Source organism: Gopherus flavomarginatus, chromosome 6, assembly GCF_025201925.1.
Source record: "Gopherus flavomarginatus isolate rGopFla2 chromosome 6, rGopFla2.mat.asm, whole genome shotgun sequence".
In the NCBI taxonomy this organism is placed as follows: domain Eukaryota; kingdom Metazoa; phylum Chordata; order Testudines; family Testudinidae; genus Gopherus; species Gopherus flavomarginatus.
Window position 1 is genome coordinate 137555551 of NC_066622.1, and position 285948 is coordinate 137841498.

A 285948-nucleotide genomic window follows, 5' to 3' on the forward strand; every position below is an offset into this window, starting at 1 on the left:
ACAGCCAGGTATATGCAAGTGTTTATATGTGCCAACACACTTGCTTTATTTTTGTAATTAGCTAAAGCAAGCAGAGCTGCCCCTCGGCCCAGCCATCGGTATCTGTCTGATTTCAGATGGGTGTCCCTGCAGTCATGGGTCTTGAGACAGTATCACAACATGAGCAGGATGTCTTCTCCATTGTACCTTGGATTCTGGCTCCAATCCTAAAAATGGGACGTGCAAAGGAGAGCAATCAGTTTGCTTCTTGCCTCAAAAAAGGCCCAGCTTGTGGCAGGAGACTTGCAGGTGTTTGGGGTGGATCTTGCTTTCTCCAAATTTCTTTGACCACCCGTGCTACAGTCAGGGTACGTTCCTTTCCCTCTCCTCAGTCTGTTGTGATCAGTGACTTCCAGAACAGATCTCCCTCTGTCTCTCACCCTTCTTGTGAGTCAGCAGCTCAGCTTAGATCCAGGATCTTGACTCCCCTCGTTTTAACATCAGTCACACTCCCGTTTTCCCCCTGAGCTGGGAATAGAGCCAGGAGTCCTCCCTGCTCTTGCCGATAAACGAATACTGTTCTTACCCATCGGCTCTTCCTTGCTGTATCACTTGTGACAGGGCTGTCACAGGGAAAAGACCGTGGGCCTCTTTCTCATTTACACTGAGACCTGTTGACAACGTTCCCACAGTGTAAAAGGGTCTTAGTGGAAATGAGAATCATGCCACTCAGTACCACGTTTACAATGGTGCCAGTGGGGCCATGGAGCCCGGCCCATGCTCAGAAGGGGCCCCAGCTGCTCCACTTGCACTGTGTCCCGAGACCCCGCCAGCCCGCTGGCTCCCCACCACCCCACCACTTGGTCCTCTCGGCCAGCCAGCCAAGGGCTCCTCTCCGCCCCCTGGTCCCACCCACCGGCTCCTCTCTGCACCCTGGCTGGACCCTAGCACACCTCTGGTTCTGGGCAGTCTGTGCTTCCCACCACCTGTGGGGCCCCACCTGTCTCCCCGGAGCTGAGTCACCTGGGGCAGGAGCAGAAGCCTGGCCAGTCTCTGCCGGTTGGTGGGGGAGTGACAATGTGGGGCTGGGCGGAGCGGGGCCACCGCTGCCATACCACGCCCCATTGCCACCAACTGACCCCTTGCTTCGGGGACCGACCTCCCCGTTCCAGGCTCCATTGCCCCCATGGGGGCCCACAAATATGTTTGGCACCAAGCGCATAAAAGGTTAATCTGGCCCTGATGCCACTTTTGGGAGAATGCTCCCACTTTACACCAGTGCAAGCTGGCTGGCCCGAGAGGGGGTACAGGCTAATCCTTGACTCGTCTGGTGCTAACTGAGCCACCGTCCCCTGGAGTGCCACTTGTCCTCCAGTGCCTTCCCACAATTCCTCCCTGTGCCCAGAAAGTTTTCTGGCAATGCGCAGGGAAAGCATCCTTAGGGAGCTCCAGCTGACTGCGGTGCCAAGAACGATGGGATATGCCCCCAGAAGTCTCTGCCCCAGTGAGGACACAGCAGCATAAGTGCTGTTGCACCGTGTGGCCACCCGCTCCCTTGAACCAGGCACACTTGAGAGGAGTAACTCACGTTACCTCCGCAGTGGAAACACCGTGAAGCTAGCCAGGCCCGTTTCCCTTTCTGAGCCGGCCGTGCAACCGGATATGAGGAAAACCGGGGGCGGGGTTGGTCTTTTGCAAACATGTCAGTTAGGCTTTGCATTTGCAAACCCAAAACTAGGGATGGTTCAGATCTGACTGACTTTTTTTCCCCCTGCCCTGTGGCCCAAATCCTCAAAGGTTTTTAGGCACCTAACTCCCATGTAACCTACGTTTGGGACCTAAAGCGCTGTGATGATGTCTCTTTAATTTCTATTCACCCATCAGTTTGGAAGAGCTTATTATCTCAGGGTGCGTAATTAATTACACTGAACATCAGCAGCTGGTAATAGACTTGGGCTGTGCTGGGAAGCAAAGTTGCAGAGGCAAAGATTGGGTTGTAAAACTGCAGAAACACCTGTCCTCTCCCAGGCTTTTCTCACTGGGATCTATAAAAGGTGGGGCTGAGTGGAGGTGTCTGCTCTGCAGTGGGGCTGGGGGAACTGGGCTAATTGGTCCCTCTAGCTGGAGTTTCCACTTGCAGATGATGAGGGGAGTGAAACTGACTATAGAGGAGAAGAATAAAACCTTCTTTCCCCCAGACCCAGGGAAGCCTTTGAATAAAGGTCTAAATGTCATCCCTTCACCCAGGATCATTGCAGGGGTATTGGCACTCTGTGGAGGCTGAGTGCTAACGGGCCACGGAGCACGCGGTACCACTCGTGCTAAGTGAAACGGACCTAGTATCTCTGGTGAAAAGTTTGTGATGGTAAATGTGTGCAGGCCACCTACGCCTGCACTTCTGGCAGCCGAGCTCCAGCCCTGCTGGTCAGAAGCTACACAGTGAGTGTGGTCGAGGGCCATGGCTTTGCTGGCTGCATTTCCAGCCCTTGAGTACGATGTGGGCGAAGGATGATCCCAGGAGAGCTGTCCCCCCACCCCCGCAAGCTACCAACTTCTATTACCCCTCCATTGTCCAGCCCAGGAAAAAACCATGGTGGACCATTCGAGTGAATAGAAAGATATTGAAACAACTGGGAATTCCCCCCACTATGAATAACCAGGAGCTACCATGCCAGGGGGAAAAGAGGAAAGGAAAAATGGCTTTTAAGAGCAGGCTTGTGTCTGAGAGTTTTTTTTATCCAGAAACGGAGGGGCAGCCTCTCAGTGGGACGCTGTCTCTGAAACGCTGGATTCTCCCTGTGATGGGGGGGCATTCTGGGAACCTGTTCAGAGGCGCTAGGTAACATATTAGAAAATGGGATTTGTCTAATGTAGAAGTGTAAAGGCTGACGTTGCGCCTTATTTTCTATGTAACAGGTATGTGTTAGCTTTTCCTCGCTATTTCATCTCTGAATCAGTGGTTTTCCCATTGAACTTGTTTGTTTCCCCCCCCAGGCAGGTCCCTAGAGTGCAACGGGGTGAGGTCTTCTTTGTCAAAGCGAACTGATAACGGGGCTGGTTTTGCACCTTCAGGGGTAAGGCACCAGAGGGGAACAGTCTGAATGTCTGCTAGTTAAGAACTCAGGGTGGACAGATTTGCGGAGACTGAAGGTCGGCAGGGAGTTGGGGCCACCGTGCCAAGGAGTAACCAGGCTGGTGGTAGCCAGGGTGAGACCTTTCTGCTTGTGGGCTGGTGACTAGCGTCAAGGCTCTGAGCCACAGCTGCATGGCGTTATTGCATCCAAATGGCGCAACGCTGGCTTACATCTGCTGACGGTCTGCCTCTGCAGAGTTACACCGCTGCAAGTGAGAGCAGAATCCAGCCTTAAGCATTTCTAACCAGAGAGCACTCTACTCGTAAGGGCAGGGACCCTAGCCCTAAATAACCATCGTTACCGGGATGTTCTCAGGCCGTGTGGTCCAAAGCCAAGCTTCTCGCTAATAACTCCTCAGATGCTTCAGCTGAAAAGAACTGGACAGGCCTGATTCTCCCACAAATACCTGCTCTGGATGCAAATGACACTTGTGCTTGCTCTAAGGCCCCTCTGTCCTTTCCAAGCAGCATGAAGGGGCCTTGGTGGCAGTGAGAATCGGGATCTAGTACCTCCGTTGACTAGTCCACGTTTGTCCTGCTTTTCTTGGGGCGGCAGGTGGCTTACACTTCTCTCAGTGTGGCCAATGGAAATGACATCAGAGCAACAGAACAATCTTGAACAGTACTTGTAAGATTCAGTAACGAGAGACTATATGAAACCCAAAAAATTACATGTGTGTGTGGGGACTTAAATAGTCCCTCTTGCTTCCCCTTCCCACTTTGCTTGCTAACAAATACATTCGTCCTCCCAGAGGAGACCTGCACAGGGCAACTGACCCTTGTCCGCTGGTGGGTCACGGTGCTCTGAAATGGATAGGGCTGTAATGGGAGATACCTACTGGGGGGTTACCCAGGTGACGTGCTTATCTATCATCTGATTTATCCAGGTTCGGAGGCTGCGCTCAGTCACCAAGGTGGATTCATTCGGCAGTAAATAGTGCCTGAGGGTTTCCAGGACCTATTTCACTGCTAAGCACTCTCTCTTTCCGATGCTTGAATACTTTTGTTCCCTATGGAGCCATTGCTGACTGATATATAAAATATGGGGAGTCCCCGGGACTCTCTTTATTTCACTCCCCTCCCCGCTCTGCACAGCTCCAAACCCTGTCTCAAATGCACTGAGCTGTGCAAAGAATGATGTGTCCAAGGCAAAAGCTTCCTTCTTGTGCTCAGGGGCACTGCCGGCCTCTGCTACCCAGGACAGTCCTAATGGAACTGGGGCTCTGTGTGTGTGTGCGGGGGGCGGCATTACACACAGGCATTACTTACCCCTGCACTACAAAGCCGGGAGCTTTAAGGGGATTCCCAGGGAGAGGGGAAGACTGGGAGCTTAGTGAGATGGGCACGGATGAGGAAGCATACAGATGCATGCTGTGGCCCCGGCAGTGCAGTAGTGGCCTCCAGGGGTGTCCACAGGGGAGGAGGGGCAAGCAGGGTCACCCTCCCCGCCCCCCGGATTGTCAGGGGCACAGAACTCCTCCAGCCCTGGGGCTGCGACTGGCTGGGGGGAGTGAGTTCCTACCGGAGCCGGAGGGAGGGAAGAGTGAGCTCCTCCTGGGGCCGGGGTGGGCACAGAACATGCCCCACCTAAAGAGATCAAAGTTAAATTTCTGCGCACCCCCTTGTGGCCTCAAAATGGCCCCAGTGGGGGCAGGGGCGGTATTACCAACCCAACCAATTCGGGTGGCTCTAATCCAGCGTTTACCAACCAGTGGGTCACCAGGGTTAAAAAAGGACCTGGGGAGGGTGGGGCGGGTCACAAGCCATTGGAAACTGTGTTACAATCTAAAGCAAAAAAACCCTGGCTTCCCCCAGCCACCCTCACCCTTTAAGGTCAAGTACTCTGTCCACCTTCCCTCCCTCCCCTAGTTATTACGTTAGCATTGATACATTTTATTTTTTACTTCTTTATAGTAAATATTGGGGGAGGGGTGAACATTTTTGACTTCCAGGAAGTGGTTGCCAACCTGAAAATTGTATTGTGTATTATAAAACCAGCATATCTTGTGACAGGGTACACGGAAAAAGACTTTGGAAAATTATGGCATATTATGAAATACCCACGAAAATAATTAGGATCCTTAAGGACTGCTGTGATAGCGAATGTGCAGCCAGAGATGGTGACAACATCCTCCAATGGCTTGCAGTGACAACTGGAGTGAGGCAAGTGTGGATTCTCTCTCCATTATGGTTTGCACTGGTCATTGACTGTGTCATGGGGAAAGTCACCACAGCACACAACTAAGGAATTTTACGGACACTTGATAAAGCACAATTGGATGACCTTGTTTTTGCTGGCAACATTGGCCTGCTTCATTGAACACAACACTTAGAAGAAAAGACCCAGATTTTGGGGTCAGAAACAGAAAAAAAAAGAAAGTTAGTTTGTTCATCAACCAGGGGAAGATGAAATATATGGTTATCAATGTCCCAAGAGTAACCATCAGGGGCGCTGGACCTGGGGGGTGTAGGGGGCCATGGTCCCATCACTTTTAAAAGTAGGAGGGTTATGCCCTCTCACTTTTTACATGCTAAAAGGGCAAGTGACGGGGGGGGGAACAGGGAGAGGAGTGAGCGGGGGTCGAGGTCTTGAGGGGAAGGAGCGGTGCGAGGGTGGGCACTCGGGAGGGAAGGGCGGCACAGGGGGGCACGTTTCGGGTGCCGGTGCGCCCCCCCACGCACACTTTTAGAGAGCTTCCACTGCTCATGGTAACCATTAAAATGGATGAAGAAACGCTAGACGAAGTAAGTCATTTCCCTTCTCTAGGGATGAGAGGTGCAATGTTGATGACACCATGCTAGATGTCAATCAATATCCAAAGCAGCACACGATTTTCATAAAGTTGAAAAGATTTGGATGAGTGGCACTTACACAAAAATACAGATTTTTAACACTAGCATCACATCTGACCCTTCTTTATGGAGTCAAGTATCAGAGGGGTAGCCGTGTTAGTCTGGATCTGTAAAAGCAGCAAAGAGTCCTGTGGCACCTTATAGACTAACAGACGTTTTGGAGCATGAGCTTTCGTGGGTGAATACCCACTTCGTCAGACATGCATCTGACGAAGTGGGTATTCACCCACGAAAGCTCATGCTCCAAAACGTCTGTTAGTCTATAAGGTGCCACAGGACTCTTTGCTGCTTCTTTATGGAGGAGAGTCATGGAAATCCACAACAGAAATGGATCAGAAGATTAACTTGTTCCAAAGTAAATGCCTCTGGAAGATCTTCAGAGTCCATTGGAAAGAGTTTCTTGCAACATCAAAAATTCTAAGTAGAGCAAACCAATCTAAATCCTCAAATATGGTAAGAAGAGGACAATGGACATGTTTAGGATGCACTTAAAGGATGCTACCAACATGACTTCCACATCAAGTGATAATCTGGACACCACCTGAAAAGCGAGAGAGAGGTTGGCCTAGGAAAACATTACACAGAACAATAGAGAAAGAAGCCACGTCCATCAACATGACACTCAGAAGCCTAAACAGACCAGCACACTACTGAAATAAATGTCGGAAGCTAGTGGACGCCCAAGGCATCTGAAGGTGGGGGACGATTAAACAACAACCCTGGAAAGGCTGAGAAATACATGCTCTGGGATTCCAGGCTTTCTGTGTGGCTGTGGGAATAGCTATCTAGCCTCCATGGTGTCCTTTAGGGAGAGTAGCCTCACCACTTCTATGGAAGGCAGGTCAGTAGCATGATCCTTCTGTTCAGATGGAGGTGGTAGAAGTACTAGAAATAGAACCTTGGAGTTGCGTCTACCCCATAGGTAATGACCCTCCCAGAACTGGGACTAGAAACCCAGAAGTCCTGACTGTTTTCTGGTCTAACACATCCCAACCTCTTCTTCTTTGAGTGGTGTCCTCTGGGTGCTCCACTTCAGGTGCACATGTGCCCCATCTGCCTTTGATCAGAGATTTTCATTAACAGTGTCCATTCGCCCCACGCATGCACTGCTGATCTCCTTGCACCCCGCACCAAGGCTATATCAGTCTCCATGCCGCTCGGCCTGAGACGGAGCTTAGCATGTCCACATTGTGTGTCCCTCAGCTGCTTGCTGAGTTTGTTCTTCTGTTAGTTCGTGAGAAGGAGGAGGAGTTACTTACTGGTTTCTTGAAAGATTGTTTCATTTCCTCTGGGGAAATCCTTCCTGTGAGGGACATGCCCGGATCACCAGGGCTTCAAAGTAGCCTCACGTGTAAAGAGCCTGTCCCAATCAGCAACAGACACTCAAAAGTGTGTTCACTGCCTGGGAGAGAGACTTTTGTGGGACGTGTGAAACTTCTGGTTAGCCCTCAAATCCAGGGCATGGAAGAACTGGGACATCAAGCTGTGACTGTTAATGGTGGAGTGCTCCCTTCATCTCACTTCAGAGCCAGGTCAGGAGAACCCCTCTGTACATCAGTCCCTGGGGGGCTCTGGCACTCCTTCAACCTGGGTGCAACACTCTCTGAGAAAGAGGAAAGCATCAGAAACCTCCTCTAAAGAACCTAAAAAGAGGTGCTCTAATTCCTCTCTTAAGGTTCTCACCTCAAAAAGACCTCGCTCTCTGAGCAGGTCAAGAGCCTCGGAGACTTCGTCCTCTAGGCTCGGAACCATAGAGGTGAAGGGCTCATCTGGTACCAGTGAGATAGGAAAATCCCACAGCTCCCAGAGTAAACATGGCTCTGAGAAGGCTCCAGTACTGTCTAGCGGAGAGGGTCAGCACAAACACAGGCGATTGATACTGTCGGACTTAGCCCCTCTCCTGGTACCCTCCTCAAGCTCTTTGGTACTGTGGGAAACTAAGCCTATCTCCATCAGTACCACCTGTGAAGAGCTTAAAACCATCAGTATTGTCCTCTAGGGACAAGCCTACAGGTCCATTGGTGCCACAACTCCACGTGGTCCCACAGGGACTTAGGTATCCGAAGGACTGTTATCAGTGACTGCTGAACCAGAGTCTCTATTCCTGGTCGGTACTGACCGTGTCTCGGTACTGAGAATGTCTTGGTCTCCAGACCCTTATGCATCCCCAGTACTGTCCCTTCCCTTTTCAGTCAGAGCTCCCTGTTAGAGGAAGAAGAGGACAATGATGGAGGCCTCCCTCCAGTATTATTAGGCACTGTTCAGGGTTCTCCTACTTGCCCATATACGAACTCCCATTCTCAAAGAGCCAAGGAAGATGTTTGGAGACCTCACCACTCCGGGTGGGAGCAACCCTGGAAGCCACCTCCTTCCCTTTATGGTCCTCAGTGGCCATATTGGGATGCCTGGACAGCTTATCACTGGCAGTTCTTCAAAAACCCAACCCTCTCCTATTGAGATGATAGGGAGACAAGCTTCTCCTCCCCAGCAACAGGAGGAAACATTTGAGGATCAAGACACTAGGGCAGACTACCATCTCAGCATCTTCACCGGATAAGGTGGTAATAATGCTTCCTCCGTCTGTGGCCAATGATTTTCAGCAGTTTCAAGACCTCATTCAACGGGTGGCAGACTCCCTACAGATACCTCCTGAGGAGGTCAAAGAATCCCAACACAAGCTGTTGGATGGTCTTCACTCTGCAACACCACCCAGGGTTGCACTTCCTATCAGCGAGGCTCTGCTGAAACTGCAGTAACCATTTGGCAAACTCTGACTGGCTCTTCCACACCCATGTGGAAGAGCCAATAAGAAGCATTCTGTCCCACCAAGGATTGAGATCCTATTTTCTCATCCTACACCCAACTCTCTGGTGGTTGACATGGTGAATGAATGGAGCAAACAACACAAATATAAGTCCACCCTGTATGACAGAGACCAGAAGCACCTGGACCTTCTAATGAGAAAATGGTCCTCATCGACAACTCTGCAATTCCGCCTTGTGAATTACCAATCACTGATGGCCAAATACAACTTTACAAATTTCGCAAAACTTCGCTCCTTTATTCAACATCTTCCTCCAAACCAAAGGGAACAATTTCAGGCTACCATTTGCTGAGGGACAGTTACTGGCCAGGATTTCTCTTCGGATGGCTCTTGATGCTGTAGATATGGGAGGCCATTCCATCTCCACAGCAGTGGTGATGTGTAGGGCTTCCTGGCTACAATTCTGCGGTTTCCCCAGAGAAGTCTAGAATATGGTAGAGGGTCCCCAGTCTGATGGTCTGAAGTCATTCACAGAGAATACAGACACGTCATTGCATACTCTTAAAGACTTCAGGGCCACATTACGTTTGTTAGGCATCTACGCTCCTGCGAACAAAAGAAAACTCAGTAGATCACAAAAAGCTCAAAGATTCCACCGGATGCAACTCTCTGGTTTTCAGAAACCGATGGAAAGAGATGTTCCAGAGAAAAAGATCCTCTAATCCACCCAATACAACTTCATAGCAGGCTTCATCTTTGAAGCATCAGTTCTGACAGGATGGTAAAGAATTTGGACCCTTCTCTGTCTGTAGCCTGTTAGCTACAATGATTTGTCCAACTCCCCCATTTGGGGACTGATGTTCCCATTTCTGACAAGCATGGGTCCGTATCCTCTAAGACAAATGGGTGTAAAGAATATCAGACAACACCATCCATTTTACTTACTTCCCTGTCCTCCTTCAGGGACACTTCTCAGGAGCTCCTACTAAGATGGGAGATAAACTCCCTTCTCCGTTTAGGAACAACCAAGCCAGTCCTGGCTCAGCACAGTGGAAGGGGCTTCTACTCAAAGCATTTCCTTGTGCCAAAGAGAAACGGAGAGTGGAGACCAATCTTACATCTAAGACTCCTAACCAGATTCGTGAGGTCTCAAAAGTTCAAGATGGTGACTCTGTCATCTAGAATTCCTTCTGTAGATTCAGGGGATTGGTTTTCAGCCCTCAACCTTCAAGACACATTCCATAAAGCGATACACCCATCCCACAGGAGTTTCCTGCATTTTGTCATAAGCCAGGATCCTTTTCAGTACCAGGTACTCCCGTTTTGGTCTCTCCTTGGCTTCAAGACTGTTTCCTCCCCCTCCCAAAGGTTCCAGCAGTGAGAGCTGCCTACGTGCGTCATCAGGCGACTGTAGTACTCCCATACCTTGATTGGTTGCTCAAGGGTGGGTCGTACCAAGAAGTGTTGTCTCCCACACGGAAAGCACTTTCTCTGTTCTTGAACTTGGGTCTTAATAGAACATGGAAAAAGCCACACCGAGTCCTGTTCAGAACATACCATTTGCAGGGGCATCCCTGGTTTGCTTGACCTGCAGAGCTTTCCTTCCCATGGGCAGATTCACAGCACTATTAAACCTTATCAGCACTGTTCAACAGAGCCCCCAGACTTCAATCAGCAACTGTCCTCAACTTCTTAGTCACATGGCAGCTTGCATTTTCTTGACAGATCCTGTGAGGTCACCGCTTTGCTGTTTCTAGGGGTGGCTGAGATCAGGTTACTTACCAAACAAACACAGCCAGCCAAACAGGTGTCGGCTCCTCAAAAGGTCAAACGCTCCCTAGACTGGTGGAAGGTTCATCAATCACCATGGCTGCATATCTGTTAGGATGTGGGGGGCACCTTGATGCTCTAACGGTACAGGGCAGATGGTCACTCCATGAATCCACCCCCAAATCAGCCTGTTGGGTCTCAGAGTGGCTGGAAGTGCCTGCCTTCATTTTCTGCCTCTCATCACATGCAGGTCTATCAAAGTCATGACAGACAACAGGGTCTGAATGGTCTACAGTCACAGGCGCTGACTTTCCTTTTTCTGGGTGGGGTGCCCCACCCCCTCTCTGTCCTTTTCCTCAAATCCCTGACCTTGTCCTGCCTCTTCCCACCCCCACGCCTCCCACTTGGAACCAAACGCTGATTGACGGGGGCCACCGATCGGTGGATGGCTGGTGGAGACTGAGCATCTACTTTTTTTTTCTTCTTTCTTTGACCAGAGCAGCCCCGGAGCTGGTACCCATGTGTACAGTAGAACCTCAGAGTTACAAACACCTCGGGAATGGAGGTTCTTCATAGCTCTGAATAAAATGTTATGGTGGTTCCTTTAAAAGTTTACAACTGAACATTGACTTCATACTACACAGAAGAAAAATGCTGCTCTCCCTTTATTTTGTTGGTAGTTTAACACCGTACTGTACTGTATTTGCTTCTTTTTTTTTCTGTGTTTTTGTCTCTGCTGCTGCCTGATTACGTACTTCTGGTTCCAAACGAGGTGTGTGGTTGACTGGTCAGTTCGTAACTCTGGTGTTCGTAATTCTGAGATTCTACGATGTATCAGTTGGCAGAGAAGAGTGAGACCCTCCTTCCCTTTGCATTGAAGCAATAAAGTTTTGGAACTGGTGCATAAAACACTGCATAAGAATTTCACGCAATGTATCTCCCAGGCAGGCAAAGTGTCATGGCTGATGCGCTCAGCTGGTGTTTTTCTCAAGATTACAAATGGGAGTTGGATTTCCAAGTTCTTGTTGGCATATTTCAGACTTGGGGATTTCCAGAAGTGGACCTGTTTGCCACAGCTGTGAACAAAAAAAGGCCATCTACTCTGTTCAGGGGGAGAGTGAGGTCGCATTTCCTTTTAAGATGCCAAGAAGAAGCTGTTTTATGTGTTCCTCCCATGCCTCTGATTCTCAAAGTGGTGAACAAACTCAAACAGGACCATAGGTGCTGGAACTAGGGATGCTGGGGGTGCTGCTGCACCCCCTGGCTTGAAGTAATAGTAACCCAAATACATGGGTTTGCACCTTCAGCACCCCCACTATAAAAATTGTTTGAGCACCACTGGATAGGACAAGACCAGAGTTATCCTAATAGCCCCAAGTGGTCAAGGCAGGTATGTTTTCCTTACATGTTTTCATCTCGCTCTTTGTCCAGCAAGAAATCTACCCATCACTCCTCAGCTCCTTTCCTGGGGTACCGTTTGACTGCTGCATCCCAAGCTGAGCATTCTCCGCCTCCAGGCACAGCTCCTTGATGCTTCAGGGGGTTAGAGTCTGTGTGTTCTGCAGCGGTGCAACAGATATTATTAAACAGTAGGAAAAGATTCTATCAGAAATACTTACCTTCCAGTGTGGAGAAGACTTAGTCACTGGTGTGAACTTCAGAATGCTGTCCCCGAATCTGCCTCGCTTCTGCTAGTTCTGCTACTGCATCTAAAGAAAACTGGACTATCGCTTTGTTCTCTCCAGGTTCATTTGACTGCCTTGTCAGTGTCACACACTGCTGTTTCTCACTATTTGCTTGCTCTGCGACCGTACAGTTCATGAAGGGTCTGGGTAATCAGTTCTCACTGCTGAAAGTTCCCACCCCACTTTGGGATTGCAATTTTGGTTCTTGAAAGTCTCTTGAAATCTCCTTTTGAACCGATGGCAAGCTGCTCCTTACTGAATTTGTCCATGGAAACACCATCCTTAGTGGCTATTCCATCGTCCCGCAGAGTCAGAGAGACTGGAGCCTTGCTGGCAGACACTTCTTTTACAGTCTACAAGGACCATGTTTCATTATGACCATGCCCCAGGTTTCTTCCTAAGGTGTCTTCTGAGTTTCATCTAAATCCGACCATTTACCTACCAATTTTCTTTCCCACCCCACACAATTCCAACCTGGTGACCAAATTCCGTACTCTAGATGTCAGGAGGGTGTAGTCCTTCTATCTAGATCGGACTAAATCATTCTGTAAACCTCCTAGACTTTTCATTTTGTTTGCATGCAAATCTAAAGGCTGTGCTATTTCTAACCAAAGACTCTCACGATGGATTTGGGGTGTATTATAGCTTGTTACAGTGCTGCCGGCATACCACCCCCAGCTGGTATGTCAGCTCACTCAACGAGGTCACAGTCTACAGCTATGGCTCGACTTTAAAAAGTCCCAGGATCTGAGATCTGCAGAGCTGCGACATGGTCTTGGGTACATCTGTTTTCCGGGCAGTACTCCTTAGTCAGTGCCACTAGTCCTGATGCTGTTCTTTCTTCTGCACTGGACCCCATTCCAAAGCTCCTTTCTCCTTACGGCAGTGGTCCCCAAACTGTGGGGTGCGCCCCCCCCCCTCGGAGGGACATGGAGGAACATTCAGGAGGTGCAATGGGACCTGGGTCAGCCCCCACAGTGTGCGAGGAGGGAGCGCCCCCAACCCCGGTACCGGGCCATGCCTCCACCCCCATGCCTTGCCCTGATTCTAGGGCAAGTGTGCGCACAAGGGCAAGAGAAGGTGATACCCTGAAAAGTTCGGGGACCACTGCCTTACAGGGATGTTTCTCAGGAGTCACTGAAGAGAAGCACCCAGAAGGACTCTATGTGGAGAAGAGAGACAGAGCTGCCAAGAGTGGGTTTGGGCCCCGGTGATGAAAATTTTTCAGGCCCCCCAGCAAGGGCGGACCAGCTAAACAGGGCCAACGAAGCCAGGGAAGCTGGGCCCCAAGCCCCCTTCCGGACTGCCGGGCCCCGGTAATTTGTACCAGCTTCCCCCCCGCCATCGGCCCTGAAGAGGGAGAGGTTACTCGCCCTGTGCACTAATTGTAGCTCTTTGAGATGTGCTCCATGACCCACCCCCCTTCCCCTCTGCTTTGGAGTTTCCTTCTGAGACGCAGCAGTGGAGAAGGAACGGAGGGTGGTTTGCCCACACAGCCTGATATGCCCCACGCTGAGGCTTTGAGGGTATCAACGGCGCATGTGCAGGCCGAACAGACGCGGCTAATGAAAATCTCCAATCAAAGGCATATGGGGCATGTGCACAGCTGAAGAGAAGCTTTGTGGCTGTTATGTGTGAGAGCAGAGTGGCAGGTGCTAGGATCCTGTTGTAGTTCCCAGATCCTTGGCCATCCAGTCCTGGCAAAAGTTGGAGGAATAGGGGGTCTGCTCTGAATTCCACCCGGTCATGAGATTGGGTGTAGTGGAGCTCTGTTCCACCACTCCTGCTAGGGTGACCAGAAGTCCTGATTTTATAGGGACAGTCCCGATATTTGAGGGGATTTCTTATATAGGTGCCAATTACCACCCACCCCTGTCCTGATTTTTCACACTTGCTATCTGGTCACTCTAGCTCCTGCCCCTGCTCAATCCATGGAATACCCCCTTGCTTCCCTTAGGCTGGGAGTGAGGGATGCAGCTGGCATGGGAAAAGGCAGAGAGATTCCCTGCCATGCTCTCCATTCTGAAGAGTCCAGTCTTGCAACTATTCATCTAATCGATGGACTAGATCCTCAGCTGGGGTAAATCACTGGAGCTTTATTAGGGGCCTTCCAATTTATACCAGCTGAAGGTCTGGTCCTGCATTAGAGCTGGTCTAAATATGTTCAGAAATATACATGAAAGGGGTCTTTTTCTTTAAACCAAACAATTTCTTCTAAAGTTTGTTTAGTGTCAGATTTGTTTAGGAGCTTTCTCCCCCCCACCCACTCCCCTTTTTTTGGGGGGGTGGTCAAACCAAATTTTGAATTTTTGAGCATCCTCTTCCTTTCTGCCACTGAATGCAATAGAATTAACCATGTCTAGGCTGTTTCATTTTTTCTTTGTTTCTGTTTTCCTTTTGCTGCTCTGTAACTTTTCAGAAGGTGAGACAATTTTCAAAAATCATAGAGTAGCCAGAGGGAAAATGAAACAAGCGAACTATGCAGCTTGGATGTGAATTTGGACATGAAACTATTTTTAAAAATTCTTTGAAAAAATGAGAGTTTCATTTTTAAACCCAGCAAAATGGAAAGAACTTCAAAAATGCTTGCAAAACTCTGTTTCCTCCCATTTTTTGCAGCACTCTATGTTAGACGTTTACACTCTAATTTGGGGTGGGGGAAGAAGCCTGTGATAAAATAGCATTTCCCACAATTATTTTTAGCTTGTCATGATCCCTTCCCAATTAAAAAAAAAATCACAATGTATTGGCACCGCCCAACTGTCAGCGATTCTATAGCATTGCTCATCCTGGGATCCCAAAGCACTTACTGGTGTCATTATCCCCACTTTACAGATGGGCAAAACTGAGACACAGAGGGAATGAATCAGTGGATGGCAGAGTTGGGAATAGAACCCAGGAGTCCTGTTTCCCACTCCACTGGACCATGACCCTTTGTATCGCCAGGCCTGTAGGGCGTCTGTTCTGCGAAGCGGATCAGATGTCTGCTTCCCCCATTGTCATTTATTAAAAGAGTCACATAAATGTGGATCCAAGTCTATGATCAGAAATGGGTTTGTTAATTTCCTCCCCCTCCGCCTGCCCCTAATTAGATGTAGAGTGAGGAGCTAATGGAGTATCACTACGAGTGACTACATACGCTTCCCAGAGTGCTTACCTAAGGGGAAACCGCTTGGTGACAAATAGATACGCTTTAAGACAATATGTCCCCGTGATCCTTCAGTCGCTTGAGCTCAAACCAGAACTCTGGACCTCAGTATCTGTGAACCTTTGGGGTGGATCAGAACTCTGTGGCTCTGGCCCTTGCCAGATTTTCAGTTGATTTTCAGTTCTCTCTGGGACTTGGGAGAGGTGTAGCTTGGTGAGTGAAGCTAGGAGGCTGATTTAGGTTGGCTCTTGCCTGTTCTTGCATCACAGGGAGGCTTGAAAATGGCGTAGCAGGTGGGGAGTGACCAGAACTCTTCCAGAAGAGCTCAGGTCATGAGGTGGCTGATGGTTCATATTTTATCCAGATCTTTCCTCCCCCTGCTTAGTATCCTGGCCCATCTCTGCTCTCTGCATAAGGGGTGGTCTTGGATTCTGCTGGTACCCTGAGCAAGCTAGAAAAACATTGGGACAAATGATCTTGTAGTGTCCCAAGTATATCCATCCTAGGACTGATCACAATAAACAGCTCCTGCCGATGGTCAGAGGGATACATGGAATGGCCTGCTACAAGGGCCTCTGTGGGATGAGCTCCGACTTCCAAGCAATTGTTCCTCTGCCCTGGTGCTTTAGCAGCATGGGTCTTTGTTCCTTACAAGCCCATCAGCTCCTCCTGCTTATCCCCTCGCTGGGAGTCAGAGTCCTCTGATGGTGACTGACTTGTGGCATTGCAGCAGACATCACTACTTTGGATGGAGAATAAGCAGTCAAACTGGATGAGCTGCTCATACTTAGCATAACGATCCCCGTTGTGAGTCATTAGTGGGCTTTGTACCTGGGAATCATGGCACCCAAGTCTGGACCTTTACCACTTGTGCTAAGGGAGTAGCTCCATTAGCTTGTTGTGGCAGTAGGCTTTTATACTCTGGTGAGGACCGGCCCTACTGGAGACAAGTGTAACGTGCAGCATTTTATATTCACTCTTGCATATATTCATTTTATATCTGCTTTTCATTTGTCAGTCCTTCTTTGTCTCTAGTGATAAAGGACAAAAGGTGAGGGGAAAGGCAACGGGTCCATGACTGAGAAGCTGAATGTCGTGGAGGCAGAATGCTGGTTCCCTAGCAAAGTATCTGCACCTGCGCTTCCCTGGGATGAATCCAACAGTGAGCGAGACCTTTGCCTCTCTGGCTCCTTGGGAGCACGGATTCTAGCCTCAGTACTTAGCAGCACTGGACACCAGCAACTCCTGAACAAGTGACCTGCTGGAGGAAACTGGCTCTTGTCAAGGGCCCCTCTTTGCTGATGAGAGCTAGTGTGGCCAGGAGATGAGTCTTGCAGCTGCTGCTCTGTAATGTCCTACCTGAAGCTGAATATCTCCAGGGGGCACCTGGGTGAGCTGTTCTGTGACCAGTAGGGGTATGTACCCCCACTCGCCCCCTCAGGCTGCCATCGTGCAAGCAGTGCTGGTTCAGGATAACATTAACATGTCGCTCTTACACAGCGTTCTTCCCGATAAGGGGACGTCCTCTTAGCCTGGGTGTTTGGTAGCTGGGTTAACCTAACGGGGGTGCGGGCAGCCCCACTGCAAAGCCCTGCCCGAGTTACTGCGTCCTGCATGTGTCACTAGGACGTCTGTGGGCACAAACCATGGGTCATTGTGCTTCACTGAGCTGCTCAGCTACTTTCCCACTGAATGGTGGGAGGACTTGTAGGCACGTGGGGGGAATTATGGAAGGGCATTGGAGGACTGTCGGCAGTCAAGTGGTTTAGCCTTTGTCCTCACAGCAAAGTGGGTGGGTTACCGGACCCAGTGCAAGTGGTACCTGGGCTCTTCCCCACACCCCCAGCTGGGCCAGGTAGCCTGGGGTGAAAGCACCAAACTCAGGTGAGGAGGCTTTTGTGTGTGGATGAGAGGGGGTTTGGGGTGTCACCATAGTCAGAGCCTGGGCTAATTCCATAGTCAGAGCCTGGACTAAGAGTCATCAAAGGAGAACCCAGGTGTGGCGGGGGGTGGGAGTGGGGGGGTTTCCTGCTTTGTAGGGTTACTTCCTTTGAGTATCAGTGAGTTCCTGCAGAATTACGCTCTTCCTCTCTGGCAGGGCAGCTGGACACCAGGGACCAGATCCTCAGCCGGGGAGTCAGCTGGGGCAGCTCCATTGAAGTCAGTGGAAGGCCTGGCCACAAGACTGTATCTAAGGGGAAAAGTGCTTCTTTTACACCCCTCTGGTTTTCACATGCTGCTAAGTGTCATGCTCTCATAATCTTCTAGCAGTGACCTTTGTCATCGCTTCCACAGCAGCTGGCTGCGATGTCCCAAACACGATTAGCACTTCGGGTGGGGAGTCAGAGGATTCATAAGCACCTGGGTATCTTGTTTTCATGCTACTCTCTCTAGGTGACTTTTTCTTTTTAAATACTCAGGGAAGCTGAATGGGTTACACAACCTGATTTGTGCTGGACTTTTTCCTCGTCGGATTTCCTGCCGTTGTGGCCACCATTTCAGTTGCACAGGTGATGAACAGGGGGCAGAGGGGAGCAGTAACACTTCTGGTATCCCAGATCGATGGTGGCATTAAACTAAATTTTGCCCCCAGTTAGAACACTGAGCTTCTGACTAAAACTGTGGGTAAAACTTTGCCTGCAAACCTCAGTAAATGATCACTTCACCAGCTGTCAGCCCTTAGGGCAAGCTCTTCTGGGCAGTGACCATCTCCTGTTAGGTGTTTGTACAGGCCCTAGCACGGTGGGGCTCAGATCCCTGATTATGCCGCTAGCCATTACTGCAATACAGATAATTAATAGTAATGTAGAGAGATTGCGGTGTTTTAATCACTGGGTTGTCTTAAGAACGTAAGAACAGCTGTACTGGATCAGACCAAAGGTCCATCTAGCCCAGTGTCCTGTCTTCTGACAGTGGCCAATGCCAGGTGCCCCAGAGGGAATGAACAGAACAGGGAATCATCAAGTGATCCATCCCCTGTCGCCCATTCCCAGCTTCTGGCAAACAGAGGCTAGGGACACCATCCCTGCCCATCCTGGCTAATAGCCATTGATGGACCTGTCTTCCAGGAACTAATCTAGTTCTTTTTTGAACCCTGTTATAGTCTTGGCCTTCACAACATCCTCTGGCAAGGAGTTCCACAGGTTGACTGTGCGTTCAGTGAAGAAATACGTCCTTTTGTTTGTTTTTAACCTGCTGCCTATTAATTTCATTTGGTGACCCCTAGTTCTTGTGTTATGAGAAGGCATAAATAACACTTCCTGATTTACTTTCTTTACACCCATCATGATTTTATAGATCTCTACCATGTCCACCCCTTAGTTGTCTCTTTTCCAAGCTGAGAAGTCCCAGTCTTATTAATCTCTCCTCATATGAAAGCTGTTCCATACCCCTACTCATTTTTGTTGCCCTTTCCTAACCTTTTCCAAGTCCAATATCTCTTTTTCGAGATGGGGCGACCACATCTGCACACAGTATTCAAACTGTGGGCGTCCCATGGATTTATATAGAGCCAATGTGATATTTTCTGTCTTATTCTCTATCCCTTTCCTAATGATTCCCAACTTTCTCTTTGCTTTGTTGATGGCCGCTGCACATTGTGGGTAGTTCTCTGAAAAATCCACTCAATGACTCTAAGATCTTTCTTGAGTGGTAACAGCTAATTTAGACCCATTGTTTTATATGTAGAGTTGGGATTATGTTTTCCAAAGTACATTACTTTGCATTTATCAACATTGAATTTCATCTGCCATTTTGTTGCCCAGTCACCCAGTTTTGTGAGATTCCTTCGTAGCTCTTCACAGTCTGCCTGGGACTTAACTATCTTGAGTCATTTTGTATCATCTGCAAATTTTGCCACCTCACTGTTTACCCCTTTTCCCAGATCATTTATAAATATGTTGAATAGAACTGGTCCCAGTACAGACCCCTGGGGGGCACCTCTATTGACCTCTCTCCATTCTGAAAACTGACCATTTATTCCTACTCTGTGTTTCCTGTCTTTTAACCAGTTACTGATCCATGAGGGAACCTTCCCTCTTATCCCATGACAGCTGACTTTGCTTAAGAGCCTTTATCCAGACCTGCTTTGGGCGTGGTTAGACATCATAGTGGTTAAAATGCCAGTGCCAGATCTAGGCTAGAGCTCCCATCAGGGGCGTGCTTCACCAGTGGTAGCAATGGGGGAGGCCTAATGTGGGGACAACCTAAATCAGATGCTTTCCAGGAAGCTTCAGAAGCTGTTCTGTCCCTGCAGACTCCTTCCTAGGGGCAGGTTTTCCCAGCCCCTTCTGCTTTTCCTTTGAAAGTCTCTTGGGTATGTCATACAGAGGCTGCGCCTAAGAGTGTGGGGTGGCAACAGGAGCTGGTGCCCCAAACTGCATTCTCCCTGCTCTAATTCAGCTAGCGTGGCCCAGACAGGAGCCTGCTCCAATGCAGCCCCCTCTCATTAGCATTCAGAATATGCCACCAAAAGAGGTGGAGATTTTTTTTTTAAATGATTGCTAAAGTGCAGCATCACTGGGGTCAGCGTATCACAAACGTCATCCCTAACCTTCAGTGTCGGCAGCTTCATCTCCTCTGCTTCCCTGCAGGCGATTCGCTGCCATTTTAAACCCTGTCCATGGCAGCAGTGCTCGGAGGCAGGGCGAGAAAAGCCAAGCGCTTTGGGAAGGTGTGAATGCACTCTGACTTGAGCATGTGCATTCACAGACATGGGCACGGGTACGTGGGCACACGAGTACATGCCAACATGCATAGATGCAAGCACATAATTTAGCCCTTCTTTCTGCCCCTGAATCATTCGCCAACGGGCCTTGTTTTTACACATCAGTTTCATATTCATAAGCACTCAATTGACTGTCTTTAAACCAGCACATTTTGGCGGCTGGGTTGTCCTGGAGCTGTTCTCGTGATCTTGTTCCTGCTCCTGCATTGGAAGATTGGAACACGAATAGGAGCACAACGACTGGCTACTAATTAATACAACTAATGACCAGTGCCTGCCCTTTGTCGTACACACAGACCGGACAGTTCATGCAAAGGACTGTCATTCAGCTAAGAGTCGAGGGAACAGACCTTTCAGGGCATGAATGTTAGCCCACTGCAAAAGGGCACAAACCCGCCTGACCCAAGCAGGTGCTCAGAACTTGAGTACAGGTGTAACCCGCTGGGTTACCTGGCTAAAATACTGATCTGCCCCCAGCCCCACAGCATCTGAGCATCTCACGCTCTTTATTGTATTTGGCCTCACAGTCAGCCTGTGAGGAATGGACAGGGGCGGCTCCAGGCCCCAGCACACCAAGCACGTGCTTGGGGCGGCAAGCTGCAAGGGGCACTCTGCTGGCACCGCAAGGGCGGCAGGCAGGCTGCCTTTGGCGGCTTGCCTGTGGAGGGTCCGCTGGTCCCGCGGCTTCGGCGGACCTCCCGCAGGTGTGCCTGCGGAGGGTCCGCTGGTCCCGCGGCCCGCCGAAACCACAGGACCAGCGGAGCCTCTGCAGGCAAGCCGCTGAAGGCAGCCTGCCTGCCGTGCTTGGGGTGGCAAAATGCCTAGAGCCACTCCTGGGAATGGAGGCAGTCTGATGCAGGGGAACTGAGGCACAGCAAGCCCAAGGTCCCACAGAAAGTCTGTGGCAGAGCAGGCCCCTGATCCCCCACACATTCACAAACACAGCTTTGGTGGGCTCCTCTATCTCTAGATGCACTAGGAATCTGACCCAGAGGACACGAGTGATGAACCACGTGGATTCTGGAGACTGGCCTGAACCAAAGCCCATCTCCAACCATCCTCGAGTGAGGCTCGGATCCCCACTCACCGGCTGGCCACGGCTCTATAACAGGCCAGGTGGAAGGCCTTGCTCCCTGCCCCGAGCTGTGGGGCAGTCCAGGTCCAGACTTGTGCTCAGCTCTGTTGTGGTGCAAGGCTCTGAGGTGCCAGATCAGTTTGGATCAATTGCTTTGGGAAAAGAACAGAAGGGACCAAAATGTCTGTCTCTCTCTCTCTCCCTCTCCCCACTGTTAGGCTTTCTCTTTTCACTGCTGCCTCTGCCCTTCCATTCAGGCTGAAACCTGGAAAGGCCCTGTAGCTCCAGGGGGGCCATGGACGTTCTCTCTTCCTGCCCCACCACAAGCAGGCGGGTCACAGAGAGAACCTGCCTTTGGAGAATGTCAGCCCAGTTTTGCAGACACAGGCTGTTGGATAAGCGAACTTCTAGGAGCTCATCTGAACTGACCCCCCAGCCCCATGCCATGGGGGATGGCCCAGCACTAGTGTGAGCATGGAGTGAGGGTGGTGGGCAGGGAATGTGGGGGCCGCAGAAGAGGAGTGAGGGTGCAGAACACACTTTATTATTTTGTGGAGCGGCAGCCACGCAAGGGGCACGCAGGGAATGCCCTGCCATTGGGTGTCTGCTCTGAAGAACTTGCAGTGTAAATGGTGGGTCTGAGAATGGGATGAGGCTACAACAGACTCCAGGAAGTGTGGGGCAAGGACTGTCATGGGTCAGGAAGAAGCAAGTGAGTAGCCTGTTCAGAAACCCAGAGGGGTGTCTAGGTGGCTCAAATGTGGCAGGATTTGGTTTCCATTTAACTCTGCCATTGCCTGGCGATTGCGAAACAGTATGAGCAGCTGCACCACTGCCATTTTTGCCATTGCCTTGCTGACCATGGGCCTTTTCAGGACATTCAGCAGCCAGTTTGACGATGTCAGTGGTGCTTACGCACGTAGCGGAGGAGACCGTGAGCAGGTGGTTGTCTGCTCCCCCGCTGTAATTACAGTCTAGACACAGAGGTCCTGGTGCTGCAGGATCGGGGTGCTCGGATGGCGGCGAGGGGCTGATATTGGAGGGGTAAGCGGGGTTACAGGACAGTGCGGGCGCAGCAGCCACAGTTGGTGCAGTGGGATCAGTGGGCACGCAGCGGCCGTGACTGGTGGGCACAGAGTGCGTGGCTGGCGCAGTAGCGTGGGTGGGTGCCGAGCGCATGACGGCGCCCCATTGCTAGCTGAGGAAGGGCAGATCACTCGAGGGGGCGGTTCTGGGGCAAAGTGTAAGCAAGGAAAAGCAAGAGCTGCCTGAGCCAGGGCTGCAAACTCCCGGCCAGCAAGAGTAGCATGGCCAAGCATCCCTGCAAGTGAGGGGGAAGTTACAGACCCCTCCAGGGAGCAGTTACTGCTGCCCTGACTCTCTCTCTTCAAGGGTCCGCTTTCATCTTACTTTATGCTGCAGCTGGGGAGGGGTAGATCAAAACTCCGCCTAGCCAGTTGCCACTTCCCCCCCTGCCCCTCGAAAAGGTGCAGCACAATCAACGGAGCGGCCAGTGTTCCCATCAGGGTGGAATCCTTTCAGCTCTCCAGCAAACCCCTAGTGAAAGACAATCAGGCTCACTGTCACCGAGCTAATTCCGATTGCAGAAAAGTGGTAATGAAATTCACGGCAGGATTAGCCTCTCCATCCAATGGGCCGGCGCGGCGGTGACATATCTCGCTTATTGCCCGAATGTAACACACCATCTAATTTACGTCGTGTAGCGAGCGGGAATGAAATGTTCATAAAGAATTGCTGCATCTCGTCACCTTAACTGCGGCCCCAGGCTCTGAGGCATCTGTCAGAGAGAGGCGAGCAGAGAAGGAGGCGCCTGCCTCACAGAGCTGGGGTCGGTGCTCTAGGAGAGGGAAGATGAGTGTATTAATCTTCTGGGGCCATGTGCGTCTAGCTGTGTGTGCGCTACTGGGAGCGGAGAGGGCTGGGTGGATGGGGCATTGGGAAGTCGTGTGTGGATGGCGGGGTGGGAGGTGTGCGTGAATGGGGAAGGTGTGAGTGCGTACGTGTGTTGGGGACTGCACGGATGTGTGTGCGAGGGATGAATGTGTGTGTAACACAGTCCGGTCACAGGTGTATGCGTGTTGCTGTGCATCTATTTGGCTGTGGGGCAGGTGTATGGCTGGGGGTTACCGTGCCTATGCCATGGCACACATTTGTCTGATGTGCACGAGTGTTTGCGTGTGCAATCCCCTGGGTTGCACATACACGTGTGGCTGGGGGATGCTGCGTGCTCACGTCCGGTGTGCATGTGCAGTCCCTGTCTGCCCTCCGCTTTCGGCTCTGCAGTCTCCGGCGCGTTGATTTGCAATTAATTTTCCTGGATTGTAATGGCTCGGATCCTGCTAGGGGTTTCTCTTCCTTGACTCCTCAGCGAGAAAGTTTGCAACAGAAGAACAGCCCTTCCTGTTGTGTTTGGAGTAATAGCATTTCGGTGTCCGGAGGGGAGATGGCAAGACAACAATAAACTTTATTAAGAAGAAGAGATTGAATTTCACTCAGCTTAATTGAAACTGCACGGGCAGGCGGGGAGGGTCCTCGGCTTGGCCAGGCCTGCGAGGGGCTGCTCAGGAGGCATCTGGCATCTCCCAGGCTTGGGCCTGTGGTGTCCTCACAGCTGGATCTCATTGGCTGATTGTGCTGCGAAGGGGTGGCTCACAAATTAACCCTTTCAGGTTTGTCTTGTACGCTGCTATTTCCCATCCGTGCCTGTCTCTGAACTCCTTGGCAGTTGTGATCTCCCACACCTCAAGCTTTGAACCCCGCACCTGGGGCTTCCCCGTGCTCCCTCCACCTCTCTGAGTGGGAGCGAGGGTCCAGGGCTCGTCATGCAATCTGCCTTTCCCTCCAAGAGCTCCCCTTGCCTGCTTCTAGACCCCGTGGGCCGCCTCTGAGGTTTTTGGCTATCGGTGCCTAAAACCCAGTGCAGCTACTCTGGCTTCCTATCCAAAACGGACAAAGCCAGAAAGGTGGTGCAGCTGGCAGGCCTACAGTGTGCGGGGAAGGCAGAGTTGCAAGAGTGTGTAGAGCAGGACAGTGGCAGATAACGTCTCCTGATCCGGCATTCTGGAAATACGGGGCCGTTCGGCACCCTCCCCCGTTTACAACATGTGAGCAGCACCTGTGCATGGGAGATGCAGAAGGCCAGATTCTGCCCCCTCTAAGCTGCTGCCATGGCAGGAAGAGGCCGGCAGGCATTTCCTCAGTGCGCGGCCCGTTCAGATAGATGCAAAACAATATGTGAATGCAGCTTTGTGGTGGAGAAATTAACTAGACCCTGAAAGGTGAACATTCATATAGTGAACCCCTCGCACCCCCCAACACAGAGATACCTTTACAATGAATGTTCTCTGTATGTGTATATATATCGTCTTACTATATGTTTCATTCTATGCATCCCATGAAGTGGGCTGTAGCCCACAAAAGCTTATGCTCAAATACATTTGTCAGTCTCTGAGGTGCCACAAGGACTCCTGTTCTTTTTGTGGAGGCTGCTACTTTGAAACTTTACAATTAATGACACTTTGGGATGAAAGTGAAAAATTTTAAACAACTAACTCTTTTTGCTGGCTTGCTGAATCGCACTCATCTTAGAGGATGGAAACCGTCTAGGTTACCTGGTTTCACTTTTCAAACTCCCTGCCACTGGCTGAAAGCTGCAGTGTTTGGGGGTTGCAAGCACTACCGGGGAATATTTAAATCCAAAGCACACACAAACCTGCTTTAACCGAAATGCTCCCTGGCTCTCAGGTTTTGCGAACCCTGCTTTTTCTAAAAACCTCCACTTCAGGCTCAGACTGACCTGATGGCTGACTAACTGGAGGTCTGTGTGCCCCACTGAACACACACAAGTCAGGAAATTCACATCTGCTTCCCAATAGCGACCCTAACTTGTCCTACTTTTGCATATGTTGTGTCTCGGATTGCAGTCCATGCTGTCACTCCAGTGCTTCAGTGCAATGTGGAAGAGTTCAGAATGCTGTGGGAACCATGATGCTGAATGTTCTGACATTTGGATATTTAAAATCACAACCTTCGTGTTACAGTAACACAGACTTCAAGGCCAGAAGGGACCATCCTGATCCTCTAGTCTGGCCTCCTGCACATTGCAGGCCACAGAACCTCACCCGCCCACTCTTGTAATAGGCCCCTAACCTCTGGCTGAGTTTCTGAAGTCCTCAAATCACGATTTAAAGACTTCAAGGTACAAAGAGTCCACCATTTACTCTAGTTCAAACCACCAAGTGACCCCATCCCCCATGCTGCAGAGGCCCCCCAGGGTCTCTGACAATCTGACCTGCAGGAAAGTTCCTTCCTGACCCCAAATATGGTGATCAGTTAGACCCTGAGCATGTGGGCAAGACCCACCAGCCAGACACTCAGGAAAGAATTCTCTGTAGTAACTCAGAGCCCTCCCCATCGAGTGTCTCGTGTCCAGCCGTTGGAGGTATTTGCTAATAGCAGTCACGGATGGGCCAGATACCATTGTAGGCAACCTCCTCATGCCATCCCCTCCATAAACTTATCAGACTCAGTCTTGAAAACAGGTAGGTTTTTTTGCTCCTCTTGATTTTTGTTTACTTTAGAAAGAAGAAAGTTTTTGCTCTTGTGGCTAAGGCAGTGGGTTGGGACTCAGGAGATCCGCGCGGCTTCCCGCAGCTTCCCTTGGCTGGGAACGGCAAACTGCGGCCACTGGGAGCTGCAAGCAGCCGTACCTGCAGACACTGAGGTAAACAAAGCATCTTGCAGCCCGCCAGGGGCTTACCCCGAACAAGCCGCAAACCAAGTTTGGGAACCCTTGATTTAGGGGCTACTCTAAACTTCTGACCACCAGAAGCGGGGAAGGGAAGACGGGGTGGATTGCTCCATAATTGCCATGTTCCGTACACTTCTCCTGAAGCTCGGGTATGGGCCACTGTCATAAACAGGTTACTAGACAAGATGGACCATGATCTGACCCAGTACAGCAGCTCTTATGTTCTTAATTCTTGGGTCTGCCACAGATGTCCTGTGTGACCCTGGCCATATCATGTGTTCTCTCTGTGCCTCAGTTCTCCATCTGTAAAATGGGAATAATGATCCATCCTTTGTCTGTCTAGTCTATCGACATCCCAACCCTGCAAAGATATATGCCAGTGCTTCACTTCAGCCGTGTGAGCAGCCCCCCTGGGAGTCAATGGAGCATAAAGTTAAGCCCTGCAGTCTCTGCAGAATGAAGTCTTCAGTTGTAAGTTCTCTGAGGCAGGGACTGCCTCTCCTATGTGTTTGTCCTGCACTTGGCAGAATGGGGCCCCACGCTAGGTTGGGGCTCTGAGGCACATGTGCAAATTGATATTTGCTGTGTGCTACTTAAACATCCAATCACTGCAGCTGCTTTAATTCACCGTGTAACTATCTAGATAGACGCACGTTGTGGTACAGATACAGCTGCGGCAATGCATGTTGGCAACTTGTGAAAAAACGTATTTTTCAAAATAGCGTAATGTGTAATGCAGCTTTATTTAGACACCAGATTCCTTCAAACAGTTCATGCCAAATCCTACCCAATGAGAGTTTATCCTGCTCCCACTGAAATGTGTGGTCAAGTCTTACATCCAGGCCATACTTGCAGTTTAAAAATGAGCAGCATAATTTTTAATTGTCTGAATGCCAAGGATGGGTCTGCGGCTCTGAGCAAACACACGGGCCCACCTGCACAGAGCCAGGAATTGCAGGATTGGGGCCTAATCTGCCCTTTTTTTTGTTTTTTCACACTCTGCTAACTGGAATTCTGTCCACCTTTGCACAAGGGAAAAGTGAGCTTTGAGAGGAGAGCAAGAGAGATTTCAGCGCAAACGACCTTGTGTGCATGCATTGGGTCATTATACCAGCCAGAAAACTCCATCCTGCAGCGGATGTGCTGTCTTGGTCTTAACAGAGAGGTGTGTTGTTCTAACAGCTGGGGTCGGTAAGAGGCTGTATGCTGGTGTGGGAAGATGTGGGATTAGGAATGGCGTTTGGCTTGAGGCATTTCCTTAGTGCCACTTGCTTAGATTCATCCCCAATCAGTGGTGGATGAAAATTGTTCCTCTTCTGGTCAGTCTACATTCTTATACCACCCTGATCACTGTAGTCTATGGTCTGGCCTTTGTGTGAAATGAGGAGATGGTCTCAGTCTAGAACCTTCTAGACAACGATCCAGGCAGCAGAGCTACCACCTCCTCACGGACAGTCGCAGCGTAGAAGTAACGGATTGTCTGGGCCTTGGAGACCAAACTGCTCCCTTCCCTTGCGAATGGTCCTTTCTTATGGATGTTTGTTTCATCTCTGGTTCAGAGGTCTTGTCGATACATCCTCTAGTGGTGACCATATCAGCTGTGGGTGACCTTGTAAGTGCAGACCCATGATGGAGGTCATATTTAAAAGACTGGTTTGAGGAGTAGGCAGAGCAGGTGCCCAACAGTGTGCTCAGCGTTGCTCAACACACAGAGGGAAATCTGGTGAAATGTGCGCCAAGGAACTCTGGTTCTAAACAGGGCAGATAGAAGAGTTAATACATGGATAAGCAGATGGAGGGAGGTTTCCTCTGCTTTTAATTGTGGGTGGCTGGTCCCTTTTCCAAAGGGAGATTGGACTCTTTCAACTGGGAACCCAGGTCTAGTCTCCAAGAGGATTTTGAATGAAGAGAGAAGGCAGTTGATGAAATGCACAAGAAAGGAAGACAGCAGAGGGTGGGTAACATAGGATCCCACAGGGCCCAGCCCTGAAGCTCCTTATTCCGGAATGGAAATCAATGAGAGCTTTGCCTGAGTAAGGACTTTGGGATTGGGTCTACAACCTTGCTCCCCTATAATGTCAGGTAACTACCTGATTCTTTCTGTCCCAGTCATGCAGCAATTACTTTTGGACCTGAGAAGCGTAACACACCTCCAAAGGATTCGGCAGAGATGTGATCACTGAGTAGTGAGTGGGTATTCGCCAAGCAAACCCTCTTGTGTAGTTACAATGTAAGTCAAAAGTATTTACAGGAGATCTCACTGTCTGTAACTTAAAGCTTTAGCGAAACAAATTGGAATTGCCTTCTGGAGGCCATTGTTATAAATTACAGACCCAACATCTGCAATGTCTAGACAACCCGCCTCAGATATAAGAGTGAGTCTGGAGAGGGAGGGGTTGGAGTAACAAAGGGACTATGCCAGTGCCACGTCAACCGCTCCCCCCCGCAACCCCCTCGCTAAAACCTTCAGCTTCTGATCAGATCAGGGTCTGGCCCCTTTGTGCTGAGTACAAGAACTCAGTACCTGCACCAGCCACGAATGGAAGTAATTTCAGAGGGCTCAGAATGTGTGGCATGGCTGGAGAGCACCCTCCACTAGCGTCCGATCCTTCCTTGTTGTGAGGCCCACTGCAGTCTGTGCGCTGACACCAAGGACGGATTTAGCCTTTGTAGCCTCTATTCACTTATTTATTACATGTTTGGCAGATGTCAAGGAAGCCAGTTCTTCAGGCAGCCTTGTTCCTTCCTGCCCCTGGCCCCTGGGCAGCGCTTGCGATGGGCCCGTCAGCTGAGCGAGGGTTTTGTTTTTTTTTTACAGTTCCTAGCACAGACCTTCTCATTTATATGTAAAGCAGCCATTAGTCATAGCTCCGTTCCCTCACACTGCCTGATGTACAATCACATTTTGCAGTGGATGAATCTTTCCACACAGCTGCTCTGCTATGAATAATCCGTCTCTGGGTCCATAAATCAGAAAAAAATCATGCATCTTCTTCGCCTGATCCTTACACAAAGTCATATATTTTACATGAGGACAAGCTAAATATTTATGAGGCTTTACAAGGTTTTTCCGACTCCTAGGAACTTGTTGTTAGGGTTGTTTTGTTCTGTTGTTGTTTTTTTTTTGCGGGGTGGTGAGGAGGGCGGTGTCTTTCTCCTTTGCACTGATCTAAACTGGGGATGGGAACCCTGTGCCCTGCCCTTGTGACTTTCATTGAAGGGTCTTGGATAATGCGTGAGACAACCAAGGAAGTGGTGAAACTGGCTCAGGACTGAGGTACGTCAGCAAAACCATGTGTGAAGGCGGCCTGGGACTGGAAAAGCGATGAAGGTACATTGGCTAGAGCTGCATTTGGGAGACTCAAGCCTGCAAGACCAGGAAGGTCCTCGAGTCAGGATTGAGGAGTGCGTGTGTGTGTGTGTGTGTGTGATTAAATTCATTCTCAAATGTTAAAAATTACAGACAGTGCCAACGAAAGGGAATTTTACACCCCTGTGGGATGGTCAAATTAATTCAGCCTGAAACAGTCCTATGAGGTTGGTATTCTCAGCCTCCCTTTATAAATGGGGAACGATATGCAGCAAGAGAGTAAGAGACGAGCTCAAGGGCACACAGCAAGTCAGTGGCAGAACTGGGATAAGAACACAGACATCATTCCGGGAGTCCTGCCTGAACCCTCTCTACTCCTTCCATGGCTCTGCAATCACATTTCCCAGGCTTTTTCTCTATCATTTCACATCCCAAGCAGTTAAATTTCCAGGGGCTGTGAGAGAAAGAGAGATCACAAGCAACTGGGAAACTGTCTGCCTGGCTCTCCCTAAAGATCTCAGTCGGGAAGACTGCTGGCTGACTGCAAAGGAGGCAAAATCCCAAAGCAACCCTTTCAGCCACCTTCCTCCCTGCAGCATCCAGTACACATACATGGCTGCTATGGCTTTCTGCTGTGCATGCCACCTTCCCGCTCAAGCCCTGCATCTGCTGGGAGTTAGCAGGCTCAATCAACAGCCCTGACAATACAATTCCGTGGTGAAGACTGTTCCTGGGAGCCTTCCACCCCCGATGGAAGCACCACAAACCTTTATATGAGAAAGCTGGTGCCTCTGCCAGCCCAGACAGTTGTGCCAAGTCTGCAGTCACAAGGCACCTCTGGGACAGGGGTACTGCAGAGCTCAAATACTGGTATGCCACATGCTGATCAGTCTGCAGAGGGCAGGATACGCTGAAAGCTCTGTGCTGCTGCCAGCGAAACCCCTGAAGAATCAGGACATCTCCCCTGTTATCACAGCCCTGACTGAAGCATCTCACAGCTTCCCCCCTCTTTTCTCTAGTCTCCTGCAGACATGTGTGGTGTTCAGGACATTTTCCTTAGTGGTGCTCTGAGCCCAGCCCAGCGGGCAGGCAGAGTTCTTTGGAGCAGATGACAGGTGGAGGAGAAGTTTGCCCGTGTAACACCTGCTCCTGCTCCAGTCAGTGGGAGCTCTGCTGCTGAATGGAAGCACACACTGGCCCTGAGTCTTGAAGCTTGGAGTAGGGGCTGCAGCTCGACTGAATGGCTTTCCAGGAAACTCCCCGAGTATTTGAATTGCCCCAGGAGATTTCCAGCTCAGTCTCACCAGACCCAGATCCTCCAAGCTCTGAGAACTGTGCTAGGCACAGATCTGGAAGGAGGAGGCCAGAAGTGACCCAGGCCCCAGCATTTTTCATCCTTCATCCTGCTCTATCTTGCACTGGCTACCAACGGCCAAGTTCTGGCAGCTGGGGATCACTGCGGTGTAGGGATGCTTCGGCTAATGCTCTTTTTTTCCTGGCAATGCACCCATCAGCTGGCGGCAGGGGGCACAGGGGCTACTATTGCAAGGCAATGACCCTGGAGGTTACTTCTACACAGGCAACATCCAACTGGGATTACCGGTGCTTTGGGCAGCTGGGGCAGTGCAAAGCACCCAGAGGTCGCTGCAGAAGCAGGCTTAAGAGGCTGAGCTGGAAGAGAGGGGACATTTTGTTCACCCTGCCCTTTTCAAGGGGGGCGGGGGGCTGGCCTTGATGACTTCTCGAGGTCCCTTCCAGACCTACATTTCTATGCTAATCCCTCCCGGCTCTCCAAGTCTAACTGTGGCCTCTCCTCCCCCAAGTGCTAGGGGGCGGGGCTGTCTAATATGGAACATTGACAGTCCTTGCCCCAAAGATCTTGCCTGCCAAAGGGAATAACAAGGCCTTCTCTTGCCCATTTTCTCCTTCCCCCTCCATTCCCTTTATTTGTATTTTAACATGGGAAGAATTAAGACCAGGGACTGCCAAAGAAGGGGACAGTAAGTCCAAGCCCACACAGATGGCAAGCCCACAAATTTAATTTACAACCGTCCTTTATTATTCAAAATATGAAAATTCAGGCAGGATTGCCCAAAGGAACTGCTCTGATTAAAGCTCCCAGTGTCTCCTGGCTGGCTCCTGCTGCTTCCTCCGAGGGTCACTGGGACAAGAAATGAAAACCCTCTGGAATGCGGAGAGAGGTAGCAAGATACCTGCGGTAGATCGTTTAACCAAACGTTTATTTACTGACCCAGTCATCTTCACTTAAAGCAAAGCACCAGCTGTTCCTTACCCAATTAATGATTGCCGCAGCAAATTAACATGGAGTTACACCGTGGATGTGGTCCACTGAGCCTGCAGTGCACAGAGCAATGTGACAGCACAAAAGTCATCCCAATCACAATGTTACAGTAAGGCAGCGACTTTCATCTAGAATGATCCCAAACTCGGTACGTGGCATGTGGTTCAGCATAAAATGCGGCCACCTCTGCAGTGCTCAGGACAGAATATTTTATCTCCTTGAAAACTGATGTTGTTAGAGTTTTGGCCAGGACAAACGTGCTGTTGTAGAAAAAGCTATGGGCTCACTGACCACAAGTGGCGAGGACCTCACGAACGGTGATCCAAACAGTATGTTATAATGTATTTGTTTAAGATTTGCTGTGCTTTATCCTCTTGTTGTATAAGGAGACAGGGTGAGAAAGGAGAGATGAACCCGTTTTCACTTCCCCTTCATAATTCTGGGTCCCTAAGTCAGGTACTGAGATCACTGTCTATCGTGCTACCCAATATTAAGAAAATAAGAATGGCCATATGAGATCAGACCAATGGTCCATCTAGCCCAGTATCCTGTCTTCTGACAGTGGCCAATGCCAGGAAATGAACAGAACAGGGCAATTATCAAGTGATCTAAGCCTCTAGCTACCAGAAGCTGGGCGTGGATGACAGAGGATGGGTCACCCACCGTATGAGGTTGCATCCCTGACAGTTCTGGCTAATAGCCATTGATGGGCCTATCCCCCAGGAACTGATCTCATTCTTTTTTGAACCCAGTTATACTTTTAACCTTCGCAACATCCTCCAGCAATGAGTTCCATACACTGACTGTGCGTTATGTGAAGAAATACTGCCTTTTGTTTGTGCTGCCTGTTAATTTCATTGGGTGACCCTCAGGTTCTTGTGTTATGTGAAGAGGTAAATAACACTCCTGCATTCTCTTCCTCCACACCAGTCATGAGTTTAGAGACACCTATCATACCCTCCCCTTAGTTGTCTCTTTTTTTTTAAGATGAACAATCCCAGTCTTTTTAATCTCTCCTCAATGGAAGCTGCTCCATCCCCTAATCATTTTTGTTGTCCTTCTCTGAACCTTTTCCAATTCTAACCTAACATTTTTAGGGTGACCAGCTCTGCAGGCACCATTCAAGGTGTGGGCGTACCATGGATTTCTATAGTGCATTAGGATATTGTCTCATTATTTCCTTATCTTCCCCCCTCTGTCTGCATCCAGCTGTTGTCTCTTGTCTTATACTTAGATTGTAATCTCTCTAGGGCAGGAACTGTCTTATTTTTCCGTGTTTGTCAGGGCCACCCAGAGGATTCAGGGGCCTGGGGCAAAGCAGGGGAGCGGACATAAAAAAAGGTGCCACCCGCTGTGGTGCTTGTACTCATCGGGAGGTGCTCCAAGTCTGTGGCAGCGGGTCCTTCACTTGCTCCGCGTCTTTGGCAGCACTGAAGGACCTGCCGCCGAAGTGCTGCCGAAGCCCCAGAGTGAATGAAGGGCCCCCCACTGACGTGCTGCCGAGGACCTGGAGCGAGTGAAGGGCCCCCCACTGAAGTGCCGCCGAAGACCTGGACCACCGCTGGGTGAGTAAACATTAAAAAGGTGCCTCTAGCCAGGGAAGGGATTCTCAGACAGGGCTCGTGGGCCCCTTGCAGGGCCCAGGGAAAATTGCCCCACTTGCCCCCCTCCCCGGGCAGCCCCAGTGTTTGTACAGGGCCAGGCACAAAGGCATGTTGGGCCATGATTGGTGCTCCTACGTGCTACAATAATACAAATAAATAATAGTTTTAATAACTCACTTCTCCTATCCAGGCTAAATGAAGTACCTGAACTCTGACTGTATCTGGCACAGGCCCATGTTAGACTCTTAACTATTTCTCCAGGTCTGGGCTTCTGATGATCAAAAGAGCTTGAGCTAGTATAAATGACAGTGGCTACAATCCAGATAGATTAACCAGCCTTAAGGGCTTTGGGACAGTGGCATATGGTCCTGCAGTATTGCACTTCTCAATTTTCCTACAGTTAGGCTTGCAACAAATAGTATTGACACATAAACCACACAATCAAAATCATGGAGCCTTTCACGCTGTTGCAGAAAGGTTCTAGTTACACAGTCACCAACTGCATCCAAGTTTGCAGCGCGGTTGGAGCACTGACCCAGAGCTTGGGACACGAGGGCTCTGGGGCCTGATATGGTCGTGACACCAGTGTATTACACCCTCAGTCCTAATGACTGTTGTTTAGATAATGCTGTAAGTGTACACCGTGCTATACAGAGCTAGGAAAATACCCAGTCCCTATTACAGTCCAATATTTAAGCTGCTGACTCTTTTCCACTGACAAAGATTCACAGGAGCGGGTTTAAGCAGTGCTTAATTTGTGTTGGGGCTTGCTGGGGCCTCCAGGCCTGGTAGTTCCTAGCTCTGGCACTTCTAGGCTCCCGGCCAGCAGCCACAGCTCTCCGGCCACCCAGCTCTGAAGGCAGCACTGCAGCACCAATGCAGAAGGGTAACAATACACCATACCAGGCCACCCTTACTTCTGTGCTGCTGCTGGCAGTGGCGCTGTCTTCGGAGCTGGCCCCCAAGCCAGCAGCCGCTGCTGCCCAGCTAGTGCTTAATTTGTGCCGGGACTTGCCGGGGCCGAGCCCCAGCATCTCTTTCATTACAAATGAAGCACTGTTTTAAGAAGGAGTTCAAAGAAGAGGGAAGCGATTGGCACACAGGTTGTTTGAAGCATAAGGGGAGACCTGAAGGAAAGCATGAAACTAAGAGGGGGAGAAGGAGGCAAAGGGCGTAGTTAGAAAAGATGATCTGGAGAAGTTATAGGATGAAGCGGCAGCAGAGAGAGATGAGGAGCAAGCAAGCAGAGCCGTGCAGAGTTTTGAGAGCCAGCCAGCATTGCACTGCACTGTGATGTTCGAGATGTTCTTAAAGCTGTCACTTTGAGGTCTTGTTCAGCCTACTAGACATACCTGTGATCAGCTGACACTTGTCCCTGTCTACGCCGACTGCAAAGTCATGTTTAACATCCTGTTCTACTGTAAGTTCTTTGGATCCCAGACTGACTTGTTCTGTATTTATACAGAGTCGAGCACAGTGGGGTCCTGGGCCATGACTGAAGTTCCCGGGTGCTACCTCAGTACAACTAGTAAGTCGTAGCGATCACAGCTCCTCAAAGTCATGTTCTAACAGGACCTAGTTTTCTAGTGAAGACGAGTAGTTAACAACCCTGCTTTTTTAACTGAGTAAAGCTGTTTGTGTGCCCTAGCGCCAGGGCAAACATGATATGCTGCTCCAGGAACCTGACCACCTGCACCCTGCAGTTCTGGAGCTACTGCTCCTCCTCCACCGTCTCCGTAACAACCTGGTCTCACCATTCAGTGCGTGTCGGCTGCTGTTGCTCTGACTATTGAACGATCAGGAATAGCTGACTGGCATCAAAGCAGGGTTTCTCCTCTGGCGACTTCCTCTGCTTGCAATTGTTCTAGCTGGCACCTTGGGGCCAGTCCAGTATTGCAGAATCTGACATCATAATGGACAGGAATTGAATGGTTATTCCTCTGGGCCTCATCCATACTGGTGGGGAGCAGTCTGGAAATGGTAGGGGCAACAGTTCAGTCCTAGGATACTAGGAAAGAGCAGGGATGAGGAGTGGGTGACGTCTGCTCCAAGTCAGCAGGTATCCCACAACATGCCATGAAAATTGCCCACAATTAAGAGAGCCTGGTGGCAGTGCAAGGGCCTCTGGGATACTTACCTGCACAGCACCATGCTTACAGACATGCATCTGATGAAGTGGGTATTCACCCACGAAAGCTCATGCTCCAAAACGTCTGTTAGTCTGTAAGGTGCCACAGGATTCTTTGCTGCTTTTACAGATCCAGACTAACACAGCTACCCCTCTGAGGCTTACACTGATGCAGTATGGCACTGTGTGGACGCAAGTGATGTTGCTTGCATGGGTGCAAACACAATAGTGTGAAATACTGAAGACAGGGTTTCATCAGCATGTTACAGGGGCAAGTCACAGCAGTACAAGCACAGTTTTCCACCAGCGCAGTCTGTCTGCATTAGCTACATTGACAGAACTGCTCAGCTGTGTGTCATAGGCCCTATACTCTTTAGCGACCAGCAGAGATTCCCTTTTAGCTCAGATAACAAGGCTCTAGTTCTATCCATGCTGTTGCAGTGAAGTTCTCAGCAGCTGTGGGTTGTACCATACTGACATTGAAATCTTCTGTGGCCTGGCACTAAGCTGCAGAACTCACCTGCAGGGCCTTAACCATCCCTCCCCTATAGGGGCATCATTTCAGAAAAATTCAGGGGTATGGTGCTGGTCATGGGGGGTTACCAGGCTTGTCCCATCTCAGAGAGATGCAGGGAGGACGCAGCCTGGTCCTATCCCGGGGAGGGGGGACATGTTGGGGCATGTCTCACTGGTGGCTGGTAAGGGGCAGAGACCAGGGCCTAACTCACTCTGTGGTCAGGTCTGGCCCATGCTACTGCTGCAGCTTCCTGCCTGGCCAGGGGGAAATGAGGATGGTGCTGATACTATGGCCCTGCAGCATGAGCTGGTGAGGAGCTATGAAAAAGCAACTGCCTCTCCCCACCCTATAGGAAATGATTCTCCCAAGCACTCCACCCATTCAGCCATGGAGCAGGGAAGCCTTGGGCACAATGTCGTATCCCAGTGCCACACTGGGTCACTTGCAGACACATCCTCCCAGGCAGAGGCAGCTATTTGTTTTCATTTGCAAGGCCGTTCCTAGTCTGTCCCCACCCCACCTGTCATCTCTCACATGCTACTGAGAGATCAACTTCTGTCTCTGCACTGCCAATGCCTCAAACCTTTGTCACCCCCTCGTTAACGTTTTCAAACAAGCATCTTCACGTTGTCTCCTATACCACCTCGTGCACTCGGGAGGAGCACGTCATAAGCCTCTACAAACCCTACTCACTGCTATCCGGTAAAAACCTCCTTTGCTGCAACAGCTGCTGTGCTGCAAGACAGCCTCCCAGCACTCTGATCAGCATCGTCTCGTTGTTTCCTTCTGCTCCCCGTCGGTCTGCCTGTAGCCACCTGTGGGCTGTAGATTGCAAGCTGCTTGGGGCAGAGACCAGTTCTTTGTTCTATAGCTGTACAGCACCTAGTGTAACGGGGCTGGGCCTGCCGAAGGTCCTAGGCCTTAGCACAGCGAAGACAGTGAGGACAATGGGGAATTGCTAACTTGGGAGCATCAAAAAGTCATGAGCCAGACCTGACAAAACTCGGAGACAAACATGGGGCTGGCACAAGCCACCAAGCTACGCTGGACCCGGCTTGCAACCTCCTTCTGCAACAACCAGGGCTAGACACTTCCTTAAAAAACTAGAAGGAGCCAAGGGCCGCCCTCATCACATGACTCCAGAAGCCGGGCCAAGAAGAGAAAGATCAGCAGACGCATGGAAGTCCTCGCAGTGATACTGCATAGACTTGCTCACCTACAGAGACTACATCTCCCATCAGCCACCGCGGCCCTCCCTCCGGCCTGGCTTGCGCAGAGCTGCTGCGGGAGCGGGATGGGCTGGCGCCGCGCGGCATGCCGGGAGCTGTAGTGCCGCTGTGCCGCCCAGGCGCTTGCCTGGGCCGCGGCCGGGGACTACATTTCCCGTGGGTCTGCGGGCGGCGCGTGCGCCCTGCCGGGGAAAGCGGCGGTTCCTGCTGGCGCTGGCTGCGGCCTGCCTGGCACTGAGGGAGGGGGCGGCCCAGGCCCCGGACCGGCGGCGGAGCAGGACTATGGACCCGGCGGAGGCCGTGCTGCAGGAGAAGGCCCTGAAGTTCATGGTGAGGGGCGGCGGCAGCGGGGGGCGAGAGGGCGGGTGTGGGGCCGACGGGGGGGGCAAGTGATGGGGGGGCCAGAGCTGGGGCACGGGGCAAAGGGGGGGAGCGCTGACCTATGGGAGGGCTGGGGGAGGGGGGCAGGTGGGGAGGAGGGGGACACCTGGAGGGGGTGGAGTGCTGACCTATGGGAGGGCTGGGGGAGAGGGCATGGGGCAGGTGTGGGGGGAGGACACCTGGGGGGGGAGGGAGGGGGTGGAGTGCTGACCTATGGGAGGGCTGGGGGAGGGGGCATGGGGCAGGTGGGGGGGAGGACACCTGGGGGGGAGGGAGGGGGTGGAGTGCTGACCTATGGGAGGGCTGGGGGAGGGGGCATGGGGCAGGTGGGGGGAGGAGGACACCTGGGGGAGGGAGGGAGGGAGGGGGTGGAGTGCTGACCTATGGGAGGGCTGGGGGAGGGGGGCAGGTGGGGGGGAGGAGGACACCTGAGGGAGGGAGGGGGTGGAGTGCTGACCTATGGGAGGGCTGGGGGAGGGGGGCAGGTGGGGAGGAGGAGGACACCTGGAGGGGGTGGAGTGCTGACCTATGGGAGGGCTGGGGGAGAGGGCATGGGGCAGGTGTGGGGGGAGGAGGATACCTGGAGGAGGGAGGGGGTGGAGTGCTGACCTATGGGAGAGCTGGGGGAGAAGTATCTGTTGGGTTACGGGGGGGCTGGGGCTCCTGGAAGGGAGGGGTAAGTGTTTCAGGGAGCCAGGCATCTGGGGGTAGGTGAGGGATTACCGGGGGCGGGGGATAAAGGGCTGGGGAACAGGGCATGCAGAGGGATTGGGGGTTGCTGAGTGGTGGGAGGCAAAGGGCTGAGGAAGGTAGTGTGGGGGCGGGGAGCGGATAGGTGGGCACCAGAGGGGGTAGGAGCAGATGGTGGTGGTGAAGGAGGTATTTGGTGTTCATCCTCTGAGACTCCCAAGTGTTGAAACATGGGAGGGCACTTAAGGTAGAATTGGGTGGGGAAATATGCCAGGGTGCTGAGTCAGGAAGAGGACAAGTTCTGGAGTATGAGAGACAGGGATCTTGGAGGAAGGGTGAGAGCCTTTGTAAAGTTTGTGAGATCTTTGGCCAGTGTTGGCAGTACGTAGTGAGACAAGTAGTAGGGCTTGGGATATCTTTTGGCTGGGTTGGGGGATGCTCGTGATGGGAATAGGGTTTACCTATAGGAGGTGGTGTTAAATGCTGGGATTTTGGTGCAAGAGTATGTGGGCAAGAGACATTGTGCTGGGGGGCAGGGAGGCACCTGCAGATGTGGAAGGAGGGCACCTGTAGGTAGTTTTACAATTCTCCGGTGGTCCTAGAGATTCTAAACAAGATTTGTGGCCTGATTTGGTGGTAAAAGGTGATCCATCAAGCAGTGGTGCCTGGGAGAGGTGAAGTTTTTGTTCTGTATGTAGTGTGTGGGGTGTATTAGTTTATCTGCTCATCTGCTCTCCATAGTTTTTTTTTTTGTTTTTTTTCCCTACCTTATGACCCTTTTTATCCTGGGTGCAGAGTTGTATATATTGACATTTTAATCAGTTATGTTTTCCTGCTATATATTCTTGTTAATAGAGTGGATGTAAAGAGCCTTTATATTGTCTTGGTTTATAAATTGGCCTGTGGCACAGAAAATAGCTGTGGGCATCAGTGGCCAAATCCGTTTTCAAATGTGACTGGTCTCTTTAGATTTGGGATAATATACCAAATGAAACAAGTTATATTCCTTTTTTTATCATTGTTGATATTTCTAGATTGTTTGCTTCAGTTTCTTGATGCTATTTTTGAACCAAACAGTGATGCCAGCTTAATTGAATGCTAATTTTAGATGCTCTAAACTGTTCTGCTTCTAAGAATACATTTCAAGTGACTGGCAACATTTGTTGAAAGTTTGTTTATTGTGGATTAATGATTCAGTGGCACAGAATTAAATCTTTACTCATAAAGAGCCTAAAATATGGCTATACTTTCAAAATTTATGCCCAACGTGGAAATATTGAAAAACTAGATGCAAATCTTGGCTTTCATTTGCACTTCAAAAGGTAGTAGAAAGTCTAAACTCTTAATTAGCTTCTATTTTTATCTTGTAGTATTGATATCTGTTTTTAAATCGCTTGTTTCTGTTCAGATCATTGAATTCTTTTGCCAGTTCCTTGTATTTTTGTCAGGTTTGTGGAATCTCAGGTTGAAGAGGTTAAAAAGATGTTGGATGTCAAAATATACTTGGCAGCAAAAAAAAAATAAAAGCCCTCTCCATTTGTGATTGACTAGAGGAGTGTGCCATATCCTGTTGGATATAGATCTGGCCATGGTAATCCACTTATTTGTGACCTCTAGGTTTGATAATTACAACTCATTGTACCTAGAAGTCATGAAGTCTTGTGCCTTGAAAAAATTCCAACTGTCTACTTAGTAGTACAGAGCACCATGTTGATGCTCCTGATTCTGCATTGGTTCCCTATTGAATAAAGAGTCCAGTTCAAGGTCTCTGACCTGATATTTGGAGCCCTCCATGGTATTGAACCTAGCTATCTGATGGAATACCTGACCCTCCATGACTACAGCCTGGCTATGTTCTGCTGGAAGAGTGAAACATCAATGAACTGGGAGAGGCATGTCAGTGTGGGAGAGAGAACTTTCACAGGAACAGGCCATAGACTGTTGAACTCTGAGTGTTGAGTGACCAAGGACTTCACTGCATTGAGGAATAAATGACAGAGTGCTTTGATTTTTAGTTTTCCTTAAAAGAGTTCTTCAGGACACACAAACGAAAAAAAAACAAACAAGAAAAACAATAAACTAAGCATTTTCTTTTACAGATTGGAAGGGAAGAGAGAGAGACTTTTATTTTCAGAATTGCTAACAGTGGTATGTAACCTGTCACTTAAATCAGCTTCTGTACCAGTCGACTGGAGGATCACTAATGTGATGCCAGTTTTAAAAAGGTTCCAGAGGTGATCCTGGCAATTGTAGGACAGTGAACCTAACTTCAGAAGGAGGCAAATTGGTTGAAACTGTAGTAAAAGAACAGAATTAATGGCCACATAGATGAACATGATATTTTGGGGAAAGTCAAAACAGCTTTTGTAAAGGGAAATCATGCCTCACCAATCTATTAACATTCCTCGAGGGTGTCAACAAACATGTGAACAAGGGTGATCTAGTGGATATAGTGTACTTGAACATTCGGAAAGCCTTTCACAGGGTCACCTTTTAGGCAAAATAAGTTGTCATGGGATAAGATGGAACTTTCTCTCATGGATCAGTAATTGGTTAAAAGATAGGAAACAAAAGGTAGGAATAAATGGTCTATTTTCAGGATGGGGAGAGGTAAATAACAGTGTCCCTCAGGGATCTATACTGGGACCAGTGCAGTTCAACATATTCATAAATGATCTGAAAATAAGGGGTAAACAGGTGGCAAAATTTTCAGATGATAAAAAATTACTCAAGATAGTTAAGTCCAAAGCTGACTGTGAAGAGTTCTGAAGGGACCTCACAAAACTGGGTGACTGGGCAACAAAATGGCAGATGAAATTCAGTGCTGATAAATGCAAAGTAATGTGCATTGGAATACATAATTCCAACTATGCATACAAAATGATGGGGTCTAAATTAGCTGTTGCCACTCAAGAAAGTGATCTTGGGGTCATCCTGGATAGTTCTGTGTGCACCGGTAGTCAAAAAAGTTAACAACGTTATGAACCATTAGGAAAGGGATAGATGGTAAGGCAGAAAATATCATAATGCCATTATATACGTCCAGGGTGTGCCCACAACTTGAATACTTCCTGCAGTTATGGTCACCCCATCACAAAAAAGATGTATTAGAATTGGAAAAGGTACAGAGAAGGGCAACAAAAAAGAATATAGAATAACTTTGATATGATGAGAGATTTAAAAGACTGGGACTTTTCAGCTTGGAAGAGACAAATAAGAGGGGATATGACAGAAGTCTATAAAATCATGACTGGTATAGAGAAAGAGTAAGGAAGTGTTATTTACCCCTTCCATAACACAAGAGCCAGGGGTCACCCAATGAAATTAATAGGCAGCAGGTTTAAAACAAACAAAAGGAAGTCCTGCTTCACACAACACAGTCAGCCTGTACCCAGGGGATGTTGTGAAGGCCAAAAGTATAAGTGGGTTCAAAAAAGAATTAGATAAGTTCATGGATGATCAGTCCATCAATGGCTATTAGCCAAGACCATCAGGGATGCAATCCTGTGCCCTGTGTGTCCTACACCTCTAACTGCCAGAAGCTGGGACTGAATGGATCACTTGATAATTGCCCTGTTCTGTTCATTCCATCTGAAGCATCTGGCACCTGCCACTGTCAGAAGGTAGGATATTGCGCTAGATGGATTGTTGGTCTGACCCAGTATGGCCATTCTTAAGTTCTTATCTTATTTATACTTGGGTTTTTTTTTTGGGGGGGGTGTTATATTGCTACCCTTCACTGTAGTTTCTGAGCACTTCCCACTTTAATTAGATTGGCAAAGCAAGGTCCCTAATTGGACTTCTAGGGGTCTTCTGCTCTTCTCACATCTCTGATTATGAGGGCTCTGCATAGAGCAGGTTTTTTGGAGGAGGTACAAGGGGCAATTGTACATGCCAATCAGGCCATGTTGGAAAACTGGTCTGTTGTTTTCTCTATCTCAAAATGCTTGGGAGGTGCTTAGATATTGTGGTGATGGCAGCCATATAAGTACCTACAGAGAGATGGAAAGATGCATTCTAGTGCCATCAATGGTGGATCATCTACTCTCCTGTATGTCCAAGTGGCTGATATGCTTGGTATACCATCACTCTGACTAAACGGGCCATAGATTGGGCCAAAGTGGGCTATGCAATTAATTATTGATTTACACAGCATAAGGTGTGCATTTCCATATCAAATATTGAGAAACTCTTCATAACGACCAGACCCATTATCTACGCGGCTTCGGGTATTTTCGTTTTGACTGCAGAGTCACATGTAATTACTGTTTGAAAACAGGTCTGTAGGTGGTGGTATTTCTGTCCCTGTCTGTAAGATTGGTTTTCATTTTTAAAATGTGTTGCTCCTAATCATCGGTAATGAAATTGGACCAATTGCTAAGCCACTAGATGTCAGGAAGAAATGCATACTAATTTTGTTATTGTTGTTTTCACACCTAGCCAGTGATGGAAAACATTATGTTGAAACCCCATCCAGTCACTTAATGGATGAAATGAAGCCTTGTGTAAAAACAGAAGCTTTTTTTTTTCCTATGGGTCAGAAATTAGTTTATAGATTTGACGTTTTGAAAAACGAAGTAGGCTCATTTTGTGGAGTTTCTTTTTTTTTATTTTTGAGGAGATGAGGATAGCAGAGGAAATGAAGCCCTTGTGCCTCATGGCTAATATTAGCTTGATTACTTGTCAGTGATATATTTATGATGCATCCAGCCTGTATCGATTTATTAGATAAATCTGATCATATGTAATACATATTATCTAATTAATTTTAGGTAATGACATTCTACCTACCTACCCAAATTACTCCTACAGTTTCAAGCAGACATAATATTCACTTACAATCCTAAATTGTTGTGTACTGTTAAGCAGCCCATCCTCAGAGATATTTTAATGGTGAGTTAAATGATTCCCTCTCTGTAGTTTATGCATTGACCTAATCTTGTAAGGATTCTCTTGGACCCTTTTGGGTGAAAACCGCTGTATAAATGCAAGATATAAAGGCAACATGAATTGTATAGGCCAGTGCTCTGTAGCAAGTGCAGGAGGGATTTTATAGCACTGCAATCTACTTGTGTTCCCATCATCCATTTTGTGGTGTTTCTTAAATACTCTGGATAAAACAGCACTCATCATAGGTTTAAGTTATAAGAGATACAGTGCCCTTCTAATGCATAAGCTTAGAGGAGAATCACATATGCGCCTTTCGTTTTTGAAAAAACTTCTTGTTTTAAATAAAGCTCTGTTTTTTTGTTAAAGAATATGGAATTTTATTGTTGTAACCATTTTCAAAAGTACTAAGAATGAGGAGTTCAATACGTAACTTCCCTATTTGAATAAACTGTTTAAAAATGTAGATACAGTACTTAAAGAATAAATGTAATAGGCTCAGCTGAGACTTTGATTAAATGTCATATAAACTAAACTATGTATGCCTGCATAGAATAGTAGATTTTTTTTTCAAAGTAGCTTCAAATGGTTCTTTTAAGTATATGAATGTTCTGATGATTATCTTTTTAATTAAAATGAGAAATCTTTGTTTAAAGTGGCATTCTGTTTTTTACAGCCTGTTACAGTCTCCGTAACAATCATTTCTTAAGTCTGAACGTTTTTAATTCCAGGAATCCACTTATATGAAACTATGTTTAGACTTAATTAAGGAATGATTCTTACAAAGCTTGTAAATAGCCAGGAAAAAAGGGACAGAAAATAAAACTGACAGTCACACTTAACAAAATGATTGTTACAAGGTATGTAATATGCTATAAAAATACAATAAAGTCCTTTTTAAAAGAGTTCATATTTTTGATCCTCATTCTGAAAGGTATTTAAGAAAAATATCAAGGCTCTGTGAAGCAACATCTGTTTTCCTGAATGGACTAGTGACAACTTCAATTGTATTTAATTAGCAGTGCATGGAGCTGTACCTGACCAATTTAAGATCCTGTTTAAAATGCCTCTGCAGGCAGTATTTTAATACAGATTTAAATTTTACCTTCTGTTTCTCACTATATGTGAATGAGGCAATTTCTCCCCACTGGCGTTCCTGCCATGGTTCGTGGATGGGAAGATGATACTGGCATTCTTCACTGATAATTTGTATGTGGAAGACAGAATATAACATTTCCCTTCCCTGGAAGGGAGAGATATAAGGCCTGATCTTTGGAGGTACTGAATACCCTTTACTGCCATAAGAATATCAGGCCATTAGCCTTTTCAACAGCTTTTGCCTTTGTGACCTCTTCCAGTACTGTTTAATAAATACAAGTTTCATCCCCCATTGACTGTACTGGCATTGATCCTCCAGAATGTTAAATACTTTGAGATCTGTGGATGAACAATGCTATATAAGAGCTAGGGATAGTAGTTGGTGGTGGTGTTAAGGTGCTATATAAATACCAAGTATGTTGTTTTCTCTTACCATAGCCTATGGTTTACAGCAACTATGGGAACATGCTGTCATTGCATTGCCAGAAAAATCCAATGTTTCCTTAAATTTGATGATTACTAGATTTCTAGTGACTTTTGACCTCCTCCTTGTAAGCCAGCCAATAAGCTAAGCAGGATCCAACATGATTTGTGTCTTAAAAGAAAAGTGAATCCTGAGCTGATTAACTGTTTTTCTCTGGCTGCTTAGTAAAGGCATTTGCAGTGGAAACAGACATTCAGATTCTTAGTCTATGTGGTGGTCCAGTTTGTATAGACTACTTCTAGCTTGAGTGTTGGTAGGACTGAACCTTTCATATCCTAGAACTTAAGGATTATTTTAGTAGTTATTTTAGATAAATTGATTTTTACAGTTTCCCTAATAGTATGCATGCATTGTTTTCATTTTGATAGATAGTACCAAGCGTCCAAGACAAGGGAAACATAAAGAGACATGTATCTAAGGAATAAAGAAGTTCAGGAGAGCTAGCAGTTTATCAAAGAGACAGTATTAAAGGCACAACTGCAAACTATGCGGATGAGAAGGGAAGATAGGAAGAAGGGTAAGAGGCCAATATGGCTCCATCGGGACTCTTTAATAACCTGAAAAACAAAAAGGAATCCTACAAACAGTGGAAACATGGAGAGAGTAATAAGAGAGGGAATACAAAAAGAATAGCATAGGCATGTGGGGACAAAATCAGAAAGATGTAACTTCTTCTGTGCTTTAGCCTAGCAAGGTACATAGAAGACAGTAAGAAGAAGTTTTTTAAAAATATATTAGGACCAAGAGAAAGATGAGGAAAGTGGGGAAGGAGAGCTAATAACAAATGACATCAAGAAGGCTGAGATGGTTAATGCTTTAATGTAGGAGCACAACTTGGTACCACATGGCATTTTGATTAAAACACTAGAGCAATATACAATGAATGTGGAGCACATTAAATGGATTAAAAACTGGCTCACTGATAGGTCTTAATATAACTGTAAATGGGGAATGATCATTAAGCAGATGTCTTTGCAAGAGTCTCAGTTCTTTGCCCTGTACTATTTAATATCTTTATCGATGACCTGGAAGAAAACATAAAATCAGCACTGATAAAGTTTGCAAATGACCCAAAAATCGAGGGAGTGGTAAGTAGTGAAGAAGATAGGTCACTGATTCAGAGCAATCTAGTTTGCTTGTTAAACTGGGCACAAGCAAACTGTGTGGTTTAGTATGGCTAAATGTAAATGTGTTCTTCTGGGAACAAAGAATGTAGGACATACTTACAGAATGAAAGAACTTCATCCTGAGACAAGACACAGTGACTCTGAAAGATTTGGGGTCGTGGTAGATAATCAGCTGAACACGAGCTCCCAGTGTGACACTGTAGCCAAAAGAGCTAATGAGATCCTGGGATGCATAAACGGGATTCTCAAGTAAGTTATTTTACCTCTGTATTTGGCATTGGTGAGACCACTGATGGAATGCTGTGTCCTGTTCCAGTGCCCACAATTAAATAGAGATGTTGATAAATTGGTGAGGATTCAGAGAATGATTAAAAAAAATTAAGAAAACATGCCTTATAGTAATAGACTCAAGGAGCTCAATCTAGTTAGCTCAATAGAGAGAAGGCTGAGGGATGACTTGATTACAATTTATAAGTACCTACTTACAGTAAGTCTACATTGCAGTGTAAGCCCAAGGTTAGTGGGACTTGAGCATCTACACTGATTCTTAACCCTATGTTAAGACTTTTCAAATTTGGGCTTTAATAAATGGAGATATATATACCTATCTCCTAGAACTGGAAGGGACCTCGAAAGGTCATTGAGTCCAGCCCCCTGCCTTCACTAGCAGGACCAAGTACTGATTTTTGCCCCAGATCCTGAAGTGGCCCCCGCAAGGATTGAGCTCACAACCCTGGGTTTAGCAGGCCAATGCTCAAACCACTGAGCTATCCCTCCCCCCAGCCTTTAACCTGGGGCTCTGGTGTCCACACTGCAGCATGCTGATCTGAGTTTAAGCAAACATATCCCAGAGTCCCTAGCACCCTCCTGAAATGTGGCCACTCTAGCCCTTTGACCATGATGTACTGTGGGAAATCTTTACTGCTCACCCTGCTTGTTACAGGAAGTTTGAACAGCCTGCCGAGCAGTCATTTTGGCCTGTGTACTCCAAGATACTGGAGCCAGCCTTTTGAAGAAATTCTCTTGCTTGCACTTTCACGCCTGTGTCAAGTAAACAGGCAGAGCTTCCATGAGATGCTGGTGGACATTTCCATCCATTTTCTGACCCACCAAAGGTACCTGAGGGATTTCATCATGGAGGAGGAACAGTACCCTTGCATGGCAGACTTGCACTGGCAGATTTTACTCAGTACAATCTGCATAGCCACTGATGCCCCCTACGTAAACCAGTGCATCTGGTGCAGGACTACAAGCAGGGACTGGTGGGATCACATTGTCATGCAGACCTAGGATGACCAGTAGTGGGTCCAGAACTTTTGCGTGAAGAAAGCTACAGTTCTGGAGCTTTGTGAGCAGCTTTCCCTGACTCTTCAGTGTAAAGAGACACACGTGAGGCGCTCTTGCCTGTCCAGAAGCAGGTTGCTATAACCTCCTGGAAGCTGGCTACCCTAGACTGCTACAGGTTTGTTGTTTACCAGTTTGATGATGGAGAGTTGACTGGTTAAAGTGGTAGCAGAGGTTTCTGAGGCAATCAGGCATGTGGTTTACTCCAAGGTGACAGGCATTCAAGATATTCTGGAGGTAATTGCTGGCTTCGAGATAATGGGGTTTCCTAACTGCACTGGGGCCATTGATGGGACTTGTGCTCTTCGTATGCCTCCTTAAGGAGTACATGAGTTCATAGACTGCAGAGGGCATTGCTCCATTGTTATGCAGGCCCTCGTGGATTACAGAGGCTGGGTTATGAATGTCAACGTGGGCTTATCATAACCTAGTCCCCGATTTGGACCTTAGCGTCCAAAATATGGGGGTTAGCATGAAAACCTTCAAGCTTAGTTACCAGCTTGGACCTGGTAAAGCTGCCACCACCCAAAAAATTAGAGTGTTTTGGGGCACTCTGGTCCCCACAAAAACCTTCCCTGGGGACCCCAAGACCCAAATCCCTTGAGTCTCACAACAAAGGGAAATAAACCTTTTCCCTCCCCCCCTCCAGGTGTTCCTGGAGAGATACACAGAAGCAAACTTCGTGAATCTAAACAGAGGGATTCCACCCTCCCCCGTTTCCAGCCTGGAAACACAAGCACTTCCCTCTTCACCCAGAGGGAATGCAAAGTCAGGCTAGTAAATCTAACACACACAGATTTCCCCCTGACTTCTTCCTCCCACCAATTCCCTGGTGAACTGCAGACTCAATTCCCTGGAGTTCCCCACTAAAGAAAAACTCCAACAGGTCTTAAAAAGAAAGAAAAATACATAAAAATGGTCTTTCTGTATTAAGGTGACAAATACAGGGTCAATTGCTTAAAAGAATATTGAATAAACAGCCTTATTTAAAAAGAATACAATTTAAAGCACTTCAGCAACTATAGACATGTAAATACAAAAAGAAAAACAATAGAAACCTTACTGCCTTACTATATTGTACTCACAACTTGGAAACAGAAGATTAGAAAGCAGGAAAACAAATCCCTTCTCATAGCCGAGAGAGCATACAGGCAGAAGACCAAGAACAAAGGACTCGCACACAAACTTCCCTCCACCCAGAGTTGAAAAAATCCTGTTTCCTGATTGGTCCTCTGGTCAGGTGTTTCAGATACTTCTTTCCAGGTGAAAGAGACGTTAACCCTTAGCTATTTGTTTATGACAGGGCTGCACTGGAAAAGTTCACGATGTCAGATTTTGCCTTTCAGGAGTCTACATTTATGGACAGGCCGGCACACTGGTCCCACTAAGTGATATAATAAGTGGAGTTATAGTCCCCACTGTTATTCTGGGGGACCCCACCTACATCTTTTTGCCTTGGTTTATGAAACCACACCCTGATTTCAGAGGCCCTGGCAAAAGGAGGTTTGTTTACACTCTCAGCAGGTGAAGAATGGTGGTTGAATGTGCTTTTGGCAGATTAAAATCCTGTTAGAGGTGTCCACAGAGCCATTTGGATGCCAGTATCATCAGCACTGTCTGCATTACTATGGCTTGCTGTGCTCCTTGCAATCTTTGTGAAGCCAGAGGTGAGTCATTTCCCCCTGAATGGACATGTGACAACAAGGGGCTGCTGAATTGCTATGCTCAGCCAAACAGTGCACTTACCCCAGCTCAGGTTGGCTGCACCCAGGTAACAGAGGTCGGGGATACTTTGAGTTCTTACCTTATGGCCTTGCACAGCTCAGTGGAAGAGGGGGACTAGCACCTGCACGAATGTGCTTGTGTGGGGAAAGGGACTAATTGATTTTGGGAGAAGTTTGCTCGATTGCCATGCAGTATACTTATGCATGACACGTTGAATACTGGATTGGTGGGTGGCATGAATTACAGTGTAGGTTCATAGAAGGAAGGTATTGAAATGTGAGTTGCTGTACCTAACCTTATAGAGGAATAGTTAAATTAAACAAAGTCTGTGTTTGGCTAGCCAACTACAAAAGCAGTTTCTCCTTCCTTGGTGTTCACACCTCAGCTGCTAGAAGAGGGCCTCATCCTCCCTGATGGAACTAACCTCATTACCTCTAGACTGATTCTGGCCTGCATATTTATACCTGCCTCTGGAAATTTCCATCACATGCGTCCAACGAAGTCCCATGAAAGCTCATTCTCCAATATGTCTGTTAGTCTATAAGGTGCCACAGGACTCTTTGTCGCTTTTTATAGAGGAATAATGTTGCTTAGTCATGTATAATTGCTCCTGATCATGTTTTTAGCTTTATCTCAAATCATGATTGTATGAGGTGATGCACAGATAGCAATAAACTTTCCTGATGATATAAAAAGCTTTATTTGTAAAGTGTTAAAACTGTATGACAGTCGCCTATTGCTACACAGGCCAACTGACATTACAACACCCAAAACAAGTACCAGCAAAACATTTCCAAAACAAAAATATAAAAGAGTAGGAAACAGTGCAAACATAACTTAATCCCCCTACTGCTACTTGGCTCCATGTTCTCTATTCCCTTCTTTCCCTTTTTTCTGTGCACTTGGTGTGAGGCTGGGGATGGAGGTATCCACAGGAGAGGGGTTCAAGAAGGAAGGCTCCAGGGGGTTTAGTTGCTCTGTCCAGCTGCCTATGGGGTTTGAATGCATGGGCTGCCCTAACATGGAGTTGTCCAAGGTATTTTTTGACTGAAGCCACATTGCAGGGAGATCAGGTCATGGTGTAGGAGAGGCAGCAGGAGCTGGTGCTCCACCACCCATGATGATGAGTCACTCAAACAGTGCTCTCTGAGCTCTGTCCTCCTCCCTTAGCCACCATTTCTGTTCTAGGAACTGTGTTGCAAGTGCCTACTCCATAGCTGAAACCCTGTCCTGCCCTCGGGTGGCAAGCCTCGGCCTTTCCACCTGCCTCTCAGCATGCTGCTGTTCCAGTCTTTCATCTCTCTGCTGCTGGTATTGGACTGCTTGTCAGCCCTTTCAAGAAATTTGACTATAACTTCATCACAGAAACGCTTTCATCTGGAATGGTCCACAAAGGTATATTGGGCCAGGCTTCAAATTCTGGATGTACAGCAGCCAGTGGAGATTGAGGGGCCTGAAATAGGACAAGAAATTGAGGGTTATTGTCTAAAATAGCTCAGTGGAGAAGCACAGAATTAATTCTCATGGAATCTCAAGGACATAAAATGTCATATTTCAAAACTGAACCAAAATATATTGTGAAAGGGATGCTTCTGTCCACAGAATCTCTCTGGATACAACCTGGTTAATCACAGTTCCAGAAGTGCAGAGACCATGGTAAGTTAAAAATTGTAAACTTTTTTGATTTTATAAAAATTTCATAAGTAATTGGATTGTCTGGGGTGGCAACAAGTGCACTTGCAACAAAAGGCTTTTTCTATCATTTCCTGCCTTTAATGTTTTGGAGGACATAACTGTTACTTGTGGTGCCCTCTTGGAGAAAGGAGATGTTATTCAAAGCTGTTGATGGGAAATCTACACTATACACAGCTGAAGTATTCAAACATATGTGACTGAACAGCACATCTATGAGTGGAGTGAGCTACTCAGCTACTGAGGTGGCCCGGGAAAATATGCTTTTCCCTGCAATGTGACCACCTAGCTGGAGTTTCTGTTTCAGAAAGAGTTTGCAGATATCAGCAACCAGGCGTGTGTTAAGAATCCATGAAGGAATTAATAGGATGCTGTGTTAGGTTACCTGTGCTGAGACCGACATAATGTATGTCACTTGGGGCGTGTGTGTGTATGTAATATGTGCACCCGAGTGACATAAATTTTGCTGACATAAGTTGTAGTGTAGACATAGCCTTAGATTGAAAACAGACCGACCAGAATTCAGCTACATGCAGTACGCCCTCGCTATAATGAACCCTTCGGGATCCAAGCCATTTACTCGTTAGAGCCAGGGGTTCTTCATAGCAAAAGAGACCTGCTGCACCTGCGGCGGGGGCTGACAGCTCCTCCAGTCCTGGGACTGGAGATGGGATCCAGGTACCAGGTCTACTATATCCAAAGGTTTGTTGTTATGAAGGGTGTTGTAGTGAGGGTGCACCGTACATAGACAATAGATTTCCAAAGGGGTCCACAAATAATTTAAAAAACAAACAAAAAAAAATAGGTTGAGAACCACGGCTTTACTGTTTGGAATTCTGGGTTGCCAGTTTGAGCTCCACATGGGTAGGGGAGGGGAGACACCAAAGTGCTCTGATACAATCTGCCATTAGCAGATACACGCTGGTAGCCAGGGCGTTTCATAACTTTTGCATTAGTTCTTAGAGCAGAAATCCCTCCCATTACTGTAATAATTAACTTTTAAATTGGAGTCAAACTTACTGGGCTCAGGGATGGCTTCTGTCTCCTCTGGGTTTGCTGCAGGCTTGGCAGTGGGGTGGTCCTTGGAGGATGTGGGTGGGGAAGAGGCATCAAACAGCTGTTCCTGTTGATCCTGGCCCACAGCCTGATCTGTGACTGGTTTCAGAAACAGTCACTTCATGCTCCTCACTTGCAGCCTGCTGCTGACTCCCATCAGTTACCAGCCTAGATTCAGGGAACAGCAGGGCACCACCTTGGCTGACCAGGTTGTCATGCACCACGGTTGGCTCCATGCTGGGCACAGTTCCCAGCACCAGGTCAAACTCCTCATAAAACGGACATGAGGTTGGCGAGCTGTCTGAGGTACTGTTTTAGTCCCTGGTCTGCCGGTACCTGTTCGTAAGCCACTTAACCCGCTCCCTGCACTAGTCACCAGTCCGGAGAATTTACAGAGTTGCCAGCTTTTTAGTTATTTGCTGGTATGCATGATCATTCCTGGTACTTCACTAAAATCCACAGTTTTACTGGCCTCACACCAGAGATTTACCAAAATCTAGCTGTGCTCCTATGACCATGAAGCAGCACACTTTGCAGAAGGCTTGTTCTGTTCGGTCTCAATTGCAAACACAGAAGGGTCTCTGATGGGCTGTTTGCAACTCAGTGATCAGAAGACAATAGAAGGGTTAACGCTGACTCACTGAGCTGCAGATATCCATCAGAGGGGGATAGCTTCTGTTTTCAGTTGAATCAATTGGAGATTGCTGGGATAGAGATGACTGAGGAAGTTGGCTACTTCTGGTGGACTCCAAGGACAAGTCAAGCGGGGTTGCGCCACCACTGCAAAGCAATAGGACTTGACCTTGTGTCCCAGCTTTATTCTGGCTTGGACTCTCTACTCCTGCTGGGGTGCAGGTCCAGGCCTAGGGTTAGCACGATTCATCTGTAGATTTAAGGGAGGTTAGGCTTGCGTCTGAGCCAGAGTGCTTATTGCATTGTAGACATACCTTTGGGAACAAATATTTAATAACGGGCTCTTCAGTCTAGCAGAGAAATGTCTAATACAGGAGTCAGCAACCTCTGGCACACGGCTTACCAGGGGGCCGGGCCAGTTTATCTGCCGCGTCGGCCGATCGTGGCTCCTACTGGCCATGGTTTGCCATCCCAGCGCTCTGCCTTGACTACACAAGCCGCATTAAAGCACTACCACGTTAAAGTGTTGCCAGTGTAGACTAGCTCTCACTGGCTAGGCAGTAGTACTGCTGAAAAGGATCTGGGCATAATAGTGCTCAGGGTTGGGGTGTGCGGTGGCGCTTACCTCGGTGGTGGTGAGGCTCTGCAGAAGCAGGCAGCATGTTCCTGCAGTTCCTAGGTGGAGGAGCCAGGGGGCTTTGCGCATGCCCCTGCAGCTCCCATTGGCTGTGGTTCCTGGCCAATGAGGGCTGCGGAGCTGGAGCTTATGGTGGGGGCAGAGCATGGAGCCCTCCATGGCCTTCCTCCCCCTAGGAGCTGCAGGGACAAGAGGAGCTGGGTAGGGACCCTGCCAGCCCTGCCAAGCCTCCCCTCTTCCAGCAGCAGCAGGAGTCCTGGACTGTGTACCGTCGCCCGCCTCTCCCCTGCCTCCCCACAGCACCAGCAGGGGTTCTGGGCAATGGCCCTCGGCACCTGTGGAACCCCCAGCCTCCCTGGCCCAAGTTTTAGTCGGGGCTGTATAGTACAAGTCATGGACGTGTCACGGGCTGTGAATTTTTGTTTACTGCCTGTGACCTGTCCATGTTTCTTACTAAAAATACTTGTAACTAAAACATAGCCTTAAATATGAGTCAGCAGTGTGATACCATTGCAAAAAAGTCTAATATCATTCTGAGGTGTATATTAGCAGAAGTATCATATGTAAGACACAGAAGAGAATTGTCTTGCTCTACTCAGCACTGGTGAGGTCTGACCTGGGGTAATGTGTCCAATTCTGGGCGCCCCACTTTTGGAAAGGTGTGGACAAATTGGAGACAGTCAAAAAATGATAAAAGGTTAAGAAAACCCGACCTATGACAAAAGGTTAAAAAAACCTGGGCATGTTTAATTTGGAGAGAGAAGACTTTGGGGCGGCCAGGGGACGACTTGATAACTATCTTCAAATCTGGTAAGGGCTGTTATAAAGAGGACTGTGATCAGTTGTTCTCTGTTTCCACTGAACATAGGCCAAGAAGTAATGGGCTTAATCTGCAGTAAGGGAGATTTAGGTTAGATATTAGGAAAAACTTTCTAATTAAGTAGGCTTGGAAGGATTAGATTATTGGTAAATGTCAATAAACGTCAATTTCACCGTACGCACACAAATAGAGGAGAGAATACTTGAATCAATAATTGAAATTTACAGCTAGACAGTAAGAAAAATGTTGTGTGAGAAGATATTAGAGTTTGATTTAAGGATATTTACTTCATATATTTCGACATGATGTTGACAATTTGTTTTTTAATGGTTATCAGGTTTTAAGTTTTTGAATCTCAATATCTACTGTCATTAAATAATTACCTGACTCCCCCCACATCATTTACTGCAACTGTGAAAATTTATGTAAAAATAGAAAAGAATCTTAAAACCCATAATTTTGTGCAATTATGAAAATTAAATTGATAAAAGTCTTCAAAAATACTTAAAATAAACACTGATATCTGTTGATTCCTGCTGTGCCTAACAATAAGGGTAGTTAAGTTCTGGTATAGGCTTGCAGGAGAGGTTGTAGAATCCTCCTTATTGGATGTTTTTTAAGAACAGGCTAAACAAACACCTGTTAGGGATGGTCTGGAGTTACTTGGTCCTGCATCAGCACAGGAGGCTGAATTAGATGATCTCTCCAGGTCCCTTCCAGCCCAACATTTGTATGATTCTGTGCTAAGTATAATTATATAAAGCAGCTGGTTGTTAAATACAGGGTTGCAGAGGTTTTTTTTGCATTTTAGATGACTACTTAGTGATTTAAGTTAACTACATCGTAATCACTTTTTCCCTTCAGTTTGTGGGTTTGCTGGAATCAGAGTGTGTGTGTGTGTGTGTATGTATATATATATATATTTAAGCCTTGATTTCCTTTCTTCTACTCACACCACCTGCTTTTGGCTGCAGTTTTTTCTATGGTTGGTACAGGCTTTAGGTACTTCACTAACTCACCCCTACTCTTCTTTTAATTTTTCATTTTAGCCACTTTGCTCCATTATATGTATGCAATTATAAAAGCAAATGGAAAATTTGTTATTGCATCACTGAAGTATTTCGTTTCATAGACTCAAAAGCAGAATTTGGTGCTCCATGCCTTCCCCCTTATTATATATACTATAAACATCAGAGGGAATAGGCTGACCTTAATATTTGCTTCCCATACTAAATCGTTGCCTTGCAGCAGTTATTTCCCACTGAATAAAAAGTTTAATTTCACGCCCTGATTAGTGCTAGAATGTGCAGGTGGATATTTGTTTTATGCAGCTAAACTAATCTGCCTTGGCAAATGATTTGCTAGTCAGCAGAGCTATAATTCCTCATGAGTATTTGGTGCTAAATTATAGTTCTCTTTAGTAAGGTAAATCAAAGCATTCTAACCACAAAGCTTTGGTTAGGCCAGGGTTTTCATATATAAAATGAAAAAAGAGTGGGGATAAATGGAGTGTGACAAGGACACAGCATAGGGTCAGACTAGCATGTGATATGAAGGGGGTAAGGAAGGTTTCTAGGAAGAATGAAAGAAATGAGTGTTATTTGGTATCTCTGTGCGTACCCCAGTGAGACCATGCAGATAATGTAAACCATTCTTAGGTTGCCTAGTTCAGTAGTTTCCACTGAATAAAACAACTGTGGTCTGTGGCGAACCCATTAGTGCGACTCAAAGAGCTGGCTAGGTGCATAGTGCTTACTCCTCATTTGCAGATGCTAGTTCACATTAAAAGAAAATAAAAATACCATACTGTCATCTTATTCCTTTTCCTTGTGAACAGTTGTCACAGGAATGTTACTTGATTTCAGTAATTGTGAATGGCAAGAGATGTGTGAGCTGATATTTCTATTAAGATGTGGTCCACATTATGAACAAGTTTGAAAAGGTGACTAGAAAACACTTCAGGTTACAAATACCCATTGGCAGTTAGATGGGTCCCAACAGCAACCTCTTATTCCAAGAAGTTCCCACGTTAGCAGTTTGGTTTATGTCATCGTGTTTTGTATTGAAAAATATGGATTTCTAATTACAGTGTAGCCCATTTATAGTTAACTTGGAAATGATGAAACTTTGGTTACAGTAATGTGAGTGGTGGAGAAATTCCACTTTCTTTTCATTTGACAGGTGGTGGTGTTCACTATATTAATTTGTTCATTAAAAATGTGCGTGTACAGCACATCTGTATTTGCAGTAAAATATCCGTTTGGAAGATCAACAAAGTTTTCAGCAGCTTGATTTGGTAGTCTTAAAAATTTAATCCTAAATGAGAAAGGAGAGGGAGCTGGAATCAGCTTTTGCAATTTTCTCATTCTCTTATTCACTTGTAATGGCTGCCATAATCTATGCCTGTGTGTGATGGTGGAATTTTACCTGCAAGGCCTGTGTGGATAGCTACATTCAACCAGTCTGGCTGCCATCCTACTGGTATTTCCCCAACCTGACCTTTTTCTCTACAATATTTTGTTCAGAGAATGCTCAACCAGGTCACTTATTTATACAGAATTTTAGGTGCTCATACAGACTTGCTGAATGTAGTATTTGTGTGTCTAGGGAAACGGAAGAGTTAAAGGGAAAACTGTAGAGTTTCTATCTGCTTCATCTAAATATTAAGTGTTTAAAATATAATTAATAAACAGTCAAACATGAAATTGTTATCTTGACAGCCTCCTGAGGCAGATTAAGACTGAGAAAATTCTGGACCCCATAAAAACCACTGAAAATCAGACATTTTCAGAGTTGTGTTAAGATATGTTCTGTACGTGCATGCATCCAACGAAGTGGGTATTCACCCATGAAAGCTCATGCTCCGATACGTCTGTTAGTCTATAAGGTGCCACAGGACTCTTTGCTGTTTTTAAAGATATGTTCTGTATCTTAAAGAACAGTACTTTATAGTGCGTCTGTGAGGCTCTCAAAAGACTTTACAGGAGTGGGTATATATTATCCCTGGTTTGCAGAAGGGGAAACTGGGTCTCAGAAAGGTGAAGTAATTTGCTTAAGGTCACAAAGTAAATTGATAATGGGAGAAGAGTGGAGAATCCAGATCTCCTAACATCCAGTCGTCTGCTTCTAACCATGTTTGGGTTAATTTTACAACTTGCTAACCACCTGTTAAGGTAACACATTTTATCATTAAAATTAATTTTAAAAATGGTTTGAAGCTGTCTGTTTTTAATGGGATCTGAATATTCTTAGTCCTAATCTGCCTCATGAAATTTGTCATTCTTCTAGGAAGTACAGTGTTACATCGTTAAAATATCATCCCTTCCCCACTGAGACACATCAGTCTCATTCACTAAACGGGGATACTGAAACAATGACAAGTACTTCTGAAATATGTATTACAAATTCCTTTATTCTTTTGTCTACAAGATCCACAGACTCTCAATCTGTCAGTCACTGATACAGGGGGCTGTGGCCAGCTTTTTGTTCTGCTGATAGCTTCAGGATGGTCTACCAGGCTGCCTGCTGCAGAGCAAAAAAAAAAACACCATTATTTAAAAAAAGTTTGGCTATAAATAAGCTTTCTGTAACTGTTTCTGGTCTTCCCTCACATTGCGAATTTAAGGGTCTGGTTTCTCTTTACTCCTGAGACACTAGGTACACCCTCTATCACCATCACTCCTGCGAGTGCAGCATGGAGAAGGGCAAGAAGAAGGGGAAGGCAGGTATGTGCGTTCTCGGAATCACTCTACTTGCAGAGATCTTGGATGGGGATCTCTGCATATTCTGTGGCAGGTGCAGGCAAAGGAATCCGTTATCTGCATCTGTTTCACAGCCTTCTGACGCTGATTCTCCAGAGAGGGGCAGGTCTAAGAGAATGAAGCACAAATCCAGATCTTGCTGGCCCAGGAGTCCTTAGTGTTTTTGTAGGAGGAGGGATAACTTTTAGATTCGGAACAGGAACCCCAGGAGGAGGAAAAGCAGGAAAAACTTTTCCAGTTGGACTTCTTTGACTCCAGGGCGGTTTCCAGTTTAGCTCTACCCCTTAAGAAAAGTCTGTGAAAGATGAAGAGTAGGAACCAGCTCAGAACAGCAGTGACACAAAGTATTCTCTCAGGATCCAGAACCAAACCTTGTGGCCTTGATAGATGTGATTGAGGAAGAACAGGGATCACCCAAGAAACCTGCAGACTAAGCAAGGTGGCTAAAAACTGTCAGTGTTACAATGTTTAAATCAGATTTTGTTTCTGTTTCTAAGATTGGTGCCACGCTGACATACCTACTTAAGGAAACTGTGAATTAGGCTCTAAGGACCCCACAGACAGGAGGATGGGCACCACACTCAGGAGAAACTTGAAGGCTGCCTTTTTATCCCGGGGAATATAAGTCCTATTTAGAATTCAAATAATCCTTTTGAGGCTTACCATCAATTTTAGCAGATGAGACAATCCCAGCTATTTTGGAGAAAGTGGTCTAGAACCAGAGTTGGCCAATCCAAGTATGATGCATCCACAAGACCACCTGGTCCTTCCTACCAAAACTCATGATTCTCAGCCAGAGCAAACGGATGGAGTAGCACATAGTGCATAGTCTATTTCAGTTTGTGGCTAATTAAGCCTCAAATCATCTCTGGCAAGAGGGTTCTGGAATGTGTCCTGAGAGGTTCTGCATTGGATATACTTAACTCCCCTCCTCCCATTTCCAGGAACCCTGAAGTGTGGGGAAACAGCCCACAATCCTTCATTTCCTGCAGATTAGAGCAACAGTATGAGTTGCAGCCCAGAAAAGGGACAAACCCTGTACTCCATTCTGTGCCTGGGTCAAGAAGAAATCGGGAAGCAGCAGGGCAGTGCTTGACCGGAAACATCTCAACAGGTTCCTGAAAAAGTCCAGATTCAAAATGGAAATGTTAGTCCATAACAGTGACCGTCTATTGTCAATAGATTTAAAAGATGCAAACCTCCACGTCTCCATTCGTCTATCTCACTGCAAATGTATCCATTTTTCACCGTTGAAGTCCAACACTTCCAATATAGTTCATTACCATCTGGCCACACCACAGCACTTGAGGTATTTATGAAGGTACTAGAGCCTTGGTAGCTGCTCTTATGTTGGAAGAGATTTACCTCTGTCCATTCCTTAATGACCTGTTGATAAGAGCTCCGTCCAGAGACAAGTGGTACAAAGTGCTGAAGGTAGTCTAAGAAGTAATTGGCTTAATCTGCAGCAAGGGAGATTTAAATTAGATATTAGGAAAATCTTTCTAACTATCAGGGCAGTTAAGCTCTAGATTTGTCTTCCAAGAGAGGTTGTGGAATCCCCACCATTGGCGGTTGGGCCAAGAGTGGTCTAGATTTGCTTGGTCCTGCCTCAGCACAGAGGGCTGGACTAGAGGACCTCTCAAGTTCTTCCAGCCCTATATATCTATGATTCTGTGAAACAGGGCTTTGGAGCAGAGGCTGGAGCACGGAGCAGCTCCGGAGCAGTGGAGCTGCAGGTTTTTGCCTGGAGCGGAGCCGGAGCACAGGTTCAAAGCCCTGCTGTGAAATAATCCTTTCTCTGAGTTACAAGGTCCACAGATTCAACTCTCTCTTGTTTGGAGTATTTCTTTGGCCACTAGAATAAGAAGTCCTGTATGGGTCATTCAGATAGGTCGTAATGTTATGCTTTACAGTAGGATTTCAGCTTATTGTTATAGTACATATAAACTCATTAAATCCCAGTCCACGGGGGTTATCATTCTGTGCTATGGAAGTGGTCTCAACTGGAGGGCTCTTCAGTGCACTTGGGCTTGCCCATTCCTATCAGTGGTGAACAGGTCTAATTCTGCCATGCAGACTGAGAGTCCATCATTAAGGGATATGTGAACCTTATAATTCTGAGGAAATGTTCAGAAAGTCAGTTTTCCTGTTCATCAGATGAGTTGGTCAACAAATCACTGCACAGAAGTATTTCTTAAGATAACAACTGAAAAGGAATTAAAAGTTAAGCAGCCCAGCATTTGCTCTGTAGTGTCATGAAGGAGATGTGGGTTCAATTTCCAGCCTTCTTGATTTGAATTGCATGGGGTGGGGATGCTATAGAGGCTGCCCTCTCCTCTTTCTATTAAATGCTTTTTAAAATATTATTTAATCAAACCCAGTAAAATCTCATTCTGCTGTGTTAAATAATTAGCACATATAGATTCCATGCTGATACAAGCACATTCTTTTTTTCAATGTACTTCTCATGTGATAAGATATACAGGTGTAGCAACAATCAGATTTGCCTTTCATGTACCATAGAGGTTTTCATTTTATAATGATCCCACTGTGGTATAGTTATCCTTTTTATTCTTTTTTTTTTTTTTTTTTAATCGAAGTGGAGATACAGATATTTAAGAACCCTTCTTGCACAAGGATCGCTGTACCTGCTGGGTACTTAATTAGCACTTGTTTATGACACGGTGTCTGATTTGATTTTTAAAACAAATTGCACTGTGAAGTGGTGGATATTTAAACTGTATAGTAACCACAGCTCCAGCTGTGACTCAAATATTGTAAGCCTTCAGGGGCTGTGTTAGGCTTAGAAAATAGGAACTCGGGCCTGTAGTTTAATATCCTCTAAAAATCAGCTTTTTGGAGGGTAAATAAGGGGCTTCCACAGGATTTTTAAAATCTTGACTCATTCTCAGAAGTCAGCCATTCCAGACCTCACAAGGGACTATAAAATCTATTAGGTTAAACCTGGAAAAGGGGACGAGGTAACTAAAGAAGAATACAGTCAGCTAATGCTTGTAGGGAAAAGACAAGGGCAGCAAAAAACAAAATGAGTTATTCTGGTCCATTGGGTTATGGGGAATAACAAGGGTTTTAATATAACTGGGGGTTGGGGCAGGAAGAAGTGCTAGAGAGAAAGTAGGCCTATTAATAAATACAAGTGGAGATTAAATTTGACTCAAAAAAAGGCTAAGATAGTGTGAACTCCTTTTTAAAATCAGTCTTCAGTGATAATGATAAGCAGCTTTCAAAGCAAGGAAGGCACTACAGATAAGCTACTGATACAGGGCAGATGATGGCTGTGTCACAAAACTGTTAATGGAGTTAGCAAATTAACTGACTTACCACTGGTAGCTATGTGTTTTAAAGTACTGTAAGATTCAAGGGAAAGAAAAAGTAGCACCAGTTATCAAAGGAAGAAAGAAAAGTTATTTTGGCAGGTACCACCCCGGTAAGACTAACTTCTGTCACATGTACAATAATGGAGCAAATATTAAGATCACTCCTTAGTGGAGAATAATGAAACCATGAGAAATAAGTAGTATATATTTATAGAAAGAAGAGTAGATCTTGCTAAGCCAATTGATTGCTTTTCTGATAGAATTGCAAAATTATTGAAAAACAGTAAATCTGAAAGATTTGAGTGATTAATTTAAAAGGTGATTTTAGTTAAAGTGGTGCAGCTGTGTCTTGTAGACAAGGCTCAGCCCATACTTAAGCAACTAAATAAGTTGCCTTTTTTCCAGAAGTGCCAACCTCACATCTCCCACTTGAGTCATTTGGAGCTGTAGTTCTGTTATCGCTCATAGGTCTGTCAGAGTTGCTGTTTTCCAGGCCTCCCTACTTAAACTGCTCATTTATGCTGAAAACGCTACTTTTGGGGCCTCATTCTCATCTTTACTGGGACAACTCAAACACAAAATTGATACACAAAAAGCCCATCCTTTATTTTAGCAACCAACACCTCCTCCCAAATATATTACATTTCCAGAAATCAGAGCTGAAATGCTTTCACCTAACTATACTCTTCCAACAGAATTTGCACTTTGAAGTTAACAGGACGTGAGTGTACACAAGCCCTGAGGAGCACTGGTTGCACCAGTTTAGTTAAAATGGTGCAGAGCCCGTAGTGTGGATGCAGTTATACCAGTATAAAGGTGTCTCTTGCTGGCATAGCATATTCCCATATAAGGAAGAGGAACAAGCTATATTGGTACGAGGCACCTTGATAACAGTATCCACAGTAGGAGTTGTACCAGTAATATTGGTACAAGATCACACCCCTAACCAAATGAGTTACACTGTTACAAAAGCTATGTATGCTAGACCTACGTTACTTAGATGCTCTGGTTCCAAATATGGGCTGGGAACCAAAGTTTAGGGTCCTATTTTTGTAAAATCGGCCTGTGTTCATAAAAAAGTTTACAGTAACTTTGTTAATCCTCTGAAAGTCTAAATAACCTTTTATTAATATCTGAGGTGACTTTATTTTGAGATGACAAAGATTTTATGCAACTAAGAGATGTTTTTAACAAAAATAAAAATTTAGCTTGGTGCTGCAGACACTTGTGCGCATGCTTAAAGTTAAGCAAGAGTAGTCCCACTGAAATCAGTAAGACTGCTATGTAAATAAAGTTAAATGCCTGAGTAAGGGCTTGTCCTCACATACAGCAGCGTAGCCCCAGTGCTTTGCAGAAGATTTGCCTACGCCAACGGGAGAGCTTCTCCTGTGGGTGTAGTTAATTCACCTCTGCGAGAGGCGGTAGCTATGTGACTGGGAGAAGCTCTCCCGCCAACACTACACAGTCTACATGGCAGGGGGGTCAGGTCGGTGGATTTTTCACGCTACTGAGTGACGTAGTTGTACTGATGTAGGTTTGCAGTGTAGACCAGGCCTCAGTGTTTGCAGGATTAGGCCTTTAATTTTCAGGATTTTATTTTGGTTTTTTTGCTTATAACAGCTTTATAAAATTCCAGTAAGACACTCTACCAGTAGCAGCATTTTGAGAACAGCATTTTTAATTTACTTCATTATATATTTTAATCAAAGTTTCAATTGTGTGAATTTTCAAATTAGTTTTACAAAGAAAGCTTTAGCCTGAGTTTTTTTTAATCCAAGTGGTTTAAATAATAAATTTAAATCGGTTATTTAAATTGCCCCATCTTGGTGTGCTTTGTAAACATGAAGCAGCATGCCACTCCTATGCGGTAGGTTAGTATTACCCCCCTTTTACAGCTGAGGGGACTGAAGTATAGAGAGAAGTGAAGCCATTTGCCCATTTGCCCATTTGGTAGTCGATGGTAAGTCTGGACTGGTATCCAGGCCTGACTCCCAGCACTTTGCCTTAGTCATAAGATCATTATTTTGGCTTAATTTTGAGATTTTTTTTTGATTCTTTAAGGAAAAAGTGACTACAGTACTTAATATCAAACAAAATGTGGTCCTGTACAGCAGTGGTTCTGCCACAGGTCTGGGGGCCCCACCATGAGCAGGTTTCTGGGAGTCTGTCAGGCAGGGCCAGCATCCGACTCACAGGGGGCCCAGGGCAGAAAGCTGAAGCCCGAGGCCCTGAGCCCCACCACCTGGGGCTGAAGCTGATGCCTGAGTAGCTTAGCTGCATGGGGCTCCCTGTGGCGTGGGGCCCAGGCAGGCCCCCTATTTGCTACCCCCTAACACCAGCCCTGGCTTCCATATGCAAAAAAATCAGTTGACACACAGATAGGCTGTGGAGGTTTTATAGCGTGTGGCGGGGAGGCTCCGAAAGAGAGAGGTTGAGAACCCCTGCTGTACAGTGCTTCCTTCTTGATACTTAGCACTTCCATTGAATAGGTAAATAGCGATGTGTGTAGAAACATCAGCTAATTGTAACGGCCCTGTGAGATGGGTTAAATCAGTATTACCGTCATTTTACAGGGACAAGCTAACCACCTGTCAAGCGAGTGACAGAGCTGGAGTTAGGACTCAGGAGCACCCTGCTCCCACCCATGTACTCAGTCCACTAAAACAGGGGTACGCGTACCCCTGGGGGTACACAGAGGTCTTCCCAGGGGAACGTCAGTTCATCTGGATATTTGCCTAGTTTTTTAACAGGCTACATAAAAAGCACTAGCAAAGTAAGTACACGCTAAAATTCATACAGACAATGACTTGTTTATACTGCTCTATATGCTGTACACTGAAATGTAAGTAACATTTATATTCTAATTGATTTGGGTAAAAACGAGAAAGTCAGCAATTTGTCAGTAATCATGTGCTGTGACACTTTTGTATTTTTATGTCAGATTTTGTAAGCAAGTCGTTTTTAAGTGAGGTGAAACTTAGCGTACGTAAGACAACTCACACTCCTGAAAGGGGTACAATTGTCTGGAAAAGGTAAGAGCCACTGCACTAAAGCATGTCGTGTTTCTGCTGTCCAAGTAGTGCGTTAAATATTGCTAATGCAGAGACTCAGCTGCCACATTTGCCTACGATCTATACTTGGCAATAGCTCACCAGCACAGTCTTGCTTATTAAAACTTGTGTTTGACAGGGATTGTTGGCTAGGACACTGGGGTTAGTCTCTCTACTGCTTTTGAAAGGTGTTTAATTTCTACCAGAGGTGAGCAAAAGAAACTTAGTATTAGTAAATCTCTTTTGAACTGCTAATGTTCAGGCTTCTGTTCAGTGGTAGCACTGGAGCTGTGTATGTCCTACTCTGTAGGGTCTGAAATAAAAACAAGGATAACCACATCCTCCCCATTTCGTTAAAGGTTTATTGGTCCACTGTGACTTCATTTTCTGATTCTACACTCAAGGCAGAAACAATTTATGTAAGATACAGTTTTGTCAATTTCTAAACATCTCCCATGTTGAGGGGCACTGAGTCCATTAGATTATAAAAGTTCTTGTTTTTTTGGGTTGCAAAATAGTGTTATGAGAACCTGTTTATAACTGACAAAAATACAGACAAATTGCCGTGTCCATCTATCATATACTGGGACCAATCTCAAGGCTTGTGTTTTCCTAGATGTGACAGGGGAGGAAACAATAATAATTGTGTATGAAATGTGGGGGGTAGGGATTGTGTTAGTCTTTATCTTATACATGTAACTTGTTTGGTGCTAATATTTACCATCACCCCCACCAGCCACACTGAGGCTGCCTGTACACTGGTGTTTTTGAAATCTCTGACATTGTGCTGTGGCTGGAGCAGCTCCACTGGCAGGGTGGCAGTGGTGGAAGCACTCGTATAGACGAGCTGCTGGCATTTTACCACTGTCCAGTAGTAAATGTTCCACTGGTTGGTCTATGCTAGCACGCCTGCCATTAGAGCTGCACTTCTTGTAATTTGGGGGGGATTTTAAGAGGAGTGCCAGTATGTGCAAGGCCATAACGTAAAATAGTGGAAAATGTTGGTTTTCATTGCTAATGAGGAAAAGAATCAAGCCCTCAGGGAAGCTGATGCTAGAATAGTGATTTTTTTAGCAGGAGCTTATCTGGGGACTGAAACTGCATGTGTGGCTAAAAACATTTGCATTGCTTAAGATCATCCAGAAATTAGATTAGATTAGCCAGGTCCAGATGTAAAAGGAGGTCTCTTTTATGTTTATTTTCTCCTAGCCCCGAATACGCATGCCCAAAGATGGATTCCAACTTACATCTTCTGGATACCAAGCATGGCTAAAGCAGGTTGGACTGTATTCCTGTTTCTCATCTCTTGTGAGGGATTGTGCCAGACACTTGTGCTTGTCTCATTATAAAGTACATGTAAAGGTCCTAGTGAGTTACAGTGCTGTGTAAGCTAATATCTTGCATAGTCATATATTTGTGGTTTTTGTATATGTGTATGTTCTGTGTGCATCACCTTTTTTGTCATAAATCTTAGGAATTTACACTTCTTATGAAGGAAAGTTCAAAACAGAATTGCCATAAGGGGGAATGGATTGGAGTCTGAAAAGAAATCTGCAGCAACAGCTCAGATTACAGAATTAAAATGAGTCTTCAAATGTAAGACTGTATGGTATTGGTAATAATGTGAAGGTCAGTGGGTTAATACACATGAGACTCCCATCTAGAGCCTAATTCAGATTTGATTGGGTGAAACAAGTGTGGACATTTGCTCACATCACATAACAATCCTGTAGTTTGACACAATCTGACACTATTGGGAGTCCCTGCTCAGAAGTGGCCTAATGCTATATTACTTGAGCTATTATTAAAGGCAAAGCTTTCGATGTCTCGGCAGCTGGGCTCTTGCAGTTGCTGTCAGCCTCTCATTTCGATGAGTGTAAAATTCCCTTCAAAAGAATCTTCTAATTTTAAAATTGTGTGTATAAAGCTAATCCTTGTCCATGTATCTTCATGGGAGAATCCAGTGTCCTTGGGAAGATGGAGTTAAAGTTGCTGTTTTTGTAGGAAGCCAGAATGATTGCGTTGTTATGGCAACGAAAACTGGAAAAATGAAAACAGCACAGATAAGCTGCATCCTGTTGTCGTGGCAACTAGAGTTGTGAAAATGATTAAGGGTGGTGTTGAAAGGATCTATGGTACTGTGAGCCCAATAGAAACAAACAGACAAAGAGACAAGTCACTTGTTGTGGATGGGAGAAAATAAAAAACAATAAATGTAATCTCACAAGATCAATTTTATAACAGGTTTGAGTGGGGTTATTGATGGTCTTGTGTCTTTCCAGTTGTGTCTCGCTATCTTATGAGTATTAACTGAGCACCTGATCCTTCAAGGTACATCGTACTCTTAACTTCTGTTGATTTCAGTGGAGTTAAGATTGCTTGAATGCTCAAGAGGCAATGGAGATCGGGTCCTATATTATTAATCCAAAGCAGTGGTCTTTAATATAACAAATGCACCTTTGTAAATTTCTGATATTCCACAGGGTTCTCTGGGGCTTGCACCCTGGCTGACTGAGAAACCATCTCTTTCTCCATAGTCCTTCACAGTACTGAAAGTCAGCTAGGACACTGATGCTAATGTTTTCTTAATTTAAACATAACTGGGCAGGAGGCAGGTTAGTTCAGTAGAGGGACCTCAACTTCGCAGTTACTGTCAGTCTCAACCCAAGTTGGTTGTCTTACAGGGCACAACATCCTTTTTGGTCCTAGGTGGTGGTCTGGGAAGGCGTGGTAGGGAAAAGATTAAGCAGGTTGTGTCTGAGGTAGATTTTCATAAGTTTTTACTAAGTGCTCAGGTACATATGGAAGTGTGCATTTTATACATGTAAATATAAATAAATAAACGGTCGTGTTCAGAAGTGAGCCTTTTATATGGAGACTTTCACAGTGAAGCAAATTAAAAAAAATTCAAAAAATCAGTGTATGTGGCTGGTATCTTTCTGATTTCAGTGTGCTGCTGTTGCGTATTAATAAACAACTTCCTCCGTTTTGCTTCTCCTCCTTTATCCCTCGGTGAGGTTACAGACCTGTGCTTGTGACACTGCCCCTCCCCCACCTATATGATGGAAATAGCCATCATACATTCAGTGCCATGATTTCACTGTAGGAATTACAGGAGTCAAGTGGCTCCTTGTGGGGGTAGGAGGAAGCTTTTTTTTTCAAACACATAGTTTGGGTAAGTAGCAGAGATAGTAAAAGATTGAAATGAGATTGATTTAGTTTTAGCTTACTTGTTAGCATTGCCCTTGTTATAATGACCTTTTAAAAATAGGATTTGAGTCAAAAAGCCACTTTAAAAATATGCACAAACCTAAATATTTATTCAGATAGAATGGAGCTATGGTTATGTATCAAGTTTGTACTCTAAGTGTGCTTTTAACGGGATTCCGCGGTAATGGTTCGTTTCCTCAGTGTAGCTGGGTATTGATCTGCTGCCTTGCTTGTACAGAATATGAGAAGTAGTCAAGTAACACAATGTATTAATGTGGGCTAAAAGCAGTTTATATTACAAATGAGATGGAGGAAGATGGAGTTCTGCAAGATTGGACACATACTATAAATATCCATAAAACTGACAATTTTATCTAAAAACCGTACTGGCTACACTTGCATATTTTCAGCCTATTTGAAGTGGAGTTAATAGTTGATCACTACTTGAGCATGGGTCGCCCCCACTAATGCCATTACCCTCTGCCCTTTAATAGCAAGTTTTTGTATTTAATGTTGCTGTGCTGTAGCAGACAGCAGTGTTCTATACATCTGTGGCCTAGAGGAAATACAATACAGGTGACCAGAAATACATGTTGATTTAAAGAACAGGCTTTTAAGTAATCTGTAAAGCTCTGTTTTCTATCTGGGTTCCTGTAAGTTCATCCTTTGGTAAAAGACACACACCTGCAATTCTTTTGTTCAGCCCTGTTCTTGATTTAATCCTCTTTCTTCCAATGGCAGCATTGTTTTCCAACAGTGTGGAACATCCCATACCCTTAAAGCTGAGCCTTTTGAAAACTAGCTAAAATTGACTTCCAGAGGGAAAGGTTTTTTAGGTTTAATGTATATATAAATATGATCAATAGAAATATTTTGTTCCTATTCTTGTTTATATAGAGATCCTATGTTTTAAATTGAATAGTGAAGTCAGATAAATTAAAGCTGTTAATTAGCTGAAATGTCTTTGATTACATTAACAAGAAAACTAAATATTGTTTAGGTCACAGCAGGGTAATTCAGACTTAAAATTGCCCCTTGCCTTCATGCATTGTGCCTCAGTATTGTATCACATAAAGAATTTAATATAATGAGCTCATCTGACCCTCCCTACCTCCCACAGTACCTTGGAGTCGAATTTTTAGAGCCAAGTTATAAACCTGTACAAATGTTTTATACTGGAAACTCTGATTCTTACCTTAGCTACATTGGTGCCAGCAAAGGCCGCTATAACCAGATAAGGTATTTGAGATGTGAATCGGCTATATGTCAGTCAAGTCAGCTGGAATAATGGGTATAAAAACCAGGACCTTAGTGAAATCTGGATCCATCCTTTTAAGCTGAGCTTTCCTAGCAGAAATGTCTAGAGAGTGTTTCTGTCCCTATTGTGTAATATTGTCACTGACATGCCTTCCTTATTCCGAAAGATATATTCTGTATTTCCAATGAATACTTAGAGCAGGGGTCGGCACCCTTTCAGAAGTGGTGTGCCGAGTCTTCATTTATTCACTCTAATTTAAGGTTTCGCGTGCCAGTAATAATTTTAATATTTTTAGAAGGTCTCTTTATATAAGTCTATAATATATAACTGAACTATTGTTGTATATAAAGTAAATAAGGATTTTAAAATGTTTAAGAAGCTTAATTTAAAATTAAATTTAAATGCAGAGCCCTCCCGGACCAGTGGCCAGGACCTAGGCAGTGTGAGTGCCGCTGAAAATCGGCTCGCATGCCGCTTTTGGCACATGTGCCATAGGTTGCCTACCCTTGACCTAGAGACTTTAGATTATTTGAATTTAAAAAGGCATACATGGGTTTCTTGGGGAGGAAAGTGTAAAATAAGGCGCTCGTTATGTGGCACTCATGCAGAACTTTGAAAATGTACAGTGCTGTGCACATATTTAAGCAGTCCTCAAAACACTCCCGTGTAGTAGTTGCATAGTATAACAATCTCTCAGCATATGCTCTGTGTGCCCATGTGTTTGTATAGAATTATACAAAATGGAGATAGAAAAGACACATCATCCACTTCATCTCTCTAGCAGAGCAGGTTTGTTCCCAGTAGTACATGTTTTTGGAGCTATAGAACTAGGGAAGATAAGTCCCAAGTGTGGGGTTCCCCTTACAGCCTCAGTATGCCTTCACACTAGTTTAGAATCCAATGTGGTTAGGCAGTTAATGTGTCAGGGCTTCTGCTGCTTATTCTAAATGTGATCTTTTCACTGTTCTCTCATTCTCCTGCTTTGCCACTTGTATCTGTCTAGCTTAGGTGCTTCTCTGGCCCCCAGCACCATGGTATCTGAGTGCCTCACAATCCTTACTGCATTCATTCTCAATACACCCCGTGAAGCAGGGAAGCGCTGGTCTTCCCATTTTGCAGAAGGGGGACTGAGGCACAGAGAGACCAAGTGACTGCTCAAGACCACCGAGGAAGTCTGACTCAGAGCAGGGAATTGCACTTAGCTCTCCCGAGTCCCAGGATGGCACCCTAACTGTTAGGTAACCCTTCCTTTCAATTCACTTACTGTCTCCTGTCATGTATTAAGATTTTCAGCTTTTTGAGGTAGGGACTGTTTTTTGTTTTTTATTGTTAAATTAAATGTGTGTATAGGACCTAATGCAACAGGTCATTGAGCGGAGCTGGTAGGTGTTGCTGCAGTATAAATAGCAAAATGGACAATAGTTGCTCAATACTTAATAATGAACAGCTGGTACTTTACACATTCATTTCCCTGTATAAATATTAATAAATTCCTGTTCAATTACAGCAAATGAAGCATTGAACCCAAGGTTAGTATCCTATAGAGGGCATTCAGGCATGGAAGAAAGCGTAAAGGTGTTGGGGAGAAGTAGACAAATGGAGGCTGGTGGTGAGGAGGAGGTGCAAGGAGGGGAGACAGTAAGATATGAGAGTGCAGAAATAGGCAAGTTGTGAAGGGTCAGCAGTTAAAAACTAGGACTTAGTCATAATTATGTGTTCACTTTTTGAAAAGTTGAATATTTTTAGCCTGCTTAATACAGAACCTTGATATAGGAACTTCAGATACCTCCATACTTCAGAGCTCAATGAGAAATCGCTCATAAGCCTGCTTTTCATGAGTTGGAGCACAGAATCTTTATTCATGTAAAAGTCATTTTGAATGTCTAGGTGTAGTCTGAAAGTCTCTAACTTGTTCAGTACCTCTAAGGAAGGGTATGGCATCTGCATTCGTAAGAGCCACAGATGCACTTCATGGTATTTATAAGCTCTGTGGTACAAAAAGCTACAATTCATGGAAACATCACTATCCACTGGCACAGACAGTAAAGCTTGTAAATTCCGGGAGAGGCACTTAATCAATTTCCAACAATTAAATTGTAAGATTCCTTAAGTAAGGTGTAGTCTCTGCTAGGTGTTTGAAGGAATTTGTAACCATCACTGGGAAATCCTGTGTGTGTTATGATTAGGACAGGCTATATCTCCTTCTTTGGTCAAGAAACCCCTCCTCACCTGAGGGCGTGTCTACACTAGAAATGTAAGGCGACCTATGTTAGGTCAATTTACAACCACTGCAAGTAATTACTCTAGTGGTTCATGTCCACGCTAGCCTCCTCCTTGTGGAGCAGGGAGCTGGGCAGGCATCAGCCCAGCTGGCAGCAGGGAGCCACCCTCCTACCTCCATGACAACCCAGTTTTCTTGTGATTTTCATGGCTGGAGCTGTGAAATTGACAAGAATTACAGCCAATAGCCTTTGTAAGTAGTGCAGTGTTTACACAGACACTGCTTCGCCCTGACTACACCGACATAAGCCCACCTCTCTTGGAGTTATGATGTCAGTGTAGTAGGGTACTTACATCAGTGGGAGCAAGGCTGTAGAGCATACACTAACATAATTAGGTTGACATAAGCTGCCTTACGTCAACCTAACTGTACTGTAGACCAAGCCTGAGAACCTCTCATAATGACTCTGGGTGGGGAGACACACTCTTCCGCCACATCTGAAACTGACATTCTCCTCCCGGATCCCGTGCAGGTAAAGAAATACTTGGGTAATCTGAACATATACAAATCAGTCCATTCCGGGGCCATCAGCTTTGGTTATTAAGAGTATTACCTAATAAACTTGCTATAGCGCTGGAAACGCTTTAAAACATATGGTAAACTGGGAAGGTATCTGAGTGTTAGGCCTTGTCTACACTACACTATACAGTCTTGTTAACAAAACAGTGGAAGTGTCTGCAATGCTCCTCCCGCCGATTTAACTGTCCTGCTTTCCTGCTATGCAGACATAATAAAACCACCTTGATGACGGCATTGAGCATTTTGTGACAAAGCTAGAGCAACACAGTGTCATTGTAGACACTGCATTTTCTTATGTCATCTCCAGGAAGTGTCCCACAATGCCCCTCATATCTACTCTGGTAAGCAGTTTCTACTCCACTGCCCTGCACCCAGGTAGACAGGCATGTCCCCCTCTCCCTTTAAAGCTATGGGAATTTTTGAAATTCCACTTCCTGTTTGCTCGGCGTGGACAGCTCCCGTTGCATCTTCCCAGCTGACCATGTCAGCTTTCTGCAGCAAAGTGGCACCTGTGTGGAGTATACTGGAGTTGCTGAATCTGTTGGGTCTGTGGGAAGAGGAGGCTGTGCAGTTGCAGCTCTTATCCAGCCATAGCAACTTGGACACTTACAAGCAGATTGCTCATGTCATGGATGAGAAGGGACATGAAAGGGACATGCAGCAGTGCCATGCTCAGATCAAGATGCTGAGGCCAGCGTCCCAGAAGGGAAGGGAGGCCAGCCATCACTCAGTGTGGTGCCAAAAACATGCTTCTACAAGGAGCTGCATGCCATCCTCCACAGTGACCCCACCTCCACCGTCAACAGCTCCATGGATACTTCAGGAGGACGAGAGGCAGTAGCCAGCAGAGTCAACCCGAGGATGAATTGATGGATGAGGAGGTCGAATTCAAGGAGAATGTGGGATAGGCTCCTCTGGTGGAGTGGTGAGTCAGGACTTTATTTTTTTTTACTCCGGAGGGGTCTAGCCAGTCCCAGCAGTCCGGTTCTGGTGTGCCTGAAGCAGGGAGGGGAGCTCCGATAAGTACTCATTTTTCTTTCATAGTGCATTGTTATATGAGGAAGAGATGTCCTTTATTTTGTTACATGATGCATGTGGGAGAAGGGATGGAGATTAACAACACTAGGTGCTGTTTACATTTGCTTCGCATTCCGCTGTGCAGCTACACAATGGGGGCCCTGCAGAAAAGTTTGTTGATGCACACCGAGATCTCCTGGGAACCCTCCATAGAGAGCTCTAGGGAACTTTCCTGCAGATACTCTGCGGTCCCTCTGCTGAAGGTTCCTTGGTAGAGCTCCTTCGTTTCTTCTACCATTGTAGGAAACTTTGCCATGCCAATCGGCAATTATTCTGGAGGAACCAGAGCAGCACAAAGGCTAGCAGCATACAGACTTGGTCTGAAGCTGCACTCATGCAGGAGATGCAGCTTTGCATGTTTGGTTACCCTCAGTAGTGTGATTTCAGCTTCAGTTGACCCCGCCTATGGAAAACGGTGCCAGTATTGAGAAGAGTGGCCTTAGGTCCTTGTACTGATCCCCTTCTGAAACCACCCATACCCTTTGTCCCATTTTGCACCACCCCATCTTTGGGCTGATCTCACCATATTTAGTGCTCTGGCTGTGCTGGGTGTTTGAGAAAGAGGTGTATGACACTTTTATGATTCAAGACTGTGACAATACTGACTCTGTGTATTGTTTCTTCTACTTCTGCAGATGTGCTCTTGAGGGGCAGCTCCTACACACTGGTGGAGTGCCTCTGTCTGATAAGGAGGCAAATGAGAAGTAAGGAAGAAGTGTTTCACAAAATGCTGCAATCATCAGATCTGGCTCATAGCGAGCACAGAGCATGGAGAGAGACAATAAACGAGAAACTATAAGTGGGTAGCCAGGGGAGGAGACAGTCAGGAGTGGATAATCAAGCTCATGGAGGACCAAACAGAGATGCTGAGGTCCCTGATTACGCTGCAGGTGGTACACTTGACTGTCCCTGTAGCCCATACAGAACTTCCTTCCTTGCCTTCCCCAAACTTGCCACACACATTCCTCTCACGTTCCCAGTAAGTCACAGTACCCGTTGCGCTCCACCCCAGGGACATTTTCCATAATTACATATGGACTTTCGTTCAGCTATGAGATCCTCATTTCAGCGAGTGTTGCTCACTGCCATGTCCCGTTTGAGAAATGTTAATCTGTGTATTGCTGTTTAATAAAAATTTAGTCTTACAAAGACAGTGATTCTTTATTTGTGACCTACACAGGGTGGTTACAACAGAAATTCATACACAGTGGCAATTGGCCCATTTGCAGACTACAGTTAACGCTCAGGCAGGAATCATTACAGGGGTCATTCAAGGTGGCAAGTAAACAGTGCCTGGCTCAATGCTTTACAGAAAGACACGTTACTTGGGCTCATTGTCAAAATGCTACTTCAAAACTTCCCTTATTTGAATAGCTCCTCCCTCCCTCTCCTCCCCCCTCCCCCCGTGCTCCATTGAACCCCTCGAATAGCCCTGGTATCTGGCTTGAAATCAGCCACTGGGCAATTCACCTCAGTGCTTCATCCCTGGGGAAACTTTTCTCCCTTGGTTTCACAAATGTTATGCAGAGCACAGCAGACTGCTATGACCATGGGAATATTTTTCTCATTGAGGTCTAAGCTGTCAAAAAGGCAGTGCCAGTAACCCTTTAATCTGCCAAACACACATTCTGCAGTCATTCTTCACCTGCCAAGCCTGTTGCTGAAGCACTCCTTGCTGCTGTTAAGGTTTCCAATGTAAGGCTTTATGAGCCACGGGACTAAGGGGTAGACTGGGTCTCCCAGGATCACTATGGGCATTTCCACATTCCCTGTTGGAATCTTCTGGCCTGGAAAGAGAGTCCCTGCATGAAGATTTCTATATAGGCCAGTGTTCCTGAAGATGCGTGCATCATGCACCTTCCCTGACCATCTTGCATTGGTCAGTGAAACGATCCTGGTGATCCACCAGCATCTGCAATACCATAGAGAAGTATCCCTTTTTGTTGTTGTACTCTGTCGCAGGATCGTCTGGAGCCAACATTGGGAAATGTGTGCTAACTATTGCAGGTAGGGAATCCCATTGCCGCATAGTCATCCACTATTTCCCACGTGTTGCCCAGAGTCATTCATAACAGGAGACGATTTATGGCCCTGCATGCTTGCATCATTGCTGCCCCTACGGTGTAATTACAGTGGTTTATGATCATTGACGTAACTGAAGTCAACTTAACTATGTAGTGTAGACATGGCCTTAGAGAATATTCAGTATAATACAGGAGAAGGAAGAGTTAAGAGCAACTCCAGAAATGAATAGGAAGTGGGGGGGAAATCACTTTGATGGATAGAGTTCATAGGTATAGCAGGGCATGTAAAATTTACCAAGCATCTACTAGTCAGAGGACTAAACCTACTAGCTATAGGTTGATATGAAAGATGAATGGGAGAACCCACCACTGACATCAATGATGTCAGGCTGTGGTTTTGTCGCAGAGGCCACAGTTTCTGTGACTTCTGCAGTGGCTGGTGTGGCTGGCTCAGGGACAGCTAAGGTAGCCCCTATGCCAGGCTCACCAGCCTCTCCTGGGGCAGTCTCAGACTCCTGTGCTGCCCTCCCAATCCGCTCAGAGTGCTGGCTTCACAGCTTCCATTGTACCTGCACAACTAGGGAGTGGTGTGTGACTGCTCTTGCAGCTTTCCTTTGCTTTCCTGTCAGAAAGTCATTTTTCTATGGGGAAGCAAAGAAATCTGCGGGGGACATGAATTCTGTGAATGCGCAGTGGCACAGAATTCCCCCAGGAGTAAAGGGCAGAGTAGTACTACTATATACCGGCCAGTGGGTTTGAATACCTGTACTTGTGTGCACCCCTCTTCCCCCTACCCCAGTCCCTGGTGGTGTCTGCTGCAAACAAGTGGGACAGGTGGGGCAGTTGAGCACAACCCCCAAAAATAAAGAGGCTAAGAGACTGGGCCTGTTTGGACACTATGTTTATTTGGCTGGTAGCCTCCAGTTACGTATCTTTAACCAGCATGGTTTATGGCTCCAGTGAGTGGGCCTCTCTCACGAAGTGCAGCAGTCCAGGACCTCCCCTTCAAGTGTACGTCCTTTTCTCTGAACAAGCAGACTCCAAGCTTCATGGCCTCAAAGACTTGAGCACTACTCTTTGCTCTCTGGCCTTTACATGCCCCCAGTCTCTGGGAATCACTTTAGGCCCCAAAAGCCTCCCAGATTCCCAGTGCCTCCCAGGCAGGAGCCCCACAAAAGAAAGGAAAAGAGCTGTAGATGTCATCAGCCCCAACCTTCTGCCTCAGCTTCCCAGTTGGGCTCACATAGATGCCCCTTCAGGGCCAGGCAGGCCTTTTGAAGGTATGCTGGAGGATAACGTACCAGTCTCAATTCTGGATCCATCCATCCTTTTGTTTTTGGACTACCTGTCACTCTTCCACCCACCATGGTCTTGCGTAACATTGGCCCATTGGGTACTCAGCACTATAACAGTTGGCTACACCCTCTAGTTTTCATCCACCAAGCCATCACTACGCAGGCCCTTTTCAGGGACCCTTCTCACAAGCAGCTTCTTGTCCAGGAAGTGCAAGCCCTCCTAGGTGTGGTGGCTGTAGAGGAGGACTTGTTTGCTACCAGACAGAACAGGAAGTGCTATCATTTCTGTTTGCTGCATGAGCTCTCTCTTCAATGCCTTCCAGCTCTCATGGGCAGACCGTCTACTGTACATCTTCTCACCAGTCCCCTTGGTTCACAGGATCTCCTAAAGATCAAGCAGGGCTAGGGGAGAGTTATATGATAGCTCTCGCATGGCCATGCCAGCATTTGTTTGGTACACTTCTGGACCCCTCAGTGGCTACACCACTCATGCTCCCATCCTGTCCAGACTTGATTTCACAAGACCATGGGCATTGGCCTTTGGCTTCACCCGTACTTCATCTTCCTGCATCTGATGGCATGGTTGCGGTGTGGCTCAACCCTCAAGAGCAGGCCTGTTTGTAACAGGTTTGACAAGTCTCACTGGTAGCAGGAAACCCTTCCACCAGGGCCACTTACTTGGATAAATGGAAATGTTTCACTTGTTAGGCCTTCAAGCGGAATCTTTCTCTATCCCAGTCTTCTCTGCAGACCATCTTGGACTATCTGCTCCATCTAAAACATTAAGATATAACTCTCTCATCTATTAAGGATCACTTGGCAGCCATCTAAGCCTTCCACTCTCCAGTGAAGGGCCAAATCAGTGTTATCCCACGAGATGACACTCAGGTTTCTCAAGGGCCTGGACAGACACTCTACTCTCAGGTTTGTGACCCAATTCCCCCATGGGATTTAAACCTGGTCCTGTCTAAGATCACTGGGCCTCCATTCAAGCCAGACGTTAGCATCTTGTTTCATGCTGCTTCTCTCTTGGAAGATTGCCTTCCTGGAGGCGATCACCTCGGCCAGAAGGGTCTCTGAGATCAAAGCCCTGACATCAGAACCCCATTATACTGTGTCTACAAGGACTAGGTGCAGCTGTGCCCCCATCCGGCCTTCCTTCCAAAGGTGTTGTTGCAATTCCACAACCACCAGGATACTTTTCTTCCAGTCTTCTTTCCAAAACCTCACACCACCGAGGAGCGTCGGCTCCATACAATAGATGTTAGGTGAGCCCTAGCCTTCTATATTGAGAGGACTAAGCCCGTCCCAAACCTATGCAACTCTGTAGCAGCAGCAGAAAGGATAAGAGAACTGCCTGTATCTGGGCCTGTTACATGCAGATGAAGGTTCCGCCTCCAGCCATTGTAACTGTTCATTCCACGAGAGCTCAGGCTTCTTAAGCAGCATTCCTCACACAAGTGCAAATCCAGAACATCTGCGGAGCAGCACCATGGTTGTCAGTCCATACCTTCATGTCCCACTACCCCCTCATCCAGCAGGTCTGTGATAATGCCCGTTTTGGAAGAGTGGTGTTGCAGTCAGCAGGTCCAAAAACCCTGAGCCCATCTCTGAAGGTACTGTTTGTGAGACACCTAGCACTGTTGTCTTTGAGATGTGTTGCTCATGTCCATTCCATGACCTTCCATCCTACCCCTGTGTCAGCATTATCGGCAAGAAGGAGCTGAGATGATGTGGAGCCAGCAGCGCCCCTTATACTGGCACATACACATGCGGCTCCAGGGAGCACTAGAGCCCGTCCTCTGGATACCATTAAGGGAAAAATCTCCGACAACTGTGCACTCAGTGTGCATATCTAGCATGGAATGGACGTGAGCAATACATCTCGAAGAACAACAGTTACGACAGGGTTGAAACCTTGCTTTCTCCATAGTTCTGAAGCCGTATCCTCAGCTGAGAGTTGTCAGCGTGAAAGCCGACTGATATCCTCCTAATCATTACCTTTTGAGGAGGCTATTGTGCTCTTTTCATTTTAGAACTTTGATCTTAAAATAATAAAAAGGCTCCTCAAAAAAGGCATCAGCTAATCAAGTCTGAATTATTTGGTTTTTGTTTGGTTTGCTTTAAATAACTTCAGAGCACAGCATCCTGCAATAGCAAGCGAACATCAGCACTAACTGTGAATTTTCTGTGTTTTCCTGTTGGCTTAATTAAGACCTACAGTTATTTCTTACATTTTTCTTATTTCTAAACAAAAACAAAAAATAAACCGCTTTCTCTAAAAGTTATAAAAGTATTAATTTGCTCTGGGCCCTTCTAGTCTCTCTGGTAAACTCATAATTAGACAGGGTGTTTTTTTAAAAAAAGTGTATTCTGGTCTCTCGGGTATATATAACTGTTCCACAACTAGTAAATCTATATTCATATATTAAGGTTTTTAAAGGCATATTATTTACACAATTCACTGGAATGGCTCCTGTGGAAGCTGGGAGATGCTCTCATGTAATTATGTATTTAGAATGCCTGGTATCCACAGTGTGTGTGTGTGTGTGTGTGTGTGTATATATAATATATATTTGTATATTTCAAAATTCAATGAAGAAGAATTTACTGTTCAGTAAGTGTTTTGCAGATATTTAAAAAGCACTGTGTTGGTTTTCTTTTTCCATAAATGATCAGTTGCTTGCCAAATGCAGTTCATTTTAACAGGACTATTTTTGGATTGTGACAGAGCAAAATATGCACTGGAAACTCCTCGTTTTTCTTTCTTTGAATGTTCAGGTTTTTTTCTTTGATCCAAAGGTGCAGGAATGTGTGCGCTGTTGTATGGGTGTGGGAAAAGTTGAGGTATGAAAACTGTTCTTGGGCTTGGAATTTGTCCATCCAGTTTGAGCCAAATGGAATATCTATGGCTGTTGTAAATCCATGGGAATAGCAGTTTATAATGTAAACACTAGCTGACTTGTAATTGATATGTTGCATAAAGTGAGCTAAGTTCCATAGTGACATGAAAGGTGCACAGTGGGTGCAAGTGGCAAAGTGATGGAACTTGTACCGTTTTGACATTGATGTGGTGGCAAAAAGGCACAGTTGAGCAGGAGTGAAGGGATATGAATATGTGTGTTCTCATGCTTTTATTGTGTATGATCCATATAACAATAAAACAGTAATTGCCCATGGCAAAAAATGCTTCTCTCTGCTGGTAGATCACAAGCCACTTGACATGTTTAGTCTATTATGTTGTCACCAGAATCTGTCAACTGATGGCCTTGTAACTGTTAACCTCAGTGTGTGTGCTTGGTATAACCGTAAGAGAGACAAAGTGGGGAAGATATCTTCTATTGGATCAACTTCTGTTGGTGAAAGAGACAAGCTTTTCCAGCTTGCACAGAGCTCTTCAAGTCCTGATCTTACAGGGATCAAGGCTCCTAAGCCATGTTGCCTTCATTTATTTTTAAAAAGTATACAAGTAATAATACTCCAAAAAAGGATATTATACTGGAAGAGTTTGCTTCCCTGCCGGCCAAAAGGCCACAGTATTCTGTTTACAAAGTGATATCTTTTTATAGAATCAGAAACTAGGGGTGTTTGGTCACATCTAGTCAAATCGCAGTCATTGCATGATTTTTCTGCTGCAGCCAAATCTCCAGAGTCTTATTTCCTGAGTTTTAAATGATGGAGCTTTCACTGCTTCGTTTTGGACACAAGTGCAGCATCAACTCTAGATAGAACTCCTTGTTAGATTTTTTTCCCCCCCTCTGGTATTCTGCCTTAATTTCTCTCTGCTCAGTCTTATCTCGTTCCCCTTACTTACCTTGCGCACTGGTCCAGTGGGAACAATTCCTTTCCTTAGTTAGCATTTACTCTTTCCAGACCTTAGTAGGCTGTGATCATATTCTCTCTCCACACTTCCAGCGTGTGTTTTGGGAGGTAGGAGGTAAGACTACACTTTCCCAAGAGAAGCAGAAGCCCCTATTGCTTAATCATTGAAAACTGAACTACTGCCAGAGAACAATCCTGCATTGGCTGCAGACGGGACTCAATGTGGACAAACAGCTCATGTCCAAACCTAATATAAGATTATATTGATCAAAAATCAGGACTTGCAATAAGGAGATCTGAGTTCTATTTTTGGCTGTGCCACTGACTTGCTAAGTGGTGATGAACATGTCCTGTAAAATGTAAGGCAGGGGTCCCCAATGCGGTGCCCATGGGCGCCATCTAAATGTGCCCGCGTCCTGACCGGTGGTCGAGCATCCGCCACGGTCGCCAGACGATAAAGGTTGGGGACCACTGATGTAAGGCATTGTAGCTGTACTAGAGGGGCAAACCTACTACAGCAAGAGATGCTGTACTGTGAACTTGAACTGTAGATTGTTGCACATTAATTGCAGTGTCTTTTAGGTTGCTTCAACCTTCTTCTTTACACAAAGGCCATAATATGTCTTCCCATTTGTGGCTTTGAGTGTGATATAATATCTCATTGAAAGATGATAGGGCGAGAAAGAGTTAGTTAACTTACCGACTGACCAGGGCCCCGACTGACCTGACCCATGGGTGAACTGTAGAGACCGGTTAGGAAAATATGTAAATAAATAGATCTTTGAAATGCAAGTCTGCATTGTTAGAGGTAAAAGGGGAGATGTTTGCTCAGGGCTTGTGATGTAAGCAAACAAGTCTTGCCTATTGCTATAGTTTTAATTCAAAGATCATTAGAAGGAATATTAACATTTGTGATGATACTTGAGTGAAATAGTATTATTGTCTATATGTCTTTTTGAAAGTTCTGGTAATCTGTATCTGAACTGTTTAATGGATAAATTACCCTGTGTTAATTGCCAGGATGTTTGGAAGGAGATTTAAGCCTATTATTTTCTCAGGCCGAAAGGCTGCTGGAAATGTATAAGAACCTTGGGACACGATCCTTCTTCATCTCAGATCTGCTTTGGGTTTCAAGAGGGGGAAACCTTAAGCCGCAAGGATTGAGATCCCCAGTCACTAACTGGAGTCACCCTGAATATGGGCACTGGACTATAACCTATGGACTATTTCTGAAAGAACTTTTGGCAATTACAAGCTCACCTCTGCTATGTATCTGAACCTCAAGACTTGAATTCAAGTCTATGTATATTAATCTTTTAACCAACACTCTCTCTTTTCTTTTTTTTAATAAATTTTAGCTTAGTTAATAAGAATTGACTATGGCGTGTATTTTGGGTAAGATCAAAGTTATAATTCGACCTGGGTATGTGGCTGCTCCTTTGGGATTGGAAGAACCTTTTCTTTTATATGATGAGATAAGATATTCAGTAATCATCATCATATCTGACAGGTGTGTCTGGAAGGAGGCCTGAGGCTGGGTACTTTAAGGGAACTGTGTTGTTTGGACTTTTGAGTAACCTGTATGGTAATATAGAAGTTGTTTTGGCTGGGTTGGTAAATCTAAGTATTGGAATAACCACCAGCTTTTGAGGGGTTGTCTGCCCCGTTCTGTTTGCAGTTCACCCTAATTGAGTGACCTCAGCTGGCTCCCATGGGCAGCACCGTCACACCATTGCCCCTCTCGTTAGCTTTAATTCCCCAAAATTTGCCTTTTCAAATATCTAATCTTTGAAGTACTATATCCTACCTTTTCTTACTATAGTGAATTCAGATTTCAGTTTTCACACACTTTTTGTGTGCACTATATTTGTAAAAACACATTGTGTTTCTGGAAATTATCTGCTTTTTCCTCCAAGTAATGACCATTCAGTTGTGCAGGAGGGGATGCATTTCTGATCCCGAACAGAATTTAATAAAATAATATTTAGTAACCTCTGACATGACACACATTCTGAAAGGACCAAGAAGAGAACAAATTTGATAAAACAGGTAGGATAACTTTGTCAAGGTAAAGCATTGTTGCCATGGGTTAGAATCTGGCTAAGAGACAACAAAGAGCAGGAATAAATCATTAGTTTTCAACATGGCAAAAGTTAACAATGAGATTTGTATTAGAACTGGTTTTATTTTAATAAGTTAAATGATTTGGGAAGGTGGAGGGTGAATGGATAACAAAAATCTAGGTCAGTCTTAGACTGAGGATCTTCAGAGGGACCAAAGGTAGGTGAATGGACAACTCACTAGAAAATGAAATGCATTACCCTGTATTTATTCATAGATAGAAGACAGGGAGAAAAAAATAAAGAAACCTAATGCATCTCTCTCTGAGGAGAAATTGAAAAGATTGTGACTGTTTCGTTTAGACGGAAGATGAATACGAAGGACACATGAGACGGGAGTAGGTAAAATAATGAATGGCCTAGGGAAGGGAAATTGGGCGCTCTTATTTATCCTTTCATATAATACAAGGTCAATGGGCTTTCCAATGAAATTGAAAGGCAGCCAATTTAAAACAAAAGGAAATAGTTTTCTACACAATTTCTAATTAGTCTGTCGTGATCTTTACCACAAAATATAATTGAATTTAAGGTTTAGCAAGATTAAAATAAGAAAAGAAAAGAATTAGACATTTATATTTAAAGGACATTCAGAATTATAGTAGAGATATGTCGATATAAAAAACCATCATGCTTCTGCATTTAAGCCAACCACTAAAGGTATGTCTAGTGCACTGTAAACCCAGATCTGTGGGACCTGTGCTTGTGAACTTGGTGTTTCCAAACCCACGCTTCGGTGTCCACACTGCATTGTAACCCCGGGTTTACAGTTGCTTGACTCAGATCCCACAACTGTGCTAACTGATCCATACTGCACTCGCAAACCTTCTGACTCAGGTCTGTGGCGTGAGCTGCGTCCTCGCTCCAAAATGACAGGGCTTAGACCAAAGTTTCGGCGGGACTTGGGCTGTGACCTTGACCCACGCTCATAGGAGGAAGGGTCTTAGGACGTGGTCCTGAGTGCTTGCTGATCTGAGTCATACTGCTTTGTATGTGGACAGAAGTGGGACTTGGGATCAAACCTGAGTCAGAGCCCGGGCTTACTGTGCAGTGTAGATACACCCTCAGTGGTGGGAATTAGGAAGAAAATTCCCTAATGGGAAAGTTGGTTTGTAATTGTCCATTTTGGGATGTCTTACACCTTCCTCTGAAGCAGTTGGTACTGACTGCTGTGAGAAAGAGGATTGTGCAGTAGATGGACCACTGGTCTGGTCTGGTCCTGCATTTCCTACATTCTATAGTAGTGGAGCATGTTCCTGTGCTTAAAGTACAGGACTGGGAATGAGGATTTAATTTCTATTTGTCTGTGTTTGTGGATGGACTTTGTGACCTTGTGTAAATTTCTTCCCCTGCCTCAGTTTCCCCATCTATGAAATGGATATAACTGTCACGTGTTGAGGCTTATTAATTTTTCTAAAGCACTCTTGGGTCCAAAAGGTATGCAGAAATCCAAAATTTTAGTATAATTAAATGCTAGATATGCAGAGAAGCGGCTGTGGGTTAGGACCAATACCTTGTGGCAATACCAAAATTCCCATCTGGCTACAGTCAAAATTCAGCACTTCTTGCGCCTTTTAAAAATAAATAAATATAGATGTAGATTGACATGGGTTCAAGAGAGGGTTTTGTCAGTCAGCTTCAAAGAGTAAGTGCTGAGGCCAGCCCCTTGTTGGTGGAGTTGTCAATACAGAAGTGAGTATTTGACATCTGGCTTGGTTGGTGGCTGGGGATGGAGGATGTTGAGATTTTCAGAGATCAGGCTGGAAATGAAGTTGTTCTGTTGGGCCACTCATCTGATTTACACACAAGCTGTTTCTATTGAAACACCTGGGGCCTTTTGTTCGAGTTTGTGAATAAGCTTCTTTCAGTCCCCAATTGTAATTTAGACTCTCTGCTTCTTTCAGTGGGCAGAAAGCAAGTACAGGAATGACCTTTCCCCCTAATATGTGAACCTTTGCTCTTTTAAAGACAGATTTTGATTTAAAAAAAAAAAAGGAACAGAACTCCAGTGGTAATGTAAATCTTGTTACATACATGAGAAAAATCCTAGCTGACTGGCTCAAAAGTCACGTAAGGAGTTGGTTATTTTTTTGTTGTGTACTTCCTCACGGGTCAATAATAACTGAGGTCTGGACTACTTTGGATATGTAAATAAGTACATCCTGATTAGCTGCAAGGAGTTCTGTGAAACTAATCTTTTAACTTCCCCTATAAAATGTCCATTTCAAAGAAAAACAGTTACATTTTAAATGTCTTGTGATAATGGAGATAGTTTCATTTTTTTATGACATACCAAATATTATACAATAGTATGTGTACTAACCTCTGCTTTTTGTGGTATCAAGACTTACTGGTACTTGGTCTCTGCTTCCTGTCGGTCAGACCTTGATACTGACATCAATAAAAGTAAATGACTGCTTATTGTGTTATGAAAAATAAGTGCTTGCAGCCTTCGTGGGGAAAAGAAGGGTAGCCAGGTTGGACAGAATGATTATCTCTAACTCCTTTATGACCATTCTGCTGTGAGTGTATCATGGTACAGTTCCCCACTCTGAACCTTAGCATCCAACAGATGGGGTACCAGCATGAATTCCTCTAAGCTCAATTACCAGCTTAAAACCTGTAGCACTGCCACCAACCAGGAATTCCAGTGTCTGGTACACTCTGGTCCCCCTAAAACTTTGCCCGGGGACCCCCAAGACCCAGACCCTCTGGATCTTAACACAAGGAAAGTAAACCCTTTCCCTCACCGTTGCCTCTCCCAGGCTTCCCCTCCCTGGGTTACCCTGGAAGATCACTGTGATTCAAACTCCTTGAATCTTAAAACAGAGAGGAAAATCCACCTTCCCCCCTCCTTCTCTCTCCCTCTCCCAGACTCTCCCTGAGAGAGAAAGTAATCCTAACACAGAGAGAAAATTAACCTTTCTCTCCCCCTTCCCTCCTTTCTCCCCACCAGTTCCCTGGTGGATCCAGACCTAGTCCCCTGGGGTCTCACCAGAATAAAAAACCAATCAGGTTCTTAAACAAGAAAAGCTTTTAATTAAAGAAGGAAAAACAGTAAAAATTATCTTTGTAAATTTAAGATGGAATAGGTACAGGGTCTTTCAGCTATAGACACTGGGAATACCCTCCCAGCCTAAGTATACAAGTACAAATTAAAATCCTTTCAGCAAAATATAAATTTGAACTCCTTCCAGCCAAATACACATTTGCAAATAAAGAAAACAACCATAAGCCTAACTCGCTTTATCTACCTAGTACTCACTATTCTGACCTTATAAGAGCCTGTATCGGAGAGATTGGAGAGAAACCTGGTTGCACATCTGGTCCCTCTGAGCCCCCAGAGTGAACAACAACCAAAAACTAACAGCACACACACAAACTTCCCTCCCTCAAGATTTGAAAGTATCCTGTCCCCTGATTGGTCCTCTGGTCAGGTGACAGCTAGGCTCACTGGACATGTTAACCCTTTACAGGCAAAAGAGAGATGAAGTACTTCTGTTCTATTAACTCTTACTTATCTGTTTATGACAGAGTGACACTTGGATAGCTCTGTAAAGGGTATGTTTTAAATCTCTAGAATATGTTCTTATGACTCTGAGAAATGCCCATGGCTGGACTCTTTGTGCTCTGTAGCCATATGTTTCTTACAATTTTGTTTATATTCCGCTTAGTGCAGAGCATCTTAAGGTGTCAGCAATATTAAATGTGTTTGGGAAGTTCAATACTAATTTTTAGCTTTGCGTTAGTGGGGACACCATAGCATTGTAGCTAATCTCCTGCTGAGCAGTAGGCTCAATGAAAGCAGACACTGACAAATAAACAGCTTTGAACTGGTTTTAAATTAACAAATTATTAAAAATGTCAAATACTTAAAACAAAATAAATATATGCCTTTTACTCCTGTTAGTTTTAAGGCTACAGTTGCCTGGACACGATTAAGAGCTTTATAGCTAATAAGAGTAGGTTTGGTTTTGTGTTTCTGCATTGGGATTTAGAATTCTTCTATATGTGGGAGCACTCGAGTATTGTCTGGTAGGTTAAAATAGCAGATTGAGAAGTGTGACTTGGATTTCTATTGCTTGCTGTGATACCTGATCCATAATTCCTGCTCTCTCTCGACTTAAGTGTGCCAATAAAATAAGTGACACTTTCCTATCATACAGAGGGGTTGTAAAGTTAATGTTTATAAAGTGTACAGATTCTTGAATTCTAGGTTCTTTATCAAGTGTAGAATTTATTTATAAATTTGAAGTGAGACTATATTAGGGTAACCAAAACTTCTAAAAAGCACTTTTTCCTAGGTTAAATTCTCCAGTGAATTTGAAAAATACGTATATTTTTGAAGCGGAAGCATCAGTTGGAGCAAAATATCCCAAGTGACATGATGTAAACTGGGGATAGGGTTAATTCAAGTGTGGTTGTCTGTATGGTAACAAATTATGAATGTAGGAGGCTGTCCTCTTTCTGCCCATTTCTGGATTGGTTACATGGCTCCCACATATTAAATTTAAAGCAAGACTTTCCACTCCTCCCAGAGCAGTGAGAAATAGTGGCTCAAAAAACAGCTGCCATTTCACACCGTTACAGCTGTCCCTTCCACTCAAATTTTCTCTCATCCCCCTTCTTAGAAAAAAGGCTTAATATGGTATGGGGGTGTGGAGATGAAGTATATAATGGTGTGAGATTTCATGTAACTAATCTGTCATATCCTACTGTGTTTGTAACTAGGTGCCCATTTAAAATGTTTTGGCATTACACCTCCATGCCAGTGATAAAATAAACAGCAAGTTTATGACTCAGAAGTTCTGTAACTGAGAAGAATAGGGTTGCTGTCAAAATGCCAGTGATATTTTTAATCTTCAGTGCTAGTGATTTAAAAACTCCGGATATCAGAATGGAATAGTTTGAAAATATTAGTGGCTACTATTTTCCTTTTTTTTTTTTTTTGATGGGCTGACCCCCTCTTTTTATTTTATTTTATTTTATTTTATTTTATTTTTTGATCCATTTGGAAAGGTGAAGACTCAGTTTGCTATGGTAACTGCAGTTTTGTTAATGAATAGCAGAGCAAGTAGGAACAAAAAACCTTTGCAATCACTGAGTTGTTATTGCCCTTGGGCAGTGGGTCTCAAACGTTTTTACTGGCGATCCCTTTCACACAGCAAGCCTCTGAGGGTGACCCCCCCCAACAAATTAAACACACTTTTTAATATATTTAACATCATTGTAAATTCTGGGGGCAAGCAGGGTTTGAGGTGGATGTTGACAGCTTGCGACCCCCCATGTAATAACCTCATGACCCCAAGGGGTCCTGACCCCCAGTTTGAGAACCCCTGCCCTTGGGCGATAGGATCTTTCCCCCTCTTCCCACTCACTCTGGTGCAGGGGTGGGGTGGGAGTGTGTGGAACAAAATCTTTTCTCTTTCCCTGACACCATCCGATGGAATTTGCCGTTCATTTTTCTGCTTACCTTGCAGAATCTTTCACTCTGTGGTGTATTTGAGAGGTGGTTATGTATGGAGGGAGAGAGAGCTGATTTAACTGGAAAGAAATAAATAACTTTGTTTAGCGTAGTACCATGAAAACAGATGCAAAAAGCTGATTAAATAATTAATTTGTTGGACCATAACCTCTTTTTTCCACTTTTTGGTACTGTGTCATCTAAGAGTTTTTGACGAGACAGATCAATCAGTAGTGTGTTTCTTGAAGCTGTTTGAGTCTTAAAGGCCAGCTGCAACTGTATTGATGCAATTCAGCTAAGCCGTCAAAGTTCCTGTAATCTGTGCCATCCTGTCTCATATAGTCCCATCTCATAGTTGTCCTTTCTCTGCAGTGCTCTATGCCCAGATCTCTGTGGCTGGGCTGCTCCAGCCTGGCGGACAGCATGCCCTCTCTGCGATGCCTGTATAACCCAGGGACTGGCGCACTCACAGCTTTCCAGGTACTTCCTCTCTCTCTCTCTCTCTCTCTTTTGCAGTTGTCTGTGTGTGCATGTCTGTTTCTTGCTCTCTCTTGCTTGCTCACATCATTTATTCTGCTTCAAACTGTGTGCTTCCTCATGCCATTCAAAACTCCTACAGTCATTAAATTCATCTCATGTAGATTCTGAGTGTATCACTCTGGGGCATTTTCACTGCATTGTTTTAAATATCATTTTGCCTGAATTGGTCTGGTACCATCAACTTTTTGCCATTGGTTCTCAGGTGTATAAAAAGCATGCAACTGATCTTTAACAAGTGTAACTGGCACATGGTATTCATCATACAGTCTCTGATCTGGGCCTACGTACAACCAATTGCCTTAATTTTGCTATCAATGGGCTGGTGCAGTGTCACTGATAACTGATGCCCTGCATTTGGATTTATTTTGTTAGATTTAATAATGGCAGCCCAGGAGCTTCAGTTACAGAAAATTAGAACACAGAAATGTTAATCAGATGCCGCACAAAGCAAGCGGATTTTGCATTGTGCTTTAAAGTTTGGTAGATTTTTGACTCTGAGCTGTCAAGGGAAATAATTCCAAGGATGAGGAAGGGTCTGCTGCTAGACATGAAGTATTCAGATCTTCAGTTCTGATAGCAAGCATGTCCCACCCAATCTTAATTGCATCAATATGGAGTACAGAGTGAGAGGCAACTCTTGAATAACCATGTCCCAGACCATTCAGGGCTTCAGAATCGTTGCCAACACCTTGAATTGCAGCTAGAGATGAACATGGAGGCAGTGCAGGTTGAGCTATGCACAGGTGTTGCTTTGGTGCTGGACACTCCTGGAAGCAGATAACTGATTCTGCATTAGCTGAGGCTTCTGGTGTAGTTCAGAGGTAGTGCCTTGCAAATCAGGCCTTGGAGGCTCAATGGTATGAATGACTGCTTCAGGGTGCACATTAGAGAGGACTAGCTGGACTCTGTTGTCCTAGGCAGATGGTGGCCAGTGGGGCTTTTCCCCAGCAGCCTCTGGGAATCGAAGAGCAATCACTGATCCAGTGTGCCCCTTAAGTTGTGAATCATTTTGACAAAAGTCAGTTACCTGCCTTCAAGAGATGGCACACAAGAAACCTACATTTTCCTTTGCATATGGTTTCCTGCTCCCAGGATTGGCAGGACTAGGGAGTGCTGTGGAGAGATGCTCTCAGTCCCGAGGGATGCTTAAGTGTCTTACATCATTCTGCAGCAATCCTTCTAGCTGACCTAGCACTAGCATTGATGGACTCTGGAAGGTGTCCTGTCAGCCCTCCTTGGCTGAAGCAAGCTCCTTGCAGAGCTTTCAGTGGGGGAGGGGAAGAGAGCTTTTATATCCTTCTAAGAGGACTCTGGAGACATGGGCAGTATTTAGATTCCTACTTCTAATCCTGATTTGCATAATTTGACTGAATCAGATGGGCCTCTTTTTGAGTTTCTGCTGAGGAATAAATATCAGACGTGTTTAAGCTCTACTTGAAGGGCAAACCCTGATAGTGTGTGTGGTGCAGTTTGCATACTGAAACCAGTACCCCTCTTTCTGCTTGATCTGTTTCCAACAGTACAATATATATTTCTGTTTTTAGAAAAATACATTTATATAGCACCTTTTATCTCAGGATACCCCAAAGCACTTTACAAACTACTGATATTCAAGAATCATTTCACCACTAACAAAATGTATCCCCATCTGAAGCTGAACAAATCAACTGTGTAACAGGAACACAACTGTTCAGGACTGGAAGTGGTGATGAATACCGCATCCATTTGAAAGTACAGTGAGAATTTGGGATTTAGCTCCTGTGAGAAATTTCCGAGGCTAGGCTATTTAATGACTGTGAATGATGGGAAACTCTGCCTCACGTGCCATCCTAAACACCTCTCTAGCAGCACAGAGCCCCATGTCCCATGCTGGGGCATTACCTGAAGGGAGAAACTTCGAACATCCAGCACCAGTTTCTGCAGCATTTGCTTTGCCTTTATTCCAATCAGTTTTTGACTAGGCTTTGACCTTTATTAGCTTGCAAAGTCTGATGAGATTTCTTCCTTAGGTTGTCAAGTATCAGAGGGGTAGCCGTGTTAGTCTGGATCTGCAAAAGCAGCAAAGAATCCTGTGGCACCTTATAGACTAACATGTTTTGGAGCATGAGATGCATCTGACGAAGTGGATATTCACCCAGGAAAGCTCATGCTCCAAAACGTCTGTTAGTCTACAATGTGCCACAGGATTCTTTGCTTCCTTAGGTTGCTGTCTATTTTGTTGCAATAATCTGAATGGGTGTGGGGTTGGGACATTCAGTGACTAGGATATCAAGATACATTTCCATCTTTTTTGGTGCTATACAGAATTTTCAGTGTAGCATTTTAAGATCTGTTTTCGTAGCCCAGCAAATTTTCTCATATTAAGCTACCTTTTTTTTAGCAAGCTTGAAGTAACTGGAGAAGAATATCAATTTTCTTTGCTTGTGGCAAGAAAGAAGGTGCCATCTGGAATGCCACTTAGTCACTGCTGAATTTGTCTAGTTATTTACATGCTTTGCCATGAAATGCTCAGACTGAAATGGCAGAACAGGCACTTTCTAAATAGTTCAGCTAACAACCTGCTGACACCTCATGGGAAGCATTGGCAAATAGTCGAGTTAGAGAATTCTCTTGTTATGTCAGATGACATCCAAGTTTCTCTTCATGTGTTTGTTTTACTATCAAACCATTTGTTTGAAAACAGGCTCTTACAGTCCCTCAATTCAATTTGACAATGCTTTTTGACATCACAACAGGCAGCCTCAGTGTCCAAACTGGAGTTCTGATTTTTGCGTGGGGCGTTAAGCAGCAGGAGCGAGATATTTCTCTAGTGCCTCTTATCTCAGAAAATCCAAATGTGCTCACAAACCATGATTGAAAAGCAACCAGCTCTTGATGGAGAGCAACAGCAAACTGGTACATGACATGCTGCGTAGCAGTGAGAGTAGGGGATGAAGATAAAATTTTAGCAGAGGACGACAAAAGGACTGATCTCCTACTCTTAAGAGCAAAAGTGCCATCAGGCCTTTAATGTCCATGAAGAACATGCCATTCCAAACTGATGGCAAATTTTATCCCACTGTGACCCTCCTAAGCAACAGAAATCCTGTTTACATGTAGATGTTCTTAATAATAAAAATAGTCATATATAGTTGTCTCTGAAACTGAATATTTTTAAGTTTCCAGGACACAAAGCAGAAGATGTATTTATATTCTAGTGAAATTTTTCACTTTGAATAAAGTTGTTTACTTTCCCTATTGTAAAATACTTGCCAGAAAAGGAAGGATGCAAGTTCAGAATGTCATATTTAAGAGCCGTAGCTGATTGTGAACCCTGACTTACTGTTAAACTTGGTGCTAAAACAAATGAGTTCAGTGAAAATGGAATGTGTCTCAAGACATTCAAGGTTGCAAGATTTGAAGGTGCAAAAAGTTAAAGTAGTCTGGGTTTTCTCTTATTTGGGTAACATGTTTGGTGGTAATAGGATTTAGCACTGATCTAGTGATGGCCATCTGTAGATCTCCCAAGTGCTTCACAAAGGTGGGTAAGTGTGATTATTTCCATTGTACAGGTGAGGAAATTGAGAAGCAGTGAGATTAAATGACTTTCCCAAGCTCACACAGTAAGTGCATGGCAGACGACTCCCACCCAAGTGCTGCATCAGATATAGACTGTAAACTCTTCAGGGCAGGGACCATGTCTTTGTTGTAAGGTGCCTGGCACAATTTTGGGTGCTCAAAAAGAAAATAAAACCGTTGTAGGCTTCCAATTCTGACATCCAGCAGTGTGGTGATGGGTGGCCTAGAAAACAGAGAAGGGTTAGATCCCCATGGTAGAGTCAGAAACATCCTGTTGAGTGAAGGGGAGGATTGAAACACTGTAGTCTTTCTAGTCTGCTTTACAGAGTATTTCATATAAATTCCCACAATCTGCTATAGTTGAAGCTGGTTAAATTGAGTACTTGAGCATGAAGCAATACACACAGAACATCACTTCCACAGGCTGTAGCTCCTTATTAAAGAAAGTGGCTGTGATCTGTGCAGTTTTATGCAAATTAGTGTGACCTGCTTATTGATGACAGAGGGTGTTGTCATTTGATTGGGCAAAGCCCTTAGAATGAAGTATATGAGAAAGTAATTTTGATGTTAGCAGATCGTACAGGGTTAAGTTGCTGATGGCACATGTGCACCATCTCTTCTGATAGAGGCCATTTTTGGAGAAGGGTGAGCGATAAAGATGTGGGATGATTGAAATGCATGGGCCACAATCTGGTACACGCAGGCTGCAAAGAGAAAGGGGCAGCTGTTTGTTTTGTTTTCACCATGGCTGATATTGATATATCTGAAATAGTTTTTCTTGAGAGGCTTTGTCAGTAATTTATATCCCATGTTCAGCTTTCTTTGTAAATTTCAAAGCAAGTTTCCTTTGGACTGTTCACAAGTTTTATTAAAAAAGTTGAGTTTTTCATTACTGAAAATTACTGTGTATCTATAAATATGAGAGGTGGTAATGATGATATTATTGATGGCCTTAAGGTAAGTAACCCATACAAAGCAAGCTGTGTATGCTCCGCAGTCATTGTGTTGGGTGCAGATGTCTGTTACAATTTCTCTAAAATGAATTATTCAGCACTGCAAAGAGCAATTATTAGTATGATAGTTTTTGTGTCTAACTGGAGGTGAAATATACTGTCTGGTCAAGAGATTCCAGCGGCACAGAGAAATAACTGCATTTGACCGACTCCTGCTTTGCAGTCCCTGCTCTGGTTCTGTTCCAGTGGCCCTGTGAAATGTGCCTACAGGCTATTTACGGTGAGATTATAAAAGTGAATCATAATTTTGGTGACTAAGATCCAGAGCATGTGGCTCCGGCACCCCCCAGCTGGTGGCAGGCTCACCCCTGTTTTATGAATGTAGTTAGGTGGCCCCCAACTGTTTACAAGACAGCAGAGGTGAGATCTTTGATTGACAAGTCAGAAATGCATTAGATCATTCCCTCTGCCAGTCGCTGGTTCATGCTGTTAAAAATGTCAGCCTCTCCAAGTTTGAATGGCAGCCCGAGGGCCTCAGAAGCTTTTTGTTTTCTGAGATGGAAACACAAATTGGATATGTGCCTGAGCGCTTCATCCTGGGCTGTAATTTCATCTTTTAGCTAAGAACCACAAGGTACATGAGCAAAGCACCCTGTAAACAATAATACTGGGGAAAAAAATAAACAAGGTCGTGTTTCTGGTACGTTTATCCACCGGTGTCCTGACCTCTATCACGTTGAACATCTCCACTCTGATTGCTGTTCCCTTTGGCATTACAATGAGAGGGGGAGAGACTGACAGAGGAGGCAAAGATTTAAAGTTGCAGGGTTGCAGTTCCTTGTATTGGCTATGAAATATTGAACTGCCACAATGTGACACTTGGATTTTTAAGCAAAGTTTCTTATATGAGATGTTCAGAGTCCACTCCTCCTGCTTCCTTCACCCGGGCTCACTGATAAGCAGGGCCCTATCAAATTCATGAAAAAGACGTCATAAACCATGAAATCTGGTTTTCCCCCTGTGAAATTTGGTCTTTTGTGTGCTTTTACTTTATACTATACAGATTTCACAGGGGGAGACCACCATTTCTCAAATTGGGGGTTCTGACCCAAGAAGGAGTTTCAGGGGAGAGGGGTGTTCAAGTTATTTTAGGGGGGTCGAGGTAGCGCCCCTCTTACTTCTGCACTGCCTTCAGAGCTGGGCAGCTGGAGAGTTGTGACTGCTGACTGAGTGCCCAGCTTTGCAGGCCTCAGTGCAGAAGTAAGGGTGGCAATACCACACCAGGCCATCCTTACTTCTGTGCTGCTGCTGGTGGCGGCTCTGCCTTTGGAGCTGGGCTCCTGGCCAGTAGCGTCCGCTCTCCAACAGCTCAGCTCTGAAGGCAGCACTGCTGCCAGCATCAGCACATAAGTAAGGGTGGCAGTACTGCAAACCCTCCTACAATAACCTTGCAAACCCACCTCCACACACACAACTCCTTTTTGGATCAGGACCCTTAGAATTACAACGTGAAATTTCAGATTTAAATAGCTGGAATCATGAAATTTACGATTTTTAAATCCTATGATGAAATTGACCAAAATGGATCATGAATTTGGTAAGGCCCTATTGATAAGAATGAAAGCAGTAGCAATTAAATGCGTGAAAAGGAATAAGAGAAATGGCAGAAATACAACCAAATTAACTAGTTGCTCAATATTTACTGGTGTGGCAGAGTTAAAGGTTCAGGAATCCAGTGTCCAGTGGAGTGAGATGCGTGTGCACCCTAGTTTGTGATTTTTAAATGGAAGGATGCTGCAGCACTAGTCTAGCTTTAATTAATAAATAATTGAAGATATACCAATCTCCTAGAACTGGAAGGGACCTTGAAAGATCATTGAATCCAGACCCCTGCCTTCACTAGCAGGACCAAGTGTATGTGCCTGTGCGTTGTGGGGCTTTGTTAAACAGATACAGTGCTGTAGGGCAGTGCACACAACAAAAAAAATTAGTGAACCTACTTATCACCCTGTTGCTTCAGTGACCTTGACATCTAGCTGATTCATTAGATGCTCCTAACCAGTGCTCCATGTTCTCTGTCATTCCATGGCTGGGAAATCTACTACAGAATCCACTCTCTGATGCAGAATTGTGCTCTAGGATCTAAGCTTCCATTTAAAAAAAATTGTTTCTGGTCTGTATGATTGCAAAGGAAATGTTCGAAACATGGCAGTAGATGAGTAAGTGGTGTGGCTTTTTCTGTTAAAAAATGCTTTTACAAGAGTGAATTACAGTTTAATAAGTGGAAAACTGCTTCTTTTCCACCTAAATGTCTAACATTTATAACTTCTGAAAATTTATATGTATGTTTGTAGAAATGTATGTTTCAGCTCTCCAGTTGAAGGCCTGGTCTACACTAGGGGCTTGTCTGCACTGGCAGTTTACAGCGCTGCAACTTTTTCGCTCAGGGGTGTTAACCTGCCCTTACCCCCCGAGCGCAGCAAGTTTCAGTGCTGTAAAGTGCCAGTGTAGACATTACACACTTTGTGGAGGTGTGGGTGTGGTTTTTTTAATTTTTAGAGCACTGGGAGAGCTCTCTCCTAGCGCTCTGCTGCGACCACACAAGCCACGATAAAGCGCTGCCAGTGTAGACTAACCCTGGGAAATTAGATCACTATAACTACATCGCTTAGAGTTGCGAAAAATCCATACCTGTGAGTGCTGCAGTTAAACTGACCTAACCCCTGGTGTAGACAGCGCTAGGTCAACAGGAGAATTCTTCCATCTCCATAGCTACTGCCTTTTGGGAAGGTGGATTAGCTATTCCTCTGGGAGAACCCTCCCATCAGCATAGGTAGTGTCTTCACTGAAGCGCTACAGCAGTGCAGCTGCAGCCATTTATGTGTAGACAAGCCCTAAGTAGCAAAAAGAGTGGTACAACAGAGCCTACACCATTCAGCTGTTCACTCCAGCATACAACAATCAATGGGATTATTAGCATAAAAATGCATTGTAACCACTAAGCTGCCACTGCTTCAACTCTGCATTAATGATCTTGTGTTACTGTGTAAAACCCGGGCTGTTCCTGGTAAGCAGAGTGGTGAGGTCTAGCGTAGCAGCATTGCTTGGTTGATCAGTTTAAAAAAAAAATACAACAAACCCTCTTTTGTCAACCAAGCCTGGATTTTCTTCCCTCCCCTGTTAGAAGTCAGAAAGGTGTATAAAGCTGTTTTGACAAATGGCATATGTAGTGCCACATTGAAGGGATACAGGTATTTTTAAAGCTAGCTCCAGTTCTTGAGGATTGTGAACATCTGCTTAGAGGTATTGTAGAGCTCCACAATGCACTAATTGAATTACTCTTTTCTGGAGTTGCAGAAGGCACTAATTGAATTACAATCAGCTTGTGTGTGTGTGTGTGTGTGTGTTGAAATGAGGAGGGCTGAAGCCTTGGGGAGCAAGGAGGTAGTGGGAGACATGACAGATCATATGTACTATGCTGCTATCTAATGGCTACTTGCGGTACTGCATGGTCTCAAGGGAAGAGACAGTATTTCAGTCCTTTGCATAACCTAGGGCTAAACTCATCCAATTTAATTCTGGTGGTCCCAGGACATTTTGTAAAGCTTTAAATAATGGCAAGAAGGAAGGAAGTTTCATTCACTAGAATTTCTAGTTAACAATTTGGTTTTTAAAAAGCTTTAAAATAACTTAATTTTAATAGATACATAAGATTGAGGTTCCACATATTTTAATATATTTTATTTCATATCAATCTTTTTGCTGTGCCTCTAATGGCAATTTTAGTGCCATGTATTGGGGGAAAGAGTGGATTAAGCATGCTGCATCAAAATTCCTCTTAAACATTAGTGCCTGCCTGTAAAGTTAATACCAGGATAGCTTATTGTAAATCACTGGGCTTGACTATAATTTTGTGTTTGAAGAACTCTGTGGGAAGTGCTTAAAATGTAACCAGTTACATAAGATCAGGTTCTACAAATCTCTGCTGAACTGGCAGAGTTAAATAATATAATTTTACCACAAACCTGGGAAAGTTTTGAAACCCTGAAAAGTGCAGTAAACCTTTCTCATCCAGTCTTTTAAGTCTCTGCTAGTCACAATTCAGTGATTCATGTAAAACAAATATCATGCATTCATAATTCCAGGGAAGAGGAACTTTAATGCAAACACACGTAGGAGAACAGAACAAGGTCTGACCTCTGATAAAGCAGGAATTTAACTAGGCACATACCAGTTTGAAAAAAAGCCCTATAAGAGAAATGTGGTTGCAGAATCCTAAAATTCAGAGGTAGAAGGAAGACTTAACTCACATTTTTGTCAATTTCTCTTCTATTAAAAAGTTGTTCCCTGCAGCATATGAAAACTTCCTGGTTTATGTACAAAAATAATCAAATGTTCTATTCGTCATGCTCTTTACTATTATGAGAACCAGGGAGCTAGATACAATACCTCACTTATTTCCACTATTCTTTTTCGCCTGTTCTCACAAAATAATTTCTCAACAGCGATCTAATAACAGAGAGAGCACTGTAGTGAGGTCTCCTTAGTAAGACTTCATTACTTTTCAAAAGATGCTAATGTAACTTGCTAGGATGCTATTTAGTGTAACTAAAACTAAACAACAGTTGTCAGAATAAATAAACAACATATGTGAGATCCTTTTCTATTGCATTTCTTCACTTACTTGCGATCTCTTAATATCTGGTAATCTAATGTGAATCAGCAAGATTGCTCTATATGTGCGACTACTGTGATGTCTCCGGTTTCACTGAGATTTGCAAAAAGACAAAAGAATTCTGCAGACTAACATTATGTCTTAAATTCCACTTTTTGAGGAGGTGTTAACCAAACCAGGCTGCAGAATTCATTTTGGTGTTTAGTTGTTTCTCTTTAGCATTGTATCAGATTGTCTGCCTTCTTGGGTTCCTTTTGAAATAGTCAAGGAGACTGTTTCCAGGTGACATTGCCAATCAAATGTTAAAATAATTAATTGCAGGCCTAATGCTCTTGTCCAGATGTTACATATGGGGGGAGGAGGGTTTATTTTTAAATGATTGTCAGCGTAATTTGACACCATTGTCAGACGTTATTTGACTCTGTCCGTGAACACCGCAGTCATCAAGCCAGCCACATACATGCAGCTTTGTAGACTAGAACTTGGGGTGTTGGTCTCCAAATATATATATCCAGTAAACTAAAGGAGGATCTCCAAATAAACAGCTATATATCCAGTAAACTAAAGGAGGATTTATTTTAGCCCAGTCAATGAAAGGAACCAATAAACATATGAACATGTCTGGTATTTCAGAAGCATATGCTCTGCACTCATATAGCACGTTAGAAGTGATGAATTAAGTCTACAGTGACCCCATGAAATAGGCGATACATGTTTGTTCATGCCATACTCTCACAATACCATTCCTTGTCAAGTTTTAGAAAAACAACACATCGATGTTTTGGATTGTTCATAATAAAAATCCTTGTGCTCAGTGAACCCCGTCTTACAGTGTCTCCTGCTGGTAGAGCCTGGAATTGGAGGCTTTTTACAGCGTATGATCCACCTTCATGTGGCGTAGGAGTGAGCTCAGGGCTGCTTTAAGAAGCTGTAAGTGGGAATTAATCCATTCCATACAGTGTATAAAGTGCTTTTTTAAAACAATCTATTTCTAGAACCTAAATTGTCCTGGGACCAGCTCTTGATATAAAAATTCATCGAAACCTGTTTTTCAGAGTGTGGTAACTTCTTGCCATAGTGCTGTAGTGTTAGAATTCACATTGGCCAGGTTGTTCTGTAAATTAAACATTGACAGCTCCCCTCAGGGGAACAGCCAATGTATTTATGATGATGTGCTGATTACACAAAATACACTGCAAGCAGAAAACAGCTGCAGAGAACAAACCTCTTAAAAGAATACAATTACAAATAGCACCCTCAGTATTTCTAGTGGTGAGAGTAAAATACAGCATGCTAATGGAGGTTTTCTAGTCTGCTTCAAAAGAAGAAAAGGGCTATACGAAGGAAAGAAGCTAAAGTCTAGTTGGACGCACATGCAGTGCCAATATAGAATGGAATATAATCCTGTTCCTGAAAGTGAGGGTCAAGAAAATACCGCAGGGCCTCTCTTCTTAAAATGTCTTTCTATTGTAGCTCCACCAGCATTGGCAACAGTGGGAGCACTAGTGTGGGCCAGCTGCCAGGATTTTAACCACTATCCCAACCCTGTTCCGAATGGATCAAAGCAATATGGAGGTTAAAATGCAGGCAGATGGCCCGCACTAGCACTCTGACCGTGGCTAACACCAACAGAGCTGTGACTGTGGGAAACTTCATGGGAAAAAAAGTCTTAGTTCAAAAATAACTAACCCTGATTTTAGGGCTAATTGTTTTTATATAAGCAGCAGAGAGTCCTGTGACACCTTACAGACTAACAGACGTATTGGAGCATGAGCTTTCGTGGGTGAATACTCACCACGTGCATCCGATGAAGTGGGTATTCACCCACAAAAGCTCATGCTCCAATATGTCTGTTAGTCTATAAGGTGGCACAGGATTCTGCTGCTTTTACAGATCCAGACTAACACGGCTACCCCTCTGTTTTTTATATGTTTTGGGAGAGTCCATGGGAGTGAAAGGGGTGTGTTCTCTTCTGTCTCTACATAGCAGATTTAAATTGTTCTGTTCTAGGTGACGGTGGAGTTTGTTTTATTTTTTCACCACCCAGAGATGTGGTAGCCACCCCCCTGTAGGCAAGGCCCTGGGGCTGAGAGCTTACCATCCAATTTAGATATGACAGAATGAAGCCTGCAACAAAACAATGTGTGTGTGTGTGTGTGTGTGGACGGGGGGGATGGAAGAGGAAGAACTTGGCATTATTCTGCTTAGAAAGCTGATAGAAATTAGAAGACGTTACTCTAAAGAGACTGTGCTGCATCTGCAGGGTTGTGTAGGGGGAACAAAGGATGAGGATAGCGGGGGTGCTGTGTCAGTACCTATGTGCAGTAGAGAAGTTGTGGAAGGACTGATGCAGCCAAATTGGGTCAAGATTTGCCAAGTTAGCAGAACATGGCTGTAGAATATAGTTAGGACGTGCACCTATGAAACATGTTTCAAATACCAGGCACACGGTCTTCTATTTACAGCCCTAGAAAATGGGTTGAACTTTCAGTGTATAAATCTGTTTTTACATTAGCTAAGGAAACAGCACTGGGACTCTGTGATGAGGAGCACTTCAGTTCACTTGCCTAAAACAAAGAATCAGTTCTTCCATCTGCAGATCCCTAGCAGGTACTAATCAACTCTTATACATCTGTCCATCTCTTTTAACTCAGTTTTGAGCCTCTGTGCATTGTGCTGCTCTGCTGACATCTATCCCATGTGGCAAAAAGGCGTTTTGTATAATCACCCCACTTTAATCAATAGAATAATTGATAAACCAGATAAGATTTAAACTGATTAGCTCCCGAGCAGAACTCCCTAGGGGCCTTGGACTCTCTTAATTTTGACATGTGTGTTGTGTACCCTGCGGATGAAGTGCAGTTTGAATTATCTGTTTTTATTTGCTTAATGATGGGGAGGGTGTTAAAGTCAAATGTTTAATTAACCCAGCAGTGGGCTGCGCTGTCACTTACACACACAGCCAGCTGATTGAGATATCTCACCAAGAATACTGAATAGGAATGATAATGTGGCACTGAGACGGAAGATTGCTTTTTCAATCCATTTGCTGGGTCACTACTTTGAATGTCTTAGTGGATGAAAGGCATTCAGCCTGGGAAAAAAAATTCAGCATTTAAGTACATTTTGTTTCTTGGCCCCCTCCCCACCAAGAAGTTAACTAAAACAGATATGTTGTCGGTTTAATAAGCCATTCGTGTCCTAGCAAAAGGCTGTGAATAGTAGATCTCAATAGCCAGTGGCCTGGAGCTGTATCATTTCCTTTAGAAAGTAGCCCCAAGGCATCTGAATATGAGCTATTACATACACACGCCTTTACCCTTCATTCTCTGCTTGCTCTATTACTCACCTCATTTTATAGTCATTGCAGCAGTGGCAACTCTTCGTCCCCCGTCAGGGAAGTGAGATGTGCAATTGCATCTCTGAACACCCCCTCAAGAGAGTGCTGTTTCAATGTTGGATTTTTTTATGGCAGAACCCAGTAGCAGGGTTTTTAATTTAGAAGTGTTCTATAGGGATGTTTCATTCTTTCGTGCATATTTTGTTACGTCAAAGCATCAGAATAGCCCATGGACTTTGCTCCTTGTATTGCAACCATTGTTCCGGCACAGTGATATTGGCTAGCCAGACATTGTACAGACGATCTCTAGTCCCACACCCTCATTTTCCATTGTTTCATTTGAAGGGTACGTTAGTTGCTTGCTGTTGCTCAGAAGACTGAGGTACATTTAGACACAATGAGTTTGTCCTTGGTAGTGTGTAGAAATGAATAATAATAATAATCTACTAGAAGTTAGCTAAGTTTGACCCCTAGTCCAAGGTTATGTCCATCTTAGCAGATATGACTTTTCGTTACTCTTGGTTATCACTGGGAAGGAAGTACATTTAGAGTAGAGAAACGCTTTTATTTAATCAAATATTTCCAGGAAGGGCTGTGGTCTGATGGTTAGAGCAGTGCCTAGGAGTCAGGTGTTTGGGGCTTTGTACCTTTCCCACCACTAGCTTCCATTGCAGCCTTGGGCAAGTCACTTCTCTGTTTCAGGGGACAACGTGAATGAAGGTATGAAATGGAGCATCCGGGGAGAAAATCAGAGCAGAGACTAAAAGAAGGGGTAAGATTATAGAGGGTTGTATGGTGAGGATGATGAGCTTGAAGCTCATGCGTTTGGATTTGAGAAGCCAGCCAAAGAGTTTGAGGAAAAGAGATGACTAGTAGCAGCATTTTTGTCTCTATTTTGGGGAGAACTGGGAGTGGGGAGACTAAAATCAAAATAAAGAAAGACCAGAGACTATCATGGTGTGACAGGACTTCTAGTATTGTGACAAGCGAGGCTGTATTTTTCCTTGCTGAGGGGTTTTGCTGTAAGAAGTTAGTGCTGGTCTACATTAGAAAAATAGATCAACCTAGTTACATCGCTCAGCGGTGTGAAAAATCCACACCTCTGAGCAATGTCCTTAAGCCCACCTAAGTCCCCATTTTGACCGCACTAGGTGAATGGAAACTACCGCCTCTCGTGGAGGTGGATTTACTACAGTGATGGGAGAACCCCTCCTATTGCTGTTGTAAGTGCCTACATGAAGCACTGCTGTGGTGTTTTAAGTGTAGAGTTGCTGTAGTGTTTTAAGTATAGACATATCCTTAGAAAGTAGTGCTTCAGCAAAGGACACCGAATCTACTGTGAAACTAGCCAACCTTACAGTCCATTTATCAAAGCACTTGCAGTTCCCATGCAGATGAAGCCATAATAAATATTGAGCGAAGAAAGTTAACCTGTGTCTAGAGAATTTTAATAAATAAAAAGTTCAAAAAAAAAACCCTTTCCCCAGACCTGTTGGCTCTTGCTAACTCTTGTTAGTACTAGAAATATGTTTTTGACACCTCTTTGGGATGTTAGCTTATGTGTACAATCTTTAATGTCTGACTGTGTTATTTTTCCCTCCGTGTGGGGAAAATCAAGAAAGCAGCTGGTTCAAGAATAGATAAGCACTAGTAAAAGCTTTGATTCATGTAAAAAAGCCCCAAAACAAACGGAATGAAAGTGACTGATCCTAAAATTTGGTGTTTTCAGATGCTGAAATTCAGTGTTAAAAATGCATTTCTGTGTTCATCAAATGAAGGAATACGGTAAAGCAAACCAGTGAGGAACAGAGCCAAATCATTTGTTTTCCCCTTCCCTTTTGAAGTGCTTCTGTTTCTTGATAAATCTGCCTCCATGAATTGTGCGTGGCAATATTTTCCAATCTTAAAGACAGATTAACTAAAGCTGAAATCGATGGTGGGACATATTAACAGAAATTTGAAAGATCAGAGAAATCGTTAAGGTTGTCCTAGGGAGTGGGGACAAAGCTGGTTTGTTGGGGGAGGGAAGGGGAGGCCAGTGCACAGAATAAGACACTGGAGTGAGACTGACCAAAGCAGAGGATGACTGCATAGTACAAAAATACCCTCAAGGCCAGTCCTTGATAAGTTCACTTGTCTGGTCTTCAGAATTTTACCCTATGTTATTGCTAGCATGAATTGAATCGATGTGTGTGTACACACACAGACACACACAAACGTAGGGACATGTGCACTTTGGAAAAATGGGTTTTGGGCTCCTAAAAAGATGTAGATTGTCTTGATGTACCATAGAAAACTTGAAATACAAAATGCAAACCGTAAATACCATACTTACACCTGCCAAGAGACTAATTGGTTTTATCATTCAGGAAAAAGATTTTAAAGCAGACCCTGGCTGACCAGGGGGTGCCAACATGAACCCTTAAGATTTCTTTTGCTCTAACCTTCTTATGAAGAATGGGGAAGTAACGCTGCCTAATACAGATGTCTGGGAGTTACAAAAATAACCAGATGTCCTGATTAGCAGAAGCAAATGTTCTTTCCTTAATCCACGTAAAATTATATTCAAAGGCTGTCCGGATGTAATGCTTGTGTAAATAAGGCACCAACAAAAATTGGAATATAAAGGGCCTTTGGCCAACTGGCTTGAAAGCTTGAATATTAAAAACAAATTTACCACTGTTGACTCTCTTAAATTCATATAACAGAAATGTGAAGCTGCTTCCCAGGGAATATGGAAAGAGTGTTCTCATTTGCCATATTTTTACTCTCTGTTTTTGAGAAATTTCTGGTTAAGCAAAACCAGCTATTTAAATTCCCATGAATGATGTCTTCCCACTGCCTGGATCCCTGTTCATGTTAAAACAAACTTAATATTGTTGAGACTATTTCATTGTTTCATAATATCTTTGATAAATATTTGCACTGGCTTTTGAAGATCTGTGTGTTGTATCAAATTCTCTGTTCTGCTGGTAGTGTTAAGACATCCCACAACTTTACCTTCATCTTTCTAATAAATTAATAACTGATTTAATTAAAAGAATAACTTGATCTGAAAATTCTCCTCAATTTCTCAAAGTTTTGGTATGTCATGTTGTTGTGGGAAGACATTCATTCTAATCCGGCATTTATTGGGTTGAATACAAAGCCAGGAAAACATATATAGAGTCTACTTCTGTGTATTTGGGAGTAGAATTGTTTCAAATTTTTTAGGTAATTTTGCTGAACACTTTTTCTACTTTTTTACCTTTAATTGGGTGGGAGGGATAGCTCAATGGTTTGAGCACTGGCCTACTAAGCCCAGAGTTGTGGGTTCAGTTCTTGAGGGGGGCTATTTAGGGATCTGGGGGCAAAAATCTGTCAGGGACGGTACTTGGTCCTGCTGTGAAGGTGGGGGACTGGACTCAATGACCTTTCAAGGTTCCTTCCAGTTCTGTGAGATGGGTATCTCTCCATATTAAAAATTGCTCAAATCTTTGATTGGAAAATTGTTTGTATTGTGATAGCATCTAAGGGACTCTTCCCAGCCATGGATCAGGGCCCCGTTGTCCTAGGTGCTGTACAAATACCCAAACTGTCCCTTGTCCTGAACAGTTTACAGTCTAAGAAATCAAACACCTGACTCTGAGCCAGCTTAACTTGTGTCTTTCTCTCTAACATTAGTGGCTGCAAAAGAGGGGAATGAAAGCATCAATTTGCCCCCCACTTCTCCTCCCTATAGCTCCTTCCGTCTAATAATTAAACATAAACTCCTTGCAAAAATACCACTTAACTTTAAACTTTCAAGAGCAAGGAAACTTAATTCAGTCATTCCATGCTTAAGTCACCCCCTTGTGCAATTTACAGTGTCTTCAAAGAGGATCTCATAGCAATGAATGTTCAGGGCTGCATATGCCAGAGATGGTTGAGGTATAATGCATACCTCTGCATTTTCACTGTTGTAGATCTCCCTGTGTTGCAGTTGTCGTTTGTTTTATTTACTGAGTATGTAGAGGGTACAACTTTGAAACTCACCCTTTTTGTACTTGTTTTCCTCACAGTAACTTAGTTCACTTTAAGGACTTGCTTTACATGGGGTAGCGACTAGTCAAATAAGCGTGAATCTGAGCACGTTGTGCCACTCAGGAACAGCTCTAAATGTGTTAAACAGTGTTCAGGCTATGATTTTAAAACTAAAATATTGCTTGCAGTCTGGCGATGGCTGTGCCAGGTTTCATCCTAGCACTGTTTGAAATGGCTGAGATGTTTATAAACTGACACACAGCATTTATAAAATCAGGATGCTGACAGTCCCTTAACAATAACAATGCTCTTGGACTCATCTGGTACTTACAAAGGTTATTGGAAAGGGACTGTAAGGCCTTTGCTATCACTTATTCCTCTTCCTCCCTCTTTTTAAATCCATATTCTGGCTGGCAGAGGCACAAATAATTCAGGCCAGTTTTTCCATCTCTTCCATCACTTCGCTTATTCCAACAGGCTGATGCAAACTAGGAAAAATCCTATTTGCTGCCATTGTGGGACAACCAAAAATCCAGCTTGAACAAGTGAAACTTCCTGTCAGCCAGGTGAGTGCTGGCCTGAATTTGAACAGAAAACAATATGCACTGACTGGCAAATATAGCCTGGGGTTGGGTGGGAAAATGGGTCATCATCTTCATTTTCCTTGTAAATTACACCAATCGGCAGACAGAATGCTGACATATTCACCTTGTTAAAGTGTCCCCTCTTGAGTAACCCGACTGCAGTGTCGGGATTGGATAAGAGTACCCGTGGCTAAGTATGCACATTCTCCAAAGTGCTTTAGTGGGGCTCAACTACTGTTTGATGACCTTTCTAAGGAACCAGACACAGGAGGTCAACTTTCACTTTCAGTCTCTGGTCACTCAATGTACCTATGCGTAAGGCTATGTTTTAGTCATGGGTATTTTTAGTAAGAGTCATGGACAGGTCACGGGCAGTAAACAAAAATTCACGGCCCTTGACCTGTCCGTGATTTATACTATACACCCCTGACTAGAACTTGGGCTGGGGATGTGTGGCCCAGGATGCCTGTGAGTGCTGGAGGTGGTGGCCCGGGCAGGCTCTCTACCCGACTCTGTGTGTCCCTGCAGCGCCTAAGGCGGGGTGGCCATCTTGAGACTGAAAAGGAGCCAGAATTTACCAATGTATATAGCCAAAGAGCCACAGTAATATGTCAGCAGCCCTCCATAAATTTCCCCACCCACCCGCTTCCATCGCCTCCCACCCACCGGCAGCCCTGCCAATCAGCGCCTTCTCCTCCCTTCTCGCACCTCCCGATCAGTTGTTTCATGGTGTGCAGGAGGCTCTTAGGGAGAGGGGGAGGAGCAAGGGCATGGCAGGCTCAAGGGAGGGGGTGGAGTGGAGTCTGGGCCTGTGGCAGAGTCAGGGGTTAAGCAGTGAGCCCCTCCCCTTCCCCCCAGCACACTGGAAAGTTGGCGCCTGTAGCTTTAGCCCCGGAGTCGGTGCCTATACAAGGAGCCGCATATTAACTTCTGAAGAGCCACGTGACTACGGAGCCACAGGTTGGCCACCCCTGTCCTAAGGGGAAGGAAGGCCAGGGGGGCTCTGTGGGCTGCCCCTGCCAGGAGTTCTGGCTCTGCAGCTTCCATTGGCCAGGATCCACAGCCAATGGGAGCTGTGGGGGCGGTGCCTGCAAGCCTAGGTCAAGAGCTGCAGGGTCATGCCAGCCGCTTCCGGGGAGCTTCCCGTCTCCCCCCTCCCCCCCGCGAGTGTTAGGGCAGCCCCTGAGCCAGCCGCGGCGGCTGCTTCAAAAGTCACAGAAAGTCATGGAATCCGTTGCTTCCGTGACACACGCAGCTTTACCTACTAGTTCAAAGTGGAGGTTCCTCTGAGGAGCTTGTTCTGGAGGGAGGGAAAATAAAACATCTCACTGCTTAATATAAAAAATGTATAAAGATGGCAAAAAAAATATCTGGACAGCTAAATTTGACATCCAGGTTGTTCTTGGACTAGCAACTAATCTCATCTCAGGTTGGACATGGTGTTTCCATTCTTTACTAATGGAACTTAGTTGCTTAAGTTTACACTCCTGAATAATATAACTTATGTCATTCAGGAGTGTAAAAAACCATCCCACTGAGCAACGTAACTTACATTGACTTAACGTGGTGTAGAGCTCCCACCTCTCATTGAGGTGGATTAATTATGTCGACAGAAGAGCGCTCTCCCATCCACTTATCAGGTCTTCACCAGACCTGCTAAATTAATGCTGCTGCACCGATCGCAATGGCACCGATTTAGCGCAGTAGTGAAGACAAGCCCTCACTCCCTTGCAATGGATATGCTTATGTCACTAACAACCCGCCCAGCTTTAGCTTTGCATTTCAAAAAATGAGTACACTCACGTTGATTAGAACAAGTGTTAATTGATTGGAAGGGATCTATTTGTCTGAGAGTTCTATTAAAATATAGACTGGCACGTAACAGTGCATTTATAACATTTTTTGCAAAGCAAGCAAGTGCTTTCTGTATTGGATGCAGATGTTAAAGCAATAGTTTGTTTTAAGGTCCAGTGCTGCACAAATTCTGTCCTTTGGGATAATGACAAGTGTTTTGCCTGCATAAACAATACATTCATGCCCCCGCCCCCGAGGTCCATGCACACCTAGTTTCCCTCAAGCACATCATCTCTGTCAGGTTAATCAATAGGCACCGTATGGCAGAGGGTCAGTAATCAGTGTCATCGTGCCTTTAAATCGTGTTGAAAATTTGCTTAAAGCCTGGGCCAATTAACATCGAGATGATGAATGGATGGGTAGATGGGAAGAGCCTGGCGCTCAGGGGCTTGTGAGAAGTAGATGCTCAGCTGTTGAGCAGCAGACACCAGCGAATAAAATCAGCCATTCATGTTAGCTCAGTCCACCCACTCTTAATGATAATGTCAATCTAGCAAAATATATACACATTGGAGTTGTCATGAGTTCATAAATCAAAGGAGTTTGTCAAAGGCATTCAGATTAACGAGGCAGCAGCAATAACAAGTCAAATTTGCATAGAGAATTGCCCGAATCTCAGTAAATTATGATCCTGTTTTTCATTTGATTATTTGCTAATGTCTCAAGAGGGAGAATGATTACATTAGCATGCAAAATCTACTCCAGAAGTAGAAATCTGAGGTATAGCAGACCAGCACACGATGACAATTAATCAGTTTCTGCATACTAGCATAAACGTGCAAGGCCCAGAAATGAACTCCTTTTTTTATTATTATTTCTCCTTGCTACTGATCCAAATGGTTCAGCTTGACAGAGACTTTATATTGCTTTAACAGTGTTCTGAATTGTGCCTGCAGGCAAGACATAGTTATGCAGCTATAACCAACCTATCCATCTGCCAACCAGATTGGAATTCTCCTATCCAAGGCTTCCATTAACCCCCACTGACAGCTCCAAACAGGATTAAGAATTTGAAAGCATAAAAAATAGTTGTGCTCTTTACATAGGCACACAGTTCTCCCCCACCCGCACTTCCCCACATGTGGAAGAAGACTGCATCTGTACTGTTTTATAATTAGCATTGGGCAACACAGCATCAAAACAACTGCCCGGTTGGCAGGTTTCTGATCTCCACCAGGAGGAGTAAGGCAGTGCTAAAAGGTAGCCCTGTGCAGTTGGTAGCCCGAGTGCATTCATCCATCTATTATAGCTGAATCCCAGTATTGCTTTCATGGGTTAGATACAGAAAATACTGCATGTCATCACACGTCAGAGACTTTAGCCTACGGACTCTGTGTGCCATGTAACACAGGGCGTGTTTGAGATCGTGGGGACTTCATGTGGAGAGTCAAATAATGAAACGAGTTTGTGGTGATTATTGGGATGATAACACGCTGTGGAATTATATCCTGTTAGTTACAGGCTGAAGTCTTAAATCCAAATTGTATTTGGGAAGGGTCTCTTGTAATAGACAGTTACCATTTTAGGGCAGATAAACTATGAAAGGCAAATACCCTTCATGTGGGCCTTGGAGGGGAAGGCTGGAGAGGAGGGCTAACAACTAAAGCAGAGGTTTAGGAATCAGGATTCCCAGTTTCTATTCCCAGCATTGCCACCGACATTGTGTGTAACTTTGTGTAAAACCTGTGGTATCTATCTTCTCGATCTGGGCAAATAGAAGTGATAATCTCGGGGAGGAGGGAGGGGAAACTTAACCACTTAATGCTTTGTGGGACTTGAATGAAGGGTGGAAAAGGCAAGCTAGCCCTACTTTGTAGAAGATGCTCCATGCATTCCAGGACAAGCACTCTCTTGTCCTATCTGCTTTTGATAAGGATGATGGCCAAGAAAGGCACTGCCACTTAGAGGAAATGGGATTTCAGGATTTGCCTCAATTCAAGAAGTTGTTTGGGATTTCAGCCGTGACCTGCCTTTCGGTCTCCTGATTATGTCCCCATCCCTTCGCCCTAGCAGATTCCATCTTGTCTTTGCTACACATCAGTTGCAGTTCCTGCAAACCTTTGACATTTCTGATGCATGCACCATCTTAATGTATGAGCATCAAATGCCACATTCTAGAGCTGTGATTGCAAAACACCTTTTTGATAGCCTTTTGTCATCCTCCTCATGGCTGGAAGCATCACTTGTCATGCTGAAGCAAACTTAAAATTCTGGTCCTCAAACAGGGGAGCAGACTTCCCTTGCATTGTTCAGCAATGAGACACATGTACAGATGTATTTTTCTGGTCACTGTATCAGCGAGGAGCCGTGTTAGTCTGGACGAAGTGGGTATTCACGCACAAAAGCTTCTGTCTGTTACTCTATAAGGTGCCATAGGACTGTCTGTCACTTTTTTCTGGTCACTGTTATAATAGTCTAACTTTACCACTGGAAAGCTGAATGGTGACTAATACTGGGCATTGTTCTGTCAAGTGGAATTCACTTGAATGCAGGTATGGCTATTTCTGAACTGTTTGGAGGCTTGTAGTACACCTGGAATGGTGCTTTTTCCTATTCCTGAGAAATAAGCGAGAGTTGGAAACATCTGTGCTTTGTTTCTTAAGTGTAATGCTTTCCAGTCATTCTGTCTTCACAAAGCGTAACTCACTTGCTGACAAAAGTGCCTGAGCAGCGCTCCTCTTTAATAGTCTGCTATCGGAGCTGCTGTGTGGGTACTGGAGAATGGTGAGACGCCAAGCTGTGAACCACCATATGCACTTGGCAGTCTTTGTCTGGTCTTTGTTCAGCTAACCTCGTAGCGTTGCCACCTATAAAGATAATGAATGCAAAAAGGTCTTCTGCTCGCTTTTAAAATTAGATCTTTAGGTTAAAGAAAAGGAAACTGGGAAACTTGTGACATGTTTGATAACAAGAAATTCCAGACCAAAGGCTGTCTTTTCACCCCAGCATTGAATTTTCTGGCTTGTGACATTGTTTTAACCTCAATGACATTGAAAGGCAGTTTGAGAGGCAAGGGGAAGATGAACTTTCACTTTTAATAACCATTTTTTAAAACATAAAACTTGAGGAAAAATAGGATTTTTGAAGCTATTGTGGGAAGGGGGATTGAATATTCAAAATGCATCTTTAAAATAGATAAGAAAAGCAGTTCCTGAAATTACTTCAAAATCCTGTACCTCTAGCAGTTAATCTGTTTTCAGAAGTACCAAATTGAAATCCCTACTTGCGTTATTAAACTGTGCAGAAGAGTACAGGGCTTTTTGTGCAAAGATGCATCTTAATTTCCTTTTCACACTTGTACAGTTTTAACCTGGGCATTCACAGCCCTCTCTAAACCAGACTTAACAAATAACTTTCTCCTAGCTGAGGCCCTGTGTGAAAACTTCTCAAAGATTTGGGTTGTTTTAGTGAGTTATCAGGCCTGTTTACTATTGATTTACATTATAAAATCCTGACTACAGCTGCTCAGACCTCATTGTGCCTCCTGAGTTCTGTCTTGTAAAGCTCATTAGTTTGTCTGCAGATCTTGATTTACTTAGAATCCTCAGGACCAGTTTACCTTGAGGTTTTTTTTCCCTTTCTTCCATCTCTCAGCAAACTTTGCTCATGTCCTTACCATCTTCCTGCTCTCTTCTTCTCCTTCAATGAAACTAGAAGCTGTAATCTACCTAGACCCTCGCTGATCACACAGCACCTGCTGCAGGCACCCAAACACGCTGCTCCACTGATGGCTTCCTGCAATCTGCTTCCTCTCTCCAATCCCGTCGACCACACTGCTTGCGGTGTACCAGCTCTTCCCTGACTGACAGACACTCCAGCCAGTGATTGAAATTTGGAGTTGGGAGCTAGCTCTAAGGGGGATCTGGATATATTAGGAGCACTGATGGATGAGGAGGATTCTGGGAGGTGATGATCATAAAGGGGATGCAACTTCCACCTTAAAATCCTATCCTGATCCCATCTGCTATAGTCAGAAACTCTTCCTGTTACTGGCCTAGCACTCCCTAGTACCTTTCCCTTGTGCCTTTATAAACTGACTAGTCTCCCGGCTATTGAATGCAGGGGTTTGTGGCCTAAAGGCTATTACTACTGTGGCGTTCAACACTGACTTTAGATGTGCATACAGAATTCCTCCAAACCTTCTTAAACAACACAGTCTAGCCTTAGCCTATCAACATGGTTGTTGAAATTGTGATAGCAACCACCATGTTTTAGTATTGCTTCCCTGGCCAGTGTGGACAGGACATTTTTTTTTCAGTTAGTTGTTTGCTGAATGTGTCCCAAAGAGAGCCTCTGTCCTTAGATAAGCAATAGCACTGTTCCCAGACAAGGAATCCATAGCTTAAACCATAGCATGAAGAGGACAGAAGTCTCCAGCCTAGTTTTCTGAGCCCATCATCAGCTGAGGAGCATTTCTGGACAGTCTCTTATGGCTCGTGCTTCCTCCTCAACACCCTATCTTCCGAAATAGGTGGTGGCATTAGTAGTGCAGAATCCTAGTCAGCTTTTCTGGAGAGAGAGGGAGAGAGCACATGCTAAAAACCAACCAAACAAACAAAAACAACACTCAGAGGCATAGCCGGAATGGTGCTATCACTGAGATCACAGAATCTGATGACCTGGTTCACCACAATTTAGAGGTGAGCCAGACAAATCTGAATGTTGGTAGCCCACTAGACTCCCATGCAATCAGTCAGTGTTCCTGCTAATATGAAGATACTGGAATATAGGGGGGCAGTTGAATTTTATTATTTACGTTTACTCTTTATAATATGGAATCTTTTGAAAACGAGTCACTGTAGGGAGGTCAGGGACATAAGCAATGATATTTTAGATCAGGCCATCAAGTCACCTGCTCAGCATCCAACCTCCAACAGTGGTCAGTGCTGGCAGTTTTAGAGGAAAGTCCTAGATAAACACAAACTTCTCCACAATACCTATCGAATGGTGCATTATTTATCAAGAATGAGAAAAATTCAGTCTTAGTCCTAGCAAGCCAGTTGGCTTACACCTGAGGCTAGCTTTCTCATGTATGTATACAATTTAGTGTGTGTAGCTTGCAAATATTCAGTTTCCTTTCCTCCCACAGAATAATATTGGGAATAAGAACTGAATTAAAGCTTGCTTTCTTTCGCAGAATTCCTCAGAGCGAGAAGACTGTAATAATGACGAACCCCCTAGGAAGATCATTCCAGAGAAGAATTCACTTAGACAGGTATGCAACTGGTCTCTTAAAAATACAATAAAACTTCCTAACAGCTTGAATCTTAAAACACTTTGGGAAACTGGAGTCTGAGCTTAGGTTTCTGACTTTTTTTCTGGAGCACTTGTCAAGCTCGAGCCTGGAAATCCTTTCTCATTCTCCTTAGTGGGAGAAGGCAAGCAGCACTGTATGTGGGAAAATCAGATGTGTTGGGCTTTTGTGAATATGAACAGGGATATCCATTTCTGAGCAGGTATAGACCCATCAGCTGGGACTTTGTATCTGAGTTTTGTTTACTTGCTAATCACTGGGAACTCTCCGGCCATGGTCTGTAGTACTCTCTCTGTCTTATGTATGCCTTTCTACAATACCTTGCATTCAAGAATCTCAAAGTGCTTTACAAAGAACTACCATACCTAGAAGGTAGGCTTTCTTAGAGCCATTGTCCAGACTGATAACTTGAAAGTAGAGCTGCTTTAATTTCCCTCACAAAGTTTTAAGATGAGTCCTTGTAGATCTGCTCTGCCCCCGCAAACCGCAAAAGTTTTAACATCTCTTCTGATCCCTTCTCTATTAAAACAGATTCCTTACCATCTTAATTTAAATTAAGCTCTATACAGCAGGGAGTATATCTTCCTGTATGTATTGTACCATCACTGAGCACCTTGGTGTTCAACAAATAAATGTGTCAATATCCTTTGAAGAGAGCAAATTTTTCTCCCGCAATGCCACCCAAAAAAGTTCACTTGCCTAGCACCATCAAAAGACCCATTTCAGTGGTTCCCCCATCCTGGCTGAGAAAGGAGGACATAGGTTTGTAAACTGGCTATATGCCCCTATGGTCAATTTTATAATATGTGTTAGGTACTTCAATACAACAGTAGTACATACAGTGTAGATACCTGGGCATCAATCCCTTCAATAATATTGTCAAAGGAAAAATAAGATTTTACTAAAAAAGTACTTATTCCCGCTTCCCGCCCCCAGTTCAGGGGAAAGCGATGCTTGTTTTGTAGCTCAAGATACAGCCATGCAAAGGGCCAGTGATATAATCTGTGGTGTGCATGATGCACAGTCCTGCTTTGAGAAGCCTATGATCTAAGAGAGAGAGAGAGATAATACAGGGTATAGTGGGATCCCTGGAAGGGATGTCAGATTACAATTTTGCATGCCCTTTCCCCCTGCTTTCCTGTCTTTCTTGTTCCCTAACCTACTCCCCTTACATAATGTTAGACTACATATTTTCTATGAGGGAGAGTCCACCGATCCTAGCAATTGATCTTCAGCCATCTTTCAGCTTTGGGGTCAGAGCCAGAACTGTGTGTGGTAGGCAGAGTTGTGGGGCCCCACCAAAGAGCCTCCTGGTTTAGTTCTGCTTCTTCATCTGAGGATGGGCTTTTCTAGGCCTTCCTGCTTCTTCTGCAAGGTGCACAATCATGCTGAGCAAGCCCAGAAAGAAGAGAGAGGAAAAGATTCGCTCATCTGGAAAACGTCCTATCATTAAATATGTTAATGGGGACCTCTGCATCTTCTGTATCCTGCTGACTCATCAGAAAAGAGGAAGAAGACTGGAACCAAGCAATAAAGATTCCAAAGCTTCCTACAAAGCATGTCACTCGCCTTGTGGTTCCTTGTCTTCTTCATACAACCAGCGAGTCAGTGCATACAGCAGCAGAACATGGAACAACAGCATGGGGGGATGGGAAGAATGCAATGATTTCTCTGCCTTGGCATATGCCAAGAAATCGGCATGATTCCAACTCAGACCAGTCCAGCGTGAAAGCAAGATTAGCTGTAAGCTTCTCCAGTTAGCACAGAACTGTCTTCCCTTCTTGTAAGACAAATGGGTCCTTGACTTTGTTGAGGAGGAATAGTTGTTAGAACTGATCAGGTATTTCAAACGCACATGGATGGTTCTCCTAACCTCCAGCAACACCAACAGGAGCCAACATAAGAGCAGCCATCAAGTACCTCCTGTAGATAAGGTCAGTAGAATGAGTCCCTCCATCAGAGAGAGGACTGGCTCTGACTCCATTGTTCTAGTTCCCAAAAGGCTCAAGAAGGGATAAGGCTATTCAGAATCTAAAAATTCCTGAAAAAATGCATCAGCAAACCAAAATTGCAAGCGGAGACATTGAAATCTACCTAGAAGGTTGTCTCCAAAAGGGGCTTATTATCTTCTCTATCTCAAGGCAGTGTGTCCACATCCCATTACAGAGCCCTTCACTTCACTTTTGGAAGCCAGCATTTCCAAATTTCTTCCTTACTTCTTGGCCTGGTGGCAGCTTTTGCACCTGTCAGAAAAGTGTTGTAACGCCTTAGATGTGTGTAGGACTCTGTCATCCTGCTAGTTGGGAAATTGAAATGCACTAATCTTTCTTCCCTGTTAGAGAAGGGCAAGAAACTATCAGAGGTTTCCAAATCTAGATGCAGCATGTCAGAGGCATGCATAGCCATATGTTTTATTCTGCCCTCCAGTATTAGGGCACACTGAATAAGGGCAATGATGATTTGGTTTGTGGGTGGAAACATCTTATACCTTGCATGAGGAAAGAAGCAAGGTGGCCATTTGGTCTTTCATCCCCCTTCATCTTCGCAAACACTACAGATTGGGTCTGTAAATTAGCTAAAGCAACATTTAGCAAAAAGTATGGCATACAGTAATAGTACCCAAGTGAAAAGAAATTAACTCTGTCATTATTGTTTGTATATAGTTTTATTTTTTCTTTCCCTCCGTGGAGACACTGCTGATAAAATTCCATTGTTGAGATCTATGGACCTTCCTACATAGAAGACTAGGAAAAATTGTCCAAGCTTGAGAATGTCATGTCTTCTGTTAGGACTGTCCACAAATCCAACCACCTCATGATGACTTAGGTTGCCTACCCCTGATCTAAAACTATGGCATGCATGCTGATTTTCAATGGCACTCTCACTGCCCGGGCACCGGCCACCGGTCCGGGGGGAACTCTGCATTTTTTTAATCGAAGCTTCTTAAACATTTTAAAAACCTTATTTACTTTACATGCAACAATAGTTTAGTTCTATATTATAGAATTATAGAAATAGACCTTCTAAAAACATTAAAATGTATTACTGGCACGCAAAACCTTAAATTAGAGTGAATAAATGTAGACTCGACACAGCACTTCTGAAAGGTTGCCGACTCCTGTTTTAGATTATGGCTCAGACTCATTGGTCAGTTTCAGTGGTGGTGTAATCTTTACGTGCCCTGCAGTAGATAAGTTTAAGTGAGTTGCTCCCTTGCTTTATATTTGACTGCTCTGATTTTTTGTTATACTGAAGCACAGCCTTTGCTTTGAAAGTTATCTCAGGCTGTCAGGCTCTTTTGGGGCTGGGGGCCTGTGGTGATCAGATTCATAGACTCCAAGGCCAGAAGAGACCCTTGTGATCACCTCGTCTGACACAGGCCAGAGAACTTCCCCAAAGTAATTCCTAGAGCAGGTCTTTTAGAAAAACATCCAATCTTGATTTTAAAATTGTCAGTGATAGAGAATCCACCATGACCCTTGGTAAATTGTTCCAATGGCTAACTACTCTCAGGGTATGTCTACCCTACCTGCCGGATCGGCAGGCAACGATCAATCCAGCAGGGATTGATTTATCACATCTAGTCTAGATGTGATAAATCAACCCCCGAGCGCTCTCCCGTCGACTCCTGTACTCCAGCGCCGCGAGAGGCACAGGCAGATTCGACGGGGGAGCGGCAGCAGTCGACTCACCACAGTATGTTGTTCTACGTACGTCGACTTCAGCTACATTATTCACGTAGCTGAAGTTGCGTAACTTAGATCGATATTCCCGCCCCCCCACCCCCGCACCTCTCCCCGCAGTGTACACTGTTAAAAATTGATGCCTTATTTCCAGTCTGAATTTGTCTGGCTTCAACTTCCAGCCACTGGAACAGGTTAGACCTTTCTCTGCTAGATTGAAGAGCCTATTAGTAAATATTCCACATCTAGGTACTGTACTTATAGACTGTGATCAAGTCACCCCTTAACTTTCCCTTTGTTAAAATGAATAGATTAAGCTCTGTGAGTATCTCAGGATAAAGAAGGTTTTCCAATCCTTTAATCATTCTTGTGGCTCTTCTCTGAACCCGCTCCAGTTTATCAACATCCTTCTTGAATTGTGGGTACCAGAACTGGACACAGTAATCCAGCATTGGTCTGACCAGTGCCAAATAGAGGTAAAAATAACCTCTGTATTCCTACTCAAGATTCCGTTGTTTATGCATCCCTGGATCGCATTAGCCCTTTTGGTCACAGCATGGCACTGGGAGCTCATGTTCTCTAACTATCCAACATGACACTCAAATCTTTTTTGGTCTTTATTTCCCAGAATAGTCCCCTGCCCTGTACACACAGCCTATATTCCTCATTCCTAGATGTATATATTTACATTTAACCACATTAAAGCAAATATTGTTTGTGCCGAGTTTACCAAGCGATTCAGATCTCTTGGAATCCGTGATCTATCCTCTTCATTATTTACCACTCCCTGAAATTTTTTGTTATGTACAAACTTTATCAAGGATGATTTTATGTTTAATTCCATGTCAGTCAGAAAAATGTTAAAGATCTTGTTCTGCTTCCAGAGCTGTACACAGGCTGAAGACCATTTGATTCAGCCCTGTTGACTTTCATACTAGAAGAAATGACATTTTCCAGTTGACTGAAATGGACTTTGTGAGAAGTTAGGGAGTTGAATGAGTGTAGTTTGGACACCTAACATACTGGGGCTTGGAGGGCTTTCCATCCATGGTGAGCAGCATGGAAGAAGGTATGGGGATTAGACCAGGGAAGAAAACAAAGTGGGGGATCAAAGCTATTATTGTTAGCAAGAACATTACAAAAAAAATGAGAGCTGTGCAGCACTCTGAAGCAAGGATGTGAAGGTTCTGTTTTTGACAGCTGTTTGATATGATCAAATGTTGAGATGTAAAGTGAACGTCATGGTAGAAAAACATCCCTCAGAAAAACAATGACAAGTGGCAAAAGTTTTTGGCAACTTTATTTACGCTAACAAACAAATTTTCACACTGCAAAGTTATAAATTAATTTTAATAGGCTGATCCAGATGGTCCATTTGGAAAATGGATGGCTTGATCTGTTGAAAATTAAACTAAATTTATCTCTCTCATACTTCAAACTGAAGCAAGCGTGAGAAGAGTGCCCATTAAGTCCAGCACATACAGATGGACCGGCAGGTCACACTTGGGACTAATCTGATTCATTTTAAAAATAAATGCATGAGTTATTGAATCAGGTTCCTGTTTCAAGCCGTGTTCGTTTGTATGTGTGTGTGCATGCAGCCTTTTCTAAAAGACTCACAAATGCTTCAGTGCCTTTTTAACCTGTGTGTTTCCATTTTAATTCAGCCTCCTTGCCAAAACACATAATTAGTTTTCGGTGCCTATCATTTAGTGTTAGACCCAAATGCTAGATTGATGAGGTCAGGCATTTGTTATTTTAAGGGCTATGTCTCCATTCTTCATTTATGAAGAACATGAGCTCAATAGTCTTGCGGAGAGAACTGGCCTTTAGAAACTGTGAAGCTCTCTGGGGGCCCCTCAAGCCTTTTAGATTCTGGGTGTTTTAAATAGAGCCATGAATGCAGATTTGTAAATTTATTGCAGTGCCATCTGGTTTTTTGCAGGAACTGTATTATTGTTGGCTTGTATCTGTCTATTGTGGTGGTCACTCCCCGGGAGCGTGCCCTCATAGTCCTAAGGAAAGTGATGAATAGTGGGGGTCAACATGAGTAGGTCACAGGGCAGCTGTCCAGGGCTGCCCTGAACTTGATTACCCCACTGTTCTTTAAAAAAGACAGGCACAATGCAGGTTGTTTAAAAAACCTCCCCTCCCTCTCTTGAATGGAGTAATAATGAAGTGCCTTTTGCTGCCCTGTTTCCTTCTGTGGGCGAGCTGTGTGCAGGGAAAGCTGTGTCAAAGGTGCCTTGTGGGGAAGTGCTGATGGCAGCGGGATTGCTGTCATGTATGTCGTGCTGCAAACCAGACTCTGGACTCCTTCGTCTTCAAGATGGAAGTCAAGAAAGCCTTGCCTGCCAGCCTACTCCCCAGGTCCCTCAGCGGGTTCAAAAACTTTCCCCTTCGGCTTCACAGCATAGACTATTGCTGCAGTTCAGTCTCATGGATTTGAGATGATCTTTTTTTTGTTAACAGGGACAGCACTCCCTAATGCATACTCTAGGCGCTATTCAGGAGGTAAAGCAGGAATGGTCCCCGACCTGAAGTCCAAGTGTAGACAAAGCACAACAAGGGAGGACAAACAAAGGAAGAGCAAGGGAATGGGAAGACAGGGGATAGCTGCATTCGGACACCTTTGTTTTTAGGCTATTGGTTTCCTTTTTGGGACGTCTCGCCAAATGAATCTCTGACGTGCAGTGCTTAGTTCCTTGTCTCAGCTGCTTACCGACAGACAGTTATAAAGGGAAGCGTACGAGTGCTACTCGTGATGCAGCTTCCTGTCTTAATCTAGGCAAGCTATTTTGTAGTTCACGTTTTCCTTCTTCTAGATCATGGATGGGGCAAAGGGAGGAGTGATGTTAATTTTATAGAATCATATTGAATTCATCTCTCATTATTACAAATGTTAGGAAAAAGTCACTGGGTGAAAAGCTTTGTCAAAGTAATGGAAATACTTCGTAGTCTATAAAAACTGCTTTCTTTCATCCTGTAACTGTTGCAGAACTCAAATGACTGCTTGCCTTTAATTCGCATTAAGCATTATAAAGTGTTAGTGCAGACCATGTTTGTGCTGAAGTCCAAGTGGAAAGGAAAAGGTTGCTTTGTGGCATCAGAGCCACTTTGTTCTCCCAACATTAGTGCTAATAGGCGCTGTCAGCCTTCTGCATTTCTGCATTCCTCTGTAATTGAGTCAATTGCAGTTGTTGTCTACTCCCCCTGCCCTTTGTGTTTGTGTCCACTCACCATCGGAAGAACGTGGGCAGTGATAAATAAAGCACTGAACAGGGCTCTTGCAGCTCTTTGAAAGCAGCATGTTGCCAGCCCCCTAGTTATATTTCTTTAAGTGTTTACGTTTTTCTGTATTCTCTCTCTTGTGTGGCTGGAACCCTGGGGATGCAAAGCCATGAGAGAGGCCAAGAAGCTAACAAAGTAGCTGTCCCCTTGTTAGCTTGTTCCTTTCTTCTTTAAAAACAAGATGAAAACCATCTGGCTCAGGGCATTACATTTTCCTCCCCCGTGCACCTCTATAGATGAAGAGTTTCACCTGCAGCGAGGGTTCACATTGATTAGGGAGGGAACAGTAATTCAAGCCTCCATCCACTTCACTGATACTTTGCAGTCTTTAAAGGTGCTGACCCATTGAGTTAAACTGTCATGGGAGGATAAAAAAGGAGCTTCATCCCAGGAGGTAACAGCTGCCAGGTTTTCAACACCTTGCGCGCTGCTGGAGAAATGTCACAAATTGTCAATGGAAAGAAAAATCACTTGGCTGCCATCTTCTCTTAATGATGGACCTGATAAAATGAAGGATTTAAACCTTTTAAGATCAGCAAGTAGTTGTCAGAATAATAAATACACAAATCCAGAGGGATTTTGAACAATGGCATGGAAAAGTGCTGCCCAGAGAGGCAGCAAACAAGCTATCCGAGTTAGAATAACCTGCTGTGGTTGGGATGGGCATATGGTTATCTTTGCACAGTTGGACAAGAGGGAATGAAAGTAGCAGCCGCACAGAAGTCCAACATTAGTTTGTCTAATATAATTTTAAATCCTGATTCATAAGCCAGAGAACTGAGAGATGTACTGTATTTCTGCTCTTTTGAGGACAGTTTGTTTTCAAACAGCTACCAGATGGCTAAATACCACAACATTTCTTTTCTTTTCTTTTCCACAAGACATCCGTTTTCCTTGCTCTTTGTTTGTTTTTGTTTAAATGCTTTTACTCCATTGAATAGCCCTGTGTTGCTTGGACATTGTGACATACCCTTTTTTCCTACTTTGATAGATGAGGAAAACAGTATAAGATTTAATGAAGAGTCTGAGAACAGGCAGGATGGGGTTTATTTATTTATTTGCTGTTTGTTATGGTCATTTTAATTGTAGTGAGTAATTAGAAGGTACATGCAGCCACAGGAGCTTTGTTATGGTAATTGCTCAAGAAAACCCATTCCCTGTCTACCATGTGTTGAGACACTTCTTCCCTCTAGCGGCAATATTAAGGACTCTGGCTTTGCACTAGGCAAGGTGTAATTGCAATATGACAAACTACGCTTTAGGGACAGTCTTGCAAATGTTCTAGTTTTTTGTTTGGCTATCCTATATTTTGTCTTATGACTTCCCACAGAGACCCCCCCTCCTCCAGCACAGTGGGCTTTCGATAGCAAAAATGTAGTCTTAAATGTGCCTTAAAAAAAAAACAAAAAACACCTCCACAATGGATTCTAGGTAATGTTTTGCAGCTTGACTTAATTTTAGTCTTCTGTTTCTTTAATTACCTATTTATAAAATACATTTAAATTTGTAGACATTATTTAATACTTTCAGGAGGAGCACCTCATTTAAAATAAATAAATAAATTTGTATTTATTTTAGATAGTCCATGTGAAAGACCTTAAGGATAATTAATGCAGGTCTCCGAAGACCCTGTAAGTGAGATGAAACTGATCTTTCCAAATCTTCTGGAGTGATTTGTTTATATAACTTCCTACTTCTGCTGAATCCTTCGGAGTCTAATAACATTTTTTTAACTGTTTGGCAATTTGTGCTTAGCTACAAAAGCCCTTCTTTGAAAAGAAGCAGTTTAATAATCTTCGCTCTGAAAATGACTTGGAGGAAGGCTATGGGTTTTGTCTTTTTGTTGTGTTTTTATTAGTGTTAGCTTTCTCTGATAAATCATGTAATTATTAACTATTGAAAAAAATCTTATTGAACTTCTGGGTTGTAGTGTCTATTAAAAAGTGGAGTTTCATTCAGAGACTGGGGATTCTCTGGATAAATGGCCAAAGGAACGACTTTTCTACTGGTTGAGATCCTTATGAACACAATTCCACTTTGCGTTCAGTACTTCAATCTGGCATTCCTTGCTCAGTCAAACCTCCATTGACATCTGCACTCCTTTACACTGGAGTCATGCTCTCTTTTTAAAAAGGCAGAAGTCTCAGACCCAGTCACATAAGCATTAGAAAAATCTAATCTAAGATACTCATGGAGTGAGATTAGATATGTTTAGTGAACTATGGTCTAGCATCTGTGTGGCATTTTAAGCCCTTGGCTAAGAATGAATGCAGCTTTGTGGTTCCCTTTTTCTGCGCCACATTCCTGCTCCTGACATGATTTGATGCTGCCATATATTTGTAGACTTTTTTTTTTCCATTAGAGCTTGTTTTGCTATAGGGCTGCTTAACGTTCTTCTCCAACGGCTTTTGCAAGGTTAAAGGAATGCAGCTTGGTAACAAGTTTGTGTCATTTTAAATATATACCTCCTAGTAAATAAGGAGGAGTCTGGCAATCAATCCCTTTTAGTGTGGTATATGTTTCACCTGACAACTAAACCCTCTATTGATTAGCCATTACTTTGTTAGATAATCCCATGTCAGTGAAGCCACTGTAAAAATTAAACTCTTTAAAATGTTTTACCCTAGCAGCAGTGTGAAAATTGAAAACTTGTTCAGAATTACAGCCAGCTTTCACAAAGAGTGTAGCTTTCAGCAAACTGGTTTATGTTTGCATGCTTTATATGCAATATAAAAACATATTAAAGCACTCCAACGCAAAGCTATATGCCTCTGGCATAGAACCAGGCTACCGTTTCCAAGTGCTCCCTATGCAAAGAAACCTCTTCTCATGAGTCAAAGTGAGGGGAGATTTGAACAGGGTGGGTTCAAACTAGAAAAGGTTTTTACTAGGGTCTAATTTTAAAGGTGAGTTGAAAAGGTTTTTATCTGTCAATACCTGGGCTCAGGGTTTTGTTTCTCCTGGAACAGTAGCTGATCGCCCAGGCACCTCAAACGGCAAAGAGAGCTGTAATATCAGAGTCCCTTAACTTCAGATGTCATAGAATCATTGAAGATTAGGGTTGGAAGAGACCTCAGGAGGTCATCTAGTCCAACACTCTGCTCAAAGCAGGACAAACCCCATCTAAATCATCCCACAGGCCTTAAAAACATCTAAGGATGGAGTTTCCACCACCTCCCTAGGTAACCCATTCCTAGGTCGTCATGTGTTTCAGTTGAAACATAGAGCTCTGAACTTGGGCATGGGTAAATAAGTGAAGGAAGAATGAATGTCGTAGAGTGTCATAAACTGTCAACATAAGTGTATGCATTGCTAGTGATTCAGTGTCTTAAACTTTTTGTATTGATTTAAAAGAATACATAGATCACGCTTAAAGTTTTAGCCTGAGACCTTGGTGAGCATGCTGCTGGGCACATATATACCTTCTCCAGGGTGCAGTATGTTTATTCATTACACAAGATGAATGCACTTCCACATCCTTAACAAAAGTTATTTATACTCACTCCTTGAAGTTTCATTTTCTTTCTCATCTTTTGTGGAAAGGTGAAGAAAAAGGTGGCTGATTTATAATTCAGCACTTACACAGAGCTTTATGCTGTCAAGGTGCTATGAAAATGGCCCTGTGAGGTATGTAATACTATCCCCATTTTATAGATGAGGAAGCTGAGATTCAGAGAAATTGGATGACTTGTTATCCAAGGCCACAAGGAGTCATTGGGACTAGAAACTCTTGAGTGTCCCTATCCCTTGTGTGTGAATAAAAATAATGGGAGTTGAGCAATGCTTTGGAATAAGTGTCTTTATTTATACATGGCCATGCTCACTAATGGTTCTGTGTGGTTATGATAGAGGTCACCCTTCCTGCTGAGCCAGTTCTAGTTTTTAGATTCTGCCCCATGGACTCAAAATGGAATGTTGCTGATTTTGTATTCAAACAATCCCCATAGTTATTTATGTGGTTATTGGGTAGAATATTATTCTAAGCCTGACTCCTGAAAAGTAGGCTCATTCGGCAGGCTTGGAAGAGAGATGATTGGACCAGGACTCAAGAGCTGGGTTGAAATCATGGTTCTGCCACAGACTTCCTTTGCATCCTGGGCAAATTACTTAATCTCTCTCTCTCTCTGGTAGTTCCCATCTGTAAATGGGGAAAATACTTTTTTTGGTTGTTGTCTATTCAGGTTGGGTCAGGAATTGTCTTTTAATATGTACCCAGCACTTAATTTATGCAGTGCCTAGTAATACATTGTATCATGTATTCCTATTCATAATAATGGATTTGTAAATTGGGGGGAAATCAGAGTGAGGAAATGCAAGTATAAAACACTGCAAATGCAAGATGCAACAGAAAATAGTGAAAAGAACAAAAAAATAAAAAATGCTCAATCATGAATGAGGGGGAAACAAAGCATCTGTATGTCTGTTTTTTCCCCCTCCCTCTCTCGAGTTTTGGACTGAATTTAGTGAATGTTGATGCTTATAAAATGAGGTTCAGATAACACTGGCTGGAGGAATGCATAGAGCAAGCAAGTGCTGTCCAAATTTCCTCATGGCAGTTAGGTCAGTGCATCTAAATCGTGATTTATAATGTGTTTATTCATTCTGATCTCTCTCCTGAGTAGGAAGTGCTAAACATGCCAAAGTGGTGGTTTTATGATGTGGGCAAGTGTCTGCAAGGACTAGTCTGAGGCTGTCAAATGCCTGTTTGCTTGTGACTTTGTCCCAGTTTGAATCTTGACACCCCACCCCATCCCCCCCACTGCTAAAAGACCTAGTGCATTAGTCCACGTAGCACAGAGCCATTTGGAAGGATTTGCGTGGTTTTGTTTTGTTTTTCAATTTCTCCTTCTTTTGGATCAAGTACCAGAAATTGCTGAATTCTATCAATACGCTAACCCCAGCCACTCTCAACAGATATTGGTGTTATGACTTGTAGGGAGAGCGGGGTGAACCAGGCGATGCTGCACTCCTTTACTTTAAGCTTCTACTGTACTTAAAAAATAAAAACATATTCAGGCAGGATTGTGGTGGGGGGGATGCTTTGTCCCCCCCACATCCTACATAGATTTATTTTATAGACTAGTTTGAGTGGGATTCGAAACTTAATTTTGTCCTGTTTTCCTCTTTTGTTTAGGAAAGAGAAGTGATTCCAAAATGTAGTAGAATGGCTTCACAGAGTATCTTCACCAAAAATCTGATGCCTTACAGCAAATTGCATGCCTCTATTCAGAATTTTTTTAATGTTTCCACAGACCTACAACAGCTGTGCCAGACTGTGCTTAAACCAAGAAACAGTATGTCTAGCGAGCACTGCTATGAAGACTGAAAATTGTGTGGCCAAAGTAAGTAATGTTGTAGTTCTTTTGTCAAGTTTGTGAGCAATACCTTTGTTTTTCAAAAACTGATTTTTAGCATACTTTAAACAGAAAACAAGTAGTTTGCTCAGGCCTTCTATCTTTTACCATCGTACTATAGGCCCACCAGGCAGTGTGCCGCATTCCCTAGACTGGGATAAATGGGTCCCCAGCCATCCAGATCAGCAGGCTGGATGTCCTGTAGAAGCAGCAATTGTTCCCATTGTGTCGTTGTCTCCAGTACCCTCTGCTGGTCAGTACCCAGAGTTACATGAACATATGTTGGATGGAGGCTCTTCGCAACATGGGGCCTTTTTTTCAGTTTTTTGATTGGTGAAGAGGAAATACAGAAAGAACATTGAAGGAAAGACCTTGTAATTAAAAGAACAAACCTCACACGATCTTTGGAGGGAAGGGGAAAAGAGAAAGTTGGAAGAAAAAGTGACTGCTCGTTTTCATATCACACATCAGATAAGATACATTTGTGAGGCAATATAATAATGGGGGAGAGATGAAATGTCAGTAACCAGCAAGCTCTCGGTTTGCTTGTCCTAAAACTAAGTGTAGTATAAAATAAGATTTATACATGTGGGATTGTCCGTGAGCAGAAAACACCCCAGCCATGACACCATGTATAAAAAAGGCTGCATAAAGGATCTGTCAGCCTTGCATAAGCTCCATGTTTCTGCTGGAAAGAAGATCGGTGGGCACGCAAGACAGCTCAGAGCATGCAGCAATCTGTTACAGAAACCAGCTGGCATTCTGTTGCTCTTCTGTCACTATAAAGTGACCAGTAGAAAGCTTGCTCCCTTTTCAGACTTATTCCTTGGATCTTCTTGAGATTCCCTTTTCTTGGAATTAATTTTGAGTGGCTGTTAAATCTGCCCTGTCTCAGACCTTCATTCCTGCTGGCCTTTGAAGGTGCTCCTGCCGCTGTGGGAAGATGGCTGTTCCATATGTGAACTATCCCATTGCACAAATGTCAGCTTCATGTTGCACGAGTGACCCAAAGTGCAGCTTGCAGTCACCCTCTGTTAGAGAAGTGCAGCCCTGTGCAAGCTGCAGATCCCAGCATGAAGTGCAGCTGCTTGGCCCTTGCTGCCCGATGACCCTCTTTGATCAAGATGTACAGTATTGCATGCTGCCACCTGCAGTCATGCCCGTTATTATACAAAATGGGTGAAACGCTCCTGACAGGATACCCAGGTACACGATTTATAGCCTTCAGCAAAATGCCCTTGGTATTTAGCATATTTCATCCTGGGGTCACGATACCGGTCACAAGCATCCTACAAAGGAGCCAGTGTACAGCTACTACCAAGATAATCTATGGCTTCCATTCGGGGCCCACCTACCATGCAACAGCTCCTTTTGACCTGAGCATCTTGGTTTTGAGGAGCGGGGTGTGGTAGCATTACAACTATTAACTTCATTTGTGCCCCTCTGAATTGAATGTGCCCCTTCAGAATGGTAGGGACAAAAATGAAATCACTCCTTACAAAAATATTTTTAGTGGGCTACTGACAAGCAACAAAGAGAGAGTACCAGAGACTGCACGACTCATTTTATGTTGTAGAGGTGGAGCTGAACTCTGGCCCCAGACATGGAAAAGCACGTGTTCTTAATACTGCATGTCCAGGATAGATGGAGTATTTATATATATTTTGCATTGGTTTTGCATTAGCTTAACAGCAGCTTCTTTGAGCACATTTCCCTGTTGCGTAGGGGTAATTGCTTTCCCTGAGTAGTAGTTTCTGTCACTGACAGGTTACTGACGCTGTTGTTTTGTGGTTATAATACAAAGTAAAATAGAAGTGGCCTTTCTCAGAACCACTTATACTCCAGGTGTAGCAAAGCACTTTATAAATTCCCTGACCAAAAAACCAAAAAAACTTCATTAATGCAGAGTTAAGGTTGTCTGGCGGTATCTTGCAGCTTTCCAGAATGTCAAGTTCAGTTAAACTCAAAACTGTGAAAATTGGGTAATAATACAGAGGTAAGGTATACACCAATGCAACTTTAACTCTGCCTTCTGGAGCTGACAGAGGCCACTTGGAATTATCTGCATGCACTTCAGCTGCATTTGCTGTGTTAGGTATAGTTGTTCTGAATGGAGGAGGAATTAGTTGGAGCAGATTAGCAGAGCTGTGATTGTGATATGAGATCTGGGTCTGAGATTCCATGTGTTATGAAAGGAACATAAGAATGCCCATACTGGGTCAGACCAAAGGTCCATCTAGCCCAGTATCCTGTCTTCCGATGCCAGGTGCCCCAGAGGGAATGAACGGAACAGGGAATCATCAAGTGATCCATCCCCTGTCACCCATTCCCAGCTTCTGGCAAACAGAGACTAGGGACATCATCCCTGTCCATCCTGGCTAATAGCCATTAATGGACCTATCCTCCATGAACTTATCTCAGTGGTCCCCAAGGCGCCCGCGAGGGCATCTTAATGCGCCCGCGTCCTGGCCCCCGGGAGAGCACCTGCCGAAATGCCGCCGAATTTCAGCAGCATTTCAGCGGGGACGCCTCTTCATGACGCCATTTGTTGCCAACAAGTGACGTCATCGAGAGGCGTTGCTCCCGAATTTCGGCGACGCCTCTCGATGATGCCGCTTGCCGTCAACAAGTGACTTCATCGAGAGGCGTTGCTCCCGAATTTTGCTGGGGACACCTCTCAATGATGTCGCTTGTCGACGGCAAGCGGCATCATCGAGAGGTGTCACCGCAGAAATGCTGCCGAAATTTGGCGGCATTTCGGCGGGTGCTCCATTGCCACAGTGGTCCTTCGTCTGGCGCCCACCAGACGAAAAGGTTGGAGACCACTGACTTATCTAGTTCTTTTTTGAACCCTGTTATAGTCTTGGCCTTCACAACATCCTCTGGCAAGGAGTTCCACAGGACTGCTGCTGCACATTGAGTGGATGTTTTCAGAGAGCTATCCACAATGACTCCAAGATCTCTTTCTCCAGTGGTAACAGCTGATTTAGACCCCATTATTTTATATGTATAGTTGGGATTATGTTTTCCGATGTGCGTTGCTTTGCATTTATCAACATTGAATTTCATCTGTCATTTTGTTTCCCAGTCACCCGGTTTTGAGAGAGATTTTTGTAGCTCTTCGCAGTCTGCCAGGGACTAACCTACTGAAGGTAGTTAATAGGCTCTAGCTTGACTGAGAAGTTTCTCCATACTTTGATTTAGTCAATATGGGAAAGAGATTCTGGTTCCTTATATTTTTATCTCAAGGAAAAGGACGCACTTGTGTATCTTGAAGGATCCAGTATCCATCATTTCGTTGCCTTGTTGTGTAGGTTGTCAATAGTGAGGCATAGAGGTCTTCTAACTATAGGTATTGTCAGCAGTGAGATATGAGAGTTGTGTGTTTTCTGATGGAAAAGTGAAAATCTAGTGTGTGTTGGAATCCTGTGAGTAAGAGCAAAAGGGTTGTAAAAGGATTGAAGAAATTGTAAAGTTTAACACATGCAGGGTTGTTTCTGGGGAGGAAGCTCAGTGTTTGAGTGTAGAACAAGTGCAGGTAGCTCTTGTTCCAAACAGTTCACCTAAAAACAAGTTTTCCTTGGTGAAGAGAAGGTGTTTGCCTGAGCTACAGTTCTCATGTGCCCTGTTCCCTGCTTGAGATGCACCATCTGCAAAGGCAGAATGTGAGTATGTGTGCTATGGGCATACTGCGTCATCACTCTGAGGGCAGAGTTAAGGCTGCATTGATGTGTATGCTAACTCTCTAGCTCTTTGTTTTCAGAGGTTTGAGTTTTGCTGAATTTGACACTCTGGGAGGGCACAAAATACCATCAGGCAGCCTTAGCTCTGAGTTAACAAAGGTTTTTATCAATGAAAGCAGCAAAGAATCCTATGGTACCTTATAGACTAACAGACGTTTTGGAGCATGAGCTTTCATGGGTGAATACCCACTTCTTCAGATGCAAATTTTATCAATGAATTTGCTAGTGTTTTGAAGAGAAAGAAATGTTTGTTGTCGGAGTTAGTGGTCCTTTAGGCAGTTATAGTTCTCATTTAGAGTTCCATTTGATACACACTGTAGCTAGGGAATAACCCTAGCATTTATGTAGCACTTTTCATCAGTAGATCCCCATTGTAGAGGTGAGAAACTGAGGCACGGAAAGGTGAAGTGACTTGCCCAAGGGCACTCAAGGCCAGTGGTAGAGTCAGTAATAATCCTGATGGTTTCTCTGTTAGGCCATATAGTTGCTATGGGATTCCTGAGTGCTCTTCCACCCTCCTGTACATTTTGTTCCAGTGGAATGGAAATAATGGTCATGCTTTGAAATACTTGCGCTGTGTGGCGGCTAACAGGGCCAAGGAGAGAAATCTCCCACGTGGTCTCTGTCACAGAATTGTGACCATTTTATTACAGGGTTGCTACAGTAACTTTAAGCGAGAGAGAGAAGACAAGTGTCTCTCTCTCCTTGTCCTCCCCCTGCCCCACCATCTCCCTGCAACATGTAGTGACCCCACCAACATTTCCATCTCCTGCTCGTCCTCCCATTCCATTAAGCCATTAGGTAGCACTGTAGAAACCATTACAACCTGAGCAGTTGGTCCTTGCTGTCTCCTGCCTGGTGCTGCTGCGTACACACATCACAGGCAGCAGCTTACTTGAGGGCTGTGTATTTCCTTGATTATGTCGCTGAGCCCATGTTGCACATGAAGCGGGGCCCCTCACCCACACTACGCAACCCCAGCTGGGCTTCCTGTCCCTGCTTCAGCCAGGTTTCATGGGCCACACCCTTGTTCCATCCAGTTCACCCATTTCCAAACTGGTCCGCTCACACTCTGGCCAGCCATCCTCACTTACACACTCCACACAGAGCTGACATGTACCTTAATGATTCATTTCCTGGGTTTCAGATGTTTACATTTATATTACCGCCCCTCCCTTCCCCCAGCTCACATGGACAGGGGCTCAGACACTTCAAGAGGAGCAGGGTCCCCCAAATCCCAGCACACACGGAAGGGGAGATTCAGGACTGGCAGGCTCTCACCTTTAAACCCCTAACTTCCTTTGCCACCCCTCCCATTGTCCAGTCCCTCCTCTTTTCTCCCCTCCTGCTCCCCCAATCCCCACCCCTTCTCCCTTACCTGAGCCCCCAACCACTTTTCCTTCCCCTATCACTCTATTGTATTTATCTCCCTCCCCATAATACCCCCATCCCTCACTGCAGACCCTACCCCTATTCTCACCTACTCTTCCACTCCAATTACCCTGCCCCACCTAGTGAGCATTCACATGTGTAAAGTATTTTCTTACCAAAAAAAACCTTGACAGAGGCTTGTTTTTCCCAAACATTAACAATTCTCAGCTTCCTGCTCAGGGTGGGGCTCAGAGGTCAGAGTTGCTAGAATCTGCAAACATTATGAAATGCTGGGTTTTTTTCTAGAGGTATCACGGCAACCTTTTGGTCAGCTGGGCCCACATTTGGGTCACTAATCCTACCCTGCGTTCCACGAGACACACACAATGTCAAGCCAGTCCAGGCATGTGGATTTTAGAGCACTTGGAGGAGTCACCCTTTAAACGGAAAGGTCTTCTCAAACTGAGCTGTAGCAGGGCTGGAACTCTGCTATAGTGTTTGAAATTAGTCATCTGCTATATCCAGATCACCCCCACTGGATAACACTGAAAGGCTGGGAGGCTCTGGGAGGTGTGATGGTCTCAACTCCATGGAGACAAATAAAGCTCTGAGGTGTGTGCTGCTCTGTTCATGTCAGTGGGCGTTCCCCATCGTCCCTCTCCAGTGCTTGAGATCGTGATATGCATCAAGTGTGCCCGTTCTTAGCTCCTCACTGCAGTCTCAGCAGTGTGTGTTCTTGTGCATGCTTCCAGCTTGACAGTGCTCGGCTTCTCCACATGCTGACTCTCATGCAGGGCTCAGGCCCCTTCAGTGGGAAGCAACAGTCCCCTAGATTCTGGCTCACATGGAGATGGGCTCTGACCCCCTTTAGCATGCCAAAGCTCTGCAAATCCCATGATGTGGGGCAGGCAGGGGGCTCAGACACCCCCCAGAGGTATGGGATCCCATAGATCCCAGCTCATATGCTGCCGTCCCCCCCTCACCCCCAAATACCCTTCTGCATAGTACCATATAGGGGCAGGGCCTACTCCCAGATCCCAGCGCGCACATGAGAAAGCAGGGAGAGAGGCAATGCTCCTGTATTCTAGCTCATATGCAGAGGCAAGAAGGGAGGATCAGACCCTCCTATAGGGACAAGTGACCCCCACCAAATCCCAGCACACACCCGAAAGTGGAGAGAGGCACTCGGACTTCACAAGAGAGGAAGGCCCCCACCAAATCCTGGCACACACAGGAGGGGAGAATGTGAGACTGACAGACACCCCTGCTCCTATTCTCCAGTGCCTGCGCCACTCACATCCTTGTGATATGGCTGTTGAAAAAGCTAATGTGGTCTTGGGATGCATCAGGTGAGGTATTTCCAGTAAAGATAAGGAGATGTTAGTACTGTTATACAAGGCACTGGTGAGACCTCGTCTGGAATACTGTGTGCAGTTCTGGTCTCTTATGTTTAAGAAGGATGAATTAAAATTGGAACAGGTACAGAGAAGGGCTGCTAGGATGATCCGAGGAATGGAAAACATATCTTATGAAAGGAGACTCAAAGAGCTTGGCTTGTTTAGCCTAGACAAAAGAAGGCCGATGGGAGATATGATTGCCCTTTAGTTCTGGTGTCCCATGTTCAAGAAGGATGAATTCAAACTGGAACAGGTTCAGAGACGGGCTACAAGGATGATCCGAGGAATGGAAAAACTGCCTTATGAAAGGAGACTCAAAGAGCTTGGCTTGTTTAGCCTGGCCAAAAGAAGGCTGCGGGGGGATATGCTCGCTCTATATAAATATATCAAGAGGGTTAACGTTAGGGAGGGAGAGGAATTATTTAAGTTTAGTACTAATGTAGACACGAGGACGAATGGGTATAAACTGGATATTAGGAAGTTTAGACTTGAAATTAGACGAAGGTTTCTGACCATTAGGGGAGTGAAGTTCTGGAATAGCCTTCCGAGGGAAGTAGTAGGGGCAAAAGACTTTCCTGGCTTTAAGACAAAGCTTGATAAGTATATGGAGGGGATGTTATGATAGGATCGTTAATTTGAGCAATTGATCTTGAATTACCACCAGACAGGTCTGCTCAATGGTCTGCGGGGAGATGTTGGATGCGATGGGTACTGAGTTGCTGCAGAGAATTCCTTCTTGGGTGCTAGCTGGTGACTCTTGCCCACATGCTCAGGGTTTAGCTGATCGCCATATTTGGGGTCGGGAGGGAATTTTCCTCCAGGGCGGATTGGCAGGTGCCCTGGAGGTTTTTCGCCTTCCCCTGCAGCATGGGGCACGGGTCGCTTGCTGGTGGTTTCCCTGCAGCTTGAGGTCTTCAAACCATTCTTGAGGATTTCAATAACTCGGTCCTGGGATAGGGGTTGTTATAAAATTGGATGGGTGGGGTTCTGTGGCCTGCCTTGTGCAGGAGGTCAGACTAGATGATCAGATTGGTCCCTTCTGACCTATGAGTCTATAAATATATCAGAGGGATAAAGATCAGGGAGGGAGAGGAATTACTAAGGGCTTGGCTACACTGGAGAGTTGCAGCGCTGGTGGTGGTTTTACAGCGCTGCAACTCACTCACCGTCCACACTTGCAAGGCACATACAGTGCTGTATCTCCCTGGCTACAGCGCTGGCTGTACTCCACCTCGGCCTGGGGAATAACAACTGCAGCACTGGTGATGCAGCGCTGCTCTGCCAGTATGGCCACCAAAAGCGCTGTTATTGGCCTCCAGAGGTGTTTGGAGGTATCCCAGAATGCCTGTTCAGCCACTCTGCTCATCAGTTCGAACTCTACTGCCCTGGCCTCAGGTGACCTGCCCTTTAAATGCCCTGGGAATTTTAAAAATCCCCTTCCTGTTTGCTCAGCCAGATATGGAGTGCAATCAGTGAATCTTTCCAGATGACCATGCCTCCATGCGCTAAACGAGCCCCAGCATGGAGCAAAGGCTAGTTGCTGGACCTCATCAGTGTTTGTGGGGAGGAAGCTGTGCAGTCCCAGCTGTGCTCCCGCCATAGGAATTATGATACCTATGAGCAGATATCAAGGGCCATGCTGGAAAGGAGCCATGACCGGGACGCGCTGCAGTGCAGGGTAAAGTGAAGGAACTGCGGAGTGCCTATTGCAAAGCCCGTGAGGGAAACCACTGCTCTGGCGCTGCCCCCACGACCTGCCGTTTTTACAAAGAGCTGAACGCGATACTTGGGGGTGACCCCACCACCAATCCGAGGACCATGATGGACACTTCAGAGCGGGGGGGAAGGAGGAGGAGGGTGGGGGAGGAGGAAACAGAGTGAGGGTACTGAGGTGGGGGGAGACACCCCAGAGTCCCAGGAGGCATGCAGCCAGGAGCTCTTCTCAAGCCAGGAGGAAAGCAGCCAGTCGCAGCAGCCGGTACTTGGTGGAGGGCAAACAGAGGAGCAAGTTCCCAGTAAGCAGCTTTTATTTTCAGAATGGAAATTTTTCAGGAGAGGAGGGAGGGTTAGGGCTGCATGCATGCATGCCTAGATGTGGAATAGCCCATTGATATGGTCTATCACGTTGCGATAATTGGCCTTGGTAATCTTTTCAAAAGTTTCAGCCAGAGCGTGGGCAATGCGCTTGCGCAAGTTTATTGGGAGAGCCACTGTGGTCCTTGTCCCAGTCAGGCTCACACGTCCGCACCACTGTGTTGCGAGGGGTGGGGGGACCATTGCAGGATCCAGGCAAGCTGCATATGGGCCAGAGCGGAATCCGCATTGCTGTAGAAGACCCTCCCGCTCTTCCCAGGTGACCCGCAGCAGCGAGATATCTTCCAGGATCAACTTCTATGAAAAATGTTGGGAGAGTGTTCAGTGTAGGTGCTCCTTGCAGCTGTTTGCTTTCCCCAACGCACAGAAACCCCGAGCACAGTACAGCCCTGAAGCAATCAGTCCCCCTTACTCACCATTTCGGGGCTCCCGTGGGTTATGTGTGCTCTCTTTGGTATGGGAAAATTATGCTATTGTGAAGACTGTAAACTCCTTCACTGTGTGGGAATAACTGTCTGATATAAACAATGCTGCCTCTGTTAAGTGTTGCCTTTTTTGCCTTTCTGCAAGCAACCTTGAGATCTCGGCTGCCCATGTTATCAACAGCTCAAAGACTCTAAAACCTCCGGAAGAAGCCGCGAAAAAGCAAAGACGACCTGCTGCAAGCAGTTATGGATAACTGTGTCACAGAGAATTAAAAACTGCAGGACTGGAGGGGAAAGGGAAGGCAGGATCCGCCAGAAAAATGCAGCGGCCAGGAAGAAAAGCACAAAGCAGCTGATAAGCATCCTGGTGCGCCAAGAGGACTCTATCCAGGCGCTCGTAGCCATGCAGGCAGAGCACTACCGCGCCGCCCCCTCTCCCCCGTCCCAAAGCTCTTTCCCTTGTGCCCCAATGTTAGCTCAAAACCCCCTTCCCCAGCATCCAGGTTCTTACCACCACCAGCTGACTCCAACACCTGTACGTTCACCAACCAGCCCTGAGAACTACGACCCTTACCCTCTGCACTCAACCCCCATCACCATGCAGTATAGGCATCCTGAAGTGCAGCAGTCATTGCACAGCACTCCAGACAGGACATATTCAAACCTGGGACTGTAAGTTCCCCACCACACCCGCCTGCCCTTTTAGGTTCCCAAAATGTTGTGTGTCTGTCAAGAAAGTTATTTTCTTTTCAATAAATGAATTCTTGGCTTTGAAAACAGTCTTTATTATTGCAGAAAGTCAAAGATACCTTAGCCCAGGAAAGAAACAGGCACTGCAAATCAGCTTAGGAAACACAGATTCCTACTAACATTGTAACCACTGCACTTCACTCCCGTGCAAAGCACCAAACATTTCTGTTGGTTTTCAGCCTCAAATTCCTCCCTCAAGGCATCCCTAATCCTTGTAGCCCTGTGCTGGGCCTCTCTAGTAGCCCTGCTCTCTGGCTGTGCAAATTCAGCCTCCAGGCGTTGAACCTCAGAGGTCCATGCCTGACTGAATGTTTCACCCTTCCCTTCACAAATATTATGGAGGGTACAGCGCGTGGATATAACCGCAGGGATGCTGCTTTCCCCCAAGTCTAGCTTCCCATACAGAGATCGCCAGCGCCCCTTTAAACGGCCAAAAGCACACTCCACAGTCATTCGGCACCAGCTCAGCCTGCAGTTGAACCGGTCCTTGCTCCTGTCAAGCTTCACTGTATATGGTTTCATGAGCCAAGGCATTAACGGGTAAGCGGGGTCTCCAAGGATCACAGTGGGCATTTTGACGTCCCCTACTGTGATCTTCCGGTTTGGGAATAAAGTCCCTGCCTGCAGCTTCCTGAACAGGCCAGTGTTCCGAAAGATGCTTGCATCATGCACCTTTCCAGGCCAGCCTGTGTTAATGTCAATGAAACGCCTACGGTGATCCACAAGCACCTGGAGAACCATAGAGAAATACCCCTTCCGATTAACGTACTCGGATGCTAGGTGGGGTGGTGCCAGAATAGGAATATGCGTCCCATCTATCGCCCCTCCACAGTTAGGGAAACCCATTTGTGCAAAGCCATCCACAATGTCCTGCACGTTCCCCAGAGTCACGGTTCTTCTTAGTAGGATGCGATTAACGGCCCTGCAAACTTGCATTAACACTATTCCAACGGTCGACTTTCCCACTCCAAACTGGTTCCTGACCGATCGGTAGCTGTCTGGAGTTGCCAGCTTCCAGATTGCAATAGCCACCCATTTCTCCACCGGCAGGGCAGCTCTAAATCTCGTGTCCTTGCGCCACAGGGTGGGGGCGAGCTCCTCACACAGTCCCATGAAAGTGGCTTTTCTCATCTGAAAGTTCTGCAGCCACTGCTCGTCATCCCAGACTTCCATGACGATGTGATCCCACCACTCAGTGCTTGTTTCCCGAGCCCAAAAGCAGAGTCCCACGGCATTTCCGTGGCATTTCCGTGAATGCCAGAAGCAATTTAGTGTCATACGCGTTAGGCGACTCGCTATCATCGTCGGACTCCTCATCACTTTAGATCTTAAGGAATAGCTCAACTGCCAAACGTGATGTGCTGGCGAGACCCGTCAGCATACTCCTCAGCAGTTCGGACTCCATTTCCCACAGAAATCACGCTGCACAGAAACCGTTGAGAGAGTCAAGATGGCTCCAAACGTGGACGGAAAAACAGCGATTGCTGGGATGTGAAGCGATGCATCACGGGGCATTGGGACAGGAAGCAGAATGACCCGCACCCCCCACCCCCTTCCCACAACCCACAGTGCCAAAATGGGACAAGGTGCTCTGTGGGATAGCTGCCCATAATGCACCACTCCCAACACCGCTGCAAATGCTGCAAATCTGGCCACACTGCAGCGCTAGTAGCTGTCAGTGTGGTCACACTCCAGCACTTTCCCTACACAGCTGTACAAAGACAGCTGTAACTCCCAGCGCTGCACACCTGCAAGTGTAGCCAAACCCTCTAGCTCAGTACCAATGTGAACACAAGAACAAATGGATATAACCTGGACACTAGGAAGTTCAGGCTTGAAATTAGATTAAGGTTTCTAACCATTAGAGGAGTGAAGTTCTGGAACAGCCTTCCAAAGAGAATAGTGGGGTCAAAAGACATATCTGGCTTCAAGACTAAGCTTGATAAGTTTATGGAGGGGATGGTATGATAGCCTAATTTTGATAATTAATTGATCTTTGATTATTAATGGTAAATATGCCCAATGGCCTGTAATGGGATGTTAAATGAGGTGAGAGCTGAGTTACTACAGAGAATTCTTTCCTGAGTGCTGACTGGTGAGTCTTTGCCCACATGCTCAGCGTTTAACTGATCGCCATATTTGGGGTCAGGAAGGAATTTTCCTCCAGGGCAGATTGGCAGAGGCCCTGGAGGTTTTTTGCCTTCCTGTGCAGCATGGGGCAGGGGTCACTTTCTGGAGGATTCTCTGCACCTTGAGGTCTGTAAACCACAATTTGAGGACATCAGTAACTCAGACATAGGTTAGGAAGTTGTTCCAGAAGTGGGTGGGTGAGATTCTGTGGCCTGCGTTGTGCAGGAGGTCAGACTAGATGATCATAATGGTCCCTTCTGACCTTTAAAGCCTATGAGTCTATGTCCCCCTTCCCAGTCTCCCAACCCCTCTCTCTTCCCCACTCCATTCTCATTTAACCCCCACTCTTCCACCCCCCAACCCCCTCCCTTCCAGTTAGCATTCACCTGCCTATTTTTTTTTTTTTTGCCAAAAATAGTTTGATTACGTTCCCCCAAATTTAAAAAAACCCCAACAGGCTGACAGAATTTAGCATTATGCCTTCAGACCTTTTTCAGCTTTCTGTCCTAAGTGGGACTTGAAGTGACGCTGGCTGAGTGAGTCAGGATCCAAGGATGACTCTTGAGCAATCCAGCTGTGGTGAGACCCTTCCAGATACAACCTTCAAACCCTGTAGGTGCCTCTGTCTGCATGCTCGGTGTAAGCCGTTCACTCGTGAGCATTAGCTGTGTGCTTACAAGGAGAGCTGAACTCTGGCTATCAGGTGGCATGCACTCTCTGAGGGTAACTTCTGAGCTATTGAGACCCTGGTGTGGTGATCTCAGCCCTGGTTTGATCCCTGTCTGTGAGCAGAAATATTTTGGTAAAATCCAGGAAAATCATTGAGATGTGCGGGGGACCATGTCTTGGAAACCCCTGGGTCAAATTACCCAGGCACACCAAATTTCAAGACAATATGAGTAACTTGTGTGGATTTCAGAGCCCTTAGAGTCAAGCTTTAAACAGAAAGCTGCTCTAAACCTTAACTGTAGTAGACGTGCTGGTCACTGTAATGCAGTTAGCTGTATACCGGCAGTGTGACTGCATGGCAATGGAGCAACTGTTCAGTGCACTCAGGGTGAAGGACTTAAGTTGGACAGGACGTAAGGAGTTCGTAGGCCATGTGCTAGCTCTCAGCACAGGAGTGGATTTCATCCTCCATGGTTGATATGTCTCATAGGCTTGGAGGTTACAATGTGTTTTATTGAAAGGGGAATGTTGGCGCGGATGAGTGGGGTTCCTGCATGTCAGCACTCTGTGTCTAAAGTCCCATAGGATTTTTAACTTCCGTTTAGACATCCAGTGGTGAAAGACAGACAGGATTAGCATCTGATTCCGAGCACTGCACCTTTAACCGTGTGATTACCCTTTCTAGTACTGCACCGTAATGTCAGCGCTGGGTAAGAATCAAGTCCTAGGCTCCACGTCAGAGTCATCATTCAGTCTTTTGTAAGCTTTGTCATTCGGTTTTTATCCTGCTTCTGCACTATTCCACAGGAAGGTGGTTTGTGCACCACTGCAGCTGAACCTGACATTGTTTGCTGGGTGTGCACTTGATGTTTATCTGATCTGTACAGTGGCTGATGTGCAGTTTCATCTCAGCTTGCAGGTTGAGTGACTTCCCCCTCCCAGAGAAGCTTTTGTTTGCGACTGTCCAGCAAAATGTGTCTCTAACTGGTATCCTCTGTGTAGCCTTTCTGCTGTAATTGACCTAGTCAGTGCTTGTCTTCCTAATTCAGAGAAAAACAAAGGAATTTTTAAAAAAAGCTTTACATCTGTTTAAGTGTGAGGCACTGCGACATGGGGATCCCACCTCCGGGCTCACCCAGTGTGCTGTCTGGATCTATTTTAAGACCTTGGGCACTCTGTTCTGTATAGTGCAGGGGGTCTCAAACGTCATTGCCCCGTGACCCACTTCTGACAACAAAAATTACTACGGGAGCCAGGACCCACCCAAGCCCTGTCGCCCCGGGTGGGGAGTGGAGCAAAATTGAAGCCCCACTGCCCCAGGACAGGGGGCTAAAGCCAAAGCATAAGGGCTTCAGCCCAGGTGAGCAGCTTTGTAACCTGAGCCCCACCACCCAGGGTCCCAGCCAGTCTAACACCAGCTCGGGTGATCCCTTTAAAATAGGGTTGCGACTCACTTTGGGGTCTCCACCCACAGTTTGAGAACCACTGGTATAGTGCTTATCTCACTGTACTCAAATAATCCATAGGCTGATAAGGACCAATGGTTGTTTTTGACAATGAGATGCTTTGGATCTTGCATATGGGAGTTCATTCTACTCTTTAAATGAACAAGCATTGGTGATTTTTACTGCTGCTGAGATTCTACTGTTGTCCTCTGCCCTGCTTTTTTGGCATGAATTTGTGTTCGGAAACTTCACTATGTAGGAGCCTAGCCATATTTGAATGTAATGAATTAAATAAAGAACAGACGTGGTCTTTTTTAGGACACATTTGAAATTGAAGCACTACTGGTGGGGTAAATCAGTTTCCTGTAAGGTATTTTCAATATGTAGCTGTTCCCTACAGTCCACTGTTCGTTTCTTTGGTTCTCAGGAGTGACTCCCATTGATCTTTACCATCTTATCCTCTGCCCTTGGGTACATTACACAAAGATGATGTTGATTCAGATACCCTTTTTGCAAAAGATATGTGTGTTAAAAATAGATGCGCCACTTCCTTAGTCTCCACACAGGCCATGACATGATGGGGAAACAGCTCCCCACCCCGAACCTCTCATGCTGCTGCTACTGGTGTGCAGCTACAAGTGGACAGCCGCCCCAGGAGCTGGGGATATACGGTTAAGTAAGGTAAAGACCTAGCAGGAGCTGCAGCTCCAAAGACAGGGTGTTGATTTATAACAAGGCTTATTGAAAGGTGACCAAATGAGCATCTGTTCCTATTGTTCATTCCATATTTTGTAAGCCAGCATCTCCGAGTGAGATAGTGATGTTGGTGTGTGCTTCACCCTCTACTAGAGTGATGCATGTTAAAAATTCCCTGGCATGCCACTGTGTTTTCTGTAGTGCACTTGGATGTGCAAATAAGGTTTCTCATCACTATTCAGCATCCTTTCTCACTTGCTTTCTGCTGCTGACCTTCACCCCTTATTCACTACCATTGCCCATTTATTCTCCCTCTGCCACAGAGGTGATCTGGTTTAGTTTGGCTTGTCAGGCTTTTACCAAGTGCTGGCTAACTCAGAAGGGTCCACAATCTCCCTGGCTGCACCTTTATCCTAGATGGCGCATTTCCCTTACTCAACAGGAAGGTCTTGTCTTTCAATCTTCTCATAAACTGGATTTCACTAGATCCAGCTCTCACTGTTCACTCTAGGCTGCTAGATTATTTCCCCCCAACCCCTTCCCTCCCCTGCTCTGGTAACTTCCCTTCTAATTTGAAGGGTTCCTTTAATAAAGGGTTTGCTTGTAAGTTGATACCACAAACTCCCAGTTCCACCCATTTTGCTGTATTCAGTTGGCAATCCCTGTGCTTTAAATGATCTGCAGCGAGTTCAACCTCATACATATGTGCCAAGTGTTCACTCTATTTCAGATTCCATGGTATTTCTTCCTTCCTAGCTTTCTAGAACATTCTGTGCTACCCACACGGTATCACTCCTTCTTTTCAAGGTCCCTTTTCCAGCCCCATTCTGGCACAAAAGCTTGTATTTGCGCTCTTGGTTTGGCCTGCTTATGATGGGGGGAAAACTCCAGTGCAGCAGAAGGGATGTGCTTTCCTTCCACATTCATGATGCTGCATGTTATGCTGTGCAACAGTGATTGTCGATTCTTGATTTCACATACAGCTTGTTAGGTGGTAGTCAGTGGTTTTATCTAAAGCATGTTATCTGTTCTGGGCATTGTCCTTGCTGGCTGATGGTCATTATTTTTTTAGAACCTTAGTGAGTAAAGTGGTTGAACAAGAGACTAGGCGTCAGGATTCCTGCATTCTGTGTCCAGCTCTGCCGTTGTTTCTCTGAGACCTGGGAAATCACTTCAGCACTGTGTCTTAATTTACCCATCTCTAAAATGGGGCTAACTAATACCTGCCTCACAGGAATGATATGCGGTTTGTTAATAAGATGCTTTTGAGATCCTTGGACGAAGACACCTAACTATGCACAAAGTAGTATTTTGCCAGCTCAGTCAGCCCATTTTCTGTTCTGGCACTGGAGTAGTAAAAGGCCTCTGGATGTTGTGACGTGACAATTTTCTTTTGGGAAGGCTTAGTTTTAACTAGTTAGTTTCCCCTTCTGTGTTCTGAAATGACCCAAGAGGTGAATAAACAAAAGAAGTGAGGAATGGTGGTAGACTTGCCTTCTGCTATCTTTTTCAGGCTCTCTGCTCCACCAGCTATTTAGAAATCTTAAGCAAATAAGCATTCTCCACAGCAATCTCCTAATGGTCAATTCTTACATCTGGTCTGCTATAGAAAATTAGGACATTTAACAATGTCAGTCAGGGGTGTGAAAAGTCCACACCTCGAGAAGTTGGAGTAACAACACTGAAGTTTCTGTGTAGACAGCAGTAGGTCAACAGAAGAATTCTCCCATCAGCCTAGCTACCACCTCTTGGGAAGGTAGATTATCTACGCCAGTGGGAGAACTCCTTCCATATGCATAGGTAGTATCTACACTGAAGCACTACAGCGGTGCAACTGTGCTACTGTAATTTTTTAAGTGTAGATAAGCCCTTAAGCCTGGTCTACACTACAAGATTAGGTCAACGTGAGCTGACTTGTGTCGATCTAGCCATGGAAGTGTCGTCACTTAAATTTGGCTCCCGCTGATGTAAGTGTCTCTCTGCACCGATAGTAACACGACCTTTCCAAGTGGTACAGAGTCATGGTCAGTGTAGTTAGGTCGACACAGTGTCAGTGTGGACACTGAGCTGCTTACGTCAACTGTTACTGGCTTTCAGGAGCCATTCCACAATGCCTCACGCTGACAGTACAATCAACGTAAGCGCTCCTGGTGAGAGTGTGCAGTGCCAACGCAAGGAGCCAAGTGTGAACACGCACGCGATTTAATAACTGCAGCGGCTGTATGCCAACATAAGTTAGGTCAGCATCATTTTGTAGCATAGACATGGTTTGAGGCTCAAAATTTTTTCTTGCATTCCAAGTTGAGCTGCAGGTACTCTTTAAAATTGCTCATTTAGGGTTCCATGCTGAATGCCCCAGATAATGGTAGGAGGGATTGATCTGGTGTATTTGAAATTGCCCGTTTGTATTGTTTCAGGTCCCGTTAAGTCACAGACTGATGGCTCCTGTTCTTTGAGACTGTCTAAGCATTCATTGTGCTTGAGACATCAAAACAACCACCACAGAATTCTGCTTCACCATTCAAGGGGGGAGGCCTTCTTTTTTCTTAAACAATGCAGTTTTGCAATGTTGTTAAATCTTAAAATATGTGGGAATCAAAGAAGAGAAGGTTAATCCTGGATTCCTGGATGAATTCAACTTGAATAATTACATTTTTGTCCTAATATTCTCTCAGCAGTTTGAATCAAGAAGTGTATTCTTCAGCTTCTTACATTTCTGTCCTGAACCCCTGTGTAATGTTGGGTGCTCTGCTTGAATGTGGCTGTATTTACATGATGATTAGTATTTCCCTTTATAGTTTGGATACAAAGTGTATTGGATGAAAGAATGAGGATAGGGTTAAGAGTTGGGAACTGAGTTAATTTCATCTCTGCCATTGACTTGTGTGATCCTGAGCAAGTCACTTTGCCTCTCTACACTAGACTCCCCATCGGTAATATGGGGATGACATGTGCTGCTTACTTTACAAGTATGTTGCTGAAGGTTGGTTAATGTTCAGACAGTGCTTTGAACACATAAAGAGCATCATAAAAATCTCAGCATTTTAGATCTTTGAATAGCAAAGAAATTCAGAGGTGCTTATAAAAGCTTTAATGTGATAGTGATCTTCCTTTCACGACCATGTGTCCACCTGGGGTTTTTATCTTAATTTGGAGTTTCCTACCTTTTGTGAGGTCAAGGCAAGTTTTTTGGTTCAGCCTCTCCCCAGTCTAATAATCTCTTTGCAAATGACTGACAGAAATGTGTGATATTCTCCCTCCCCCCACACGCCCATTCTCCAGATTTTGATAGACTTGTTTTATTTATTTCCAAAATTATATCTGCAGGAAACAAGCTGTTTAAATTCAGATTATGCTGAAGCAAAATGGTCCTAGTATGAGAAGCAACGTGCTGGTTTATGAGCGCAGAGTCCCTTTTCTCATAACTGATTGATCGTAAATATTTTCCTGAAGAATTATTGCCAGCTATGAACAGTGCAACTGTTTCACTTTTTTTGCCCTGCTACTTGCTGTACCAGCCATTGTCTGTAATTAAGATCTACAATTCACAATGCAGACGTTTGCACTTCCTCTGGGTCTGAGCTATTTATAAGGCGTTTCAGCTGTTCAGAGTTTCTTTGGAGTGTTAAACTACATGTTAACAGGTGATGCAAACACTGTCAGGCAGGCTCCTCTTTTACTCTCCCCAAGCCATTTTATGTCAGCAGAGTTATATATCAAATAAGAGTTAAAACTGACTCTTTGAATAGTCTTTGAGAAACATTGAAGAAATATGCTAATATAATACTTAGCACTCAAAAATTGTCTCTCAGCCAAAGATCTCTGAATGCCTTACAATTATGAATTCTCCTAAACTCTTCTGTGAGGGGGAACTAACTGTATCTTTTGGGGGGAGGTTAATCTTGATATAATTTCACAAGTTCAGGCATCTTTTCAAGGATGGCTTACTGGTTTTAGCGTCAAGTTTGAAACCTGTAGAAATAGAAGTTCAAAATGCATAACCATCAGCTCAGCCCATCTTTCCATCACTCAGATGGAGAAAAACTGAGTGCTCAGCTATAAACTGTTGAATCTTCTTCATGAGATCTTAGAAACTGAGCTTCTGCCTGGGCACCAAAGCTGCAATGGCAATTTTGTGAAAATAAGAATTTACCCTGGTATCCTTGGCCATAATCTCTCTGTGTGCATGTGGCTATGCAATATGATGTGCACTGGTTGTTTGCACCACTCCACCCAGAAATGGCTGCATTAGCCATGTAGTCACATTGAACTAGGTGAGGCTACTCACCTGAATAAGAGCTGCAATCTTGGGCCTGTAGTTTTAAAGTGCTTTGGGATCCTTCAGGTTAGACATGTAAAATATTGAGAGTACATAACCAAGCATTTTAAACCTAGATGGCTGTAGAGGCAGACAATACATGTCAGTTCAGGGGGCACGAGAAGCAGCGCCATTTCTGAAGAGTTCACTACAGGGGCCGTGCCAAGACAGGAATTGCCACCACAGATGGCAGTGACAGTCTGTGCCAAGATGGCAGCATCGACTAGATTTTTACCCAGTTTAAGGCTTCAAAGTAAAACATGTTTGGAAAACATGAGAATTCTTTATGAATGTTGTCAGTATGAACATGTGACTGACCTGCTTTGATTGCAATCCAGTGCAGGGACACCACTAGATACATTTGAATGAGGTGCTTCAGAAGCTAAATTTTACTTCTAATTTTAATCTAAACAAAGGAGCCAATACATTTGAGCCAGTCTTTGTAGACTGATCTAGATTAGTGTGGAGGAGGCTCTAGTGCCTTCTTTGCTGGGAGGGGACAGGGAGGCGAAATAGTCTAAAGCAAGTTCATCATCAAGCATGTACTGCAGCATTGCCCACTGGTGCATGCCGGATCACCCGCACGCAGAGATCACATGGCTCCTCCGAAAGTCAAACGATCAATTCGCCTCGTTTTGGCTCTGTACTTAATGCACAAACAGTGCGATCTGCAGGGCTGTAATTGCATTGTTAGGGCCAAGGAACAAGCCTGTGCCTTTTCAGCAGACAGCTGGCAGGGAAAGAGGCATGTTGTTAGGAAAGAGAGAGGCAAGGCAAATAAAATTACTGCTAACGCTCAGAGATCGGCAGGAGTCCTACTTGCCTAATCTTACCGGTGGGAGCAAGCGGCTGTTGTAATCCAATTATAGCAGCATAAGCAATTTGTTAGACACTCCGCATAATGTAACAATTTCCCAATAAACTCTGACTTGTAATAACGTCGGCAAGAGCCCACATAAATCTGCCCGAATGGTGGGGGCCGGAGTGTTCGACTGGGGGCTTGTAATTTGTGCAATCAGCACGTTTTGCAGAGAGTAGTATGGTGCAGGCTTCCAGTGCAGGAATGTTGAGGAGAAAAGCATGGCACGCCCTTCAAAGAGAGATCCATTAGAAGGGGGCAAAACAGGGACTTAGCTCACAGAAAGGAGGAAAAATTAACCCAACAAGCTAAACTCTGCAGCAATTCTAAAGAGTTTTAAAATATACATTAAAAAACATTAATGAAAATTATCATGTAAATTACAGTAAGAGAAGTGAGGAGAAGCCAGATTTCCTTCACTTTTGGAGGGGGAAATATTCTTTTTTTTATATAAAATCTGCTTAAATATAAAAAGCTTAATTATTGACTGGGGGCTCAGCACTGTGCAAGACACACAGGAATTCAGTTCCTGACCTGAGCAATTCATAATTGTCAGAGGCAAACAATTAAACCTTACCTAGTAGCCAGTCACCTTTCTGTCCCTTTCTTGCGATTTCTATCTCGCCTCCTGTATATTGGCACAGCATCTTGGCAATAAGCCTGAGGGGTAAAATGGAAGTCTAGAACTAGTCACTTTGAATTTACCCCAGTGGATTTAACTTATTTGGCACAATGATGAATGTCCCCTGTGGTTCACCCAGGTCTACACGAAGAACTAATCTAATGTAGATATTTATTTAAATGTAGAAATCCGTCATCTGAGCTCTGCCCATCGCTTCGAGGGCATGTTGATAGTTGCAGGATAGCGAGCACCAGTTTGGAGTTTATATTTAGCAGGGTGTAAACTATCATATACTTGTAAATCCCCCTGTTTAACATTTTCCTATACTAGGATACAATAAGCAGCAGCCATAACAATTCAAATCTAGTATGAAGGCCCTCTCTGTATACAATGTAGACATCAAATGGTTCTGGACTAGAGACACCCTCGGTATAAAAATAGTGCCTGACTTACCACCACTAAAATACTTCATTTTATTTATTTAGCTTAAGAGTCCTTGGAGGCTCAGTGTGAAATAACATTTTCTGCACTGACTGACTGACTCATTCCCAAATTGTAGCAGCATGATACTTTTCTGTAGGAAAAGTAGTTTCTGGCTACTTTTGAGACCATGTCTCTATATCGTATCATCTGGAAATCCCGCTAGCAGACCCTATGCTTTGACTCTGTTGACCTTCAAGGAACTGTGTGGGCTCCTCTGTTTACTTAAAGCCAAATCTTTGACCTTGTGTGCTGACCGTGTAATCACGGACCCACCAGCCTTGCCTCTATGCACCCCTTTGAACTGGTACATAGGATTTAAGTTGTATTTGCTCATGTGTTCATAGTCCTAGTGATGGGCTCGTTTCTGTGTCAATTGTAAAGTAGCAGCTGAGATATTCAGACATGCTTGTGTACAGATACACAGTAAGTTCTGCTCTTCCTAATGTGTAACCTAGACTCCCATTGTTTCTGCATTGTACACCAAGGTCCCAGGATAACTGCAGCAGGACAGCAAGCATCCTATTGCCAAGCACAGTGTTCCAATACATATTTCCTTTCTCCGTAAGTGTTAAAAAAGCATATTTAGACAAGGCCGATATTATCTTAGTTTCCAGAAGCTGCATCAATAAACTGCAGTGTTCCTAATAAAGCCACTCAGTGTCTAGGTTTAACTAATGGCTGATTTTCATGGCTTTGACAGTGAGCTGTGTGAGTTATTTTCTCCTGATATTGTAAAAATAATGAGAGCAAATTAGAACAATCAGTTTACACAGATAGCTCCTGATTGGAGGTGATGGGCAATATGGTAGCGGGTAATCCATCTTCGGGCTCCTGTCACATTAACTTCAGCAGTGTGGAAAAGATCAGGCGGAGCAAAGCGGAATCCTGCCCAATCAGAACACTGAAATTAATGAGAAGAGCATTGTTCTGTGATCAACCTTTTAATTAGCAAGACTGGCGATGAAGGGAGTGATGAAGCTGGCAGCACAGCTGCACAATGGCAGGCATGTTTTCTGTGAGGGGGGAGGAAAAACATGGGTTTTAAATTATCCCTTCTGTGCTCCCTGTACACCAGCAGTGTATCTCCTTCTAAACCTCTTTACAGATCTTAACAGACAAACAGCCACATCCAGGGTAATATTGCAAAGCATGGCTGTTACTAATGAATTGTTCAGTACCAGGTCATAGCTGGGGTCATTCAGGAAAATGTTGATCACTGCTTTAAAAAAAAAAAAAAAAAATTCAGTAGATTACACATTAGATTTCAAATTTCACTCTTTCTAATCAGGAGGGGTAGGGTGGATAAAACAGTAGCAAGGGTCTCCCTATTGTATCCCTTCCTCTTCTTCAGTTTCCCTTTAAATTTAGATTCCACAGTCAAGAGTATCACTCTGATTCTGGCCCTTTCAATAATCAAAAAGAGAGTGGGAAACAGATACTGCATTGATTTCCTAATACTCTCTTGTTCTCTCTTGCACCTGCATGTTTTTGTTCAGCTGTTTTCACTTTTCAGTGTGGAATTATTATTAAAGGGTTTTGACTTAACTTCATATGTAAGATGAGAGGAGCAATTTGATATTTTATGTAGAGGGAAGAGAGAGAAACTCAGAATGGTGCTGAAGTGCACACTAAAAATCAAAACTAAAAGTAATGATTGTTCAAACTGCAGGACTCACCTTTAGGATTGACTTTTATAAAAAGGGGGAAAGTATAATCTTGGTGGGAGCGTGAATTCAGAGAGAGGTATATTTCTGAGGCGGAAGATAGTAAGAAAATATTGGAAAATATTATTAGTGTTGGCACCAGGGTAACAAAACTGTGGCATGAAGCAGTAGATCTCGAGTACTGTGCCTGTCTTTCCCTAATAGCTGCATGATGTTCAGACACTGTTTTACTCCTTACACCTCACCTCTGAAGAAGGCCTAATGATGGAAAAAGCGGTTTCAGGTTATTTTGGGCAACCATGCTGTATTTGCAATTTAATTATAGTGGGGCTCATAATGTCACCTGTTATTAAGGGTTCCTGACACTTCCTTTGTCTTCAGTTGCTTATAATTTCGCCAAATTTTCACATTTGGGCTGAAAGATTACTTCTGGCTCATGCTGAATTTTTTCCCCCAGCCTGAGGCAGAGGTAAAATTCAGTGCACAGGATGAACGGTGCTCACTTAATAATTCAATAATAATATTCAATGTTGTGTTTCATCATCATTGTTTAGTGTTTGGTCCCATGCTTTATTTACTGCACATTATTCAAACCCTGCCCTGAAGACAGGATTATTCATTTCCTCATGGGTTTTCTATGAGGCTTATCACTATAGTATTTGAATGCTTCACAGACATCAATTAAATTTATCTTCACAGCACCCCTCTGAGGTGAGTAGGTGAATTATCCCCATTTTGCAGATGGGAACTGAGGCACAGAGAAAGTAAAGTAAAAAGTTTCTACTAGTTTTGGGTCCCCAATTTGAGACACCTAGAAAGGACTTAGTATTATATAGCATTACATATGTTCAAAGTACAGCTCCCATTGACTTCAGTTGGAGCTGTAAGTGCTCAGCACTTCTGCAAATGAGACCCCAGGGTCTCCAGTCGGGCACTCAGTATGGAGCACATCATTAGTGATCATCTGTGAGAAGTTTGATATAAGTGACTTGCCCAATACCCCATAGGAACTCTGTGGCAGAGGCAGGGATAGAATTCATTTCAAATGCCTTAGCTAAGAGACTGTTTTTTCTCTTCTTGCCGTTTCCTGCTTTTTCACTATACACCTTCCAACTTCTGCAACAAATGAGGCAAGGGTCCTATCAACAAAAACCTCAATCATTACACAAACCTAAGGCCATTCTATATACTGAATGAGACAGGGTCCTGTGGATAAAATAGTATGTGATCATGTAATTAAAGACTGAAACATAATACACGCAAAGGGGCTGAATTAAGGTTGCACAGGCAACCTTAACGCTGGCATTGCCTGACTTTGGAGTGCTTGATTTTGCAACCTTAATAATAATCTTTTAACATAGTTGCGTCTGTGTGTAATTTATAGATTCTGTGACATTGAAGTTTAGAGTAGAAAATCATTGGCCCATAAGTTGAAAATTTACCTGTGATCAGTTACAATTCTTGAAGTTATATAATAATAGGTTCAAAAGATCACCTGTACTGATCAACAACTGAGTCAAAAGATGTTCACTACAGGCTACTATACTATACAGCAAGTATAGTAATGGTTCCTCCTTTGCATGTAAAAATTCCACATCCTTAACATGAAAAGGTGTGTTTGCCCTACACATATTGCAGCTTCAGTTACCCTATGCTGAGGCTTCTGTTGCTCACAGGATCATGTGACCATGTTGGCCAATTGCAAAACTGCAGTGATAGTGGCCAGCATGTTGGATCCATGTTTGGTCATTGTTCTCAAATTTTACATTCCTCCATCCTTCATATTCACACTGAAATTTCTTTTATGCTAGCTTTGCTGGGTGCACACCACTTGCTATTCCAGCAATGTTTAAAAGGCTGCATGTTTTATTTTTTTTTCCCGTTTTCATTTTTTCCCCATCAGGACTTTTTATCCTACATGGTATCCGAGAAGCCTAAAAAACAGGAAGAGGGAGAAGGTATGCCCCAATTATTGCACTGAGTGAGGAATAAGTGTAAATATCTTTGTACGCAATTATCATCTAGAGCATCTACTTTAAAACAATCATGTGTCCCTTTATCGGCCAATGACCGCTTGGTTTGGCTTAGATTTGAATGCCAAAAGCAGTTGAGCAATTTAGGAAGGCAGCAATACAAAGCAATTCTGGTGGACATGTCTCTCTCAGTTAAAAGCCAAGGATGTAATAGCTTATTTATAATGAGAGGCAGTGTAGTCCATGGGCACTGAACTGGGAATTAGGGGACCAACGTTCCATCCCCAGTCCTGCCCCAGTCCTGCCCAGTTTGAGGCCTGTTGTGTCCTTGGCTAGTTGTTTCATTTCTCTGCCTCACCCATTTGTAAAATGGGGAGAATGAGTATCAGCATTTCTTCGTAAAGTCTTTGGAGATCTAGGGGGGCAATGTTACATAAGAAATTAGCAGTATTAGTGGTCGAAGTACACCTCTACCCCGATATAACGCTGTCCTCAGGAGCCAAAAAATCTTACTGCTTTATAGGTGAAACCGCGTTATATCGAACTTGCTTTGATCCGCCGGAGTGCGCAGCCCTGTCCCCCCGGAGCACTGCCCTACCACGTTATATCCAAATTCGTGTTATATCGGGGTAGAGGTGTATACTCTAGCACGATTGTTGGCAACGCAAACCTAAAGAGGCTTTTCACACACATTCATTATGGAAAGTTATATGAAAATTGTGTAGCTGAGAAACTAGTCCACCTGAAAAGGCTAAGGAATTTTTGTTTATTTCTTATCCTTACATGGAGGGCTAAGTCCAAGACAAATTAGCATTTTTCAGACCTGCCATTTTTTGAGTTGAAAGCACAAAATGTTGGGGAATTTTTTTATAAAACACACAGCGTAGTATTGCCCCTTTAATTAAATGTAGAGAGTGACAAAGTGATTCACTTGCAGGCAAGGACTACATGAGAAATTTTCTGCCCAAAAGTAATTTTTATTCAGAGAAGATGCTAACCGATTGTGTGTATGTGGGGGAGATAAGTGGGAGATAGGTCCTAGAATGCCCTGTCTCCTGACACCATAACTATGGAGTCACTACCGTGTCTCCAGAATGGCATATCCTGGCATGGAGTATAATATTGTAAATAGCGTGAATATTCCACATGTGAATTATTAGGCAGCCTAAGGAGTGTTAATATTTACATATATGTGAAACTGCACATACTGCAATTCTTGCTCTTCTTTCTCTTGTGGATCAAGTTTTCCCTGTCTAACTTCTGTTTAGCTTTAGCATCTGACTGATCTGTCACTGCTCAATATTCTTGGTGGTTTTTTTGAAACCAGATTTTCTATAATTTGTCTGAGATTGTGATATGTTTTGGATGTTTAATCTGGTTGGAACACTGGCTGTACTTCCATGGTAACTTTTTTTGGTGCCATTTCCCCCCCAGGGTTTGAATGTTGCTTTGAGACTTGTAGATTTCTGCAGTGTTCCGTCAGGCTGAAGCAGGACAGTTCTCTGTGCTGTTTTGTTTTCTTTTCCTGGATAGTTCTGAAGTTTTTCTCTGCTTTACTTTCTCTTTTCTTACCTGAAAATAAATTAAAGTAATGAAGTTATGTGGAGTATTATAAACTAATGTCTTTCATCCCAGGATCACAGCATGCTTAACAACAAAACCAAAATGAGGTAGGTATGTCGTAATCCAAGAGAGGAATGGTGACTTGACCAAGGTCATACAAAAAATTCTGTAGCATAATAATAATAACCTGTAGGTCTACAGATACCCAGTCTTTTGCTTTAATGCCTTTTTTTCCTTCTGGGTACATGTCAGCTTTCATTAGTACTATGCAGAGCAGGTATCTGTAAGTATTATCTAACTGATACAAGTCGTTTTGCATAATATATACAGTGTGGATATGGCCAAACTGGCTATTAAGCTGCAAAATGTCTGCTAAGATTTGACAGTGGTGTTGAGATTTTCCGAGTAAGGGTATGGCTACACTTGAAATTTCAAAGCGCTGCCACGGCAGCGCTTTGAAGTGTGAGTGTGGTCGGAGCGCCAGCGCTGGGAGAGAGCTCTCCCAGCACTGCACATAAACCACATCCCTTACAGGTGTAGCTTGCAGCGCTGATTACACTGAGGCTTTACAGCGCTGTATCTTGCAGCGCTCAGGGGGGTGTTTTTTCACACCCCTGAGCGCAAAAGTTGCAGCGCTGTAAAGTGCCAGTGTAGCCAAGCCCTAAGATTGTGTTAGCAGTTGTGCTGGTTCTGGTTGATGCAATTAAGGTTGCAAAGCAGTGTTTATCCTAAGCCTTTTCTTCACAAATTTTTAATAACCTTTTTGAACAAGTCACTTGGTTAAATTTAATTTAATTTTTCCAGCATCTTTTGGAAGATGGAACAAAAACCAGTCTGATTTTTTTCAAGATGAGAAAGGGGAAAAAATACAAACCTAAAGTTAAGCTCTGTCAGGAAATTCAAGAGTTACTGCTGAACAGGCAAATCTTAACTCTGTCCCAGTACATAAACATTGCAATATTCTTTATACTTGAGCACTGTCTTAGATGATATATGTATTTAAGATTGCCCAAAATATTAATTTGAGACATAGCAAGGGATTACATAATTAAGCTATCAAAATGTGTATGTTCAACCTTAACTTTCAGATTTCCTGACTTTTGAGGCTTAACTTTTGTGTAACGGTGATATTGAATAACATAGCTTTTTGCACTTTAAATATGTTGTATGTTGTTAGAACACGTACTCGTTTTGACATTATTTGAATTTCCCCTTCAGTTGAAAGATAGCAACATTGTTTTAAAACATAAAAACAAAAGTAAATTGAGACCATGTTTGTAAAAAATGCTCCTCTGACTCTAACATAGAAGACTAGAAGATCACCACAAAAGCTGCTTTTCTCACCAGCCTTATAATATCATGCATAGATGTTGTAGTTGATAAGACTTTTCAAAGGGTTGACCATCACAAGTAGTGGGGCAATCTTGTATCTCTTGAGAGCTTCAACACCATAAGATGGGTATAGCAGCTTATTTTCTTAAGTTCTTGTTTGCTGTAGGTTTGAATGAGATCCTTAATATGTTAATGTTAAGAAGGGAAGAAGTCCTTAAGGATCCCATGATGCCTATCGCAAGAGTTAGAGTTATTAACCCGGATGATGTGGCCAGATTCAATTCTGGTGATTTCAGTCAGCCAGCCTAAATTACACAGGTTGTTTCAGCTGGAGAAATTCATCTTCTCCAAATGTCAGTGTAGCTCCCACTACAGGTGCACATGTGTGAAACCAGAGATGTTTTATGTAGTAGCATCATCGGGGCTGCACATGCACCCTGTGCCACTTCACGTTTCCATGTGAAGGCAAAAAGAATAGTCACACCTTCTGAATTTCTTCAGAACTCCTTTGATTACCTTCGTCTTCAACCATTGTGCTCATATTGATCCATCTTGACCAAGTCTTGATGGATAGACTCCTCCTATGTAGGCCTCATTAATATGGCAAACTCAGAACCTGCAGGCTTCAAGCCCTGTCCATGGATGGATTAACTCTCTTAAAGAGGGACGCAGTAGGTGCCTTTTTCTGTTTAGGGGAATCTTACAGAGCTAGCAGATATTTTGCCTGCCTGCCATTTTATACCAAGACGTGTGAGATGCCAGGCTCAAACTCCACATTCTGTAACAATACACAAAGGTCTCAACAGATCCTGAGGAGAGAAGTGTCAAGATCCTGCTAGTGGACAAGCCAGCATCATCTAGTGCTCTGTCCACCGAAAAGCCTGCACAGAGAAAGGAACTAGCACCAGCACCAAAGACGCCATCTGTAGGGGAGCAACAAAACAGACACTTACGATGTCAAAGTCCAGTGTTACCAGATTTGCCCATTACTTTGGGTACGCTCATTTATTCGGGTTACTCTTCTGGGGTAGGGGATTCTGTAATTCTATCAATGTACTGCTTATGTCACTTGTTTTTTCATATGGAGCTCTACTTCTCCCTTCTGCAAGTCCCCTCCCATTGGAGCTCTCCTGCAGGCCCTAGGTTCCCTAGGGCTGGGTTTCTCCAGCCCCAGAACCGAATATACACGCACACACCAAATCTGAGCAGACCGGGTCAATCAGCACTGTCATGCCGACCCCTTGTATGTCTCTGGACTCGGTGGGCTGGATGAAGCAGCACTTGTAAGTTGCCTCTCCTTGTATGCCCCTGGGCTCCATGGACTGAGTCAAGCAGCGCTTTCAAACTTGCCACCCTTATGCGTCCCAGATTCAGCGTGTCCCTATCGCCATTCTCACAACACAGTTGTACTGGCAGTAACCTACTTAATGAGCAAACCCCACAATATTTTTGGCGCTGCAGGGATCTTTAGCTTAGATAAAAGAAGCATTAGAGAATGGGGAAAGCTAGAAACACAAAAGAGTAAAGTTCACCGAGAGAGAGAAGCAACCAACTTAACCATACAAGTTATTTATTGAATACTAGTGATCACTACACAAGGAGAGTCTAAACCATCATGACTTACATTATTAAAGGTTAATACCTAAGGTAGAAAGGAAAACAGAGAGAGAGAAAGAGGGGGATCTCACCCATTCCATGAGGCTTGAACTGGTCTGGGTTCCCAGGTGATGGTGGTAGCTCAGGGTCCTGAGTGCTGGAGACAGGCAGAGCCCCCAGCACAATCCGTCAGGAGAAGATGCAGTCCCAGTGGAACCAATGCATAGTTTGGATCTAAGCATCAAAACACTGACTGGAGAATGAGTAGGGATTTTTGTAGAGAAACAGTGGTTCAAGGGAGAACACTAGATTTGTTTATGGGTAAACTGATGGCTCAAGGATTTTCTTTAGGCCAGACAATAGGAGCTGATCACTCTTGGCTAGGGGTGGTGTTTTCTTCCAGGGAGCTCACAATGCAACTAAGCTGCTTCAGTATTTTGGATACCAATCAAGGATTCATTACTAGAATTGGTCTGATAACTGCTGAGCTGGGTGTGGGCAGGCGGGCTCATTAGCATCTGGAGCAGAGATTCCCATGATGCAGTGCTTCCCCGCTTTTTCTGGTCCCAGAGTTCAGTATAGTTCTCTGTTCTCCATCCTGTATGCAAATTGAGATGTCTTCCTGTCCAATCTTTCATGCAGAGGAAGCTGGGGAGATCTCTGTTCTTCATTCTGTATTGCTAATGGAGATGTCTTAATCCTTGTCACCCTTGTCAGGAGGGGTCTAGGTGTGTCTCCCAATGCCCTTCACTGCTCTCTGCAAGTTTTTTCCTCTGATGGGTTTTGGTTTAAGCAGAGGCTGGGGTGGGGGGTGTCTTTCATGAGTCAGGCTGGACACTGCACCCTGGTTCCCCAGAACACAGCAGAGCTGACTGGTATCACTGGCACTGACAGGGACCGTTCTAAGCACAGAGGCAGAGACTCCAGGCAAACCTGAGTGTCCTCCCATAAAGACAGGCAATGCAGAGCCTCTGGAAAGAAAACCATCAGGCCCTGTGCAGAGTCAAGCAACTGGGAGAACATGCAGCCTAACACCAGCACTGAGCCTGGCTCTGGGACTGCCCCTTTCATCATCAGTGATGACTGTGGACAGCTCAGAGAGAATCGGATCATCCACCAGTGCCAAGAGTGCCTGTCACATCAGCATCACTCTTTCAAGACATTTCTTCCTCATCATCACTGGAGCATGGGTTCTTCCCTTCTTCAGGCTCCTCAACTTCCACTGGTTTCGAATTGCAAGGGAACTGAGGAAGAGTTGGGCTGCTTTGCCCTTTAAGCCCTCAGATGGGAGCAGGAGTCGTCCCAGGGCACATGTGCAGCCCAGATGGATACAGCTAGAGATGCATGGGATCCAAACAAACTAAATCATCTTGAAGCGCCATGGTTACTGGCAGTGTGATCTAGTGGGCAGAATACTGGACTGAGGCTTAGGCAGCTTACGTTCTACTCCCAGCCCTGCCACCTGCCTGCTGGGTGACCTTGGGTGAGTCTCTTCACTGCTCTGTGCCTTCATTTCACCCCTGGAAAATGGGAATAGTGATACTGCTCCCCTTTGTAAAGCACATTGAGATTTACTGATGAAAGCCACTATCTAAGAGCTGGTTAGTGTTACTCTTATTATTTATTAACCAGTCATTCTTCATCATGCTGTGGTCCGCAGATCGGCTGCAGTGGGTACTTCAGCCTGCTTGCAGGTTGGGGCAGAAGCAGACCTGTCAGTCACTAGCTCTCCCAGCCCTTGCTGCTGCAAAGCTTTCCTGAGGGAAATTCTGTACTCAATTTCCAATTACTGAGCCAAAGTGTCAGTCAAAAAAAAGTGTCTGATGCCCAGCTGTGCCCCAGGGCTGCATTTGCCTTTAGGCGGTTAAGTCTCCTCGGCTCCTCTTCCCCTTCGGAGGTGTTTGTAGCAGCTGGTGTGCCTAGAGGCATCAGGGAGGGAGTTAGACCAAGAAAAGCCAGAGGTAAAAGGATGGATCTGTGTCCCCTGCTCCCCCACATTGAGTGTCTCACTACGGAGCTTGGATGGCTCTGTGAACTGAACTCTGTTCCTCCCGTCCCCGTCCAAATGGGACCAGCTCAGCCGTACATAATCTCATACAGAATTCATTACTTGTTCAGCGAGATTCCCCAAATTGTCATAGTGGGCACTGGACCCTGGCATTGGCAGCATGCCCGCTGAGAGTACGGCAAGTTGCCTTTAGGCCAAGCTCTCTCTCGCCATTGCCACCTTTATAACAGACTTCCCGGGGGGAGGGGTCTGCCAAATGACCTAGGCCGGAGCCTCCATGGAAAATGCAAATCCATGTCTTGTCAGTGTGAATCCCATGCAATAGAAAGGGATAAAGTGGGGAGTTCCTTCCATGGATAACAGACTTATTCTGGTTGTGGTGGTCAATCTGTCTGTTGGGTTTTCATAAATAAACTAGGAAGAATGTGATCATCCCTACCCCACTGAGGAGATTAATTTTTCTCCTGTACTGGGTGGGGCAAAGTTTCCTAACTCTACGTTTACTTCCCATTGAGAGGGAGTGAAGCACCAAGATTTACGTGGTAGATGCTGGATTAGCAGAGTGGAGCCTGCATCCAGAAATATCCTCACTCATCATGTCAGTTCGATGAGTTGGTGCTTGACTTTGCATCAAACAAACAGCAACAAAGTGTCTTGTGCCTTCTCAATATGTCAGGACCTGGGATGTGAGGTGTTGACCGTACAAAGCCGGGTAATGTGTCTATTATATGCCATCCCACCTATTCAGCTACTCCACAGGACTGTACCAAAGATTGGAATAAGGGAATAGCAGTATTACTGTTTATGCATTTGTGGCTGAAGAGCCTGTGGTTTTCAGTCCTGATTAACCATTGGGCTTTCTTATGTCTTGGGTTTGTAGTGAATGTCTTCCAGTACAAAAAACAACCCTCTATCCAGGACGAAACAGTTCAGAAAGGCACATGGATTAAGTGATTGTCACTCTTATGGACCCTAAAAAGATGTCAACAGATAGAACTTGTTCTACTGACTGGTGCAAAATCCATATTTTAACTACTTGGTTAAACAAGTGAAACATGCCTTGAGTTCCTCCAGGTGGACTTTAATGTGGATTTAGAAGACTGCCAAAGCAAAAAGGTCAAGTCTCTGGCCATTGAAAGGTGGAGTATATATAATACCTCCTTTGGATGTCCATGTTTAAAGGATGATCCTGCTCCCCAGCCCCCTCCCCAAGGCTTACATGCAGTGAAAATCTGTGGACCTTAGCCCGGCGAAGAATAGGAACATTTCCTTTATTTGAGTAATGAAGTCCACTGATTTGGTCCGTGCCGAAGAAAAATAGATCATCCAGATGGAAATACAGTCAAAAATGTGGGTTTATTTCATTATGGGGAATGTCTCATGCTCTGCAGTTAAGATAAATAATATATTTACCTCAAAGTATATTTAAAGTATTCAGTAATTCTGGAAGTAGAATTGAATATCCAATGTATAGAAGTTGTCTCAGAAGAAGGATGTTTTAGGGAGCAGGGCATTCCCTTGCTGCCTGTGATGGACAGCTGTAGTCCTGCCTCAAAGCTGCAAGCAGGCACTGAAGTGTCCCTTGTGTGGATCTGTGAATCTTAGTCTTTTAAGAAGGGCAATTGTCAGGTAAGTACAGGTGTACTTCTTAAGCATTCCTAAAAACACTGGGTAGTGAAATCACATTCCACACTCTTAGCCTTGAAGTAGTTCCTACATGTTCAACCTATCAAGTACTTTGGGATCTTCAAGGGTTAAAAAAACTGTTGAGTGAATGTAAAGTTGCTGTTTCTCCCAGGTAGAGATGGAGAGTTTGACTCCTAAATACAATAGAATATGGGCTATTGGCAAGGTGTATCCACAGAGAAATGTACTCTTCTGGGAAAAAACATTCACTGGATTTGTGAGGCATAATAGCAAAACCGTCCTCACTGTACACTCAGGTTCAGTTCTGCTTTCAGCTGGGCACACTTCCCAGTGGCCTGAGAGCTGCCCATTGCTTCTGAAGGCACAAACTATTAACATATTAAGAAGTCAGTTGAAATATCAGTCAATGATTAAAATATTTCGGCGTGAATTCTTCTGACCTCAGGTTTTTCTGTTAATTCCCCTGGTTGCTTTTATACTTGGACTGAGCTCTCCTATATAATATTCATTTAGGAGCAAATAAAAATGAAAAATACCTCAATTAGCAGCAAGACCACAAAAAGTTAAATTGTTAATTGAGGGAGGCTTGTAATTTCTTAGCAGAGCTGTCTGATAAGCCCTCCTTGGAAGGCTTTGGTTGTAGGTAATAAAACTGTTGTTTAATTAATGCCAGTAGTTTTTTTTAAACCTCTGGATTTTACAAAATTGAGTGGTGGAATGTGTGAACCGAAAAGTGGAATCAGATTGCTCTTTTATCATGTTAATTTAGACCTGTCACTCCCATTCTAGATCATGATTTACTCTCCCAACAGTTAAGTGTGTTGCAAGAGAAGCACTTTACTACCATCTGAATTCTGTCTTAGGAGAAACCAAACATGATTAGGCTGCACAGTAAGTTAATGCATCATTGTTTGAGATCTGGGTTTCAAAATTGGCTTAGATCACAGATGGAGATGAGCGTGGAGTTTAATGTTTCATTGAAGACATTAGTCACAATACTGAACCCTCACATATAATTTAACGCAATTAACAGATTTGAAGACTTGACTAGGAGGGGGTGCTATAAGTCAAGACACGTTCATAGAGCTGCCTGGAGGTCCAGGTATGGGTCAGGAAGGGTGTTGCTGGACAGGCCTGATGTTCATTAGCAGAGCGGTCTGGAGTCGAATGTAGGAATAGTCGGGCTGTTGCAAGGAAGGGTTGAGATGCATGAGTGGAGCTTTGTTCGGCCCAAATTGGAGCAGCCCAGTATCTTTTTTCATGTTTTATATAATGCACCTTTCAAACACAAGCTCTTAAGTTCACTTATAATAAAATAAAAACATCATCGTACAGCTGATAAGCCAGTTTCAGTCAAACAACCTAAATAACTTTTAGCAGCTCTGTTGTTCCCAGGATATGAGAGAGACAAGGTAGCAGAGAGACTATCTTTCATTGGGCCAACTTCTCTTGGCTGAAGGTACAAGCTGTCGAGCTAAACAGAGCCGTTTTTCAGGTATGAGGAAAGGCTCTGTGTAGCTCAAAATCTTTGTACCTGCCAACAAAGAAAGTTGATCCAATAAAAGACGTTACCTCCCCTCCCTAGTCTCTCTCAACCTAAATAATAGTAGAGAGTCCCCCTTCCCTAAAGCTTGGGTAAGCATATGATCTTTGACCTTCATGGCGTGCTGCAACTAACTTGGGCTCTCTAGGGCCAAGAGAGGTGAAAATTCGGGAGTTGAATCCTTCACTGAGAATGATTTGTCCCTCTCAAACCAAGCACATCTTAGGAACTGTCAGCTCCCAGCTGACCTCAACTGCTGCGAGAAAAAAACACAGACAAGCGGGTTTCTGCACCACCTGCAGCTTTCAATTCATCTCTGCCTGTGTGGCCCCCAGCAAAGCACATTGCACTAACTCGTCCAGAGGCAACAAAAGGTCGGGGTAACTGTGGCAAAAGCCACATCCAGAAAGAAAGGCTATAACTTCCTTGCCAAGAGTGGATGGGAAATGCACTGTTGCTATCTGGATATATAGAAGCAGTCAAGGATCCAACAAGATCCCACATGAACATGAGTAATGAGAGAGGAATTCATGCCCTCCCAAGAGAGAGACTATGCCACATCCTGCAGTTGTGTGTCTCAGCATTATAGGTGCAGTGGCAGGAATGTATGAGGGGAGCCTGGATCTAGAATATCAGAACTATCAGTCCGGACTGAGGGGCATTTACAGGGTAGCGTGAGGAAGTTTAATGATTTCTGTGCAGCATCCCAGAGTACAGAGGTTCTCAACCTGTTTTTTGGAGGCACCTCTTCCTCCCTCCCTTCTCCCACCCCCCAACATGCTATAAAAACTCCATGGCCCACCTGTTCTGCAAAAGCTTGTTTTCAGCATATACAAGTCAGGGCCGGCGTTAGGGGATAGCGAGCAGGGCAGTTGCCTGGGCCTCCACACCACAGGGTCCCCCCTGTAAGCTATATTGCTCAGGCTTCAGCTTCAGCCCCATGCAGTGGGACTTCGGCTTTCTGCCCTGGGCTCTAGCGAGTCTAATGCTGGCCCTGCTTGGAGGCGAGGCCCCCCTGAAACCTGCTCGCGGCCCCCTAGGGATTCCTGGGCCCCTGATTGAGAACTGCTGCCATAGTGTACTTGGCTTTAGTTATTATTTTCAATCAGTCTTTCTCACTCCATCAGATTCTCAGAAAAAAGAAAAGAAAAATGTTATTTTGGTTATCTTCATGCATCCTGTTATATTTATTACCTTTGCTATATCTCTGAATGGCAGTAATATTAATCACGAACTTCCAAAATTCAGAAAGTCCCCTGGTGGTTAAATATTGAACCTACTGTGATAAGTAAGGTGACTTTTACTGAAGTGAACCCTCTCTAGGGCACTTCTTTGGTCTCGAGAATTTGTTAGCTGGCTTCATATTTGTATTGATTTTAAGGCAGTTGTCAGGATACAATGTGTCTTTAAGAAAAAGTCAGGAAACTTCAGCAACAAAAGTGTTGTGGTTTTTTTACTTTGGGGTTTTGATCCTAACTTTAAAGACTGCTTAAATGGTTGGCATGATTCAGCAGATTGACTGCAAAGTATAGTTGTAATTTAAGTAAAATATTCAGATAGTCTAGGACATGCCATTAGTTAGAGTTTGGAAGCCTTCATAGATGGTTCTTAAGAACAAAAATATGAATGTACCTAATTGGTTTGTAGTGCTTAAGGGGAGGATGCCCACTTTGGGTGCGGGGGGTGAATTGTTGTTTGGCGATGCATGCCCTTCTGGTGAGAGCACCTTTCACCTGAGTACTACTTATCTGCTCATGAGATAAATCATTTGATGTCATGGCTATTTAGCAGACAGCTGAAGCAAGGAGAGGTGAAGTGATTGTCCCAGGCCAGGCAGCGAGTCAGTGGCAGAAGTGGGAGTATAACTCAGGAGACCTGACTCCCAGATCCCTGCCCCGGGCTGCTACACCGTATCATGAGCATGGAGATTATCAGTGATCAATAAATAGTAGCCTCTGACTAGAAAGATCTGCTTTTGTTCCTGCCGTTAGCTATTTCCATGTACAGAATTAAATGCAATATGCTTGTACCTTCCTAGTCCCACTTATGCCAGGCTACTTAAAGCTTAGTGTTGAAACGAAAGCACCTAATTTGGAAACCATTCCTGAACTGTAGGTGACCTGCCATCAACCCATGGAGGACAATTGGTAGCCCGTGAGAAGAGAATAGGCGATAACTAGTATGCCTTCCCAGTAGGGAAAATTAAAGTTTTTAATTGTCTGATATTTTTTTAAGTAACTATTTGCATGACGCACATGGCTGATGTGATCAAAACAGATCGTTGAACAGCCCCGAATCACAGGATTTGAAAATGCGCTCCTCTGATAGCAATGACCTCTGATAGCAAGCTGAGTATTTTTAACCTCTTTTACTTTTAGGAGGAATTCTCCTCTGTCATTTGTTTTGCCTGAACTTCAGAGAAACTAGTGGAGCAGCCTATTAATTATTCATGTGCCAGCAACACTTAAAGCCAATTAAAATTAAAAACAGCAACATTACAGCTCACTGTGGGCATCACCAAATTGTCGCAGCTGTGGCTGTGGCTATTCTAATGTGAGTGTGCTAGAGGGAGCTCTAACCTTGTTCAGAGGACCAGTGGAGGAACTGTGCCTTATTTTTATCTAGCTGGCTCGCTGGCAGCAAAAGCTGGATTCTCTTAATGTTTAATTTTGTTTTGTATCAGAAAGTTCTATGTATCTTTCCCAAGACTGATCCCATATTGCCAGGGCCCTACCAAATTCACAGCCATGAAAAATGCATCCCAAACTATGCAATCTGGTCTCCTCATGAAATCTGGTCTTTTGTGTGCTTTTACATTATACTGTACCGATTTCATGGGGGAGACCAGTGTTTCTCAGATTAGGGGTCCTGACCCAAAAGGGGTTGCAAGGTTATTTTAGGAGAGTCACGGTATTGCCACCCTAACTTCGGCACTGCTGCCTTAACAGCTGGGTGGCCAGAGAGCAGCAGCTGCTGTCTGAGGGCCCAGCTCTGCAGGCCGCAGCGCAGAAGTAAGGGTGGCATTACCATTTCATACCACCTTACTTCTGGGCTGCTGCTGGTGGTGACGCTCCCAGCCAGCAGCCACCGCTCTTCAGCTGCCCAGCTCTGAAGGTAGCGGTAGCGCAGAAGTAAGAGTAGCAGTACCGCAAACACACCCTCAGCTTCTTTTGGGTCAGGATCCCTACAGTTACAACACTATGACGTTTCAGATTTAAGTAGCTGAAATCATGAGTGACGATTTTTAAAATCCTATGACCATGAAAATGACCAAAATGGACTGTGAATTTGGTAGGGCCCTACATATTGCTCTTCCTGGGAAAGGAGAGGCAAACAGTGTGTTCTCCAATACAATGATGCCAGGTAGAATGCATTAACTGCCCCAAGACACAGAAGAAACAAGGGAGAGACGATAGAATAAAGGAGGTATTCAAATGAATAGTGTAGAGAAGGTAAATTGAATGGTTCTGTTTACTCATTCTTACAATACAAGAACAAGAGCACATCCAATGAAATGAAAAGACAACAAATTTCATAATGATAAAACGAAATGCTACCTGACTCAATACATAATGCACCTTTGGAATACGCTCCTTAAGATGTTTAGCCAAATACCATGATAGATTTTGAAAGAAAGGATTAACAATTCTTGTGAATAACAACACGTGGAGTTGCACGAGACAGGATAAAAATGCATGAGAGATACCAGCCCTCTTGTTTTAGGACATAAGGCACCACTTTACTGCCTGGGATGGATGACTTCTCACATGGATTTGATGAGCTTCATGACTTAATTTAATCCTATTACTCTTGGTACAAGGGAGTATAACTAGAAGGAATGGGGTGAAATCTAGAAAAGAAAAGTGTAGGCTGAGTTAGAGACGACAAACTGCGCAACAGGCTCCAGTCTGGAAGTCTGACAGATCTCCTGATCTAGGCTGAACATAATCCTAGACAATAGAATATGATGAATAATCCTGCACTGACTACCAGAGGAGGTTGGGAGGTGGGAGCTGAGAGGTCCCTCCTTGTCCAATTTGCTTCTGTTACAGGCAGTTGCATTCAAGCTATCTCAGTTTGACTGACTCTCTTGAGGTGGGTTTAACTCCTCTGCTTCGGAGTGTCTTGATTTATTTGTAGTGAAAAGATAGGAGTCCAGGAATATAGGGAAACGTGTGACTCTCTGGACCAGAGTTAGGAGAGATCTGTAAGATTGTCTGGTTGGGAGCAGAGGTTGCTTATTGTTTTAGCTATGTGAGGGGGACTCCAAGGACCCACTGGCTTTATCGCTTAAATTGTAAACTCTGGGGCGAGGGCCATCTTTTTGTTCTGTTGTACAGCACCCAGCACAATGGGATCCTGGTCTGGGACCATGACTCTTAGACCTACAGCAATGCAAATAATAAACAAGGATGGTGATGGAGGGAGCCCTCTTCAGTCATGATGTCTGGTTATGTTTTAAGGAAGGAATACTCTAGAAAGAGATGCTTGCTGATGACTGGAATCGATTCATTCCCAGCCTTTCTCACCATCTACGCTTCTTCCTTGCTTACCATAGAGCTACAGTCTACATGCTCTTCTTGTCTAGTCTTTAATTCTTTTGTGATCTGACATATCCTGGACCAACGTATTCCTCTCTAAAGATATAGGGGACGTGGGAGAATTTTCTTTGCCCACACATTTGGAGGCCAGAGCCCACACCATCCTCTATCAAGGAAAGGGTGTGTCTAGTCCTACATAGTCCTGAGACATGAGTGGTAAAGTCAGCAGAATGACTGAACAAGCAAGATACCATGTATGCTGGTGGATAGCAGTTAGTTGGCCTCATCTGGTGAATGATGAAAGGCAGAGAGATGAACCCATACAGATTTTGACCATAGCCCGTTGACCAACCTTGACCTGAAACCATACAACAATAATTCCCAGCCTTTTTATGTTGGAGCCACCCATACAGTGGTTTGGTAGATGGTCAACCAAGCTCCATGCTCCCTGTGCAGTTGCCCCAGCATAGTTCCCACCATCCCTCCTTTTCATCCCCATTTCTCAGGTGTTTGTTTGCATCTTCCCTCCCTGTTTGTCCAACTCAAACAAGTGCTACATGCTGCTCACAGCAGGGTGGAGACATCACTTGGTGCCAACAATGACTAAACAGAGTGGGAGTAACATGAGCAGAGAAGAGAAACTTAAGCTGGCTAATGTGCAGGTGAATGTGAGCTGTTCCTGCAGCTAACTGAATTACTGGCCATTTCAGGAGTAGGTAAGGGAATGAATTTCACTGAGGAACTTGTAGGAGCGTGTTTGCAGTGGGAGGAAGTATGGATGAGGAGTCGTGCAGTTTTCCCCTAACCCCATAGCTGTTTTTGTTTGTTCTATAAAAGGGGGAAACCTGGGATTATCTGATGTTTAAAAGGCCCTGGAGTATCCTGGCCTCTAATCCTAGATGGGCCACTAACTCTCTGTGACCATGGGCAAGTCACTTAAATTCTTTGTGCTTCATCATTGCAAAAAGTGTTCCAAAGCAGGAAAATCAGTGAAAAGTAATTCCACGTCTGAGCTGTGCTCTCCTGAGTAAACTATGGGGGGAGATAACTAAGTATCTCAGAGACTGTATTAAAGCTTTCCCTTGACAAGACCAAGATGTTCCAGGTATCATGAGGCTTTTATCTGGTTCACCCAGGCATGGACATTAGCCCTGTTAGGTCACCCCCTCTTTTAATGTGTTGTCCAGTCTCATTTTAAATTATTCACGTTGGCCTGCTCTCCAGTACACTGTTTCCTGGTGGCTTCTGTCTGGGTTAAGGGAGTACGCGAGGGAAGAAGGAAACTCTTCAGTAACACTCGTAAAGGGAACTGCCACTCAGTCAGTAGTGTATGTGTTTACAAGTGGCTGTTCTAGAAAACTGCTGTCTGGAGCATAGCCTACCCCTTGCCATACCATTAATGAGCCCTTTGCTGCTGCTGGTAAAGGCTGACTTCAGTAGATTGTTCTCCAAGTAATAATGTACATATTGCTGCTTTCCCTTAACAGTAGTAATATGTAGTAGTCCCAGCTGTCCGAAGCTGGGTCAGGTAACGTATGCGAAAGGGGAAGTGTTTCTGTTTAACTAATTAGAAAGTTGCTCTTTACCTGTCTGAGAGTGCCTCTAAAGTATGTGTGGGATTTGGTTATTTCTAGCATGGATTCTCAGTGTTTATAGGGAAGAAAAGAGGGTTGTTAATGCTACTGGTCTATTTTGCTCCCAGTAACTTGTGTTTTTTAATCTGGGGAAGTGTGGCATATGCCAGCATTGTCCAGGTGCCATCATCACAAGATGTTTCCTCACCTGTCCCAGTTATTTTCAGAGGAATCCTATGAGAATGACCAAACTTACAGTTAAGGTAGGAGGAAAACTCCCCATTCACTTCCATTTCTCCCAGCACAGAAATTTTATTTTGGTGGTTTTATCAACATTTAAAATCCAGATGTGAGACCTATATCAAAGGGAAGGTATACAATAAGAGCTACCAGATTCCAGACAATTAAACTTTATTAGTCTGTCTGAAACACTAAGTATTAGCTTAAAAGAACAGTTTTTCATCTGCCCTCCCTGTTACTGTTTACTTTTTAGCAGTGTGGGAGAGGAGCGTCTTCTCCAGCCAGCATTGTTATTGCTGTTCTTTGTATAGCAGGTGTGCAAGTGTGCATGGCCAGTCTTGCCCTCCCCAGTCTCTGGAGAGATTCAGCACATTACATCTGTGGTGCCTGCAGCTTTCTCTGGTCCCAGAAGAACGCAACCACATCTCTAAATGTCACTCCTCTGATTTGGAGGTGAAGTCCTTAGCCAGGCACCCTTCAGCCCAAGAACGTATCGTATGTAGTTAAATGGTACCTCTGAGAACTGTTGCCCCTACAGGATCTCGTGAAGCACGGCAGCCTGGACTTCATTCCACTGACCTTTCATCTAAATGTGTCTTTTTTTTTCTACTGAATTTGCTGCTGTGAAATTAGAAGCCGGATGTGAGCAAGCAGCTAACAACCAAGTGCAGGCAAAATTGTTACTTCTTAGGGTATCCGGGGGGCTGTTCATTTCAGTTTGTGTTTTTTTTTTAATTTCCTCCTGGAAATAAAATCCTGGCTCCTTTTTGTGGGGCTTTCTTTTGACTCAGACATGATGGTGGCGATCTGCTCCTGGGTTGTGTTGGGTTTTAAAAATGTTTCAGTGAGCTTTGCAGTGTGGAAACAGTAATTCAGTACATGGCAAGTGAGCCCATGTATGTGCTAAATTAACGGTTAACTTTCATGGAATCTGTTGTGCGAGATGAAGGCGGACGAAATGGGTAGCTTCTAAATTGAGCTTTTAAAATAAAAGTAAATGGACTGACTTGTTTAATGACCTGGTGTTGTAGCTTTGAGTTCTGTCAAGTCAAATATAGGAAAAACAAGTTCCAGCAGAAGAGGGCATCATGAGAAGTGGGCTGCCCTTCTGCTGTCATTGGCCCTTGGTTCTTTGTGCTAATCCCTCTTATATGGGGATGGTTTTACTGGAAGGAGTCCTGCCTCTTCCAACCCCATCCTTCAGAAAATCCCATTTTTTGTTTGAAGAAGTGGATTGTTAATTTCTGGCTGAGCCCTACAGGTCCCCATGTTACACCTATGCTCCCAGGCTGCTCTTGGGCATCCTCCTTCCACCTCCTCTAAGCAATGCAGTTTGAGAGGTTACTGGGAAGTGACTTCAAAACATATCCATCCTCTGGCTGAGCCCACTAGCCCAAGGAGGAAGAGACAAGCCATGGGGCTTGGGCCTGGGTGTCCTGCTGGCTTTGCTGTGCGCTGCTGTTAGGCCCCCCAAGCAAACCTCCTTCCCAGCCTGATTTTAAAGTGATAGTTCTTATTGGTTTAGGGGTCAAATGGGGGGCATCTGGGCACATTCAGTGCTGCAGCTCAGCACTTCTGTTGCTCCAGTATGTCAGCATGCATTGAGTGGTATGTGGTTATGGGCAAATGATTTTGTGGCCACAAGGTGGCTTGAAAACCCAGCAGTGCTGGAATTGTTGAGCTGACAGTGTCTTCTCCAGATCTAGAACTCTGAAGAGAGAGACATCTTGCTGCTCTAGCTGCACCATTGAATTCCTCTGCCTTTGCCACCCAGCTTCTAAAGTGCTCCAGAATATTTGGGCATCACATGTACTGCTGTTTAATTGTTACTTGTCTAGATTCATTAGATTTTTTTTTTAATTGCTCAACTTGAACTATATTTCAGAATATGCACATGACTGTGACTTTCCTTTCAACGTTGTTTGCTGCCCTCTCTCTGTTCCCCCCATCTGCCCTTCAACACCTCCCACCCACCCACCCATGGTACCTTTTTCTGTTATGCCACTGCTTTGACTTTCCCCCGGTGTCTTTTATCTTGTGAGCAAAGTTTGAACAGTACGCAGAAAGTTAACTGCCTGGAGTCTTTTAAATATAAGTAACACGCACCCAGTAATAAGCTGTCGGTTGTTTTTTCGCTGCCTGCAAAGAAACATAAACACAGCGCTCGTTTCTGGCAGGTTTTTACTGTCAGAGTTTCTCCTATTATATTTATCTTACAATTTGCCAGGGGGTGAAGTTATTAAGTTTTAGCAGCAGCCATCGATCAAGTTCACAAGTTAACACGATAAAGGCTCTGAGCCGCTCCGATCCAGGAAAATGATGATCCTCACTCGGTAATTAACTAAATGAGAAAGTTAAATCTTACTTGAGAGCTGGGAGAGATGAAAGAGAGGTGTTTGTCAGTTTCTCAGTGGAAATTAGAAGCAGTTTTCTGCAATTCCCTAAGCTGCTGCTCTGTCATATTTTACATAAGCACTGGGAAAACGTCTTGTAATTAGTGCTGTCAAGGAGGATTTTTTTTGCTGAAGGATGTTGGAATAATTCATTAGATTATCAAGAAAGGCTTGTGTCCTGAAATGATTAGCACAGTGAAATTTAAACCATTAACGATAACAAGTTTAGAGCTTGCTGCAGTGCAGAGGCATCCGGGGTATGTCTGTGCCTATTTCAATCATTTCTTATAATTAAACATTATGTCTTTTTTTTTTCCTCTCCCCATCAGTAGGTCCCATCCAAAAACGCTGTTAAGGTGGCTCTGTCTAGATCAGCGAGTTTACCAGCACTGGTGGTGCACATAGTTAGTTAGGAAAAGATGCAACTGCAAATAGGCAACACACAGTATTTTGAGTTTGAGAACCAAAGAATGCATGGCCCCTGATGCTCTTTTGTGCCCACGTAAGTGACTAAGACATGTTAACGCTGGAATATCATGAAATGCCTTTCCCTCCCCTTTGGCTGTAAAGAAACTCACGTGAGAAACTTGGAGCATTGTTTTATTTTCTCTGAACCTTTTTAGAGCTTCACAGACAGGAAGGTGCATTTCTTGTAGAGCTAGTTGTTGGGTGTTTGGAGCATCCACACTTTGCTAGAGACGGGACCGTTCCACAAGCATCTTACGGTTGGGTCAGTCTGTACACACAAAGAGCTCTGTCATGGTTTTCTACCATGAGTAAGAGACATCTGTGTTACAACCCTTCTGAAAAAAAATGCTGGTGTTGCTGGAAAAACACGGATGCCTATAATAGTAGCTGAGAGTTGTGCTGGCATTTGGCTTTTCTCGTACTGTGGAAGGACCCATAAGCCCCATCTATGCAACAAAAACAACCTCTGTTATGTTTGTGGTCCAACCAGGTCATACCGTGGTTATTTTTGTTTTGTTCACACACATTTAGACCTATCCAACCTTTGTTTATCCATACTGAAATGTTGCCCCTTCTTGTAGATGTAAGCTATTATTTAGACTTAGGTCCTTTATTATGTTAGTTCTCTCCTACCTCCTCATGCATACAAATAGGCTCTGTTAATTGTAGCCACTCAGAAAAATGGCCTTGTAATTGTTGCTTGCAATGTTGTTGTAGCTATGTTTGTCCCAGGATATGAGAGAGACGAGGTGGGTGAGGTTATATCTTTTATTGGACTGACTTCTGTTGGTGAGAGAGAGGGACGAGCTTTCGAGCTCCACAAAGCTCTTCTTTGGGCTTGAATGTCTGACCGCTTCTTCAGGCCTGAAGAAGAGCTTGTAGTTACGGACAGGTTACTAAAATGATCTATTCAGTACCAGGAGATGTGACTAGAATTGATAGAATGCCTTCACCATCTTGAGTATTGTGTTCAGTGCTGGTCACTCCATCTCAAAAATGAAATAGACCTCTGCAAGTATAAAGGTGCCACTCACAGAAGCTACAGGTCCCAGGCTGCTCAGATCCAAATTAAGCGCTGAATGGTAGCACCTGTAGTCTCCAAGGTCATGCCTCCACATTAGAACCTGGGAGGGAAGAAGAAAAAAGTGGAGGGCTGTGATCTGCTCCTCTTGGACTAAGTTTGAGCGCTCTCCCATGTCATACACAGATGCATCTTCTTTGGGTAACGTGCAGTGATTGTTTATGGTTCCAGTTGTCTGTGGTTACTTTTGATAGTGATGCAGGTAATACAGCTGCACCCCAACAAAGAGTAGAAAGCTCTGGGCTGAAAACCTTTTGGGTGGTACATTTGTATGAATATTTAACTTCATTTTATTCTCCGTATATCTGACAGCACTGCCTCTTCTGGAGGGGCTTCTTGATTGTAACAGAGAAGAGGGCATTTAATGCTCTAGCAAATAGTGACTCTTCTCACTGAAAAGAGGAAACAAAAGGCAAAAGGTACAGGTTTAAAACCCATGCTCTATTGAGATAGCCTGCTGTAAGATTGGCTGTGCAGCAAATGAAATGAGAAATGAAATGAGGTCAGGCTTATAAAATACACCATTTGTCAACTATCTCCAGCATTTCATGGGTTTTTCTGTTTTGCAAACAGCTAAACTGCAGTAAAAACAGCCAGAGTCCCTCAAGGCTGATGTTCAATACAGCCCATCCTTAATCTTTGTATGCCATGCCATTGCCAGGAAAAATCCAACCTTTCGCGCCATGGAGTTCATTCCCACAGTTGCCTCAGAGATGTCAGCATTCTCTGTATAAACAGATATTCCAGAAGAGTGTGTGTTTCTCCTCCCTCCAAATATCCCATTTATGGGACACTATTATCTATAAGATGAGTGAATATAAAACCATAGTACATGGATTTTATACTCTGCCATTAGTTTGCAATTCTACCACCAGCTATTGGCCATCTTGGATGATCCTTACTGAATGCTCCCAGAAACATTCCCCAGTGTTTGAGGACTCTTAGCTCCATTTTGAGGGGAATGAGAGAGGAAATAAAACAAGTGTTGCAGACCAGCTTGCTTGTGATGCAAAGCTGAGCAATGATGCAGTCTGATATCCTTCTATTGTGCTGTGGTCTCAGAAAATGAGTGTTAATTCAAACCATAATACAGAGCCAGAATATACTTTTTGTTAAAATGGCTGCTACTTACCATGGTAGTTTTGTAAGAAAATCTATCCAGCGACCTCTGTTAGAGACCCTTGCAAGTAATTTAGGCACAATATTTAGGTTCTGGTGTCTTAGGTATAAATATACAGAAAACAGATTGTGAAAAATTAAGTAGATTTTAAAGCATTCTGTCACTTTTGGTAATCCAAGGTGAGGATATCACAGGTAAGGATTTTAGGTGAACAGGGAGGTGTGATCTGGGGTACAAGCCTGGGACCTAGGAGTTCCGGAGTTCTTGTCCTAGCTTTGGCAGGCACTTTCTATAGCAAATCACTTAACATCTTTCCATTGATCCTTCCTCCCAGTAAACAGGTACTACGTATCTTCCTCTTAGGTAAGAACTACATGTGGAGCATGTACAGTCTGGTTATTTTCTTTTAGATTGACTAAAATATAATTAATTGTGTTACTTGCTGTACCACAACGTGCATTAAGTGAAACTGAAATACTACATCACAAAATATAACTTGTATTTATTATGATAGGTGCCATTTGGTTTTAACTGATAATTCATAATGTAGCAAATGTAGACCAGAGTGTTTTTGGAAATGGAAATGGAAATGGTCTAATAATGTGAACTGTCATTACAGTGTCATCGGTTATTAAAGCTTTGCTATGACACCAGCTTTCAGTGAGAATTATCAGGTTTGCAGATTACTAAAAAGAGACTTATCACGGTTCATTGGTACATGGATATATCTTGACAATGTCCCTTTAAAACTTGTCTTGGTTAAATGTATGACCATTGTACTTAGCTTTAGATTCTATTTTTTTTTTCGTTGGGGCAGAATCCTAAAAATAAATAGACATTCTCTTAGTTTAGTATTTAATAAAAGCTATTTAGTAACCAGCATGGGAAAACATAGATTTCCCAGATGACAGCTAATTTGGCTTGGGATGTGCTCATGGTACAATATGTGTGCTTTTCTTCCAGCTAAATCATTAAAAACAAAACTTCCGTGCATCTTGCTTTTAAGCAAAGAGTGAAGAGTCTGTTTTCGCCTGTCCCTGAGAGCCCTTGTCAAAATCAAACTATGTTGAGACCTTCTGGCGAAATATTAACAGTGACTATAAAGTTTAGTATTTGATTCTTTGCATGAAGTACAGATGAGCACCAGATGTTGGGGTGTTGCTTCAACAAATTTTACTATATACTATGTGTATTATTTAAATGATCATCGTGCAGTTTCTTATCCATCTCATGTATTTTCTATTAATTTTAGCAGCAGTCCATTGTAGCCCTAAAGCAAATACTTTAGAAGAGAAACAAATACAAATGCAGTCTTCTGTGGTGCACTGAAGTAGCTGATAATGGCAAATTAGGAATCTGTCAGCATTTTACTGTGTGTAAAATGTAACTAAAATGTGTTTGTATTAAGCTGCCATTCTTGTTCTCCCATCTAACCATAGTCCTTTGTGTGCAGCTCCAGCATGAACTGTACTGTCCTCCAAGGTTACAAGTTTCTGTGGCCACTTGCAGACTGACAGCAGCAAATGGGATATGCAGACTCAGCCAACTTTTGTATAATGGAATGTTAGCGTCCCAAGCTTTATTTCATGTTTTCTTCTTTCCTTTCAAGACAAAACTTGCCAATGGCACTTCCAGCATGATTGTGCCCAAACAGAGGAAGCTGTCTGCAAGCTATGAGAAAGAGAAGGAGCTGTGCGTCAAGTATTTTGAACAGTGGTCCGAGTCCGACCAAGTGGAGTTTGTGGAACATCTCATCTCCCAGATGTGTCATTACCAGCACGGACATATAAACTCATACCTCAAACCTATGTTACAGAGGGACTTCATCACTGCACTGCCAGGTATTTCCACCCGGTTGGGGGAAGGATCTGCCATGTTATCTTTGAAAGAGCTATGGCATTTGGCTTCCTGTTTAACAGTGGGCCTTCCCTGGGGGAGAGTGTTCTTCAGGGAGAAGTTTTGCAGAGTAGATAGCAGCAGATAGTGAATGAAAGGCTCTGTAGAAGGGCACGGTAGTAGTAACACTTCACTCAATATCTCTACCCTTTTGATTGAAATAAATGGAAGATTTTACCAAATGTCTAGGGCACGTGACACAGAAAACAGAGCACCTGGTTGTCATTAAGACAGTAACAGTGTCTGAACTGCAGAATTTTAAAAATTGTAACTACCTTTTATCATCTCTGGTTTTCTGTTGGGATTTTTTATTCAGAATTTTGACCACTTTTTATTAATAAAATATTTTCCTGTAGCCACTGATTTGAACATTAATTACCTACAGTGAACAACATATCAGGATAGAGAGTGGATATGATAACATATTCGTATTTTGTACTTCTGTAGTGCTTTTCCTCTGAGGACATTGGCCTCAGCTACATGTTTGGATACTGTGGTGAATGGGAGTCACAGAAGTACCTAAGCAGATGAAAGTACTGAATAAACAATTCTGTCAGCACCCCTGTGAGGGAGGTACAATTATTTTCCCTGTTTTACAGACGGGGAAACTGAGACATGGGGTGGTAAGTGACTTGTCCAAGGTTATGCAGCAAGACAGTATCAAAACCAGTTTTAGAATTCTGGCTTTGTCGCATTCTCAGACCATTAGATCACACCTCCATAGAAGTTAGTGTATTATAATTCATTTGGCTTGGTTCCTGAGTCTCTGATGGAATTAAATAAAATGTGTTGCCGTCCTTGTTGATGACTCTGAACACTTAGCTGAAGAGAAAATTGTTTGGAAGAATTTCTGTTGCAAATTGTTTATCCTGTGCAGACCTTTGAAGAGCTGCTCATTCCTACATGCTCCTTCTTTCCAAACATTTGCCTTCTAATGGGGTTGTTCCACATGATACTTAAATTCTAGAGCTGAAGACGGAGAAAACATGTTTGTTTTTTAATTGTGGATCTTATAAAGAATAAAGCCATCATGGGAGTGTTGCTAGGAAATTAAATACAAAGATTCATGGGATTTTATACATTATAACTGCTTCATAATCAAATGGCTCTGGTAGACCTTGAAAAAAATCTTTGTTGTGCTAAGTGTGTTGTTGAGGTGTTAGTTTTTAGAAATCTAATGGCAATAATCCCATGTATCAGAGCAGCATTATAATGTGTGGAACTCTTCTGTTACACAGACATAGGGAGCGATTTGAAGAGGTATTTGCCTTTCCATTATTAAGATTGAAGCACCCTCAGTTTCTGTTATAAACCCAATTTTTTTCAGTCTTTCTCTGCCCAACTTCATCAAAGCCAAACAAATTCACCTCATATTTCACCCGTTAATCTCACCCATGGGATCTTTTTCTGGAAAGTTTTGGGAAGTAGCAGAAGTCATTTCAGAAGGGATTTAAAAATTTTTCTTTGAGTGGGTGCAGACGTGTTTTCCATTCAGGTGTGAGTGTGCCTGGCACACCCAATCTGGAGAACTTTGCCTAGTAGTACCCTTAGGGGCAGCACCCACGCCCTGTGTCTCTTAGCCCCTCCCCAGGCTATTTAAGGGTAGTGCTCCTCCAACCCCTGCTCCGTTCCTTCTCGCCACTTCTGAGTAGAGTCAGAGCACTTGGTTTGGTATTTCCTTCACACTTGTCCATCTCAGTCTCTCTCAGATTTTGTTGTCTATATAGTAAGTTAGTTTAACGTTACTTATGTTTTTAGTTTATAGGAGTCAGAATAAATATCCCCTCACCAAGATGTAACTATTGTCCATTGTTTGAAGTGGCTGTTCCCAGCAGTGACCCCCACATATGGTACTTGTTGCTCCTGGGAGAAGGGCACGTTAAAGAAAGATGCTTCATCTGCAAATCATTCAAGAACAGAGGTGGTGAGGGACTTGCGCCTCAAGCAGCACCTTCTGGAGCTGGCCATGAGGCCCGGTTTGGCACTGGAAACCCGCATGGATCGTTCAGCCTCTCAGACAACTTTGGAACCAGAGCGAGCCAGTGTTCCTTGACCAGACTCTCCTGTCTCCCCCAGGGGGAAGAGAGATCACTCTCCTTCCTCAGGTCCTCTGGGCTGCAGAACCACTCCAGAGATTGGAGAGATTCAGCCTTCTTTTGCAGGTGGAGCGCAGACAATCACTGTGATTCTTGTGATATGTGGGATGGAGCTGGGACATCCACTCGCTTTCCAGTCCCGAGGCGGCATCAGTGAGCACTTTACCATTCACGGGAAGCTCATTGAGTCCATTACCAACAACATCGGCACCAGCTATTTCCATGCCATTGGTATCCCAGACAGCATCAGGCTTGCTTTGCCCCACTATCCTTGCTCCCCAGTTATTCAGGAGCATTCTGCTGTCAGAAGTACTTCTCTGTAGTCCTCTGTGCCACCTGAATTGATTGCAGATTTGTCTAGGTCAACAGCACTGTCTTCGGCACTGCCTAAGACACAGAGTAGGCAGTCGAGGTCAGCCTCCTTATGGGTACTGAGGGGCGCGTTAGCACAGCTGCTATCTTCAGCACCAATGACAGTGCAGATCACATCTACGGGATCGTACCACCCGTGGCTGCAGTACCATCTTGGTTTACTACCAAGTGGGAGTGCAGTGCCCTTGCCTATCCTCAAGACATCAGCTTCTCCCCCTGCTTTGGTCACGATGCAGCCAGCATATTGGGCTTCGGACAATGCTGGATGTTTGCTTGCTGCACCTGGGGTGAATCCCCCCATTGTCTTCAGATGACTTGGGGAGGTTCATCAAGAGCAAGTTTGGAGGCACCCTCTCCCTCATCATCAAGACCTCATTCTCAAAGATTGTCGAGACCTCCTGTGGATCACTATCAGTACCAACATCAGCACTGTTCCTGCAGTAGGGACCGAGGGTCTTGGCCCAGTGCCTACTGCTCACCTATGCCATATCCCCATATTCAGTGGCCGCCTTGGAATCTATGGGCCATTTCTGAATCTGTGAAGTCCTGATCATCAGCCCGCTCCAGAGCGAGGTCTCCTGGCCACTCTTAGTATTCCCTCTTCAGTCACCTTCATTGTTGACTCGGACAGAGGTGGCTTCCTCAGCGCATGCCCAAGGACAGAGAGTTCTGAGAGGCTGGATCTCTGAATTTATTCAACCTCATCCTTATAAGTTGGCATTGCAAATCGGCAGGCACTGTTGTTGAAATATAATTTGGGGAATTGGGGGGGTCTGTAGCCAAACTCACAGACATGTTGCCTGAACCCTCCAGGGGAGAGTTCAGAGCGTTTATTGCTTACAGTTGTCCGGCCGCCAAGACATCTTTGCAGACAGCACCGGACATAACAGATTTCACTTCCAGAGTTATGGCTTCAGTGATCACACTGAGAAGGGCCTCACGCTTGCAGTACTCTGGCGTAGCTTTGGAGGTCCAGCTGGAGTTGCCAGTGCTCCAGGATTGTCCTGGAGTCTCCAGAAATTAAAGGTTAACCATTAATTAAAGATTATGTCATGTGATGAAACTTCCAGGAATACGTCCAGCCAAAACTAGCAACTGTAGGTCCAGCAGAGAATAGAAGATCTACCTTGCAGTGGTTGATTTTTTTTTCTTTGACAAAGTGAAGCAACTCTGCATTCATTGGCGGTTTTACCCCAAACACAGAAAGGTGCCAATTTCTGGGTCAGCAATGGCAGTAGCAATACCGTCCCCAGTGGTGCTTCCAGCAGACATCTTACCCATGGAGGCAGCAAGACTCCTTCAGGAAGGGGCATAAGTTGCACAGAAGAAGGCCTCCTGGGTCTAACTTTAACCAGCCAGCCTGTCCTCCCCCAGCAAGCAGCCATTTTGACTGGTTCATCGACACCAGTTGTGAACTTCCCACCATTCAAGGAGGCTTCCTCCCTTGCACAGTGCTTGGGAAGTGATAACCTCAGACAAGTGGTCCAATTTCCACTCCCCTCTCCCCTGGTTCCTTTTTAGGCATCCCCCCCCACGAGTAACTGCTCCTGCAGCAGGTCCAGACTAAGGGAGGTTTGGGGGTATAAAGGAAGACCATCTGCATCATTGGTGGGCTGGGGCGGGAGGAGGAAGATTTCACTCACAGTATTTTCTGATTCCCAAGTCCAAGGGATGTGTGAGACCTGTTCTCAATCTCCAGAGTCTCAATAGGCACATAAGCACATGAGATTCTGCATGGTTACCCTAGCTACCTCCTCCCAGCTTTGAATCACAATCACCGGCTTGCTGCCCTTGTTCTTCAAAACACCTATTTCCATGTGGCAATTTTTCCCAAGCCATGTCTTTCCTTACCTGGATGATTGGTTAGTGAGGGGCAAGTCCTCAGATCAACTCCTAAACTGTGTCCGGTTCAGACTGCATCTCCTCAATTGGCTCGGTCTGGTCGAAAACAAAGCAAAATCAACTTCAGTACCATCGCAAAAAATCAAACCCATTAGGGTTCTACTAGATTCTGTGAATTTGAGGGCATTTCTGCTGAGCTGTGATTTCAGACAGTTCATTGTCTGGGACTAGCCCTCCAGTCTCTCACTTCTATTAGCAACTTCAGACACAAATAATCCTAAATCATATGGCCACATGTATTTATGTGAAAAGAACAGGAGTACTTGTGGCACCTTAGAAACTAACACATTTATTTGAGCGTAAACTTTCGTGGGCTACAGCCCACTTCATCGAATGCATAGACTGGAACATACAGCAAGAAGATATTTATACATACAGAGAACATGAGAAGGTGGAAGTAGCCGTGCCAACTGTAAGAGGCCAATCAATTGAGATGAGCTATCAGGGGGAGTGGGGGGACGGGACTTTTGAAGTGATAATCGCGATGACCCATAGAAGGTGTGAGGATACTTAACATGGGGAAATAGATTCAATTAGTGTAATGGCCCAACCATTCCCAGTCTCTGTTCAAACCAAAGTTAATTGTATCTAATTTGCATATTAATTCCAGTTCAGCAGTCTCTCTTTGGAGTCTGTTTTTGAAGTTTTTTTTGTTGTAAAATTGCCACCTTCAAGTCTGTCACTGAGTGGTTAGAGAGATTGAAGTGTTCTCCCATTGCTTTTTTAATATTATGATTCCTGATGTCACATTCCTGTCCATTTATTCTTTTGCGTAGAAACTGTCCATTTTGGCCAATGTATATGGCAGAGGGGCATTGCTGGCACATGATGGCATATATCACGTTGGTAGATGTGCAGGTGAACGAGCCCCTGATGGTGAGGCTGATGTGATTAGTCCTATGATGATGTCAGTCGAATAGATATGTGGACAGAGTTGGCATTGGGCTTTGTTGCAAGGATAGGTTCCTGGGTTAGTGTTTATTTTGGATGGTGTGCGGTTGCTGGTGAGTATTTGCTTCAGGTTGGAGGGATGTCTGTAAGCGAGGGCAGGTCTGTCTCTCAAGATCTGTGAGAGTGAGGGCTCATCTTTCAGGATCGGTTGTACATCTTTGATGATGTGCTGAAGAGGTTTTAGTTGGGGGCTGAAGGTGACGGCTATGTATTTATGTAGTTCAGCATGTGAGGTTTCATCTTTGTCTCTTCAGACCTGGCTCAAGTTGGTATATCGCCCAAATGGTCAGGTGTTGGACTTCCTAGTGTGAGTGCTGCCCCGCATCCTGCAGTGGATAGATTGAATCAGTTTTTGTAAAGGTGTCCCCTTCACCCGTCCTCTGCTGTTCATACCATTAATGACTGATGCCTCCACAAATAGGTTGGGGAGCGCGTCTGAGGACCTTGAAAATTCAGGGACTGCGTACAGATCAGGAAGTCTCTCTTCATATGAAGGTCATAGAGCTTTGAGCCATTTACAGTGTGTACTGGACGTTTCTGTTGCACATCAAAGGCATAGTGGTTTGTATACTCACCACCACCACCACAGTGTATTATGTGAACAAAAAGGGTGGAGCCCACTCCAACCAGTTTTGTCATGAAGCAGTAAAAAGTTGTGGCAATTTCGCATCAGGGAGAACATCATTCACATGGCCATTCACCTACTGGGGATGTGGAATTGCTTAACCAGTCACCTCAGCAGGGCCTTCTTTCAGCATCACTGAAGAATAGTTTTGAGGTCCATTTTGAAAAATAGGGCATTCCAGCTATAGACCTGCTTGCAACGAAAGACGACAAGAAGTGTTGTCGATTTTGTTCCTGAACGAGTCTCAGTCCAGGCTCCTTCCACCTGAGCGGAGATGGTGTTCATGTATGCCTTCCACCGATCCCACTCATCCCACAGGTCATTCTCAAACTGAAGTTGGATCTTGCCAGCCTGATTCTCATTGCACTAGCGTGGCCAAGACAGTGTTGGTTTTTTAGTCTCCTCAGTGTGTCGGTTTGACTGCCCATCTCCCTGCCTCTTTATCCCAACTTACTGACCCAGCACCACAGTCAGATTTGGCATCCAGCACCGAGCAGCCTGCATCTCACAGCGTGGATTCTTCATGGCTAAATTAAGAGGAGGAATGATGTTCGGAAGCTGTTTGACAAGTATTACTTAATAATAGGAAAGCCTCTACTAAGGCTACTTATTTGACCAAGTGGCAGCAATTTTCAGTTTGGTCGCTAGCATGGGGAATTCAGCTCAGGCTGGCCTGCATTCAGGATGTTTTGTAGTACCTGTTATACCTTCAGTTTTCTGGTCTGTCGCTCAGCTCGTTGAGGGTTCTCTTATCAGCGATCCCAGAGTTTCATCTGCCCATCCAACGGAGGTCAAGTTTCTCAAACTCCATGGTGGTGAATTTCTAAGCTGCAGGCCTTAATTGCAGAGCCCCCACACACTCAGATTGTCAGAGACTAAGTGACCCTATGGCCACATCCAAAATTTTTGTTTAAAGCGGTTTCACCATTTGCCCATAACCTCATGTTCTTCTTCGAGTGATTGCTCACATCCATTCCAGTTAGGTGTGCGCGCCGTGCGTGCACGTTCGTCGGAAACTTTTTACCCTAGCAACTCCAGTGGGCCGGCAGGTCGCCCCCTGGAGTGGCGCCGCCATGGCGCCCAATATATATCCCTGCCGGCCCACCCGCTCCTCAGTTCCTTCTTACCGCCGTGTCGGTCGTTGGAACTGTGGAGCGCGGCATAGCTGTCCTCCACGTCCCTAGCTCTCCTTGTTTTTCTATCGTTATCTCTATTGTAGTTGTTAATTAGACTGTTAGTTAGATAGTAGTAGTTAAGTGTTAAGTAGTTGTAAATAGTTTTTCGCCGGGGGCTTAGCCCTTCCCGGCACCCGGCACCGGGCTCATGCCTGGTTCGCCGGGCTTCAAGCAGTGTGCGGCCTGCAAGAAGCCTATGCCCACGAGCGACCCCCACGCAGGACCTTAACAGGCGCCGCGGCAGGAACGGAAGGCGCAGGCACTCGGGGAACCAAGGGGGCCAAAACCAAGGCTCCTCTAAGCCCCCGCCTGGTCCCAAGCCTTCATTTTGAAGGTGCGCCCGAGGGCGCAGTAACAGTTTCCCCATTGGATCCTTTCCCCCCGTTTTCCAACCGCCTTTCTTTTTTCCTCCCGGCGTGGTCCCTAATAACATCAGACCGCTGGGTCTTACGCACGGTGCAGTCGGGATACCGCCTGCAGTTTGTTTCATTTCCTCCTCCCCGCCCCCCTTCCTCGTCCCTCTTCAGGGACCCCTCTCACGAGCAATTCCTTCGGCAGGAGGTGCAGACGCTCCTCCGCAAAGGAGCTATAGAGGCGGTGCCGGAGAACGAGAAAGGCAAGGGGTTTTATTCCCGCTACTTTCTGATCCCCAAGGCCAAGGGAGGCCTCAGGCCCATCCTCGACCTGCGAGAGCTCAACAAGTACCTGGTGAAGTTGAAGTTCCGCATGGTTTCCTTGGGGACCATTATCCCATCCCTGGATCCGGGAGACTGGTACGCCGCCCTCGACATGCAGGACGCGTATTTCCACATTGCTATCTGGCCACCCCACAGACGTTTCCTTCGCTTCGTTGTGGGGTCTCTGCATTACCAATTTGCAGTCCTCCCATTTGGCTTGTCCACGGCCCCGAGAGTGTTTACGAAATGCATGGCAGTTGTTGTGGCGCAGCTTCGGCGCAGTCGTATCCACGTGTTCCCGTATCTGGACGATTGGTTGATTCGGGGCACGTCGGAACAACAAGTCTGCAGCCATGTCCGTGTGATCACCGACATGTTCGCCACTCTGGGCCTCTTGGTGAACACAGACAAGTCCACCCTGGCCCCCACACAAAGGGTGGAATTCATCGGGGCCGTCCTGGACGCCACTGTGGGCAGGGCCTTGCTGCCATTGCAGCGGTTCCAGGCCTTGTCGGCAATCGTGCAACGACTACAGACAGCCCCCCTGACGTCAGTGAGGACGTGTCTAACCCTGTTAGGCCACATGGCGGCCTGTACTTTCGTGACCAATTACGCTCGGCTCCGCATGAGGCCACTCCAGCTGTGGCTCATCAGTCATTACAGGCCGACAAGACAGCCACTAGATATGTTAATCACGATCCCCCAGAGGGTCTTAGATTCTCTCGGCTGGTGGCTGGACCAGTCAGTGTTGTGTGCGGGTCTCCCCTTCCACCCATCTCAGCCCTCGGTGTCCCTAACAACAGATGCCTCAGATCTCGGCTGGGGGGCCCACGCAGGGACCCTGAGGACGCAGGGCCTGTGGTCCCAGGAGGAGGTGCGGCTACACATCAACATGCGGGAGTTGAGAGCGGTCCGTCTTGCTTGTCAAACGTTCTGTCATCAGCTCCAGGGTCGTTGTGTCGCGGTGTTCACCGACAACACGACGACCATGTATTATATCAACAAGCAGGGCGGCACCAGATCCTCCTCCCTGTGCCACGAGGCGATACGACTCTGGGACTTTTGTGTAGCCCACTCCATTCACCTCATGGCTTCCTTCCTCCCCGGAGTACGGAACACGCTGGCGGATCGATTGAGCAGATCCTTCCTGTCACACGAGTGGTCCCTTCGCCCGGACGTCGCCCTCTCCATCTTCCGGAGGTGGGGTTATCCCCGGGTGGACCTCTTCGCGGCCAAGGGGAACAGGAAGTGCCAAGCGTTCTGCTCCTTTCAGGGCAGGGAACCCGGGTCGATAGCGGATGCCTTCCTCATCCAGTGGTCGACCCACCTGTACTATGCATTTCCCCCATTCCCGTTGGTCCACAGGGTCCTTCTGAAGGTGCGCAGGGACAGGGCTCATGTGATCATGGTAGCCCCGGCGTGGCCCAGACAGCACTGGTACCCCATGCTGCTGGACCTGGCCATAGCCGACCCAGTTCCCCTGCCCCTTCATCCGGACCTGATTACCCAGGAGCACGGGACCCTCTGTCACCCGGACCTGCAGTCGCTGCACCTAGCGGCGTGGCTCCTGCGTGGCTGACTGGCTCTGAGCTGCGCTGTTCCACGCCGGTGAGGGAAGTGCTCTTGGGCAGCAGAAAGCCGTCCACAAGAGCGACATATTTGGCCAAATGGAAGCGATTCTCCTATTGGTGCGTGGAGAGAAATCTCCGCCCTATGGAAGTTTCAGTAGCCAACATCTTAGACTACATTTGGTCCCTCAAAGGGCAAGGTCTGGCCATATCGTCGTTACGAGTCCACCTAGCGGCTATCTCCACCTTTCACCCGGGCGCGGATGGTAACTCTGTTTTTTCCCACCCGACGGTGTCTAGATTCCTTAAGGGGCTGGAACGTTTATACCCTAACGTCCGTCCCCCTGCTCCAACCTGGGATCTTAACCTGGTGTTGTCCCGACTCATGGGGCCCCCCTTTGAGCCGTTAGCTACTTGCTCCCTGCTTTACCTCTCTTGGAAGACGGCCTTTCTAGTAGCTATCACCTCAGCTAGACGGGTGTCGGAACTCCGGGCTCTTGTGGTAGACCCCCCATACACAGTCTTCCACAAGGACAAGGTGCAGCTGAGACCACACCCTGCTTTTCTCCCCAAGGTGGTCTCAGCCTTCCACGTCAACCAAGAGATATTCCTCCCGGTTTTTTTCCCGAAACCTCACTCCTCAGGCAGGGAGCAGCAGCTCCACTCGCTTGATGTCCGTAGGGCTCTCGCGTTCTACGTGGAGAGGACCAAGCCCTTCCGCAAATCCCCCCAGCTTTTCGTGGCAGTAGCGGACCGCATGAAAGGGCTTCCTATCTCCTCCCAGAGGTTATCCTCTTGGGTAACGTCCTGCATCAGGACCTGCTATGACTTGGCCCACGTCCCTACGGGCCGTGTGACTGCGCATTCTACCAGGGCGCAGGCGTCGTCGCTGGCTTTCCTCGCCCGTGTGCCCATCCAGGAAATCTGTCGGGCAGCGACCTGGTCATCGGTCCACACCTTTGCTTCCCACTACGCCCTGGTCCAGCAGTCTAGAGAGGATGCGGCCTTCGGATCTGCAGTGCTCCATGCCGCGACTTCTCGCTCCGACCCCACCGCCTAGGTATGGCTTGGGATTCACCTAACTGGAATGGATGTGAGCAATCACTCGAAGAAGAAAAGACGGTTACTCACCTTTGTAACTGTTGTTCTTCGAGATGTGTTGCTCACATCCATTCCACACCCGCCCTCCTTCCCCACTGTCGGAGTCGCCGGCAAGAAGGAACTGAGGAGCGGGTGGGCCGGCAGGGATATATATTGGGCGCCATGGCGGCGCCACTCCAGGGGGCGACCTGCCGGCCCACTGGAGTTGCTAGGGTAAAAAGTTTCCGACGAACGTGCACGCGCGGCGCGCACACCTAACTGGAATGGATGTGAGCAACACATCTCGAAGAACAACAGTTACAAAGGTGAGTAACCGTCTTATTTAGTTACCGGTGTTCTCTCCTAACGCACACTCCAACACGGATGAGCAGAGACCTCACACATTGGATGTGAGACCATGCTTGGCATTTTACCTAGAGAGGACTTCGCTTTTCGGGCCCCACCTCATCTTTTCATCTCCTATGTGGATCTAGTGAAGGGTCAGGCGGTCTCTGTATAGACGATTTCCAGGTGAATAACTTCCTGCATTACAACTGCATGTGAAGTAGCTCAAAAGGTGCCTCTGCTGAGATTACAAGGTCATACATCGAGGGCCCATGCAACATCGATAGCATTCCTTAGAGGTGTTTTGATATTGGATACCTGCAGGACCACGGCCTGGTCTTCTGTACATACTTTTACAAAGCGCTATGCAGTTACCACTGTGTATAGGTCAGATGCAATCTCGGGAAAGCAGTCCTGCAGTGCTTTAAGTAGATTCCAAGCTCCACCTCGTGTAAGTACTGCTTGTGAGTCACCTGATTGGAATAAATGTCTGCAACCACTCCCAGAAAAAGCAGTTACTTACCCGCACTGTAACTGTTGTTCTTCAAGTTGTGAGTGCAGATTTATATTTCATGACCCACCCTCCATCCCCTCTGCATTGGAGTCGCTACTCTTGGTGTCAAGGAACTGAGGGGGTTGGGATGGCACTGCTTTTGAGTAGACAGGGGAAGTGAAGGGCCACATGGCATGAGCACCACTCCTATGGGTACTGGTACAAAAGTTCTCCAACGTTGGTGAGCTGGGCACACACACGCCTGAGTGGAATGCGTGTCTGCACTCACATCTCAAAGAACAACGGTTACAGGACAGGTAAGTAACTGTTTTTTCCTTGTCATTCACTAATTGTATCCTTAAAATAGATCTACCTTCAAACTTCACTTTCTGTGTGGTACTGAACAGATGGGAAGGGCCTTTCTCTAGTTTTCCGCATGTAGATAGCAGTTATTCCATTACTTAAATAAGCACACAGGGGTAACTGTGCATGTATGTATATGCATCAATTTGCGTGTTTTCAAAGTGTGTATATCCCAACGCATGTGGCCTTACTGACAAGGATTCTCAGAGGGGCATGTAGTTTGTCTGTACAGTACACAAGCAGAAATGTCACATGCAGGGCAAGGATTCCGGTAAGGAGAATAGAAGGTGAGAAGCCATGTGAGGAGGCAGAAGGCTAGCTGGACCAGAATTGTGTTTATCTGTGGGCAGCTTGCAAGGACTGCAGCGGCTCTCCTTATCAGGCAATAGTTAAACATTTTTCAAAATCTAAGGGAATTTTCAGAAAAAAACATGACTAACCTGGAACTATGAATATGTCACCTCAACTAGAAAGAACCTACAGGAGAGCTTTGTACCTCTCTCACCAAAACACATGTTAAAAAGCCTGGAAGTTAAGTTCAAGTTCTACTTTATCCCTCTCATCCCCTTGCCCCTCTCCCCCACCCCAAAATGCACCCCAAAACTCTGAAAGTGGGCAAATTCTCATTCAGGTTCACCAGACCACCTACTCTGCCCACATAGTACTGCCTCTTATCCATCAATCAGACACATTTATTAACTTGGAGTAAAATTGTTTGATTTTTATCCTGATGCTGTGGAGGTCAGAGTTAAGGGGTTTTTTTTTGTTTTTTGTCTTTTGTTTTTTTTCCATTTGTAGTAGAGGCAAGGCAGAGGAATTGTATGATGGTAGTTTTCTCTGACAATGATAAGTTTTTGCTCTATAAGAGCGGTCTAAGATCAGTGATCTGGGTCAATTTCTGTGATTGAAATACACGTCACAGCAATGAAAATTAAAAACAAACTCAAGATGGCTCCATTTGGGGACTGCGAGTCAGGGGGAGGTGAACAACTAGAGGGATGATCCGTGAGAATTGATTAGAGATCAGCAAGCAGAACTTCTACAGCGTGAGCCCATTTCTTGCTGTCCTTTCTCCTTCCTTCCTCTTTTCCTCGTGCAGAATTACTATGGAGCTCAGTATATTCACCTGAAACTACCGGTGTCGACTCTAGGGGTGGGCATACAGTGTCCATGTGTGTGTCTGAGGTGTCACTGGAAGCTTCAGGGCATGGGAATGCAAACCGACATCACCTTTCCCCACTAGATGAAGTTTGTGACACATGAATAAGGGGTGGCCAGAGGAAACACTCCCCATCCTGCACCTACTCAGCTGATAAACAGAGGACTTCAGCCTTCAGAACTGTCAGTCCTGCTTCTTTCAAGGAGTTTGTAAAGCTATATGTATAATATCTATGTGTATAAACTGAAACTGTACATTTGGGAATCCTGGTGGGTTAATACTGCAATATAGCACCCAAACCCTGCATCAGTGTAGACACATGTGGGCCTCTTTCTCCACCACCTGGTACCTTGTGTCATCATCTGCATGCTCTTTTTTGCATAGATGTAAATTATACAAGGCATTGGGCAGTGGAAGATTGGGCCCAAAGCATCATAAAATTGTTTCTCTGCATGTGGCTACATTTTAAACTGTTGCATTAGGAATAAGAGAAGGAATCAGGAGCCATGCTGTGTTATTTCATTTCCATGGATGAGGAGCCAGTTTTGAGATCTTTTTTAACTTCTCTGTCTGACACAAAAGCTAGAATAGATAGTGTCCTGTGAACTCTCATAAGAATCAGCTGATACATGCCTCACTGTCCATCTGCTTAAGTATGGACATGTGACACAACCATCCCAATTCATTTACTGCTTCCTACTTCTGTGCTGCTGACAAATGGGGCTCAGTCTTTGAGACTGTTGTAATAAGAATAAGAAAAGAGGAATTTAATCTCACTCCGGATGTTTAGTGGATTCGTTAGGGAGAGGAGGGAAGTTGCATGTAATACTGATCTGGCATGCTTGCTCTTTGCGGGGCAGAACTTTGTGCTTGGGGGAGGGCGGACTCCTCTGAACTACAGCTTCTGTGAATTCTCTGAAATGTGATCTGTGAAGAGCAATAACCCCCTCACTGTTGCTGTCTCACTTGTGAATTAGAACAGCAGCCAAGAGAAGCTTTATTAGTGCAACCATGTTATTTTATAGGCATCTTATTCCTCTGAGGCCTCTGTGCAGATTAGGTTTGAGGGGGTGGTAGAGCATTTTAATGGATAAACCCATCCACTTTAAACAACACAGGATGAACCCCCCACTGTATTCCAACATTTTATCCTATTATAGATCCACTGGGGTGTTAACCAGGCTATTGGTCCAGTGCCCTTTTATTATTTTGAGTCAATTGTCTTCCATGTGACTGCAGAGCTACTGAAACACAAAGCAACCTTTCTGGTATTCACACTGGAAAATGTTTGCAAATGACACCATGTCAGTGTACGCTTTCTTCCACCTCCTGAAATAAATGATACCAGCAAACCTGCTTCACTCTCTCCCTAGACTCTCACTCCTCCATGCATCTGCGTATCCTTCCCCCCTCCCATGTCTAAAGGTACCCTACCCTTCTGGGTACACATTGGGAATATATATTTTTTTCTTCATTACGTTCAAAAGCTACTACTTTAGCAAAAACAGCTTTTGAGCCGTTGGAACATGAGAACAGCTGTAGCAGCCAGATGAGAAATAGTCCTAATATAGAGAGATTTTGGGGGCTGCATCGCTGAGTTGGAAGTGCCATCCATAGACTATCCCCCTAGTGCTAAAACCCATAGAAATAAATTGGAATAACTTCCTGGATTCTTTATTATTTTTAATGCCTTGTTATGTTTGATCCAAAACAAGTTGGGAAAACACTGTTTGTTCCTGAACTTAGCAGCAAATGCTCTTCTGTGAATGTGGTCTAACTCTGTGTAGAGAGGAATGGATGAACAGTGATGGGGAAGGGACTGCATCTCCATAACAGGCAAGGGGAGTTGTTTAAACTGTCTTACGATCTCCTCAATGACTAACGCTCTTTTTTTTTCCCCTCCCCCGCCAGCTCGGGGTTTGGATCACATTGCCGAGAACATACTGTCGTACCTAGATGCCAAATCGCTATGTGCTGCCGAGTTGGTGTGTAAGGAGTGGTACCGGGTGACATCGGATGGCATGCTCTGGAAGAAACTTATTGAGAGAATGGTCAGGACAGATTCGCTGTGGAGAGGGTTGGCAGAGAGGAGAGGATGGTGAGGGAACTGCAAATTTAGCTTCTTACCCAACTGGGAAGGTGGATGGTGTGTGTGTAATGCTACCTTTGTAGTCTGCCCCTGTTATTTCTAGTTTGACATTTGTTTGCAGCAAAATTCGGGGATTGGAGAGGTTGGTCATTTTTGGTTCTACCACCAGTTTTTGGCATGTTTTTTCCATACTCATCTCGTAGATGCTCCAGTATCTCAGTAATGAGGGAGAGATAAAAACTTAGAATCCGTACACCCAGCCTCTCATTCAGTTTCATATTAAGAAGCTGCATATGCCTAGGAAGGGCAATAAACTCATCAGCAGTTCAGAACAGAAAAACATTTTTAGGATTAGGAGCTGGGGCATGTGATATGAATTAGTGTTTCCTCAGCGGACTTTTGCTTTACGCTGTATCTGTGCAATCCTCAAACTGGAAGTCGAGGGTAGGTACCGTGGAGAGTAGGGGACTCTAGAAATGCAGATAGATTAGTTAATAATCAGCTGGAATAGCCTTTCGAGGGTCTCGCTTGAGTTTGAAGCTGCTCTGTTAACACTTCATTAGAACTTTCCCTCTCTAGGGTAAGCCCTTTAATACATAATTTTCTTTTCCGAGGGTGTCCCCAGGATGTTAGCTGCAAAAAAGCTGGGTATGAATATTTCATAAACAAGATAAAAGTGACAGCTTTGGCCTTTTAGTTGCTATTAAAAAGAAAAAAAGATACAAAGTTGCAAGCAAAAATTCTGTTGTGTTTTGAAGTTAATTTTGTTACCCTGTTTGTTGCAGATTATAAAGACAAGTAAATCTTGATTATGAACTGTCCTTTTAAATACTATGCAAATCTCCTTCCAGGAGCATAGTGATTATCAGAAGTGTTCGGTACCCCTTTTCGTGACAGTATTAGCTGCAGATACAGGCGGAAATGTTAGAGAAACCCCATGATTATCTCTAGTCCTATAGTTCATTCCGTATTTAGAATTTTACGTTGATGCCCATTGCTGATGATATGAGTATTTGAAGGTCAGCAGTAGACCCTGCCTCCGCCATCGTCATGCTGCACCCCCAGGATTGCACTGTGCCCTGTTTAAGTTGGTTGCAGGATGGAATTCCCCAAGCATGTACTCCCAGGGAGAATACTCTCTGATGGGGGGAGGAGGTTAACCCTAAGAATAGTTGGGTGGGGAAGAGAGGCAGGCAATATCTAATTTAACTTGGGGATCTGCTGTATAGCACTTCGTAGCTTGGAGTCAGTGCTTTGGATGGCACAGGGAAATGAATAGATGGGCAGTTCAGAATGATAGATGACTGGTCTCATTCGCTTATAGCTCTTCACTTAGCTCAGTGCATGGACCACTTGATTTCATCACTTGCTTCCTGGTACCTTACATTAGGAGAGCCCAAACTCTGCAACACAAAGGACCACACTGACCACTTGCCAGGAATGAGTGGGGCCACATGGATTGGCACAAACATTTATAGAAAATTTACTATTAAAAAAAAATAAACCTGTGCACTGTTTGTGTCTGTCTAGATAGTGACCAAAATACACTCAGTTTTCTGGTCATCAGAACCTACAGCTGATTGAGTTCTTTTTACCCTATGGTAATATACATAGAGAGAGAGAGAGAGAGTGTACATGGTTACATGTCCTTGAGGCTTTGTCCTTGGGGCACCCCTGCAGTGTCCCATTGTCCTCAGTTGGGGAGGAGACATGAAATAGTTTCTTTTATAAGAGAAAGTCTTGCATGAGAGCTCACCTGAGATGCAGTGAAAATTCCAAGCACTTCTTTAGCTAAACCACAATTGATTCTATTTGAAGGCCAACCCAGATGTAACCTAAATATTCCAAGGTCTGGCTCAAGCATTCTCCCCACTTCCAAAGCACGTACTCCCCAGGAAGTCTTCAAAACATTGCCCTTGTGATTAATCTTCACTCTCCTTAAAGCACTCCACATGTGCAAATACTGTACCAACTACTCTCTGCAATGATTAGGACCTGTACTCACAGTTGCCTGCTTGCATGCATGTGCCTACCTGGTCACATGCACACATCCTGGAGAGTGAAACTGGAAACACGAACCTTCATTCCAGTGCAGTTAATGGCTGATACTTCTTATAGTCTAAAAATCTGCAGGCTTCTAAGTGTGGAGCTGAAAACTGCTCTGCCCCAAAACATGTGTTTAATCTGATTTCTTAGGGAATTTAAATATATACCGTTCCCCTTGTGTGCCTTTCAAATGCTTGTTTAGCACTATATTGTGGTATTGTCCTTGTAAACTAAACGCTTCAGATCATTTTTGTAGCTTTTCTGATGCAGGTTTCATGCTACGTCTAGCTCAGGCCCAAGCTGTCAAGGTGTACTGTAGTTTCAAGGTATACTGTGAGGAAGGGACAGGCAAGAAAGGCACATGCAGATCTGGAACAATTAATCATGCTGTAATGGAGTAGTGGCGGGGAGGAGCAGAGAGCTGGCCCAGTGTAAACACCATGCCTCTGATGCCAGGATTACACTCCGAGGCATTTGTGCCTATCTCCACTTTGCAAGGCAAGTTGCCAGGCAAAACAGCAGTTAGTACGCCCATGGTGGGGTTTACTAGCTTCCACACCGTGTTTGGTGACTTCTTAACTTCAGGATGAGGAATTAAAGTTCTTTACACAGCAGGAAGTGATTGCTGTTTACTGAATTTTTTTTGAAGCAAAAATCTAGCTTGGGATATGAGTATTCCAAATCTGTGTTGAAATGAGGAAGAGGCCACTAATGAAATGTTGCTTACCAGAATCTAGCAGCAGCCGTAAAATGTCCATGTGCCAAAGCAGATGTCACTCCCACTAATGCAGCTTTCAAGCCTTTGGCACGTAACATATTTTTTGGGGGCTGCCTCCCTTAGTTTTCTCCCATTGCTGGCCTTCCCTGCAGCACCTCCTCCCCTCCCCCTTGGCAGCTGTGAAGGTTTCATCCCCTTCTTTTAAAAGTGACACACATAATAGATACACAAGCCAAGGGACGTATGAACCACTATTACTCACAGCCTGGGCAACAGTGGCTTGTGCCCTGTATACATAACACATTTGTAATTCCCTAGGTGTCTGCTAATACCCGTTTTGAATTTGTCACGTATCCACATACAACCCAGTCACAGTGCAGGTCAAACAGTGCTTACTGAGTTCACCATGCCTGAATGCTAATCAGTCCCCTGCCCCTAGAGTCAGCAATACATCCAGTAAAGTACCTTAGAACCTTTGCCGAACACTGCTGAAACATGGACTGTGTTGAATGGGAAATGTTTCTTGTGTTCCAGGGGACAGTATCTATTTAAAAATAAGCCACCTGATGGGACTGCCCCACCCAACTCCTTCTATAGAGCACTTTATCCAAAAATTATACAGGACATAGAGGTAAGAAACAAACATTTAATTTTATGTGGTTTTTAACTTTGATTTGTTAAAATGTCAGCAAAAACCCTCACACTGGTTTTGATAAACGTTGCACATGGCATACATATGTTTTGCCCCAAATTCACATGTTTTGGAGTTATCACATAAAGTTCAAAGGGCTTAGTGACTCCCTTCCCTGAATGTAAATTGCATGAGCAGTCAGACGTATTTCAGGTAGCAGATTCTGGTGAATCTGCACAGTGTACAGCCGGACAGCATTCAGGTGTTTCATGGCTCTTTCTATGAAAAAATAGTGAGGCCTAGTGAGAGGTTGTGGTGAGGTGCCAGAGCTGAGCCAGGGAGACCCAGGCATTGCTGGAGAGGACACTCCGTGAAATTCAAAGAGAAGGGCATCAAACATGTGGCACCACTGCCCCATAAATGGTTCTGTGCAAGGTACCACCTCTTGTATATTCTTGAACTCTTCATTGCAGGAGAGGTGCTCAGCTGCTCTGATCACAGGGGCCATATAACCACTAGCAAGATGTAGGTGGATACCACCTTTCACTCTTCTTTAGTCACTGAGCGTCCTCCTGGTGAAGGCTCCACAGAGTCACAGAAGTTAGAGATGGAAAAAACCTTTTAGTCAGCTTGTGCATCCCCAACATGGCCCATGCAACAGCATTCCCCATGCTATATTCTCCAGCTCTTCGTCATTATAAATGACTCTAGCAACAGTGCCCCCATAGCCACTTCCCTTGGGAGACTGCTGTGTCATCTAATGGGCTTCCTTGTTGGGAAATGTAACAGGACTTTCTCTAATTTGCTTCTCTTTCTTCTCTGCTCCCCATCCCCAAGACAATAGAATCAAACTGGCGGTGTGGCAGGCACAGTTTACAGAGAATCCATTGTCGGAGTGAAACTAGCAAAGGGGTTTATTGTTTACAGTATGACGATCAGAAGATAGTAAGTGGCCTGCGAGACAACACTATCAAGGTGAGAACTCCCCAAGGTGGCCAAGCTAGGGTGTGTAAAGCAGGCTTCGGGAACAATCTTGTGTCCTAATTTCAGTGTGGGAGGCAGCAGTTGGTAAGAGACTTTTTAGAAGGTGCCCTAGCCCAGCGGTTCTAAACAGCTGCTCCATGGACCAGCGCCAGTCCCTGAGATCTCCCCAACACAGTTTAGGAAGGCAGCAAGCTTGTCCCTTGTGTCCAAAAGGTTAAACACTGGACTAGCCCAGGCGAGTTTTTCTTTGGTACACACAAGCTAGCCTTCCCCCAGCAAGTGCGTAAACCTGGCAAGAAATGCTCTGCTTCCTTATAGAATGGACTTTGCTAGCAGTGTTATTGGTCCTCCCGTCATTACAGGCTACCCTGTTCCCTGATGAGCAGTGTAGAGCCTGTATTCATATTAAAGCCAGCGAGATTAAGAATGTTTTATATTGCACCAAAGCGCCTGTGGAATAACAAAGTGCATTCTGTGCTACTAAGGACGCTCAATCCACAAACAGTGTGTAATAAAAACCGAAACAGCCAACCCAGCAACATGCACCATTTCTACAGTGATGAACATCTTACTTACCAGGCGGTTTGTGACTGTTTGCCCCTGTAGATCTGGGATAAGAATACATTGGAATGCAAGCGAATTCTGACTGGACACACGGGTTCCGTCTTGTGCCTACAGTATGACGAGCGGGTGATCATTACTGGATCTTCTGATTCAACCGTCAGGTACGTACTTCTGAAACTGAGCTTTGTGCTCCCAGACGGTACTGAAAAGATTTTTGTTTTAATTGTTCTCTGTTCAGCCTTTTTCACTGAGTAGTTCCAGTGAACTCCTTTCCAACGAGAAGCCCTACTTGTTTAAAAATCAATTTTCCACTCAAGTTTTGCTGCCTATCACAGGGAAATGGAAATAAGCAAAGGCTGGAGATTTCCAAGCTGGATTAAGGAGACTTTTGTGAATTTTTACTAAGAATTTGCACATCTCCTTGGGATAGAGATTTTTAAAGACTTTGGTTAGGTTTTCAAAGCATTGTAGGGGTTTTAGCCACACCTCTTCCATTAGATTTAGCACAAGATACCTGGCTACATCCCCTGTGTGTCTTCAATAAATTTCAACTAAATGTTTACCGCTCTGTGACCTTGTTCCCGTCACTCATCACCATGCTGCAGGGCTGGACAGTTCACGTTAGAATCTACTCTCCAGATGGGAAAGTCACTAGGCGTGGTTCAGGAGACTAGAGTGGGCAAAATTGTAATGATTTCACTTCACGAAATGAAAATATCTGGAAATACCCGTTCAGCTGGTGAACTAGCAGGAAGGGACGGAGAGGCATTTCTCCCTTGGCTGGGGAGGAGGGCTAGAGCTTGGCCAGAAGAGTATGTCTCCCTGTGCTGGTGTGGGTAGGAGGTCCCCTCTTTCTGCCTGAGTATGAACTATGCAGCTCCAAGCAGCACTGTTGGAAGCAGGCCCAAAGCTACGGCGATTGCCTTTCCTGCAGCATTTGCACTCAGGCGCCTGTTGCGGTGGCTGCAGGCTCCTCTCTGCGGTTGCCTAAACTCTTGTTGAAGCCACCAGTCAACCCCTGCATATTGTACACACAGGTTTGTGGTGCTAGGAGTTCTGTTGGTTCCTGCTATTTGCATAAAACCAGAATTCATGCCACATCTCTTACTGGGACATTTAACCAGCACTGAGATTGGCTGGGGCAGCATTATGTTTAACTCTGAGTACAAAAGAAAAGGCTGGTCTATGTGAAAGACACTGTCGTTTCCCAGTCCATAGTGGGCAGGTCAAACTGCAGGCTGGGTCCTTGCCTAGGATACTTCATTTCAATAAACAAACTAAAGAAATACAACCTAGATGGAGCTACTATAAGGTGGGTGCAAAACTGGTTGGAAAAACGTTCCCAGAAAGTAGTTATCAGTGGTTCACAGTCATGCTGGAAGGGCATAACGAGCGGGGTCCCGCAGGGATCGTTTCTGGTCCGGTTCTCTTCAATATCTTCATCAATGATTTAGATAGTGGCAGAGCGAAGACACTTATAAAGTTTGTGGATGATACCAAGCTGAAAGGGGTTGCAAGCGCTTTGGAGGATAGGATTAAAATTCAAAATGATCTCCACAAACTGGAGAAATGGTCTGAAGTAAATAGGATGGAATTCAATAAGGACAAATACAAAGTGCTCCACTTAGGAAGGAAGAATCAGTTGCACACATACAAAATGTGCAATGACTGCCTAGGAAGTAGTACTGTGGAAAGGGATCTTGAGGGTCATAGTGGATCACAAGCTAAATATGAGTCAACAGTGTAACACTTTTGCAAATAAAGCAAACATCCTTCTGGGATGTATTAGCAGGAGTGTTGTAAGCAAGACGCGAGAAGTAATTCGTCCGCTCTACTCTGCACTGATTAGGCCTCAACTGGAGCGTTGTGTCCGGTTCTGGCACCACATTTCAGGAAAGATGTGGACAAATTGGAGAAAGTCCAGAGAAGAGCAACAAAAATGATTAAAGGTCTGGAAAATATGACCTATGAGGGAACATTGAAAAAATTGTGTTTGTTTAGTCTGGAGAAGAGAAAACCGAGAGGGGACATAACAGTTTTCAAGTACATAAAAAATTGTTACAAGGAGGAGGGAGAAAAATTGTTGTTCTTAACCTCTGAGGATAGGACAAGAAGCAATGGGCTTAAATTGCAGTAAGGGCAGTTTAGGTTGGATATTAGGAAAAACTTCCTAACTATCAGAGTGATTAAGCACTGGAGTGAATTGTCAAGGGAGGCTGTAGAATCTCCATCATTGGGAATTGTTAAGAGCAGCTTGGACAAACACCTGTCAGGGATGGTCCAGATAATACTTAGTCCTCCCTTGAGTGCAGGGGCTGGACTAGACGACCTCTCGAGGTCCCTTCCAGTTCTGTGATTCGCCGCTGTATCTATAAATGTGCACTGACCTCAGAGGCTCAAGGATGGAACACTTGTAGCCCTTAAGAAAGAGGGCTTCATCCAGTTGGATATACAGATGGACTTTAACATTTCTCCAGTACAAAATCTCAGGCACCCACCTGCCCAGGTAAATCATTAGATCACCAGCTCCTTCTCAGTTTGGCAGCCCTTTCTGTATACTGCTGATTTTCTAGAGGCGCATTTCTGTAGGCCACGGCCTTCGTTCCTTTGCATACTGGAGTGAGATGTCTTTGTGCTCTCCACCATAGACTGATGTCTGTCAACGTAGCCTGGGACTCCATGATTTTTGTTAAATTGGTTACCCACAACTACTTACCAGTCTCTCTATCTGTGCAGGGCTTTGGGACAGTGATTCTTGACCACTGGAACATGTGCCAGTAGGTGAACTTCAGGCTGAGATCTTTAGATTCACTTGAGCCCTTGTGCATAGCTTCTAGCCCCTACCATTCGGCTGAATGCTTTATAACCTGTAATAAAGTGTGGGCTGTTTATGGATGAAAGTAAAGGTGCATATATGCACATGCACGCATAGTGCAGTACACCTAGCTCCCCAGGAGTGCAAGAGAAAGGCCTCCCCCGAAGACTATATCTGCTGCCTAGCTCTTGGCATTTTTTGAATGTCTGCTGGATGGTGTGATATTCTTAGGTCGTTCTGCAATGTGAGGGTGTGATTTTCACAGGAGGGTTTTGTAATGCCAGTGCCTGGTTCTCACAGAGATGCTCAGATAACAGCGATGAGCACTGTAGACATGCCTGTAAATAAATGCAGTGAGAAGGCATGTGTTTTCCGTACCTTTGTGCAGAGATGGGAATGTTATAAGTTATGCTTTCAGATTGAAAAGAACGGGCACAATGAAAGTGTAAATGTAAGACTCCAGCTGCGATGTGTGTTTTCACCAAATCGCATTTCTGTTGAGGAGCAGTGACTCAAAGGAAGGTTGGAGTGAGCTCATCCCCTCTTCCTTTCTTACTGTTAAATTTTCCAAGCCAGCAATATTGCTTATCTGGGACTCATGCAGAGCAAATTTTGCCTTTGGTAAACACCAAAGGTATCCCAACACAGCAGCTAGTGTAGTTCACAGCATGACCATGGTGGTACAGGCAGCGCTTCAGACTACCCACCTGAATACGTACGTGCCCTGGGAGTTGGGTGAGTTTGTACTCAGGTGGCTAGCCCAAGCTGCTGCCTAGGCCATTGTGGCCTCACTCCTATTTTCAGCATGCGAGCTTGAGCAGAGCTGGCGTGTCTGCCGGACTGCACTAGGAAACACCCTCCCAGAGCTGTGTGGACATATCCCAAATGGCAGATGTAATGCTGCCTGCAGTGACTCAAGAGCATGGGTACCAACCTCCGGGCATCCTGTCAGGAAGCAGGGCACAAGCCCCAAATTGGCTGTGCGTTCTATACTTAGATTTAACCAACTAAATATCAGAGAGAAACTCTTCAGGCTCTGTAACAACCAAACATGGAGTCACAGACAGTCCTCTTGGGTGCTCTGATCCAACTCCCCCGCCAGCTGAGCGTGCCTTTGTTTTACAACAAGGATCACAGCAATATTTGGATTACTCCGTCCCAAAGGACCAGTCACTTAGTCCAGGTCAGTCGCACCTTAGATCTCACTGACTATGCTGGTAGCCAATCCTACAATAAACTACCTACAGATTTATTAGGTAGGAAAAGGAAACAAGGTATTTACAAGGTTAAAACAGGTAAACATAGATGTATATATGTGTTACAATCTTAAGTGTCAAAAAGTAATAGAAGCTTCTATAATCAGCAAGCTCTGTATGACCTTTAGGGTAACCCAGGCTGGGCAATGGGGACCTCTTATGTATGCCTAAAAACCTTGCTGCCAGAGTCCAAGCAGCACAGAGATCCAGTTCCTTCTTGTTAGGGGTTATTTATTCCCTTCCCCACCATGTGCTCTGAGCTGCAATCTCAGCTGATGGGAGGAATCCACTTACATGGCTCATCTTCATGGAGGGTGGGGGGATGGGATGGACAACAAACATTTTTTGTCCTCTTTATCGTCCCACAGTCGTCTGTCGATGGACCTTCGCTGTGGGACAGGGCCTAACACTTTCGGTTGCAGATCAGTTCTTCACACTAGTTAATGTCTCTCTCCTGTCTGGTGATTCATGGGGTCACAGAGCCTCACAATACAGCCTTACAATAAAGGATTCAGATGCTATAAGCGAGATTAATGCCGGCAGCCACTCACAAGCATTCAGGAAAGTCTAAATACATTCTTACAATTCTAATACTTATTTGAGAAGTACTGACACACAGATGATGCAGACTGATTCCAGGTATATGTTTCTCAGTGTTCAGTTGAGACATGGGGACCTGCTCTGCCCGCGTCACAGCATTTTCAAATAAGCTTGCCCTGTGACAGGAGGGAGGCCTCCAGAGCTGACTAGAAGAGCTGTAGCTTTAAGAGGAGTTAATGGGAGGTGGCATGCACTCTTCAAAACCCGCTGGTTTTTAGGACTGAGAGTTGCTGCAGCCCAAGTTTCATGATGGGTTAGAGCACACAAAGCAGACTAGGCATTGTTACTGTAGCATATGAAGCAACCCTTTGTATTTCATAAACATGAGTGACATTTCTTCTCTCCTGCACATCCCTGCCGTGTTTAATTGCAAGCTTCGTTAAGGGAGGAGGGATTCAATTTCCACAGCCTTTTGCTATTTGCTAATACAGCCATTATGCAGCTGGAGTTTAGCGTAGCTGGGGTTCAGGGTATGGTAGTGCTGCAGGAAGCTGCTGGAAGGGATTTTGCCTTGAGGTAAATACCTTCGCAAACAATGCACTGAAAGGAACTCTGTCATTTTTAAACTTTAATATCCCCAACTCACGTCATAGAAGCTCTTTAAATTGAGCGTGTATCTGATTCTTTTAACCACAAGTTATCCTTTGCGTGTAATAGACTTTGCCTATTAATGGTCAATTGACATAAAAACTCTATATTAATTTGTGCTTTATCAACACATTCCTGAAGTGTTGTAGGGTTCCTTTGTGTCTGTTCAGGATAAATAATTTGCTGCTGTTAGAAACCAATCTAATCCAATAGTGTAATTTTTTTAATGAATCTTTTAGATTTGCTTACAAAGAAAAAGCATACTCTGGTCTTCTGCTACTATAGAAAATTGTCCCCTTTGTTGGCAGTCCCAGCAGAAAGGGCGAAGATTGAATGGGCTATTGTGGGTGAACTTGCTTTTAGCACTGGGTCTCCCCAGATCCAGGTAGACAGGCATATCTTTGGGGGTGAGAGAGCTGCAGGCAGAGTTAACAGGGGACTTCAGTCTCCAGGGCTGTCAATCTGGTACCTTTCATCAGCACTACACAGTCACTTAATTACAAAATGCTTTGCTGTGTTGTTTTTATGGAGATAATTGCATTGCAGGTTTTTTGGCTGCTGGACTCCTCTAATATTTTTGTAATCAGCTGCTTTATGTGATATGTCTTGTAATGAACTAACTATTCAGCAGATTCTAGGTTTAGTATGTGGTGTTTGCTTGTCATCGAACCAAAGACTTGATTTTTCTTTTCCTGCAGAAAAATCAAATGTAATTTCTTTTTCACCCTCTTTCCCTTTCCTTGGTTTGAAATACTGTGTGAATTTCAGGGTGTGGGATGTAAATACTGGCGAGATGCTAAACACGCTGATTCACCACTGCGAAGCAGTACTACACCTGCGCTTTAACAATGGCATGATGGTGACTTGTTCCAAAGACCGTTCCATTGCCGTATGGGACATGGCTTCCCCGACAGACATTACCCTGCGAAGGGTCCTGGTAGGACACAGAGCTGCTGTCAACGTAGTGGACTTCGATGACAAGTACATTGTGTCAGCATCAGGTGATAGGACTATAAAGGTGAGAAATTTCAAAGGCTGTTTATTTACAGCACTTGTCAGTGGTGACCAAAAGGAATGACCAGATTCCTAAGAACATAAGGGTTGGTGATATTAAAACTCAGAAAAAAGCCGATTCATACATAAACTGTAAATCAGTTTCAAAAGTGCTATGGTTTATTTTGGGGACAAGTCCTAATATAATACAATAAAAGCTCTATGTATGAGGAGTCAGTCTGTTAACTGTAGAAAGCTGTAGTCATATATCACTGGTAAGGTAGTTTTCCATACGTCAACAGTAATGTCTTGAATTTGACTTGTGACCTCGAGGTTGTGATGACTTTTTGAACATTTTGGACACACTTGTTTCTCTCACAGGTCCCTCCCCTCTGTTAGTTACTGCTTAATAATTAGGCCCTGTGTGTTTTCTCTCCCCATTTCAGGTCTGGAACACTAGTACCTGTGAGTTTGTGCGCACCTTAAATGGCCACAAACGAGGCATCGCGTGTCTGCAGTACAGAGATCGGCTAGTAGTGAGTGGCTCTTCAGATAACACTATCAGGTGAGAGGCAAGCTCCCATTGGGGAGCTCTGCACACGCGCGCGGTGTTCTCGGTTCACGTAAGGCCATTGTCTCTGGTTCACTTGGGACATGCTGAAGTTAGGTAACCGAAATGGTCTGTGCCCATTTCTCCTGCAACTGGGCTGCCTTTGCTATAGAATGCTGTGAACTACCAAAGGGGGGTATAGAAAGTCATTTTTCTTTCTTTGCCTAGTAGCCTCCCTATCTCAAGAGTGCCATACTAATCAGTGAGTCAGACTGGTTAGACAGTTTTGGTGTGTGAAATAGCTGGCAAGCACCACTTTGCATGATGTCCTTTTGTGATGTTTTATTTGGACTATGTGTCTAGTTAAAGGGTCAGACATACAATAAGAAGCATTTAATCCTCTGCAGAAATCTCCTGGGCTCACACCGAACTCCTCTTGTGGTGCTTGGCATCTGGTATAGTTTGGAACAGCTGGTTGAGAGCATGAAGTTCAGTTTTCTCCCTCTTGCACTTTCCTGGCTGCCCTAATGGCAGCCTGAGATTTAACCCCTTTCATGCTGGGAGTCAGGATTTCTTGGTAAATCATGCAGCTGCGGCTGGAGGGATGTACGATTATCTCCTTAACTAGCGTTGTTCAGTAAACTTGAGTCAACGTAAAACTGACCATGGTAAGTGGTTGGATCATACAAATGGGTGGTCGGGCTGCCTCCCTTCACCTGCGGGGATAGAGGGGGACTTTGCCCTGCAGCTGAAACTTGGGAACGGACTGTCTGCGAAGCAGCAATCTACTTTCCTTTTTGACCAGTCCTCTGTTGTCAGTGGTGAATACAGAGGTATTTGTTTGCTGGATGCTTTTCCTCACAGCCAGCCACCTTTTCCTACTCTGAATCCCACAGGAAGCTGACACTCCTGTCTGTGACACCGCAAGGTGATTGAACCAGTTGTGCAGTGCCAAATTTTGCATGCTGTCTGCTTGATGGCATGACATAGTAGAAGGATCAGACAGATTGAGGGATCACTGACTCCTCCTTCCTTTACATAGTGAAATGGGCAGTGATTACATTGTGCTGTTTTTCTAAAACGCCCCAAAGTGTGGCAAAAAGATTGTGCACTTTGAATTTGAGTAAATCCTTTTTTGTACAGTACTTTGAAACTCAGAACCAAAAGAAATGGGAATAGAAAATAGTAAAATTTCACAGCATTTAGAAAATCAGCTAAAATACCACTTGTAATAACCAACAAAAATGTCAGTACAGTAATCAACCTAAAGAGGAATACAATTACTCTTTTATTTTACACTGAATACAATTGCTAGCTGATAGATAAATTGTGCTAGAATTTCATGAAAGTTGGTAGTGAATCTTAGCTGACCCCAAGTCCAGTGGCCCTCAAGGCATAGTAAAAGGTTTACCTGTTCACTTACTCTGCCAGCCTTCCACAAGCATTGCTCGAGGGTGAGGGTGGGTATCTGTGGGAAGGTGATAAGAGGGCAGCTTACTAAGTAATCTATGTGGATGACTTGATATAGGTTGGATTTTAATTTACTTGAAATACAAGATGTTGGCCTTCAATTGGGTGAAAAATGATGTGAAATTTGAAGTTTGTAACTTCTGAAATTTCATGTCCTAGAGGTTGAAAACCTTTAGAATCCCTAAGAATTTTTTTTTCAAAAGGGAGAGTTTTAAATGATTTTCCAATTCTGTAAATATAGAGTGTACAAAAAAGCTAGGAAATTAAAGTTCATCGTCTCTAGAGATATAGTCTATCTGAACATGATTTGGGTGGGATTTCAGGTCAGCTCTTCAGCTGCTGCAAGTCAAATAGCGCCATTGACATCACCATAGCTGTCCTGGTTTTTCAGCTGAGGAACTGAGCCCGTCATGTTTCAAGGCATTTAAACCGAAGAACGCAGTACAGGGAGTCATTGAGGCCAGGGTATCTCATTGTTCCAAATGAATTATCAGTAGAGAAAAGAGAAGATCAAGGCGTGACTTGATCATGGTGTAGGAGTCTCTTCGCAGGGAGAAACTAATGAGTATTAAAGGACTCTTTATTTAGTACTGAAAGGCATAACCAGAACCAAGGGCAGGAAGTTCAAGCCTGACAAATTCCAGTTAAAAATAATCTACCCGTGTTTAACCGTGAGGGTGATTAACCAGTGGGACAAGCTTCCAAAGGAAGCTGTGGATTCTCCATCTCTTGATGGCTTCAAATCCAGACTTGGATCCCTTTCTGGGACCTGCTTTAGTGAAAGACCAGTTATTAGCCTCAATACAGGGGTAACTGGGTGAAATTCTCTGGCCTGTGTTATACAGGAGTTCAGGCTAGATGATCTATTGGCCTCTCTGGCCTTAAAACATGAACCATTCTGCCAGCGCCCCTATGCACTAAGGCTACACCTCTGCCTCTGTGTAAAACATCCCACCCAGCTGAGCCCTTCTCAGACTGCAGCTGTTTCCTCGATAGAGAGAGATGCTTTGCGGCCGTGGTGCTGTGCATCCTCCACCCAAGCTGCAAGGTGATTGAACAGATTAGGAGCCAGGGGCAGCTATTCAGAGTTGCTCGTTTGCCATGTGTCAAGTCACTTGACCTCATACCCACTAGAACCTGAACGTAACATAACAGAGTTTTCTTTGAAAAATATGCTCCAACTGAGCTGCAGGAAAAAGGGTGGGTTGTGGGGTGATGAATTCAAGATCTTCCATATTAGCACCATCAGAATCGTTATTTCCAAAGAACCCATTGACCAATTCTAGTCTGAGATCAAACATTTCATTGCAATAACAGATTTTCAGACCTTCTCTCCTCCTCTTCCTAATCTCTTCCAGGTTGTGGGATATAGAGTGCGGGGCATGTTTACGAGTACTGGAAGGCCATGAGGAGTTGGTGAGATGCATACGCTTCGATAACAAGAGGATAGTCAGCGGGGCATATGATGGGTGAGATTGTTAACGAGGTTCAGACACCAAGCATCCCTCTTCCTCCCCCCTCCCTCAAAAAAATTAGACCTGTTGTCTGTTGTGCTATTCTCACACTTATGGTCAATATATGAGAAGTGCATTACGTTCTCCTGGCCTTTCCGTTTTCTGGAGCGGGTCTTCTGTGGTGTGTGTTTTCCGTCAGTTTCACATGGCAGATCTGTGCAGAACTTCTCATGCTTGAATCAGTGACAACCAGATCAGCTAGTTCTCTGCCCAGGAATGTAGTAGATCAGAGCACTGAGTCCATAAGGTCCGAGTCTTGTGTTTAGCAGTGGCCAGACCTAATGCTGCTTTTTCTACAGCTCCCACAATTAATAATAATAATAATAATTGGAACTATACCAACCTCCTAGAACTGGAAGGGACCTTATAGATTCATAGTCTCTAGGACTGGAAGGGACCTCGAGAGGTCATCGAGTCCAGTCCCCTGCCCTCATGGCAGGACCAAATACTGTCAAGACCATCCCTGATAGACATTTATCTAACCTACTCTTAAATATCCCCCGAGATGGAGATTCCACAACCTCCCTAGGCAATCTATTCCAGTGTTTAACTACCCTGACAGTTAGGAACTTTTTCCTAATGTCCAACCTAAATCTCCCTTGCTGCAGTTTAAGCCCATTGCTTCTTGTTCTATCATTGGAGGCGAAGGTGAACAAGTTTTCTCCCTCCTCCTGATGACACCCTTTTAGATACCTGAAAACTGCTATCATGTCCCCTCTCACTCTTCTCTTTTCCAAACTAAATAAACCCATTTCTTTCAGCCTTCCTTCATAGGTCATGTTCTCAAGACCTTTAATCATTCTTATTGCTCTTCTCTGGACCCTCTCCAATTTCTCCACATCTTCCTTGAAATGCGGTGCCCAGGACTGGACACAATACTCCAGCTGAGGCCTAACCAGCGCAGAGTAGAGCAGAAGAATGACTTCTCGTGTCTTGTTTACAACACACCTGTTAATACATCCCAGAATCACGTTTGCTTTTTTTGCAACAGTATCACACTGTTGACTCATATTTAGCTTGTGGCCCACTATGACCCCTAGATCTTTCTGCCATACTCCTTCCTAGGCAGTCTCTTCCCATTCTGTATGTGTGAAACTGATTGTTCCTTCCTAAGTGGAGCACTTTGCATTTGTCTTTATTGAACTTCATCCTGTTTACCTCAGACCATTTCTCCAATTTGTCCAGATCATTTTGAATTTTGACCCTGTCCTCCAAAGCAGTTGCAATCCCTCCCAGTTTGGTATCATCTGCAAACTTAATAAGCGTACTTTCTATGCCAACATCTAAGTCGTTGATGAAGATATTGAACAGAACCGGTCCCAAAACAGACCCCTGCGGAACCTCACTTGTTATACCTTTCCAGCAGGATTGGGAGCCATTAATAACTACTCTCTGAGTACGGTTATCCAGCCAGTTATGCACCCACCTTATAGTAGCCCCATCTAAATTGTATTTGCCTAGTTTATCGATAAGGATATCATGCGAGACCATATCAAATGCCTTACTAAAGTCTAGGTATACCACATCCACTGCTTCTCCCTTATCCACAAGGCTCATTATCCTATCAAAGAACGCTATCAGATTAGTTTGACACGATTTGTTCTTTACAAATCCATGCTGGCCATTCCCTATCACCTTACCACCTTCCAAGTGTTTGCAGATGATTTCTTTAATTACCTGCTCCATTATCTTCCTTGGCACAGAAGTTAAGCTAACTGGTCTGTAGTTTCCTGGGTTGTTTTTATTTCCCTTTTTATAGATGGGCACTATCTTTGCCCTTTTCCATTCTTCTGGAATCTCTCCCGTCTCCCATGACTTTCCAAAGATAATAGCTAGAGGCTTGAAAGGTCATTGAGTCCAGCCCCCTGCCTTCACTAGCAGGACCAATTCCTGCTGTTTGTGCGTGCATGTCTAGCTTTTTCCCTTCCCCTTCTGCCCTACTTGTGGAGGTAAGTGGTTGTCCTCCGACTGGTCTGCCAACAGCAGTGTATACAATACAGGACAGCTTCATAAAGAGTATGTTTCCTCTGGATGTGCAAGTCTTCCCATATGCTCCCTTTCTGCCCCTATGCATTTTGTGTGCCCCCCCACCCCCATCATTAGCAGTAATGGCCTACCTGAGCTGGACTCTAACCAAAGGGTGGCAGGCATCTCCAGTTATGCCCCAACAGCCCCTTTCTCCACCCTGTCAGAGCCGAGGAAATGGAGCAAGACCTTCCAGGGTGGAGCCAGCCTTCCAAAACAGAGACTTCCCCAGCAACAGTCAGACGTACCAGTAATAGAGCAGGGAGAGACCCAGCCAAGCCCCTTTGTTCCTGGCAAGAACTTCACAGCTCCTGGACGCCAGTGATGACAGCTAACTACTTTTACTGTTCGAGCTCTGGATGGTATTTTTGCTTTGCCAGTTGGTTGTTTGCACCAAATCCTCCACTCATCTCTCTCCCTGAGCTTCCATGTTTCTCTCTGGCCACCCCTCCACCTCAAGTATCAGAGGGGCAGTCGTGTTAATCTGGGTCTGTAAAAGCAGCAAAGGGTCCTGTGGCACCTTATAGACTAACAGACATATTGGAGCATGAGCTTTCGTGGGTGAATACCCACTTTGTCGGATGCATCCTCCGTCTCAGGATTCTTTGTGACCTCTGCATTTGCATCTACTTTTTGCCTTGTTTCTATGCCAGTTGGCCCCATAATTAACTAAATAACACATAGATAAATAGAACTAAGACGTGTCCATCGTCCCTGGTCACTTTGCTTGTGTGGTAGATCCCTTCCCAGCCTCTTGTCTGGGTTTTGTCTCTTTAGGCTGTAAGCTCTTTGGGACAGAAACTGACTGTATCTGTGTGTGTTCAGCCTGGTGGGATCCTGGTGGGACTGGAGGCTCTGGGAATCACCTCGATATAAATAATGGAGCCAGTCCCCTGTCACTGGCAGCCCATCTGGTGGGGTACAATTTCAAACTACCGGACAGGGTTTTAGCCTCAACACCCACTGACTTGTAACAGGAGTCAGATAACTAGAAGCGCCTGCTGTGTGAGAGCTCAGTTTAAGCAAGTCACTCAGAGCCAAGGGAAGAGGGGATACCCAGGGGGGAAGAGCGCATACATGGGGTAATGAGGATGTATTTGGGGAAACATCTCAAGACCTTCCCCTGTAGTTTAGTGTAGCCAGGTGCTTCTCACTGCCGCACAGCTGCTGCCGTTCACACATCACTGAGTACTACAGAGAAGTGAATGAGCAGACGCACAGCCACTCAGAGAAGGCAACACAGTACAACAGGCAGACTGAAAAGTGCACAGAGAATGTCTTGGTCTGGAAACTCCTGTCGATAATCTAGGGCAATGTGCTTAGCCAAGCATTGCTGCTTGCGCTGTGAAAGGGACTCCAAAGAGCAAGGTCCTTTTCCAGCACTCTCCACTGCTGCTGGCCAGATTTCTGTGGCGGGGGAAGAGGCGTTCTTCACTCTGGAGGTTGTATTTCCGATGGTGGGCTGGCTTCCTCGTATGTTGCTAGTGTCCAGGCTCCCTTGGGGAAGAGCTGACTTTCCCTTTCCAGGCTTGAATAACTCTGAGCGACACTGGGGTCTTGTGTAGCTAATTTGGATAGCATGTCCCCTGTGCCACAAAATCAGCTTCCTTCTCCTGGGCAGCGAGCCCTCTACTAGGTACAGAATCCCACTCTCTTTCAGCCCTAAGCCTGGAGCCTGGTTTAAACTGGAGTGTGTGGGTTCCACACACTTCATTCTCCCCCATCCTGTTATTAGCACCCTTCATACTACGAGATAGTCACTACATTGTGCAGGGGAGGAGTGCATGTGATTGAACTCTAGGGGTGACCATGTGGCTTAAGGACGAGGGAAATCTCCAGCCCAGCCCCATTTGATTTTCTGTAAGAAAGCTGACATCACGATTTGGTGCAGTCTAATGCGAAGATGTTGGTGTCATCATCCCAGCTTTATAGCTAAACCCCAAAGCTCTAGCAAGCTGGATACCAGTGCAGTGGTATGCCTGGGCTGTGGAACAATGGAGATGTGCCTTTTCCTCCCCCACAGAATGTGTCCTGTTTTCTGAAATGCTTGTGTGCTCGTGGTTCTTGTGGAACCTTCCCGTGGCTGCCCATAGCAGCAGTCTGCACAGGTGGAGCAACGCTAGCCTGCCTGCCTACTTTCTAGGAGGAAAGGCCGTGCTTGGACCAGGCGGAGGGGATGAATCCATGCTGTGGAGACTGACACACTTTTCTTCTTGTCCAACAAGAAGCTTTATATAATGTGTCACGTTATCTGTGTATAAACCCAAGTGCACTCACACAGCTGTGATCACTCCGTTTCATTGCTTTTGGCCCATTTGCCATTAAGGAGTAAGTGTCTACATTAACCTTCACCCGGGTTTCTACATGAGTTACTGTCACCTGCTTTTTTATGTAATTCATTTGTATGGTAACCATATACTTCACCCGTAAGATCAGCAGGCTTTACCCAAGAGAGCATGTGAGAGCCAGGTGTCAAGAACAGCAAGGCTTCTCTCTGTTTCCCGATGTATTATCTAAGCTGTTAACTTTAATTGCTGGTGAACCATTTACACTTTTCTCCGTCACAAAGCTTTGGTGCTTGTCCCCTCTTTCCTTTCCAGGAAAATTAAAGTGTGGGATCTTGTGGCTGCTCTGGACCCTCGCGCTCCAGCTGGGACCCTCTGTCTGCGAACCCTCGTGGTAAGAGCTTTTGGTTGGGGGGGGGGGTCAAGGTGGGGGAGGACAGGCTTTTTCAAGGCTGTATTATGCCATGAAAGCTTGAGCTTTTGTAGACGAAGTTCAGATGAAGCAGATGATGATAGGCCCCAAAGGGCAGGCTTGCAGATGTTTCTGAATGTAAGGTATTATGGGATCTTTCACCTGGAAAGAAAGCAAAAAGCAAAAAGTGCCATGGGACCTTTAACACAGCCAAGAAATCAGTTTTACAGCCTCTTCAGCAGCCCCTAACGATAATGCCGGAGCATCAGCTCCGTGCTAGTCCCAAGGGAGAATGTTTGACTCCTGGACACCCCTGTCATCACTTTGATATTGGAAGTCAGTGGAGCTGTGATAGTTTGCACCAGCTGAAGGTCTGACCTCCAGGGGATGATACCCGCTGCTGAGCGTACCTATGGAGTCTGCCTAATCTATGTGCTGCTGGGTGACCGGGACTTTTCCTGGGCCTCTTTCTTCTCTCTGGCAATTTTTTAATGTTGCCAGACGATTGTTGTTAAAAGGGTTAGTTAAAAGAAGGGCTTTCATCCCTTTTTAAAATTGATTTTAAGTTCATAACTAAAATCTATTTAAACAACGAGGAGTCCAGTGGCACCTTAAAGACTAACAGATTTATTGGGGCATAAGCTTTCGTGGGTGAAAACGTCCGAGGGATTTTGAGCACGTCAGCTGCAAAGCATGGAGCGCCCCTGTGCCTGTGAATGTACAGACCCAGATTGTCTGAGAGTTCCATATTGATCCTGTTCCAATCTTAGACCCTGCTTGGGCACTATGTGTTTCTGCTAACTTGGGAGGCTTAATTTAACTAGTGCAATTTCATCTCCTTTTGCTGGCAGTGAAAAATACAGGCACCCTGAATAATTGCATTATAAATCAGAAATTGTGGGATGAAAACATTGTAGGAATCCGTGAATGAATGCCTAGAAATCCCTGTTTGTAGGAGCGAGTGAGCTAAGGGGGAAGACAGAGGGCATGGAGCATTACTTTTAGGATCTTTCATGCCTGTAACTGCAGAGCATCCTAGTATCCGCTTACTCATGCTCTTTTTTCTTCCCTCGGCCTCCAAAATGAAACCTTGCAGTAAACGCTGCAAGCCTCCTGCCGTTTGTGTTCAATTTTCAAGCAGTAGGAGAAAAGTCTGCAGACAACAAATGCTCCCTGCATGCCAGTTCCTTTCATTTTTCCCTCCTTTGGATGGAGCAGCAGCCGCACGCTCTTGACAGCAGCTTCCCAAGCTGAGAAATAAGTATGGCGCAGCTTTACATTTGAAGCTAAGGGGGCCAGGTTCTTTTGGCTTTAACTTACAATGTGAAGCATGCATCCCACCAGCTGCCCCTGTGATTTTAAAGAGCAAGTACAGTGATTAGTGCATAGGATGGTTAGATAGAGGGATTTCATTTAGTAAACACTGATTGAAAAGTTCATTTTCAAAGTGGCCTTCTGAAATACCCGTCTCTTTCAGTCTCCTAGTGGCACCTGCTCTTGTAGTGACTTTTCCCAGCAGGAGCTCTATTCTGTTGGGCACACGAAACACCATTCCTATTTGAATACATGCAAAACCAGACTCTTGGAGTGTCTGTCTGTTTAATTAACTAGAATTTTAAAACTAAGGATGCTACTTGTAAGACAAACCTTATTTAAAATTAATTTAAAACAAAATAGAATTTGCATTACCACAACTTTCAAATGGTTCTTTTTCCAGGCATTCAAAAGGAACTGCATTTCAGATTCCTGCTCTCTGTCAAAACAGCAGCGTCCTGTTTGGTGGGAAACTGTTCTGTGATGACTATATTTGAGAACCCTTTCATTTTTTGTGACTTACTCATCTTAAAACTAGCTGTCGTGGTTAGAATCTCTTAGCACATTCGGTTTTCTTTACCCCATGTCTGGCAGCGTGGAAGGCATGACAAGGAGCCACGTACTGATACGAGGGTCAGGAGGTGTTGTGCTGCTTTTGTTTGCACTCCCTTTTGACCAGGGAAGCTGCCGCTCACGCCTGCACCAGGAAGCACTGATAACAGCTAGCCAGCACACATGGGAAAGCGTAGTGAGTTGTGCATTACAATGTGCAGGATCTGGCGTAGATTGCCATGCTGTTTCCACTCAGCCTCCTATAAGAATACAAACTGCCTCTAAAGGGCCTTTCCTGTGGCTACGTTTAGAACTGCTCAGGAGGAATCATTACAGTGTCGTTTTGACTTTATAATGGTCCCCTTTGTCTATTCCAGTTTAAGCTGTTTCCTCTTTCAGCAGTAGCAGTAGTGCCAAGCAGGAGACTCAGAATCAATTCATAGGTAGAATCAGAGAAGATTAAGGTTGGAAGAGAGCTCAGCAGGGCATCTAGTCCAACACCCTGCTCAAAGCAGGACCAACCCCAGCTAAATCATCCCAGCCAGGGCTTTGTCAAGCCAGGCCTTAAAAACCTCTGAGGATGGAGATTCCACCACCTCCCTAGGGAACCCATTCCAGTGCTTCACCACCCTCTGAGTGAAATAGTGTTTCCTAATATCCAAATTAGGTCTCGCCCCAGGGCAACTTGAGACCATTGCTCCTTGTTCTGTCATCTGCCACAACTGAGAACAGCAGAGCTCCATCCTCTTTGGAACCCCCTTTCAGGTATTTGAAGGCTGCTATCAAATCCCCCCTCGCTCTTCTCTTCTGCAGACTAAACAAGCCCAGTTCCTTCAGCCTCTCCTCATAAGTCATGTTCCTCAGCCCTCTAATCATTTTCGTTGCTCTCCGCTGGACTCTCTCCAATTGTCCACATCCTTTCTGCAGTGGGGGACCCAAAACCGGATGCAGTATTCCAGATGCGGCCTCACCAGTGCCGAATAGAGGGGAATAAGCACTTCCCTCGATCTGCTGGCAGTGCTCCTACTAATACAGCCCAATATGCCATTAGCCTTCTTAGCAACAAGGGCACACTGCTAACTCATATCCAGCTTCTTGTCCACTATAACCCTCAGGTCCTTTTCTGCAGAACTGCTGCTTAGCCAGTGGGTCCCCAGCCTGTAGCAGTGCCTGGGATTCTTCCATCCTAAGTGCAGGACTCTGCACTTGTCCTTGTTGGACCACATCAGGTTTTTTTTGGCTCAATCCTCCAGTTAGTCTAGGTCACTCTGGACCGTATCCCTACCCTCCAGTGTATCTACCTCTCCCCCCAGCTTAGTGTCATCCGTGAACTTGCTGAGGGTGCATCCATCCCATCATCCATAATGAAGATGTTGAACAAAACAGGCCCCAGGACCGACCCTTGGGGCACTCCACTTGATACCGGCTGCCAGCTAGATATCGAGTCGTTGATCACTACCTGTTGAGCCCAACGATCTAGCCAGCTTTCTATCCACCTTTATAGTCCATTCATCCAATCCATACTTCTTTAACTTGCTGGCAAGAATACTGTGGGAGCTAGTATCAAAAGCTTTGCTAAAGCCAAGATATGTCACGTTCACTGCTTTCCCCATATCCACAGAGCCAGTTATCTTATCTTAGGAGGCACTCAGGTTGGTCAATTGCCAAACTGTCCCCTGTTCCCCTAGAATCCACTGCTGGTGGAAATGCTATGGAGGCAATGCTGAGCTGAATAGTAGGAGGTGTGTGGCTACCGCTCTGTCAGCCCCAGCTAGCTGCTCTGGAGAAGAGCTTTCCTATGAGGAGAGCTCGGTTTAAGGGCAGGGGGCTCGGGGAGCAATGCTATCGTGCAGGTGTCTGCTCTGGTGTGTGCTCCCTGATGAAGGGCCAGGTTCCAAATATGGCAGACGTACTTTTACGCTACTTAGCTTGTTCCACAGAGACAATGGCACACAGTAGCCATATAGGGTTTACTCACCAAAACCCAAATCAATTATTAATGGTCACCATGCATTCCCATCAGCCAGGCAGTCTGTAAAGTAATCCCTGCTGTCTCTCTGACCCTCCCGGTTAGGAGCATTCTGGGAGAGTCTTCCGACTCCAGTTTGACGAATTCCAGATCATCAGCAGCTCGCACGATGACACAATCCTCATGTGGGACTTCCTGAATGACCCAGCTGCCCAAGCAGAATCGACCCGCTCCCCGTCCAGAACATACACCTACATCTCCAGATAAATAACACTACACTGTACCTCACGCGCGCACAGGTAAAAACGAGGCACAAGGGCATGTGGGCACTGGGGAGAAGAGGCAAATGTTGAGCTGGAATGATTCATTTGGATGGTCAGTATCTCCCATCTTGGCTGGTGGTCGTTATCCTGCCAGGAGGCAGAGAACCTTTTGGTACCTTCGAGCAGGAGTTGTTGAAGAGTTCCTGACACGTGGCACTTGCAGTCCTTACACCCAATTCCCCTTTTGGCCCAGTTTCCCCAACAATTAAATCAGCAGTTGTTGCCACCCAACCAGGAAGGGGGGAGAGGGTCTTCAGAGTGAATGGAGGAGCGGCTCCTTAACACGGATGTGCAGGTGGTTTGACACTGGGCAGTTGTCACCAAGCTAGAAGGTTCTGCCAAATCATGGTAATTGCACTTCCTCCTAGGTAGCGATGGCTCCGTTCTCCCAGTGTTGAGGAATGCAGGGTAATGGATTTGGCCAGTAGAGGAGGCGCAGACGAGCAAGTCAAGCCTGATTAAATGGAAATTTACCGATGTATAGTATTATCTTCACCCTAGCTGCATGAGTTGAAGGCTGTTAAGACCAGGCCTTGCCTGTGTGTGTGTGTGTGTGTGTGTGTGTGTGTGTGTGTGTGTGTGTAGTGTGTAGTGTGTAGTGTGTAGTGTGTAGTGTGTAGTGTTAACCCGCTAGGTTTTATCCCAGCAAGGAGAGTTACCATTGTTAGGCTGTTATGGGGGAACTTAATGCCTGACCAGATTAATCATCAACCTGGATTTGATTTGGATGAGTGTGGGGCGTTATGGAGGGTGCTGCTTAGGATGGGCTTCGGTTGCACACTTCGGTAAGCATATCTGCCACCTTTGCGTTTGGGGCCCTGGGTGGCGGTTTCAGTTTCACTGGTGAGCGTCAGGCAGGTTCTCCGTAACCATGCACATGAGCAGCAGTTTGTGTCTCAGCCTGTGCTGTACTCTCCTGGTTCAGTGTATAAATACATCTGGACTCTCCAGAGCTCCAGCACCTTTCACCTACTCGAAAGACACAGGAAGTAAGAGAGGTTTTCCTTAAAATGATGAGTTTGCTGCACAAAAGGGTTCTTGTTCCCTTTTTTTTTTTCCAGAACTCGTTTAAGCTGCAGTATTTAAATTATCTGCCAATGCCGGGACAGAAGAACTATCCATGTAACCAATCCTTGCGGAAGAGAGAGGCTCTCAGATTCATTTCTGGAACAAAGTTGGCATGCAGTTGATCTCCGACAGGGTCTGCTCAGCGCAGCTGACTGCTTACGTGCTGCTATATCAGAAGATGTCTTTGGTCTTTCATGAACGATTAACATTTTTAAACCACCCCTCTTCCTTTTCCCCTCTGCCTAGCCACTCCCCTCCCCACTCCCCTGTTTTTCCCTCTTGCCCCAGTCACAGATGTCCTATAAATATATTTAACGTGTTGCCAGAATTCGTTGCTTTGGTGTTAAACAGAAGAACTATTGCCACTGTGCATCCTGCTGAGAGTCACTTCCGGGTCGGGGGGAAGGGGCTGCTGCTTAAAATATTAAACAACATCATTGCCGGGCTTTTGTAAGACCATGTAACTGCTGACTCTGAAAAGCAACAAACACCGTGCTGGAGAGGAGGTGAGAGCCCCTGCTGCCTTTGGGCATTGTGTCTGGAAACCGGGATTTGTGGAGTTATCGGGCATCTGAAGCTGCTGACAGTTTGGAGCCAAATCTGCCTCTTGCTTGTTCCTCTAACCCTTTGGAGGCTGGATATGTATTGCAATTTCCCTCCGCAGTCATTGGGCTGCCAGTCTGGGCAGGACCAGTCGTCAAAATGTTGAACTGGCTTCTGCCAAAGTCCCAAGTCCAGTATTGCCTGGGGGTGGGAATCAGTTCCTGAGGGGTAGAGGGCAGTATTTCACTATCAGAGACATTCTCTGTACCCAGGGCAGGGTTCTGTTTCTCCTGCTATTGGCCCTGAAGACAGTATGGATTTTGTTAATGGTTTAAGATTTGTACTTCTGATTAGATGGAAACATGAGGCTGGGGTGGGGAGAAGACTCTGGCACCCTCTTTCCTCCTCCCCCAGGAGATGTCACAGCCAGAGGATGGAAGAGGGAGCTGCAGAGGACCTTGTTAGCCCAGCTTTGGAGGGCTTTTGTGGCTGACCATGTGCCTAAATAAGAATATAAGAACTGCTGTAGTGGGTCAGATGAGTGGTCCATCTAGCCCAATATCCTGTCTCCGACAGTGGCCAGCGTGGTGCACTGTGACCCAGAGGGGATGGCTGTGTTGGGTCCTGTGGCTGATAGGGTAGATACAGCCAGTTGGCTGGGGCAGGCCACATGTGTTTTCTCATTGGTTTAACCAGTGGGATTGGCTGTCTTGGCCAGCTGGCTGTACCTCTGGGCCAGCTCTGCTGTATTTCTGGGGCTGGCACTGCTGGTCCCCTTTGCAAGTGAGGGAGATGAGTCATGTGACCTTCCTGAGCCCCAGCCTTCTCTGCACCGCAGTTTAGGAACAGAACGATAATTAACCCGCGTACTGATCGTCACCCTGAATCGTCACACACTAGCCGAGACCTTTGAGAACCACCATGGCTCAGAATGGAGAGCACCCCGCAGACAGGCAGGGCAGGAGGAGCGACTCCACGTCAGAGCCAGTCAGCTAGACCGAAAGAGCCAGTGGGGGACACCGCAGGCGCTGGCTTCCCCACTGCAGTGGGAACAGCCATCCGAGAGGCCTTGCTTTTGGAAGAGGAAGGGTTAAATAAAATAATCTCCAGGCATTCCAACCTCAGTTTAAGGTCTGTCAAAATTTCTGGTACTAACCTTACGCCCAGTTCTCCCACTGCAGGTCTTGAATGACACCCATTGCCTTCCCTGGGAAACTAGAGCCCTTTATCTCCTCAACTCTAAGGTTGGAACTTGGCAGATGGGAGATTTAACTGGTACCTTCTCACCAGCCTTGCTTTGCTGGGGGTCACGATTACGTCACTAACTAGCTTTGCCGTCCTTTTTCCACTAGCGACATTTTGCAAGTGACTAGGTGACTCAAGAGGAGCTAGCAGATGAGAAGGCAGTGGAGACATTGGAAGGTAGCTGGCAGAGGAGCGTGAGAATCAGTGCGAAAAGAAACACCCAGCTCCCATATGTCTTTAGGAGGGCCTAGGACCCAGAGCGACTCTGAAGAGCCTCTCTTAGTCAGAGCTGGTCATCGACACGCCTCCTACTTTTTATTTGTTTAAATTACTATTGTAAAAACAGCAAAATAAACTAACTCCATTCAGAGAACATTTATGGCCTGACTCAGACAGGCGGAGGCAAAGAAATGCTCAGTCAAGACCGAAAACTTATCCTTAATACTAGGCTGCACTATCGCAGAGGTCATTGGCTGCTGGTGATCGGACAGATCAGGCATACTGGATCCCCAAAGCACATGGGCGGACGGACGGGTGAATTGTATTTTTCACTCTGAATTGCTCCTGCTGAAGTGGAGGTCCAAGTCTCATCCTTAATATTGTTTGAACACGGCTCCTTTGGTGCAGTTGTTACAAAACTGCAGTGTGGCTGGGAGAGAGTGGACAGTTGTATGGAGCTGGCTGCAGACTCAACAGCTTTTCTGTCCTCCGTTTGCCTTGTTGCTTTTTGGCTACAGGCTGTGCTAGATGATCGTGACTCTTTGCCTTGGATGCGACAGAGGCTCTCATGGTTTTATCAGTGTCCTTGGGGGCGGTGCCTGCTAGTGTGGAGTTTGTTTTGGTAGTTGTGAGGACTTGGGGAGATGCAGAATGCTTCCTGGCCAAACAGAGAGACAACATTGGTGCAAATCACCATTGGTTGTCCTAGCCCTGCTGTTCCATGTTGCTATTTTGAAACTTCTAAGCACTGCTGGGTTTTTAAGTGGTACCAGAGTTGTAATTCTGCTGTATAAATCTGTAAGGTTCAGTGTGTGAGCAACTGCCGCAATATTTTTATTTTATTTTTTGGTGTGTGGTAGAGTGATGTTTGACTCTTCAGGAGGGACTGTGTCTGGGTAGCTAAAATACAGAATGGCTCAATGGAGAATCTTACCCCAGCCCTCAAGTTGTACAAAGTCCTACCCCAGACACCAAGTTCCTTCTGATGTCTGAGAAGGAAACTGATCTAAGAAACTCAAATCTGCCACAACTCCTAGCCTTGGGGTCATCTGCTGTTCAGCATAGGAGGAATAATGTGGTTATTAGACCTTCACGTCAAGAGGAAGGTGGCTTTCCAGCTTGTCCACTGAGGATTTCAACATGAATTGACTGCGTAATCCCCAGCAGGGCTGGAGTAAATGCAGCATTTAAAAAGAAAAAAGAGACATGAAATTAGTCTGGTGAAAGGAGCTAGAAGCAAGAGCTAGAGATGTGCATGGACTCAGGTGTTGCACATCCCTTTGAAATGAGATACATCTGCTGCATCTAGACTGTCACTTCTCCCACGATAGTCCTGCATTTTGGACCCGGGGACTGGAAACTGGAGGTGGGACGTAAGAGTAAGACAATCCATTACAGCACTGCGGACGCCTGTTGCGACTCCAGGGGAGCTAGAGGTCAGGAGGGAGCCTTGCTGCAAACATGCATGTTTCTGATCCCAGGAGGAAAGCTGCTCACATCAACATATGCAAACTGAAAACGGGCGTGAAGGAATTTGCAGCCCAGAGAACCTTTGCAGCTGTCCCTCTGCTCCAAGGGTTTCAGGCGGCGAGAGTTGAGGTCTGTGATCATTGTGAACATCAAAATGCTGTAAACTTGTTTCTGAACTGGAAGAGGTTGTGGCCTGCCATGCTTCCCCTTCCCATCCACCTGTTCCTGCATTGAAAGGATCCTTTATTCTGTATTTTAATCCTTGTACACTCCAAAGCTGGAGAGTAAGGTGCATATTTTTCCTCTTTCTCCTCCCCACACTGTCTGAACAGAACATTGGGCCTGATGCTGAGACTCTCGTCACCCTGAAGTCCAGTTGGGAGTTGTGGGTGTTCAGCACCTGTCAGGATTGGGTCTTGCACTCAAGTGTCTGTTGATTTCCTTCAGCTCCCTTTTAGGTCTGCTTTTGTGAGCTGGGATCCTGAAATGGTCCATGGAGCGTTTGGTGAAGTGATGCTAGCTGCCCCTCCTCCTCAGCAGCTGCTGATGGGGCAAAGGAGCCAGCCTGGCTGCTGCAGGGATATGGTGAGCTCTTGCCTGAAGGCTGGAAGGGGAGGCAGCCCAGGTGATTGGAAATGGGAGGGGAGAGTGACCCCTCTGCAAGGGTGGGGACTACACTGAACAGTCATGGCCTTGGTCTCGATTGTGCACTGTTCTACAGTGCGCCGTTGGTTTAGAAGGAAGGAGATTCTTTTGTGTAGGAGGGGGGGAAAACCTTGTCAGAAACAACTGCTTCCTAGAATTGCCGGATTGATTGACTCCCCGTTTTTTGTACCCATTCGGGGTCGGGAGGACAATCTGAAATAGTCATTGGGAATTCCAGCTGCCAAAGAGAACTTTACCGGGGGCCTCGTGCGGCATGCAGGATGTATTTATCTTGCTCAGCTTTGCCTTGTTACCCCCACCCCACCACAGGCAGCAAGATTTCCAGAGAGGGTAACTTCAGGTGACCTTAGCTGCACCTCCAGAGGCAGGGCCTGCATGTGAAATCTCTCCTGTGACTGCCTGCTGGTTTTCGTCCCTGTGGTCTGCAGTCGTCCTACCCTCACTACGGAGTGCTGCTTAGGAAGACTACAGGTCCCTGCATGCAATGCTTTGTCTAGAGCCAAGCAGCCATCGCTTGGATTGAGATGGAAGATGGCCTGCTGGGACTTGTAAGCTCTGACGTCTACACTTCTGTGTTGAAGATACTGCCAGCTGCATTCTGAGGCTTTTTTCCCATAAGCTTTGGCCTTTCGGCTGCTGCTGGCAGGTTCCCAACTCAGCCCTCAGTTGGTCAGAGGTTGGCCACCATGTCATAACGTGTGATACCTAATCTGGATCAGGAATCTACCGTCTCGCTACCTTTTAAATCATCCTCTAGGTGCTCTTCCAAACAGCCTGGTGACCAGCTCTTCTGTCTGCCTGGTCCCAACAGCACACTTCCACGCAAATAGATTTCAGTCCCCATTAGTTCTTGCCCAGTTACAGTTCTGTTAAACACAGAAAATCCACCCAAGCGGTGATATTATACCCACCTCAGCCCTGGTGTAGATGGCATTACATCAGTGGGAGGGCTTCTCCCCTTGCCCTAGCTGCTGCCCCTTGGGGGTGGAGTCCCTATGCTGGTGGGAGAAGCTCTCTGGGCCGCATAGTAACATCGTCACTAAGTGCTATTCAGCTGCACTGCTGCAATGTAGACAAGCCGTGTGTGTGTGTGTGTGTGTACGTACACATACACGTACCCGCTGACAGCCTGGGGAGATACACGCACTACAGCCGTGCCTGAGCAGAGTCCCACCAGGCCCCCCCGGGTCCGGTCCCGCGCTGCTGCAGCCACACTGCCACTTTTACGTGCAAACTTGAGCAGAGCTTGCGTATCCGTCTACCCAAACTGGGAGTTACAACTCCCAGCTGCTGCATGGAGGTAACCATAGGGATGCATTGCTTACCACAGGCCCCTTACAATACTGCACCTGGCTACTGGTTACTTTTTAGCAATGGACCATCCTGAGACATTTTCAAATTCCTTTTCACGTGACTCCTATATGGTTATGGCCAGAAGAGTGACATGGTAAAACTGGATCCTCCTGCCTCAGCCTGCCTGCTGTCTGCCTGTCTTTGAATCCTAGTTGCCGACTTCACTGGTAAAATGTGTTGATCCTGTTAGCACTGCAGAGCTGATTAAATTATTAGTAAAGTTCTACTTGCTGAATCATTACTGCTGGAAGAGGGTGACCCGTCTTTGATCGTCAGGACCCAAGCTGATGTCAGTGCTAGTGAGCTGGCTTGTAAAAAGGATTTTTCCTGCTGTGAAACTCATTGAGACGATCAATGCGGGACTCTGTACCTCTGAGTGTAACCCCACTTTCAGCTCCTTTCTTTGGTATTCTGACATGAGACACTGGGCTGCTCGTTCCATCCATAGTTATGATGCAAAAGGCGCTGGTAACCCACGAAATGTAATTGATCCAGTAACTTGTAATTACTTTTACAGCAAAGCTTTTTAATACCTCTGAGCACCCTATCATCCAGCTCATACTGCATCACCTTTAAACTGCTCAGATGGAGGTGGGGGTGGAATTGGAAGAGGTAGAAAGAACATGGTCTCTTCAGAGTTTTCTGTTTGTTACTCTGCTATATTTGTTCTCTAGATCCTTAAGTAACGAGTGCTTTGAATTTTGTGATTATGTTACAGTGACGTAGTTAATGTACTAATGTTCACTTGAACTAGGATCATGGTAACCGTGTGGGTTTTTTTATTATTTTAACTGTTCAGAAAATAAGTTAAATACAAGTGTAATATTAAGCTGTGAATCTGTTGTTTTATTTGGTATGGAGGATGTAACCCTAAATACAAAAAGTCTCAATTCTTTGAGTCTCTGTCCATGTGGGTCCCTCTTATGGTCTGCCTATGAACAAAGCATCTCAAATCACCGTACTGTAAGGTAAGTAACTGGCCTTTCCCATGTTGCCCTGCAGTTGGGATAAATATGGCCTCTCAGCAGCCAGCTGTCATTCATTGATGAATGAAGCTTAAAAGACTGCTCTGCCAGTCAGAAAACAGCATATTCGTAAAACCACAGCGTACTTTTTAATTAACAAACTGCCCATTCATGGGTGATGGCCCCTGGCTGGGCACATCAGTCCATCCTGTAAGTCAGAGAATGAATGCAGCAGGTGCGTAAGAGCTGAAACCCATCGTACCATTTAAAAGCGGGAACCAGAGTGGGGATGACTATAAGGAATTTTGTGCTTTTCTAGATAATCTTGTAAGATCCCGGTTGGAAAAGCACAAATTTCTTTTATAAACTAATCAGAATCCAGCTGTTCAATAACAAGTGAGTAACTGACATATCCCAGCACCAAGGTAGGACACAATGTTTAGGATGCTGTTGTCATTATAATTGGCCTAAAATTTGACTTTCACACCTTCACCCTGAAAATACCTGTCCCCTTGTAGCTCTTTGGTTTACTCAGCAGCCCCTTTTAAAACAAAGGCCTCACTGGTTCAAAGAACCCAGCTCCTGGGGTGGAGAGAAAAGAAACACACATTGCACTCCTTGCTATCCATCTCCTTCCCGCCTCCATTCTTGGGAGCCAGCGGGGGATTTGAAATTGCTAAGATTCCTGCTTTCTGAAGTGCTGGGAGCAGGAATCCTGTCAATTTCAATCCCCTTCTGTCTGTGTGACATAATTCTCAGTGGTTCTTTATTTGGGGGAGTGGGGGTTAGATTTGCACCATTTTAACCCTTTATCTCTTTCACTTACAGTATCTGATTTGGAAAAGGAAACGACTGTTGTCTGTTTAAATGACTCCCAGTCACTCTGTGGGTTGGCAGTGTACCTGCCGCCTAGCATGCAAAGAATCAAACCTCTTCTAATTACTGCAGAGCCCCCTTCTTCTGTCAAAGTTTCTGTTGGGGCCCAGTACGTTTTTCCACTGCCAGCCCTGCATCTTTCACATCTGTGCATACCTGCACCAGCCGCCAAATACTGAGCCTGGCCAAATTACAACTTGTACTCACTCTGGAGCCACTCCTAGCAATTCTACAGTTAAGATCCTATATTGCAAGCAGTGTTTTCATCCTCTCTTCTCATCTGTATCATTTTAATAAATCTTTTTGGTTTGAAAATGGGCAGACCAGAGTAGTTTTGTTCTGTCTTGGAGGAAAATGATCAAACTGGTTTTCATTTTTGTTCTCTAGCTTTTTTTATTAAGGCCAGCAGGCACCATTGTTGTCTGGTCTGACCACCTACATAACACAAGGCAAAAAATTTCACGAGAAATTCCTGCATCAAGCACAGAAACTTGTGCTAAATTGTGTCTTCTAGAAGGAAAACCAATCTCAATTTTAAAGATTTCTAGAGATGTAGAGTCTACCACAACCTGTGGTATGTTCCATTGGTTAATGGCCCTCACTGCTAAAAATGTGTGTCTTATTTCCAGTTCAAAAGAATAAGAATAAAGTAAAATTTACCCTGGCTTCAAATTAACATAATTTGATGTCCTTATCACTAAAAATGACTTCAAATGTGCATGTTAATGGTCTCTGAAAACCAGCACGTGGGCTAGTTTTTGGGGGAGGGGAAATTGGCCAGATTTAGATCTGCTATATAAATAGGTGTAAAACCCACAAGAAAGTTTGTAATAAATAAATTGACCAGTGATGTGTAATTTACGCCAGTTTGAAGCGAGTTAGGAAAACAGCTGTTTGTTGAAAAAGCTGTGTGGGTCTAGGATTCCTGGGTTCTGTTCTCTGCTTTGTAACCATGGGCTAGTCCCGTGCCCCCATCTCGTGTCTCAGTTTCCCCTCTCACCCTTTGGCTGCCTTGTGTATTTAGACTCTAAAGTTCATACTATGGTTATGTGCAATGCCCAGAGCAATGGGCCCCCGATCTTGGTTGGGGCTTCTAACTGCTACCATTACACAAATAATATATGCAACAATAAATACTTCAGTGGTGAGACTTGTGTTGGCTTGGCTGTCAGGGTTGTGAAATTACAACCGTGGGTACAGAATTTAAGTAGCGCAAGGCCTGGAGGTGTGTCCACAGGAAATGTCAGTGGGGTTGGTGTGACCATGGTGGGCTAATGCCTTCAGCTCGCTCTTTGGCAGGAAGAAAGAATCAGCCCAGCAGATAACTACAAAAGCTCAGATGAACACAAGTGGCTTCCAGGGCTCTTGTGACAAATTCTTTTTCCGACACATAGGGCCAGTCGGATATGGATCTCTGTAAAGCATCCACAATTCGCTGGCGTCTCAGACAAGTGGTGCCAAACGAGTTGGTTACACTGGGGAAGAGAATGCACGTCTCTCTTTCCCCACTGAGGAGGATTCAGCGAGAAAGGCTGAGAGTGATTCTGGCTGTCTCTGTGTGGGCTCTGAGGTGTGACTCTCAGTTCTGTTAGTCCTGTCCAAGGGCATGCCCTGGGTTTTTTCCTCCTGTGCCTGGATTTCTCATCTCAGCGGTAAGGTGAGGGCGTTCAGCCAGCCCCGACTACTCATCATCTGACAGCCTGGTCTCTGGGTTGCTCAAAGGGGAGGAATCTGTGTATTTCTCTATGACGGTCACCTCCAGGCTTGGGGAATTCTAGCCCTCTTCCCCTGGAGCTACATGTGACTCTCGGCTGTGAGGCAGTGCCGGACCTATGGCCCAGCATGGTGCTGGGCTGCCGGAGGTGCTGGGTTTGTGATGGAATGGAGGAGAGGTCCCGCCTGCGCAGTCAGCACGGTTTTCATAGCCTTTTTTGCAAAACCCCCCTCAAACCATCTGATTGCCAGCTTAGGTACCTGCAGCAGAATCCCATTGCCGTCTCAGTTGGGTATAGCGTTCCCCATTTCTTCCCTGATCGGTTATGCAGTGTTTGGGTCCACTGTTGAACCAGGTTCCTTATTCCACCCTAGAGGGGGCTACACTGGAGTTTTGGATGAAACAATCCCTATGTAGAGAGAACTTAAGTGCTTCAGGGTCTTTCTGGATTGATGGCAGATGCAGAGGAGTTTCGTGGGAATGCTGCCTTTATGGGTTACCAGACAGTAATAACTGCAAAACCGCCAGGAGCCGATTCCTGAGGAAGTGTTTTTTCTAATACAAAGACTCAAACAGCAGCTTTTGCTTCCAGGCCTGCAAATCTAAGTGTTCCTGGCCACCCTGTCACACCAGCAACACTGCGTGGCCTAGGAGAGTCCCTGAGTTAGTGGAAGGGTAAGATGGTTTGAAGAAAATAGCCCTCTGCTTGTGTAACTTTTCTCTGCACATCAAAGTAACCAACTAGCAGGCTGCTCCCCTCCCCTCTGTGCTTGGCAAGAGCGTCTGTGGGGCTTTGGAGCAGAGATCCTACGGTGAGAGAGAGCACCAACCACGTGTCTGCAGTCTCAAGGCTCCCTGACAAATCAGGGAAGGACACGCTCCAGGGATGCTGTAATCTAATATGCAAGTGGCGTTCCAAGCATGCGAGCAGAGATTGTTTTGAAGCAGATACCAGCAGCAGCAGAGTGTTTTTCTGCCCTTACAAAACCTGACTCCCTGTAAGGAGAATGGAAATACTTCAACTTTTTAGCAATCCAGAGAATTTAAGGCTGTTATAGGAGAACAGCCAATAAATGTTTGGTGCTTTAAAAGGGCCAGTTTCACAAGGTTGGGAACAATTACCAGTCTTGCTTGGAGGGAGACTGTAATCAGAGAAATGGGAATGATAATTGGGAATTGCTTAAGAACACTTTGCTAGATGCCCAAAAAGCCATAATCAAAGAGGAAGGTTGTACTGGTTAAAAAACTTACCTGGTTTTAGAGGGAATTGAAGGCAGATATAAAAAGAAAAAGAAATTATGTATAACAAATGGAAGAAAGGGGAAGTTGATAGTAATGAACATAAAACAGAAGCTAGGAACTGTAGAAAATTGATAAGGGAAGCAAAAGGACACAAGGAGAAGTCTATGGCCAGCAAAGCTGAGGACAATGAGAAGTTTAAGTATATTAGGAACAAAAGGTATCCTAACCATGGTACTGGTCCATTACTAGATAAAAATGGTAGAAATATCAATAATGCAGAAAAGACAGAAGTGTTCAATAAATATTTCTGTTCAGTGTTTGAGGGAAAACAAAAAATGTCATATGATAACACTCTTCACATTCTACTGATATCTCAGGAGGATGTTAAACAGCAGTATTAAAATTAGACATTTTAAAATCAATGTGTCCAAATAACTTGCATCCGAGGGTTTTAGAAGAGCTGGCCGAGGAGCTCTCTGGACCATTAATGTAGATTTTCAATAAGTCTTGGAACACCAGAGAAATTCCAGAAAACTGGAAGAAAGCTAATATTATGTGAATATTTTAAAAGGGTAAACAAAATGATCCGGGTAATTACAGATCTGTCAATCTGACATTGATCCTGGGCAAGAGAGGGGAGCAGTTGATTCGGGCTCTATTAAAGAATAAAGGAAAATAATAAAACGATGTCAATCAACATGGGCTTATAGAGACTAAATCCTGTCAAACTAACTTATCTTTTTTTATGAGATTAGAAATTTGGCTGATAAAGGTGATCATGTTGCTGTAATACACTTATGCTTCTGTAAGACATTGGACTTGGTACCACACAAGATGTTGATTAAAAAAATAAAGATATAAAATTAACATAGTGTGATGCAGTAGGGACTGTCTGTGTGGGGAGTGGGAGAGCAGGGGAGGACTTTAAGGGATGGACGATGCCAGGGCCTGTAACCTGAGCTAGGTAAGGGAGGGGAAAGGTCAAACACCTTGGCCCGGGAAGGGGAACAAAGGAAGGGAGCGGCAGGAGGGAAGCAGTGGGAGTTTGGGCTTGGGGCTGGATGGGCGGAATTCAGGGTATCCTAGCTAGGATCCAAGCACCCTGAAAGCCCAGAAGGACTCGGTGGAGGGGTCCTGACTGTGCCTACAAGCTCTGCTGTAACCTGTGTTCCTGTTGTCCAATAAACCTTCTGTTTTACTGGCTGGCTGAGAGTCACTGTGGGTCCCAGGAAGAGGGGTGCAGGACCGGACTCCCCACACTCCGTGACAACTGGTGGCAGCGGCGGGAGATACTGCACCCCGTGGACGGCGCTTCCTGCAGTAAGTGACCGGGGAGCAGTAAAACGAAGGGGTGGTTAACCCCTGGGAGTGTGTGCCCAGTGAGAAGGACTTTGCAGTAACAGGGTCCCCCGGGGGATTGCAGCGAGCGGTCCCAGGGGCGGAGGAGTCTGCAGCTCGACCCTGGCAGAGAGGTGGTGACCTCAAGAAGGGCTGGTGCACTAGGGATCCCCCTGGAAACCGTGGGGAGCGGCGAGCACCCCGGCCTGTGAGTGGTCAGCAGGAAGATGTATGCCAAGCGGCGCAAGTGTGACCTGGTGGAGCTGTGCAAGCAGAGGGGGCTGCACCCGGGGAGACGCACCAAGGACCAGCTGATTGCCCAGCTGGAGCAGGGAGATGACCCCTTAGTGGATCTATTCCCTGGGACAAAAACTGGTTCCCCCCTGGAGGCGATTCCCCTCTCTGAGCAACTGACCCCGGGCCAGCACGCTGAGATCAGAGGGGTGCTGCATCTATACCGACAGCTGTTTTCCAACCAGCCTGGACGCACTAATTTGACTGTCCACCGGGTGGAGACCGGGTCACACCCCCCTATAAGATGCTCCCCTTTTCGGGTCACTGGTAAAACTGCCCAGGATCTTGAAAGAGAGGTCAGGGACATGCTGGCTTTGGGGGTGATCCAGCCGTCTTCCAGCCCTTGGGCCTCGCCAGTAGTGCTGGTTCCCAAGAAGGATGGGTCAATCCGGTTCTGTGTGGACTATCGAAAGCTCAATGCCATCACCGTATCTGATGCCTACCCTATGCCCAGGCCTGATGAGCTCCTAGACAAGCTGGGAGGTGCTCGGTACCTCACCACTATGGATCTTACCAAAGGCTACTGGCAAGTGCCGCTGGACGCAGATGCCAGGCTGAAATCGGCCTTTATCACCCCTCTGGGGCTCTATGAGTTTTTGACCCTGCCCTTCGGCCTCAAGGGAGCGCCGGCCACCTTCCAGCGCCTGGTGGATCAGTTACTGAGGGGGATGGAGAGTTTTGCCGTGGCGTATATTGACGACATCTGCGTCTTCAGCCAGACCTGGGAGGACCACGTGTCCCAGGTTAAACAAGTCCTGGACCGACTCCGAAAGGCTGGGTTAACAGTAAAGGCTGAGAAGTGCAAGGTGGGGATGGCTGAAGTATCTTACCTGGGCCATCGGGTGGGGAGCGGCTGCCTGAAGCCGGAACCAGCCAAGGTGGAGGTGATCAGAGACTGGCCTGCTCCCCAAACCAAAAAGCAGGTCCAGGCCTTTATTGGGATGGCGGGGTACTATCGAAGGTTCGTGCCCCACTTTAGTGCCATAGCCGGCCCCATCACTGAGCTGTGCAAAAAGGGGAAGCCAGACAAGGTGATCTGGACTGAGCAGTGCCAGGAGGCTTTCCAGGCGCTGAAGGAGGCTCTGGTTAGTGGCCCAGTTCTAGCAAACCCAAATTTTGACAAACCCTTTATGGTGTTCACTGATGCCTCAGATACGGGACTGGGGGCAGTGTTAATGCAGGAGGATGAAAAGGGGGAGAGACACCCCATCGTGTACCTGAGTAAGAAGCTGCTACCCCGGGAACAAAGCTACGCGGCCATCGAGAAGGAATGCCTGGCCATGGTGTGGGCCCTTAAGAAGCTAGAGCCATATCTCTTTGGGCGACACTTCACCGTGTACACCGACCACTCTCCCCTGACCTGGCTGCACCAGATGAAAGGAGCCAACGCCAAGCTCCTGAGGTGGAGCCTGCTCCTCCAGGACTATGACATGGACGTGGTCCATGTGAAGGGAAGTGCCAACCTGACAGCGGATGCGTTGTCCCGGAGAGGGGACCCTGAACTTCCCCAGGTCACTGGGCAGAGTGACCCCGCTCAGTTCAGTCTCGAAGGGGGGAGAGATGTGATGCAGTAGGGACTGTCTGTGTGGGGAGTGGGAGAGCAGGGGAGGACTTTAAGGGATGGACGATGCCAGGGCCTGTAACCTGAGCTAGGTAAGGGAGGGGAAAGGTCAAACACCTTGGCCCGGGAAGGGGAACAAAGGAAGGGAGCGGCAGGAGGGAAGCAGTGGGAGTTTGGGCTTGGGGCTGGATGGGCGGAATTCAGGGTATCCTAGCTAGGATCCAAGCACCCTGAAAGCCCAGAAGGACTCGGTGGAGGGGTCCTGACTGTGCCTACAAGCTCTGCTGTAACCTGTGTTCCTGTTGTCCAATAAACCTTCTGTTTTACTGGCTGGCTGAGAGTCACTGTGGGTCCCAGGAAGAGGGGTGCAGGACCGGACTCCCCACACTCCGTGACACATAGGACACATGAAATAGATTAAAAGCAAATGTAATTGTAAGTGGGTATATTTCTAGTAGGATCCCGCAGGGATCGGTTGTTGGCCCTACACTATTTAACGTTTTTATTAATGACCTAGAAGAAAACAAAAATCTATTGATGACAAAATTTGCATATGACACAAAAATGGGAGTAGTAAATAGTGGAGTGGGCAGGTCCCTGATACATCAATCTGGATCGCTTAGTAAACTTCGTGCAAACAAGCAATGTGTGCTTTAATATGGTTAAATGTATGCACCTAGGACCAAAGAATGTCGGCTATACATACAGGATGAGGGACTCTACCTTGGGAAGCAGGGACTCTGAAAAAGATTTGGAGGTCACAGTGGATAAGCAACGGAACGTGAGCTTCCCCATGTAACACTGTGGCCAAAGGGTACTTGGATGCAGAAACGTGGATCTCAAGTAGGAGCAGAGAGGCTATTTTATCTCTGCATTTGATGTTGGTGCGAGCGGCTGGAATCCTGGGTTCAGGTCTGATAGTCACAATTCAGGAAGGAGGGTGATAACTTGGAGAGGGTTCAGAGAAGAGCCACGAGAAAGATTCATGCCTCACAGTGAGACTCGAGCTCAATTTATTTAGCTTAACACAGGGAAGGTTAAGGGGTGACTATCACAGTCTGTAAGTACCTGCCTGGGAACAAATACTTTATACTGGGCTCTTCAGTCTCGCAGAGAAATGTGTCTCATGATCCACGGCTGGCAGTTGAAGCCAGAGAAATTCAGACTGGAAATAAGGTGTAGAATTGTAATAGTGAGGGTAATTCTCCACTGCAACAACTTACCAAGCGTCATGGTGCATTCTCCATAACTGGCAGTTTTTAAATCCACATGGGATGTTTTTTCTCAAAACTCTGCTGTAGGGTTAGGTGGGGCCAGTCTCTGGCCTGTGTCCTACAGGAGGTCAGATGAGATGATCACAACAGGCCCTTCTGGCCTCAGCATCTCTGAATAAAAGATGGAAATTGAATTCCCTTGCCAAGCAGCATGCTAGTGGGGTCTGTAACACCCCTCAATAGGGTTTGAACTTGAGATCTTTGGAGCCATACCACAGACCCAGCTACCTCTTGAGCTAAAGGAGTAGCTCTATTAGCTAGTGGCACTAGTAGGCTCTGATTCTCTAGTGAACCAGCTAAACACGTGCTAGGCTTCTTCAGGCTTTTACAGAAGCACAGTTAGTTTTAAGACCCAGCTTGACAAAGCTCTGGCTGGGATGATTTAGTTGGGGATTGGTCCTGCTTTGAGCAGGGGGTTGGACTAGATACCTCCTGAGGTCCCTTTCAACCTTGATGTTCTATGATATCACCCACCATTATCTGTTCTGTGGGACCTCAAATAGACAATGTCCACCTCAGTCCATCAGCTCCCCTGTGGCTGGACCATGCAAACATGCGCCATGCTGGCGAGGCAGGAAATAACGTCAGCTCTCCCAGCTGACAAAGAAGTTGGCTGGTTGTGGAGCTGGGCTTGGGTGGGCTGGGTAAGGGACGCAGAGCAGGGAGGTGCTGAGCAAACTGGTCTGGGGTGAAAAGGACTCACCTGTGCAGGTAAGTGGCACTCCTCAGGGCCAGGAAGTGGAGATGAGGGGAGGGCGCTGAGGGACAGACAGTTACTGCTATCCAAACCATTGTGTGGCATTGCTGGATACTTTTAACAGCCATCTCGTCCCACCCTAGAGGTGGCTGCATTCAGCTGAAGGACAAGTTTCCTGGAGAGTTTGCACAGGGGGCTTGGGAGCCTTCCAGCTGCACGGTGCCGTGAGACTGGGGAATAACATCCGCCGGGCGTGCAATATATTGCAGGGAGCGCAGCTGAGTTTTCGCTGGAGCCCAGCATTTCTGAGGAAAGCCATAGGCCCTAGATAGTTCATGCAGCTGATGTGGTCCAAGCCTCCCTGTGTCGTTCTCAGGGCGTCCTGCCATGCCTTGCAAAGAAAAATCAAAGGCCTGCTCATTGCATTCAGCACGGTGCAAATGCTGCTTGACAATTCGTCACTTTGTGGGTCTCTACTCAGAAAGGGGCAGCTTTGGCAAACTCCAGGCTGCCCTCCAGGCTGCTCAGACGGGTCCGTCGTTCGCTCTGCTTGAAGATCAGAGGCATCTGCTGCTCAACGCGTGCTCTGCTTTTCGCGGCGGACAGCAGGAGACCCTTTCTCTTCCAAAAGGGCCTAGGTTTCCTAGGGGAGAAACTGACCGTGTGGGGTCTCCAAGTCCCAGCCCCCACTGCTCAGTGTATTTGAACCTGCCACATTTGCTCTGACCAAACACCACCACCTCTGCTAAGGTCCAGGGTAGTAACAGTCTAACGTGTCCTCCGTCGGGGACTGTGCCCCAGCCTAGCAGGGTGATGGACTCTGTCTCTGCTGCATCTCTTCCCCCTAATGCCACTGATCCTTGCAGGAAGCCCTCCTGTGCTGGCCCTTTACATTCCTTGGCAGCTGCTTCAGCTCTTCCTCGGGTTCATAGTCTGGCCATGCCAGGGGCTTGGAGGGGCAGCCCGGGCTGGGAACCAGGACCTGGGTTCTGTTCCCAGCTGTACTGATCTGCTGAGTGTCCGTGGGCTGTCGCACCCACTCGCTCCCTGGGTCAGTCTTGCCTATGCAGGCTGAGCTCTTCGGGGCAGGCTCTGTCTCTCCTGGCTGGGCAGCGCTCACGCCACGGGCCCTGAGCTCCGCTAGGGACCCTACTTTCTCTTATAATACAAACCTATTATACTATTTACAGTGCTCAGCGTCGTAGGCTGGGGAAGCGGGACCAGGTTTAGAACCAGCAGGGTCCTGGGCCCATGCAGTGACCCACCTATTCATAGGGCCCTGTGGCCTGGAAAACGCCCCAGCTCAGGATGTTAAATTGGCAAGCGGGGTGGGGAGAGGGATTCCAGCGGAGCAGGCAGGCTGAGGACACGGCCACCTCCAAGGCAAGGCAGAGAATCTGGTGCCTACTGAGCAGCCCCACTCTGAGATCTCTGTGGGTTTGCCCTGCTTTCTTCTGCAGCGCCCCCCTTCCCGGGCCGCGGCGGGGACTAGCTCAGGTGTGATGTGCTTTTGCCCAGAGCCAGGCTGTGGCACCTGTAAATTATCCAGATGAGCCCCCGTTCAGCAGGAAACGGCAGGCGTTTGCCACGGGCGCTCGTCAGCCATGCGCCGGGTGCCGGTGTCGGAGGGTCAGGTCGCAGGAGTGTCTCCAATTATCCACGCTCCCTTATGGCCCCGAATTGTCACCCCGGGCCTTTCCGTGCTCCTCGGCCCGCACCTGAACATCTGCTCATTACGGCTCCTGCTGGGCCCTGACACTGATAACCCAGATTCCGCCTCTCCGCCACCCCCGCTGAGGGCTGGCAGGCGGCTGCCTTGCACGGATGGTGGCCCCTCCTCTCTGGTGCTGCCTGGTGGGGATAGTCTGGTTCTGCTTTCTGGCACTCAGCCCCTGCCGCGCCAGGGACCCCCCAAACTGGCTGGCAGGAGTTCAGAGACGAGCCAGGAGCACAGAAGAGTGAGTCTGTGGTGACGCAGCCACAGGCCCCACTCTTGGGTCAGGTTCTCCTCCGTGCCCACCTGGCCTGAGTGGAAATACTCCACCCTTCTGCGGGCGCTGGGGGGAGCCCGCGCCACACGTGACACTGTCATTGCAGGAGCCCTTCTCCGACATGAGCCCAGCGGGTCAGCAGCAGCGTAGAGAAAACCGGGGGGCCCCAGCTACGAGGAGGCCCCTTTCTTCTCCACCTACTGCCCCACAACGAAGGTTGAAGAATGGTGGCAAAGACAAGCCCTCCAAAGAGAGGAACCCCGGAGAAGGTCACCCTTGCCACTTAAATCCGGCCCCCTTGTGCGCGTGCGTTCTCGTCTGGTCTGCAATGCCCCGAGCGCCAGCGATTTCTCCACAGGCCCCCGCCTCTTTCCGAGCCCAGGGTGGCTGGTGCTCACTCAGTGAGCCAGTCCGTGATTCGTTTTCTCCTCGTTCTTCGTTGTGGGGCCCTCAGCCTGATTCCCGGTGCACTATTCGCACCCCGCTCTGCAAGCAGTATTCCTGCCCTGGCTTTCCTGTGGGCTCCTCAGTACCGTACCTGAGGGCCCCAGGGACCATGTATTTTCATAGCCCTCCATGTGAGGGGCAAGAGTCTCCATTGGGCCGATGGGCAACTGAGGCACAGGGAGCATAAGTTCAAAAATTTCCACTCATTGGGGGGCCCAATTTGAGGCTCCTACATACCCGGCACGTGAGTCTTCCGTTTGGGGAGGCCGGAAGCTCCCCAGAAACGAGAGGTCCACCAGTGCCGGACCATGGTCCCGCCCCTACTCTGCCTTCCCCCCCGAGACCCTGCCCCTGTTCAGCCTCTTTCTTCCCCTGGCCTACCCCATCCCCTGAGCCCCTCGCCCCTCTCTGCCTCTTCCCCCAAGGCCCCCTCCACCCGTCCCTCTTCGCTTCTCTCAGAGAGGAGCTGGGCAGAGAGGAGCGGTTTCTGGTCCCTCATGGAGCCACTGGCCCGGAGCAGAGGGATCCATGACTTGACCGTCCATGTCCTGTTTTCATGTTCCTCCTGCCCAGTGCTCTCTGTATGGTGCCTGGGAAGAGGGTTGATAATCGGGTCTTTGTCTTGCTGTGCTTGGTAAGAAAGCTTTACCTAGGGTCCAGCTTCCTGCCTGCATCTCCGCTCTGTGTATTCCTCAGCCCTCCCTAAGGGCACAGACTGAAACCTGCTCTCTCTGGGCCCTGCACCTCCCCATGTATAATGTGGCCTGTCCAGTAGAGAAGGGGTTAATTAGATTGTGTCCTTCAGCTGAGGATCTCAAACCCCTTGGCCAGGATTACTGATGGCTGTCAACATGCCTGGCACAGGAGGAGAGGGTACTATCCCCATTTAACAGATGGGTAAACTGAGGATAACACGGTTACCTGGTATTCGTGCACATCAGAGTTGGCCCCCTGTCCTCAGGAGGGGCCCCCAGTTGTATGAGCAGAGTGTAGTGCAGGGCTCGGGATCCATCGCTGCAGGAGGGGCTGCAGGTCTGGAGTGAGAAGACGAGAAAAGCAGGGACTGGGCGCTGCAGGACTGGGCATGGAACCCAGCCGTCCTGCCTCCCCGTCTGCTGGCTTTAGGCAATAATCCTGCTGATGGCCAGGTGGGCTCAGGAAAGACCCTGCACTGCCCAGCAGCTGGCGGAGACAGGAGGGCCCGGCGGCGGCTCCGTGCGCAGACCTTCTTTACGCGGGGAAGCGGCCACTTTGGAACTGAAAAGGCTCCGAGTTGCAGGGCGGGTGCATCCATCACAGGAGGTCAGAGGCTGGAACTTGTTTGAATGGTTCTGGGCCTGAACCCTTCAATCTCGACCTTGCGTCCCCTCTCTGCTGCTGCCCCTCAGTCCTGACCCGCAGCCCCCTGCCGGTGCCCCTCAATCCCGGCTCCCTGCCCCCCATCCTCTCTCTGCTGGTGCCCCTCAATCCCGACCCCCTGCTGGTGCCCCTCAATCCCAGCCCCCTGCCCCCATCCCCTCTCTGCCAGTGCCCCTCAATCCTGACCCACAACCCCCTGCCCCCTGACGGTGCCCCTCAATCCCGATCTGCTGATGCCTCTCAATCCTGACCTGCAGCCCCCTGCTATCCCTGCCCTGCCCCCTGCCCTCCAGCTCTGACGGTGTCCCTCCATGCTAGACAGAGCCCAGGAGCTGGTGTATAGGGGTACGGGGGGGGGGGTGTCCGTTCCAGGTGGCTGGGAACCCCCATAGCCAGGCATGGAACTGAGACATTGTTTGCCCTGCATGCGCCCACCTTCCCCCCCACCCCCAGCACTCCCCAAACAGCCCTCCCAGTATGCCCTGGGCTGGCTTCTCTAGGGGCCGTGTCCTTCCGCCAGGGGCTGCACGGGCTGGGCTCGAAGGCAGAGGTGGAGAAGAGGGTTGGACCCCGGCTGCCTGGGGCAGGAGACAGGGCCCAGCCGGACCTTCGCCCTCTCACTCCCAGGGAGCGCAGGCGGTGGGGCCAGCCCAGCCAGGCCTGACCCTTTTAAGCTGTGGCTGCTGCTGGCTTGGTGGGGTCCCCGTCCTTTGGAGGGGCTGTTTGCAAATGAAGCGATTTTGATGAGGCTGCTAATTAAAGACACTTCATTAGCAGCGGGGGAGGCGGCTCCTGGCTGCGGCTGCTGCTGCCACCAGGAAATTGGATTCCTCTGAGCCCCACGTGTCTCCTCTCCCCTCCCTGGGCAGTGGGGAGCAGCCATGCAGAGCCCCAGCTGGAGCAGGCCCAGATCTGGCTCTGCCTGGGGCCCTTCTGAGCTCGGTTCCTGTTGGTCCCAGCCCCAGGCCACGTCCTGGGGGCATCTCCTCAGGCTGCCGTCCCTGCCAGCTAGGACAAAATGCCCCCACGGGAAGACCCGAGTCACAGGGACACAATGTCCTGCCCCACCCACCTGGCCTTGCTACCCCGCTCCCAGCCCCCCCGCCAGGCCCAAGCAGGGGGCCCAGCTCCTCCTCTGTATTTCCTGTTGCTCCTTGGTTGGCGATGGAGGTGCTGGCGGAGCAGGAGATGCCAACACTGCATTTCTCCCACGGTTCCATCACCGCCACCCCCACTCCTGCTGCAGGATTGCCAGGGAGCCGTGCCGTGCCGAGCCCTGGTAGCTGGCGTGGGGAGCACGGAGAAGGGGCTCGGGCCTCATGCACCCGCTACCTTCATGGCTTGGTGGAGCTGCTCTGCTGCCAACTGTGCCCCACAAGGCTGTAGAGAGAGACGCCCGGCGGGCAGGGCTCCCGGGAGATCCTGGGCTTTCCTGGCCATGGAGGAGGGGGCGAGGGGGTAACTGGGTGCTGCCGGGGGGGATGCAGTTTCTGTGTGGGGCTGGGAGTAGAGAGCCCAGGACAGTAAGGAGGGGGCAGGGATGAGCTGGGGGATGATGGTCATTAGGGGCCGTGATGCTGGCAGACCAGGTGCCAGCTCTTACCAAGGCTATAGGCTGAGGCTGAGCACTGACAAACTCATTGTTGGAAGCCAGAGCAGCTCACCCGAGTGTTAGTCTGGGTAAGGCGGGTATTGGATTTAGAGCTACGTGTTTGGTGTTCAGACTTTGTGAAATGCTTGTAAATTGCTGCCTGCGTTCACCCCACTTGTACTATCTTCATCACTTGCTGCAGGGGAAGAGTCCAGTGTTCGCTTTGTGACCGGAAAAAAACAGTTTGCTCTGAAACAGTGAACCCCACCCGGAGGGATCGTCTCCTGCCCGCCAAGCAGGCCGATCAAAGTCAACGGGCCGTGGTGGGACGTCACCATATGGCCACTTTGTCGATTGCCCCATCACACCCATGAAGAGGCTACGTGCAAAAGGGCTCATCCCACCAGCCTGAATTCTGGAAGGAGGAAATAAAGACAGCTGACATGCAAATTCTTCATCTCGTTGCTGTTCGGAGTCTCCCGGGGCGGGAGCTAGGAGATAGAAGCAGAGATCCCCAGGACAGCCTGGGTTAGCCCTGAAAGACGTTCGGTGCTGGCAGATTGTCGCCTTTTGAAACCATAGCGCATAACTCATTTGTGTGTATATGTTGCCTGCTTTAACCTGTAAATAATGCTCATGTTTCCTTTTCCTAGAGAATAAACCCTTCGTTCGTTTACTATCAGGCTGGCTACAAGCTCTGTCTTTGGGGCAAGATCTGAGGTACAAGCTGACCTGGGGTACGTGACCCCTCTCTTGGGACTGGAAGCAACCTGAATCTTTTGTGCTCTTTGGTGTAGGTGACTATGTGTCACTTAGTCCAACTTGCCTGGGTGGCGCGAGAGCCTGGCATGCCCGAGGGGACTGTCTGGGGCTCCGTGGTGAGACTCCGAGCGCTTCTGGAGTTCACCTTCGCTACTGGGCTGGTGAAATCTAATTACAGACCATCTCGCCGGTTTGGGGGCTCAGCCCTGCTTCGACAGTCTCCCCGGAGGTTGGCACCCCCGGTCGTGAGCCCCTCGTGATGGGATGAAGCTGTGGTCTAACCCACCCCCCTTGCATGGTTTCAGTGACGAACCTGCCCCCTCCCCGCCCCAGCCCTGCAGCGAAAGGTGCCAGCTGCCTGGGAGAGCGTAGAGCAGCGGGTTGCTTGCAGCCCTAAGGCGTGAAGCCGCGTCGGGGGGATTCGGGCACCGTGGAATGGGCAGAACAGAGAACCGGGACTTGGGCTAGGAGCAGCCCGGACCTGCAGGAGACTGGCCAAGCGAATGACAAGCTTTGCTTCCCCAGTGCAAGCGTTAAAGGGCCGGGACAGAGGAAACGGCAGCAGATTACAAATGAACCACAGCTGGGAAAACGCTGGAGTCCAGCTTGGGAAAGGGAGGATGGCTCAGACCTGAGCCTGGGGTCTGAGAGACCCATGTCAGTTCCTTACTCTGTCACCAGTTCCCCACGTGACCCAAGCCACTGCAGGTTCGTCTCCATGGGAAAACTTAGCAGCAGAATTATAGTGCCTTAAATGACAGCACTGTAGCTATACTGGTCCTTCTGGGGCAAGCCCGGCTTCTCCCGGCGTGGTCCAAAGAGACCTGAGTGACTCTGGAAATCTGCCCTCTTACCTAGATCTGCGCAGGGAGTCAGCAGCGGAACTACTGCACCAGCCTAATTCTGCTGGGAAATTTCGCCATGTAGCCCGGCCCTCTGAATCTCTGGGCCTCAGTCCTCCAGCTGTGCCGTGGGTGCAACAGCCCTGCTCGGTGGTGGGAGAGAAATAGACAGGAGGTGGGGGGTGCTGCGGGCGTGGGGGCCAAAGTAGCACCTGGGAGAGATTCCTTGGTAACAAGCACAGAGGCAATTGTAACACAACACCCAGGTGCCCAGGGCACAATCGTGTGTGGCTCTCGGTACAAACGGCAAAGCCACCTGGTAACAAACGACAGCTGGGAGTGTACGGCGGCTGCCCCCCAGCTGGAGAGGGGGGCATTTGCGTGAGTGCCCTTGTTGCCTTCACCCTGCAAGGGGCCGCAATAGGTTGATTTGGGAGGCAGGAAGTCAATGGAGCAGTTAGTTCAAGCAGAACAGGTGAGGGGACGTCTACATGAGCTGGGAGGTCTGACTCCCAATGTGACTCCAGTGCGGACGTGCCATATAAGGGTCACTACCATTCCCCGGGTGCCCGCGGGAGCTTGGCTTGACGAGCAACGTACACGTGCAGCTGCCTGGCACAGAGTCCCCGGGCAATGCTCTGGAACTGCTCCCCAGCAAGCCAGGCAGGACTTTGGGGAGCCTCCTTTCCCTCGGAGCAGACTTGTTCAGGGCAAGAAGCTCACACGGCTTCACCTCCTGGGTCTCTCCTTGGAGCATTCAGCATCCTCTGCCCCTCCGTGCGCTTCCCACAGTGAGCCCACCCAGGCGGGGTCCTGGGGAAGCCACAGGGTCCTGCACCCCCACTTTGCAGTCAGACGTGACTCTCAGCCAGTCAGTAACACAGAGGTTTATTCGATGACAGGAACAGGGTCTAAATCAGAGCTTGTAGGTCCAGAGAACAGGACCCCTCGGCCAGGTCCATCGTGAGGCCCAGCGAGCCAGACCCCCATGTCTGCCCTTACTCCTTGTCCATAGCCAGCCCAAACTGACACCCCCTCCAGCCCCTCCTCCTCTGGGCTGTCTCTCTTTCCCGGGCCAGGAGGTCACCTGATCTTTGTTCACCTTTAGCTATTCCCTTGCAGGGGTGGAAAGGCCACGGCCATTTGTTGCCAGGATACAGAGTGTCGGCCATTTATGCACACTGAAGACTTAAGAAATGCATAGGGGAAACTGAGGCACCCACAGGGTATTCAGAGGAAACATTAAGACCAGACCCACTTCATCACAATGCCCCAACAGGAAACTTGTCTCCTGATCAGGATGGCGGAGATACTTGTCACCAGTCTGATGCCGCCTTTCGTGGCCTGGATACGGATGCCCAGCAGCCACGCGCCCCCTCGCTGAGCGGTGAAGGAAAAGCTGGCCGTGACCCGATGGCAGGATGGGGTGTTGCTGAGTGCACAGAGCTACCCGCTGAGGGGGTGCCAGGTTTGGTTCACCCAGCCCAGTGGGTGAGCTGTCAGCCCGAGCCCCCACCCAGCGTGGCAGAGGAGGCCGTCGGGTTTGGGCTGAGAAACGCTGCTATGATTTCCAGGTTTGGGCGCAGGCCAATGGGGCAGGCGGGTCTCGCTCGACATGTGGAACCGCTGAACCCAGACCCAGCCACCTCCCGCCATGGAGACGCATGGCTCTGCGGGCTCCTCCCCAATCGAACCGGGCCCCTGGTCACCTGTGACCCTGCTCCCACCCCGCCTCCCGCTGCTTGCAATCCAGGGCACAATCCACAGGCAGCTACTTCAGCCCGGTGCCTTTTACTGGGCCTCAGCCGGGGGCACCCAATGAGCTGCTGAGGAAGCCGGTGGGGGCTGGCGACGTTCACCAGGGCAGATCTCCCCAGGCTGCCCTGGAGCCCGGGGGGTTAAACGTGGCAGGGTCCGGCCCCTCTGACAAACGGGCTGCAGCATCTCCCTGCTCCTGAATGGCAAAGCAAATCGCGTTAGCCGTCATGTGATTCCCTCCTGCCCCGCAGGGCTGAACCGAGGGCGCTGTGCCCACCTCGCCCCACAAGGCCTGCGGCCTCTTCTGCCCGTCAATCAAGTGGGGCGGCCCCAGGGCCCACCTCTCCCTGGCCAGGAATCTTCCAATGGCCTCACGGGCATCACGCGATCCCCACCTCCACCCTCCGATTTTCCCTCCCTGCTTTAAAAACAAAAAAATCAGATAATGCAAGTGCTGGAATGAGCGAGAGCGCTGGAGTCAGGCAGCCTTCCTCCCCACTGCCTCCCCATCCTCTGCCTCTCTAGGGCCTGCAGCGCCCGATGGAGGGGAAACCTGCCCTGCACGGCCACCGACGGGTCACCGGGGTGAGTGACTCGGCTGGGGGCAGGGGGATCCTGGGCCCCAGGCTTCCCTCCCTCCCCCCAGCCCGCCCGCTGCCTCCCCCCAGGCTCTCCGTGCCGGCCGGCTGCCCCGGCGGCATTCCAGGCGGGATTAGGGGGATTAGATCTGCATGCGACTTGGCCAAGCTACCGTTCCTTGGGCCGGGGTAGCGCAAGGGTGTCGGCCGCTTTGCTGGCATAACCCCCTGGCAGGCTGCTTTGAGGGTTGGGGGGGTATGGGTCCACGAGGGGGTGCGGGGGGAGAGATCTCAATTTGTCAGGACTCTGGGTTTTAGCCTGGCTCTGGGAAGGGAGTGGGGTCTAGTGGTTAGAGTGGGGGGGGGAGGACTCCTGGGTTCTCTCCCAGCTCTGCCAGGGGTGTAGGGCCTAATGGTTAAAGCAGGGGTGCTGGGAGCCAGGACTCCTGGGTTCTATCCCAGCTATGGGAAGGGAGTGGTGTCTAGTGGTTAGAGCGGAGCAGGGCCGGGGGGCTCCTGGGTTCCAGTCCCATCTTTGCGGTGGACTCTGTGCAATGCTGAGGCAGACCCGGCACTGCTGGGAGCCAGGGCCGATACTGAGCTGTCTCGCGGGGGGGTTTGCTTGTGGCAGGAAGCAGTGGCCCTAAGGAGAAGCTGCTGCCCCAGGGGATCAATAGGCAGTTTTGCATAGGAGCTTCCCAGGCAGGCGAGAGCTGTGTCAGGCCCGGCATGGGCTGGGCTGGGTGCACTGCAGGCCCATGCCAGGAGGTCCCCAGAAAAGCGAGATGCAGCCGGTGGGAACCCCCAATCTCACCCAACTTGGGAACAAACTGTGTATTACTGCCCCCTCCTCCCCGGTTCTGCATGGCCTCATTGGGGAGCAATGAGCAAACCCCACTCTCCTGCACAGTGAAGGGACCCCCCCTCGCACAGCCCCCGGCCAAAGTGGGGCGCTCCCCAGAGTCGGTGCAGTCCCCGGTCACACCCCCAGCTGCTGGCACTTAGGGAGGGGCCTGGTTAGAACTGGGGCGAAGGGGTTAAAAGTGGCAGCTATAATAATAGCAGAGATATACCAATCTCCTAGAACTGGAAGGACCCTTGAAAGGTCATTGAGTCCAGCCCCCTGCCCTCACTAGCAGGACCAAGGACTGATTTTTGCCTCAGATCCCTAACTGGCCCTCTCAAGGATTGAACTCACAACCCTGGGTTTAGCAGGCCAATGCTCAAACCACTGAGCTATCCCTCCCCCAAGGAGGCTGAAGGAACTTGGCCCCCCTCCCCCTGCCCCGCTGGCATCTCCCACCCTTTCAGCCAGGCTGAGTTAGACGAGGGACACGCCCCCACTCACCCCAACTTTTGGGCTTCTCCACAAAGGGCCAGAGGAAGGCCCAGTTCTCCCCCCCAGCCCCACCAGCGGGAAGGCTGCAGAGCCGTGGAGCTTTACAGCAGAGGCAGAGAGATGGAAACGGGGCAGGAGAAACACTGGGGCAGAGAGGGGACAAGGGGCCTGGAAAATGCCCAGCAAGAGAGAGACTGGGAGAGAGGCGGCGTTTTGAGGCAGAAAGGCCAGTGGGCGCTGCCCGGTCAGTGGTTCTCAACCTGCGGCCCGTGGGCCGTTTGCGGCCCGTATGACGTCCTCAGGGCAGTATGGCTGATATTGGATCTGGCCCACAATAGTAAATAGGTTGAGAGCCACCGGTCTAGGTGGAGAAACTGAGACGGGCAGGGACCGTGGGGCACACACAATTATCCAGCCACGTGTCCAAACAAAGCCCTTCGGTGCCAGTTTTCCAGGGCTAGGCCAGCCAGTGCGCTCGCTGCTGAGATCTGTCTGCAAAGCCCCTCAGAAGGCAAATGGGGCGTCTGCAGAAACAGCCCAACTTAGAAGAGCCAGTGGCTCTGAATAGGTAAGTGCCGGGGTTTGGAAACGATTCCAAGGGCTGCCAGGCTCCTGTCGCAGAACAGATCTGGCCTGTGCTAGGTGGCATATGGGGGGATGGGCTGCAGCTGTGCTCCCCTGGCAGGGGGGCATGGAAGGGCTAGCGTGGTGGCAGCGGTGGGATGGCGCTGAACGGGTGAGGGACTAGGTGAGGTGACAGTGCTAACACGATCCAATGGCTGGACATTGAAGCTTAGGCACATTCCGACTGGATCAGGCCCTATGTCCTCAGACCGAGGCTCTGGCTAGGCTGTGCTGATTCTTTCTGCAGCATATCTCCAAGATACGGCCCTGCCCAGCCGTCCACACAGCGAAACGCTGGGCCGGGTTCTCCTCCTCTCGCTGCTCGATCCTTGCCCCAGCTGTCTCTCTGGCCTGGCCCAGCGCTCTCTTGCCCCCTTGGGTTCGTTCAAACCGCTGCTGCAAAGATCCCGCTCCCAGCCCAGCGCTTTCACCGGGTCACCCCTCACCTGGCGTCTCTCCTCGGGGACCCCCCTTTTCTATTACATCAAACACCTCAATGACCGGGCCTTTCCCTGGCAGTGCCCATCCGGCCTAGCATCTCCCACTGGCTACGGAGCTGGGGCCGCTCGCCTCCCATCTGCCTTGGACACCCCCTCACCCTCCATTCTCCCTGCAAATCTGCAAAGCACCGTTCCCCTCCAACCCCCCCCGAAGCTCTCCTGTGCTGGGACGCCCACCAAACACTGCCTGGTGCTCTGGGCCCACTGTCTGTCTTGCTGATTAACATTTTCTCCTTGTTTCCTCGCACCCCCACCCACCCCCGTCTGCTGCCATCTGTTGTCTTGCGTCTATGATTGGAAGCTCCTAGGGCCCCTTCTTTTTGCTCTGTGTCTCTCTGGCACTCGGCGCAAGGGCGTCCTGGGCTCTGCCTGCAGCTCCCAGCTGCCAAGGTAAGGCTAAGGATTAAATTGGGGCCCTTTGTGCTAGGGCCTGTACATACAATAGTCCCTGCCCAGGGGCCCCAGGAGATTCCAATCACCATTGACCAGACAGACAAAAGGTGGGCGAGCCCCATTGTACAGAAAGGGGAGTGAGGCTCAGAGACGTAGACTTGCCCCTGGTCACCCTAGGGTGTCTTTGCACCTTGCAGGGGGACCCCAGTTCTCGTCTGACCCATAACAGGTCACACACAGCTGGGCTTAGCGCTCAGATCTGCTGAGTTCCAGCTGGTACCTGAACCCCCAGCCCGGCCTGGCTGCTCCCTCCTGCCCTTTCTCCAGCGCCTGCGGTTCCTTGGCCAGCGGTGCTGAGCCCTGCGGCATTCAGCAAAGCTGTGGGCAGTTACCTAAAGCTCCGAGAACAGCTGTCCCGGTGGTTGAATTCTCCAGCCCGGACACCCTTTCGGACACCCCAGTTCTCTGAGGTACAGAGTGTGCATCAAACCCAGCCGGAGCCATTTCGCAGGCTGCTTTGCCACGGTCTGCGGTAGAGGGGAAAGGTTAAAGACAGGCCCTGCCTGCTCTCCGCAGCGTAGATGGACGGGCGAACAGGGATGGCTTCTGTTTCTGCTGGAGTTCAGCTGCAGGGTGAAATCTTGGAGGGTGCAGGTCCAGTCGGACGTGCGGCTCTCTGGGCCCTGGAAGAGTGACTCTTTGGGGGGATCCATCCACCTTTGGGGCTCCCCCCCTTCCATTGGCAGCCTTTGCTGCTGCTCTTCTCTTTCTGTTCTCCATCCACGCGGCACCTTTACTTCTGATGCCACGTCGCATGTCTGATGTGGACTGATGCCCGGGCGTCCATCCCAGAGAGAGACACTGGGTTCTTTCAGGCCGGGCCAGGGCGAGCTGCTGCGTGCTCAGAGAAGCTATGAGGGAGACACGGTGGGGGGAGGGAATAGATTTTATTGTACAGACGTCTGTGGGTGAGAGAGACGCATTTGTCTCTCTAATAGCCTGGGCCTGCCTTGGCTCCACTACCACGTACGTCACACACAGTGCCAGCCCGCGGCTGAACATTGTACCACCGCTGAGAACTCTGTTACTAGAGTCCCTGAGAGCCCAGCCCGTGATGGGCCTGCTAGACCAAGCCAGAGCCTCACATGGGACCTGGGAGTGAGCTTATGGGGCAGGGGAGCTTGCTGGGCTGGGTGCCCAGCAGCTGCCTGGGTAGCAGGAGCACTCCAGCCGGGCTGTCGGGCGTCACAGTGGAGGCTGGAGCCGCGTTGGGTGCATGGGAGCATCCGGTTTTCACCGCTGGGGCCAGCTGCTTGTCCCACCTGGCCAGAGACGCTCGACTGGCTGTGGGGTTGGAGCTCCAGCTGCTTCTCTTTCCTCCTCGCTGCCCTTCCCCTGGGCTGAGCGGGAGCCAGGTGCCCCCCATGCTGCAGGCAGGAGCTCTTGTGGTGGGCGCACATGGGTGGAGAGGTGAGACCCCTGCGGCTCATCTCACTTGAGAGAGGCTGGACGCAGCTCCCCGGGGCAGAGGGAGCAGCTTGTGGCTCCACCGTCTTCCCCCTGCTGCCGGGTCTGCACTGCCACCGTTCTGCTCATGTGTCTCCTCTCTCCCAGCACCTCACCTTTCCGCTGCTCGCCGCCACCCTGCTGGCTTCCTTCGGCTCCTCCCTGCTTTACGGCTACAACCTGGCAGTGGTGAACTCGCCGGCCGCGGTAAGAGCTGTCTCCGTCTGTCTGTCTGTCTTTGCGGGGGAAAGTCGCTACCTCCCCTGACTGGGAAATCCTAGGCTAGGCAGACACTTTGACCCAGCGGGTCTCCGGCAGGCAGGTGAATTTTACTGGCTGGATGTGGCCAGCTCTGGGGTATTTGTTAGAGAGTTTATTCCTTCAGCCTCCTACTTCCCTGGTCCTTCTCGCATGAACAGAGAGCAACAAAACCCGAAGTCCGAAGGTGCAAACAATTCGATGTTTATTGGGGTGAACTTTCAGCAGCTTAAATCCAAGTTCCTTTTCCTTCTTTTCGAATCCCAACTTACTTCCTGTTGGCCCCTAATTTATATAGTAACATTCTCAGCTATCCCTTAACCAATCATTCTACTGAAATTTACCTGACCAATCCTAACGTATTGTAACATGGTTATTTAACCAATTATATCTCACCACCTTCATTGGTTTACACCCAACAAAATTAATTATACAGCAGTCAGAAACAATCACAGAACCAGACAGAGACCATGCAAATAAACATACAAAACAATGCAGAAGTGAGGATTTCACAACTGCATCTATAGGACATAAGGGTTCTCCAGCTGTGTCTATTGATAAGCAAGTTCTTACCAGACAGAAAACTATCAAACTACATTTCCTTTTACCTTCCCTTTCTCTGGAGGTGATAGATCCAGTCACCCTCCTAACAGCCCCAGATTGCCTGATTTCAATGTGACTAGATTGGAATGTGAGGATGTGACCAGACACTTCCCAGTTTATGGCTGGCCTCTGCTGCTTAACTGAAGAACCAGGCCTCAGACTGTCACAATAAGAGAAGGCCATTACACCGGCAGACAGAGATTTTGATTCTTTCTTTTATACCTCTATAACTAGCTAAGTGATAAGAATACACCTAAATTCTTAAAGCAGAGGCCTTTGCAGACAGGCCTGAATATCTGTCTCCTAACAGTATTGAGCAGCAGGTCTAGGAGTGGGAAAAGAGAGGCAGCATCCGGGTGACGCTGCAGAGGGGAATGAAGGGATCAGGATGGGATCACCTGAGCCGGAAGGCTGCCCTGCTCACACCCCAACTCTGAAGAAACGCCCCGTGGGATCTTTACTGACCAACGTACCATACAGCTGCCCCATACAAATGACCTTTGGGAAGTTCTCGTGCTGGTGCTAACGGGTCGGATCACAAAGCTTTGTGGTGTCAGATCAGGGGGCTTGGTAACCCAGACCCCCGGCACAGGGAGAGGCGGGCGGCTAGTGCACTTATTGCTGTTGCCTTAAGTTCCCGTCTCTTATCACTTGTGTTCTTGCCGTTTTGTCAAAATCTAAACTTCCCCGGGGAAACGTCCTTTTTGATGACGTTTCATTGGGAAAAAACCATGTTGGACTGTTCACTTTGACCTCGCCAGAACGGCCCGTTTCATTGGTCATCTGGAAACAGCACTTTGGTTTGAAATCCTACATGGTTGTGAACAACAGCAAAGAACTTGGAAGGGATGTTTGTGGCGTTGCTGAAATGGGAGGTTTCGACGGACCCAAAACGCCGTATTTCCCACAATTCCCTGGCGTGGGACATTTTGAAATTGGCCGTTTTCATTCATGGTTCAGAACGGAAGTGAAGTTTGAAATGTTGGGATTTCCCGCCCCACAAAGTCCAGCGCTTCAAGCCACTCCCGGGCGAGGGGAAGTGGGATCGGCTCTCTGAGGTGTTGGGAGAGGAAGCCCTGAAGCGATCAGGAGCTGGCTGTGTTACAGACACATACAAAGACCCCAGAGGGCTGGCGATCCAAGAAGCGGGGGGGTCTGCTGTGCCGTGGGCACCCCATTCTGCTAGCCCCCGTCTCTCTGCCTTGCAGCACATAAAGGCCTTCTACAATGCCACCTGGTCCCAGCGCTACGGACAGAGCCCGAGCCAGGACCTGCTCACCGTCATGTACTCACTGACCGTCTCAGTCTTCGCCCTGGGGGGGCTGGTGGGCTCCTTTCCGGTGAGGATGCTCGTGACTCGATATGGGAGGTAAGACGGGTGCGGGAGGGGGGCAGGACAGGGGGTGCACCCGTAGCCCAGCTAGAGGAAGCAGGAAGAGGATGGTGGTTTGTCTGCCCGGGCGCCAGCCATGGGGTGCCCGCCTCTAGACCAGATGGAGCAGGGGGATGCCCACCAAATGGAGCCATCAGCCTGCCAAGTCCTGCCAGGGGGAGGGGAGAGGAGAAGCCAGCTTGACACATGCCCCACTCTTACGGGGGCAGGGAGAGCTGCCAGGAATGCACCCCCCCCCCAAGCTCCCCATGGGGCCGGGATGGAGACGAGAAGGGAATGGCCGGGTGGATGGAGGAAGAGAAAACACGGAGTGTCCTGCGGGAGGCGTCATGCCCTGCAGAAGGGAGGGGCTCGTGCCAGGCGGAGGGCTGATGTCCTGCCTGTTCCCCCTGCTAGGAACGGCACCCTTGTGCGGAGCACGCTGCTCGTCTTCCTGGCCGGCGTCCTGATGGGCTTCAGCCGCTACCTGAAATCACCCGAGATGGTCATTCTCGGCCGCTTCATCACAGGGCTGCATTCAGGTAACGCCCTGCGTGGGCTGCCCCACCGCCTGCCCCAGGGCTCTGCCTGGCTCTGGCACCCGGCCATACTCACCTTGGCGCTGGCCCTGCCGCACCACTGGCTAGCCCAGCACTGGGCGGGTCTGCATCTCCCTCTGCGGCAGGAACAGGAACCCAGGTGCCAGCCCAGCCATGCATGTGGCCGCGGCTCCGTCCCGCAGGGGTTGGGCTGCTGCAGAATTGTGCTGTCTCAGCACGAGCAGGACGAGGGGAGAACAGACCCACTGAGGCTGCGCCCATCGCTGGTGCCCTCCTGGGGATCAAAGTGGCTCGTGACCAAGAGGGGTGTCCTGGGATTGAGCAGCCAGCCCCAGGGCATTCTGGGAGGAGGGGAGCTTGGCTGGAGCCTGCCCTGGGAGCTCCCCCCGGCCCAGTCTAGGGGGGATCCAGAGGGTGCACTGCCTGTTGCCCAACGTGACTCCAGTTCTCTCTCCCCGCACCCCCACATCCTGCGTGTTTCCTGCTCCACCCCAGGCATCTGCCTCAGCGTGGTGCCCATGTACCTGGGAGAAATCGCCCCCAAGAACCTGCGCGGCTTCCTGGGCCTGGTGCCCAGCATCTTCATCTGCCTGGGGGTCTTCTCTGCTCAAGTCCTGGGTCTGCCGGAGCTGCTGGGGGAGGTCGGTGCTGCTGAAACGCTCCTGAAATGCGGCTGCTTCCTCCAAGCCCCCAGCCTGCTCCCAGTGAGCTCTGACCCTGCAGGAGGGGGGTGAGGATGGGGGTATCTCCTGGGGTTCTCCAGGGTCCCGTGTCTGCTGTGCAAAGCACTGTGCTTGGGGAGGAAAAATCCAATGCACAGCTACGAACGGGGACCGCCTGGCTCAGCGGCCGGGCTGCTGTGGCAGGGATCTCAGGGTTACAGTGGATCTGCCAAAGAGGCTAATATCAGGCCGGGAGTATTAACCAGAGGGCCATATGTCCTACTCGGCTGGAGTCGTGTCCAGTTCTGGGTGCTGCACTTTAAGAAAGACAGGGAGTCCAGTGGAGAGCAGCAGAAAGGATCAAAGGTTTGGAAATGCTGACCTCTGAGGAAAGGTTAAAAACTGGGCATGTGTAGTCTGGAGACGAGGGCTGAGGGGGATGTGAGAACAGCCTGCACATCTGTGAAGGGCTGGTATCAAGAGAATGGGATTAATTGTTCTCCGTGTCCACCGAAGGCGAACAAGATGCAATGGGCTTAATCCGCAGCAGGGGAGATTTAGGTTTAGACATTAGAATCATAGACGATTAGGATTGGAAGGGACCTCAGGAGGTATCTAGTCCAACCCTCTGCTCAAAGCAGGACCAACCCCAACTAAATCATCCCAGCCAGGGCTTTGTCAAGCTGGGCCTTAAAAACCTCTAAGGAAGGAGATTCCACCACCTCCCTAGGTAACCCATTCCAGTGCTTCATCACTCTCTTAGTGATATAGTGTTTCCTAATATCCAGCCTAAACCTCCCTCACTGCAACTTGAGACCATTGCTCCTTGTTCTGTCATCTGCCCCCACTGAGAACAGCCGAGCTCCATCCTCTCTGGAACCCCCCTTCAGGTAGTTGAAAGCTTCTATCAAATCCCTCTTCACTCTTCTCTTCTGCAGAAGAAACAAGCCCAGTTCCCTCAGCCTCTCCTCATAAGTCATGTGATCCAGTCCCCTAATCATTTTCGTTGCCCTCCACTGGACTCTCTCCAATTTGTCCACATCCTGTCTGCAGTGGGGGGCCCAAAACTGGACGCAGTACTCCAGGTGTGGCCTCACCAGTGCCGAACAGAGGGCAATAATCACTTCCCTTGATCTGCTGGCAGTGCTCCTACTAATGCAGCCCAATATGCCATTAGCCTTCTTGGCAACAAGGGCACACTGCTGACTCATATCCAGTTTCTCGTCCACTGTAACCCCCAGGTCCTTTTCTGCAGAACTGCTGCCCAGCCACTCAGTCCCCAGCCTGTAGCGGTGCATGGGATTCTTTTGTCCTAAGTGCAGGACTCTGCACTTGTCCTTGTTGAACCTCATCAGGTTTCTTGTGGCCCAATCCTCCAGTTTGTCTAGGTCACTCTGGACCTTATCTCTATCCTCCAGTGTATCTACCTCTCCCCGCATCTTAGTGTCATCTGCGAACTTGCTGCGGGTGCAATTTATCCCATCATCCAGATCATTAATGAGGAAGGGTTAAAAAACTGGGCACATGTAGTCTGGAGACCAGAGGGAACCTTTCTAACTCAAAGGTAAAGCTCTGGAATAGGCACCTGGGGGAGGTTGTGAAGTCCCATCACTGGAGGCATCTAGGAAGGAGGTTGGACAAATACCCCTTGGGTGGTCTGGGTTGACTTGGTCCTGCCTGAGCGCAGGGCACTGGCCTAGACAACCTCTTAGGTCCCTTCCTGCCCTTGGGGCACCCCAGGAGGTGGCTCCCCAGCCCCATTCCATTGCCCAGCCAGCAGCTGGCTCCTGATATTCAGCCTGCGTCTCCTTGGCTTTGCTTACCCCACTGGTGCTAGGGCTCCCCCCTCGCTGCCCCGCCCGGCCCCATCGCCCTGCCTGGCTCGTTGCAGGATGGATACTGGCCTCTCTTCCTGTCCCTGGTGGTCATTCCAGCCTCCCTGCAGCTCCTGCTGCTCCACTGGTTCCCCGAGAGCCCCCGCTACCTGCTGATTGAGAAGAACAACGTCCGGGGGGCCACAGATGGTGAGCGGAGCCCTCCTGGCAGGGGGGTGGCTGATATATCCCATAGGGCCAGGCTGCTCCCGGAACCGGGGGAGGGGGGGATTAGGTCTCACTGTGTCCTACCCTCCCCCGAATCCCAAAGAGACACAAGATCCTGCAACTGCAGCAGGCCCAAGAGCCCCCTGGGCCAGATTCTGTGCTGGTGCAAATCAGCTTCAGCTCTGCTGACTCCGTTCGGAGCGCTGCCTCGCCCCTCCCGGGAAGGGTCCTGCCTGCTGATCTCTCCAGGCTTTCCAAGGGCCCATCACCGTAGTGTCTGGGCACCTCCCATCCTCCTGGCTCTAGCCTCACCCTCCGATGGGGCAGGGCAGGGCCAGTATGGAGGGGAGCTGAGGCCCAGGGGCGCACAGCTGGGAATTGAGCCCAGATCTCCTGAGTCCCAGCCCAGTGCCCTAGCTTTGCTCCGCTCTCCCCAGCGCTGCGCTGGTTCCTGGGGAAGGACGATGTGCGGGACGTGCTGGAGGAGATGTGGGAGGAGCAGTGCTCACTCTCCTCCCTGGAGACCATCTCCATCTGGCAGCTCCTGTGGGATGGCTCCGTGCGCTGGCAGACCCTCTCCGTGGTGGTGATCAACATGGGCATGCAGCTCTCCGGGATCGATGCGGTAAGTGCTGCCAGGCCATGCCCCGGAGGGGAGCTCCCCTCAGCCCCCCACTCCCATGCCCCAGAGGGGAGCTCACCTCATGCCCCGGAGGGGAGCTCCCCTCAGCCCCCTACTCCCATGCTCCGGAGGGGAGCTCCCCTCAGCCCCCCACTCCCCTGCCCCGGAGGGGAACTCCCCCCGCCCCCCCTGCACCTCCTGCACTGGAGGGGAGCTCACCCCATTCCCCACAGGGGAGCTCCCCTCAGATCCCCACTCCCCTGCCCCAGAGGGGAGCTCACCTCATGCCCCGGAGAGGAGCTCCCCTCAGCCCCCCACTCCCCTGCCCCAGAGGGGAGCTCCCTCCATGCCCCAGAGGGGAGCTCCCCTCAGCCCCCCACTCCCCTGCCCCGGAGGGGAACTCCCCCAGCCCCTCCTGCACCTCCTGCACCGGAGGGGAGCTCACCCCATGCCCCAGAGGGGAGCTCCCCTCAGCCCCCCACTCCCCTGCCCCAGAGGGGAGCTCCCCCAGCCCCTCCCCCACTGGAGGGCAGCTCACCCCATGCCCCAGAGGGGAGCTCCCCTCAGCCCCCCACTCCCCTGCCCCAGAGGGGCGCTCCCCCAGCCCCTCCCCCACTGGAGGGCAGCTCACCCCATGCCCCAGAGGGGAGCTCCCCTCAGCCCCCCACTCCCCTGCCCCAGAGGGGAGCCCCCCCGCACCAGAGGGGAGCTCATCCCATCCCCAGGAGTAGAGCGCCCCTCAGCACTCCCCACACCGGAGGGGAGCTCACCTCATGCCCTGGAGGGGCTCCTGTCTTCCAAGAGCCTCCTGGCCCATTGATCCCTTGACCTCGCAGGGAAATAGCCGTGCTGATCATGCAGCAGGTTCCTGCAATGGGGACCCTGGCCCTGGGGGAGCTAGGCTGAGCCCCCCCCCCCCCCGTTCGTCTCACTCCAGAGCCTACGAGCGCCCCTGGGCTGGAACAGCCTTCAGTTCTGCGCCGAGGCAGGCTTTGAACCGGCGAACGGGGGGGCTCCCGCGGTGCCATGGCCAGAGCCCCCAGGGGTTCCAGGTTCCTGTGGGGGCGTCTCTACCCCACAGCCCTGCCGCTCACTCCCCCGCGCCTCCCCCCGCAGATCTGGTTCTACACCAACACCATCTTCCAGCACGCCGGCATCCCGGGACCCGAGATCCCCTACACCACCGTGGGCACAGGAGCCGTCGAGGTGCTGGCCGGCCTGCTCGGCGTAAGTGCTGCCACGGCCCCAGGGACATGGGCGGTGCTGCGTGACCCCACTGAGCAGTGCTAACCAGGGTCGGGGAGGGGCCATGCTGGCTGGGCTGGGGCATAGGGGAGGGGTCACAGGAGGTGAGTTGGGAGACAGGAAGTTGTACTGGGGGAGATGGGGTGGCAGGGGGTGCAGGTGGGGGGAGAGGTCACACTGGGTGAGGTGGGCATGGGTGGGGGTGCTGGGGAACGGGGTCCCAAGGGCTCACTCTGGCTATCCTGACTTCAGTGGAACAGCCGATAATAACCCCTGTGGGTCATGCTCGTCGCTGGGGCAGGAGCAGGGGGCTGGTTTACAGCTTTTTCCCTCAGTGCCCAGCCGGCCCCACCAGCTCCCCGGCCGCGGCCCCACCCTGGCCTCGCGGAGCCGGAGAGTTAGCGCCGCGCTGGGCGGATTTGCAGCCCTCGGCCCCTGGGCGCACAATTCGACGGGTGGGCGGGCGGCCCCCACATGGCCTGGCCTGGGCGAGCAGGGACCCCAGCTCCCTGCCTCTCACCAGCAAGCCGGCCCCTCCGGCGCCCCGGCAGCCTAGCCGGCGGCAGGAGCTCAGCAGGCTGGTGGCGCCGTCGGGCCGATTGTGACACAAACACAAATGGCCCCTGATGGACGTGCCGAGATTGGGGTCTAAAATGACAAGCATTTGTTCTGCTGTCAGTATCCCCCCTGCTGCTGCATGGGCTCCCCGCACCTGCCCCGCACCCCAGAGCTGCTGCCTGACTCCGCTGGGCACTCGGGGCAGCTCATGCCTGGCTGGGACAAGCTTTGCCTCACTGCTCTGGGTCACTTCTGCCCTGGGCCCTGGGATTCCAGCCCATGAGTAAAGGGGACAGGCGGCTGCTCCTCTGTCTCCTTCCAACATGCAAGGCCCTAGCCTGCCCGTGCCCCCTGCTCTACCCACTAGCCTGCCCCCCCTCCCAGGGCTGGGAAAAGAACCCAGGAGTCCTGACTCCGCCAGTGCCCCCCTGCTCTACCCACTAGCTTGCCCCCCCTCCCAGGGCTGGGAAAAGAACCCAGGAGTCCTGACTCCGCCAGTGCCCCCCTGCTCTACCCATTAGCCTGCCCCCCCTCCCAGGGCTGGGAAAAGAACCCAGGAGTCCTGACTCCACCAGTACCCCCCTGCTCTACCCACTAGCTTGCCCCCCTCCCAGGGCTGGGAAAAGAACCCAGGAGTCCTGACTCCGCCAGTGCCCCCCTGCTCTACCCACTAGCCTGCCCCCACTCCCAGGGCCAGGAAAAGAACCCAGGAGTCCTAGCAGTTACCAGGTAAGTGTCCCACCCTCACCCTCAAGTCAGCCAATGAGAGCTGGGTCTGGTGATGTCATACACCTGTGCTGCGCGTCTGTGCCCAGTGGGGGGAGGGTTTCGGGGCTGGCGGGTTTGACACCCTCTCCTGCTAACGCACCCCGGGCCGCCGGCCTTTCCCTGCAGTGTTTCACCATCGAGAAGCTGGGCCGGCGGCCGCTCATCATCATCGGCTTCTCCTTCATGGGCTTCTGCTGCGCTGGCATCACCTTGGCCCTGGTGCTGCAGGTAGGCGCGTCCCATCCCAGGAGTGCTAATCCCGGGTACCGTGCCCGCTCTGTGAGCGCGGCTGGGGTCCAACTCAGCCCCATCGGCTGGACTCCTGGAGCTGGCTGCTTCGGGATGAGTTACATTGGCCTGAGGCCAGAGCAACCCACTGGCATCACTGCAGGGCAGCAGGGGGCCGGATCCTGCTCTGGGGCTCGAACCGAGAGAGAAACTTCTTTAGCCAAAGACACTTTGTGTCTGGTGCAGGCCGGGAGAGAGCTGGGTATGAGGGGGGGCTGTGGGTCAGGATTGAGGTGCGGCAGGCAGGGCTGGGCTAGCAGGGGGCTGTGGGTCAGAATGGAGGGACATCGGCACAGCTGGGTGGGCAGGGCTGGGATAGCAGGGGGCTGCGGGTCAGGACTGAGGGGCACCGGCAGGGCTGGGTGAGCAGGGGGCTGTGGGTCAGAACGGAGGGGCATCGGCAGGGCTGGGATAGCAGGGGGCTGCGGGCAAGGACTGAGGGGCACCAGCAGGGCTGGGTGAGCAGGGGGCTGTGGGTCAGAACGGAGGGGCATCGGCAGGGCTGGGTGAGCAGGGGGCTGTGGGTCAGGACTGAGGGGCACCAGCAGGGCTGGGCAAGCAGGGAGCTGTGGGTTGGGACTGAGGGGCACCGGCAGGGCTGTGTGAGAACTTTGCATGGCACATTGCAGCTGGCCGCCTCTCTCTCAGCCCTTCGGTTTCCCAAAGAGCAGTTCCCCACATTTGCTTTGCAAGGAGGCAGTAACTGGGCGATTAGTCTGGCAGCGTACAGCCACCCCCAGCTTCTGCACCTTCCCTCCCCAGGCTACCGTGCCCTGGATGCGCTACCTCAGTGTAGCCTGCGTCATCGGGATCATCGCTGGCTTCTGCATGGGACCAGGTGGGTGCCGAGGCCTTCCCTTCTCTAAAACAAACAACGGAATGGCCGGGGGCTGCGGGTCGGGACTGAGGGGCACCGGCAGAGCTAGAGGAGAGCCCTTGACTGGAATGGCCGGGGGCTGCGGGTCGGGAGTGAGGGGCACCTGTGTGGAAGGAGGGAGCCTTAAACTGGACTAGCAGGCTGGGAGGGCTGCAGGAATCCAGTGAATTGACAGGACTGGGTGAAAGGAGCATCCCAGGTTCAGCAATGGCCCAAATACACGAAGGGTCGGGATTTTCCTTCCTCTGAAGCATAATGTGTCATCGCTGATGGGAACTGGGCCATTGAACTGACCCACCAGCGCCAGATACAGCGCGGTCGGGGGCCCCGGGCTGGACTTGGTAGCCCAGTGGTTTGATCTGGTAGGGTAGGAGATGGCAGACGTGGCCGGGCCAGTGGTGGGACCAAGAAGGCAGGGTCCTGGAATGAGACCCTCACACACCCAGATCCAGGGAGGGTGGTGACGAGATTGCTCCCCTCCATATCCCCCCTACATTTAGGAAACTCCTCAGGACCCTTCTGCACATGCTAATAAACTTCTCTTACTCGCTTGGTAGGTGAGTGGTTTTCTGCCTTTAAATAAACATGGAAGTGAGAGCTCCCTAAAAATGATGAATGAGGCCTGGAATGGTTTACCCGACTGATGTATGAGTGGGGCTGCCAACAGATCTATAATTCATTCTCAACCCAGAATTTATTTGCTGTAATTACGTCTTTAATTAGGATTTTAGTGGCTCATTGTTCACAAACAATGATGAATCAGATTTAAAATATATATATTTATTCCAGGCGAGCTGTGAGTAACGGTCCATCAGGGGCCGCTTCTCCCCGTATGAAATTTTTTTGCATTAAGTATCTTTATTAAAGAGGCGCGTTATGTCTGCTTTCCTACTGTGGCAGGTCCTGGTCAAACCATCATGGTTAATATCATAACTGTACATATTGCAACAAACCCACAGTCCCCTAGCTACTCAGAGCTTCAGGGCAACCCTGGGTATAGAACTCGGCCTCTCATGTGCAAAAAGCACAGACCCCAACACTTGAGCAAAAGGAGAATCTCCCTCAATTATCATCAGTATTGGGCTGATGACACACAGTGGAACAGTTATGAGTTCACCCACTAGGTGGTAGTGGTGCACCATCTTTTCTCTATGGTATTTTTAAATTCTTTTGAAATATTGTTTGAATTAATCTCTTGTGGTATCTAGATGTCTCAAATTGCTTTCCCTATGGGGTTGGATACAGGGTCAGTAATAGGATGCAGTCTTTCACCTTTAAGTAGCCAGTTCAAATCTAGCCACAGGTAAGCAGGGCCCAGCCGCCCTCACCTGGAATGAATAAGTGGTCTCAGTCCAGTTCTTGGTGGACAAATTGGGCCAATGAAAAATTTCCCATCAAAACTGTTTTTCAACAGCAATTCATAGAGCTGATCAGAAATTAGTATTTTCGTCCCACTGGAAATTCCAACCTCTGATAACATTTGTTTTTGTCCTGAATTGGGCTAAAAAGTTGGAATGGTTCTGAACCATTCCAAAATGTTGTATTTGAAAACACCGAAAACATCTTATCAAAATGTTTCACTTCAGTAATGTTGAAATGTAATATTATATATATATATAAAGTCTAAACAAAATGAAACAAAAGTTGGAATGAAACAGAGTCGAAAGGACACATTCTTTTGGATTTTGAATAGTTTCTAAACTTTTTCAACAACAAACTGATCCATCAAAAAAAATTTCTACTAGCTCTAAAAATAGCATTTTCTACAACGAAACTTCATGAAAGGATTTTTTGTTTTCGTCAATTATTTCTGCAGAAGAACAAACTGGTTGTGCCCAATCAACCTCCTCATTAGCAGCCTCAGCAGAGAGGCCCAGCTCCGGGGCTGAGGTGCGGTGCATTGGTGGGGGATGAGGAAGCTTGCCCTGCAGCAGCCCAGGCTGTACCTTCTCTCTCGCTGGAGCCCGTTAATCTCCAGGGCACCTTTGCCAGGGACCGGCCTGGCGCTGGCTGGCAGGAAGGGGCAGCGGCTGTGTGATGCCTGAGACGGGTCTGGTTCTGGGAGGTTCAGGGCAGGGCGCTGTGCTGGGGATTGCAGTTGCTGGACAAACCCCTGTGTTTTCTCACCAAGGGCTGCTTGCCTGTCGGCCCTGGAAAGGCAATTGCACAGCAGCTAGAGAATTGAACAGCCAGTTCTGCAGGCTGCTGGACCCCCAGTGGGGCAGGCCTTGGGGCAGGGAGGAATAGAAAGGGTCCCGATTCTGAGATCACTCATACACCTTTCAGTCCGGAGTCACGTCCCAGACCCCGGGTTTCATGTTGGCCTTTTCCTGGGAGGCTCCAGGCGGGCACCTGGCTACTGAGGCTCTTCACCCTCTCCCTCCACCGGATGCAGCCCAGAGGCGTCTGTGGGACTCGAGCCCATTGGCACACGGTCTCTTCACAGGCAGCCGCAGAGACTGTTAACTCTCTAGTTGCTGGATTGCGATCCCATGCCAGCACGCAAGGAGCTTAACCCCCCTCTCGACCTCCCCAGCTGGTGTGCCCTTCCTGATGACCGCGGAGCTCTTCAAGCAGTCACACCGCCCCGCTGCCTACATCGTGGGGGGGTCCCTGAACTGGCTCTCCAACTTCACCGTGGGCTTCGTCTTCCCCTTCCTACAGGTAAGGACCAGCCATGGATGTGGCCTGGTGTAGCACCAAGCAGCCCCAGTCAGGGATCAGGGTGCCAGGAGCTGTCCATGCACATGGGAAGAGGGACCCTGCCCCAGATAACTAACAGCCCACGCATGGACAAGAGGTGGATACAGACTGATGGAGGAGCATGAGGGAATAAATAGGACAAATTCAGAAGCAGCAAGGTTTTAGCAAGCCCAATGAAATGCTGTCTCATGCAGCATGTTGTTAACCTGAGGAACTCACTGCAGCAGGAGATGAAGTCCAGTTATATCACTTCTGCTACACCCCACGGCCCCATACACTAGGCCTGTCACCCTTCACAGAAGGAAACGAGGTTGGTTGGGCATGGTTTTCCTTGACTATAAAGTGTGACATTCCCCAGAGTACAATCTGGACCAGTGAATAGCTGTGTCCACTCAGTTACACAACCTGGGGGGGCCCTTTCCACTGCTTTGCTCTGAGAGCTACCGCTCCTGGTCTGCTCTGCTCATACGCAGCCTCCAGCATGTAAAGCATTCCCAAGTCCCAGGTACACTTTGTGAGTGTTGTAGCCAGCCACTCGTGAATTATACTGCACAGCAGCACCAGCAACTTCCCAGGCGCAGACTTTCCCCAGAAATGTCTGTCTGGTACTGCCCAGCACCATAGAATCATAGAAGATCAGGGTTGGAAGGGACCTCAGGAGGTATCTAGTCCTACCCCCTGCTCAAAGCAAGACCAATTCCCAACTAAATCATCCCAGCCAGGGCTTTGTCAAGCTAGGCCTTAAAAACCTCTAAGGATGGAGATTCCACCACCTCCCTAGGGAACCCATTCCAGTGCTTCACCATCCTCCTAGTGAAAAAGTTTTTCCTAATATCCAACCTAAACCTCCCCCACTGCAACTTGAGACCATTACTCCTTGTTCTGACATCTTCCACCACTGAGAACAGCCAAGCTCCATCCTCTTTGGAACCCACACTTCAGGTAGTTGAAAGCAGCTATGAACCCCCATACCCCCCCACCACTCTTCTCTTCTGCAGAAGAAACAAGCCCAGTTCCCTCAGCCTCTCCTCATAAGTCATGTGCTCCAGCCCCCTAATCATTTTTGTTGCCCTCCACTGGACTCTCTCCAATTTGTCCACATCCCTTCTGTAGTGGGGGGCCCAAAACTGGACGCAGTACTCCAGGTGTGGCCTCACCAATGCCGAATAGAGGGGAATAATCACTTCCCTCGATCTGCTGGCCATGCTCCTACTAATGCAGCCCAATATGCCATTGGCCTTGGCAACAAGGGCACACTGCTGACTCATATCCTCCTGCACGATACAAGCTCATATAAAGTCTGTCATTTATTAATAGAAAATCACATGCACCATTCTTGCTACTGCAAATAGAGTTTCCCGAACACTGCAGTTCAAACACATTGGTTTAGATAAAACAATAAAACAAGTTTATTAGCTGCAGAAAGCTAGATTCTAAGTGATCACAAGTAATGAGGCATAAAAGTTAGAACTGGTTACAAGAAAATAAAAGTAAAATTCAGCTAATGCCAAACTTAACAAAACTAAATGAATTCAAAGCGAAGGTCACTCTCATGTGTCTCATCAGTTCTACTGGCGGAACTCCTTCCAGCAGGATGTCTCCCCCAGTCCAATGCTGCTTCCTTCTTCTTCAGCTATTGCTGATACCATGGGTAGAGACAAAGGTAGAGGCGACTTAGTTCACTTCTACTCCTTTCTTATAGATCCTTCCCTTCTTTGAGAGTCGTCTCCAGCCAAGATTCTGGAGATAGAAAATCTGTCTGGATGGGAATGGAAAACTGTTCCTTTGTCAAGATGTAGATTTTTTTTTCACCCACACCTCTTCTCTGCCAGTGAATGGCCATTTAACCAGGTGATGGCCCATTTAATCTTGTGGACACCTGGCTGAGGCATTGGCCTGCCTTTTGTGTCTGAGGAACTGGTTTGTGGCTGTTCCCAGACTTAGAGCATGTCTTAGCAATACCATATGGTAGTATCTTATAACTATACATACAATGTTGCCGCACACATTTTACCAGAACAATAATGGTCAGCAAATTATGAGTTTTCAGATGATACCTTGCAAGCCATACTTTGTACATGATTTATCACAGGGGTGTAAACTGTCACAAAGTCCATGCTGGCAATTCTTTATAACATTACTATGCTCTGGGGGCTTAAAACTGATTGTTTAATAATTTGTTCAGTATCATTCTTGGTCTTGAAGTTAGGCTGACTGGTCTGTAATTGCCCGGGTCCTCTGTGTTCCTCTTTTTGAAGATAGGTTCTATGTTTGCCCTTCTTCAGTCCTCTGGGGCTTCCCCCATCCTCCCTCAGTTCTCTCAAAAATAGCAGCTAATAGGGCAAAGATTGCTTCCACTAGCTCCTTAAGTACCCTGAGGTGAATGTCATCAGGCTCTGCTGACTTGAATACCTCTAACTTAGCTAAATACTCTTTAACCTGTTCCTTTTCAGTTCTGGCCTGAGGTCCTTCCTGTGTTGTTAATAATAATTGTGTTAAGCAGCTGGTCACCATTAATCTTTTGAGTGAAGAAAAATATCCTCTGGGGGAGTGGTCTGTGCTACAGGGTCCCTCTGAGGGGGAGGATTAAACCACTGGTCAGGGACATAATGGGGGAGGCTCCACCTTCCTCTCTAGTGGGTTTGCCCTACCTGGTCCCCATAACCTTGAGGTGAGGGCCTTGCCCCTGGGAATGGATTTCTCCTGGCAGCTAGTTGGTATCAGTGCCCCATTGTGCACATGGAGATAGAGAGGCGAAGTGACTAGCCCATTGTCATGTATAGAGCGTGTGGTGCAGCGGGGCCTTGAACCTGGGTCTCCTGAGTCCTGGCCCAGCCTCTTACCCACAAGCCCAGCCTCCCCCAGGATGGTGAGGCACTAGTCCCTGTTGAAGGGGTGGTGCCCAAGGCTCAGTGGGGTGGTGGTATAGCCCAATGGGGTGGGAGGCAGGGAACACAGCTAAGGGCGCTAGTGGGCTGGGCAACTCTGAGGTGGGATGGGTGCTAAGTGGGCCCAGGGCCGGTGCGGCTGTGACAGGAGGCCAGAGCCATGCTCAGTGGCCCTGAGGCCAGCTGGGAATCCCTGCTGAGCCGTGTTCTCTCGTTGCCCCAGACGTCAGCCGGCGCCTTCTGCTACCTGGTGTTCTGCGGGGTCTGCGTGCTGGTGGCGCTCTACGTCTACCTCATCATCCCCGAGACCAAGAACAAGACGTTCGTGGAGATCAGCCAGATCTTCGCCGCCCGCCGCCCCTTCCTCGCTGTCCCAGCCGGCGCCGTGAAGATGGTCCCACTCGGCGGTTACGGGGCCTTGGAGAACAGCTCCCTGGAGCTCTCAGAGTCCAGCCGGGCATGACCCACCCCAGCAGCTGCTGGAGTAGTGCCTCTTCCCCCTGTTGTGGCATCCCAGCCCTGGCGGGTCAGGCCGGGAGTGGGGCTGGGTTCATACGCCGGTGAGGGGCAGTGCTGAGACTGTGGATTAATTCCCTTCCTTTAACCTCTTCCCGCCTGGCGTCTGGCTCGGTCCCGTGGTTTAGAAAGGCCTTGAGCAGTGGGAGGCATCACAGGTGTGAGGGTCGCTGGGCCAAGGCCAGCACCTCATGCCCAGGCTCTGTCTCTCCCCATCCCAGCAGTTGCCTTCTCCTCCTGGAGTCCCAGGGCAGCTTCTCCAGGTCGCTGCTCTGCAGCCCTGCAGGTCATCGGGCCTGGATCACCCTGCAGGGCGGAGTCGGTGCCAGCCTGGGACGAAGAGCCAGTGGGCTCAGCTGCTGCCTGCTGTCCCCGTGGTGAGGGGAGAACCCCTGCTCCCCCGGGGCCATGGCCGGGAGCCAAGTGGGGGCTCATCCCTGGTCTCCACGCCGGGAGTTGGTCCTTCCTCTCCCCCCCCCCCCCCCGGAGCCTCTGGCTTTGCCCCTTAGCGAGCCAGCGCCTTGGGGGAAGCACCCGCAGCCGGCCCCGCCTCTGCGAGCAGTGACATCACAGCAGTTGGCAGGTGCTGATTGGTTGACGCTGCCACAGTGTCATTCCTGGAAGGACCGCCCTTGAAGAGGCGGGACTTCTTGGAAGGCCCTGGGGCGGGGGGAGGCGGCTGACGCCCAGCGGGAGGGAGGTCCGGGGGTATTTAATAAAGGGAATTGCCTGTTCAGGCTGCAGTCGTGTGCGGTGCTGGGGGCAGGTCAGTCTCTGCTCCTGATTTGGGCCCCAGAGCGGCTGTCTCATGAAACACTGAGATACATCAGCAGATCTATGGAGGGGAGCGGGGCTGCGGGTCGGGGCTGAGGGGCACCAGCAGTGCTGGGGAAGGGGTGGGAGAGGGAAGGAAGCCAGGGCTGGGATGGCAGATGGGCTGCGGATCAGGACTGAGGGGCACCGGCAGTGCTGGGAGATGGGGGGAAGGAGGGCAGGGCTGGGATGGCAGATGGGCTGTGGGTCGGGACTGAGGGGCACCGGCAGTCCTGGAATAGCAGGGTCTCTTTGGCAGGATTAAGGGACCAGGGAGCTTGTGAGGCTGCAGATCAGTTTCGTGGATTTGCCCCTTGCTCGGATCTGCTGCGGTGGCATCTGTCCTGGGCGAGGGCAGGCTGAGGCGTGGTCAGTGGGGGCCGCCTGACGGTGCCACTCGGGTGAATGACAGATTCCCTCCCCCCCGTGTGCCTCTCGCTGAGCCGACTCCAGCAGGGGTTGGATGGGGATGGGAGCAGAGCCCAGCTCAGCCTCCAGTCGGCTCTCTGGGGACAGCCTGCCCGGGCAGGGGGGCCACGGGTCAGGGGTCCCTGTGCTCTCACGGGGGGATGGGCCACATGGCGGTTTGTCTGGTTGCTGGGACAGCACAAGCTCCACGTCCCTGCTCCTGTTACCTGCCTGGGAGATGGGAGGAAAGTGGCAGCTCAATCTAGCTCGGGGGTGACCTCACAGAGCCCCCGGGCCTCACTGCAGAGAAGCAGCCACACATTCAGCTGCGAGTCCCGGCCTCCCTGGGGATCTCAGCAGGTGGAGCGGGACCCCCAGCCCCCTGTCTCTGGGCTCCACTCCCAGCCCAAACCCAGAGCTGCAGCCAGGTCCCCCACGGGCTGGGGAAGGGCAAGGGAGAGCTGGACCCTGGGGCAGAGGTGAACCCAGACTCCCAACTCCCAGGTGCTGATCTGAGCCTGGCCCCCTGGAAACCCAAAGGTCAATCCTCACACCAGGTTCCGACTGGTGTCCTGGGGCCGGGTTGGACCTGTTCTTACCCTGCCAGCTGGCCCTGTTCTCCCTGCCTAGTTACCCCGCTCAGCCCGAGCTGGGTCCTGGACTTTGCAACCTCGGTCTCCTTGCAGGCCGCAGCTACCGGCGATGGCCACTAGCTGTCCCCATCCGTCAGCACTGGGGTAGCGGACCGCAGCAGGGTAGGGGCTCAGGGCACGTGGTACCCAAGAGGCCGGGTCGTAAGGGGGAGGGGCCCCAGGCCACTTGCTCAGGGTCAGGGTCAGTGCATGGCAGCAGACAGAGACGGGGGCACTGGATGTCCTGCTGTTTTGCCCCCACATCCTGCCCTTTGGAGGCCCTATGGGAGCCCTGCGATAAGCTGGGTGCTCTGGCAACCCCGGCGCACTGTCCTGTCAGTGCCAGGGTTTTGCAAACATCCTGCTGCCTGTCCTGTGTTCACTGGGACAAGCGTTCATCAGGGGATGGAGTGTCAGGACTCCTGGGTTCTATTTCGAGGCCCCTCACTCACTTTACTTGGAAAAGGGAGAGGCAGTGCGTCCCCACTGTGTGCCGCTATTCCCTGCCTGGGAAATGGGGATGGTGAGTGACACACCTCCCTGGGACTTTGCTAGCACCAGCAGGGCACGTGGAGATCCGTGGCTGGCGGGTGCTCGAGTTGGCTTGCAATCTCCTGGCCAACCTGAGGTGGAAGAGCGCAGCTGGCTGACCGGCTGGCTCCAAAGCTCCCAGCAACTAGCGCTGTGACCCAGCTGATACGGTGAGGCATCGGGACCCTTGTGACATTATTGATATAAACTGGGACCATATAGAACATGGTTTGCAACCAAGGTCCTGTAGTGGCACCGAATCTTATATAAAGGGGGTCATATAAGGTGTCTAAGACCAGGTTATGGGTTGCTGGTTATGATTATGCTGTCTGTATGTCTGTATCATTAGGTAGATGAAGTTATAAGTACTGGCTCTATACTGTCTGTATTTCAAATTTGTGCTGTAGTTCTGGGTGACACCCCAGACAAGTTGGTGTTAGCTCTGCTTAGCCTGCTTGATGGCCCATTAAGGACCATCAGCTACACAATTGACCCATTGAGAGGAGGCAGACACGCCTTGTGACTCAGCAAAGTATGCAGGGACTTGCCCATGTGACTCCAAACTCCATTTTGCTGTAACTTTCCACAGTAAGAACAAAGAAGTGTTCTTACACCTGGAAGTGCCTATATAAGGCTGATACATCATCTCCATTTTGTCTTCAATCCTGCTTCCTACCTCTGGAGGGACTTTGCTACAAGCTGAAGCTCTACACAAGGGACTGATGACCAGGGCCTGCGCTACCATTTAGGCAGCCGAGGCAATCGCCTAGGGCACCAGAATAAATGGTGGGCGCCGTTTTGCTGGAGGGGGCGGCAGGCGGCTCCGGTGGAGCTGCCGCAATGGTGCCTGTGGAGGGTCCGGTGCTCCGTGGCTCCGGTGGAGCTGCCACAGGCACCACTGTGGCAGTTCCACTGGAGCCGCGGGACCAGCGAGCGGGGCAGCGAAATTGTCATCTGCCTAGGGCGCTCAAACCCCTAGCGCCGGTCCTGCTGATGACCCATCCCAGCGAGGGATGTACTCCAGAGACTTGATTTGAACCTGCAGTTTACTCCATCACTGCTACAAGCCTGAACCAAGAACTTTGCCATTCCTGTATGTAATTGATTCCATTTAACCAATTCTAGCTCTCACCTCTACCTTTTTCCCTTTATGAATAAACCTTTAGATTTTAGATTCTAAAGGATTGGCAACAGCATGATTTGTGGGTAAGATCTAATGTGTATATTGACCTGGGTCTGGGGCTTGGTCCTTTGGGATCGAGAGAACCTTTTTCTTTTACTGGGGTGTTGGTTTTCATAACCATTCATCCCCAGGACGGGTGGCACTGGTGGTGATACTGGGAGACTGGAGTGTCTAAGGAAATTGCTTGTGTGACTTGTGGTTAGCCAGTGGGGTAAAACCGAAGTCCTTTTTGTCTGGCTGGTTTGGTTTGCCTTAGAGGTGGAAAAACCCCAGCCTTGGGCTGTGACTGCCCTGTTTGAGCAATTAGTCCTGAATTGGCACTCTCAGTTGGGTCCCGCCAGAACTGCCGACTACGCCACTGTGACGATACGGTTCTGGCGGGACCCAACTGAGAGTGCCAATTCAGGACCAATTGCTCAAACAGGGCAGTCACAGCCCAAGGCTGGGGTTTTTCCACCTCTAAGGCAAACCAAACCAGCCAGACAAAGGACTTTGGTTTCACCCCACTGGCTGACCACAAGTCACACAAGCAATTACCTTAGACACTCCAATCTCCCAGTATCACCACCAGTGCCACCCGTCCTGGGGATGAATGGTTATGAAAACCAACACCCCAATAAAAGAAAAAGGTTCTCTCGATCCCAAAGGACCAAGCCCCATACTCAGGTCAATATACACATTAGATCTTACCCACAAATCACGCTGTTGCCAATCCCCTAGAATCTAAAATCTAAATGTTTATTCATAAAAGGAAAACGATAGAGATGAGAGCTAGAATTGGTTAAATGGAATCAATTACATACAGTAATGGCAAAGTTCTTGGTTCAGGTTTGTAGCAGTGATGGAGTAAACTGCAGGTTCAAATCAAGTCTCTGGAGAACATCCCCTGCTGGGATGGGTCATCAGTCCCTTGTGTAGAGCTTCAGCTTGTAGCAAAGTCCCTCCAGAGGTAGGAAGCAGGATTGAAGACCAAATGGAGATGAGGCATCAGCCTTACATAGGCACTTCCAGGTGTAAGAACACTTCTTTGTTCTTACTGTGGAAAGTTACAGCAAAATGGAGTTTGGAGTCACATGGGCAAGTCCCTGCATACTTTGCTGAGTCACAAGGCGTATCTGCCTCCTCTCAATGGGTCAACTGTGTAGCTGATGGTCCTTAATGGGCCATCAAGCAGGCTAAGCAGAGCTAACACCAACTTGTCTGAGATTTTTCCCAGAAATACAGCACACATTTGGAATACAGACAGTATACAGCCAATACTCATAACTTCAACTACAAAATGATACAGACATACAGACAGCATAATCGTAACCAGTAACCCATAACCTGGTCTTAGACACCTTATATGACCCCCTTTACATAAGATTTGGTGCCACTACAGAACCTTGGTTGCAAACCATGTTCTATATGGTCCCAGTTTATATCAATAACGTCACAACCCTGCAGGCAGCTGTCCGTATTAACACACCAGACTCACCACTCTTATCCCAGCTCCACGTCACCCTTGCCCCGCTGAGCCCAGCGTCATTACCGGTGCTAGGAAAATGAGAGTCGAGGGTGCATCTTTTCTCCCATGATATGGGAGTCTGGAGCTGGTGAGTGTGATATGAGTGTGTCGCCATCTGGTCCCTCTCGTCCCGGCTCGAGGCAGCCCAACCAGACACAGCTGTCTGCCCTCGGCTCATCCTCTCTAGCACCATTAGAGTGGCTTTGCATCAGATACATGGGAGCTTTGCTAAGGTAGGGGGTTTGCTGTTGGGGGGCCCTAGTGTTTGTTGGGCACCTGTGACAGGTTTCCCCCCTTCAAGGTGCCACCTGATAAGTTGAGATACCACTGAGCTTGCCTGTTCTTCCAGCCTGGGTCCCCTTTAACCTGTCTTGCTGAACCAGCTTCATAAGCCTCTTCTAGCACATACACAGGCAGGGCCACTTCCAGCTCAGAAAGACACAGACACTGAGATTAGCTCTGAGAAGACTCATCTTAAGGGACTTGTCCCAGCACTCAGGTGCCCACCTCCCTTGGAGTGCAGACCCAACGGTATATTGTCTTGCACAAATATGTCTTGTGTACAGAGCAAGCTCATAAAAATTTGCCCTCTCCCTCAACGTGAAGAGAGATGTGCAGTTTCTTTCCCACCCACACCCAGTTAGAAATTGTACAAACTGGGTTTAATAACAAAACAAATGTCTGAGCTATAAAAGGCAGATTTTAAGTGATTATAAGGGATAGCAAACAGAACAAAGCAGATTACTAAGCAAATAAAACAAAACACTCAAACTAAGCTTGATTCACTAAAGAAATTGGTGACAAATAGTAATATCTCATCCTAAAAGTTATTTCAGGCAGATTACAGAGATTTGTGAAGCCAGCTGCATTGGTCTGCAGTTTGAAATGTCAGATATTATTACTCACAGGTTAGGCACCCTTCCAGGCTGGGCTCAGCTCTTCTCCCTCGCGCGGGTCCAATTCCTGTTTCCATGTGTTTTTCAGTGTCTCTTTGGGCAGGGAGGCAGAGGAGAACCATGATGATGTTGTTCTTGTGTCTTCCAGGGGAAAAACAGTGGCAATCCAAGGTGGGTCCAGTGCCAGGCGACTCAGACCCATGTCTCTGCAGGGTCGTAGCAGCCATTACTCGCAGGCTGCTTGGAGCGTCCACAGGAAGACTCAACTCTTTCACAGTCCATTGTCTCTGCTGATGGGCCATCTGCCCTGTCTGGCTTTTCATTGTTGTACCTGAAGGTCTAGTTGTAGGTGTGACCCAGAGGAGCATAGTTGAAATACAGAGACATAGTCAATATTCCTAACTTCAGATACAGAAATGATACAGGCATACAAATTGGATCATCACATTCAGAACATCAGAACCTTTCCAATGATATCTCACATGAGCCATCTTGCATAAACTATATCTCAGTTATGTCATATCCATATCATAAGCATATTTCCATAAAGACTATGGAGTCTAACGTCACAGCACCATAGAGATCCTTTTGCACTGAGGGCACAGGTGCTAATCCTGAACAGGGAGGGCCTGGTTGCATTGGCCACAGGTGGGTTGGTTGTTCCAGACCAGACCAGGGTCTGTGCCACAAAGCCTGAAGGGCGGTCCCAAAGAGGATGGAGCTCGGCTGCTCTCAGTGGTGGCAGATGACGGAACAATGAGTAATGGTCTCAAGTTGCAGTGGGGGAGGTCTAGGTTGGATATTAGGAAACACTATTTCACTAGGAGGGTGGCGAAGCACTGGAATGGGTTACCTAGTTGGGGTTGGACTAGATGACCTCCTGAGGTCCCTTCCAACCCTGATCTTCTATGAACTCCCCCCCCCCCGGCACTCACTGGAGAGTGAGTGGCCCCAGATGTTTCAGCTCTCTCCCATCTCCCCCGGGGAGTGGGGGTCAGGGTGGTGTAGCCTCTCTTCCAGCCCCTCCACTCCCATATTCTGCCTCCCGGCCCAGCCACACCCCACAGCAGCCAGGATGCCCATTAGGTTCCCCAGGAGCAGCATAGGTTGATGCCCCAGCTGGTGAATTAGCTTGGCCTCAGCAGAGATGCCAAGGACCGAATAAGCTTTAGAGGCTGCTCTCCATCCCCAGTGGGGTCTAGCCCAAGCCAGGCAGGATATGGGGCAAGACCTGCTGCTGCCCTTGTTCTGGGCACGGAGGGGGCCCTGGGGCCTTGTCTACCAGCACCAAGATCACTTGTATTTAGGGCTGTTGGTTTTTTCCTTTCAAAAGGTATTTCTGGCAACCTCAGACTGGGAAACACACCGATGCCCTGGCTGGCTGAGTCACGAGGGGACACAGAGAGCCAGGCTGGCACTCAGCGGCTGGAGGTCACCCCCACACCTGCCTTGCCCCGTTGCATCTGCTGCAGCCCTAGATACCCTCCTGGCAAAACCCCCCTGGTGCTCCAAAGGCATCACAGCGCATGGCGAGGTGACTCCAGCAGAAGAGATCAGAGGCTGGCGAAGCAGATCACTGCTGATGCCCCGAGCACAGCGCGTATTCCCAGCCTCGGCGAGCTGCAGGCAGGGGACCAGGGCACAGATTCAATCCCCCTGTTTCAACCAAAGCAGCTACGGAAAAGGCCATCCAGCGTCAGGCTGTCCTGTGAGCGCTGGTAGCAGGGAGGGCAGAAGACAACAGCCCAGTACCAGGACAAGCAGGACCAGATTTTCAAATGATGGATTTGCTGCGTGTGTGGGATGGAATGATGCTTTAGGCCAGAGAGCCGTCGTCCTCACCATGTTCCGAAGGGATGTCAGTGCAGAAAACACCTGCCTCACTCCTGGGTATTGACAACTGTCCTAGCCGGGCGCATGTTTCCTGGCCAGGAAAGAATGCACAGCTCTGCTCCTTGATAGAAGGGCTTGACGCAGGAGTGGCAAAAGCTCCCTAAAAGTGCAGGGGTCACCGGCATCCAAACCGTAGCCCCGCCCCTTTCCCCAAGGCCCCGCCCTCACACTGCCTCTTCCCCTGAGGCCCCGCCCCTACTCGTTCCTCTCTGCTCCCTCCCCCCTCCCCATCGCTTGCCCTTATGGCTGGTAAAAAGGACATCGCCCTCCAGCTTTTAAAAGTAATGGGGCCATGGCCCCCTGACTCCCCGTGCTCGACATCTGCTGGCCGTGTGATAACCACCAGAAGAAGGAGACTCTATTACCACATAAGCTGCCTACCTGATGGTGGGAAAAGATGGAAGTGGACTTCCTGACCCCCAAGGAAAAGCAGGACTTGATTGGACCATGACTCAAACTCTGCGGAGGTCGCTGCGGTGCCTGAGACAAGAAGCGAGTCAATGGCTGGCAAACCCAAGGCCCACGCTACAAGATGCAGCATTGCAGACAGCGGATTTGCCCACGATGGATCCCAGTTTGCCTTGGAAGAATTCAGGGGATTTGATTCCTCGCAAAGGGGGGGGTTGACCGCCACACCTCCACCCAGCAAACCCCCAGAGTAAGGGGAAGGTGGATCCAGCTGTGACAGTGGCTAGGAGGCTGGTACGTGATGCTGGGTCTTGTGGCTCATTTCTGGCACACAGGGATCCTCCATGGCAGGGGTGCCGCACGCTGCAGCACAGGCCCTGAGGGGATGAAGGACCAAGAGGGGAGACCTGTTGCTGCCAGAAGGACAGAGATACCACTGAGAGGAGATGGCTGACAATCAGAGAAAGCAGGCCCTGGAGACACCTGGGCAGCCCTGGAAACAACCGGGCAACCCAGGATGCCCCAGACCTGGAGACAGGCCCTGCTGTGGGGCTCCAGCCATGACAGAAACCCCAGAAGGAGTGAACTAAAGAGGATGTAGCATCATGCGAGGCAGCCAGAAGGCTCCCTGGAGGGGCTGGTATTGCCGGGACGCCAGAAAATCTGGGAACGTGGGGACTTGGGCTGGAAGCAACTCAGCCACACCGGCCGAGCTGTGCACAGGGTGGAATAAAGTTCCACTTGTTCAATTTAACCCGCAGCCAGCGCCGCTCTGTGCTAATGAAACAGGGAGGGTTACGACCTTTGTAGGGAAATTGCAGCATTTTGCCTGCAGTGGTTGGGTGAGGTTTTTCTCCTGTTTGTGAAAAGTGTGAAGGGCAGCACAGCAAATGGTTCACTGAGCTGCTGTGTGTCGTAGGCCCTGTACTGCCGAGACAGAAACCAACTGAATTATTTTTTGCAACTAATTAGCCCTATTTTTATATGTGGTCCCAAAACTGTGGGGTGTGTCCCGTTAGAGGGGTGCAGAAGAATGTTCAGGGGGGCAGAGAGGGAGCACTACCCCACCCTGCTCTGCTCCAGCCCCAGCTCCAGCTCCTGACCATGGCTCTGACCCCACTCCCAACTCCTGCTTCTGACTGCAGCTCCCTGGGGGGCACGGACCAGGTAAGCAGGAGAAACGAATGAAAAAGTTTGGGGACTGCTGTGTTAAAGCACATACTGGCATAGTTATGTGCATCAGAGGTGTGAAAAACACATGTCCTGCTGGCAACATAGCCCCGGCGTAGAAGCAGCTATGCCAACAGAAGAGCCCTTCCATCAGCTGAGCTAACGTAGTTCGGGGAGGTGCTGTTCCACCACTAGGTGCTGACACCACTAGAAAACCCCCTTCTGTTGGCGTACACTGCGTCTGCACAAGGACTTACGCCGTCAGAGGCGCTGTAGTGCAGACACAGCCTAAAGTTTTGAAAACAGGACGTTGCTCACGAGCTGGGAGCTTTGTAATTGTCCAGTGACTCTGTGGTGCAAACAGTTGGAAATCTTTTCCCAAGGGCAGGGACAGTTCTTTCCATGCAAATACCCTTGTGCATGTTTCTTTGCACAAGTGGTCACTTTCCAGGAATGTCCATGGGCGCTCACCTGCTCCACTGTGCAAGAGTAGGCCACAGAGCACACTGAGAAGTGAATCGGTGGGTTTGACTAGCTAGAATATTTGCACGTACTTTGTTCTGCGTGCGCTCAGCTCTAGGAGTGAATCCTCGTGTGCTCTGGCTGGCAGGAGCATCACACCATCCCAGGATCGGAGTCTGCCCTGCGCCAGCCTGTGTGGCACAGCGACACCCACTGGCCAGTGCTTTGTCACACTGTTGTTATTGCGCTGGATGTGAATGCTGGGGTCCCAAGGGCCCTGAATCAGCCCTTGGGCAAACTAGTGTGAATCCAGAATAACTCCATTCACATCAAGAGTTACTTGGGATTGATGCTGGCGTAATGAGGCTCAGGATCAGGCTGAGGGCAGCAGAAGAGGTGTGCTGGGATCTGTCGGTCAGTTTCGATGGTGGCATCCTGCTCCCGCATCCCATGTGGCAACTCTCCCATTGCGTCCCGTGTCAGAAGTCAGCTCAAGAACCCTTGCCACTGATTTCCCTGGTGCTCAAAGCATGCGAGTTCCGTCTGTAAATGCCCTCAGTCAAAGAGGGGGAGTGCAGGGGCAGAGGGGCAAACCAGAGCCGTACCAGAGGCATCTCCCTCCTCCTCAGCTCCACTCCACCGCAGACCAGAGCGGTAAATATGTGCAGCATTACATATGTATAATGGAGTGTAAATAACCCAAAAAAGTGCATTGTAAATAGACTCCAAGTTTATCCTTTATTAATGAGCCACCGAGTGCCCTGCTGTTTTAGAGCAGCGAGACTTTCATAATATCAAAACCTAAATTACACTTGTGTCTCTCATTCCCGGCAAACGACAGTATCATTTCAGGCCTCTTTGCCGCTTGTATTTATTTATTCTTTTATTTATTTTTGCCGGCGCGTGTCTGATGCGCTGCAGTTTAGGGCAGCGGCAGGGCCTCTGCAGGCTGGAATTAACCTCCTGGGAAGGCCTAACTTGCACGGTCCCGGGCAAGGGTGGTAGATGGAAGCTAGCTGCCGCCTATGGGCCTGATCTACATTTTCCCAGCTAAGTAGCATAAGGCCCGCTCCTGCTGTGGACAGGAGATCCTTGCGGTGGTGACTCCGTGGAGATGAAGCCATGGGGAGCGACTGGAGTGTTGGCTCTCGGATGAGACTGAAAGTCACTTCGGGTCATGAAAAATCCCAGGGTGCTTCTTGTATGACTCAAAGCAAAAAAGGCTCATGATTTTTGGGGCTAAGTTTGTGATTTCGAGGGGTCTGGCTCAGGATTTTTGAGCTTTGGGGGCTGGTGATGCCAGGGGGGATGAGCAATGGTTCTACAATCTGGCTCTTTCTCCTCCCTCACCAAGCCCTGAGCTGTCTCTGCCCTGCAAGGGGATAGAACCTGTTCTTCTGGGGATGTCTTTCCCCAGTGGTGCTCAGGATCTGCGTCCACTCCAAACCCTGCCTCTTGAGATGAAAACTGGTTAGAGAGGTGACCTACAGGGTTTCCCGGTTTCCCCTTCCCCTGGGTGCAATGGGGGGTTGGGCTGGACAATTGGTCCCTCTTTGCTGGGAGAGTCCCTGGCAAGCTCACAAGCAGGCCTGGCAGGGATGTGCCTGACAATGAGGCTTGGGGTCGTGCAGAACGCGGGCAAGGCTTCGGCCATCTTGCAGCCAAGATCGTCAAGTGACTTCTGATGCTGGGCCCTGATTCCCAGAAGATGCCAAGCCTTCGCCCTGTGAAAATCAGGCCCCTTGAGGGGTCTTAAGTTGAGCCTCCCCTAAATCACTACTCAAGTTGGAAAACCTTGACACCTTCACACACGAGTAGGGCACTGCACGTCATTAAAGCAGCATCGAGGGGCGAGTGACTCATTCAGCCACCATGCCAGAGCAGAAGACCAGGGTCATGGGCCCATGGAATGGCATCTGGTACCCGCTCTCACCTGTAAAGGCCTGGGGATCCACTGGGAAGAGTGGCTGAGCCACTTCTCCAGCATTTAGGGTCAATGAAACACACCATGTTGAGTCTGCTTTCTGGCTGAGGAGCAGCGGAAGAGGAGGAGGAACTGGAGTGCTCTGAGAAGTGAGGAAATTGTAGACAAATTATTTCCAACTAGTCATTGAACTGAAAAGTGAATCGGATTCAGTTGCTGTTTGCTTCTCATGAGCATTCAGCCTCTTGGGTATCACAAACAAACCGCCGATTTCAAGCTCCAGTGATCAAGTATTCATCAGATGCTAATTTCCCATTACACAATCAACTGTAAAATGTGCAGTCACTATTTTGCAATTCACCTTGTGATGACTTCTGATATAAACTATCCAGTCAGGGAACAGAAATCATGCCCCATGATGCATTTAACTAACCAAACGTAGTGCAGATTACAACTATGCACAATCCAACTCCAGGCTGAAAATTTTTCACTGAATCATTTTGACTAGGAATATATCTGAGAAGCACGTCAACAATTGGAAGAAAAGGCGACATTTTCTTTAGAGCCAGAAACTGGACTCCTGTGTCCAGTTCTGGTGTCCACAACGTTAGAAGGATGTGGAAAAATTGGAGACAGTGCAGAGAAGAGTCACAAAAATTATTCGAAGGTAAGAAGAATTCCCTACAGGGAGACACTTAAAGAGTTCAATCTTCTTATCAAAAAGAAGATCAAGAGATGACTTGGTTACAGAGTATAAGGATCTTGATGAGGTGAAAATACCAGGTACTAAAGGATTCTTTAATTTGTGGTGAAAGATAGAACATGAACCAACAGCCGGAAGTTAAAGCAAGATTAATTCAACTTGGAAATAAGGCAGAAATGTTTAATGGTGAGGGTAATTCCCAAGGGAAGGGGTGGACTGGATGCCTCTCAGGAAGATTTGCTTTGGTCATGATGAAATTCTCCAGCTAGTGCTACACAGACAAGGTGCTACACAGACAGTCAGACGAGGTCACCTTGTGGTCCCTTTTGGCCTTTACATCAATTAATTGAATGTCAAATAACTTATTGTGAGCTATTAGCTCCATTCAAGTTCTGCGCCATTCAGTGCAACGTGTCGCCAATCCAGGTATGAGATACGCAACTCGGTATTTGCATGCTGGCTATGGAAACGTCGCTGGTGGGACGGCTGCTGTATGTATGTCTTCTTATTACAGGAACGTCTCTGTTCTAAGTGGGCATCTCTGGCCCAGTGCTCCAAGGGGGGTCGGTTATTTAATGCAGGGTGACTAAGATGTCTAGGTTAGACCCTCTGCTCATTGACTTCAATGGAATTAAGCCTGTTTACACCCGCTGAGTTATCCGGTCCTGTGCGAGAATGGCCCAGGCTGAACAGCATGTAAATTCCTCTTCTTTATACATATTTCCACCTACCCTGTTTTCTGTCCCTGAACTGTGACACCTGCTTTGGGGTCAATTCCATATACAAGACCAAAGAGCACAGCCTCTGCTGTGTGTATCTACAGGCCAGGATATTGCACACTATGCCAGAGCACCGAGAACTTGGGGGATGACTTTCTGATGCTCCTGTTGAATTCAAGAGGAGCACGGGGTGCGGAGCACCCTTGAAAATCAGGAGGTGCGTATAGGCAAGCACTAGAAAATAATTATTCCATCCATCTTGGTAGCCCGTGCAAGATTGTTCCCTGCTGTCTGTCTTGCTTTAAAATTCCCATGTTCCGAGGTTTCCACTGATATATTTACACATGAGAATTGTTTGGTTCAAGGACAGAGAGGAAACCTGGTAAACTGCTAACACGCCCCCGGTTTTATTTTTCTCTCTCTGTCAATATGTCCTCTTAGGAATTCTGCGGGGACTTGTTAGACAGGTGACTCCCTGAGCTAAGTAGTACCGGAATTAGACATACCACTAGATGGAGAAGAAACCACTATATAAGCACATGGCTACTTGCCATGCACCGCTTCTCTTCAGGGAGGCTGGTGCGCCAACGATCTGCACCGCAGAGTGAAGGGCTTGGCCGGCTAAATCAGTAGAGGCCAGCAAGTGTGTGTGCGCACTGGAGCTTGACATGGCATTGGTGGTAACACACAACCTTTCTCTGTAGCTGTAGAGACCTTGTTTGACAGTCTTTTAGATGTGTTGTTGTAGCCGTGTTGGTCCCAGGATATGAGAGAGGCAGAGTGGGTGAGGTAACATCGTTTACTGGGTCAGCTGCTGCTGCTGCGAGCTCTCCTTCAAAACCCTTGTCTCCTTCCCCAACAGATGTTGGTCCTATAGAAGATATCGCCTCACCCACCTCTTCTTGGTCCATCAGGTGGCGCTAAAGCCGGTATTAGCTGCCCTTTTGGAGCGGAAGAAGAGAAATTAGTTGTGCTAGGCCGGAGCTGCTGCTGGAGGAGTCGGATCCTGTTTTCCTTCAGACAAAACCAGGACAAAGGGGGAGAGAAACGAGCAGCACAGGGAGAAAATGCAGCTTCCAGCTCATGTTGACGCTCGCTTGGAGCCTCAGTGCTGGAGCAACGCGGGCCCAGCACGTTGTCTGATCACCTGGCAAATCTGTGGCCGCATGGGGCTGTTTAGGACGTAGCTTTTGGCTGCCTCTCTGGTCCCGGGCCCATGGCAGTGTTGCAAAAGATGGAGTGGGCTTGGCTGGCTCAACCAGACTCTCAACAGGCAAGAAGCAAAAGGGGAGAGAGAGGAAAGAGGAGAAATGAGCTGGGGAAGGAAAATGCCGTGCCGGGGAGGGAGTGACAGAACCCAAAGCTCACATCCCGGGTGGAGTTCAGTGTTTAGCCAATGCGGATGGAGGTGATGATGGCTCCTGGGTCACCTTCTCTGGCTCTGTCTGGTAGGGATCAGGATGAGGAAGGCCCAGCGGAATCATGATGGGTCCCAGCATCTCAGGAGATGGGGAGGGGTGGCAGCCAGGCCTGGAGACCTCGTGCCTTGCAGTCCCCTTAGTGACCCCTGGTAAACAATGGCCAGGAAGGGGCAACAACCTCATCCCAGTTACATTAATCAATAGAATCACATTTAGGTGATTTCAGCTACAAAAATTTCCTCCTGTTACTAGACTCTTTCCGCTTGTTGTCATGCCAACCTGTGTTTGTTGCAGGCTTTTCAGACCCCTTTGCCCAGTTCTTTTAACTTAGACTGACGCTTATAAACAGCTTGATGTGACAGACGGAGCTGGACTCTCATTACTTTGCACAATGCAGTGTACAGGCCACTCTGCTACACAGTAACTGCCACTAGACATCTTTGTGTGCTGTATGCAGTTCCAGGCAGGAGGTGGTAAACAAGTGGGACAAAGCTGGGACTGAAGCAGGGTGGAAGCCTGTTTATTCAAGAAAATAGTTACAGATCCAAACACACCTGATTTTTAAAAAGATCTGTGATTCCATACGTCCTAGGGTCTGTCTGTGTCTAATCCCAATCTCTTTAATATATATGACAGCTAAACTGTCTCCTCTGTGATGACACTATGGGAGAGGGCATCTTCTCCTTGTTCCGTAGCTGCAATGACTAGGATAGATTGACATATTTTGCAAGACTTTTTTTTAACAAAACAAAAAAGGCTTTTTGACCAAAATGAACTCTTTTGTGCAAAATGTTCATTTTGGTTAAAATTTTTGGTTCATGGGCAAAAAGCCTGAAATCTCCAATTTTCAGTTTAAAAAAACCCAACATGTTTTGGTCTTTGAAAACCAACTCTTTTTTCTCCAATAATGGTTTTTGAAAACTGACTATTTATTTATTTTGGCTTTTCGATAAAAATCTGAACATATTTTAAGGAAACCATTTTTAATTCCCTCTGAGAAATAATTGCCTTTTCCTGTCCAGCTCTAGCGTGGACACTCGCCCGACACAGGCCATGGGGTCAACTCTGAGAATGGGCTCCACAGCCCTGAAATAGACATGAAATAGATCTGCTCTAGGAATTATTTTGGGAAACTTCTCTGGCCAGTGTCCTACAGGAGGTCAGATGAGATGATCACAACGATTCCTTCTGGCCTTGGAATCTCTGAATTCCTTGCGTGGCGGAGGGTGTTTACACGGTGGAGTCTAGCTGCCCGCCCAAGGTTGTGTACCAGCAGACGGCACTAAAAGAATTTATTGCTACAGCAAGCTGCCTCTTCGAGCTCAGTCATGTAGGAGATGTCCTATTATATGGGCAGTTGACTTTAATAGTCATTGTGTGCTTAAAGCACAGCAAAACAACAGTGGGGGAAAAAAATCCCTTCTCTGCTTAGATGGCCCTTTTCCCCCCAGCCCTGGTAGTCTATTTGTACAGTAAATTAAAAATATGAATCACTTCTCCCTATTGCCTCCCCAAACACTCATCCTGTCAGGCGCTGTGTTGTCTTCATTTGTATTACCTTAATTTAATGTTAATTATGTTCTTCATTTACAAAGAACAAGCATTTACACTCCCCATCTGGGGATTTTCCGCACTTGCTGTCTCCACAGACTCGGCAGAGAGAGGAGAGGCAGAAACCAGCGTGCGTGCGTGTGTGTATGTGTGTGTGTGTGTGTGTGTGTGTGTGTGTGTGTGTGTGTGTGTGTGTGTGTTGGGGGGGGCTCGTTAGCATGCCACTCAAAAAGCAGGGCAAGGGGGCTGCAAATGGCAATCGCTCCCCACCCCATAACGAACTGACTTTCCTGATAACGCCAAGCGCGACTGCCTTTCGATTTATGAATATTGGTATTGCTCTGGCTTCGAGATCCCCCTTATAAATCATTTGAAAAGTGCTCAGCCATTGGGAGGAAATGCCTTCTTGTGAGGGGGGATGTTGCCAGGGAATTCCTGTGTTTTAATGGCAGTGCCCAGTTTGGACATGGGGCGAGCTCCCCGGACGGGACTGCCAGATGCCACTGATGATGGAAACTTGTGCTGTGGCTTTCCACAGACGAACCTCACAAGGGTCTCTAGCCCGGCTCTTCCATCAGAAACACCCAGGATTGAGGCTTGCCCTGAAGGCCAGTGGGTTGTGGGACAGCCAGAGGTTGCATTTTAAACTTAAAAAACGCCTCAGCTGCTGTTGAGACCTGGAGTGCTTCGAAGGCTTGTTTCCTTTCTGCGTGTTCACTGCCCTTGACCTGGGATGCTAGTCTGGTCTGTTTCAGTTTGTTGCTTCAGTTTCACAGCTCCACTCCCCTGTTACTCCTGGGGGAATTCTGCGCCAAAAAATTAAAAATTCTGTGCACAATATTTTAACATTCTGCAAAATTCTGCATATTTTATTTTTCAAAATAATACAATACAATCATGCCAGTTACAATTATTTTGGTAATTTATTTCAAAATATCTGTCAGCAAGTATGTCTGTGACAATACAGACCAAAAAAGAAAGAAGATTCAGGAAATGTGTTTTGACAAATAGATTCCTTACTAGGCATATGAATCCAGAACTCTGAGTAATAATCCATTTAAACTACAATACAGAAACGTATTTCCTGCACCCCTCAGAAGCAGTGAAAAGGCTTGGGGGAGCCTGGGGTAACAAAGGGCTGCGGGAGAGCGGAGGAGCCTGGGAGTGAACCTGGAGTGTGGTTGGGTGTGGGTGGGAAAAGTATGGAAGAGGTTTTTGTGGGGATGGAGGGGAGGGATTGTTAGGGAGTTGGGGAGCCTCCCCCATGCTGACCCCAGTCTCTCCCATTCAGTCAGGTGCATCTTCCCATGTGTCCCGGCACCGCCCCATGCCCATATGTCTCTGCAGCCCCCATTCCCATGTGTCCCTGCACACTCCTACCCCCTGTGGGCCTACAGCCTCCCCCCCAATTCAGCCTCTGGCTCAGTGCTGTCACCCCACTAGCTCCTGAGCCCATGCCCCAGTCTGTCCCCCCCCCATGCCCCAGTCTGTCCCCCCACCACTAGCCCTTCTGAGCCCCAGTCTGGGACCCCACCCCCAGCAGCCCTGTGTGCTCCAGTCGGGCCTAATCCGGCTCTGCAGGCTGGGTGCTGTGATGCGCAGAGCTGGCTGCTGGCTGTTCTGGCCTCACAGCGGCCGCTGGTGGGTGAAAGTGGAACTACATCACTTCTCAGGCAAAATGTATTTTCTGCGGAAAAAAAAATTCTGTGCCAGATGTGAATTCTGCACCTGCACAGTGGCGCAGAATTCCTGCCCCCCCCCCCATGCCCCAAGGAGTACCCTGGTTTGGAACCAGGCTGATCCGGTAAAAAATCGAGACGCATCCCAGACACTTTCCCCAAAGGTGGGAGTTTGTCTGTTTTGTTTCAACCTTCCACTTGAGGGTTTAAAGAGGAGTATTTCATATCAGGCCAAACCCATCCCTTGGGAGCGCCTGCAAACTGTTTTATTGCCTCATTGTTCCATTGTTAACCCCCTCCGCTGCCCCCTGCCCCCTCGCTGTCTGTAGCCAACTGTTGTCTCTTGGCTTATATTTAGGTTGTGAGCAGTTTGGGGCAGGGACCATCGGTTTGTTCTGTTTGTACAGCACCTAGCGCAGGGAGGTTCCGGGTCATGTCTGGGGCTTCCAGGTAATTATAAATAATAATAACTTACTATGTGTGATGTTTTCAAAAGTGACTTAGGAGGCCAAATCTCACTGACATCCAATGGGCCGTGACATGGGGCCGGATTTCTAAAGGTATTTTGGTTGGGAACTAGGTGACTTCATGGCCCTTAGGCACTTTTGCAAGGGTTGCCCTGTATGTTTGTACCGCATAACCCAGTGCCCTGGGGCTCTGACCTTATCTGGCCTCCAGGTTCTGCACATCATGCATGTTAAATGACCCTAATAACCTGGATTCACTGGAGTTCCCCAGGGGTGGAATTTGGTCTTAGATAATGTTGTACAATCATATTATTTTTTAAAATCACTAACTTCTGGGGCTGGAGCCCTGCGGGCTGAGTGCCTTTGGGCCGCGCCGTGTGACAGAGCGTGTGAGTGTGAGAGGGCGTGTGGTGGGAACGAGGTGAGCAGCAGGGAACAGGCCTGACTCTGGGCTCGCTGGCAGAGTTTTCCCACCATTAGCTCTGCTCCCGGTTTACTTGGGTGGGAACGAGAGCTGCTCAGACCCACTTTGATCTCTTCAGCGCTTGCACGTCCCCACCCAGCCCCAAGGCTTGCAGCAGAGGAAAGTCTCATCCCCCCTTGCTGGGGTAGGGAAGAGCTGCTTACCCCTGCCAGGGAGGAGATTGGGGGGGTCTGTGCTCTGGGCCAAAACCCCGAAACAGCAGCACCAGCTGGGAACAGGGAAGCCCTCTGAGGACATCGCAGAGACTCGGGGCTCAGCCGCTGCTCAGGACTCCAACAGCCAAGGCGACACATGGTCTCAGAATCCGACTGGACTTGCTGCTGCTTCTGGTTGCTCGTACATCAGCAGTGGCCAGAGCAGCCTCCTTACACAGCCGGAGCCTTTTCCTCCCTGGGCCGCTCGCCTGGCTGGTCATTGCAACGCACTCAGCCTAGCGAACTTCTGACTCCCTGCCCACCAGGCCGGCTCCCTGCCCGCTTTCCCTTCCACCCTTCACCCAGGTTCCCTCAGCGACCTTCCCCACGCCTCTCCCTGCAGCAGGCGGAGGGCAAAGCTGGAGAACTGCCAAGCGAGCCTGGGACGGTCCCGGCAGCACGCCCTGGGCTGCGGATGTCAGCCCTGGGAATCCAGCCAGACCCACTGAGTGGGCCTGCGCCAGTGTTGGCTTGTGTCCTGTAGAGGCTGATGGAAAAGGTCCTGACTGCCCAGCCTGGGCTTGCTGAGCCTGTGACATGGAGCTCAGTGGTGCCAACCCATCCTCTGTGACTATCTCCGGAGGGATGGACAGAAACATCCCCAACAGGCAGGTTATCCCCTTGGCTTGCGCCCTCCTCCGATGCCAGCCCCGGCTGCAGAGAGGAGCCTGGCGCAGGGGGATTCCTCTGGAGGTGGGACACAGGTGAATTGCCCTCCCAGCTCCTGGGGGTTGGGCCTGGGGGCCCTCGCTGCACCTTTGTCTCCCGTGGGGCCGGCCAGCCGCTGGGGAAACCTGCTGCTCCACGGTCTGCCCCGCGGCGGTTTGGCTTCGCCGCTCCCCGCGCTGTGTGGCTGCTCCATGCCGAGGGAGGCAGCGCGGTGGCGTCAGGCTGTGGGTGTGTTGCCCAGCGAACGGCTGGGCCTTGTGAGAACAGCAGGGCTGCTCGGCTCCGTCCTGCTCTCAGGTCATGCATCTTTCTCCCACTGCCGCCGGTGGCTCCCAGCGGAGGGATCCAGGTTACGGGCTGAGCCTGCGCCCTCTGGCCTGGCCCGCCCGGCTACCGCGGCCTGGGCCGGCTCCAGGGCTGGGGGGCTGCTGCTGAGCACCTGGCGGACGGCTGCCCTAGCACGGCCGGGCAGAAAGGGTTCCCCAGGCAGCATGCGGGTCTGTAATCAAACTGGGGGGGGCTGTGACTAGCCCTGCCCCATGGAAAGGGATTGGGGGCAGGGGAAGGCGCGCCAGGAGCTCTGGCTTGTTCTCTGGCCCTTTAACTTTACCACAGGCCCTGACGATTGCGTGATCACCCAGGGCTGCAGCCTCCAGCCCCGCTAGCCAGTTCCCAATACCCTCTCCGTCACCCATACGGGGGGAGCTGGCTGCCCCGTCCCTACCCCGGCGCCATGCGGCTCACACCGGCAGCGCCCGCAGGAGTCTCAGCCCTGGGCACTGGCTGGGCAGGAGGCAGCTGCTGGCGAGTTTTGTCCTTTATAACCCGGCTCCCAGGTGGGGGGTCTGGGTGCGGCCTGAGCCAAGGGGGGAGCAGAGCAGCTCTGCTGCCAGCAATGGGGCTGTTCACGGGTCTCAGCACTGCCCGACTGGGGAGTCAGGCCCAGCTAAGGTGGCCAACTGTCTAATGTCTGAAAATTGGACCACCCCCCCGCCCCTCATCCCGCTGAGATCCTGCTCCTGCTCCACCTCTTTTCCCACTATGCCGGGGAGGGGGGGTTGCATTAGCAATGGCGCCTGGCGCTGAGGTTGGCAAATGGGGGACCCTCAGGCTGCCTGAGCCTTGGCAAAGTCCATGATTTCCGGCTCCATGTGGGTCTGAGGAGGAGCAAATGCCCCTTCGGCACCATGGGGCCAGGACAGATCCTCCCACCGGCCTTGTGGCTGCCAGATGCCCTCTCTCCCTTATTACCAGTGACCTGTCAACTGCGTTTGCTGCAGTGTCTTCAGCCCCACATTGCTTTTAAATGTGGTTCGGGAACAGCGCCGTTCCCTGTTAAAAGGCCAGATGGGCCCTGGGAAGGGGGAGCCCCTCTGTGGGGCCAGACAGACCCGCCCGCCCGCAACGACACGCCCACATGAACGTTTTAATTAATGACACTGCTGTTTTCCCCCCCGCCTCTCCCCCTGCTAAGCTTGTGACTGCGTGTGCGCGGCCCGCCCGGGCCCCACAGCCATGGAAATATTAGGTTGACGGATGTGCTCTGTGGCGGGGGCTCCCTCGCCGGGCCCAGCTGTCAGCGCGCCGCTGATGACATTAACGCGGGCAGAAAGTGATGACAAATGCCCGTTATCAGGGAACGAGGGCTGTGACAAATCGAACGGCGCCTCCTGGGCAGCCCCATTACGCTGTAATAAAAAAAGATGGATGGTTCCCCGCACCGGGGCCCAGCGCTAATGCGATTTCGCCTGGTCTCGCCGGGTTCCAATTAAGGCAGAGAACAGAGAGCGACCAGGAGATCCGAAGGCCCAGCCCGGCGCCCACAGCCGTCTGCCCCGCGGCCCCATCCACCAGCTGCCCTAATGGAGTCTGAAAAGCCTGATGACTTGCCCAGCACCCCCAGGCCCCTGCTCCAGTGCAGGGTGGGAGTCGAGCCATGGCTGGGCCGGGGAGCGGGGGCGCAGTTGGGGCTGGGCCAAGGTGAAAGAATGATGTGTGCCCCCCCCCCCCCTTAAAGTGGAAGGTGGTGGCGGTGGAAATCCCCTGTTCAGCTGCTGCCAGCTTGTCCAGGTGAATTGCTTAATCGACTTCACAACTGCACCACTTGGGGCGGGGGGTCGAGCGGGTGAGCTGGGGGGCGGGGGGGGGGCGGGGATGACCAGCATGAAGAGCCATCAGGCCCAGACAAATGTCACCTCTACCGGCCACTTGATTAGTGTGCAGCAGGGGTGGGTGCGCCTCGCGGGGGGGGGGCTTGTGCAGAAATTAATTCTGGCTGGCAGTGGGGGTGGGGGGGGAAGCGGGGTGCTATGCTACAGCCACCCCGTGCTGGTCTACCTCTGCTGCATGTGATGTAGTAAAGCAAGGGGGGATTGGGGGGCACTGCACCATAGGGAGGCGCGGACAGGAGGAGTGCCCCATGTAGAGGAATGATGGTGGGGTCAGGGCCATGCGGGCTGGGGCTGGGGGGGGGGGGGGGGGGCTGGTCAGGGACCCAAAGGAGGTTGGGTGGGTTGGGGCGGGGGCAGTACTCCGTGGACAGGGTGTCAGGGCCCCACAGGCAGGAGAGTGGGTTGTGAGGGGTGTCAGGGCCCCAAGGGCAGGAGGTTGGGTTGTGGGGGGGTGTCAGGGCCCCAAGGGCAGGAGGTTGGGTTGTGGGGGTGTCAGGGCCCCACGGGCAGGAGGGTGGGTTGGGCCGGGGTCAGTACGCCATGGGCAGGGTGTCAGGGCCCCACAGGCAGGAGAGTGGGTTGTGAGGGGCGTCAGGGCCCCAAGGGCAGGAGGTTGGGTTGTGGGGGTGTCAGGGCCCCACGGGCAGGAGGGTGGGTTGGGCTGGGGTCAGTACGCCATGGGCAGGGTGTCAGGGCCCCACAGGCAGGAGAGTGGGTTGTGGGGGGTGTCAGGGCCCCATGGGCAGGAGGATGTTTTGGGGCAGGGTCACTACTGCGTGGGCAGGGTGTCAGGGCCCCACTGGCAGGAGGGTGGGTTGTGCGGGGGGGGGGCAGTGTCAGAGCCCCATGGGCAGGAGGGTGGGTTGGGGCGGGGTCAGTACCCGTGGACAGGGTGTCAGGGCCCCACTGGCAGGAGGGTGGGTTGTGGGGGTGTCAGGGCCCCACGGGCAGGAGGGTGAGTGGGGGGCGGGGTCTGTATGCCATGGGCAGGAGGGTGGGTTGGGCCGGGGTCAGTACGCCATGGGCAGGGTGTCAGGGTCCCACAGGCAGGAGGGTGGGTTGTGGGGGTGTCAGTACTGCTTGGACAGGGTGTCAGAGCCCCACGGGCAGGAGGGTGGGTTGGGGCGGGGTCAGTGGCCCCTGGGCTGGGACCAGTGGTTAGGGTGTGTCATTGCCTCGTGGTGCAGCAGTGATGGGGTGGGGGCAGGCATTGCCCTACTGGAAGGAGGAGGGGGCAGTGGTCCAGGCTTGGGAGGGAGCACAGGGCAGCTGGTTTGGGCTGGGGCAAGGTGCTCAGGAGCACGCGTTGCTATGGGAGCCAGCAGCGGCTAATGCCCCCCCTCTGCCCCAGGGTCCCCCAACAGCTCCATCCCCAGGCACCCACCTGCAAGCTCCCTGGCTTCCCAACAAGCCATCCCCTAACCCTGGGGTGCACAGAATTAGTGTCTCTCTCCCTGCCCCTCCAGCTCCACTCTGGGAGGGAGGCCAATGGGCAGGGGGGGAGGGGCAGCACCGCCCTAAGCACCAAACTCATCGCCCATGTGTTTGCAGGAGCCATTTACAGCTGTTCCCCCCATGCCATACCTACCCAGGCTGCATGACAGGGCCCTGAGTGAAGCAAGATGATTACTAATAACTGCATATGCAAATTAGCCTATTAGCTAATTTGCATTAAGTGTCACACTCCAGTCAGCCCTGCCAATGCCCACACTGTATCAGCACCAGAGGGGAGGGGATGGGTGCGAACACAGGACCAATCCCCAGGCAGATTTTTGCCCCAGATTCCTAAGTGGCCCCCTCAAGGATTGAACTCACAACTCTGGGTTTAGCAGACCAATGCTCAAACCACTGAGCTATCCTCCTCCCATAAGGATGCCAGCCGTAGTTTTCTTCCAGCTGAGAACGCAGAGCGGAACCTACTGCTCTTGGCAAGCAGGACATCAAGGGCAGATAGACACATCGCTGAGCGGCTGATTCGGGTTGCCCCCTGGAAGGTGTGCACTGTCAGGGAGGGGGCTGGGAGAGGAGAGAGCTGAGACACAGTGGACCAGGGGCTGCCTAAGGGAAGGCTTAGACTAGGTCTAGTCATGGCCTGAGCATTGGAGCGTCTGGTCCATGAGCTTTTCATTCCCTTATGTCCTTTCCTGGAGCAGGGACGATTCGCTCCCACACGGCGGCACTCTGGCCTGTGCTTCGCAGGACGTCAGACTTGATGAATGGTCCCTTCTGGTCTCTGAATGAGTCTGGCCTTTTCTGAAGTGTCAGAGCCTCCTACAGCTCGTTCTGTGCCTGTACCAGCAGGGGTGCTCTAGGCAGATAGGTGCCCATCAGAACCACTTCTAGTGAGAACCGGGGGGCTGGATCAATTTAATTCTGCATCCGTCCATTTTGGCTCTGCCTGTGACTATTGGCTAGGAACTGGTCACTCGACGGAGAGTGAGACAGTTCCCCAGTTTAAGGAATAACTTGTCATTCCTGAGTGGTGAAGCCAGTACATGGGGTTGGGCTCTGGAAAGGCCTTGTGTGTAAAAGGTTAAATATTCCCATTCCATTGCCCCAGTCCTTCTGGTTTAGGATGAGGGCTTGCAAGAGGTGTCAAGGGACATGAACCCACTAGAGAGAAATAACTAATCACTGATAATAAAATCATTCTGAAAATAACAATGAAGATTTCCCCAGAGCTCCTGCATGGCTGCTCCGCCATCCCATCACCTTCACACAAGGACCAACTCAGTCCATGCAGAGGCCTACCCAATACCTCCCCAAACACACCCACACAAGCGTACAAGAAGCAGCCAGGAGTCAGCTGGCATGAGACACAGCCCCCGCTTTTATTAAACACATGAGTATTCAGCTCAGGCCAACTCTGCTCAGGCGTCTAACAATACATCTGGCTGAGCTAAAGCATCACGATTTAATATAATAACTTATCGCCCTCACCCCAAGCCCCACAAGGCCCTTTCCTGGCAGTTGCAATGAAATGAGAATTTTTAATTTGAAACTAAAGAAACACTTTTACAAGAAGGAAACATTTTTGCTTCCGTTCAGGTCGTAGAAAACTTCCATAAAATTTTCCAAGCTTCTTCAAATTCCCCACAAATTGTTTCATTTGATATTTTTTATGGAAAATACCTACCATTCAAACCAGCCCTGTTCTGAATGGTTCGCTTGGCATAGTTAGATTGGAATGAATTTGCCAAATTATCATCCCCCAGAATCTCTGTAATTCTGCTTTGCAGAGTTATTGCAATTGCTTTATATGGATCAGTGATTGAGCCATCTCTTTGCAATTTATGTGCAATGCTGATACTGTCTGCTAGACCAGTTCTTTACTTTCTAAAGCTCAGCATTACTACTTGAAGATTCCCTGTTCTGTTCATTTCCTCTGACATGCCTGGCATTGGCCACTGTCGGTAGACAGAATACTGGGCTAGATGGATCTTTGGTCTGTCCCATTCTGGCCGTTCTTATGTTATGTTCATTATGTTTCTTTCCTTTCTCACGCTACAAAGCTTGTCTAAGTCTTTTTAAAAGTTCAGTTTTTATTCAGTCTATCTTCTGCACCTTGCCACCTTGCAGAGATGTACTTGACAACCCTTTGAAATACCGCAGGAGCAGAATTAATCCCAAATGGCAGTCATTTACATTCAAAATACTTAAATTGTGTATTAAAAGTTATTAGTTTGGAGCCTAACTTTATTTGTCAAATTGCATATCCTGCATCTAATACAAGCGATTACCTATGCCTCCGAGAGTTTAGCTGAACCTCCTGCCATTGTTTCCATTGGATAATGGTTGCATCATATGACTATATTTAAGTGACATTGATTGAAAGTCAGCCTGACTTTATTTGACTTTTTGACTATAACCACAGAACTGGCCCGGTCCGTAGGTTGTTTTATCTCTTCAGTAAGTCTCAGCTTCTCAAGTCCAGTTTTTATTTTATCTGTGAGGCCAAATGCCATTTTTCTTGCTGGATAGAGCACTGACATTATGACTCCATCTATGGAATTCACCTTCCAGGCTTACAACAAGAATTCTCTCAGTGTGTCATCCATGCTCCGTACCTGACTTTCCGTGGCATTTACACCAATCATCTTTGCAACTAACCTGCCCATAGCTAGGCAAGTTTTCATTCCTAATGCAGGAAATGAAATATATGCATTTAGTTATTAATGGATTATGTTTCTTTCAAGCAAACTGAAACAGTTATTGAGTGAATCAATAAAAAAAGGCCTGTAGCACTTTTTCTCAGTAGATCTCAAAGTGATCAACAATCTTTAATGTATTTAGCCTCACACCACCACTGAGAGGCAGTGATGCATTATTATCTCCATTTTACAGATGAGGAACTGAGTCACAGAGAGGCTAAGTGATTCACCCAAGGTCACACAGGAAGTCCATCATAGAGTTGGCGGTAACATTCCCCTCTGGTGTTATCTGGACTGGTGATCTGCTAGGTCACTCCAGTTCTTGACTCTGGGAGCCAGCCTGACCCTGCTCTGCTGAGAGAACCCCACTCCTGGGCTGTTCACGCACAGCCTCTGGCATGTAAGCTGCTCCTAGCTACTTGCAAGCGAATGACACTAGCCAATATCTCCGGTTCCAGACACAACCCTAGGAACCTCCGTCTTGCAGTGTCCAGTTGTGCTTGTTCATCAATTGAACAAAGAAACTGATATGTCCCAGCTTGTTGTCCCAAGGGGAGTCTCTGACGCGCTTCAGACCAGACGCACTGCTCCAGGTCGACAAACCAGCAGATTTATTAACTATAAAGATAGATTGTAAGTGATTACAAGTCAAAGCAGCACAAGTCAGAGTGGGTACCAAACAAAAATAAAACATAAGCTCGCAGCCTAAACTCTCAGCCCGATTAGACTGGGACTAAGAAGATGAAGCAGTTTCTCACCCCACTGGATGTTGCAGTCCTTCGGGTACAGGCTTGTTCCCTAAACGTGGGCCAGTCTCCTGCGTTGGTGTCTTGTCATCTTCTCAGTGTGCTGGTTGCTTGCAGCAGAGGCGGGGGCAGAAGCAGGGCCCAGTATGTGTCCACGCTGCCTGTTTTATACTCTCAGTCCATGTGCTTGGGGAGCACAAGTCCAGGCATGTCTGGGGGCATTGCTGAGTCTCTCCAATGCAGGTTTAGCAAATCCCTTGGGGGCGCTTCATGCAGGGGAGTCACTGCATTGTAGCCCCCTTGCTGGACAATAGCTGCTGATGGGTTGTTTGACACCACACCCGGGCGTTAGTTACCTTCCTTGCTGTTGCTTCTGGGGAGTGAATATCTGGCTGATTCCCCAACTCACAGTCTGTTTTAGGGACCACCGTACAACACACTTCTCATAACTTCATATGCATGAATGATACATATCTACGGAAGGAGAAATGACTTTCAGCAGATCAGAACTTTCCTCCCAGTACATTACAAGGCACATGTTATATGTAAGATCATGACGATATGAAAATGAGGCATACGGGGGTCACAGCACAATCCCCCAGGGTATAGAATGTCACTCAGAATTAAGCCCAGATCTCCCACATTGTACGCAAGGGCCCCAACCACTGAACCAGTTTTCCTCTGAGCCAGCTCGCTGCTAGTTTGCATCCTGAACGTGACGCGAGCTTTGCATCTGATTTCTCCATGGGCTGCCTGCTGCCAGTAGTGTCGATTTGCTTGGGAAAAACCCTGAGTTGTGCTCCCACATCCAGGTTAAAGGCTACAACTCTGCCACTATCGCTTAGGTCTATTTGTCCAATTGGGGCACTTTGCTTTGCACTCTCTGTGCCTGCCTAAGCAGTCGGCGTCACTGCTTTCCCCACTCCCAAAAACACAGATGCTCTTGGCTTTAATTGTGCAGCGGACCTGTGACAAAAACATTTTTTCTCACTTCCATTTTTGACCAAATCAGGGCAATGTGCTGACTCGGGAGGTCTCACCCACCCCGAGTGCAGAGGAATTTTTGCCTATCGGCAACCCTGTTGTTCCAGTTTTGATTCCCTTCTTTTCTATCTTTATGTCGCTGACACGGTACGACATCGATGAAGTGCAGAATGAGAAGCTAGAACCCACATCACCTCTAACAACTATCTATGGCTTGGGTTAAGGGCATGTACCGTGGCGGAAATGGATTATAGCCCTTTAAATAGTTCTGGAGACCTCTCAAGTTCTCCAGAACCCTGCCAGGGGAGCGGTGTGTATCCGTCACTGGGCCTGGCACGTTGTGTGTCAATAACTGTGGGCCTTTGGATCCTGCTTTGCACTAGGTATTATTCCATAAAGAGCCAAAGACGTGGCAATCAGTGACAAGAGTGGGGTCCTAATCCAGGGAGGGTGACCACAGAGGCCTCAAAATGACCCTGCAGCTGCCGAGACTGAGTGACCAGCTCATTTCAGGGGGTGTCCCTGGGTTCACCTCACTGCCTGCGGCACCTCCTGCTGGCCACCTTGGGAATCAGCTCTGCCAGCTGGCGCTCTCCCACTGTGGCCCCCCTCACTCCCAGATCTGCAGCCTCCTCTTCGTGGCTTGGCCCTCAGGTCAGGTTGCTAAGGTCCTTCCCTTCCGGGGAATTCATAGCCTTTCCAGAGCTGCTGGCATCTCCAGCGCCCTGTGCCACTCCCCAGCGGCTGGCAGGGGAACGCAGGCTCCTGCCCTTTACACTGGGTTCCAGCCCAGGGACCCTATAACAAACAGCCAAAGTCTCTGCAGGGTCCTACCCCGGTTGCTCTTTCCCTGGGCTTCTCCCTACCTATCTGACTTCCCCTCTCTCTGGGTTTGCCAGCCTCCCAGCTTCCCCAACTCAGGGAGTGACTTCAGCCTACTTCCAGCAGCAGCCCCCGTCCCTGGAGCCAGCGAGCTGGCTTTACTCAGCCCCGCCTGTTCCAGAACAGTTGAGCCCCTTCCTCTAATCAGGGCTTTCCTCTCAGCCGTCAAGCTGCTAGGTTAATTGGTCCAGCTGCCCTCCATTAACCCCTTCCACTCCCGTGTGGGGTGGACACCCCATCTCAGGGGTGGGGGTGGGGGTAAAATGTCTGGCAGGTTGAGGGAAAATTGACTTGTTTGATAGCTCAGCAGAGGACTGGCCCACCCCTACTGCAAGGCTGGAAGCTACAGAACAGCTACTAGCATCACCGGTGAGAAAAAGGTGGTGGTTTTGCTCATGGTAAGAGAGGCTAAAACTTCCAACCTGCTGCATGCCCTGATGCTGCATAAGCTGATAAACTAAATATTTGCAGCGATGGTGGAATTTCTACAAAAATCCCCGTCCCCCAAAGAGACTGGGGCGTGCAGACAGCGTCCGCTTTTACACACGGAATCCAAAGGAAACAGGCCCCGAAGACATGGCGGGACTGTGGTAATGAACAGCAAGGCGCCAATTCGGAAAGATCGCACTTGATGGCTGCATTAAGGGACCAGTCAGAGTGTGGTACGTGCAAGGAAGCAACCGGAGAACCAGCTCTCGCCTGAGCTGGAGCCTGCCCTCGAACGTGGCGTGGAAATTGCTGCGTCAAGGGAGACGGCTAGAAAGGAGGCCGAGGAACAGGAAGAGCATCCTGGGCAACGAACTCCCCGGGGGTCATGCAGACAGGCCAGCGCTCCAGGGCTGTGAGCTTTCATGGTGGGAAGCTGCCTCCCAGCTGCTTCAAGTCAGGCAGGTATCCTGTGGCTGGATGGCTGAATCGGGCAGCAAGCAGCAGCTTATTTCCCAGGGCCTCCCCTTGCAACCCAGCAGGCCTCACGGGGGCTCACTGTGCCATCTCTGGGTCAATAGAACGTCTCACACCACCGAATGGTTCGTCAGAGCGCAGGGGGCTGGTGCATTAGAGAGATGGCAAAGCACTTTCCAGTGTTCCCTGTCCCGGCCACGCAG

The 285948-nt window shown here is 47.4% G+C and overlaps 2 protein-coding genes across 17 annotated transcripts; both read left to right on the forward strand.

The window, feature by feature from the left end:
• Positions 1-37190: 37190 nt before the first annotated feature.
• On the forward strand, positions 37191-216350 carry BTRC (beta-transducin repeat containing E3 ubiquitin protein ligase). 15 transcript variants are annotated; one of them, XM_050958049.1, is made up of 17 exons: positions 37191-37324; positions 50333-50386; positions 64927-64995; positions 87157-87264; positions 111428-111505; positions 123771-123860; positions 171227-171458; positions 186231-186417; positions 189707-189803; positions 190641-190778; positions 191394-191512; positions 197379-197628; positions 198050-198168; positions 200982-201092; positions 205763-205841; positions 209800-209993; positions 211079-216350. In XM_050958049.1, the coding sequence occupies exons 1-16, from the start codon at positions 37277-37279 to the stop codon at positions 209959-209961; spliced, it is 1941 nt and encodes a 646-aa protein (XP_050814006.1). In that variant the 5' UTR covers positions 37191-37276; the 3' UTR covers positions 209962-209993; positions 211079-216350. The 15 variants fall into 15 exon arrangements, with proteins under 15 accessions (XP_050814006.1, XP_050814010.1, XP_050814009.1 ...); XM_050958051.1 differs by lacking the exon at positions 37191-37324 and adding an exon at positions 42838-42958; XM_050958048.1 differs by lacking the exon at positions 37191-37324 and adding an exon at positions 49929-50125 and having other exon boundaries at positions 205763-205838.
• A 19448-nt stretch (positions 216351-235798) lies between these two features.
• LOC127053422 (solute carrier family 2, facilitated glucose transporter member 9-like) lies at positions 235799-256730 on the forward strand. 2 transcript variants are annotated; one of them, XM_050958136.1, is made up of 12 exons: positions 235799-235877; positions 240341-240439; positions 242302-242462; positions 242883-243007; positions 243521-243666; positions 245579-245711; positions 246167-246354; positions 247468-247578; positions 249049-249150; positions 249973-250048; positions 252624-252751; positions 255902-256730. In XM_050958136.1, the coding sequence occupies exons 1-12, from the start codon at positions 235833-235835 to the stop codon at positions 256139-256141; spliced, it is 1554 nt and encodes a 517-aa protein (XP_050814093.1). In that variant the 5' UTR covers positions 235799-235832; the 3' UTR covers positions 256142-256730. The 2 variants fall into 2 exon arrangements, with proteins under 2 accessions (XP_050814093.1, XP_050814094.1); XM_050958137.1 differs by lacking the exons at positions 252624-252751; positions 255902-256730 and adding an exon at positions 250645-250709.
• The last annotated feature ends 29218 nt before the right edge of the window (positions 256731-285948 follow it).

Excerpts from the sequence above, each read along its gene's own strand:
- BTRC (XM_050958046.1), top strand. The coding sequence starts at position 50,006 with ATGCTGCTGTTCCAGTCTTTCATCTCTCTGCTGCTGGTATTGGACTGC. Across the intron at positions 186,418-189,706 it reads TTGGCAGAGAGGAGAGGATG|GGGACAGTATCTATTTAAAA; the intron begins GTGAGGGAACTG and ends CTTGTGTTCCAG. Across the intron at positions 190,779-191,393 it reads TGCGAGACAACACTATCAAG|ATCTGGGATAAGAATACATT; the intron begins GTGAGAACTCCC and ends TTGCCCCTGTAG.
- LOC127053422 (XM_050958136.1), top strand. The coding sequence starts at position 235,833 with ATGGAGGGGAAACCTGCCCTGCACGGCCACCGACGGGTCACCGGG. Across the intron at positions 245,712-246,166 it reads CGTCCGGGGGGCCACAGATG|CGCTGCGCTGGTTCCTGGGG; the intron begins GTGAGCGGAGCC and ends CGCTCTCCCCAG. Across the intron at positions 246,355-247,467 it reads AGCTCTCCGGGATCGATGCG|ATCTGGTTCTACACCAACAC; the intron begins GTAAGTGCTGCC and ends CTCCCCCCGCAG.